This window comes from Pipistrellus kuhlii, unplaced genomic scaffold, assembly GCF_014108245.1.
Source record: "Pipistrellus kuhlii isolate mPipKuh1 unplaced genomic scaffold, mPipKuh1.p scaffold_m20_p_6, whole genome shotgun sequence".
NCBI lineage: Eukaryota > Metazoa > Chordata > Mammalia > Chiroptera > Vespertilionidae > Pipistrellus > Pipistrellus kuhlii.
Window position 1 is genome coordinate 51,096,806 of NW_023425562.1, and position 262,568 is coordinate 51,359,373.

At 50.9% G+C, this 262,568-nt stretch overlaps 2 protein-coding genes, 1 long non-coding RNA gene and 2 pseudogenes across 12 annotated transcripts; 1 reads left to right on the plus strand and 4 right to left on the minus strand.

Annotated features, from left to right (window-relative positions):
* Positions 1–16,829: 16,829 nt before the first annotated feature.
* On the minus strand, positions 16,830–35,311 carry MYL9 (myosin light chain 9). 2 transcript variants are annotated; one of them, XR_006740260.1, is made up of 5 exons: positions 35,180–35,311; positions 31,950–32,159; positions 29,383–29,544; positions 28,158–28,610; positions 16,830–16,851 (listed from the first exon to the last, which is right to left on the minus strand). XR_006740260.1 is itself a non-coding variant. In XM_036418425.2 (4 exons), exons 2-4 carry the CDS (start codon positions 32,131–32,133, stop codon positions 28,438–28,440), a joined length of 519 nt encoding a protein of 172 aa, XP_036274318.1. In that variant the 5' UTR covers positions 32,134–32,159; positions 35,180–35,311; the 3' UTR covers positions 27,955–28,437. The 2 variants fall into 2 exon arrangements, 1 of the variants encoding a protein (XP_036274318.1); XM_036418425.2 differs by lacking the exon at positions 16,830–16,851 and having other exon boundaries at positions 27,955–28,610.
* Positions 25,364–25,479, minus strand: LOC118708585 (annotated as a pseudogene).
* A 10,183-nt stretch (positions 35,312–45,494) lies between the features above and the next one.
* DLGAP4 (DLG associated protein 4) lies at positions 45,495–222,692 on the minus strand. 9 transcript variants are annotated; one of them, XM_036418397.2, is made up of 13 exons: positions 222,617–222,692; positions 165,461–165,671; positions 114,986–116,053; positions 112,106–112,347; positions 109,432–109,546; positions 106,483–106,533; positions 103,521–103,761; positions 61,136–61,497; positions 58,793–58,872; positions 57,512–57,930; positions 49,075–49,166; positions 48,045–48,200; positions 45,495–47,275 (listed from the first exon to the last, which is right to left on the minus strand). In XM_036418397.2, the coding sequence occupies exons 3-13, from the start codon at positions 115,979–115,981 to the stop codon at positions 47,057–47,059; spliced, it is 2,973 nt and encodes a 990-aa protein (XP_036274290.1). In that variant the 5' UTR covers positions 115,982–116,053; positions 165,461–165,671; positions 222,617–222,692; the 3' UTR covers positions 45,495–47,056. The 9 variants fall into 9 exon arrangements, with proteins under 9 accessions (XP_036274290.1, XP_036274289.1, XP_036274296.1 ...); XM_036418396.2 differs by lacking the exon at positions 58,793–58,872 and adding an exon at positions 58,463–58,551 and having other exon boundaries at positions 222,617–222,689; XM_036418398.2 differs by lacking the exon at positions 58,793–58,872 and adding an exon at positions 58,463–58,551 and having other exon boundaries at positions 47,139–47,275; positions 47,974–48,200.
* LOC118707701 lies at positions 49,648–50,730 on the plus strand (annotated as a pseudogene).
* LOC123651545 lies at positions 70,945–75,244 on the minus strand. Its single transcript, XR_006740329.1, has 2 exons — positions 74,082–75,244; positions 70,945–73,830 (listed from the first exon to the last, which is right to left on the minus strand). It is a non-coding gene; the product is annotated as an uncharacterized LOC123651545 (long non-coding RNA).
* Positions 222,693–262,568: the final 39,876 nt, after the last annotated feature.

Here is a 262,568-nt window from a genome sequence, read left to right on the forward strand (position 1 = left end):
CAATTAATATTTCCTACATAAATATCTTTGCAATCCTGACAGTCTCCTGAAATAGATTCTCTACAATGAAATTACTGGCAAAGAGTGAATAATTAAAGGCATATTATTGAAGTGCTCTCCATGATATCATTTGTAGAGTTCATCAAGTGGTACAAGTTTGAGTTAATCTTTGCTTATTTGGTGGTTGAAGAGTTTCTGTTGGTTCTTTAAAAAAATTTTTTTTTTAAATATCTTATTTTTAAAATTAATTAATTAATTTATTTATTTTAAATATATTTTTTATTGATTTTTTTACAGAGAAGAAGAGAGAGGGATAGAGAGTTAGAAACATCAATGAGAGAGAATCATCGATCAGCTGCCTCTTGCACACCCCCTACTGGGGATGTGCCCGCAACCAAGGTACATGCCCTTGACCGGTATCGAACCAAACCAGTTTCGGCTCTTTTAAAAAAATTTTTAAATTGATGTTTAGAGAGGGAGGGAAGGAGAGAGAAACATTGACGTCATGTTCTACTTATTTATGCATTCATTGGTTCTTGTATGTGTCCTGACTGGAGAGCGAACCTATAATCTTGGCATATTGGGACCAATCTCTAACCAATTGAGCACCTGGCCAGGGCCTTTTTTTATTTTTATTTTGAATTTTTAAAATTATCACTGAGATTGAATATGTATATGTTTTTTAATCCTCAGCTAAGGAGTGAGGCTATCTTTTCCTTAGATTTTTTTTAGAGAGAGTGGAAGGGAGGGGACAGAGGTAGAGAGAGAAGGAAAAGAGGGAGGGAGGGAGGAAGAAATGGAGAAGAGAGAATAAAACTTTGATGCAACCCAGGTATGTGCCCTTGACTGGGAATTGAACGCAAGACATTCTGGTTCACGGGTTGGTGGTCTGACCACTGAGCGTGCCTTTCAGCGTGAGATTGAATATTTTAAAATGGAATAATTATTGGATATTTGTCACCTGAATTATCTTCATATCTTTTGAAGTCCTCATGAGTTTTTTAAAAAAATATTTTTTATTGGTTTCAGAGAGGAAGGGAGAGGGAGAGATAGAAACATCAATGATGAGAATCATTGATCGGCTGCCTCCTGCACGCCCCACACTGGGGATCGAGCCCACAACCTGGGCATGTGCCCTGGCCAGGAATCAAACCCGTGACCACTTGGTTCCTAGGTCAGGGCTCTGCCACTGATCCACACCCAACTAGGCATGATTTTTTTTCTGATGTCCAGCCAGGGAAAACTTCCCCTATCCCTTTATTTCTTCTGACTGGTAGAATAATTCAAATGACATATAGCAGAGTAACAGGAGAAAATCAGATTCTAATATATTTTCATAGGGAATTGACAGAAGCTTGAAAGTTTTAGAGAGAGGGAGGCTAAATGAGGTATATATTTGGACCGAGGAGGGAGAGGCAGGCAATTCATAGGCAGATGAGAAAGCAAACACTTGGCAAACAAATTCCTACAAAGTCACCCAGAAACAATGACACAGAGGGGGTCCATAGTACAGATGTTCGCGTGGTTCCTCCCTGTCTGCCACACTTCATTCATATGTGCTGTGAGGTGAATTTGCTAAGGTTCCCTGCCATCTTTAGGCAGGAGAGGGGGAACATGCCGAACTCTGCCTGGGTTTGTTGGGTTTAATTGTTTTCTGCCTGAAATAGTCTGAATGGCCAGGAAGGGTTGCTCCAACCACCCTTCCCTTCCCCCATTGACTTGCAAGCCCTTTGTAGTAGTGAGCTGCTTCATTAACCCTTGTTTGTCCTATGTGTTTCAGGCAGGTTTTCCCCACCAAGATTACTATCATAGTATTGTTTGCCTTACATCTTTCTAAGCTGCTTTTGTTTTAATGTTTAAACTTTTCTCTTGGTTAAATGGCAGTCTTTGTGGTTTTTTTTAAAATATATTTTATTGATTTTGTATAGAGAGGAAGGGAGAGAGATAGAGAGTTAGAAACATCGATGAGAGAGAGTCATTGATCAGCTGCCTCTTGCACACCCCCTACTGGGGATATGCCCGCAACCAAGGTACATGCCCTTGACTGGAATCGAACCCGGGACCCTTCAGTCCCCAAGCGGACACTCTATCCATTGAGCCAAACCGGTCTCGGCTAAATGGCAGTCTTTGTGATGTTTATTGCTTTTAGCCTCAGAAAGAAGACCAGTGATCAAAGCCTATTCACCTACACACTCTTTTTCCCTCCTATGTTTTTTTATTTTGAGTGAGGATTATTGAGAGAGAGAGAGAGAGAGAAAGAGAGAGAGAAACATCAATGTGAGAGAAACATAAATTGGTTGCCCTTCGAATGTGCCCCAAATTGAACCTGCAATCTTTTTGGTGTACGGGTCTACACCAAATGCTCCACCCAGGCCATTCTTTTTCTTAATGAAGGCCTCCCAAATTATATGTTTCAGGTTCCACAAAACCTGGTTCTGCCTTCAGCCCTTAAGATAAGTATCTCTGCAAAGATTAAACTTTATTCTTTCAGAAGATCTGTTTATAATTTGTCCCCCTGGCCTCTTAGACAATGAAACTTCTTGCCCTTTACCCTGATTTTGAGACTTTTAAAGTGAATTTTTTAAAAATTGATTTTGTTGTAGTGTAACCACGAATCTCACAATTATGGAGTTATTTATTCAAAAGCCGGCGGTTATGAGGGGGCAATAACACTCCAAATCTCGCAACCCCAAAATGCTGGCTACATCAGGCTTATATAGGCAGAATATCACAAAGGTGTCCATAACATCTTTGGGTTTGGAATGTGGAACCTGGTTTGCACAAAGCAGTCACAGAAGTGAAATTGAGCAAGTCAGTTATCTACAAGGATTAATTATAGTTTTGGGTCTTGGGACCACTGAGTCGACCAAAACACATTATCTGGAGCCACTGAGGCTATTTAGGGTAATTGCGCTGACCTGGTCTCCAGGTACAGAAGAATGTGCTTCGATAACCAGTGAGATCACAATCAATGGGATATTCAAACCACCAACAATGGAGTATTCAATCGATTGGGATAGCATACATAAGTTCAGAAAATCAAAATAACTTTTTTATTTTTTTAGCAAGCAAATACGTACAGAAGTCAAAACAGCAGGGTTAAAGTTAAAGTTAAACTCTAGTTTCTACCCAAGATGATTGCCACCATACTTCAATTTCAGAGAGAAAGGGAGAGGGAGAGAGAGAAAGAGCATCAATGATGAGAGAGAATCATTGATCAACTACCTCCTGTGCACATGACACACGTGCGCACGCACGCTGGGGTGGAGCCTGCAACCCAGGCATGTGCCCTGAATAGGAATCAAGCTGTGACCTCCTGGTTCATAGGTCAACATTCAGTCACTGAGCCATGCCAGCCTGGCTGATTTTTGACACTTTTAAAGGAGTCATTAAATAAATGATACTTTAGGCACTGTTTTTTACCTTGCCTTTTTCACTTATGAATATATCTTAAATATCTTTTTATCTTCATACATGAAGAGCTTCCTCATTCTTTTCAGCAATTATCTCTTATTATATCTTGCTGCTGTCCTGTGGATTGTCATTTGGGTTGATTTCAGTGTTGCTCTCACAAACAGAGTTGTAATCACCTCATCTATATATATAAAAGGCTAATATGCAGTGTCCTCTTGGGACTTTGACTGGGAGTTTGATTGCTCACTATGAAGTGAGCTGACCACCAGGGGTGGCATGTAACGAAGGAAGGCCCCGGTTGGCGGGTGACACCTGGGGAAGGAAAGCCCCGGCCAGCAGCCAGAAGGCCTCAGTCAGCCTTGATCACCGGCCAGGCCTAGGGACCCTATCTATGCATGAATTTCGTGCACCAGGCCTCTGGTACATATATAATTTTACATGAGTACAATTGTAGGATAACCTCTTAGCTGGCACTCCTGTAAATGTATGAAAAAAGTTTAGAATATTTTTTTCAGAAAAAAAAATTTTTTAAAATTGTAGACTAATATATAGCCAAGCCTATTTGGCTCAGTGGTGAACATTGACCTATGAACCAGGAGATCATGGTTCCATTTCTCTTTCTCTCTACTTCTGGCTTCCTCTCTTAAATCAATAACAATATATATATATATATATATATATATATATATATATATGTATGTATATATATATATATTTTAATTTTTTAAAATTATTTATTTATTTATTTATTTTTTTAAGTAAAGGCACATCAATGATGAGAGAGAATCTCATAGGCTTTTGTAGACATTGTTCTGCTGTCCCTCAGCTTCCAGTATTGCAGTTGGAAAGTCTCAAGTCATTCTGAATACTGATAACTTTGTATATGAGCTAATTTTTCTTCTCTAGGACTTTCTAGAATCTCCTATTATATTTCATGAACTGGAATTTCTTTTTTATTTTATTGATTTCAGAGAGGAAGGGAGAGAGAGAGAGAGACAGAGACATCAATGATGAGAGAGAATCACTCCCTACTGGGGATCAAGCCCAAAACTGGGGCATGTGCCCTTGACTAGAATCAAACCTGGGACCCTTCAGTCCGCAGGCCAACACTCTATCCACTGAGACAAACCAGTTGGGCTGGAATTTCTTGATAGTATGCCCTGATAGGAGTCTGTTTTTCCCATTGTGCTGCGAGTTCTGGGAGCCAAGTTGGGGGTGAAAGCCTAGGGTGGGGTGGAGGCTCACCGTTTAGTATTATGAGCTCTATGCCTCTCTGGCAATGTTCCCAGAGCTGAACTGTGCAAGAGAAGAGGGTTGAGGGTCTGGACATCCGCAACAGTTAGTACATGAACTTAGGTAAAATGCCTCTATTATTGCTGTCTTCTCTGTCTTCTGTGTCTAGTGTCCACCCGTCTAGGGACCTCCTTCTGCCCTCTCCTAAGAGTAAATTTCTGATCTGCCAGGCTCTGGGTTGCAATCATGGGGATGCAGGAGTATGGTGAGGGAGGGGGGAGGTCTAGGATTCTACTGTTTTTATTTTGTAAGCTTTTTATTTTTTATTTTTATTTATTTAACTTTTTTTAAATTCTCACATGTGGATGTGTTTTTTTATAAATACATTTTATTGATTTTTCACAGAGAGGAAGGGAGAGGGATAGAGAGCTAGAAACAATGAGAGAGATACATCGACCAGCTGCCTCCTGCACATCCCCCACTGGGGATGTGCCTGCAACCAATGTACATGCCCTTGACCGGAATCGAACTTGGGACCTTTCAGTCTGCAGATGGAATGCTCTATCCACTGACCCAAACTAGTTTCGGCTTTTGTAAGCTTTTTAAATCCTCTTCTTCTAGTCTTCCTTCTTATAGCAGTTTGCCCTTCACCTCACCTTCAGCCCTCCTCTAAAATTTCTGAGCCTTTTAAAGATTCAGGTATAAATCAGCCGAGACCAGTTTGGCTCAGTGGATAGAGCGTCAGCTTGGGGACTGAAGGGTCCCGGGTTCGATTCCGGTCAAGGGCATGTACCTTGGTTGCAGGCATATCCCCAGTAGGGGGGTATCCCCAGTAGGGGGTGTGCAAGAGGCAGCTGATCGATGACTCTCTCATTGATGTTTCTAACTCTCTATCTCTCTCCCTTCCTCTCTGTACAAAATCAATAAAATATATATATATATATATATTTTAGAAAGATTCAGGTATAAATCAGGTTAAATTTTCCCTTGTTGCCTGATAGTTAGTACTTGTCCATTTATTTTCTACACCTCTTCCCTTCTCCTCTTTCTTGTGGGTATATGCATTTTAAAAGTAGCATTTCAAAAGGGAACCAAATTACATGCCTGTGATAAATCCCTATCCCCTGTTCCCCCCCCAACATGGCTTCCCAGTGGTCTCAACACCTGTGTTGACTTGTCTGCCTTTCTCCCGCTAGTTTGCGATGCCAGCTTTATCCTACACCAAATACAAATCCCATTTTTCTGTGTGTCCTACTGCTAAGCTTCCACTTCTGTTTTAGTGGCTATTTATTGAATACATTCCCTGTGCCAGGCTCTGACCTGGGCATTGGAGGTAAAAGCACCATATAAAGCCAGGGCCCCGCCTCACGGAGAGCACATTCTAGTGAAAGGAGATAGGCAATAAACGGGTAATGTCATGTAGTAGTAAGTACTGGGAAGAGAAAGAAGGCAGAGTCTGGCATGGACGGTGAGAGTCTGAGCTACTGGAGGGAAGTTGGCCAGAGGAGCACTATTTCGGGAGGAGACACTGAGTAGACTCTCCAATGAATTGGAAACTCCAGCCATGCGTAGATCTTTAGAGGTGGGGGGTGCTCAGGCAGAGGATACAAAGAGCCATGACCCTGAGATGAAAACAAGTTGGGCGAGTTTGAGAAATAACAAGAGCAGTGTGGCTGGATCCTGCAGGCAAAGGGGAGAGTGATACATGGGGTTGGTGGGCCATGGCAAAGAGCACGCATTCTGTTCCTCAGACAATGGGACAGCATTGCAGAGTTGGGAATAGGGGATGGAGACACAGCGTCACCAGGTTCTAAAAGCATGGCAGTGGCGGTCTTGTAGAGAACAGACAGTTGGAGGAGGCACTTAGAAGGCCCTAAGGCAGGGAGAGAGAATGGTGAGTTGGACTAACTTGGGATACGGTAGGCGAGGGGAAGAAGCAGTTGGTTCTACTTTAAAGGCAGAGCCAACAAAACAGATGGCTGAGGGCCTGGGTGAGGAAAAGTAACTGGAGGAGTGGCAATGATTAATTGATCTCGACTAGATACTTGACATAATTTTGTTTATTTTTCATAACCATTTGAGAAAAATACCTTTTGAAGAGTAGATGAAATGGAGGCAGGTAACCTGGCCATTGGAGGAGATGAGGTTTTATTTCTGTAGATTTGTTGCTGGCGGAAATGATGCTCTTTCACAGGCCCGTGAGAAAAGCATTTCAGGGGAGATTGTGGTGTGGCAAGGCTTATTCTGGAAGGCTGCCCCCGAGTTCTCAGTGTCCAGTCTCCGTTTAATCTTGTCTTCATCAGGACCAAAATAAAGACCAGGGTCAGGAGTTTCTGTTTCCTGTTAAAGCTTAGTCCTTCGGAGCTGCACAATCTGCTGTGGGCCCCGGTTGGCTGCTAGACCAGCATGGTTGTGTGTTCCAGGGCCAGGAAGAAAGCATGAATGATTGGCTAGTGCCAGTGCGTTACTGGGTGGGCGAGAGAACTCTACTTTGTGTCCTTGGGGATTATATCTTCTTGGATTTGGAAAGGACCAAGAGCTTCCTCAAAATAACCAATCAACTTCCCAAGCTTTTCCTGGCTTCTGATGGATTCACCCCCAGACCTATATCCATTGTTTCCCCAGCCTAGACAAACAGTCCTCTGTGGTCCAGCACTCTCCCTGCATGTTTTACTTCTGTTGCACACGGGCTTCCCTCCGCCTGCCCCTCCCAGTCTGGTGCTGAGGCTGTGGAAGGAGGGATGCTTACCCACCGGAGAGAGTGCTGTGAGCCCTGGAGGGTATGGGAAGCTGTAGCTTCATGGTGAAGCCAACAGGCTCATGCTCCCCAGTTTCATTACGTTTAATAGAGTCTGATTCCCTTTGCTTCCTCCTTACGTTAACATCTAGCTGCCTACGTTACCAAGGTCAGTGGTAATGTCCCCTCTCCCAGTTCTGATTCTGGTAGTTCTGAGTCTTCTCCCTTTTTGTCTTGGTCCGGCTAGCTAAGGACTTGTCAATTCCTAACAAAAAAGTCTTTTAAAAAACTTAACCTTGGTTTTGTTAATGTCCTGTTTTTCTATTCTCTTTCATTAATTTCTGCTCTGACCTTTATTATATCTTTCCTCCTTGATTCAAGTCTAGTTTGCTCTGTTCTTTTTCTTTTCCAGTGTCTTAAAGTGGAAGTTTGGATTATTGATTTGAAAACCTTCTTTTTTATAAACTAGCCCTCACCAGTTTGGCTCAGTGCATAGAGTGTTGGCCCACAGACTGAAGTGTCTTGGGTTCGATTCCGGTCAAGGGCATGTAACTTGGTTGCATGCTCGATCCCCAGTAGGGGGTGTGCAGGAGGCAGATGATAGTTATTTCTCTCTCATCAATGTTTCTAACTCTCTATCTCCCACCCTTCCTCCTGTAAAAATCAATAAAATATATTTTTGAAAAAGTAAGCATTTAGCTCTGACCATCATTCTCAGTGGTTAGAGTGTGGGCTTGCACACCAGTGGGTCTTGGATTCCTGGTCCAGGGCATGTGCCTGGGCTGCAAGTCTGATCCACACCCCAGGTTGGTTGCCTATGGGAGGCTACCAATTGATGTATCTCTGTCACATCAATGTTTCTCTCTCTTCCCCATTCCCCTCGAAAACTCAATGGAAAAAATATCCTCACTCCTTAGTTGAGGATTGAAAAAGAAAAAGTAGCCCTAGCTGATTTGGCTCAGTGGAGAGAGCATCAGTCTGCAGACTGAAGGGTCCTGGGTCCAATTCCAGTCAAGGGCACATGCCCACGTGCAAGCTTGATCCCCAGTGGGGCATGTGCAGGAAGTAGTCGATCAGCGATCCTCTCTCATTGTTGATGTTTCTATCTTTCTCTTCTCTTCCTTCCTCTCTGAAATCAATAAAATTGGTCCAGGCACATGCTCTAGTTATGGGGTTGGTCCCTGATGGGAGGTGTGCATGAGGCAACTGAACAATGTTGATGTTTCTTTTTTTTTAAGTATATTTTTATTTATAAAAGTGTATTGGGGGGATTAGTTAATAAAGAGGGGTTTAATATGAGAACATAAGACTATCTCCGTGGTGCAGATGAGGCCTAGAGGCCAGAGAAGGGGTGCCAGGCCACGCTGGGAGCAGGGGAATAAGTCTGGAGATTTGAGTAGGATTCTGGTTGGAGAACTGACAAGGTTGAGGAGAGACTGGGAAACTGGGAGGAGACATTGGGGAAGAGCAGGGACCAGGCTAGGTAGGGAGGAAATCAGCTCACATTTGAGCACTGAACATGAGCATTTATGAGTGGGCCTCAGGGGCCCTGGTTGAGTGCAGAAACTGATTCTGTAGCTCAGGGATTCTGCTGGGATGAGGAGCCAAGAAAAGGCCAAGCCCCTGTCCTCATGAGTTGTGGCTCAGTGGGGAGAGGGAACAGCCTTCTTGAGGGGACAGTTAGAGGAGGAACCCTGAGAGAGGAAGTAGCTATTCCTTCATGACTCCTCCTGTATACACGCTCCTTACCTGCTGTCTCTTCTCCCAGACTGAGAGTGGGGCATTGTGACCAAGTGACAAGGGTCTGACCCACCTGCTGTGAATTCTGATTCTGAAGTTCCCTAGCAGTGTGATCCTGGATAGCCTGCTTAACCTTTTTGATCCACAATTTATTTTTTCTTCTTTTTTATACACCATTAAGAGAAATGGCTCATATGGTATTTCTTTTCTTTTTTTCCAGATGATTTTTTTTCTTCTTTTTAAAAAATTTCTTTATTGAGCTGAAACCGGTTTGGCTCAGTGGATAGAGCGTCGGTCTGTGGACTGAAGGGTCCCAGGTTCGATTCCTGTCAAGGGCATGTACATTGGTTGCGGGCACATCCCCAAAGGGGGTTGTGCAGGAGGCAGCTGGTCAATGTATCTCTCTCATCGATGTTTCTAATTCTCTATCCCTCTCCCTTCCTCTCTGTGAAAAATCAATAAAATATATTTTTAAAATTTTTTCTTTATTAATTAAGATATTATATATGTGTCCTAATCCTCCCATTACCCCCCAAACTCCCTCCCCACTCATGCCCTCACCCCTCTGTTGTCTGTGTCCATTGGTTAAGCTTATATGCATGCATACAAGTCCTTTGGTTGATCTCTGCCCCTTCCCCCACCCTCTTTTACCTTCCTCTGAGGTTTGACAATCTGATCAATGCTTCTCTGTCTCTGGATCTGTTTTTATTAATCAGTTTATGTTGTTCATTATATTCCATAAATGAGTGAGATCATGTGATACCTTTCTCTGACTGGCTCATTTTACTTAGCATAATGCTCTCCAGTTCCATCCACACTGTTGCAAATGGTAAGAACTCCTTTTTTACCACAACATAGTATTCCATTGTGTAGTCACATGTGTCAAACACAAGGCCCGCGGGCCAAATCTGTCCCGCCAGGCCTTGCAATGTGGCCCGCACTGCGCTGTCATCACTGCACTCCGCTGTGTTTCCATCACAATGACAGTTTATGACTGTTCAGTAAACCATTCGGCCCGTGATTTAGGCTGGATTTTAGATTTTGGCCCCTTCTCTGATTGAGTTCGACACCCCTAGTGTAGATGAATCAGTTTTTTAATCCACTCATCTGCTGATGGGCACTTAAGCTATTTCCAAATCTTAGTTATGGTGAATTGTGCTGCTATGAACATAGGCGTGCATATATCCTTTCTGATTGGTGTTTCTAGCTTCTTGGGATATATTCTTAGAAGTGAGATCACTGGGTCAAATGGGAGTTCCATTTTTAGTGGGTTTTTTTGTTTGTTTGTTTGTCTGTTTTTTAATGTATTTTATTGATTTTTTACAGAGAGGAAGATAGAGAGCTAGAAACGTCGATGAGAGAGAAACATTGACCAGCTGCCTCCTGCACACCCGCTGCCGGGGATGTGCCCGCAACCAATGTACATGCCCTTGACCGGAATCGAACCCAGGACCTTTCAGTCCGCAGATCAGCGCTCTACCACTGAGCCAAACCAGTTTTGGCCATTTTTAGTTTTTTGAGGAAACTCATACTGTTCTCCACAGTGGCTGCACCAGTCTGCATTCCCACCAGCAGTGCAGGAGGGTTCCTTTTTCTCCACATCCTCTCCAACACTTGTTTGTTGATGATAGTTATTCTGACAGGTGTGAGATTGTACCTGTTGCATTGTTGTTTTTGATTTGCATCTCTCAGATAATTAGTGACTTAGAGCTTGTTTTCACGCGTCTCTTGGCCTTCCTTCTGTTTTCTTTCAAAAAAGTTTCTATTTAGGTCCATTTCCCATTTTATGAATTGATTATCTTCCTTTTGTTAAATTGCATGAGTTCCCTGTTGGAGATTAAACCTTTATCAGAGATAACATTCTTGTTGTTTTGTTGATAGTTTGCTTTGCTGTGCAAAAGCTTTTTATTTTGATGTAATCCCATTTGTTTAGTTCCTCTTTAGTTTCCATTGCCCTAGGGGCACTATCAGTGAAGCAATTCCTTTGGCAATTGAGATTTTGCTGCTTGTGGATTCTTCTAGTATTTTTATGGTTTCCTGTCTGATGTTTAAGTCCTTTATCCATTTTGAGTTTATTTTTGTATATGGTGTAAGCAGTTGTTCTAGTTTCATTTTTTTGCATGTATCTGTCCAGTTTTCCCACCACCATTTATTAAAGAGACTCTATTGTATGTTCATGCCTCCTTTGTCGAATATTGATTGGGCATAGTGGTTTGGATCAATTTCTGTGTTCTCTATTCTATTCTATTCTATTCTATTCTATTCTATTCTATTCTATTGATCTATATGTCTGTTCTTGTGCCAGTCAGTACCAGGCTGTTTTAAGAACAGTGGCTTTGTAAGATAGCTTGATATCTGGTATTGAGATCCCACCTACTTTGTTCTTCTTTCTCAATATTGCTGCAGCTATTCAAGGTCTGTTTTTATTCCAAATGAATTTTTGGAAAGTTTGTTCTAGGTCTGTGAAATATGCCGTTGGTATTTTAATGGGGATTTCATTGAATATATACATTGCTTTAGGTAGTATGGACATTTTAATGATGTTGATTCTACCAATCCATGAACACGTTATGTTCTTCCATCTGTTTATGTTTTCCTCTATCTCTTTATTCAGTGTCCTGTAATTTTTCGCATATAGGTCTTTTACCTTCTTAAGTTTATTCCTAGGCATCTTAATTTTTTTGGTGCAATGGGAAATGAGATTGTTTTTTAGTCTCTCTTTCTGTAAGTTCACTATTGGAGTATAGAAATGCCATAGATTTATTGGCATTGATTTTGTATCCTGCTACATTGCCAAATTAATTTATTAAGTGTAATTATTTTTTTGATGGAATCTTTAGGGGTTTCTATGTTCACTATCATGTCATCTGCAAATAAGGACAGTCTTACTTCTTTTCCAATTTGGATGCCTTTTATTTCTTCTTGTCTGGAAAGCTATGGCTAGCACTTCCAGTACTCTGTCGAACAGGAGTGGTGAGAATGGGCATCCCTGTCTTGTTCCTTTTCTTAGGGAAAATGGTTTTAGTTTTTGTCCATTGAGTGTGATGTTGGCTGTGGGTTTGTCGTATATGGCTTTTATCATGTTGAGGTATGATCCTTCTATTCCCACCTTGCTGAGAGTTTTTATCAAGAAAGGGTGTTGGATTGTTGTCAAATGCTTTTTCTGCACCAGTTGATATGACTGTGATTTTTATCCCTCAATTTGTTTATGTGATGTATCACGTTTATTGATTTGCAGATATTACACCATCCTTGCATCTCTGGGATAAATCCTGCTTGGTCATAGTGTACGATCTTTCTAATGTACTGCTGGATCCGATTTGCTAGAATTTAAAAAAATATATATATTTTATTGATTTTTTTTACAGAGAGGAAGGGAGAGAGATAGAGAGGTAGAAACATCGATGAGAGAGAAACATCGACCAGCCGCCTCCTGCACACCCCCCACCGGGGATATGCCCGCAACCAATGCACATGCCCCTGACCGGAATCGAACCTGGGACCCTTCAGTCCACAGACTGACACTCTACCGCTGAGCCAATCCGGTTTCGGCCGATTTGCTAGAATTTTGTTGAGGCATTTATGTTCATGAGGGATATTTGCCTGTAATTCTCTTTCATTGTGTTGTCTTTTCTGGTTTTGGTATTAGGGTGATGCTGGCTTCATCGAAGGAGCTTGGAAGTGTTCCTTCCTCTTGAATTTTTTGGAATAATCTGAGGAGGATAGGTTTTAGTTCTTCCTTGAATGTTGGTATAACTCCCATGTGAAGCTATCTGGCCCTGATCTTTTGTTTGCTGGAAGCTTTTTGATAACTGCTTCAATTTCTTCCATAGTTATCAGCCTATTGAGATTTTTAGATTCTTCCTGATTGAGTTTTGGAAGGTTGTATTTTTCTAGGAATATGTACATTTCCTCCAGGTTGTCTAGTTTGTTGGAATAGATGTTCATAGTATTTTTAAAAAATATATATTTTATTGATTTTTTTAGAGAGAGTAAGAGAGAGGGATAGAGAGTTAGAAACATCGATGAGAGAGAATCATCGATCAGCTGCCTCTTGCACACCCCCTACTGGGGGGATATGCCCACAACCAAGGAACATGCCCTTGACCGGAATCAAACCCGGGACCTTTCAGTCCGCAGGCCGACACTCTATCCACTGAGCTAAACCGGTTTCGGCAGATGTTCATAGTATTTTTTAACAATCCTTTGTATTTCTGTGGCGTCTGTTGTTATTTCACCTCTTTCATTTTTGATTTTGTTTATTTGGGTCCTCTCTCTTTGCTTCTTGGTGAGCCTGGCTTGAGGTTCATCAATCTTGTTTATCCTTTTAAAGAACCAGCTCTTGGTTTCATTAATCTTTTTTTTTTTTTTTTTTTAATATATTTTATTGATTTTCTACAGAGAGGAAGGGAGAGAGATAGAGAGCTAGAAACGTTGATGAGAGAGAAACATCGACCAGCTGCCCCCTGCACACCCCCCACCGGGGATATGCCCGCAACCAATGCACATACCCTTGACGGGAATCGAACCCAGGACCCCCTAGTCCACAGACCGACGCTCTACCGCTGAGCCAAACCGGTTTCGGCTCATTAATCTTTTGTATTGTTTTTTTTGGTTTCTATGTCATTTATTTCTTCTCTGATCTTGATTATCTCCCTTTTGCTCACTCTGGGCTTTTCTTGTTGCTCTCTTTCTAATTCTTTGAGTTGTAGAGTTAGGTGATTTACTACAATTTTTTCTTTTTTAAAGAAATATATTTTATTGATTTTTTTACAGAGAGGAAGAGAGAGGGATAGAAACATCGATGAGAGAGAATCATCAATCAGCTGCCTCTTGCACACCCCCTACTGGAGATGTGCTCGCAACCAAGGTACATGCCCTTGACCGGAATCGAACCTGAGACCTTTCAGTCCACAGGCTGACGCTCTATCCAATGAGCCAAACCGGTTTCGACACCTCTTTTTTTTTTTTTTTTTTTTTTTAAAGGTAGGCCTGGCCGAACCAGTTTGGCTCAGTGGTAGAGCATCGGTCTGTGGACTGAAAGGTCCCAGGTTCGATTCCGGTCAAGGGCATGTACGTTGGCTGCGGGCACATCCCCGGTGGGGGATGTGCAGGAGGCTGCTGGTCGATGTTTCTCTCTCATTGACGTTTCTGGCTCTCTATCTCTCTCTCTTCCTCTCTGTAAAAATCAATAAAATATATATTTTTTTAAAGGTAGGCCTGTAGAGTTATAAACTTCCCTCTTAGGACTGCTTTCATTGTGTCCCATAGGTTTTGGATTGTTGTGTTTTTATTGTCCTTAGTTTATAGGATGTTTTTAATTTCTTCTTTGATCTCATTGGTTACCCAATCATTTAATAATAGCATGCATAATAATAGCATGCTATTCAGTTTCCAAGTGTTTGAGTGCGGGGGCCTGATTTGGTGGGGGCCAGACATGGCGGGGATCTCCCTTTTCTGAGTCCCGCATGGAAAGAGAAATTGACAAACCGGTTCCAAGTGGAAGCAGCCAGGGATTGAGAAATATTAGAAATAAAGAGAGAAGATACAGAGATAGATTTTAAGCTGGGTGGGCTGCCATCCTGTCTGCTGGAGAGGCAGGAAGACTATGATGACTGCCCCTCCCAGCACATTAATTTTCTACCCCCAATACCAGGAAGTAACACCAACTTAGTTGCATTCTTAAGTAGGCCCTAGCATGTCTGGATTTACATATCTAGTCCCGCCCCTGCCGACACCTGGGCTGATATGAAGGCCAAGCTGACAACATGTCACCCATCTTGGGGAAACATGTTCCCAGGGCTCTGCCTATGCCTTGAGTTCAGCTGATGATAATTAAGGGAAATTGTCTATGTGCCTTCTCAGGCGGCCCTCTACAATTGAGTTTTACTATCATTTGCTCTCACTGGAGAAGAACGTATATTCCATGGTTTTGGGGTTAAATGTTCTGAAGATGTCAACTCCATCTGATCTAATGAGTCTTTTAGGATTGCTGTTTCTTTGCTGATTTTTTTCTCTAGAGGATTTATCCAGTGATGTCAGTGGGGTATTAAAGTCCCCTAATATGATTGTATTATTGCTGATCTCTCCCTTGATAACTTCCAGGAGTTGTGTTTTTTTTTTTTGTTTGTTTGTTTTTTTAAATGTATTTGGATGCTCCTGCATTGGGTGCATATGTTTATCAGGATTATATCCTCTTGTGGTAGTGATCCCTTTAGTATTATGAAGTGGCCTTCCTTATCTCTTGTTATGGCCTTCACTTTGAGGTCTATTTTGTCAGATATAAGTATTGCTACCCCAGCTTTTTTTTCCATTTCCATTTGCCTGAAAAACCTTTTTCCTTCCCTTCACCAACAGTCTGTGTGAGTCCTTGTTCTGAGGTGGGTCTCTTTTAGACAGCATATATATGGATCATGTTTTTTTTTTTAATCCATTCAGCCACTTGATGTCTTTTGATTGGAGCATATAGTCCATTTACATTTAAAGTTAATATTGAAAGGTACTTGTTTGTAGCCATTTCTATTTTTTATGCCTGTGTTCCTTCTTACCTTTTTTATTTCTTTTTTTTTACAGCATTCCCTTTAGCATTTCTTGCATTGCTGGCTTGGTAGTGATACACTCCCTTAGCTTTTTTTTTGTCTGCGAAGCTCCCTTCAATTTTGATTTATAGTCTTGCTGGATAGAGTATTCTTGGATTCAGTCTCTTGTTTTGCAACACTTGGTATACCTCCTTCCATTCCCTTCTATCTTGATGTGTTTCTGTTGAGAAATCATTTGATAATCTGATGGAGGGCTCCTTTGTAGGTAACTCTCTGTCTCTCTCTTGCAGCCTTTAAGGTTCTCTCTTTGTCGTTAACATTTGCCATTGTAATTATGACGAGACTCAATTTCTTTTTTTTTTTTTTTTAAATCAATCTTTATTGTTCATATTATTACACAGGTTCCTCGTTTCTTCCCCCCTCCACCAGGTTCCCACCCCACCCTCTGCCCCCTCATCCTCATCCATTGGTGCACAGTTTATGTTCAGTCTCTTCCTCCCTCCCTTTCCCCGATAGTAAATCCCTTTTCAGATAGCAAATCTGTTACTTAGCATTTTCTCATATCAATAATACCTCCACATGCCCAATGATACACTTCACACAAAAGACATTTCCTAATAGGACAACCAGCCTCATCCAGGCCCCACCCAAGGCACTCACAGATCAACACCCCAGGACTATACTAACTCAACACATCCAGATCTAAGCCTTCATCACTTGATTCAGCAGACCCTCAAGTTCCCGCAAAAGTTTCCAGCCATGTCTGAGAGGCAGTCATGGGGCAGGGGCAGGTGAGGAGCGAGCTGTTTTGGGCCAGGCTGCTCCGGGCCTGGCCTCTGTTGCTCTGGTTTGTTCCACAACCAGCTGCTCCGTGTCTGGTCACTGCCGCTCCTGACCCAGTTGCTCTGGACTTGACTGTTGCTGCTACAGGCCTGGCCACACCCGACTCGGCTGCTCTGGGCCCAATTGCTCCGGGCCCGGCCGCTCCGGGCCTGGATGCTCGCAGCCTGACAGCCGCTTCTCCGGGCCTGGCCGCACCAGACCCGGCTGATTTGGGCCTGGCCGCTCCCAGCCTGGCAGCTGCTGCTTCGGGCCTGGCCTCACCCAGCCTGGCAGCCGCTGCTCCGGGCCTGGCCGCACCGGACCCGGCTGCTCCGGGCCTGGCCGCTCCCAGCCTGGCAGCCGCTGCTCCGGGCCTGGCCGCTCCCAGCCTGGCAGCCACTGCTCTGGGCCTGGCCACACCAGACCCGGCTGTTCCGGGCCTGGCCACTCCCAGCCTGGCAGTTGCTGCTCCGGGTCTGGTCACTGCCACTCCCCACCTAATTGCTCTGGACTTGGCTGTTGCTGCTACAGACCTGGCCACACCCGACCCGGCTGCTCTGGGCCCGGCCACTCCGGGCCTGGCTGCTCCCAGCCTGTCAGCCGCTGCTCCTGGCCTGGCCGCACCAGACCCGGCTGCTCCGGGCCTGGCCGCTCCCAGCCTGTCAGCCGCTGCTCCTGGCCTGGCCGCACCAGACCCGGCTGCTCCGGGCCTGGCCGCTCCCAGCCTGGCAGTCGCTGCTCCGGGTCTGGTCACTGCCACTCCCCACCTAGTTGCTCTGGACTTGGCTGTTACTGCTACAGGCCTGGCCACACCCGACCTGGCTGCTCTGGGCCCGGTTGCCCCAGGCCCGGCTGCTCCGAGCCTGGCCGCACCTGGGCTGGATGCTTTGGGCTTGGCTTCTGCTGTTCTGGGCCTGGCTGCTCCCAACCCGGCTGCTCTGGGCCCGGCCACTCCGGGTCTGGGTGTTCCTGGACTGGCCACCCTGGGCTTGGCCGCCTCTGCCTCAAGCCTGGCTGCCCCTGCCCCAGGTCTGGCTGCTCCAGTGCTGGCCGTTGATGCTCTGGTTCTGGCCGCTGCTGCTCCGGGTCCGGCTGCCACTGCCTTGTGCCTGGCCACTCTAGGCCTGGCCGCCGCTGTTCCAACATTCTGTCCCTTTTTCTTTCTTTCTTACTTTCTTTTTTTTTTTTAAAACGCATTTATGTTGCAATGTTGGCTGGTGAGTTGAGTTCTGACTTAGTCTTTGATTTTTCAAGATATACTTTGCATTCTTTCTTAAGTAATTTTACTATCATTTGCTCTCACTTGATTTCTTCACATTGAGAACTTCTATGGTTTCTTCCTTCCCGTCCTGGAATCTCAGCAGGTTGGCCTGTGGCACCCCTTTGTTCTCCGCGGGCTCCTGCGCTGCTTCAGCCTGTCGCCGGGGTTGGCGCCGCCCAGGAAGCATCCCCGGTCCTTGGCTCTGTTGCCTGCGCTCAGCGGTCGAGGGCTCAGGGGCACCCCCCCCCTGGAGGCCCCGTCGCCCGGCTCCTTGCTGGCACCCGGCTGGCAAGTGTCCAGCGGGGGCTCCTGCTCCTCGTCACGATCCTCCAGTCTGGAGCTTTCTTTCTCTCTCCCGCTAGGGGAGTCCAGGATAATCCAGCATCAGAGTCTACATTCAGTCCTCTGCGCACAAAGCGCGCGACTCCGGGGGCCCCCGCCTTTCGTTTTTCCCCTGGGATTCAGCCTCCCAGCCCCGTCTCCCCCTGCCGGAGCCTGGGTCCCCAGAATCTGGCCCATAATGGGGCTCAGCGCTGCCAGTTCGGGGGTTCAGCCCAGGCTGGGGGTTTCATTTCCTTCCTGCTAGGGAACGCCAGGCAGCATCCAGCCCTCTCCTCCGGCTGCGACCTCTCGGTGCGCGCGAACGTGCGAGCGCGCAGCATGTCTCCGTACCTTAGGCTCTTTTTTCAGCTCCTCTGACTTTCCCTCTGGCTTTCTCCCACCTTCCTATTGTAGAGTTTTCAGTCAGTCGACCACCTGTAGGTCTGGGCAATGTCCACTCTACATTTTAGTTGTATTCCATTGAAATTGTTGTGAGCTGCTGCGGTTAGGTGTCTACCCGAGCAGCCATCTTGGATCCTCCACGAGACTCAATTTCTTTACTTGTAAAATGAGTATCATGTTCTTTTTGCCCACATGTGACTTTTGCTTCCTTTCTCCCTTCCTAAAAAATGCAGTTAGTTATTTCCCTGTTACCTTGTAATGTGCCCATATTCTGGATGGAAGAGGATGGTGCAAAGTGTGGCTCTTAGGCACTCCAGACTGATGATTCCCTTCATTTAAGCGCTTAAGTTCTCCATGGGTCTGAGTCCACTGGTCCCTTGAGCATTTTGGTAAAAGGTGAAAGTTTTATGTGATCTGAAGAGGAATCAGAGTATCTTTGAGCATCTTGGAGCAGGAGGCATCTTGTAGGTCCTCCAAGGAGCTGGTGTCCAGGAAAGTAGGCTGGGTTGGGAATTGAATTCTTCTTCCCAAAGTCTCTGGGTTAGTGGTAGGCAAACTGCGGCTCGCGAGCCATGGTTTGCTGTTCTGTTGACTGGACCACTGACCTAGATTCCAATAGTTACAGGCTGTTGTTCCTTGTGATTAAGTCCCTAGTCTGGGTGACCTTGGGAGACCCCTAGTGGGCAAGTGTGATAACACACACCATCCTGGCAAAGGATGGGTTTTCACTGGTCCTTTTGCTGCAGGTACCACATAAACATTCCTTCAGTACATTTTTGCATTGTGACATGCTTTTTATTAATTGGATGCAGTCTTGGCATTTTTATTTTATCTCATGTGTGCATGAAATGGGATTCATTTACTGGCAAGTCCAGTGTGTCTTGTTACTTACAATGTGTTACTATTCACTGATATCATTTTTCCTTAGCTTTTGGGATTTTTGTCCTTTCCAGAGCTTGTGAATTTCTATTGGAATCCTCTAAACTGTATTTACATAACAAAAGTGTTGCTCTCTTATAAAACCACTTTAAGTTTACATTCGATACGTGTATTTTAGATTTCATTTTATGTAATAACTTTTTTAAAAGTAGCCCTTTCTGTGTACCAGGCACTGTTCTATATATTTTATAACTATCAACTTCTTTAATCCTTATAACAGCTCTGTGTGGTGGATGTTATTATCCCCGTCTATAAATGAGAAACTGGGCCTCAAAGACAATAAGTAGTGTGCTCAAATTTACATTGTTTTAAATACCTAACCATTGAATGTTCAGTTCATTGAATCAGAGTGCCACTTGGTATTCCACAGCAAGCATCCACACATGATCACATTTCACTATTTATTCTCCTGGCGACAGTCTCTTAGGTTCCTCCAACGCCCTCTGCCATCGAGGCCGCTGCCGTGAACATGCTGTCCTGTCCTCCAGGCCCTGCTTCCAGCAGACGGGCTGAGTCAGGAGGGATTCTCTCAGTCACAGGTGCCGCCCTGTGCTGTCCCGCCTGGCGTCTGTCTCCCATCATGCAGTGTGTGAGGATTCCCTTCCTCGGCATCTCTGATGTCCTATACGTTTGCCATATCCATTTCATAGAAATGGAATCATAGAGTATAGCCTTTCGAATCCGCTTCTGTTAGCATAATGTCTTTGCTGTTCACTCATGTTGTATACCTGTAGGCAGTTGATTACTTTTTATCGATGGAGGATGAATGTACCGCAGTTGGCTTACCTTGGCTTATCCATTTGCTGTCTGAAGAATATTTGCCTTGTTTCCACTTTTTTTTATGACCTTGACAGTTTTGAGCATACTGGTTAGGTATTTTGTGGAAAGCCTGAGGTATCTCTAACTTTTTAAAAAATATATATATTTTATTGATTTTTTACAGAGAGGAAAGAGAGGGATAGAGAGTTAGAAACATCAATGAGAGAGAGACATCGATCATCTGCCTCCTGCACACCTCCTACTGGGGATGTGCCCGCAACCAAGGTACATGCCCTTGACAGGAATCGAACCCGGGACCTTTCAGCCCGCAGGCCAACATTCTATCCACTGAGCCAAACCAGTTTCGGCATGTCTAAGTTTTTGAGCATTATGCTTTGAGCTTTGGAGGAAACCCCGCTGTGATGCTCAGTGGACTCACCTGCCAGAGCCAAGCAGAGTGCTGTCTGTGGAGGGGCCTCATGGCTGTTGGAGGCACACCTTTTTCTGGCCCCTGGAGTGAATTTTAAGCTTCAATAAAATTTTACCTTCACTGACTGTTTCTCGCCCAGTGCCCTCTCCCTCCCTCCCATTTTCTGACTCTGCTGGTGTTATCCTTGCTATTTCCCAATGCTGGCAGCCATGACTGACAATTGGTTTTATGGTCTATTTGTTGATGCCTATCAGGGACAGTGGGGTGTCAATTCTCTTATCAGTTGGGAGGTGAGAATCAGATGTTAGTGTTTTTTTTGATAGTTTGTCTATTTGTGAGCTCAAATAAATTAAGAAAATATTGGGAGAAATAGAATTTAGGAAGCATTGGAAGTTTCTTGGTTTATTTTGGCACAGGCTGAGGTTGTAGAGCTGAAGCTGAAAGTTTTCATTGTGTTTTTCTGAGTCTGAAATATTCCTACCTCCATAGTATGCTAATTAGTCAGTGAAATTGTAACATCTCTTAAATTTAAAGAAGTTTTTTTGGTTTATTGGAGTTAATGGGGCTTACATAAATACAAGGAAATATAAAAATTTCCAGAAAATAAAGACATGGAAGTTCTTTTAAAAAGTTTTATTGAATTTATTGAGGTGTGACATTGGTTAATAAAATTCTATAGGTTTTTGGTATATAGTTCTGCGAGTACCCTATGGTTGGGCTGCCAGTTGCAAGTGTCCCACCCATGTCCCGCGTGGTTCAGGGTTCGGGCTCTGGAGGAGGCCATACACAAATGAAAGAGACTAGAAAATACTAATTTGGAAATATTGGGGGACAGAGGGAAGCCCAACTCAAGGGGAAGGACTTCACCCGGCTCTGGCCTAGCTATCCCTTGTATTAAGACTATGGGATACAACAATAGCCTTTAGGCAGGCAATTCCAGTAATAGCCAATCAGCAAAAATTTACATAAAACTAAAAGGTGGAGGATACCAATGTCTCAACTAAACAATGAGTGGTTAGCTCTGACCTTTCGGAGCTTCAAGGTTGACCAGCCTTCCCGGTTCCTTGTCCACACCTCTCTGCTAGTGAGGACAATGGGCGGCTCCCAACACAATTCTGTAATACATGTCTGTATATTGTATAGTGTGCTCACCACTCTAAGCCAAGCCTCCTATCATCGCCATTTATCCCTTTTTACCATCTTCTGTCTCCCCACATCCCTTTTCCCTCTGGTAATACCATATTGCTGCTGTCTCTGTGTGATTTTTTTTTTTTCTTAATCCCTTCACCTTTTTACTTCCTCCTTCCCTCCCTCCTCTGACAGCTACCAGTCTGTTTTCTATGAGTCTGTTTCTATTTGCAAGTTTATTCTGTTCATTAGATTCCACATATGAGTGAAATCATATGGTACTTGTCTCTCTCTGACTGGCTTATTTCACTTACCATAATGCTCTTCTGGTCCATCGATTGCTGTCGCAAAAGGTAAGATTTCCTTCATTTTTTAAGGCTGAGTAGTATTCCATTGTGTGTACCACAACTTTTTTTTTTTTAGCAAGATATTTTCTTTAAAAAAAAAATCTTTATTGTTCATATTATTACAAATGTTCCTCACTTTTTCCCCTCCACCAGGTTCCCACCCCACCCTCTGCCCTTTCCCCACCCCGCATTGTCCTCATCCATAGGTGCACAGTTTGTGTTCAGTCTCTTCCCGCAACCCCACTCCCCTCTTCCCCAAGAATTGTCAGTCCACTCCCCTTCCATACCTCTAATTCTGTTATATTCAACAGTTAATATTGTTCATCAGCTTTTAAATCCCTTGGTTTTTAGATTCACTTGTTGATAGTTACATATTTGCTGTTCATAATTTTTATCTTTATCTTCTTCCTCTTCCTAAAGAACCCCCTTCAGCAATTCATATAATTCTGGTTTGGCAGTGATGAACTCCTTTAGCTTTTTTTTTTTTTTTTTATTAGTGAAGCTCTTTATCTGGCCTTCGATTCTGAGTGATAGCTTTGCTGGGTAGAGTCTTTTTGGCTGTAGGTTCTTGCTATTCATAACCTTGAATATTTCTTGCCATTCTCGTCTGGCCTACATGGTTTCTGTTGAGAAATCAGCTAACTATCGTATGGGTGCTCCTTTATAGGTAACTACCTGCTTTTCTCTTGCTGCTTTTAATATTCTCTCTTTGTCTTTTGCTCTTGGAATTTTAATTATGATGTGTCTTGGTGTGGTCCTCTTTGGGTTCCTTTTGTTTGGGGTTCTGTGTGCTTCCTGGACTTGTAAGTCTATTTCTTTCACTAGGTGGGGGAAGTTTTCTGTCACTATTTCTTTCAGTATGTTTTCGGTATCTTGCTCTCTCTCATCTTCTGGGACCACCATAATTCTGATGTTGTTTTGCTTGAAGTTGTCCCAGAGGTTTCTTACACTATCTTCAACTTTCTGGATTCTCTTGACTTCTTGCTTCTGCGGAGGAGTGTCCTCTGGGTCTTTGTGTTCCAAATCTTTGACTTGATTCTTGCGATCTTCCATTCTGTTTTTAGGACTCTGTATAATATTTTTTATTTCAGACAATGTATTCTTCATTTCTAGTTGATCCCTTTTCATATCCTCATAGGTCTCATTTATTTTATCAGCCTTTTCTAGGAAATTCTTGAAAAACCTTATAAGTGTAGTTTTGAACTGTATATCCAGTCGCTTTTTGTCCTCCATTTCGTTTGTGATCTGTTTCCTTGTCTCGGCATTTTTGCAGCTTCCCTGAGTTGGGAGGGTGGCTTTGTGTGTTAGGTGTCCTATATGGTTCAGTGGGTCAGCCTCACAGTTATCTGAGGTGGACACTCTTGATGCACCCCTTTGTGGACTGTGTGTACAGCCTTTTGTAGTTAAGTCTTAATTGTTGTTGGTATCACTGGGAGGAACTGACCTCCAGGCCAATTGGCTGTGAGGATCAGCTGTGTCTATACACAAAAGCCTCTGTGCTCAGCTTGGATGGAGTGGAGTTTCAGGGTGGAGCCTACGGCCTTGGCTTTTTGTCAGCCCCGCCCTATGAGGTTCCTGAGTCTCCTTTGGTACTTGCTTCAAGCATATCTGAGAGAAAGGTGCCCTCAAGTTTCCCCTGCTACTAGACAGTCTAATCTCTCCCCTAATGAGCCTGAAACTGGGGTTCAGTGCAGTTGGAAGCAGGGTTCAGTGCAGTCCGGAGCTTTTGTCTCCTTCCCGCTAAGGCAATCCAGTGTCACAGTCAATAATTAGTCCTCTGCACGCAATGTGCACAACTCCAGGGCTCTGCCTTTCGCTGCTCCCTGAGTTTCTGCCTTACAGCCCAGATTCCCTCCATATGAGCCTAGGTCCCCAGGGTCTGGTCTAGAACTGGGGCTCAGCATAGTCCAGAGCTTTTGTCCCCTTCTGGCTAGGGAACGCCAGCCAGGTACTCAGCCTACCCCTCCCCAAGTGTGCACCAAGGCTCCGTACCTTAGGCTTTTACAGCTCCTCTGACTTTCCTTTTGGTTTTCTCTTTCCTTCTAGTTGTAGAATTTCTAGTCAGTCAACTTTCCTGTAGTTCTGGATAATGTCCACTTTTTATTTTATTTGTATTTTTTGAAATTGTTGTGTGAGGCTGCAGTTAGGTGTTTACCTATGCCGCCATCTTGGTTTCTCCTCGCAAGAACCAAGATATTTTCTAAAGTGTCTTTTTACTACCTCTACTTCTTTTTTCTTTTTTTATATCCTTACCCAAGGATATTTTCTCCATTGCTTTTCAGAGAGAGTGGGAAGGGGAGATGGGGAGAGAGAGAAACATTGATAGGGTAGGGACTGAACCTGCAACCCAGGTAGGTGCCCTGACTGGAAATAGAACCTGTGACCCTTCAGTGCCTGGGCAGACACTCTTACCACTTAGCACACTGGCCAGAAGTACTTACTACCTTTGCTTTTATCAGGCTTTTGAGAACATGTAGAAAGATACATATTTCAAAGAAGTACTTAGCATTTTCAACTATTATACAATAGTGAGGAATAAAATGCACACATAAAACCATGGTTATAATATGAAAATGTCTTCTAAATATGACCAGTCTGGCACAGAACCTTTTCTTCCTCCTCCAGGTCTTCTCTCCGGGTCTTCCAAGCCACGGGGCAAACGTGGATGTGTGTCGCTCCCGATGCCGCACGCCGTTTCTAGAGGCAGTCTGACAATTCCATCTCAAAGTCATTTCCAGAAGACATTTCTTTTGATGTATTTTTTAAAATGGGCGTTTGCAAGACGTGTGATTTTCTAACTCTACTTTATCATACGTTGGCAACCTCTTTACATCTAGAAGGCCTAGATGTAGCAAATTCTCTTTTGAAAGGTTCAGGGGAAAGTTGAGAGCAGCTTTTTCATATTATATACACAGGCGCCTATAAAGCGCCAGTAAATCTTCGCAAAGGGTGGTGGGCACTTCCTAGTAGCCAGATGTGGCACGTACTTCTGCCATTTCTCTTCCGAAATCAGGGTTTACATAACGAAGACCCACCGCCCGGAGGCCCGCTAACCGCTCCGCCCGCCATGGGTGGGGCTCCGCTCACCTTCGGTCCCTAAGGCCTTTGTCCATCGTGGTCAGGACGAGGTGAGGTCTCCCCCACATGGGACGGGGGAGACACCCCAGGCGCCCACCCAGGTGTCCAGGCCTGAGGGTGGGCGAGCGGTGTCCACGCAGACCCGCCTCTCAGCCTCCGAGGCCCCAACGGCCTCCCTCTGTGCATGGGGGGCTCCTCTCATCCTGGGGCTGGTTTCATCCTGGGGCTTGGTGGCAATGCCTTACCTGTATGCGTGCTGTTAGGCCCGAGAGCCTCTTCCACTCCCCTTGTCAAGGGGAGTGCTAACCTTCTCTCCTTTCATACAACACTGTACTTCATTCTTTTAGCTGCTGAATAATATTCGTGTGTGGCGCTACCATATTTACTTATTCATTTATCAGTTGCTGGACATTTGGTTGTTTCTTTTTTTGGGGGGAAGGGGGGAGGACTATTTTGAATAATGCTTCTATCAACATTTGTGTGTACCAGTTTTTGTGTGGGTGTATGCTTTTCTTGGTTATATACCTAGGAATGGAGCTGCTGAGTCGTGGGTAAGTATCTGTTTAACCTTTTGAGGAACTGTCAGACTATTTTCCAAAACACCTGCACCATTTTACATTTCTTCCAGCCATGTGGATTTCCCACTCCTCCCCAACACGTTACTTCCTGTTGTTGTTATTGTCATCCATTTCCCAGTGCCTAAAGATGGTGAGCATCTTTGTGTTTGTTTGCTTATTCGTCGTTTGCATATCTTCGTTGGAGAAATGTCTTTGCTCTTTTTAAATTGGATTATTTCTCTTTACTGAGTTTGTGCATTATTTATATACAAGTGTCTATGAGATACATGATTTGCAAATATTTTACTTTCAATTTCTTCATGTGGATCCCTCTATTCAGATTTTCTGTTGTGTCTTGTACTTGCACCCATATTTTCAAAAGGCTTGTGTTGTGTTCTCTTTTTACCCTTTGTTACTTTACTAAAACTTTATACCTAGTTACCAGTTATCTATATAAGTAATCTCTGTTCAAACAACCAGTGTAGTTTCTGTCTCTTGGTTGAATCCTGTGCCTGCTTTTTTTACCTGACATGTTGGTGAGATGTATCCGTGCCGATGCACCGCGCTGTGGTTCATTGTCATTCCTTTGTCTATTCTGTTGGGCAGATTGGGTTGTTTCTAGACTAGGGCTAGTATAGTGGTGCTGTCGTGAGCATTTTGCCCCTGCCTTTTGGTGAGCAGGTGTCCACATTTCTGTTGCATATGTATATACTTAGGAGAGGAATTGCTGACTCCTAGATGTCTGTTTAGCTTTAGCCAAAGTTTTCCAAAGTGGTTGCACCTGTTTATACCCCTTCTGTAGTGTGAGAACACTAGGTGCTCCCCATTCTCACCCTCACCAGTGCTTGGAATTGGGAATGTTAAATAATGCTTCTATCAACATTTGTGTCAGCGCCATTTAGCGAGTCCCTCCTTCCCCACTGATCTGTCACCTTTGTCATATAGCAAGTCCCACAAATGTGTGTGCCTATTTCTGGACTCTCCGTTCCATCGATACATTTGTCTGTCCCTCCACCAATGTGGTTATGGAACCACATGTCTCTGCCTTCTTCCAGGAAAGACTTTGGTTTCCACCGTGGCTCTGCAGAATGACCGGTGACCCTGGTGTCAGGCCTTTGTGGCCAGTGATCTGGGACTCCCTCAGGATCGGCTGCAGTGAGTGGGCAGTCAGGCTCAGCACTGGGTTGAGCTGAGGGTCACTCAGGGCACCTAGTCTAGGGCCAGGGTCAAGGGTGTGGCTGGGACTGAACCTGGGGCAGTACTTGGGGCCCAGTTGGGACTTGATTGGAGCTGGCTCTGTGTGGAATTGAGGTCAGGGACTCTTGGGGCTCAATTTGGAGGCAAGAGGGGTTTCATGGGGTTCTGACTAGGGCCTGGTGCTGAGGTAGAGCAGAGGCTGTAGGAGGTTAGGGCCTCCTGGGCCAGGGAGGAGTCCCCTTGGTGCTGATCTCCGGCCTTTACTGTGTGCTGTGGCTGAATGGCTCTGGGTGACCCTCAGGGAAGGCAGCAGGACTAAGCCTGCTCTCTGACCTTTGCTGGGGTCAGGTGGGATATGCTCAGTCTTGGCCTGAGCCTCCTGGAGGGTCCCAAAGGTGGGGCCGAGCCCTCCCTGTGCCCCACTTATACTAGGTGACCTTAGGCAGTCCCTGCCCTTCTTAGTTCTTGGTTCATTCTGGCAATATTTCTATCCCTCCTAAGCCCCAGGCACTGCTGTCAGAGTCCCCATCCTTTAAATCAAGAGGGATCCCAGCTCTGCCAGACTCACCGCATGTGCAAAAAAGCTGTGCCAGCTGGATTGCTAGTCACGTGACTGAAAGGACCCTCTAGCCATGGTGGGTGCAGCACAGAGCACCCCTGCGGCTGCCTGGAGCTGACCTCCGCAGTCTGAGAAACCAGCTCATTCCCACTCCATCCCTGAGCCACTGTGCCCCTCTGTTTCCAGGAACACAGGTGACCCTGAAGATGCAGGCTCTAGTCCTAAAGGCCATGTGACTTTGACCCCTGCCCCCACAGGGGCCCAGAACCTCCACTGGGATTCCTGTAGTTCTCCCCACTCTGCCCTCTCCTCCCAGGAGGCAGTTTCCCTCAGCACCTCTGTCCACTCCCTGATGCTGGTCTCACGCTGGACCTTGGGAGTGGGGGGTGGAGGGGAGGAATGGGCAGCCATTGGGGATGGGAGGAGAGGGTGGGAGGGTGTTTGGAGTCTCTTGGGCCCTTAATTCCACAGACCAGACACACGGGCCAAAGCAGTGTTCAGCCTTCTATTAGACTCCGCCTCTCGGAGGAGCCACTCCCCGTGGGTGGGGTGTTCTGGGGCAGGCGGGGGGCTCTGGCACCCGTCCTCCGAGGACCCTGTGGTGAGGTTCGTGAGTTGGTGGCAGTGTCTGGGAAAGGGCTTCATGCCCGGCATGGGGTGCCCTTGAAGTGGTGCAGGCCCTTCCTGTGGGGACAGCCCGGGCTCTCATTCGGGGCCTTCCCCTGGCACCTTCGGGCCCAGCTCCCTGGATGATCCTTCCTTGGAGGGTCCCAGTGGGCACCCCGGCCGCACAGTGGCTGTGTGACCCCTGCCTGGCACTGCCTCTCTGGGCCTGTTTCCTCCACTGGGAGCCGGGCCCCAACCCCTCAGAGGGAGGCTTCCCTGAGCGGGTCCCCTGGGCATGAGCAGGTGCAGACTGTGTGTGTGTGGAGTGGGTGACGGGGACGGGGGCCTGCACACGGGGGCCGGGAGGCCTAGTCGTCCTTGTCCTTGGCCCCGTGTTTGAGGATGCGGGTGAACTCCACGTAGTTGAAGTTGCCTTTCTTGTCGATGGGGGCCTCGCGGTACATCTCGTCCACTTCCTCGTCGGTGAAGCGGTCGCCCATGGTGGTGAGCAGCTCCCGAAGGTGGTCCTCGTGGATAAAGCCTGGGGGTGGGGCCAAGGTGCGTGAGAGACAGGGACTCAGGCTGGGACACCCCCCACACACACACCCTCAGCACCCCACCGGGTGGGTCCTTGTAGACTTGTCACCGATGGGGACGGAGGGGGTTGCAGGAAAGGACCAGCCCTGGCCTCCGGTCAGTTTGAGCTCGCCGGGGCCCCAGGAGGTGGAGTTCTGCAGTGGGGTTGTCTGGGAGGCGTTTCTGGGGGGAACTTGGGGCTCAGTGTGGGGGACTGGGAGTGTCCTGCTTGTAGAGCGTGAGCCCCAGGGTTCTGCTGCTCGGATTCGAATGCTGATCCCCGGTCTTCCTAGCTGTGAGACTTGGGGCAAGGTACCTACCCTCTCTGCTGTGCCTGTTTGAGCTGGAGAATGGGGGTGAGGGCAGTCAGGAAAATGTTCCGAGCACACTCAGGCCTGTGGTCCCCGAGAAACTGCTGAAACTACCACCGCCAGCCTCACTCTGGCTTGTCCCTGGGCAAAGCTAGCTGTGGGACAGGAAGTCCCTCTGAAGACTGGAGGGTGTGGGCTGGTGTCTGTAGCTTGCTGGCCAGCAGGGCCTGATTGTGTGGTTTCTGGAAAGATCTACAGCAGAGACAGAGCGTGCTGGGCCAGCAGGTGAGCTAGGAAGTGGGCAGCCTGGGTGGACGTGGGCCGTTTGGGTTTAGCATTTGGAGAGGGACGCCGTGTCTCTTAGGGTTCTGGTGCCAAACAGGCAGAGGGGCAGCGGCCCAGCCCTGACGGCCCCCGAGGCCCCACCTGAGGCCTCCTCGTCGAAGCAGGCGAAGGCGTTGCGGATCACGTCCTCGGGGTCCGTGCCGTTCAGCTTCTCCCCGAACATGGTCAGGAACATGGTGAAGTTGATGGGTCCCGGGGCCTCGCTCATCATGCCCTCCAAGTACTCGTCCGTGGGGTTCTTCCCTGTGGCGGGCGAGGCGGTCACGCCCGTGGTCATCGCCCGCCCCCTCCCACCTCCCTCCATGGCCCCGGGTGAGGCCTGCAGGCGGGGGGTGGGACGTTTATAAGCTGGTGGGCATCTTGCTGGGCAGCCGGCTGCTCGCCTGCTCTCTCTGGGGCTCTCACGGGGCCTTGGTGAGCCGCCTCCCCTGGGCTGGATGCCGGGGAGCGGGGAGGCCCTCGAACGTGTGAGAGCACCGTCTGCTGACTGCTCGCTCCCTGCGTCCGGGCTCCACCCGCCTTATTGCATCGGCCTCCGCCGCACCACCTTGTACGGTCAGTGTCCTACTCCCACTTCCCGTGTGTGGAGCCTGAGGCACAGAGGGAGGCGACTTTGGTCACACGGCAGGGAAAGGGTGGAGCTGGCATTCCGACCCAGCCAGCCAGACCCCAGAGACTAGGCCCTGCTTCAAAGGTGGTTAAAACAGTGAGGTTTGGTGTCACAGAGGCTCCGTGCCTCAGTTTCCCCTGCCTCTTAGGAGAATTAAGAAGATGAGGAAGATGAGGCAGTGGTTGTAAATGCACATAGTAATTAGCATAGTCCTAGGGACTCTAATCAACTGCTGAGTTCAAATCCCAGCTCTGCCTCTGAGAAGCTGCGTGACCGTGGGCAAATGACTTAAACCTCTCTGAGCTTCTGTTTCCTCATTTGTTCAAGTGGGAAGGTCGGCCACATCTACTCAGTAGAATTGCTTTGAAATTGACACTCTGATACCTGCAGAAGCTGCAGCTTCTTATTTTATTTGCTGCTCTTGTTTTCTAACCTGAGGGCAATGTTCTTAACCACAAGGCTGGACCGGTCAGGGGACCCGCTGGCAGGAGCTGGGAACAGGAGCGGGTTTTTCTGTCAGCAAGTCTCTGGGGCTCCGGGCCCTTCTGTAAGTGGGAAGGAGCTTCGTGTCCCTGTTTCCTCTGACCTCACTCACCCTGCTGTGTCCCCAGGGATGGCCGAGGCCTAGGAGGAGCTGTGACAGCGGGACCCACAGCCCCTCCCCTCAGCAGCCTCAGTCCTCCTCCCTGCAGGCGACCTCCTTGGGGAGGCAACCTCTAGTAAGTCTGGCCGGAAGCTGGGAGAGGGATGGCGCCCAGGGTGGGCGGCAGTGTCTGATGTCACCCTTCCCACTCAGGGTTGCCCGGTCCTTCCCACCAGACAACACGGTGGGTGCATGGGGGCCACAGGCGCCAATGGGGCCGCCCAGCTGTGAGGAGCAGTGAGGGGAGTGCCAGGCCACGGGCCCCAGAGCTTCGGGGCTTGAACACCACAGGCTGCCTTCTCCGCTGCCCAGGCTCCCTCTTCCCAGCCCGTGTCCGGCCCAGATGCTCCCATCTGGAAACGGGGGGGCCTGGAGCTGGGGCTGAGGGTGGTTGTTTGGAGGCCTGGCCTCTGGGCTCAGTCTCCCCATCTGAGCAATGGTGACACTAGGTTCCAGACCCCTTTCAGTTCTAAGAGTCTGATTCTGGGGAAGCCACGGGAGTCAGAGAGGCCCTGAGAGCCTGGCACAGGTGACCTCTGAAGGAGCAGAGCTGCTCTGGCCTCCCCTCTGAGCCTCAGTTCCCATCTGTACAGGAAATCTATGCAGTTCAGATTTTCTTTTAGTCGCCGAACCCTTTCTTTAAATCAGGTGGGGAAGGTCAGCCGAGGGCCTTACAAGGCTCACAAAATCACTCAGTCTGGTCCTGCCGAGGCAACCACAGGTGGGACTTGAAAGCCAATAAATCTAGGAGCTTTTTCATAGCAACATAAATTTATATTAAATTATACACTCACTGGCCAGATTATTATGATCTCTGAATGCATAATAATCTGGCCAATCAGTGTATATCCTATATAATAAAAGGCTAATATGCAAATTGTCCCCTCGACCAGGAGTTCGACCAACTGCCCATGTCCCGCCCTCCCACTTCCCCCCACCAGGCTGGCCAGACCCCACCCATGCACGAATTCATGCACCGGGTCTTACACACACACACACACACACACACACACACACTGAATGGCCAGGTTATTATGCGTTCAGAGATCATAATAATCTGGCCACTCAGTGTATTTAGTGAATGTGTTATAAATATCCAAACGGCTGTTGGCAGAAAAAAGATTCTCTGCCCTTGCTTTAAACAAAATGGTATAAGGCAGCCCAATCCACACATCTGCCTGAGGCAGTCCTGCCCTGGAGTGAGCCTGTCTGCCGAACTGCCGTGCCTCAGTTTCCCTATCTGTTAAACGGGAAAAGTAATGGCACTTGCTCTCAGGGTGGGTACCACATGTCACTACACAGGAAGTGCCCCTAAGTGATGAGCGGCCCACAGCCCACTCCAGGTGCAGAACCTCCCGGGGCCCACTCAGACCCCACCCAGCCGTCCCTGCTCACCCAGGGAGGCCAGCATGTCGTGCAGGTCCTCCTTGTCAATGAAGCCGTCGCGGTTCTGGTCGATCATGTTGAAGGCCTCCTTAAACTCCTGGATCTGGGACTGGTCAAACATCGCAAAGACATTGGACGTGGCCCTCTGTGGCCGCTTCTTGGTGGTCTTGGCCTTGGCTCTCTTGCTGGACATCTTGGCGTCGGGTGGGAGGGGCTGCCCTGCAGGAAGTGCATGTGGGGGGAGAGCCCGTGACTCAGCCAGAGCGACTGTCTGTGCCTGTGCCTGGCATTCAAGGCCTCCCACAGGCCTGGGGCTCCTGCCACCAGCTCACCCCGAGGCAGACCTGCAAGGCCCTCTAACTTCCCCTGTCCCTCTGAGCGAGTTTCCTCATTGGGACTGGGGACGAGGGGAGGGCCCAGGAGTGACGGACTGACTCAGTGCCCAGGAAGGCCCTGGGACGGTGCCAGGCGCAGAGCGCATTATTTTTGCAGACTGGGTAAAACGCTTAGGATTGGGTTTAGTGCCAGCCATTTCCATGCTTATCTCTTTTAACCCCTGACAGCATTTACAAACTGTTCATCTCTCACATGACACGGTGGGGCTCCCTGCCACCCCCCAGCAGGAAGGAGCTGGGTCTGTGGCCCTGCATTCCTGACATTCCTCCTCCCCCTCCTCCCCCTCCTCCTCCCCATCCCTCTGTGCTCCCAGCTCTGGAGCTTCTGGAAGGCCAGGGCTCTGGGCAGTTTCCCTCCAACAGCTGCCCACACTGACCAGCCCCTAGACGGGTGGTCCTACTCCTTATTCTCATTCCTCAATGCTTATAGGGGCGTGAGGCTCCCCCAGGCTGAGAAGCCAGCTTCTTGTCCCCCTTCTTTAGACCTGGTCTTTTAGCCTCTCGCCAGTCCCTGCCTTCCATACAGACAGACCTGCACCTGTCACTTCACCTTCAAGCCCTCAAAGGTTCCTGCACCGCCCTCAGCCTGGCCCCTCAGCCTGGCCTTCAAGGCCCTTCTCTCTGGCTGACCCCGGACCCTCACTGCCCTCCTGCCCCTGTGGCCCTGCCACCTGGACCTTAAGCTGTACCCTAGGTGCCCCCAGACTTTCCTTCCTGGACTCTTCCCCTGGGATGTGCTCCTCCAGCCCAGCTCCTGAGACACCCCGTGGGGAGCAGTGTCCCACCTTTGCTTTGACAGCCAGCATGTAAGGTCTCCCCCACCCTCAGTCAGGCTGTCGTAGATCCCAGTGTCCACCGAGGCCCATATGGGGCTAAAAGATGCTTGTTTGTCAGGTGACGGTCTACACTCCCTACTGTACAGATGGGGAAGCTAAAGCCCAACAAAGGGCTTTTCCCCTGAACCCTTGTCATGGTTGTGGGGCTGCCCTAAAGGCCAGGTGCTGGTATGGCTCTGGGCCACGCTCCAGGCTGCTGCCTCCTCTTTCCTCTGTGCTGAACCCCTGGGTCCAGAAAGCCTTTTCTGTTTTTTTTTTTTTTTTTTTTTTTAAATAAAAAATTGTGTGGCTGTGAGTGCTCCTCGAGCTGTCTCCAGGCCTCTGTCCTATGATCATGTTCAAGTTATTCTTGGGTTTTGGCCTTGGAGATCTTACTTCCTGAGACGGGAGCCTGGCCACCCCCAGCCCTTACCCAGGGCCACACATGCCTATAGTCAGAGACACTGGCTGCTGGGTCCCACTCGGCGACACGCCTGGCCCCCACACGCTCCGCCTGGCCCCACACACCTCGGGGCAGGCCGGCAGGAGCCCTTCGCCATCGGCGGGGAGTGCCGCTCCCTCCTGGGGTTTAGTGCTTTCAGGGCCCAGTCCCTCCCTGAGCCGGTGTTCTCGGGGCACTTGGACTGAGGCACCCACTGGAGGCACCAAGGAGAAGCCCGCTGCACCCCGCAGGGGCTGTGATGGTCACCCTCACTCCCATCTGCAGAGCTCTAGAGGGACGTGGCCAGGAGGAGGGAGCATGGCCAGAGGCAGCTCTGACACTGGACGGGCCCCTCTGCCTTCATGCCTGAGAGCACAGAGCTTTACAGCTTGTCCGTTCCAGCAATCTCAGGAAAGAGGGGGCGGGGGTGCCCTAATGTGCAGTTAAAAGAATTGAGGCTTAAGAAGGGAAGTGGAGCTCTGGGCAGTTTGGCTCAATGGATAGAGTGTCAGCCTGCGGACTGAAGGGTCCCGGGTTCGATTCTGGTCAGGGGCGTGTGGCTTGGTTGTAGGCATTCCCAGTGGGAGGCGTGTAGGAGGCAGGTGACCGACGTTTCTCTCTAATCGACGTTTCTAACTCTCTATCCTTCTCTCTTCCTCTCTGTAAGAAGTCAATTATATATATATATGGAAGTGAATGGCCATGAGAGGGGTGGAGTTCAATTGGGAGCCAGGACCCCGGGGCTGGGCTTGGGTCAATGGTAGCAAACGGCCCTCCGAGCACGGAGGAAACATAGATCCTAAGAGGCGCATGTGCAGCTGAGGGCTCTGCGTGACCAGAGGCAGTTTCTAGGCTTGGCTGAGGGTCGGGTCAGAGAGAGGCTGGGCCCTCAGCCCGGGGTCATCACCTGCCCCGACTTGGGGTCCTGGACACCAGGATCTGAGAGTTGGTACTTGGCTGTAACTAGGTGCCACCTCCCCCCATGGACAGGCCTGTGCGCCCCATGACCTCATCGTCCCTGAGGCCTGCAGTGCTGTGACCTGTTATCGGAGGCTGTTCCCTGACTGAGCAGCCCGAGGAGCGGGAGGCGGGGGAAGAGCAGGGCCAGAGTCTCTCGTCAGCCCCGAGCCCCCCAGGCTGAGCCCCCAGGGCCTTGGAGACCTTCCCCAGGCAACAGGCACAAATGGGCAGCCTGGCACACAGCTTCGGTGCGAGCGGGGTGTGGTTACCCCATCCCTTCCTCTCCCTGCCCCCAGGACAAATACGTTCTGGGGGGACCTCATGGAGCCTGACGGGGCTGCTTTCTGTCCGAGACACACATGACCTGGGGCTGTCCACCAGGGAGGAACACCTGCAGCCACAGCCCCTGCCCGCTTCCCACACAGCCTTCCTTTGCCGAAGGACCGCTGGCTCCCAGAGCCCAGACAGGCCCCCTGCTGCCCGGTCCCCCCAGAATCCCTGTGGGACCCGAGCCACGTCGCAGCCCCAAACCAACAGCGGCTGTCCCGCCCAGAGACTCCCCAACATCCCACCCGTGGGGCGGCCCCACGTTCATACCGCCCCCTCGAGACCCCGGGAGGCGCCCACCTGGTGCGGAGAAGGCTCTTGGGTGGGTGCGCGGAGCCGGGTTCGGTCGGTGCGGAGTCGGTGCGGAGCCGTCGGGGAGGCAGGAGGCGCAGGGCGGGCGGCTGCGGCCTTACAAGGCAGAAGAATGCTGCCCTGTGGGGCGGGGCCTGGGCAGCCAATCCGGCCTTATTTGGCCTCCACCCTGGGCTGGAAGGCGGGGGCGCTCCTGGCGATCCTCACACCCCCTTCCTGCCACCGGGGCCTCCCGGCTTCTGGGAGATGGGGAGGTGATGGGTGAGGGCCCCCCTTCTCCCCGCAGCCGGAGGCGGTGGGGGGTTTGGCTGGGCCGTCCCTCTCCAGCGAGGCCGGCAGGACGTCCAAGACCTCCGGTCCTCAGAGCCTCCCCCAGCTTTCCCCCGAGCCCCACTGCCCGCGCCGTCCCTGGGGAGGCCTTCCTTCCGCCAGGCCCGCCAGGCCGACGGCTGTTCTCCAGGCCCCGGGGGAGGTCAGAGGAGCCGCTGTCCGCACGCCGAGGCCCCCAGTCAGTCAGGCCCCTGCGGGTGGCCAGGGGCGCAGGGGGGCGGGGGGGTTAGGTGACAGCCACCGCCTGTACCATGGAGGGTGGTGGTGAGGATTCAGTGGCAGAGTGGCTGAGTCTTCTGACCTGTCCAGCCCTGACCAGTGTGCTCAGTGGTTAGAGCGCCAGCCAGCCCACCGAAGGGCGGCAGGTTCAGTTCCTGGTCAAGGGCACATACCTCCCTTGTGGGTTCGCTCTGCATTCTCCAAAGGGTTCATGCGTGCGGGAGGCAACCAGTCCAACTGTCTCTCAAACACTGATGTTTCTCTCCTGCATGCCCCACACTGGGGATCCAGCCCCAAATCCGGGCATGTGCCCTGACTGACTGGTAATCAAACCAGATGACCTCCTGGTGCCTGGATTGATGCTCAACCGCTGAGCCACACTGGCTAGGCTCATTGAGTGAGTCCTGACCATGGATCAAACCCCCAGCCTTGGCCCGTCAGGATGGTGATGTAATCAACTGAGCTACCTGCCCAGGGCTGTTGATTTTGTTTGTTCGATTCCATATATATGAAATTATCTGGCATTTGTCTTTCTCTGACTTATTTCACTTAATATAATACTCTCTAGGCCCATCCATGTTGTTGCAAATTGTAAGATTTCATTCTTTCTTATGGTTGAGTCATATTCCATTGCATATACCACTTCTTTATCCGTTCATCTGTGGATGGCCCCTCAGGCTGCTTCCTTATCCCGCTATTGTACAGAACACTGCAGTGAACATAGGGATGTATGTATTTAGTGTTTCGGGTTTCTTTGGATAAATGCCCAGAAGAGGAGCTGCTGGGTCCTTCCTTGTCTCTGTGACGGCCTTTGCTTTACAGTCTTCTCGTCTGGTGTAAGCGCTGCTTCTCCAGCTTCTTTGTTTTTCCGTTTCCGTTTTCATGAGCGATCTTTCTCTATCCCTTCGCTTCCAGTCTGTGTGTGTCTCTCCATCTGAAGTGAGTCCCTTGTAAACAGCACATGTCAGGGTCTTGTTTGTTATCCATTCAGTCACTCTGTGCCTTTTGATTGGAACATTTAGTCCATTTGCATTTAAAGTAATTGTTGATACCTATATATTTATGGCTGTTTTGTTCACATTTTTATTTTGAGAGCATGCTTATTAAAGCTGGGAACAGTGAAGCAAGGAAGGGCTCCCATGGGAGAAACAACAGGAGAGAGAGAGCCCAGATGGGGCTGCTTTGGCTCACTGAGAAGAGAGAGGAAGTGGGGCTGGAGGCAGATTCAGGCGGGTCAGCCTGGGGTGAGCTGCGGGGAGCTGGTTGCAAATCTTACCGGATCCCAGAGTTTAGGAGATGCATGACCGAGAGGGAAGAGGGGGAAGGGAAAGGTGTGGGCTTGCTCCTGGGAGGGGGGATCATGCCTCTTTTGCTTCTTTTTAAAGGAGACCCTTTAACATTTCTGGCAACACTGCTTTGGTGGAGATGAACTCCTTTAGCTTCTTATTGTCTGGGAAGGTCTTTATCTGTCCTGAATGAGAGATTTTGTGGATAGAGTAATCATGGTTCTAGGTCCTTGCTTTGCATCATTTTGAATATTTTCTTTTCTTTTTCCTTTTCTTTCTTAAATAAAGGGACATAGCAAATCCTGAGGTGGGGAGAGGGAGTGACTTTTTAAAAATATATATGTGTGTTTTTAAATTGATTTTTTTGGAGAGCAGAAGGGAGAGGGAGAGAGAGAGAAAAAAAAACATTGATGAGAGAGAACTATCGATTGGCTGCCTCCTGCAGCCCTCTACTGGGGCTCAAGCCTGCATTCTGAGGATGTGCCCTGACCAGGGAATTGAACTGGTGACCTCTTAGTGCATGGGATGACGCTCAACCAACTGAGTCACACCAGCCAGGGCACTTTAATATTATTAGCCAGTATCACTGGCTTGCAAAGTTTCTGCTGACAGTCTATGGGAGCTCCCTTGTAGATAACTGCTTTTCTCTTGCTGCTTTTAAGAGTCTCTCTTTGCCTTTAACCCTTGGCATTTTAATTATGATGTGTCTTGGTGTGGGCATCTTTGGGTTCCTCTTGTTTGGAGCCTCTGCACTTCCTAGACTTATATGTCTATTTTGTTTCCCAGATTATGGAAGTTTTCTGCATTTTTTCAAATAGGTTTTCAATTTCTCGCTCTCTCTCTCCTCTCCTTCCAGCACTCTCTGATGTGAATGTTGGCAGGTTTGAAGTTGTACCAGAGGTTTCTTATACTATTCTCATTTTCCTATAATCTTTTTTCTTTTTCTTTTTTTCTGTTGGGTGTTTTTATTTTTTTCTTTCTTTTTTTTTTTCTGCTTCCTTCCATATCACTGATTTGATTCTCTGCTTTATCTACTCTATTCTTGATTCCCTGTAATATATTCTTCATTTCAGTTAGGGTATCCTTCATGTCTGATTGGTTCTTTTTTTTTTTTTAAATATATTTTATTGATTTTTTACAGAGAGGAAGGGAGAGAGATAGAGAGCTAGAAACGTTGATGAGAGAGAAACATCGACCAGCTGCCTCTTGCACACCCCCTACCGGGGATGTGCCCACAACCAACGTACATGCCCCTGACCGGAATCGAACCTGGGACCTTTCAGTCCGCAGACAGATGCTCTACCACTGAGCCAAACCGGTTTCAGCTGACTGGTTCTTTTTTATGGTTCCCATGTCTTTTTTTTATGCTGTTGAAGTTCATATTGATTTCCTTGAGCATCTTTATAACCAGTTTTGAATTTTGTATCTGGTAATTTTAATTAAAAACATTGTTTTTGGCCCTAGCCAGTTTGGCTCAATGGGTAGAATGTAAGCCTGTGGACTGAAGGGTCCCAGGTTTGTTTGATTCAGGTCAAGGGTACATGCCTGGGTTGCGGGCTCGATCCTCAGCAGGGGTGTGCAGGAGGTAGCCAATGATTCTCTCTCATCATTGGTGTTTCTATCTCTCTTTCCCTCTCTGAAATTAATAAAGATATATTTTTAAAAATCCTCTACCCATTAAAAAAATTATTTTTTGTTAATCCTCACCTGAGGATATTTTTCCCATTTATTTTTTTGAGAGTGCAAGGGAGGGAGGGAGGGAGAAGGGAAGGGAAGGGGAGGGGAGGGGAGGGAAGGGAGAGAGAGAGAGAGAGAGAGAGAGAGAGAGAGAGAGAGAGAGAGAGAGAGAGAGAGAGAGAGAGGACTCATTGATTGGTTGCCTCCTGCATATGCCCTGACTGGCGCCAGGGATTGAACCTGCAACCCAGGTACGTGCCCTGGACTGGGAATTGAACCTGCGACTGTGTGCAGGCCGGCGCTGTAATCACTGAGCACACCAGCCAGGGCTGTATCTGGTAATTTGCTTGACTCTATTTAATTTAGTTTTTTTTCTTAGAGATTTCTCCTATTGTTTCATTTGGGACATGTTTCTTTGTCTCCTCATTTTGTTTGCTTTCCTGTGTGTGTTTTTATGTGCAGTCAAACCTTGTATCTCAAACCTCTCCCATCTCGAACAATTCAGTTGTCAACCAAGCTGTTCACAGAAAAAATGTCTTGGTTGTCAAACCAAAACTTCAGTTGGTTTTCAACTTGCCAACCCTTTCATGCTGATAGCTCAGCATGACAAATAGTGTCTCAGGCAACAAACAAAGGGGAGAATGTTGCTTTTGTTGCTGGGGAAATCAATGATTAGCACAATCTTAAAACATAAAGAGGCATCAAGAGGCTAATGTTGCAAAGGGTGTGGAAGTACTCACAAAACAATAATTACAGGCTATTGAATAGGTAGAAAAACTGTTTTGATTGGATAAATGAAAAGCAGTTAGCTGGTGATAGCATTTCTGAGGCAGTGATATATAAAAAATTGTTTAAAGCTAGTAGGGGGTGTTTAATAATTTAACATAAGTGCTTATTTATAAACCGTACATTATACATATACTGTGTATAAGAAAGGTTAAAGATGGAATCTTTTGGGGGTGTGGAATGGTTTAATTCAATTTAAATTATTTATAATGGGGAAAAAATGATTTGATTTTCAAACAGCCTTCCAGAATGAAGTAAGTTAGAGAAGTGGGGTTCCCTGTGTTAGGCAGAGCTGCTACATCTCCCAGACTTGATAGAGTGGCCTTAATAGTAGGTGTCCTTTAGGGCCCAGTGGCTCAGCCTCCCCAATCACCTGAGGTGGACACTCTTGGTGCACCCCTTTGTGGGCTGTGTGCACAGTCTGGTAGTTGAGCCTTGATTGCTGTTGGTATCACTGGGAGGAATTGACCTCCAGGCCAGTTGGCTGTGGGGATCCGCTGCGACTACAGTGGGAGAGCTGCTGTGCAGGAGACACCCTTACGGAGCAGGACTTGCTTCAGTGGGGCTTTGGTGCTCATGAGTCTGCCCCTTGAGTGTGACACTTATGGATCTGAGGAGCTGTAATCTGGTATGGTCCCACTCTGACCACTGGGTACACTGGCTCTTGAATCTCCAAGGAGGTGCAAAGTCAGCCACTGCCTGGGGCCACCCAACAGGAGCTATAGAGAGATCTGCAGATTCTTCCTCTTTGTATCGGGTTTGGAAGTGTCCAGAAGAGGCCCAGCTGTGAAACAAGGCAGGCTGGTGTTGGTGCCAGCCTTAGGCCTTTTATTGATAGCTTTGGGGCTCCCTGGCCCAGCTGCAGCTTGTTTGACAGGGTTTAGTCTAAGAAAGTACAGGCCAATAATATGCAAAAGCTGCTGCGCACAGCTTGGGTGGGATTGTAAATTGGATGGGCGGGATCTCGGAATCTCCAAGCTGGAGCAAACAGAAATGTCTGCCAGTCTGCCCTGCCCCCAGGAGGTCCCAGCACAGGAACAATGACTGCTGTGAGCCCTCCATCTGGAAGAAAGCTGCCCCGAGTTCCTGGCCTGATGCCAGACAGTCCAGTTTCTCCCCATATCTGTCTGGGTCTCCCCGAGCCTCACCCGGCACCGGAGCTCAGAGCGAGGGGGAGCTTGTAAATTCAGTTCACAGTGCGGCCTTTTAAGAGGAGAAGCTGGATCTCTAGCTTCAGCCAATCAGCACTTGTTTTTACAGTCCGTAGTACTTACTGCCCATAGGGACTTCTTTCCCAGCTCTGGGACCCTGGGCTGGGGCTCCTTGCTCCTTCAGGCGGCCTCCAAAGAGGTGACCTCCCTCCTGATTAAAAAAGCAGCACACCCCAGGGCAGGACCAGCCCATTCCATGCCTCCGTACCTCCTACCAGTCTCAATGTGCTTCCTTCTTTACTTATCTAGTTCCACTTGGACAGCTTTCCCCGTGGTTATGGATGCTAGTTCTGTATTTTAGTTGTAATTTTGATGTGGTTGTAGGAGGCTGCCATCTTGGTACCTCTCTGAGGTATGTGCTCTTGACCAGAATTGAACCCAGTACCCTTCAGTCTGTGGGCTGATCCTCTAGCCACTGAGCCAAGCCAGCTAGGGCTGCTTTATAGTTTTTGCCGCCTAATTGGGAAGGTGAGCTATCCCTCCCAGTTTATTTTATTTTATTAAATAGCATTTTATTTGCAGAGTCTCTCTGGAGGGAGAACCAGGATCTTCTTTGTGGCCAAGGTAACCCTAGCCCACAGGCCTGGGGCCTTAGTCCTGGGCACTGGCTTTCGGAGTTGCTTTGTAATTCCCGATTTTATCCTTGGATAATGGCACCCGGGCCTCACAGATGCATTCCCACAGGTAATACTTTCAAGGTCCAAAGTGGGCTGGATGAGAAAGCTGCTTTTTCTCCTGCTTTTCTTGCTTGAGGGTTTCCTCATTCTTCCCCAGGATTTTTTTTTTTTTTTTTTTTTTTTATAAGCTCCATGATCTCTTTATTGCTCTTGTTCTCTACATCCACAAGGACCTGCTCACCAGTCTGCTCAAGTCTGAATAGACTTGAAGGACGGGTGATGGTGTCATGTTCTTAAACATCATGATCTGCACCCAAGGGTTTTTGTATTGGATCTGAGGTATGTTGAAAAACTCAAGTCCAGCTTCCCGTGCATGTTGTAATTTGCTATCATGACCTTCACCAAGTCCTTGAACACCACGTCCCCCTGGCCTCCCCTGATTTTCAACGGCCACATGTGGGTGTGGGAGTCGCCCAGTTCTACCCCTTCTACCAGTCTCACTGTAGCTGCTTCTTTATATCCTTCGTTGTAGGACTTCTGTTCAGCTAGATTTCAGGTGGTTCTGAATGATGGTTGTGCTGTAATCTAGCTTAACTTTTTTAATGTGGTGGTGGGAGGTTGTGAGTACCACGTTTACTATGTAGCCATCTTGACTGGACCCTACAAATACCTTTTGAGACCTTGCTTTTGACTTTTTTGGGTGTACACCCACAAGTGAAATTGCTTGATCATTTGTTAATTCCATTTTTAATTCTTTTGGGGAACCGCCATAGTGTTTTCCACAGAAGCTGTACCATTTAAATTCCCACCAACAGTGCACAAGGCTTCCAACTTCTCTACATCTTTGCCAACATTTAGTTTTTCTTCTTAATTTTAAAAAATAATATCCTAATGGGTGTGAAGTGGTGTCTCATTGTGGTTTTGATTTTCATTTCCCTAATAACTGATGTTAAGCATCTCAGTGTTTTTTGTCCATTGTTGTTAATCCTCACCTGAGGATATTTTTCCCATTGGTTTTCAGAGAGAAGGGAGAGAGAGAGAGAGAGAGAGAGAGAGAGAGAGAGAGAGAGGGGGAGGGAGGGGGAGGGAGGGAGGGAGAGAGAGGGGAACATGGGTAGATTGCCTTCTGCACACACAGGTGCTGGGACCGAGGGTGAGGAATGAACCTGCAACCCAGGTAGGTGCCTTTTACCAGGAATCAAGTCCCGACCCTTCGGTGCACAGGCCAACAGCCTAACCACTGAGCATACTGGCCGGGGCCCAGTGTGGTTTTGATTAGAATTTCTCTAGTGACTAGTTATGTTGAACATCTTTTTATTGTTGTTGAACATCTTTTCATGTGCTTATTGGACATTTATTCATCTTTGGAGAAATGATACTTCAGATGTTTTGCCCATTTTGAATTTTTTTTTGTTTTTGTTGGGTTGCAAATGTGCTTTATATATACTATTGCACCATTACCAGACATATGTGACTGGCAAACATTGTTTCTCATTCTGTGGGTTGTTTCATTTTCTTGGTAGTTTTAGAAGTGGAAGTTTTTAACTTTGATATTTATTTTTTTCTTTGGTTTCTTATACTTTTGGTATATCGATACTATCCAAGTAACCACTGCCTCATCTAATGAAGATTTACATCTATGTTTTATTCTAAGAATTTTAGCTCTTAAATTTAGGCCTCTAATCCATGGGTTCTCCACGAAGCATGGGAAGTCATGACCATGGGGAGCAGGGGTCTAGAAAGTGAACCTGGGCCTTCCCGCTGTCGGACCCCAGCCCTGTGGGTGGTTCCCAGGGACCCAGGGACCCAGGGGCAGCTTGTCTCCTACTCCCTCAGCTCCTCCTCCCAGCGCCCGCAGCTCCTCCTCCCAGCGCCCGCAGCTCCTCCTCCCAGCGCCCTCAGCTCCTCCTCCCAGCGCCCGCAGCTCCTCCTCCCAGCGCCCGCAGCTCCTCCTCCCAGCGCCCTCAGCTCCTCCTCCCAGCGCCCGCAGCTCCTCCTCCCAGCGCCCTCAGCTCCTCCTCCCAGCGCCCGCAGCTCCTCCTCCCAGCGCCCTCAGCTCCTCCTCCCAGCGCCCGCAGCTCCTCCTCCCGGCGCCCTCAGCTGCTCCTCCCAGCGCCCGCAGCTCCTCCTCCCAGCGCCCGCAGCTCCTCCTCCCAGCGCCCGCAGCTCCTCCTCCCAGCCCTGCAGCTCTGGGGAGGGGGCTTCCTGTCTCTCCGTCCTGGCCCTTTTCCCCTCATGGACTGAGCTTGGAAACAAGCCAAGGATTCATTCCCAGCTTCTCCGAGAAGCTGCTGTCAGCCTTTCCCTGAAGTGACAGCTGCCTACCTGGTAGAACAGAGAATAGGCGATGGCACCTCATCTAAGTCGTATTCTCCTCCAAACTGTGCAGTCTGCATCTGGTCATAAGGAAACCTAAATCCAAATTATGCAACATGCGGCAAGCTGCTTGGACACTTAAAAAACGTGTCATGAAAAACAAAACAAAAAGTGGAGAAACTGTTTTCATTCCGTGAGACTGAGGAGACATGATAACAGAAAGGAACGAATGGTCCTTCATTGGATCCTGGATGGACACGAAGGAAAAGCCCTGGGCCTGATTGGCTGTGCTTCGCTGGTATTCGTGTGGGACCCTTTGTGTCCTCCTGAGAGGGGAGGAGCTCGGGAACCGCTGTGACATTAGAGGGCGGTAGAGGAACTGTGGTCACGCAGGATGTCCTTGTTCTCAGGAGTTGCGTGGTGTTGGCATTGGGGTGAAGGAGCGTGGTGTACGTGGTTTACCTGCAAATGGCTGCAAGAAAACTGTATGTACCTGAGAGGGAGAATGCAGATGTGGCGGAATGTTGACAGTTGGTGATTTTGGGTCAGGGACATGGTGTGGCTCATTATACTGTTCTTTCAGATCAGGGCAGGGGGTTCTTCCACTGCTGTGCCAGGGGCAGAGAGGGGGCCCCGATTCCGCAAATCCAACGCTTCTCCCTCCCCACTGGGCTGATGTAGGGAGTGCAGCGTCCTCCCTACCAGCCCTGCTGCAGCAGAAACACTCATGCCCAGAAGGATAACAGTTCACCCTGGTCCACTGGCCCGTCATGGCGAGAGCTGTGCGGCTAGCTGGATGGTTGCTCTTAAATCCAGCCTGGCTGTCTCCTGCATTCACTCACACCCGAGTGTCTGGCTGTGCCCAGAAACCCCTTCACTTACCCTGTAAGTTACCCCAGCCGCATCTCAGGGACGGTGTAGGCCCATGAAGGCTCCAGTTCTAGTTCATCGGAGCTAACCGTGGTCACTGCTCAGCGCCCGAACGGTCCAAAGAGGAGAGCACGCATTCTGAGCACAGGGGCGCTAACCCACAGGATTGGGGTGAGCTGAGGCCCCACTGGGGAGGCGTGGCAGCCTGAGTAAAGCTCCTGGGAAGGTCGTTCTGTGCATCCTCTGGGCCTGAGTCACTGGGAGACCAGGTGTCTGCAACCTGGCCGGGCCCCAGGCCTTTCTAAAAGGCATGTTCTCACCACAGGGCATCGAACCCCGTCCTTCTGCCTAGAATCCCCATCCGCAAGTTAGTGACCACCACGTCCTTCCAGCTGACCAGAGTGCTCTTGGCACGGCCAGATTTGGTGGTGCTGTCGCGGGTCCCCACAGGACATTCATTGTGCTGTGTCTTTTCTGCCAGCTGCTGTAGATTGGCCTCAAGGTTCCGGGCCTGTCTCCCCACAAAGTGCGAGCTCTGAATGAGCTGTGGCACGGGGCTGGCAGAGGGACTCCTCGGGAAGCACGTTCAGTGCACATGACTCAGGGTGGTGGCAGTGGAGGGGGTGGAGGAATCGAGTTCCCGTCCCAGGACACACGCAGAGCTGGGTCTGTGGAGATGGGGCTGCACGCTGTTAGGGAGGCAGCCCATCGTGGTTCCCACACAGCAGCTGTTGCGCATTTACTTCTCAGAGGAAGCGGTGAGGTAGATGCTGTACACGTTTTCCAGGGAGGAAATCGAGAACTTGGTTTTCTTGCCCAGGATCATGGAGCTGGTGAAGGACAGCTGGAATCACGGCCTGTGCCCAAGCCTGCTGTCTTCATGGAGCTGCCGATTGGGAGGGGGTCTGGCTCCGTCTTCTGGGGGGTCTACTCCCCCCCGCCCCTTCTCCCAGCCTGGCCCACCCACCGCAATAACACCATGAGCCCTTGGTACACATTACCTCATTTATTCTCACAACATGCCTGTGAGGTAGGGAGGGGCAGGGACTGTCCCCATTTTACAGAGGAGGAAGTTGAGGCACACAGAGGTCAAGTGACTTGCCCAAGGTCACAGACAGTGGCCAAGCTGGGATGGGGTCCCAGAACAGGCCCTCAGTTCACCCGGGGCCCCTGCAGCAAGTGCTGGACACGAGGCTGTCTCAGTGCTGTAGCCTACCCCGGGTAGAAAGCAGCCTCGTGCACCGAGCTTGCTGCAGGCTGGCCTCGCCCTCCCCTCCGCCTGCCCTCCCCACCCCGCCCCACAGACCCGGGCCATTGCAGCTCAGGGCTCGTGACACCCTGGGAGCGGGGCTAGGGGGCAGGGGAGAAAGAAGGGTGGATGGGGTAAAAAAATAGAACAGAACAGAAAACTTAGAGGCTGGGCAGGTGGGAGACGAAAAACAAACAAAAAAAAGGCTGCTTACACACAAAGTATATATTTTTACACACACTTGTACACACACCTAGATATAGTACATGTAAAAATATATGCTATTCACACACCTGCCTCCTGCCAGGTGCCCCAAGAGCCAGAGGTGGCACTGGTGGGCATGGGTGAGCAGATGGGCGTTTGTTAAATATACACTCTAAGGTCTATGTGCATATGTACACATACTACAGACACAGCCGCCTGCCCCCCGGTGCTGTACACAGGCTTGGCCAGGGACAGACAATGGGGTCCCTCTCTCCGTGTCCTCTGTGAGTCACTGAGCCGTACATTCTGCTGGAGAAGAAGGGCTGGAGAGAAGAAAAAGGCAGGAGTCTGGAATGTGATTCTGTAGTTTTATCTTTTCCCTCCCAAAGACTTAAACCTCATCTTCTCAGGGAGAAGCATCGCCTGCTTGAGGGCTGGCAGGTCACAGGGTGGAGGTTGCTTCTGCTGAGAGGAACCTACATCTGTGTGTGTGCACATGTGTGACTGTGTGTGAGCACTTGGTGGGGAGGGAACGCGTGTCCATCTCTGTCCTCTGGGCTCTCCCCCGCAAAGAGGGCCGAGACCCAGAAAGCCACCAGCCGGGATGGTGACCCCTGTGTGAGCTCTGAAGGGAAAGAGAAACGTAAGAATGAAAACTCCGAGGTCAGCGCAAGGGTAGCTGGGAAAAGGAAGGAAGGACATGGCAGGTGCCCAAGGCTGCCCTTGGACTGTCGTCTTGTAAACAAGCTCGTTTAAGTTCTCGTTAGCTAGAACAAGTAAAAAGACTGCAGTCTGCAGGCTGGGCCGGGGAGGTTGCTGAAGTCCATCTATCTAGTCCACCACGGCCAGCGAGAGGAAAAAAGTCTTACAGGTTTGTGTATTTGTTGACTTTTGTGTGTGTGAAGTCTTCATAACCTAAAGCTGGGAGGGACCCAAAAAAGCCAAATTGTGAGCCCTTGTATGCATCAATTTGAAAGTTGGCTCAGGGTCTCTAGATAGAATAACCATACTAACGGCTGAGAATTTTCTGTTCCATTCGTATTTAGTTTGTGTGTGTTTTCTTAAAACGACTGAAAATTGTTTGCTTCCTGCTTCCTGTCTCAGAGCCGGGTCTGGGCCTCAGGGACGTAGATCTCGATGCTGTCCGCACTCTCTGTGGCCGAGTTCTGCCTCACGGAAGCCGCCCGCTTGGCCGCCAGGAGTCTCTTGCGCGCCTCCTGACGCTGCCTGTCCCCGCTGTCGGAGGCCTTGTCGCGGCTCACTGCCGGCTTGGATTTGGCTGGCTTCTTTGGGACCGGAGGGGGTGGTTTCTTCTCTTCCTTTAGTGAGACAGTGAGGAGGGAAGAAAAATAAAATAAAGGTGCCACCTTTAGGGTGGCACTACCACTCCCTATATGTGGCAGCTGTAGTCTCCACCCAGCCTCCCCACATCGGGCACAAGCAACACACATTTGGAATCAGGAAGCCACAGGAAGCAATGACAGTGGGAGTAGCACAGGCATGGGAGCAAAAAGCAAGCTTAGAATCCTAGAATGTTCCAGCAGGAAGGGACGGACAGGTGACCTTTTCCCGCCCCTGCTCTGAACCACTGGGGTCCTGAGACTCGGGCAGGAATGATCTGAGTCACAGCCAGAGATGGGATTAAATTCAAGGCATCCAACTCTCAGGCCACATGATAACCTAGGGGATCAGAACTTACCAGGCCCAGACCAGTAACCGTAGGGGTCACTGGGTGCTGCTGGTTTACAGAAGAAACCTGGGCCTCAGGGAAGAGGCTGGCTCTGGCGTACCCCCGTGTAGCCCCACGAGTTTCAATGGCCTAGTCTAGTGTTCAAGGCTGTGGGCACGTCTCCAAGGAGCCCCGTTTTCTGAACATGCAGGACAGGGTGGCATACTTCAGAGGGCACAGAGAGCGCGCTGCATGCTGGACAAGTGCTGAGCATGGACCCCGCGCATGGATGGACGTGAGCCCCAGCTCAAAGACGACACACGGAGAAGGGAGCCAAGCAGCACTGACCGATGTGGGCAGCGTTATTGCCGACCAGGAATTTGTCCCTGGACTTCCCCTCCGCACTGCTTCATGCTCACCTTCCTCTTCTCGGGCGTCTCCACCAGCTGCCAGCTGTTGGCCTTGAGATGGTAGAGTTCATCAAACTTCATGCTGATGTCCTCGATGGACAGCTGTAGCAGGTCCCAGAACCCTGCCAGGTCCTGGGCTGTTGGACGTGGGTTGGCGTCAGGGTTCTGTGGGGAAGAGCAGTATCAGTGGGACAAGCAAGGCTGAGGCTTGTCCTGCTCCCCGGCCATGGTTGGGGTCTCTTGGGGCCTAGTCTTGCTCTCCTGTCCCCAGGGTCCGTATCTGCATGAGTAAATTAAGCTAGTTCCTGGTCACCGCCAGCCCTGATGGTGATCTTTAGTAGAAAGAGAGTCCTGTCATGAGAGTAGGCTCTGCACATACATGGGAGGCGGAGGCCTTTGCCACCACTGTAGGGCCGCAGTGAGGAAGGCCCTCAGGCCCCTGATGCATGCCAGGCCAACAATAGTTCTCATTTTACAGGGAGAAAACAGCAGTTCCCAGCACAGTCTCACAGTCAGATGGGGAGAAGCCAGGATCCCTCCCATCATTTTGTTCTCTGATATCATGTTCCTCCTCATAACTGTCCAAGCCAAACCCCTAAAGTCCTGGAGACAAACACTCTGCCATTGCCCCCCCCCCCCCCGCCCCCAGGAGTACAGCCCCCTTGGCGAGTTGGAGAGAGATTTTCACACTCCCAGCAGGAATGGGTGAGGGAGAGGAAAACACATTAAGCCTACTGGTGATATTTTAAAATTTCTTACCTTGACTGTTTTCTTAGATATAGAATATGTCTAATATAAATAAATCAGTGATAATTGATCTTTAACTTCCATTGGCTATTTTTATATCAGTTTTCTGTTTCAAAAGGTTTAGCGATCTGAAAGGACCACTCCTGGCCCCTTTCTTGCGCTAGGTATTGTCATCACCGTTCTATGGCCACAAGGCGGTCACAGAGGCGTAGAGGGGTTAATACAGCTGTGGGAGCTGGCAGGCTGCCCAAGACTAGAAGCCCTGCTGTGGAGAACGAAGAATCACACTCACCAAGTTTTGCTCACAGAGGCCCCGGAACTGCTGGAATTTCTGGGACATCAGTAGCTGGGCACTGCCCACAGCACTGAGGACTTTTCCTAAGACTGAGAAAGAGAAGGTAGAATAGACTGACTGAGCCAAGCACAGGTTTCCTGGGTGGAAGGCAGATCAGGGTCATGGCTTCCATCTCCCTTCCCCACCTTGGGATACCAGTCATTAGTCAGTGACTAGAGGCTCGATGCATGAAATTCGTGCAAGGGGCTTGGCCCTCGACTTCATCTGGAAAGTCATCGGGTCTAATTAGTATATTATGCTTTTATTATTATAGATGTCAGTTGGTATTTATTTTATATGTTAATCCATTCTGTGAAAAATGCAAACAATACATATAAACGAACTCCATTTTATGGCAATAAATTTGAAACAGTTTAAGTGGAAAAATTTTCCAGAAAAATGTAAATCATTCTCATAGACTCAAGAAGAAATAGAAAATCTGATTAGGTCAATAACTATTTTTAAAAAGCGAAGCAGACTGCAGTACATTGAGCTACATAGAGACAGTGCCGGGGCAAGTGTGAGCTGGCGGGCACTGGGTGACTGTGTGCCCGCTGAGGGAAAGGAATTAAACATGGGCAAAGGAGACCCTAAGGAAGCGAGAGGCAAAATGTCATCGTCTGCTTTCTTTGTGCAAACTTGCCGGGAGGAACACAAGAAGCAGCACCCAGATGCTTCAGTCAACTTCTCAGAGTTTCCTAAGCAGTGCTCAGAGAGGTGGAAGACCAGGACTGCTAAGGAGAAAGGAATTTGAAGACATGGCAAAGGCGGACAAGGCTCGTTATGAGAAATGAAAACTTATATTCCCCCTAAAGGGGAAACAAAAAAGAAATTCAAGGATCCCAATGCACCCAAGAGGCCTCCTTCGGCCTTTTTCTTGTTTTATCCTGAGTATCACCCAAAAATCAATGGCCTATCCATTGGTGATGTTGCAAAGAAGCTGGGAGAGAGATGCAATCACACTGCTGCAGATGACAAGCAGCCTTATGAAAAGAAGTCTGCTAAGCTGAAGGAGAAATATGAAAAGGATATTGCTGCCTACCGAACTAAAGGAAAGCCTGATGCTGCCAAAAAGGGAGTTGTCAAGGCTGAAAAAAGCAAGAAAAAGAAGGAAGAGGAAGAAAATGAGGAGGAGGAAGATGAAAATGAAGATGATGATGAATAAGTTGATTCTAGCGGTTTTTTTCTCTCTTGTCTATAAAGCATTTAACCCCACTGTACACAACTCACTCCTTTTAAAGAAAAAAAACTGAAATGTAAGGCTGTGTAAGATTTGTTTTTAAACTGTATAGTGTCTTTTTTGTATAGTTAACACACTGTAGAATGTGTCTTTAGATAGCCTTGTCCTGGTGGTATTTTCAATAGCCACTAACCTTGCCTGGTACAGTATGGGGCTTGTAAATTGGCATGGAAATTTAAAGCAGGTTCTTGTTGGTGCACAGCACAAATTAGTTATATATGGGGATGGTAGTTTTTTCATCTTCAGTTGTCTCTGATGCAGCTTATACAAAATAATTGTTGTCCTGTTAACTGAATACCACTCTAATTGCAAAAAAAAAGTTGTAGCTGTTTTATTGACATTCTGAATGCTTCTAAGTAAATACAATTTTTTTTTATTAGTTAAAAAAAAAAAGTGAAACAGAAAACACAGTAAAGTGGAACTTAATCTTGCCAGGAAAGGAAACCAGGCCTATGTAGTTTCACAGATGAGGTTTTACAAAACCTTCAAGGAACAGTAATCCCTGTCTTATATTCACACTCTTCCAAGAGTAAGTAAAGACAGAAAATGACACAACTAGTTTCAGGAGCCCTGACAGCAGATAGGACATGCCAAGAACAGATCACTTTCATTATGAACATAAATGCACAAGTCTTAAATAAGATATAAGCAGACTCCCAAACAAAGAGCTAGCCAGGATTACAGGTTGATCTTTTAGTGTGACTTTAATTTTAAAGTGGTGGCATAAAGAAATACTCCCTCCCATTCCTCTCAGAAATCCCTGAAAAGCAAAACAGAGTAAACAAGCAGTGGAAATGCAAATCATATCTGCTAGGACCTGAAGCACAGTATGAACTGCTGCCACACTGACCACGCACTGGTAGCCACGCAGACAGGTCTTGGGGCTGAAGGCCTTGGATACAGGTGACAGTTTGGAGTTCTCCAAAAGCACACCTTGAGAGGAGAGGCCAATGATCTTTAAAATGAAAGGGGATGCGGACTGCAGCAGGGGCTTTCCTGAACCTGGTTCAGCACCCAGGGAGGAGAGGTCTTTGCATGGTAAGCCCTCCTATAATGAGCTAATGATAAGAGCTCATTAAGAAATTAGTAACGGAAAAGGAACCAACACAGGAGCTAAACAGAGGTATTATAGGAACAGCAACTGGCAAATAAACATTCACCAGAAAATTGTTGCCAGGGAGTAGATGAAAAGTATGACGTTTAGTTGTAAGTATGTGACAACAGTAGTTCAAAGCAGAGATTGAGGTGTTCCCAACAGATGCAAGACAATAGAGATAACACATGAGCTCTGGAACTAGTACAAGAGAAAATCAGGTCATCACAGAAACAAGGGCTACGCTACAAGCAGCAGAGCAACCCTTGCTGAAAACCAGGTAGGCCAAGGTACACAAGACTTAACCTGTTTGATTAAATGACAAGCTAAGCTGCTGAAAATAAAATGATGCCCCTCCCTCCCGTAGACGGCAGGATGTGCCCGGCTTGGTCCAAAATAGAGTCTTGACTTCCTAACCATAAGACTGCACTTGGGCACCTTATTTTTTAAGAAATAAAAGTTACATGTATTAAAGAGAAACTATAAAAAAGAAAGTGATTGAGAGGCATGGAAGAGAAAGAATATGAGCATTCTAAAAGAAGAGAATAGAGAGAATGGAAGAAAAATATTCAGAGAGATCATGATTTAAAATTTTCCAGAAATGGCTCCAAAACAAATCCACACTTATTTACAGTAAAACCAAAGACAAAGAGGAAATCTTAAAAAGCAGTCAAAGGGAAAGGAAAGATTAATCTCTCCAGTTTTAACCCTGCCCCACTCCAGTCCCTCTGCAACCTTCCCTCAGTGCCCCTGCACTCTTTGGAGGACCATTCCCGATTTCTCCCCACACCTCCTAAGCCTCCACCACTTTCTGACTCTGCACTGATGCCCTCTGCAGCAGCACACAGTTGACCTTCTTAAAACTCTCATTCAGTTGGGTTCTTTTTTATTTTTATTAAAAGACAGATTATCTCACAGTTTTTATGGGTCACAACTTGGGGTGGATTTTATCTTTCTGGTAATGATTTGAAATCAATCTTAAGTTCACCACCAGCTCCACCTTCTCTCTACTCTGCCGTTTCCCAGCCTGTTTCCCTGGAGGCTTGCGTCACAGTACGGGAGGCACTGGCTGGAGTGGTTTTCTATTTCCAGTTAATGTGAAATCTGGACATTCTCTGTTTTCACGCTGAAGACCTGGATTTGATGGAGTTTGATTTGATTTGTTGTTGTTGTTGCCAACACTGTTTGTTTGGGGGGATGGGGGGGAGGCAGGGATATGTTGGGAGATTCAGACCATTATCTTGGCACCTAGAAGTCCTCCCTAATAGTTACTCTAAACCTAATTTGCCTAAAGACACATGGGAGTCCATTGACTCAAATTATCTCATCTTATTCTTTAAGTTCCTGTGTCAGTTAAGAATTAAATTGAGCTATGGGTTAAGGAGACCAGAAAATAGTGGTTTAAACAAATTAGGGTGTTTTTCTTGTGTAACAAGAGGTAGGTGGTAGTGGGCATCCATTCAACAGCATAGTGAGGTCAGTGTTGATATCTCTGTGACTTAAAAAAATTTTTATTTTATTTTATTGCTTAAAGTATTACAAAGAGTAGTACATATGTCTCCTTCCTCTCCCCCCCACCCCCCATTTGACCTTCCCCTGGCCTCCCCTACCCCTAACCTGAGTTCCCACATAGAAATGGCCTACTTGTTACTGGCACAAAGATCCATAGAACATCATTGAGAAGTTTCACAAGATAAATAAAGTGAAGATCCTAATAGTTTTCAAGATAATAAAATACAAAGGACTGGCACCAAACTTTTCATTACAAATAATGAAAGCTAACACATTACATATAGCCTTTATGATTCGAGGGAAAACTATTTTCTACCTTATGTATATATATAAATTTATATATATATATATATATAATTTTTATTTATTACTTTCAACTCTACACCCAGCAAACTGTATGAGGTCTGAATTAAAGACATGGCAGTTTCCAAAAATTTACTTCCAGTTGAAGGTGTGCTCTAGTAAGATGAGGGACTGATAGATGCCAAGAAAGCAAAAGAACATGTGGTCCAAAAAGCATAGTGTCCATCATGGGAAAGTGGCCAAGGGCAGTCCGAAGACCAGAAGGGAAGTAACTGGACAGCAGCTAGGCAGCAGTCCCAGAAAGCAGCCTGGCCAGACCAGAGCAGAGGATAGAAGAGGGCAGTAGGGAAAACAGGAAATCATGTGTGCCTATCTGGAGGGTTGGCAGATCTGGTGGAGCATGTGAAAAAATTACAAATAAGTTTAGAAAATAAAGATAAGAAAGATGGAGCAACTATTCATTCTAGAAATAATAAAAGAAATAAATAGCCCTAGCTGGTTGGCTCAGTGGATAGAGCGCCGGTCTGCAAACTGAAGGGTCCTAGGTTTGATTCCAGCCAAGGGTACATGCCTGGGTTGTGGGCTTGATCCCCATTGTGGGGTGTGCAAGAGGCAGCCGATCAATACTCTCTCTCATCATTGACGTTTCTATCTCTTCCTCTCCCTTCCTCTCTGAAATCAATAAATATATTTTTAAAAAGAAAAAAAGAGAAAATAAACCATAATCTATTATTTGGCTCTGCAGTGAACAATATTTACATGGTCATAGTAAACAGAAATATTGGTTGTTATTTAACCCAAATATAATATATGGAGGGTAGGACAGGAGGTGGAGGTGACAGAGCTAAATACTCATCTATTTTAGCAGGAAATCAATATATAATGATAGTGAATTTTAAAGTTGAAATAAAAGGTAATCACATTAAAAAAAGAAATGTGCTCCAATACAGAAGGTATCCTAGCATAGACACAGCTGATACTCACAGCCAGGTTGGCCTGGAGGTCAATTCCTCCCAGTGATACCAACAACAATCAAGACTTAACTACAACAAGGCTGTACACACAGTCCACAAAGGGGAGCACCAAGAGTGTCCACCTCAGGTAACTGAGGAGGCTGATCCACCGGGCCATACAGCGAAAATGAGGAGACAAGGAAACTGATCACAAATGAAAGAAATGGAGAACAAACTACTGGATATAGAGTTCAAAACCACAGTTATAAGATTTTTCAAGAATTTTCTAGAAAAGGCTGATAAATTTAACGAGACCCTCAAGGATATGAAAAGGGACCAATTAGAAATTAAACATACACTGACTGAAATAAAAAATATTATACAAAAACATAACAGCAGACTAGAGGAACGCAAGAATCAAGTCAAAGATTTGGAATACAAAGAGGCAAAGAACATGCCTCTGGAGAAGCAGAAAGAGAAAAGAATCCAGAAAGTTAAGGATAGTGTAAGAAGTCTCTGGGATAACTTCAAGCATACCAACATCAGAATTATGGTGGTGCCAGAAGAAGAGAGAGAGCAAGATACTGAAAACCTAATTGAAGAAATAATGACTGAAAACTTCCCCCACTTGGTGAAAGAAATAGACTTACAAGTACAGGAAGCACAAAGAACCCCAAACAAATGGAATCCAAAGAGGAACACACCAAGACACATCATAATTAAAATGCCAAGGGCAAAAGACAAAGAGAATCTTACAAGCAGCAAGAGAAAAACAGTTAGTTACCTATAAGGGAGCACCCATACGATTGTCAGCTGATTTCTCAACTGAAGCTATGCAGGCCAGAAGGGAGTGGAAAGAAATATTCAAAGTGATGAATAGCAAGAACCACAACCAAAATTACGGTAGTCTACCCCAGTGTTTTTCAACCTTTTTTGGGCAAAGGCACACTTGTTTCATGAAAAAAATCACGAGGCACACCACCATTAGAAAATGTTAAAAAATTTAACTCTGTGCCTATATTGACTATATATTAAGTAATTCTCTTGAATAGGAATCAAATAAACACAAAGAAAGTATTTTATAATTACTTTATTATGAAATATTAAGTAAACAAAATAGTGAAAAATTATAAAATTCTTGTCTTGTCTGCACCTACGGCACACCAGGCAACATCTTGCGGCACACTAGTGTGCCGCGGAACAGCGGTTGAAAAACGCTAAAATAAAGCTATCATTCAGAATTGAAGGGCAGATAAAGAGCTTAACAGATAAGAAAAAGCTAAAGGAGTTCATCACCACCAAACAACTATTATATGAAATGCTGAAAGGTATTCTTTAAGAAGAGGAAGTAGAAGAAAAAAGCAAAGATAAAAATTATGATCAACAAATACATATCAAGTGAATCTAAAAATCAAGTGGATTAAAAATCTGAGGAACAGAATAACCTGGTGAATCAGGAGCAAAGAAAGGGAGTGGGTTGATAATTATCAGGAGGAAAAAGGTATGGGGGGTGCAGGAAGAGACTGGACTAAAATTGTACACCTATGGATGAGGACAATGGGGGGGGGGGACCGGGTGGAAGGGAGCTATGGGGGGGGGGGGGGAGAAACAATTATAATAATCTGAGCAATAAAGATTTATTAAATTAACAAAAAATATAAATTAAAAAAATATAAATACAGAATATGCAGCTGATGAGGCTGAGAGTAGATAAGCTAAGGTAGGGCAGTGGGTTGGATGGCTTGTTAGCCTTTTAGTGTTCTCACTGATCCTTGCTTCCATTCCAATTTTTAAAATACTATTGTAAAAAGTAATAGGTATATATCTCACAACAGTTCCCTGCACACACACAGTGGGGAACTGGCCCAGCTGATGTGGCTCAACCAAGAGGTCACTGGTTCAATTCACACCTGACTTGCAGGCTGGACCCCCAGTTGGGGAGCGTGCTGGTGGCAGCCGATCGATGTTTCTCATCTATGTTTTTATCTCTATCTCTCTTCCTACTTCTCTCTCTAAAAATCAATACAAACATTAAAGAATGCTAATGCTTTAGTTAAAAAAGAAAAAAAAAAAGGGAACTGTCCTAGAGGATAGTGAAAACCGTGACTCTGAAGCACTCCTCTGAGTCATCAGAGGATGCTTCTTTAGGCCCCATCCTATCAGGGGTCAGTGAGATGCTCGCTCCGACCCTCTGGATACCCTGCAGACCTGGTCTTGGACTTTCTGCGAAAGGGGCTAGTGGAAGACTGGAGCCTTGGCTGAACCAGGCCAATACAGGAATGGTTCCTGGCTCTGTGACCTGGAGCTTCCCACAGGAGCCTGCCTCCAAACCACCATCCTATATATCCATCACCTGTGAATGTAGGTTCCCTACATATTTCTAGTTCTCCTGAACTAATTTCTCAGGGCAATATTTTGAAATAGGCATGGTATAGTTAGAAACGTATGTGGAAAAGTAGATGACTTCCATTTTTTTTTTTTTTAAACAAAGTTTTCTCTTTAAGACACGGTTGGGAATAACTATTTCAAACAATGCTGATACTTTTAATTTTATATATTTTATTGATTTTTTACAGAGAGGAAGGGAGAGAGATAGACAGCTAGAAACTTTGATGAGAGAGAAACATCGATCAGTTGCCTCTTGCACACCCCCTCCTGGGAATGTGCCTGCAACCAACGTACATGCCCCTAACTGGAATCGAACCTGGGACCTTTCAGTCCACAGACCGAAGCTCTACCTCTGAGCCAAACCAGTTTCGGCGGAAAAGTAGATGACTTCTATCTCACTGATTCATAGCTCCTCGAACCCTATTGAGGCCCACAGATCCTTTGTGGTTGGCAACAGTAGGTGCTCAATACAGAGCTGCGGAAGGCTTAATTATGGTACAGTAGCACTCTGTTTGGTCCTTTACGTTCAATCCTCACAATGTGCTTATGTAGCTAGAGAGTAGGATTAGCTCTGCATAACACAAGGAAACCAAGGCTCAGAGTAACCTGAACAAGGTCACTTCACTAGTAAGGAAAGAGCTAGGATTCAAACCCAGACGTGGCTGCCTTCACAGTCTACTCAAATGGCAGCTATGGCCATATGTCTTTTTTGGAAAAAGATATGGCTACGGAGATGGATAGATGGGCAAAAAAAAAAAAAAAGAAAGTAAGAGATGAGCTCACAACTGATGCAAGAAGAGAACCTGAAGACCCATCCCAATAGGAGGCTTGAGGCTGGCAGAAGCTGGAGAACTAGCTGTCCATCCCTTCTCCCCTCACCCCAGATCAATGTCCTGTAGCACCTACCTTCTTCAGAGAGGTTGTTCTCTTTGGTCTCCTTGTCCATCTGACAGCACCAGCCTTCCAGCCGCTCCGTTTCTGCCTGCAGCAGCTTCAGGAACCAGTAGCCATCTCGGCGGCAGGCCCCTGACTGTGTTGGCTCTGCCGGGGAGCTGGAGGAGGTCTCAAGCCAGGGGTCAGGTGGGGGAAGTGACGATGCCTCTAGGGCAGGGTCGCTGTTGTCTCCATAGGAGAGGTTGCGCTTGATCTGGGCAATCTTGGGGGCCTGCCGAGGGCCGGCATCGATGTTGATGGAGTTGGAGTTGGAGTGTGAGGTACAGTCTGGGAGGCTCCTCTCAGATGACTTACAGCTTGAGTCATTGGCATCCTGGGTATCTGAATCGGTGTCCCGTCGGGAGGACATGCTGTGAGAGGGGGCGCTGCTTCTGTGGGTGGGGGGTGGAGTGGGGTGGGGACAGGAAGAGATGAGAGTCACCAAGAGGGCCAGAGATCAGAGGCCACCCCAACCCGGACACAAGGGAGACAGAGAAACGGATGCATCATCTGCTCACCATGCGCCTGAAGCGGGTCCCACAGCCCCCATCTCATTCTCTGCTCAGCCCTGGCCCCTCCCATACCCACACCCACACGCATACACACACACGGACAAGGTCATAAGGTTGTCTGTTTGCTGCAGTGGGGCCAGGAAGACCACCAACATTAGGGTAGCTCACATCTCAGCCCAGCCGTGGCCCCCTGCGGGCTGACTCATCTCACAGAGCAACTGCTCATTTGCCCACCCACCTGCCTGCCCAGCCTCCCATTCCTGGGCCACAGCCCACACCCCAAACCCAGCTTGGTTATTAGAAATTCAGCAAGGAGAAATGGTTTAGGGAGAGCAGGAGGAGAAGGCACAGGGGAGGCGAGAGCAGAGGAAGAGGAGAGGGGAGAAGCAACCACCACCTCCGTACGACTTACCGCCAGTCGTCCTCTACCTGAACCCCGATGGACTGGAATTTGGTAGCGAGACTGGGCTCCTCTTTTGGCACTGGCTGAATGCAGTCAACCTTATTGAAGGACAAGGACAGCAACGGCACGGAGACAAAGACAAAAATAAAAAACAAACACCACACTTGATGCTGAAATTCACATTAGTGGGACGACGCAAACGGACGTTCGGACAGACGAACACGAGGCATGCGGACACTGCACGTGGGCCCAAGGCTGGACCAGATTAAGCCGGGCACTGCTCATTCGCGCGGAGGCGGGCAGGAGGGGGGTGGGGTGGAGATGACTGGCTTTCCCTACTCTGAGGAGGGTGCCATCACATCGATCGCTTTGGGTCCGTTGTCCTCCGAGAAGTGGGAACCGTTCCTTCTAGTCCTCTCCTTTACACGCATGAGAGAGAGAGAGAAAAAAAAAAAGGACGACGAAAGAGAAAACGCACACACACGCACGCACACACACACACACACACACACACACAAAGCCACAGCCGTTATCTGGTGTAGTTGAAGATGGGGCTGTCTAGAGGAACAGTGTTCAGTTCCCCATTCCTGCAGCTGAAGGACGGGCTGGAGGTACCTGTATTAGGGGCAAACCTTGGACAGCAGTTCTGGGTTTGAAAATGGCCACCAGTGGGAAAGATGGCAAGGTCCCTGGACTCTATGAGATGCCGTCCCTGGGCCTCACTCATACGTGGCTGAGGTTACCTTCAGCACTGGTCTGCCTGGGAAGCAGTAAGAAGGGCCAGGGCCAAGTGCAAAGCTAGCAGTCTGTCTATATTCCTGTAAAGTAGAAGGAAACACAGCAACGATGATGCTTTAGGCCTGCCTTTCTTTTCTGGGACAAAGGTGTGTGGCCATGGAGTAGCCAGGCCAGCCCTTGCAGGACTGTCATGAGGGAGAACCCACACTTGACCCAGGGCTTGAGGCACAAAAGGGCTATCCCGGGAAATGGGGGGCCTCCAGTCTCTTGGCTTTATGGAAGAAGCAGGGGCCAGGGAGGCTTTCTGGGGCAGGGGCCTGAGTGCCAGGCTCCCTCTCACCATGGCATGTGGCCACACTTCTACTTAAGCAAAAGCAAGCTCAGGAAATGCAGCATCACTGGACAAGAGCATGGAATGGGGGTAGAGGTGAATCTGGGAAGGGGAAGCCCAGGATGGGCCCAAGAACTATATAGTCCTTATCCCTGTGTGTACTGGATAAAGGAATCAAGGATGAGCCTAACTCCTCAGACCTTCCAGAAAGGTGAGAGCATCTGGTTTGGCCGGGAGAGGGCAGGGCTACTCAAAGACTAATGATCAGAGAAGAGGCTACTTTCCGTGTTCCCGGGAATCCCTGCTGGAGCACTGTAGAGGGCAGAGGCTGGATCCCTCATGAAGGAGCCAGAAAACAGGCGTGTCTCCTGGCCAACTCTTTCCTTATGTATGTGGAGAAACTGAAGTCCAGAACTGCCTCTTGGGGGGAAATTTCAGTCAAGTGCAAGAAATTGCTCAGTGAGCCTTGTTTGGTCCATTCAGTCCCCCTTTGTGTACCACGTTCCTTCGGCATTCTAGTGCTTTGTCTTTTACTTGGCCATGTCCCTGCTCAGGGGCGGCTGGGAAAATCGAGATCCCACCCAACCCTAAGCCACAATGTACACCACCTTCATCTTCTTGACTGCCTCCTGGGGACGGGGGGTGGGGGCGGTTTGCACCTCAGGGTCTTGGCCCACTGTATCTGCCTTCCTTTTCTGCTGAGTGTGCTCCACTTTAGTCTGGAGGTCTAGCCAGAGCAAGGAGAATCCTCTCAATCTGGATTTAAAGCAACTCTTGAAAACTGCAAAGCAGGGTTCAACTTTTCCCAGCTCTGCTAATAGAAACCGATTACTGGTACTAGGTGCATGCAGGGGGTGCAGTGAAGAAGTGGAGGGGAAGCTAGTGCACCCTGCCCTGCTGTGTGTCATCATGGCCCAGGGTGCACAGTGAGTTGGGCTTCTAGTGAGCAGACCAGTGAGCAGACCTGGCTCTGGCCACTTGGTCCTAGAAAGCTATATCCCTGAATCCTTTCCCATTGATGGAGGCATCTAGAACGGCATCACACTTCTCAATCTGACGTGGGCCTGGTGCCTTGAGCCACCTACCTGTCCCCAAGTTCCAAGAGGGCTCTGGGCAAAGTTCCCCTTGAGTAACCCCTGTGACTCAAGGGCCCTGGGTCCTGGGCCCCTGGCCCATCCGTGTCTACACTCCATGCTGCTCCCGCTACCAAGTGGGACTGTGGCCTCCGCACCCGAGTTGACCTTGGATTAGAGAACTGTTAGGCCAGTCCCGCCTCCCACACATTGGCTGGCAGGGGAAAAGGAGTGGACAGACAGTGGACAAACAGTAGACAGGAGATGACTGGCTGCGTGTAACTACATTCACTGGGATGACCCATTGGAGGAGCAAGGACAGGTACCCATGGTTGCAGACTTTGCAGCATGTGTGGGCAAACTCAAGGAAGGTATGGCTAAGGGTGGAATTTGATTTGGCCACTTGTGACTAGATTCCCCCCAAATACACAGATAAGCCACTTTCACCCAGGAGAGGTAGTGGGCCTTCACCAGATGTAATTACACGCAGACAGGTGCACAGAGCGAGCTGAGGACACAGAGTGCAAAAGGGGCCCCTACTTGTATTCCTATAGATGACAGTTTCCTTTTGGGGATGGCCTCAGGATGGGATTCGGAGCTGGTCAGTATCCCTTGTTCACTCTTCAGAGTTGCATATTTTGGGGGTGGTTCCGGGGCCTCAGAGGCTGAGGTGATTCCACCCCGTGTCACACTGGGTGGCCGAGTACTGCTGTCCAGGCTGTCCGACGAGTTGCTCAGGCCCGACTGGCTCGTCACCTCACTCTTGTGGTCCTGGCTGTCCAGGTAGGTGTCCTGGGCAGACTCAGTACTGCTCTGGACCGTGACTGAGATGAACGGCTTTGATGTGGTTCGTGGAGGGACCGGTGGTGGGGTCTTCTTATACGCTACGAGGCATGATGAACCTGCAGGTGGATGAGAGGAGGGAAGGGAAAAGGTGAGGCCCCCAACTCTCTCAAGACCCTTTCAAGTCTGAAGCCCTACCTGACCTGGCCCTAGCCCTGGCCTCAGCAGTTCCCTCAGCAAGGATTTCTGGAGCAGGAGAATGAGGATTAGACACAGCAATGACCAAGACAGACAGGCTCTGGCCACCCTCATGCTAGGCGCCAAGGCCAAGTCTAGTGGGGGAAGCCAACCTGGACCAAAGATACCCTCCACCTTACAGTCACACACAACAGTATTATCTAGCTATGGAATGGGCTAGGACAGTGGTGAGCAAACTGTGGCTCCACGAGCAGCAGTTTGCGGCTCTGTTGACTATGAGTTTACTGACCACTGCCTTAGGGGAAAACACAAAAAAACATTTTAATAATGTACTAATGTCTTTAACCTGAAGTCAAACTTCTGGGTAAGGGTAATGCCTTATGCAGTGGTCAGCAAACGCATTAGTCAACAAGCGGCAAACTGCGGCTCGTGAGCCACATGTGGTTTGTGAGCCACCGTTTGCTGACCTCTGGGCTAGGAGGTGAAATTCATGGAGCCAGAGGCTGTGACAACAGAGTGAAGGTCAAGACAGCTAAGGAATGGTTAACTTTGCTTTCCTCAGGCTCACTGAGACCTGCTCCCTGCCACTGCTCCTTTCCTTCTACTCTACCTTCCCTCTATCCCTGTTCTACTTGGATGCCCCATCTATGCCTGAGCAAAGACCAACACACCCCTCAGGGCCCAGCTAACCCTTTCCTATCTTGCCATTCCCATCCCACCTCCTACTCTTATGTGAAAACCTATACACCAGTCAAGATTCAGGGAACCAGGACCTGCCATGAGTGGGAGTTGAGGTAATCTTTGAATCCCATTCCCAGTGTGTCCTAGGTCTGGCTCACGGCAGGGGCACAAAACACCAGAGGCCTACAGATAGATGGCTTCTTAATGCTGAACTTTTTGAAAGGTGCTTTTCTTTTTATATGTGTGTGTGTGGTGGTGGTTTTTGAGAAAGGGAGAGAGAGGAGTTTGAAGCACCTATGAGAAACATCAATCAGCTGCCTCCTGCACGCCCCCTACTGGAGATCGAACCTGTAACCTGAGCATGTGCCCTAATCAGGAATAGCACGGGTGATCTCTTGGTTCAGGGGTTGACACTCAGCCACTGAGCCAGACTGGCTGGGCTGGAAGGTATTTTTCAAACAGCAGGAGCTACTTGCTGTGAGGGGCTGAGTCTGATACAGTGGTTTTTCTCAGCATCTTAACTCAAACTGCCTTTTTCCCATGAGGACTGGAACAAGCCTCTCCATGGGTCCAGGCCAGGCGGGGAACAGGAGCCAGATGAGTGAGGTTAAGCCTAACTTCAAGGAGCTACCAATTATGGAGAGGGCAAAGGCCCAATGGAAACCCACAAAACGAGGCCTGGGTGCCACAGGGGCTATGGACAAGACACAAAATCTCTCCATCTGTCACTGTGGATGATCACTAAACTACTCTAACGATGGCTAAAATAAACAGTGACAACAGCAAATGCTTGCAACGATGCAGAGAAACTGAATCACACATATTGCTAATGGAAATGTAAAATGATATAATCACTCTGGAAAATGGTTTGGCAGTTTCTTTTAAAACTAAACATGCAATTACTGTGCAACTCAGCAACTTACTCTGGGGCATTTATTCCATAGAAATGATAGAGTGTTCATAAAAACCTAAATGTTCATGGCAGCTTTATTTGTAATCACCAAAAACTGGAAACAACTTAGATGTCCTCCAGTGGGTAAATAACAGTAAGAAACTGGTACATCCAGACTATGGAATACTATTCAGCATTAAAAATAAATGAACTAAAAATAAATGATATAAGCAACAAGTGAATAAAGCCGAATGAAAAAAGGAATCTCAGAAAGCTACATACTGTATACTTTTATTTTAAAAAAGTTATTGAAATCGCCTGGCTTAGTGGCTGAGTATCAACCTATGAACCAGGAGGTCATGGTTCGACTCCCAGTCAGGGAACATGCCTGTGTTGCAGGCTCGATCCCCAGTGTGGAGCGTGCAGAAGGCAGCCAATCAATGCTTCTTTCTCATCATTGATGTTTCTCTCTTTCCATCTCCCTTCCTCTCTGAAAGCTATAAAAGCATATCTAAAAATTCTTGATATCACCTAATTATATAGATAGGGAATGAATTGGTGGTGGTGGGGACACTAGGGGGAAAGGGACAAGAGTTGGGGATGTAAGTGTGGTTATAAGGTGACAAGAGGAATCCTTGTGTGTGTTAATTGATGGAACCGTTGTATCTTGACTGTGGATACATGAACTTGCACATTTGGTGAAATTACAAAAGACTAAAGATATGCATAGTGATTACACAGGCTGTATCATAGGGGTTAAGGCTCAGACAGGTCCAGGGCTGACATAGCTCCTACTGGTTTCTACTACAGAGGTAGGAGCCAAAATTTTGCCACTCCCCAGCCACTGGTAGGGAGGATGGGATGGTTTTCTGATCAGCTGAGGAGCAGTTTCCCCTAAGAGCTGGACACTGAGAGCAGAGTGCTGAAGCCAGGACTAATTGTGGATTTTAGGAATTGATTTGTGTTTAGGGATCTGTGGAAGAGGCAACCCTCCACCCCAGGAGACAATGGGTTGCCCACAGTCTGGGGTCTGGACTGAATGAGGACTAACATTTTAATCTCACTCTCAGGGTTATCTAGGCCCAGAGTCCTTCTGATGTATTCTCAGAGGCCCTGAGCCCTGGCTGAGGTAGCCACTCAGACAGAAGAGAGGCCAGGCCAGATGGCCAGATGCGATAAGAGGAAAAGTGAACTTATCTTGGATTCTCTGTCTCTTGGGGCACAGGTCCCAGCCAGATAGGCAGTGTGACTAACAGGATTTCGGGGCCTCATGGGCTCCCTGGGTGGTAGACACCCCTTGGCTCTGAGCACTGACCTCCCCAGGGAAGGGGGATGGGACCTGACTGCAATAGGACATCTCTCAATCACAGGTGTGAAATGTTAGTTACACAGGCCATCGCCTCCCCAGCCCCTTCCAACAACACACTCCAGCCACTGTGTTTCTCATACCCATTACACTTCCTCCCAACTTTATACATGTTCTTTCTGTCTGGAAAGCTGCTTTCACCTCCTCACGTTTCAAATGTCACATCCTCAGAGAGGCCTCCTCTGATTGCCCTCTACTTTCATATCACTCAGGATCTCCATCAGTGCACCTATCACATTTGTCTTAGCTCATTTAGGGATTTGCTTGATGGTTATAGGCCTGGAACGGTTGGGGGAACTCTTGTCTGTCTTGGCACAGCAAGTCTTATCTCAGGCCAAGGGTAATACTTCAATACAGAATGCTCTCAATATATATTTGTTGGATAATAAAATTAATCTCATCATTGATACAAACCCCGTATCTGGTTCCTAAAAGTCACAGTTATTTAATCATAGTGAAAGCTCCCAACACTTTAGTATCCAAGGTTATAACTCCCCTCCCCAATTTGGACCATTTTGGTTTGGTCCTACTCACCTATCTGCGAGTTTGATCTCCTGTCCTCCCACTCCCCAGCATGCTACTTGCAGAATCAGAGAGCCAAATGCACTTTCCCAAACACACCTCACTCTTCATGCACCCAAGCCTTTGCACATGCACTTGTTTCTGCCAGAATTCCTTTTCATGTCCTCCCTGATTCTCATACTTTAACCAGTTCTTCACCCTCAGTTCTTCCTGGCTCAGGCAGAGTCTGCACTTTTCCTCTCTTTGGGATTAGCTGGAGCACTCAGGGCTGTGGCCATGATTCCAACGGAGAGTGTGTCCTGTGTGTGTCAGTGGACCAGTGTCCAGCCCAGAAAGTGCACAATCAACATTTGCCAGTTAAGCTTTGGAGGGAAGCAAGTGCCCTGCTGGACTTGGCCAGACTGTGACTGTGGCCCTTCCTGCCCCAGAGAGACATTGGATATGCCACAATTAACCCCATGGCACATAGGTCCAACTCTGTCCATTCACTCTGAAAGACTCAGATTTGCCTTGGAAGCCTAGAGGTGAGCATCCCTCTAGTGTGACCATCTCCTCCAGCTGGTCCTTGTGCATATTTTCTTTTTCTTTTTAATTATTTTTTAAATAAACCTTTATTGTTCAGATTATTACAAATGTGTTCATCTTCCCTCCCCTTAATTGCTTCCCTCCACCAGGTTCCCACCCCACACTCTGTCCTTTCCCCATCCCCCATTGTCCTCATCCAGAGGTGCAGTTTTTGTTCAGTCTTTTCCCGCACTCCCACTCCCCTTTTCCCCGAGAATCGTCAGTTCACTCCCCTTCCATACCTCTGATTCTATTATATCCACCAGTTAATATTGTTCATCAGATTTTTTAATTTCCTTGGTTATTAGATTCACTTGTTGATAGTTACGTACTTGTTGTTCATACTTGTGCATATTTTCAAAGATCCTGAGTGAAACATTGCTGAGCCACAGCAGCATGTGTACGCTGAACCACCACTTCCCGGAGCCACATGCTTCCCTGCCCCCATCGTGGCCATGCCAATCCCTCATGCCGAGGTTCAGATAGAAGCCAGTGTATGACGCCTCCTCCATGCAGCCTGTCCTGGCCATAGACATCCAGCCCACACTCCCTGCCCCACATTGTACAAGTCCTTGCTTCTAATGAGTCCTTTTGTCTCATTTCTGCCTCCACCCCAATATTTTATCAGCAAACCCTATCTATTATGTCAGAATAAATTTGTTTTGCATTTTGTTTTTTAATATTAAGGTGTATAAGGTGGCTAAACAGAGCTTCAGATGTTCAGAAGAGTGGCTATGACTCCATCTCCTGAGAGATCTGGAGGACACAGCAAACCCAGGAAGCTAGTCCCTTGCACGTGCGTTGGAGGCCAAGGTGGACTTACTAGTGTAGTCCTGAGCCCAGCATAGCTCTTGAGCTTGCTGTTTCCCCGAGGGCCAAGCTGGGCAGGGGACTGAATAAGAGGTCTAGAATAGGAACGGATGCAGGGGACCGCAGACTGTGGGAGCCATGGCAGGAGGCCTTCTAGAAGAGGCAATGAGGCTCCCTCAAGGTCCCACATGAAGGGACAGAGCTAGACTCAGGGCCAGAACGCCCTAAACTCTTTTCGCTCCCTCTGCCAACCTTAGGAATAGGCTTTTCAGAGGAAGGCGGAGGACCTATAAGATCCCATGCCCTCTCATTACATAACCTGTCAAACCACACAGTTAAATCCAGCAACTCATTTGTATGTGGTACAAACAGAACTGAAGACTCCCACCCATCTTCAAATACCTCCCTCCTCCCCTTTGCTTCTTCCCCCAAAGCAGGGGAAGCTGGGAGAATTCAGTTAGCTAGTTCAGGATCAGGGACAGACTGCCTTCTCAGAGCCCCTTTCCTGTTGGCAGCCCATGGCAGCCCACTTTCTCACTTTGTCATTCTGGAAGTAACATCTCTCACTCCGCCTTAACAGTTAGCTTAAAGTTATAAGCAAGTGTTCTTTTTCTTGTCTCTTTAGTGCTGTGTTTTTCACATTTTTGTGCCTTCTTTGGGGAGGAGGGGGGGTGATTTCTGTTTAAAATCCCCCAAGTGTAATGCTGAAGTGCTGTCTAGTGTTCCTAAGTAGAAGAAGGCTGTGATGTGCCTTATGGAGAAAATATATGTTCAATATATGTTCAAAGATAAGCTTTGTTCAGGCATGAGTTATAGTGCTGTTGGCTGAGCTTAATGTTAATAAATCAACAACACGTTAAACAAATGCCTTTAAACAGAAACACACACAAAACAAGGTTACGTGGGGTGAAAATCAATCAAGGCTTTCAGGTCCCTACACTTCTCCTAGGAGTTCAATATTTGCTATCTCTGTTTCTGAGACTTTATGAACATAACCTCCATGAATAATGAGAATTGGCTGAACTTTGGCCAACTGAATCCTCCAAATGGGTATATGTGAGAAGTAGGTCTGTCATTACCCCACTTTAAGGTGCGGTTCAGAGAAGTGGAGCAATTTGCCCTGGCTCGTCTCCCAGCCTTGGCAGTATTGGGGCTGGGGACTGAACTCAGGTTGCCTGAAGGCTGACCACTAACTTATACCCCACCCATTGCATTAACTCAAGTGAGGGTCACACGAAGGCGGCAGCCTTGGGTATGTTAACTGTTTCACTCAGCAAATGGGGTAAGATATCCAATATGCTGTGAGTGAGTTGGAACCAAGGAGATAACAGATGATGCTGCTGCTGCTGATGCTTTGTAATCATGGGGTGGGTCCCTGTAACTCATGTTACCATGGTTTCTGGATCAAGGAAAGAATTATCACTCCTTGGGACAGCCTTTTTGGAAGACATTAAAGTTGACTAGGTCTGGAAGGAGAGACACTGAGTGACAAGAAAAGGCAGTGCTTTCAGGCAAGGGGATCCTCTCAGAGCAAAGGAGCAGGGCAGCATAGTCCAAGACACAGGAAGACAGATTTGAGCAGGGCACAGCTTGGCAAAGCTGGTGAAGGGAAGAGAGGGTCAGAGGCAAGGAGGCCTGAGAGGGTTGCCTCCTCTCAGATGAGGCCTGTGGCCTCCTGGAGCTATCTGGGCAATGAAAACAGAGGCCTTTTCCTTCTGCACCCAGAATCCCTCATAAAGTCCCCCTAAACTAGCCTGCAGTCAAGAGGATTTTACAGCATGCAGTCCTGACAGTAGCTGAGAGGTTGTATCACTTTCTATTTCAATAGCTCAGTGCACTAGGCAGCTCTGGGTGAAGTACTAAGGCCATGGCAAGCCGAGCATGTCCAACACGAATCTGAATCCTCTCCTCCCCCACAATGGCCTTGCTTTCCAAGAGGGACACCATGCACTCAGTTACATACTCCAGAACCCTGGAAATTTGCACTCCCTCTTCCTCCTCCTCCCAGACAAGAGCACATCATCCCTACCAGACTGGTCTAGGCTTCTGCTTTCTACCCCCTGGCCTCATTGGTTTGCTTGTGGCCCTACCCACCCATAATCACTCTCCAAACAGCAGTCGGAGGAATATTTTAAAATACAAATTAAAAACTCCTCCCCTTTCTAAATCTTTTCAGAGGCTCTCTACTTCACAATGAAGAGACTCCATATTGCCTACCTCGGCCTACAATAGGAAATGACTCCTGCCCTCCTTCTCCAGCATCAGTCCCTGCACTTTCCCTTCGCTCACTCCATTCCAGCCTCACCAGCCTCTTGCTATTCCTCAAATACTCCAAACACACATCTACTCAGGACCTTTGTACCTGTTATTCTCTGTTAGTAGTAATTACTCCCCCCGCCTCCCCTCCAACCATTATTGCATGCTTATTTTCTCTCAGCCACCTTTAAGTACAGTTGCTCAACTCTTCCTCCAATCAGACTATATGTGTGTCTCAGAGACAATGTTGCTTATTCTCATTCTGATTTCAAGTCTCAGCTCAGATGTCACGTACTCAAATGAGGGGCTCGCTGACCACCATATCTAAAACTGTTATGTTTTCTCTGAAAACTGTTTGTTTTACTCAAATACTGATCAACTGATTGGTTCACTTGTCTTTTGCCTCTCTTGCCTACCAGATAGGGATCCTGAGTATCTCAATACAAGTCCCCATCCTTGGAGACCTTAACTATCACATAAAATTAGGATCCGTTCTTAGCACCAGACCCAATATATTGCTGAGCTCAATCTGGTGGAAGTTAGAGCTTTGAGCAATGCTGCTTAAAGTTGGGTAGTGAAACTGTGAGAATGAGAACTCAACAAATGTAGAGAAGCACGAGACTTGGTTGAAAAGTTCACAAGGAGGAAATTCCAACCAAGGGGAGTTGGCTGAAGGTGACTGCCCCTACTTACTCCTTGGCCTTTTCAAATAAGTCTGTATCTGTACAGACGGACCTTTGAGTGTTTACTGGTATCTTTATGCTTAATCTTTAGACATCCTTGCTTAAAGGACAGTGCAGATGCGTGTCCCAAGATTATTTATCCTACAGGTTATATCTAAAAGATAAATTTTATCCCAAACTGCTGTTACAACAAAAGCCTGAAGAGGCAGGTGAACGGGGCTTTCTGGTTCCTCTAGGCAGGCAGTCCTTTAGCTATTTCACAGCAAACCTGTGTCAGAGTAATCATTCATCCGTCACTCAGGGTCTGCTGGTCAGTCCTGGTGAACAAATCCTAACCACTGAGCATCAGAAGTTGTTTGAAAAATAACCATTTCTGAAAGGTGGCAGAAAGAGAAAGTAAGCAGTGCTTCCAGCAACATTTTCTAGGTAAGGCATATCATATGAACAGATTTAAAAGCATCATTACTGAGTGAGTCCTGGCCAGGTGCTACTTTATCCAGACACAGGCCTAGGAGGGTAGATATTTATCACTGAAGTTTTATAGATGAGTGGCAGTGTACAAAAGCTCTGCTTTGTGAGGCCACATTGCAAGGTTCTAAACTCAACACTGGCCATGGTGGGCTGTGTATCTGACTACCTGACACATAGCCCGATCCTTTCTGAGCCTTAGTTCCTGCAGCTGCAAGCTAACTGGAATGGCCTTGGATGGAGGTCACAGTTTAAATGTCTACAGGAGACCAGGCATCTAACCCCTTCTGGCCCAAAGGTGCCATGTAGAGATGTGGGTTCAGCCTTTTTACAACTACCAAATATGTGCAAAAAGCCAGAATTTTGGACTTACAAAAATAAACCTCTGAATTTTAAAATGGAGTTAGTTAATTCAAAGTTTTAAAAAATATTGTGCAGTTTCATGCTTGTCACCTTCCATGGCCTGTGGCACACACATGTGACTGCTAGAGCAGCTGCCTTCAAACCTTCTTGCTCCTTCTGAGGATCTAGCCCCTCTCCCCCGCTCCCAGAAAGCCTATCTATAAGAGCCTCTTCCTTGGAAAGGCAGGAGACCCTTGGGAACCTTGAAATTGAGGCAGTCAGGAGGCGCTTCTGGTGGTGTCCAAGTCCAGTTGGGTGAAAGCAGAGAAAGCCCCTTCTGGTTGGCAGGAGAGCCCACTCTGGAGCACAGATGACCATCCCCCGGGGCCCTGGAGCAGCTGCCCAAGAGGGTCTTGCTAGGTTGCCAGGGCCACATTCTCTGATCCTCTAGAGCACATGTGTCAAACACACGGCCCACGGGCCAAATCCGTCCCGCCAGGCCTTGCAATGTGGCCCGCACCGCGCTGTCATCACTGCACTCCGCTGCGTTTCCATCACAATGACAGTTTATGACTGTTCAGTAAACCATTCGGCCCGCGATTTAGGCTGGATTTTAGATTTTGGCCCCTTCTCTGATTGAGTTCGACACCCCTACTCTAGAGACAGCTGCTCTTCAGAAGCATGGTTCACACCCCAGTTGGGGTTAAGGGGGTGAGGGTTTTTGTCCTGACATGGTCAAGCCAGAGGGGCTATAGGAAGGCTCCCCAGATGAACCCTATGGTTCAGGTCAGGTGGTTCTCAAGAGGAAGGGGAGCTGCTCATCAAAGACTTCACAAGCTTCAGAGCACTATTCCTGACTGAGGACTGGCCATGAACTGACCTTGAATTAAGTGCTTTAATTAATGAACTAACCTTGCATTAAGTGCTTTAATTATGTTAGCTCATCAACTCTTCACTAGGCTTATCACTTCCATTTCAAAGAGGAGAAAAGTGGAGCTCAAAGAGAAGAGACTAGCCTGAGATCACAAAAAAGGATTTGAGCTCAATCTTTCTGACTCAGAGCCAGCCGCTGTTAGCTACTACTTCATCACACTGCCCAGGGTTAGTGTTAGGTGCTACCTAGCACAGGATCTTGGCCAGGCCAGTTCTCTAGTCAGGGCTACTATGAACCCCTATCCTTGGGTTTGATGATTTTTCTCTGAATGAGTTAGATGATGTAAGCCTCTGTCTCTGCTGGCCATTGGGGCAGAGGCCTGGTACTGCCTGGACCAGAACCTGAGCACATGGAAGAGAAAGGTGCTCGGTCCTGCCTGTGACCTTGGCTGCCCACTGCCCCTTCCTCAGGCCCTTCTTCAGATGTGTGGTCCCAGACATCTTCTTACCAGAAACACCAAAACCCCTGACATGGGATTCCCAGTCACCTAGGACATCCCCAGCTTGGCGAAGTCTCACTACAACCTCTAAGTAAAGTTCAGAGAGGTGAGGCACTTTTCCCAGGTCACACAGTTGGCCTTGGATGGATGTCACAGTTTCAATCTACAGGAGACCAGGCATCTGAGATCAAAGTAAGTATGTGGAGCTTCCAAATTCCAGGGCTGGAGGAATGGTCCTAGGAGATTGTAATTTCAGTGATTTTCAAGCCAGGTTCTGGAAGCCCTCCAGGGCGTGGGTAAGGATTTTTAACTCCAGGTCCCTGGGAGCAGCACCATTTTCCCTTTTTAAATCCATACAGAATTAATTACTACATGATATTTTGAGATCTACTAGACTAATTTGACCTCCTCATAGTATAAACAAGAAAACCAAGGATCTGAAAGGATCAGGTGGCAGAGCAGGGACCCTTGCCTGGGGTTCTGAGTGTGGGTATGTTCCCTGTCTGTGCCCTGCGGCCCCCCCACACCCCCTCCCAACGAGGAAGGAAGTTGCTGTCAGGTTCCCAGCCTGACTTCAGAGGTCAGGAAGGCCCTTGAGAGCCCTCTAGTCCCCAAATAGCATTCTGTTTCTCAAAAATCACTATTGCTGCAACCTGCCAGGCATTTTGTGTTGGAATCTGCCACAACCATTGTTTTATTTATCCTTAGAGACCCATCTGCTGAGGGGCCCCTGTCCTACCCCCCAGGACACCTTATTATCACCAACCCTGGGGGTCCAAGCTTAAGAGATGGCAGTTTCTAAACTATGGTTATCGAATCATGATTTTTCTCATACATTACAGCTATAACTACTAGTAGTGGGTGCTGATGAATTGGAGAAGACGGCTAGAGTTGCTATAGGCTGCTATGGCTCCAGTCTAATGCAAAACTTGACATATACAGCCCCTGTGTGAACTAATGAGTTAGTGGGAAGGGGGCTGGGGAGTGAGAATGCAAGATCTGGCTTTAAAAATACTATTTGGCTTTTAAAATATTGGTTCTAACATGTGGACCTTGTTGCTGCCTTTCAAAAGCCCTATGGTTCCAGGAGCCTAGCTTGGGAAGTACTAAGAGAAGAGCCTCATAAAACCACCCTCACTTCTGAAGGGCTGTGTCAAACCTTGGCGATGGATCACAAGAGCCTGGCTTTTTACAAGCTGTCACAGGCCCCTATGTCCAGTGTGCAAAGCCAGACACTGCCAGATCCCGCACACCCTGATTGCTGGCTCCTTTCATCATTCTGAATGACCAAGCGTATCCCAGAATAGAAAGATGGTGTTAACAGGCTCATTCACTGGGTCTAGAGTGACAGGTGGCATATCGGGTGACAGAATCAGGAGCCAAGAACCCTGGGCAGAGATGGGATGAAATGAACAGTACAGAATTGAATAGGGAAAACCGTGAGTTCAGTTTAGGTCAGCACAGGCAACGTTGAGTGCCTGGATGCCAGGGCTGGGGACAGATACATAGGAAGGGACAGGGTCTCATCCTCAGAGCTTATACTAAGATCCTGGGTTTGGAACCCCAAGTAAGACAATTACAATAGAAGGCAGCATGTGTGGGAAAATGCCATTGCAACTCTTGAGGACCAAAGACACATGGTCTGAGACCATGCTACAGGAAAAGGTGCAGGCCAGGGAGGGGGCAGCCTCCACCAAACTCTGGATATGTGGCTACTGTTGGTGACTCTGGAAAAGGGACATTGCCAAATTGGAGCCTGATGAGAAGAGGGCAGTCCACATGGGGAGAAGTTTCAAATCCATCCCATTATGACAAGTGCTTATTTACAGAGGAGAAGCCATACATTGGGCACTGGGCAGGCACTAAGGACACAGGGTGAGTAATCCTTGTCCTCAAGAAACTCACAATCAAGTATAGAAGCTACAATGAAATGCCTCCTCTACTAACTGGGTGTAGGTAGCCACATGGAGTAGCATTGCATGAGGAAGCCTGGGACTGACTGAACTAGAGAACTGTGTCTGATTAGTGATGTCTGTTACGGATTTGCTACAAATGGGGTGTGACACACATGCACTGTGAGTCACACCTAGTCTTACACGAGGGTGGATTAGAGAGACTGGACTAGTGTTCTGGAAGGGAGCGGCACTTCAGAAAGGCATGGCTATTGTCCTCAAATACCCAGAAGACAATCACATATACACATAGTATAGACTGTCACACTACAATCAGAGGGAGGACGGGAAGGTGGAGGTTAAGTGGAAGCAGATTTTGCTTTATTATGAGGAGGCACTTTCTTTCTTTTCTTTCTTTTTTTAAAAAAAAAATATATATATTTTATTGATTTTTTACAGAGAGGAAGGGAGAGGGATAGAGAGCTAGAAACATCGATGAGAGAGAAACATCGATCAGCCGCCTCCTGCACACCCCCTATTGGGGATGTGCCCGCAACCAAGGTACATGTCCCTGACCAGAATCGAACCCAGGACCCCTCAGTCCGACGCCCTATCCACTGAGCCAAACCGGTTTCGGCTGAGGAGACACTTTCTACGAAGCAGAGCTGCCTGGGAATGAGGCTAGACACAAGCATGATGGAGATGCCAGAGATGGACTCAAACAAAACTCCCATGGGTGTGATCTTTAAGACTTCTTCCAGGCCTGAAATGTTTGTTCTTTCTCTGCCCTCCTACTTCACACCCAGTTCTGGATGTAACATCAGACGTCATTTTTGTGTATGTGACATTCATAATTCAAGCTTTTTTTTTTCTTTCTCTTTTTTTTCCTCCAAAGAATTATCAACAGGCAGAAAAGACAGAGAAAATTGTTCACGCAGCCTAGCTACATCGGAAATGATATGAGGAGTAACACCAGACCCTCAGACAGCACAGTAAGGGCTTAATCACCTTTCCTTGGGAAGTCTGGCAGCCCAGAGCCCCCCACCTGAGATTATAAATCAATCCTCAGAATATGTGCTCAGCTGATGCTTGCTTCCCCCCAATACCTGCTGTTGACTTACAGGCATGGCCACTAAGTTAGGAGTCCTCGAGCATAAGCATTAGATCCTGTACTCACTCATTGTATGCCTTAGGTAGGTTCCCTGGGCCTCAGTTTCATCTATAAAATGTGAATACTAGCTTGTCCTGTGCATTGTCCTAGAACTGCTGGGAATCACTTGAATAAGCAGGTGGAAAAGGCCTTGGCAGGTGAGGAAATGTGATTACAATCACTCGAGAGGCCCACACATCTTAGCAAAGGGCCCACAGAGCAACTGCCCAATCCCAGAGACTGTGGGTTCCTGGCTGGGGAAGAAGTAAGGGATCATATCCCTCTAAGGGACTGGCCGGAGGACCCATAGCCGTCCACCCCCTCCATGCCATTCTTGCATCACAATTCTAATATTTTAGGGTGTTGACTATTGGCATGCCTGTCTTGCTAGGCATCCCTCTAACTTCTCTCCACTACCCTCTTCATGCCAACACACCAGGATCTCAGCTTCCGAGCTTTTGCACTGGCTGCTTTCTGCCTTTACTACCTCCCTAATTCTGCCTCCTCCTTCGATCTCAGGTCCAGCATTACTCTTTCAAAAAAAGCCTTTCGCCCTGACGGGTTTGTCTCAGTGGATAGAGCGTCGGCCTGCAGACTGAAGGGTCCCAGGTTCAATTCCAGTCAAGGGCATATACCTTGGTTGCAGGTACATACCCTGTAGGGTGTGTGCAGGAGACAGCTAATCGATGTTTCTAACTCTCTATTCCTCTCCCTTCTTCTCTGTAAAAAAATCAATAAAATATATTTTTAAAAAAAGCGCCTTTCCTGCCCAGCTAGCAAGGCTCAGTGGTTGAGCATCAACATATGAACCAGGAGGTCAGAGTTCAATTCCAGTCAGGGCACATGCAGGAGGCAGCCAAACAATGATTATCTCTCATCATTGATGTTTCTATCTCTCCCTCTTCCTTCCTCTCTGGAATCAATAAAAATATATTTAAAAATTTTAAAGGCTTTCCGGACTGGCCCCTACCTTGGTTCCCCTCATTGGGTCAGCACCCCATGTTTAGATGTACCACAGGCTCTTGCCATCACACTGTTCTATAGGCCTCTCCCTTCTTATTTATTATTATATTTTGATCCTCACCCAAGGATATTTTTCCAATTGGTTTTTAGAAAGAATGGAAAGGAGAGGGAGAGACAGAAAAGAACATCAATGTGAAAGAAACTCAGTGATTGGTTACACCCTGCATGCCTCCAACCAGGGCCAGGAGCCTGCAACTGAAATACATGCCTTGACTGGAATTGAACCTGGGACCCTTCAGTCCATAGGCCAGCACTCTATCCACTGAGCAAAACCGGCTAAGGCAGGCTTCTCTTCCTTTTTAGATCTGAGCCCATGAAGGAAGGATCCACATGGTTTCCATACTGGCCTAGAAGAGGTGCCCAGACAAATGCCTGCTGACATGAGATAGGACCCTATCTTTGACTTTGTCCCTACAATCCTGCAGGGCTTTTCACCTGGAATACCCTAAGAATGCAGCAAGTAGAGAAGTCTGTAAGAAGCAACTTGGCAAGCAGAAGACAGGTGCTGAGACAAGTCATGAGTACAGGCTTCTCTCTTACACCCCCTAACTCTCTTTACACCAAAATGTTGCAGGTTTGATTCCCGGTCAAGGAACATACTAGGTTGAGGGTTTGATCCCCGATCAGGGTGCATACAGAAGACAACCAATCTATGTTTCCCTCTCACATCTATGTTTCTTTTTCCCTCCCTCAAAAAATTTTTAAAAAATCAATGAACATATTAGTAGCTAATAGTCATAGATATTGATGTTAGTGTTTGCTCGGGAATTGGTGGCTACTACAGTAGCCCAATCACTGTCCAAGATCCTTATACCTGAGTCTTGTGTTTGACCCCCACAAGATGTTTTCACCATCTCCTCTTGTGCTATTGAGAGAACAGTCTCAGAGACTGAGGAATTTGCTCAGCATCACAGAGCAAGTCATGTTCTATTTGCTAAGTGAGAGCAACCCCTACAGGTTTCAATATCCAGAATTCAACTTTCACAGCATCTAGTCTCACAAGAAAAAAAAATACAAGCTTACTGACAAGCAATACCAACACACACCTTCCTACAAAGTTTAGAAGCCACTGTGAAAGAGAAGTCTGGTCTCTCCTTTCTGCTGGAGGAATCTGGCTACAATGCACTTTCACTAAGATCTCCAGCATCTAAAGGGCACCTGATGAAAGTGGGCATTACCTTGACAACTTCTACCTCTCTGAGGGCAGTTCTGCCGATGTTTTTGCAAGCATACTAATCACCTCCCCAGGCTTTGGGCTATTCTGACAATCTCTTCCCCTCTCACAAAGAGACTTGTGACATCACCCCTCAAACAGTCCCTTCCCCTCCCAGGCAGCCACCCATCTGTAAAAATTGGGGTTGGCCCTAGCCAGTTTTACTCAGTGGATAGAGATAGGCATATGGACTGAAGGGTCCCAGTCAAGGGCACATGTCTAGGTTGTGGGCTTGATCCCCAGTGGGGGGGCATGTTGGAGGCAGACGATCAATGATTCTCTCTCATCATTGATATTTCTTTTCTTTTTAAAAAAATCTATTTTATTTATTTTTTACATAGAGGAAGGGAGAAGGATAGAGAGCTAGAAACATCGATGAGAGAAACATTGATCAGCTGCCTCCTGCACCCCTCCCACCCCCACAGGGGATGCGCCCGCAACCAAGGTACATGCCATTGACCAGAATCGAACCTGGAACCCTTCAGTCTGCAGGCCGATGCTCTATCCACTGAGCCAAACCGGTTTTGGCCATCATTGATATTTCTCTCTCTCCCTGGGGATTGTACTAGTACAAGGCTGGGGATGGCACAGGTCCCACAGGATGTACTACTTCTGGTTGACTGGTTGTGCCTATGTTAAGAATGGTCCTGATGCCGTGTTCAGACTCAGGGAGGGAGTTGTGATTGGTGCTATCTGCTGTGGGCCTAATATTGGAAGTAACTGCCAAGTGCAAGGTATCTTTTATCCCTGGGCAAGATGATCACCAAAGAAATGTTTTAGGACTCTATACCTGTAATACAGAATCACTATCCTTGAGATCCCCCACCAAAACCTTTACCCCTAGTCCTCTCTTGCAGGCCCACTGACATCAGAGCTTCTTGAGCAATATTTTAAATCTAGTAACATGGGAAAGCGACCATCTGTTTCATAGTATACTGTCCTTAGAAATACCGACCAACAAGGAACCCTATAGCTGCAATTTGTAGACTGAGAGGCTGGGTTTCAACCGATTTTACCACAAGTGCTAAATGACCTTGGGCAAGGCACTTCCAAGTCTCTAATGCTTCTGTGAAATGGGGACTAGGAGCCCCATTTTCCTTGCATTTAACTGCATTTGAACACTGTGCTAGGATTCTCAAGACTGTAAAGGAAGTTCGTTATCTGTCTTACTGATTTTGGGATGTACACATGACAGGAAATATTGTCCCATTTCTCAGAGGAGGAAGCTGAGGCTCAGAGAGATGGAGGGACTTGGCCCCACAGCAAGTAAGTGCTAAGAATTATGCCTAGGTCCTATGATTAAGTCCAGAGTCCTCCCCATTCCATTACTCCACTTCCACAGGGGGCTGTGGTCAAGCCATGCAAAGCCACCCTTGGGCTTTGAGACCTAGAAAGCCTTCCCAGGACATGTCTTTTAACAACCCTGGGAATCTGTCACAAAGCTTAGATTTGCAGTGTACATTAACTTGGAGAACTGATCATCACCGAAAGAGTTAATTATTCAGATATATCCACCTACTCACCACCCTTTTTTTTTTAAATATATTTTTATTGATTTTGTACAGAGAGGAAGGGAGAGAGATAGAGAGTTAGAAACACCAATGAGAGAGAGTCATCGATCAGCTGCCTCTTGCACACCCCCTACTGGGGATATGCCCGCAACCAAGGTACATGCCCTTGACCGGAATCGAACCCGGGACCTTTCAGTCCCCAAGCCGACGCTCTATCCATTGAGCCAAACCGGTTTCGGCTCACCACCCCCTTTTTAAAAAATATATTTTTATTGATTCAGAGAGGAAGAGAGAGGGAGAGAGATAGAAACATCAATGATGAGAGAGAATCATTGAAACATCAATGATGAGAGAGAATCACTGATCAGCTGTCTCCTACACACTCCCTACTGGGAACTGAGCCTGGAATGTGCCCTAATCAAAAATTGAACCATGACCTCCTGGCTTATAGGTCGACATCCAACCACTGAGCCACACCGGCCAGGCTACTCCTCCTTCTAATATACTTCCTTAAAATAGGCTAGTGAATGAGATACCTAGAGTACTCAAATTCATATAGACAGAAAGTAGAACAGTGGTTGCCCCACGGGCAGGGAAGAGAAAAACAGAGTTGTTCAATGAGTATAGAGTTTCAGTTTTGTAAGATAAAAAGAATTCTGGAGATGGATGGTGGTGAGTTGTAAAGTAATGTCAGTGTAATCAATGCCACTGAACTGTATACTGAAAAAGAGTTAAAATGGTAATAATTTGTTATGTGCATTTTACCACAATTAAAAAAAAAATGGGCTGAGGACTCTACTGAAGAGTTCCTACAAAATGATCCCCAGTTACCATACAGCTTTGATTTTTCACCCAAACCCAAAATTCATAAAATAAAATATCTAAAACTACTTTAAGTATTAATTTAAAAAAATTTATTTGAGCCCAGCCAGCCTGGCTCAGTAGTTGAGCATTGACCTATGAACCAGAAGGTCAGTTTGATTCCAGTCAGGGCACATGCCCAGATTTCAGGCTCATCCCCAGTAGGGGGCATGAAGGAGGCAGCCAATCAGTGCTTCTCTCTCATCACTGATGTTTCTCTCTCTCTCCCCCCCTTCCTCCTTCATCTCTGGGGAAAACAAAAACACAAACAAACAAACATATATTAAATTGATTTGAGTTAAATATATTTGTGAGCAGGGGCTAATTTATAACCTGCCTACAATCTCTTTCCTAAGATTCAGGTAACAGAAGTAAAAAAAAAAAAAAAAAAAAAAAAAGAACGAATTCAAACAGAAAATAAAAAGGACTGGAGGTCTACAAGGGCAGTGATAAATGTGTCAGTATCACAGGACATTGGAAAGAAGCTAGATGATAGTTGTGTGGAGATAAAAATATTAAAACTTAAGAAAATAATTAATTGTAATATATTGTATATTATAGAAAACAAAAAAAGTCATTTTAATCCCTCTGCCCCAGTGCAATTACTATTTTATCATTCTATACCCAAACCTTTAAACTGTAATCATTTTTTATATATATATATATTTTATTGATTTTGTACAGAGAGGAAGGGAGATAGAGAGCTAGAAACATCGATGAGAGAGAGTCATCGATCAGCTGCCTCTTGCACACCCCCTACTGGGGATATGCCTGCAGCCAAGGTACATGCCCATGTCCGGAATCGAACCTGGGTCCCTTCAGTCACCAAGCCGACGCTCTATCCATTGAGCCAAACCGGTCTCGGCTAAACTGTATTCATTTTGGAATGGCAAAGTTGCTAAAAAGAAATAGGAAAGTCTCCTTTGGCTTCCTTCCTTCCTTTTATTTATTTATTTGTTAATCCTCAACTAAGGATATTTTTTTTCCAGTGACTTTATGAGAGAGTAGAAGGTTAGGGGGAGAGACAGAGAGAAAGAAACATGAATGTGGGAAAGACACATTGACTGGTTGCCTCCTGCACACATCCCAACTGGAGCTGGGCATTGAGCCTGCAACTAAGGTATGTGTCCTTGACTGGAATTGAACCCAAATCCTCTTCCTCAGGACTGCTCCCACACACTGCTTCACCTGCTCCGTTGAGGGCTGATGCTCTTACCACTGAGCAACCGGTGAGGGCTCCTTTGGCTTTCTTAGACAGAGGCAGTATTGTGGAATTGAAAAAAACAATGAACTAGGATTGCAACTCTTGATTAAGCTGACTTTGGACAAGTCACATCGCCTCTCTGCTACATTATCTCTAAGAACAGAATAGCGATAAAACTGCAACCTGCCTCTCTCAGCAACAGAAGCAACAGGGCGAGGTAGAATGTGAAAGGAAGTTAACAATAAATTGGGAGTGCTGACTTATGATCACTATGAAAACCAGTAAGAAGTGTTTGGGAGTTCTGGTGTTAATTTAATTTTATTTATTTATTTATTTTAATATATTTTATTGATTTTTTTACAGAGAGGAAGGGAGAGAGATAGAGAGCCAGAAACGTCGATGAGAGAGAAACATCGACCAGCTGCCTCTTGTATACCCCCCACCGGGAATGTGCCCGCAACCAAGGTACATGCCCTTGACCGGAATTGAACCCAGGACCCTTCAGTCCGCAGACTGACGTTCTACCACTGAGCCAAACCGATTTCGGCTGGTGTTAATTTTAAAACAAAATCACTTGTAGCACTTTCATGATCACATCTCTTAATTCCTTTGGCTCCTATAGGGTGAGCAAAGCTGTTTGCCTCAATTCTAACTAGGTCTTGCCTGACCTTGCAGACTGCTCCAGATGTACCAGTACCTCTCCTAATTCCTTCAATATACCACTTTCCACATCAGGGTCCTGAATCCTGTTCCCAGCATGCCCTGACTGCCTCTTTCCTGCTCTCCGCTACACCTTCCCTGAGATGCCTTCCCTATCCTTTCTGAATAGTCCCTCTCAGCACCTATTTGTTTCCTACAGGGATCTTATCTCAATTTGATAGTATTCTGTTACCTGCTTGCATAGGGATTCCAAGCTGGATGGAAGCTTCAGGAAGAAAGTCTATCTTGTTCCCTACTCTCTCCCTGTCTCAGCACTTGGCACTCTGAGCACATGAATGGCTGATTGTTGGAAGTGGAGGTGAGGTAGTGAGGAGGGAGGAGCTGACTGGGATGAACCAAATCCTCTTCCTCAGGACTGCTCCCACACACTGCTTCACCTGCCCCTTTGAGGAACATGCTGGGGCAGCAGTAGCAGTGGCCCTGCCTTTATAGGTGCTGTCAGACAAGCCCCACTCCTCCTACTCTACCCCGGCCTGCACGGCCACCACACCCCTGAGCAGCATCATGATGCGTGGGAAGCTGGGGAAGACAAGAAGTTCCAGAAGAGGCTGGACTATCAAACCTATGCCCAACATACTCAACAATGGGCTCCTCAAGGCCCCAGCAGGAAACTGGCCTAGTGATGACCCTGAAGAGAAAAACCCCAGCTCTGAGTGCCTGGCTGACTCTAACGGCCTGGGCAGGCCTCTATAGTTTGATCTCAGCTCTCCTGGCCTCTGGACAGCCAACTCCTGCCCCCCTCCCTGCCCCCCCACCCCATCCTGAGCATCCTCCTTTCCCTTACCCAGAGTGCCTCTCTCTCAAAATCTCCGTCCACCTGGAGCCTACCCAGATTTTGAGGTTCTGAAGGTTGCCTCCTCTCTAAAGCCTACCTAGATTCATTCCATATTTGAAATCAGAGTCCCGCACTCAGCCATCAAATGACCAACTCCCCTCCAGACACCACACCCAGCCCACCTACATCTTTACAGGTTCGGAACATGGACAGTCTCCAATTATTGCAATTATTCTTTCTCCTGTGGATATCAATAATAGCAGTTGGTACTGTGCTCAGTGCTTTACACACATTCTCTCTCTTGTCTGCATGCTGAGACAAATGTCAGGTAATACTATCATCTCTATCAACTGAGACCCAGAGAGGTTAAGCAACTTGCCCAAGGTCTCACAGCTCTAGGTCTGAACCCCCGCAGTATGACTCTAGAGCTCTTCCCTTAACTACGGCACGGCCTTTGGGATACGGGCTTATCCTCGCTGTGCTGTCTCAACTGTAGATCCTTGGGTTTTATAAATAAATTAGAGGACCAGCGCGCACGAAATCGTACCAGGTTAGGGGCCCTAGCCCTAGCCTGGCCTCTGTCGCATGGCCTCTGCTGCCCTGCAACGCTACGTGAAGCTCCGCCCTGGGACGCTCTGCGATGCTCATGGCCCCTTGACTGCTCCATGAGGCTTGCTGCTGCCACATAAAGCTTGCTGCTGATGCTCCGAGAAACTCCCCCTGCCCCGCCAAACTCCCCCGCCCCGCAACTGCTTCGAGAAATTCACTGCTGCCTGGGTGATTGCTCCGCTAAGCTCACAGCCACCCTGAGAAGCAGCCCACCACTGCCGCTCAATAGTTCCCAGTCCCACCCTGCCCCCAGCCCTCCCTCATGGTGAGTGGCTCGGGGGCTGGGGGAGAGGGGGGGACCGGGAGGTGCTCCATGCCCTTCATGGTGACTGGTCGCCCATTCGGTCGTGATGCCACCTAGCTTTTTATATATACTAGATGCCAGCTTTGAATCATTAATACAGTCATTCAACAACAACTTCCAGATTACCCACTGTGTGCTCAAGCATGTGCCCTCAGGGAGTGGACTTGAACCAATTTGGCTCTGTGTTTGGGGACCTTGTGATTGTGGAGAAGAGAAAAGTAGTTCATAAAAATCATACTTGTTGAAGCAACAACATTGATACCATATCTACTTTGGCAAGTCTGAGAATTGCCTTAGAAAAAGCACAGAGAAACAGGAACTTAAGACCTCAGCTTGTTAGATAACAAGTCAACTACTAGTAAACCAGGTTTATGATACTCTCACTCGCTTCCAGGGACCAAATCAATTCTACTGAACAGCAGAGCTAGAAAGAACTCCCTTCAGCCAAGAGACAAGGGGGGATCTGAGGTCAGAGCTGGAAAGGGTCTTGCCTGAGGGCACCTATCAACACAGCAGGAAGCCATGGCTCCCGCTTTCCCTGTTTTCCAAGACGGGGGCCAGAAAGGGCAAAAGACTTTCACGCTATCTGGATCCTTAAGAGAAAACCACAAAGGGTTGAGGTAAGTGCCCACAGAGACGGAAAGTTTTAAAGTCTTCATGGTAGAGCAGGGCACCAGTTCTTACCTTCATGGAGAGTGGAACTGTCCTGTGAAAGCTGGATTCAGAAGGCCAGGATTTCTTTCCCAGACCAACACAGGCCCAGCTACAGCTCAGCCCTGCCCCAGAAGGACGGGAGTTTAAAAGGCAGTAGCTTCCCACCTGAGGCCACACCCCTGCTGTGAAGCTGACTTCACCAGGAACCCGTCGGACTGGCTGTCTCCCAGACAGCACTGGGCCAGGTCAGAATGCCACTGCCTGGCTGCAGCCCGGGGCCTCTCCCTTGAAGCTCCACCTCGCTCCCACCCCATCCAGGACTCCAGAATGAGGGGAGGAGTCAAAGGTGGGGAAGAGGCTTGCCCCCTCTATGGAGACTAGCTTGGCCTGGGAATCCTGGTGCCCGCCCCGGGCTGGGCTGGGCTGGGTCTGAAGCAGCTGCTTCCTGCTTTGCCTTTTTCTTTCACTTTGGTTGTTAACCCCAAAGTGAAACTAAAGATTGGGACAACATGGAAAGGATGCTGAGAGTTAAGGCCCTGAACACCTGGCTTTTAATTCCAAGAAGAGAAATTTGGGAGGAGGCCCTCAACACCAGGTCTGTTTCCCCATTGATAGGCTGGCGATTTTAAATGTCATTGTAAATTTGACAAATTATAGAACTTCCCCTTTCTCATTCCTGCCACCACTAAGGACTGAAAAGGAACTGTCAAAATGACCCATGGGGGATCCCAAAGGGCCTTCTTGGTGGCTTGGAGGAGGCAAAACTCTGGCTGCAGTGTGGAGACCCTCCCTGACTACCTCTCTCACTTGTCATCTGAACATCTTTTATCCTAACAAACCACAAGTCCCAGCAACATGAGGAAGAGGAAATTCAGGAAGCCTGTAGGTATCAGCCTGACCCTATCTTGGCACAGCAAGAGGAGACACCAACAGCTGCCCAAAAATTTCAGCCTGAGGGCTGACCAAGCCACCTGCTAAGACTGACAGCAGCCCACCCAGGACCAGTCCTAACTTCAGACTCTGCTAACCCTATGTGCCTGGCACAGTGTTTAGTTAAGATCACTGTAATCTGTTTTATGGTGTTTTACTAATGGCTGGTTTACCAAGTCTTCCTAGCCTGGTGACCTGAGAATGACAGGGAAACTGTGGCCAAGCCAGCCTTGGGATTCAGGAACTCAGTAAATATTTGCTGTATGAAAGAGCTCATAGCCCAGCTGTTGCCAAGCAGGTGCAGCACAAACCAGAGAACTTCAGGAAGGAGAATGCAGCATGGGAGGGGGGACACCTCTCCCGGGAGACCAAGTCACAAACAGGTCCCAAGGTACCCGGAACAGAGTCCCCTTCCCCCAATCCTGGATCACCCTGCCGCCCTTTCAGCCCATTTCTTCCTTTCATTCCTCACTTCTTCCCATCTGCATCTTACTTGGGACACCTCAATGGCTGAGGATTGCTGAATGACACTAGCCAACCCCCTTCCCCTCTCTGGGCTGGATAAGAATAGTGATTCTTAACCAAGAAAATGAATTTGAATCCAGGGGTCGAGGCAAGGTACTTTTAAATATATGTTTTCAGAATGCAAAAGAAGGCAATCAGAAAATATCTAACAAAATTTGAGGTGCACAGACTCCTCCAAACAATTTCACTTGCAGGAATGGCTCCCACAAGTATGCACGCACACACATAGACATGGGGGAAAGGGTGCTTGCTGGAGCACTGCTCATAGCAACAAGGACAACCTAAATGAACCTAAGTAGAGGACTGAATAACTAGTGGTCTATCCACAGATGGACTGTCACACAGTCATGGACCATGGACCTGTGTGTCCACAGAGAATTACCATAGGTCGACGCTCAACCACTGAGCCACACTGGTCAGACTAAAAATATAATTTTTATACACAAAAATAACTCCAGCAAAATGAACCCAGAGAAGCCTTCCTCTAGGTCTCAAGCATCAGACTCCCTAGGGCCAGAACCCAGGCCCCTGGATTTTGACATCTCCTCAAAGACTACTGGCTCAGCCTTGTATTAGAATTGGTGGTCAGTCTCTCTGAGTGTGTCCTTGCCCCCCTCCCAGACTAACACTGTAGGGTTCCGGGCATGGAAGAAATGGAGGAAATGTCAGGGAAAACTTAGGAAAAACTTGACTTTAAGGCATGGGAAGGATTTGGAAAGGGCTTTAAATGTGGAACAGGTACAGCTGAGAGGAGAAGGTTTCTACTTGAAGGACTGGGGAAAGATAGGCTAATAAGATGGATGAAAGGTAAGGAATATCCCTCAGTGTGTGATACTGATAAGTCCCTTCCACTCCTACTTTTTAAATATTTTTTTTTTTTTATTGGTTTCAGAGAGGAAATCATTGATCCGTGCCTCCTGCACGCCCCTTACTGGGGATTGAGCCTGCAACCCAGGCATGTGCCCTGACCAGGAATCAAACTGGTGACCTCTTGGTTCCTAGGTGGAGGCTCGACTGCTGAGCTACACCCCGGCTGGGCCTCTCCTACTCTTGATTCCTACTCTTGGGAAGTGAAGGGGCTGGGCTAGAGTCCTCTGTACTACCTGATATCCTAGAATCTGCCTCTATTAACTCATTTAATATTAAAGTAAGCAGGGAGGGTCCCCAGCTCAGCACATGGCCACAGGGCTCCACACCTGTGAACACTGTAATCAAATATTTGGAGGCTGTGGAAAATTCAGGCCAGGATCTTAGGTATAGCAGACCTTGGGCAACTTCCCTTGGGGGAGAAAGAGCAGATGGCCTTTTGTTGAAATGCCCTTCTTCACCTTGATGTTAATAATTAAGTCATTATTGAAGACTTCTTTTGTCACTTTTGAAGTTCAGTTTGCAGAGACCTGCTTACAACAGTCTAGATCTAAGCCACAGACCCAAAGTTCAGAGGTCTGCAGTGGGAGGAAGCCAGGGTGGCGAGCTCAGGAGCACTGGGGTGGATCCCGGCTAGGCCTCTGTGATACTATGGACTCTGGGAAGTCAGAAATTAAATCTCTAAGACAGCTCTGCTTGCCCCTGTATCTCCCGGGCCAGCTCATCACCTAGTACACTGCAGGCACGTAACAAATATTAGCTGAATAAAGGAGTAGTTCAGCCAATGAATCCCGGAGTGACCTTGGTCAAGTCACCCTGGAAAATGAGGATGATAGAATAGTAATGATCTTCTAGGGTTGTATAAGGATCTACTGGAATAAGGTAGATAAAGGTGTTCTGCAAATAAGCTAAACAAATATTAAGTATCCACAATCAATGTTCTGAAAACAAAAAAATGAATATACAGGAAAATGATCAAGTTTATGAGAAAGCATTTGGCAAATAGTAAAATTTACCAAATGAAAGGGATAGCACATGTTGCTCTAGTCCACTGTTATAATGTCTGAATGATATTTCTCAGACTGGGTCTATTCCATAGGAACACAAAAATCCCTAATCAAAACCTTTGTCCAGATTTTGGGATGAAAAACAGGGGTACAGTTACAATCGTACCCTGAACACTGCTGGGCTTAGAGAGTATTAGCCAAAGAAGACTGGCATATGGATCTGGGGGTTTACTGGAGGCAAGGACGAGTGTGGTGAGGCGAGCATGGAGGCTATGACTATGTGATGCTCTGCCTCATTGCCTGAGTATGAGGCCCAGCTTAGGGGGCACACAGAGAATGACTGGCCATCTTTAATGTTCTAGCTGCACAATGGACCAGTCATTGCTACCTCCTGTGGTAGCCACTCAGTATGTGCCAGTCCCCTTCCCCTTCTCTCTGCCCAATGGATATCACTGGCTGCAGCCTAGGAAATGGGAACTGGGTTCCATCATCTCGTTCTCTTGTCCTGAGGGGCACCTTGGACAAATCCTTTCCTATTATACCTTTGTTGGTGACAGATTCCTCTGGCTGGGCCAGGAAACACCCTCGCTGGTTGGGGCTAGTTAAGAATCCCAATGAGTCCAGTCATAGACTTGCCCACTGTTGGACCAACCACATATGAGGCCCAACTATAGAGGATGCCTGGTGAGTAATATTGCTGATATAAAGGCCCTTCACTTCCCTGACTCTCCTACCTTGAAGAAATTCTAAGTTGGCACCCAGCCCCAAGCTTCTGGATCTTTAGAAAGGATAGTTTATGGACTTAGGGGACATATTTGCATACCCCCAAATCAAGAGGCAAGAAGGCTTAGATTCCTAGGACCCTAAGGATAGTAGTTTCCTTTCCAAGAAGCAAAGGTGAACTGTGGGAAGAGTCAGGGTTTGCAGGCAGTCAGCCTTGGGTCTGAGCCTCATTCTCCTTATCTGTAAAACAGGTTCACCTGCCTCAGGCTTATTTCATGAGAACATCTGGAGGCCCTGGCATAGAGCAGGTGTACAAGCAATGTGCTTAGACTGTTATTTCCTGGCCCAAAGCAGCAACACCCAGTATATTTCCATTTAGCCCATTAGGCCCCCAGCTGAGCTTTCCTCAGGGCGGAGCACATCCTCTGCTATCCTAACTGGCTCTTCCCACTCCCAAGGGTTCCACCACAGCCTCATCCTCTTCTGTCATCTGGAGGCCTGCAAAGCTTCACTCTAATTCCAGCCTGATTCATCTTGAAGAAAATCATCCCATTGTACCACCCCTGCTCTAAAACCTTCTATGGCTCTCCAAAGCTTCTGCTTCTCAGCTGAAGCTCAACATTGCCTACAACCTCCTGGTCTCACCCAGATGTTTTATCCAGAGCCATGATGCATCAGCAGAACTAATCTACTCACTGTTTACCTTCCAGTATCTGTACCTCTAACTTTGTACAAGCCATTCTCCAGAATGTCAGCCCTACCGTCTGTCTCTTAGAGTCTAGCCCTGTTCGTTTCCTCTGGCTCACACTCACTTCTTCCTTCTCAGACAATGCTTTTCTTTACCAGACACTTAATTATATAGACTGTCACACAGTCTCTTGTAATTGTAGTCTTGTCTCTCTTGTCAGATTATAAGTTAGTTCCCAAGAGCAGAGGGCATCTGTTCTTTACCATCCCCAAAAAGACTGACTGGCCCAGGGCTAGGAGAGGAGGCCCCTGATTAGAAAAGGTTTCCAAACCCAGTTCAGTTCCAGACTGAGTCAAGTTTACCTCTGACCACTTATCTTTCTCTTAAAAAAAAATAAATGCTTTTTATTGATTTTAGAGAGCTACGAAGGGAGAGGGAAAGAGAGAAACATCAATTGGCTGCCTCTTGCATACCTTCTCCTGCATACCAGGAATGGAACTGACAACCTTTAAGTGCATGGGATGCAGGAAAGGCCAAGCCAACAACTGCTCCATGTGGCTTGTGCTTCCAGATCTCTGGGAGTAAAGAAAAACATATGGAGCCACCATAGCAGGAGCTCAGGGAAGAAAGTCTGTCTCGTGTGGTGTCTACAACCAGTAGGTCTCACTCATTCAGTGGCCCTCTGGGTGTGTCTGGTTACTTGCTGCTCAGAATGAGAAAACCAGGGAAGGTGGTGACTCAGTCCCCCATCCAGCCTCCAGTTAGTCCCATTTAAATCTGAGATGAGCTCAGAGGCTGGGGAAATGTCAAGCAAACCCTTCTTGCAGAACAGATGCCAGACCAGAGAAGGTGGCCTGAGAGGGTAGGCTATCAGGTAGAAGCAATCAATTTGGAGCAAAGCTGTGGGCCAAGTCCAGTCTGAGCTAGCCTGCCCCAACAAAGCCACGCCAGGTACCCTGAGAAGCTACCAGTTCTTCTCGGGCCCTTTATTCATTTGTGAAATAGAGAACTCCTTTCACTTCCGACTTCCTCCTAGGACTGATGTGAGGAACAATGGTCAGAAAAGAGCCTGGCAGATTACACAATGCCTCACATAGCAAGTGAGAGATTAGAGGATTACTCCTATCATTTATTACAGCCAGAAGGTGCTTTCCTTTTACAGGAACCCCAACCAAAGGGAGTGTGGGGAGAGGCTGGGCTTCTTTCTTGATCTCACTCACAAAAAAGTGATCCAGATATTATTGGGAGGTGAAAGTCGACATTTATTAAATGCCTACTATGTACTGGGTGTTTTTTATATAGTACTCTCACTTAATCCCCACTATAATCCTACTTTGTAAATATGGTTGAGTCCAGATGAGGATACTGAAACTCAAAGAAAGTAACTTGACCAAGATTACACAGGCAGTAAGTGATGGAGACTGATTAAAACCAGGTGTTTGTGGCTCTAAAACCCACACTATTTCCTACCCTCTGGGAAATTGTGTACAGGTATATCTCATTTTATTGCACTTCACAGATGTGTTTTTACAAATTGAAGGCAAGATCCTCCAACAGCAAAAAGATAACCCGCTTTATTGTGGTGGTCTGCAATATCTCTGAGATATGCTTGTTTAAAAGGCAGAACATGCCTGGTATAGAGGCCCAGCTCCAGAACTGCCTTCTCCTGGATTCCTTTCTCTTCCTTTGCTTCTCTCTTAACAAAACCCCACAGCACATCATCAGCACACATCTGACAGCGTTCAATCTATCCTCCCTCTTATTCTGTGATCAAGCCACTTTTAACAGGTAAGATGAGATGTAGATAGAAATAGGTGACCTTTGAATTACCTTAGGATCCTCAAATGTCAGAGCTGAAAGCACCTAAGAGAACAGGCCCAACTCCCTCATTTTTTCAGAAGGAAAAATACATAGAGGACTCCTGTTTGAAGTCACACTATCAGAGGCAGGAATAGAACCTTGGCATTCTGCCTCACAGAATTTTTTTAGGGATTCCATGACTTCAGAACCAGTTTTAGGACAAGGATTATGATTCCCATTTTATAGATAAGGAAGCTGAAGCCCAAGGGAAAGATGCCTCCCTGAGAATGGGTGAGATGTGGGACTAGAACCCTGATCCCTCACTTCTAGACGGGAACCAAGCCCCTTCTCCCCACTGCAAGTAGTCTGTGTAGTGTGCCAAGCATAGGCCTATAGTAAAATGTCAATGGGTGTAAGAAATCATCATTATATGCCAGTGGGCAGGTGACACCAGCCTGACAGTGACTGCCTCAGAGACAATGCCATGGAACAGTACCCAGGAGTCAGGCTTGACCATCTGTGGATCCCTGGTCTTTTGGGGCCTCTTCTATGAGATAAAGGGGCTACAGTTGCTGATCTCATCTCCTCCAAAGTCCTGGGACATCCTAGGCTCCCTGACAGCAGACGCCGGCTGAATATGGACCCTTTCTCATCTGGGGACTTTGTTCCATCACTCCATTTTCCTAGCAGGAAAAGCAGCTAGGGCTTACAACCACAAGTGACAATTCCCAAATGCCACTGGCCAAACAAGGAAAAAATCCCTTAAATAACAATGGGACAGAACATGGAAAATCCAACTGTCTCCCAGCACAAACATCCAGCTGGGCATACCTGCCTATCTTTACAAACTGACAAAGAATAACCAGGATCCGGGCATAAATAAGGAATGGCGTACTTCCTGCCCTATCACAGGGGCAGGTGTATTCCTGAATAATCAGGTAGTAATGGAGTGGAGGGTAAAGAACTCTGGATGGGGATTCCTGGGCCCTGATCCCTGTTCCAGCAACATCATAAAATAGCTATGCAGTCCAGACAGGCTGCTTTCCCTCTGTGGAGCTCAGTTTAAAGAGGACGAGAGTTCACAAAGCACGTCTACAGATGTTTCACTTGATCATCAAGACAACGTTGTGAGGCTGGCACTGTTATTCTCTTCAAACAGATGGGGAAACTGAGGCTTAGAGAGGTTGAGGGTCTCACTCAAGGTCACACAGCTTGAAGCTGGCAGAACCAAGGCTCCAGAGGTGTTAGACCACCAAACCCAATTCTATAGGATGGTCGGATGAGGAACAACTCCTCTCTTCCCTCACCCTCACTGAGAGGCTCAGACAGGCGCAGCACAGACCCTTGCTCACCTGCCCAGTGTGGTGGCCTGCAAAGTACTGGCACCAAATCCCACGGCCCAGCTGCCTAGGAGGCCGCACCCCCCTGCACAATTTCATTACTCAAGCTGGCAAGAACGCAGCCCCCACCCCCAGCCGGGTCTAAATAAACGCCCAAGTGATATCACATCCTGCCGGCTCCAAAATAGCCCGGGCCTGCCCACAAGCGATCACAAAGTGCCAGGCCATGCAGGGCCAAGCAGGCAGGGAGGGACACCCAGCTCATGACACCCTCCACACACACAAGCAACTAAAGCAGAAGCCTCAGAGCAGGAAGACCACCCTCTCCCAGCTCCATCAGCTGGCCTGGCCCCTTCTCGCCCCCTTCTGGGGAGGCCCCCAGAGTCCAGCCCTAGTGCCAGCCCTCGCCCCAGCGCCAACCCCAAGGAGCCTCAGCCACGGCCAGCCTGCAGGCAGACTCCGCCCGACCCAGACACCCCACCACTCACATTGCTTCAAGAGCTCCAGACACAAAGCCATGAGGGCCGGATGGGGGGTCAGAGACCCAGAGACCGGCAGAGACAGAAAAGGGGAGAGGGAGAGACAGGAGCAGGGAGGAGAGGAGACGGGGCAGAGGAACAGGGGGCAAAGGAGCAGGTTCAAAAGGGGGCCTTCAAAACAAGAGACACTAAATGGTGAGAGCAAGGAGACAGATGTGGGGACAGAGGCAGGGAGAGCCAAGCAGGGGATCCCCACCCAGATAAATGTGTGTGTGGGGGAGAGCAGAGGCCTGAAAGAGAACAAGGAGAATCAGTGACAGGGGACAAACCACGGGAAGGCAGGGAGGGGAGCTAAAGCCGGGGAGTTTTTTTTGTTTTTTGTTTTTTTTGGGGGGGAGGGTTTCCAAGGAGTGACCCCAAGGGATCTCGGAGATCCCAGTGTATAGGGGGGACACCAGAAAAAGGAAAAGTCCTGAGGGAGTGAGGGCTAAGAGGAGGCAAGACCCCAGGGGTCTGGGGTGCAGATGGAGGAAGGCCCCCAAAGGATGTGCGGGGAGCCCTGGGGTGTGGAGGTGGCTCTAAAGGAGACGCACCCGAAGATGTGGGGCGCTCTGGGGGGAAGGGGGATCCTGAAGAATGGAGGAGCTCAGGAAAGGAGGCTCTGAGGGCCGAGAGGGACGCGTCGAGGGGACCGAGTGTGGGGAGCGAAGGAGGGGCTGAGGCAGCGCAGGGCAGAGACAAAGAGACAGCGGCCGGGGAGAGACAAAGCGGGCGGAGCGGAGAGACGGCCCGAGGTCCGGCCGAACACAAGGACGGAAGCGCGAGCGGGCGGGTGCACTGACGGACGGACTGACGGACAGACAGACGGGGAGGAGGGCGGGGGCAGGACCGGGCGGGGGCGGCGCCCGTCTCCTCGCGGGGCCGCGGCTGCTCCGGGCGGCTCCGGGCGGGCCCCGGGCGTCCGGGCTGAGGAGGCGGCGGCGACGACGTGGACCGGACAGACGGACGGAGTGACGGACCGGCTGGCGACAGCGGCGGCCAGCGGCGGGCACTCACCCTCCTCCCTCACGCGGCCCGGCCCGAGGCTCCGGTTTTGTACGCCCGAGGGGCGGGGCCTCCGGGTTAAAGCCCAGCGCCGGCCCCGCCTCTCCCCGCCCTCCGCGTCAGCCGCGCGCGCGTCGCGGGCCGGACGGGGGCGCGCGCGGCCGGCTGGGCACGGGGCCCCTCGCGCGCACGCGCGGCTCGGCCGGTGCGCAAGCGCGCGGGGCGCTCGAACCCGCCAGCCCAGACCCACCGAGCGAGGGAGCGCGCCCACGTCGGCACGCGCAGGCCTGGGCGTGGGAGGGGGCTCCGCCCCTCACGCTGCCGGCCTAACCGGTTCCAGCTGGAACGGGGCGCATGCTCTGTGCGTGCGGCTGGCGAGGAGCGTTCGCACCTGACCGCAGCGACACCTCGGCACCCCCGGGGGAAACCGAGGCTCAGAGCAAGGGCCCTAGGTGGTCTTTTCACCCCTGTAGGGTCAAATGAGACCTCCAGTACAACGGACTCTACGTCCTGAGTGTTTATGGTTGTCCCCGCTGCTCCACCCTCATTGTGCTGTCCCCACCCCGCACCCTCCCGGTTGGGTTTAAGTCCCGGCTCAGCCTCTGGAGGGTTGTGTGACCTTGAACGTCCGTTCAACCTCCCTGAGCCTTCGTTTCCTGTTTGACGTCATAAAACCTGTATCCCACGGTGCCCTGCAGGGCAAGTGCAGCAGGTACTGCCTAAGCCCTTCATCCCTCTTCTAGCCTCAGGGCCTCAGTGCCTTCTCCCCCGCCAGCGCCCCTCCCACAGTCCTATCCAGAGAGGTTTCTCTGCGGGTCTCATCCCCCAGGCCGCACTTACACCAGGTCCACAGACCCAGCTCCTGCTTCCCACCCTGCCTTGCTGGGTGACCTAGGCAAGTTCCTTCCCTTCTCTGTGCATTTCTGTTCCAAAAATAAACCAGAGAAAAGAAGGGCACCCCGGCAGGCTTTGCGTTGTCCCACAGAGTCAGACCCCACAAAAGCTCAGAAGCAGGGTCTGGGGTCCTCCTCGCTTCCCTCTTCTCACACGCCTCTGGGTGCTGTGCTCCAGAACCTCTACAACTTTGGAGACACAGAAGATGAAGCAGAACAGAAAAGGATCAGGAAGAAAAGGGGTGACAAGAAGAGAGAGGTGGGGACTTCAATGGCGTCAGGGGCAGAGCCTGCCCCCCTCCCGGTTCTCCTGTGAGAGACCAGAGGAAGAGCGCTTCGGGCTTCCTCCAGGAGCTCAGAGAGCAGGGCAGTGTGCGCTGGCTGTGACCCCCACTCGTGCCCTAGCAGGGCCACAGGCCCCTTGTGCTGCTGCATTAACTCTTCCCTGAAGAACGAGCAGCAGTGGTGGAATTCCACAGCAGAAATAACAAAACAGAAGCTGGATTAAAAAGAGCACACAGGCCTGGACTGTGTGGCTTGGTGGTTGGGCATCTACCCATGAATCAGGACATGCCTAAGTAGCAGGTTCAATCCCCAGTAGGGGGTGTGCAGGAGGCAGCACATGATGATTCTCATCATTTTTTTCTCCCTTCCTTTCTGAAATGAAGAAGAAGAAGAAAAAAGAAATGCTTCTGGGGGTGGGGAAAAAGGAGAAAGAAAGATGTGGTTATACAATAATTTAACTTAGAAACGGTTCAGTTGGAGGTACACAAGTAATGGCCTCAGGTTCGATTCAGGTCAAGGGCATGTACCTTGGTTGCAGGCATATATCCCTGGTGGGGGGTGTGCAGGAGGCAGCTGATCAATGTTTCTCATCGATGTTTCTAACTCTCTATCCCTCTCTTCCTCTCTGTCAAAAATAATATATATATAATAATATATATACATATATAATTATGTGAATTACAAGGTTTTGTAGGAGCAGACCAAAGAAAAAAAGGCAACAAAGGAAGAAGAAAGGAGAATAGCTTAGGACAGTGGTCGGCAAACCACGGCTCTCGAGCTACATGCAGCTCTTTGGCCCTTTGAGTGTGGCTCTTCCACAAAATACCACGTGCAGGTACTCACGTACAGTGCAATTGAAACTTCGTGGCCCGTGCGCAGAAGTCGGTTTTTGGCCTGGGTGAGTCTATTTTGAAGAAGTGGCGTTAGAACACTCAAGAGCCAAAGAACCGCATGTGGCTCGCAAGCTGTGGTTTGCCAACCACTGGCCTAGGACACAGATATTTTCAAGAAAAAGAAGAGGAAAGGGCAGAAAGACAGGAAGTCCAAATAGAAGAAACCTGCTCCAAGTATTTTGTCAGGTGGACGGAATGAACAGGTTGGAAAATTCACAAACGAGACATTGATTCTGACTCAAGTTGATATATATAAAAAATTTTTTTTCCAATAAAATGAAGTGCTGTATGAAATAAAGAGAGGAATGGAAAAGTGCCACTGTACTGAAATTGGGCCTCTATAAGACTTCCAGACTATTCTTATTTATTTCATATTTCATAGACTGCTTATTTTAGGAAAAATAAAAAATAAAAAGATAACCCAGCTCAGCCAGTGTGCTCAGTGGTTGAAGCAGGAGGTCACAATTTGATTCCTGGCCAGTGCGGAATATAAGAGGCAGTTGATCAATGATGTTTCTCATAGATGTTTCTATCTCTCTATCCCTCTTCCTTCCCCTTTCTCTAAAAATCAATGAAAACATTTTTTAAAAAGATAAAATTTCTGGTTGCTGAAGGATCTGTTTTTTTGTTTGTTTGTTTTTAACTTTATTTTTTTACAGAGAGGAAAGGAGAGGAATCGAAAGTTAGAAACATCCATCAGCTGCCTCCTGCACACTCCCCACTATGTATGTGCCTACAACCAAAGTATAGGCCCTTGACCGGAATCGAACCTGGGACCCTTGAATGTGCAGGCTAAAGCTCTATCCACTGAGCCAAACTGGTCAGGGCTGAAGGATCTGTTTTGATGGTGATAACCATGTTGGGATAACCACAGTGTGAATATAAATTAAACCTATTGAAAAGAATGTCTCATATTCTCTAGCATGGTCCACTCAAGTTTCACTTTCAACTGGTGTTTTATATATTTGCTCATAATAGGATTTTTCATAAATTTACTGATTTGTAAGTGCTAATAATTTGCTTTAACATGCCATTTTATTTTCTAAAATAATTTAATATTACTATAACATGAAAGAACTAAGAATGTGATAATCCAGTTATTTTGTGGGAAAATCAGTTTCAATTTTCAGTCTCAAGTGTAAAAAATCTAATTCATAGGAAATTATGTAAATAAAATATAATTTTTATGGTGAAAAATATAAAAAGGAGAAAAGAACCATACTGGAGATGATACAGTGTTTCAGACACCACTGTCCTGGTTTTTGCTGAAAGGCATATTAATAACAAAAGCAACTGGGGGTTATTGGGCCAGGCACAGTCCTAAGACTTTGAAAATAACAATATACTTGTCTTATGCTGCACTTAGTGTTTATCTGGTCCATCCTGCCCATGCTGCCAGATAATTCTCCCTGAAACACTGTGGACATTCTGTACCTCCTTTACCAGGACCTGAGTGGCTCCCCCACAGGACAATAACTCAATTCAGTGGAAAACACCTGGTTGACCTACTAACTGGGTGACCTTGACTTCACATTCACCTTTTCTAGGCTGCAGTTTCTTTGTAAAATATCAGCATATGTGTGTGTGTGTGTGTGTGTGTGTGTGTGTGAGAGAGAGAGAGAGAGAGAGAGAGAGAGAGAGAGAGAGAGAGAGAGAGAGAGGTTAACTGGGTTAACCTCTGGAATGTCAGATATGCGCAACTATCCTGGCAACGGCAGACATCACTAATCAATGGCAGCACACTTCTCTGCTTAACTAAATCTCAGTTCTGAGTTCCAGGGATCAGATATGACATGAGTTGAAGTCTATTTTGCATCTCTGAACAAGTTGGTCTTTGAGGTTCCTCTCAGCATTGATGCTCAGGCAGATGGAGTGTCCAGTCTGACAGGAGCCTGTGGTGTAATAAACAGAGATTGTGGAGGGCTAGACCTAGGATTGGACTAGAAGACAAGGCTGACGAATTTGACTGTTCTTGGAATGTAGTCAGCCATCCTTCCTGTGTCTATGGAGGAGGAGTGAATCAGAGAAGAAACTGGGAGAGTTCAACACGTCAGGGGGGGAGGGGGGTGGAAGGGGGGTGGGGGGAGGGGAAGAGACAAAGAAGGGAGGATAGAACATTCTGTGACTTGGATAGTAGGTATTCAAGGATTCCCAAACACAAGCTCCACAATATAGATGGAGAATTTGAGGCTCAGGGAGGGGCTGGGGCCCGCCCAGAGTGACACAGCAGAGCTAAAACTAGAATTTACAGCCCCTTAGCAAGGGTGTTTCCCAGGGCAGGAACACACAGCTCAGTCTACAGCCTCAAGCACTGCCAGAGAGTGACCCCTAGTGTGCATGCATGTGTGTGTGTAAGTGTATGTATCTGTATGTGTGTGTGTACACATGTGTAGGGGCAGAAAGTGCAGTTGGCAGGAGCTGGGGGTGCTACCCAGAAGCCTACTGTGACCACACTTAGGGTGATGTCACAGCTTCCCTTGTGATTCAGTAAGATGGGAGAGACACAAAGGGAGGCTGGTGGGAGAGGAGGGCCAGAAACTGTGATGAGGGAAGAAAGGGACAGAGGGTGCAGGGAGAAACAGAGCTGGGAGAGACAGACCGGAAAGCTGAGATGGTAGGAAGAGGGGTGGGAGGGGAAGCTAGAAGAAAGGGATGGAGAAAGGGGGAGAGGAGGAGAGAATGAGCACTCATGGAAGATGGACAGAAGAGAAGGGAAGGAGTAGAGGGAAGTTTTCTTTGTTCTTTTTTTCTCAGAGGCAGAGAGAGAGAGAGGAGGCAGACTGAGGGGTGATGAACCTGTGGCCTCTCCCAGGCAGATTCTTTGGCTGTACAGGCAGCTAAGCTGCTGCTTTCCCCACCATCCCAGCTGGAGCCGACCCAGCCTGCCAGTCACCTGCCAGAGCTATTTTTGGAATGTGGAATCTGGGTCAGGAAGGGAGAGGGGGAGAAGGGGAGGCAGTGGCACTGGCAGCTGGGAAGCTGGCTGGTTCTGAGGAGGTGGGTGACCACTCCCCAAGGATCCACCCCTCCCAGGCTCCACGGTGTCAATACACCGCCTGCCCACATACATCCACCTGCCTGCCTGTGTATGTGCCCACCTGAAAGTGACAAAGAGCTTTCCTACCCCTCAGCATGGTGGTGGGCCCAGACTGCTCACTCCTTGGAGACAGATGCCAAGAGAAGGGGGCAGCCTTTTTTTTTTTTTTTTTTTTTTTTTAATATTTTATTGATTTTTTTTACAGAGAGGAAGGGAGAGAGATAGAGAGCTAGAAACATCGATGAGAGAGAAACATCCATTAGCTTCCTCCTGCACACCCCCTATTGGGGATGTGCCTGCATCCAAAGTACATGCCCTTGACCGGAATCGAACTCGGGACCTTTCAGTCCGCAGGCCGATGCTCTATCCACTGAGCCAAACCGGTTTCGGCAGGGGGCAGCCTTCTGACCAATGTGGCCCCTGAGGGGAGACAGTGGCTGCATAGGAGGTGCCTGTGTGCCTGTGTGTTTCCATATGGAGAGAGGTGATTATGGGCAGGACTGTGCAAGTTTTGCACTGATTAAGGATGCCACATATAATGGGTGTGCCAGTCACAATAAAGACATAATTAAAGTACATACTGATTATGACACATTTCTAGCAGATGGCATCAATGGGTCTTATTCTGAAAAAAAAAGTACATCGTGACAAGTTTTTAAGAAATGGCAGTTAAGTTTCTGGTGGTAGTAGTGGTGGGGGCACTCTTTCCTAACCCAGCACACAAAGGTACCCTATGGACCAGCTGCAGCTCCGGGCACAGAAAACATGGTGGCTTTGGTTTTCCTGGTGAGGGAGATGAGTTTTGAGAGCATGAGGGGATTGCAGGGTGGAGGAGAGAGGAGCCACTGTGGAGACCTGGAGGGAGGGCTGACCAGGGAAGTGGGTGGTGAAATTATTTGGTGGCTCAAATCTGCTAGAGGCATGATGTCCTCTGGATGAGAAGGTGGCATGAGCCTTGGAGACACACATGTATGTGTATGCAGATGTATGTAGAGATATGTAGATACTATGTGTACATATGAGAATATCAGTGTGCATGTGTTTTTATTTGCACTTTTATATCATATAGAGGTCTAAGGGTACAAAACTCTATATATGCTGTAAGTAGGTGCACATGTGCACACATGTCTGGGTAGATGTAAGATGTTGCTACATGATACTTTTTTTTTTTGAGTGTTTTGGTTTGGGCTAAAGCCCCAAATGAGAATAATCAAAGCTCCACATCACTATATTTAAAGCCAGATGCTGAGTCATCCATGAGGGCTGTGCTGAGGGGGCGGGCTATGACTGATTGAAATTTTGACCTCAATTCCCAATCCTTTCCAGAATTCATACCTTTTGCTATATAACTGCAGCTTCTCCCACAAAAGATGGGATATATTTCCCTGGACCTTGGCCTTGGCCTCATATGAGTTACTTTAACCAACCAAATATGAGTAGATGTGAAAGAGAGTTGAAATATACTTGCAGAGTGGGGTTTTCCCTTTTATACTTCTGCCACCACCATGATAAGAGCATGCCCTGGCTAGGGTAGTGATTCTAGGGGCACCCTTTGGTGCCGGGAGGAGGACGTAGGACATGCAGAACAGAACCAGACATCTTGAACACTCATGAATGAGAACAAATGTGTATTACTGTGTGCCGCTAAAAAAGGCATGCTTATTTGTTACAAAGCATTATTGTGATAATAGCTGATGGATACAGAAATTGGTACCAGGAGCAGGGAATGTTAGCAACAAAAGCATGCAGCATTGGCACTGAGACCAAGTGGTAAGTAGTAGGTAAAATGTTACGGCAGGCTTGAAAAAAGGTAACCCATATCATGTGGGGGTGAAATGCTTGGTAAAACTGTCTATCTATAGTAACCTGAAGAAAGTACATGGATTTGGGCAAGATAGTTTTCAGGCAAAATGTTGAAAGCAAAAGCTGGCCCCTTTGGGTGCATTTGATAAAGCTGTATAAGAAAGAATATTCATAAAAGGACCAAGGAGTGTTTGCAGGGGATATAGAGGGCCCAGAACTTGCTGAGTGGGAAAAGAAATGTGTTAACCTCAGCCTCTCCTGCTAGTAAGTCATTCTCAAATTAAGACACAAATGAAACCAAGGGCAAAGGACAAAGAACACACCAAGGTGATGGCCAGTTAAGATACAGCATGTGGCCCAGATAAAATCCCGGGTGTGGTTGTAACATCTTTTATTAATACTCCAGAATAATAAGATGCCCTAGTAGATGCTCTCAGCTGCTCAAAAGGGCTTCCAGAAAGCTGAAAGGAGTTGGCCTGATGTACCGAAGTAGTCATAATTGAATCTAGAGAGACTGGCATGGCTCAAAAGTAATTGTAGGTGTGGAATTGGCACAAGGAGTTAAGTGGAATCAAATACATAGGAAACCCATAACATGTTTGAGGAAGGTGCGCAGCCAAAACTACCATTAGCTTGGGCAGAACGGACTGAGACCATTCTAGGTGTAAAAAGACATCTGGGTCCCTAACTCTCTTTAGGGACTTCAGGCTAAGAAAGTTGTTCAACTGCCCAAAGAGCACATTCTTCAATGTTCTCTTCAGAAGTGGTCCAGCCCTAACCAGTTTGGCTCAGTGGATAGCTCGGCAGCCTGCGGACTGAAGGGTCCCAGGTTTGATTCTGGTCAAGGGCATGTATCTTGGTTGCGGGCACATCCCCAGTAGGGAATGTGCAGGAGGCAACTGATTGATGTTTCTCTCATTGATGTTTCTAACTCTATCCCTTTCCCTTCCTCTCTGCAAAAAATCAATTATATATATATATATATATATATATATATATATATATATATATATATATATATATTAAACAAGTGGTCCAAAAGGCAAATAGAACAGAAAGGGCTTTTAGAGAGCAGAAGCAGCTGAGGACAGTGCGTTAGGGAGTCAGCCCCCGGTGGTACAGCTTGGGCCTCATCAAGGTAATTTCCTATCCTAGAGCATTCGTCCAACATTTGCCCAGAAGACCTTCAGAACTGCCATGGATCAGTAAGTCTCTGAATTCCTTTTCTCTTTTTTTGTGAACAGGAGTGTGAATTGCAGTTATCTTGTCTCTATTTCACCAATGTGTGCTGGATGTGTGCAGAGTTACAGGTAGGAGGTGGACAACTATATCTTTAGATTTTAGGTCACTCAACCAAGTGGAGTCACATCCAGAACCTGACATAAGTCATGAGATCTTGATGTTATTATTGGATGAAACTTGGGGGTGGGTGGGAGGTGGTCTTGAGGATAAACATATTTTCTAATGGCCAAGAGAGTGGGCTGTAGGAGATTGAATTATTGACCCTGATTCCTCATTCCTCCCCATATCTAAACCCTTTGCCATGTAAATACAGTTTCTGACACAAAAGTGGGAGAGTACTTCTCCATCCCTTGTCTTTGAACTCAGTCATATGACTTACTTTAGCCAATATCATTTTAGCAAATATTATGCAAACAGGGGCCTTGGAATGTGCATGTATAGCTAGGTTTACTCTCTGGTGCTCCTGCCATCACCATGAGAATATGCCCAGGGCAGGCCATTGATCCCAGGAGGACCCTTTGGCCCCAGAAGCAGAGTTGTCCCAGTTAATTCACAAACTTGGGAGCAAGAAATAAATGTTAACTGTTGTATCATACCGATTTTGTGGTTGTTTGTTATATAGTACTACTCTAGCAATAGCTAACTAGTATAAGAACCCAAACAGATCTGAGACATGTAGCCCAACATCCATCCGCAGATCATTCATGAGTGATTGGGGTGAGGGGAGATTAGTGAATGAGGGTTTCTTTGAGGAAAATTGCTAAGGTGCTAGATGTCCGTGTCCCCCCCCCCCCCCCCAACAAGGCCCATTTTGTACTTAGAGAATTTCTCACGGGCCTGATGATATGGGAAATCTGACCATGTACCCGAGGCTCCTAAGGGGACTGTAGAGGACTGGAAGAGCCTGGCAGGGATCACCTGGATTTTGGAGGCCATAGAACTTCAACACCTGCCTATAGACCTCTAAAATGGAATTCCTGTGTGTGGCAGCAGTTCTAGAAGGAAGGCTATAGCAAACCAACCCATACTTTCAGAGTGCTGCAGGCAAAGGCCTCATTTCACATGGGTTATGTGGGAACCAAGAAAGAAAGCAGGGCTGGAGCTGTCCTCAGAGAATTCTGCCCAAGTGGCTGCCTGGCAGAGCCAGGCCCCTAGCAAAAAGAGGCTGAGTGGGAAGGGGGGCACCTCTGGATGGAGAAGCTAAGGGGGAATAAGAAACAGTGGGCTGGAGGGAGATTGCTCATGTCAGACAAGAAGGCACCATGTGGCACTGCAGGATAGGAGAAACCCCAAAAGCTCCACATAAGAGAAAGAGCCAGCATACGGCACCTGCACTAGCTAGTACCTTGCCCTCCCACCTGGAGGGACCAGAACAAGGAACAGAGAAGACACTGACTACCATGAGATGCGGAGGTAGACAAGTCTGAAATGAGACCAGATTGAGCTCTTGATACCTGAAAACGAGACTGTTCCTTAAGGTTTAAAAGTGGCTGGAAAGCTCAAAGATCTGCCCACATATCACCCAGGCAACAGGTAAACAAAGTGGATTCTTGCTCTGCCGCCTGCATAGACCAGTTCCTCCTGCCAACAAGCTGGTTTCCTGTGTATAGACTATCCACAGGATTCAGGTTCATTTACAAACATCAAACACCAATTAAGTACTTGAAACAGCTGTCTCTCTTTTGACAACAATCCAACACCAGTTGCCTTCCATTGTTAGGAAGTTCAGAGTCAAGTCTGATAACAGCTACCACTTGTCAGCTCCTATGGTGTGCAAGGCCTCGATAAACACTTTTTACACCCAGTCTTAATTTCATCTCCCCAAGAGCCCCCTAGGGCCTGGCTTATGCCCCAGTTTATTTATAGATGGGGAAACGGGCCCTAGGAGAGAACCAGCTAGCCAGAGTAAGCTCAAAGCTCTCTCTACGGAACCAGATACTGTGCTATCATTTTCCTTGGGTCTTGACTTCGTTGATTTTCATGGCTTGCTCTGTGACACGGGTTCTCTTTTTACCCTGACCCTTACATGGCTTATCTCCAGAGGATTTAGAACAAGTATCAGGAAGGGTAGCTTGTCCCTGATTGTGAGCATGAGAGAAACCTGCACGCTCACTCCTTTTGAGAAGGCTCAATGCAGATCCCATCCTCTCCCAGAAAGCTCAGCCTTCTCTGGAGATTCCCGTCCTCCCCACAGGTTTGCATAACTGAACTGGAGCTTCAGTGAGCCCATCTCACCAGTAGGTGGCTCCTCTGAGCCAGGGTCTTGACAGTCACGGGCTGTACTTCCCAGCCCCCTCACCCGGGCCACCAGTGCTGGCATCTGCTTCTGTGACCCCCATTTGAGCATCAATTCGCCAGCTGATGAGTAGTTCAGCCCCCAGGCGTCCTGCTTTTGCTCCTGATCATCCCTCCAATCCCGGCCAGCCCTCCGCGAATTCCTCCCCAGCATTTCCCACTGGCTGCCCCTCCCCTAAACAAAGCAAAACAAAACCCTTCCCCTCCACTCGGTACTCACTCGGAAGCGTGCGACTGTTGCTGAGGCTACTGGTGCTGGGTGGTGGGGAGAGGGACTGCAAGGAGACACTGTCCTCCTCCTGCGAGCAGCCCGCCTGGATGGCGCGCAGGTAGCTGTGGCTGCGGGAGCGGAAGTAGCTCGGCAGCGGCAGGTCCAGCGCCTCCGCTGTCGTCGACTCTGCTTCGCTGCAGGCCGACTCGCAGGCCGCCTCGTACTGGTCGCTCAGGTCCGCCTCCCGTACCTGACCGGGCAGAGACAGGCGTGAGGGGCCAGCTGTGCTCCTCCAGGGACGGCTGCTACTGTGCAGTGGGCTGTGGATCTGTGGGGCCTCAACCCAGCCCTCCCCCTCCTCCCCCTCCCATCTCAGAATGGGAAGAGCAGAGGAGCCCTTGGAAATGCACAGCCCTTCTCACTCCATCTCTGCAATGGAGGAGGAACTGCTAAGGAGAGTTTCCAGGATATTAACGAGATTATACCTGTGTGTCCACACCGATGGACTGATAGATTGATTTTGTGGCCACATATAAACTTAGTGGGGGGAAGAAGGCTATAGTAAATTATTTTTAAAATAATATTTTTATTGCCGAAACCGGTTTGGCTCAGTGGTAGAACATCGGTCTGTGGACTGAAAGGTCCCAGGTTCAATTCTGGTCAAGGGCATGTACATTGGTTGCGGGCACATCCCCAGTAGGGGGTGTGCTCTTTATCCCTCTCTCCTCCTCTCTGTAAAAAATCAATAAAATATATTTAAAAAATAATATTTTTATTGATTTTCAGAGAGGAAGGGAAAGGGAGAGATAGAAACATCAATGACAGAGAATCATTGACCCACTACCTCCTGCATGCCCCGCGCAACCCGGGCATGTGTCCTTGACCGGAATTGAACCCAGGACCCTTCAGTCTGCAGTCTGATGCTCTATCCACTGAGCCAAACCAGCTAGGCCTATAATAAATTATTAATGTCTGCCCGGGATGTTGGAGTGAGGGGTGCCAATAGGTGTGCTAGATATTTACTATCTTACAATTTATAGATATTTACCCTCTTTAAAATAGGGGTTAATTACAGACCAAATTATATAGGATTGTTGTCAAGATTAATGAGATAATAAATAACCATGTGCAGTGAGAGGAAGACACTTACTAGGGGAACCCAGTGAGGAAGTGGCAGAATCAAACACTCCAAATGTATATTTAAGGAAGATTAATCTAGCCCTGGCTTACAGAGTGGATACTGGGGAGGGGTCTGGAATGGAGGTAGAGGCCAAAGATGAAACCGCTGCGACCGATAGTCTGGTGAGAGAACCTAAGACTGGGCCAGGGTGGTGGCAGTGAGGATGGATTAGTGATGCCTGCCATGGGCAGTGTGGAGAATTCCAGAATGGTTGCTCTTTGCCACCTCACATCTAATTTGAGCTCATCTAGATGGCTTCTCAGTGTTCCTCCAAAGATGACCGATGGAAGATCCTACAAATCTGCAGCTGGAGGTGTGAGCACAGAGGGTCCTCCCCATACATACTCTTTCCATGTGTTCTAGAAGGGTCTGCCTGACTCATGTTTGGGGTCATGTTGGTGACTGGGGATCACAGAATATAAGCTGAGGAGTCAGCCGGCCAAAAAGGGACACTGGATGGAGGTCCTGGGGGAGGCAGGGGCTACAGGGGAGGGAAGCCCATGACTGAGCAGCATGTGAAGGGAAGGACGGAGCTGGGTGGGCCCGGGCCAGCTCTGCTCTGGACCGGGCTGTGTGATCTCAGACCATCCCTATCCTCTGGGTCAGGGCTTCTCCATCTAAATGAAATGAAATGCCTGTGTACTTGTCTGACTGCATGGAGTAAAATGACATCGCCCAATGGGAAGCATATGTTTGATAAGGTCTAAAGCTGTTACAGTAGTAACCATGTGTGGCTATTTAGGTTTAAATTAATTAAAATTAAATAAAAAAAGTCATTTCCTTATTCACATTTCACTTGCTCATGCTACCTTACTGGACAGCATGGATTACAGAACAATTCTACCATTGCAGAAAGTTTTATTGGATAGTGCTGGTAATGAAAAGGCAGCATGGCATAGTCAAAATGCAGGGGCTGTTAGAGAGAGAGGTGTTTATCTTCCAACACTGCCACCTGACATGTACTGCCAGGGCAGTGAGGCCTTGCTCTGGGATTTCACAGTAACGGCTCAGCTCTGGAACTGGATGCCAGGGTTTCAGCCCCTGGTTCATAATGTCCTCACAATGTGAATGCGGGCAACTCATTTAACCGTTCTGTGCTTCAGTCTCCCCATCTATAAAATGGAGGCTAATACTGCTTTCAGCCTTTTGGCTAAGATCAAGGGTATAACATGGGGACCAGTTATAGACCAAATTTCATAGGATTGTTATCAAGATTAAGTGATATAATTCATGTTGTGAATTTAGAATAGTGTCTGGGAGAGTAAACACCCGCTAACCCATACCTCGTATCATAGGAAGCTCTGTTGGGTGAGTGCAAGGATTTGTAAGTGTTGGTTACATCCCAACATCTTTAAAGGCCCAAAAAGGAGAAAAGTTAGGGGATCTCGGGGCTGAGGTCAATACCACCAGCCCCCAGCCTGTCTGAATGAAGCAGTCTGCCCAGGCTTCTCCTCAGCGTTGAGGGAGGTGAGGAGGGCGGGAGCCAGAAGGCTCTCAGGGAATGCTTTCCCTCATCCAGGGTTATTTCTTAGCCTGTCTCAGAACCTCACCCATTCTTTCCCATTTTGGGGAGGAAGAAACAGGCACAGGGAAGTGAAGCGATAGGGCCAAGGAGTGGAAGGTTAAGGCACCAACATGAGCCTAGGCTCCACCTTCATTGGAGGTGGCTTTCCTGGAGCTGGCTCTGCTTTTTCCTGTCCAGGCTGGGAGCTAGGACCACCCAGGTGCCAGGCCTAAGACCCAGCTCTGGATTCTGGGATTGGGGTACGAAAAAATGGTAAACATACTGACCTGCTGCTCATGGCCAAACAACTGGGGGATCAGGGAGCCCTGTCCAAAAATCTGCAGAAAGAGAAGAAGAGAGTTATGGGGAGACCACGGCTGGGGCTGGGGTTGGTTGTTTAGACTCGGCTGCGAAGAACTTGTGGCTGGCTGGCCTGACCTCCTCCTCAGACTGGCTGAAGCCCAGGTGCTAGGAGGTCTTTCTTGGCTTCCCCCTTGGATGGGAGGCTCACTCCAGGGGATTTGTACTGTGCTGTTTACACATCTTTCTCTTGGTCTGGCCCCTGGCACCATGGATGCCCTGTCTGCTGCCTCTTACCTGGCAGGCAGCCCCCAGGATCTACAGTTTAGAGACAGAGCCCAGAGCCTTCTCTTCCCTGGTCAGGGCCTGCACAGTCAATGCCTGGTGAGACAAGCTCTCTGGGACAGGAATCAAGGCTGCAGAGACACAGCTAGAGCTGGTAAATCTCTGAAATGGCTCAGGTCGCTCAAGCTTCTGGGGTGGAGCTTTGGGGGTTCAGAGGATCCTGGGCTAGGACAGAGCTGGGGCTAGACAGGGTGTAATAGGAGAGACCTGCTAGGGTCCCAAGCCTGCCTAATATCTTGTGCCTTTTTGTGTAGCCAAAGGACAAAAGTATTCCAAGTGCCAGGGCCAGGCAGGGGATGAAGATGGATGTGAGAGAGAGACAGGCAGACCCAGAGAGAAACATGGAAATGAGGCACACTAGAGTCAGAGAAAAATGTGAATGAGGTGAGAGAAAAACAGGGAGACAAGAAGACTGAGAGCTGAGAGAACAGAATTTGATAGGATGGGAGAGACAGGGAGGGAAGCTGTCCATCCAGCACATACCTGCATGCCCTGCGCCCTGTACTGGGGACACTGTGGGGAACAAGACAGCAAGGTCCTCACCTGTAGGAAGCTCTCAGTCTTCAGAGTGAGACAGATATTATTAAGTAAATCAGTAAACAATGTAATTCTAGATAAGTGATAAGTGCTGCCAAGGAAACGAAGCACTTTACACGAGAGGGCAGGCCCCGGGAGGAGGTGACATTTGAGCCAAGACTGAAATGCAGGGAGAGTCAGCCGTGCAAAGATTTGCGAGGAGAGTGCTCCTGGGAAAGAGAGAAGCAAGTGCAGTGACCCGAGCAGGGATAAGACGTGTCAGGAGCAGAGAGGAGGCCGGTGTGGACGGAGCAGGGTGAGTGACAGGGCAAATTGAGATCATGTCCCAGAGGGAGGCCGGGCCTCACAGGACCCAGTAAAGACTCTGGCTCTCACCTGGGTGTGGTGGGAGCCATGGGAGGGTTTGAGCAGGGGAATGGTGTGATCTGACTTTAGACTTTCACTGTATATTTCTTTCTTTATTTTTATTGATTTCACAGAGGGAGAGAAAGATAAAACTATCAATAAAAGAGAATCATTGATTGGCTGCCTCCTGCATGCCCCATACTGGGGATTGAGCCCACAACCTGGGCATGTGCCCTGACTGGGAATTGAACTTTGATATCCTGGTTCATAGGTCAATGCTCAACCACTGAGTCATGGTGGCCAGGCCACTGTATATGTATTTTAAAAAATTATTGATTTGAGAGAGAGAGAGAGAAAAAGAGAGAGAGAGAGAGAGAGAGAGAGAGAAATATCAATTTGTTGTTCTACTTCTTGATACAGTCATAGGTTAACTGTTGAATGTGCCCTTACTGGGGATTGAACCCCAAACCATGGCATATAGGGATGGCATTTTAACTGAGTTACCTGGCTAGGGCCTGACTTAAGTCTTTTAAAAGCTCTCTCTGGCTACTGAGACCACACTGCAGGTGGCAGGTATGGAGGCCAGGACAACTGTTCAAGTGAGACTCGGTGGGGCCAGAATGAGGGTGGCAGAGGGTCCCATGTCTGGGATGCTGTATCTCTCCGCACACCTGAGGTCAGTCTCCTGGGAGTCTGGGAATGACAGTGCTGAGGTTGGGAGCCTGGGAAAGATTTGGCCAGGCTAGGAATAGTGGCATGTTGAGGAGTTGGGGGTTCCAAAGCCTTCTGATTCTAAGCAGTCCATTAGCCTGGGCCATGGCACTGCACACAGAGAGAAGGCTCTGCCTGCATCTGGCTGCCCTCGCTGCCTTGCTGTGCCACTATTGGCCGGGCTGTGCTCTCTCTGGGCCTTGTCTCCAAGTCCACCCCATGGGGGAAGCCTTCAGGCCGTGGCTAGTCCCACCTTTGCAAACTCTAAAGTACTGAACAGCTGGCAGGGGCTGGGGTCCAGAGGTGGGTCTGACAGCTCTGGATTCCTACCCAGCTTTGCCTCCTCCTAGCTGTGTGACCTCACCTCTCTGAGCCTCAGTATCCTCATCTTTGAAATGAGGAGATGAATAATAATGCCCCCTCTGGGGGTGGCTGAGAGGGTTCGAGGAGCTGAGAATTAAAAGTGCAGCACCGTATGCTTATTGCTGTTAGTGGTGCAGAGTGGAGAAGCAACTTGTGTGAAGTCACACAGCAAGATAGCGATAAGCACCATAAAGGTAGCTACCCTTTGCTGAGCACTTTATGTTCATTATTTCACTGATTCCTTTGAAATAGAAATTACCACCCTCTTGTGGTAAATCAGGGAACAGGCTCTGGGAGGAAGCGACTTGTTCTGAGTTCCTACAGTCAGTGACAAGACTGGGACCCAAACCTAGCTCTCCAGTTCTCTGACCTCAGGGCTCCTGGGTCTACAGCCATCGTGTGGGCCCTCCCTCAGGACCCACAGCTTAGGCCAGGCAATGTCAGGCCCCGTGACTGCTCGCCAGCCACAGGACAGTGAGTGGGACAGACACACATAGGTGGCTTCGAGAACAGACTAAACAGAAGCACAATGCAGACTACCACTCAACAGGGGCTGGGTCTTGATGTGTGTCCCCGTAGGTGAGAGGTGGGCTCTGTCTGCCAAGCACACTGTCCCGGCTGCCCACCGCCCTCACCTGGCTGATGCAGCTGGAGTCATTGAGGCTGTCGCTGATGGGGTTGTAGTCTTCCTCCCAGCTCGGACATTTGGAGGGCAGCAGCATGTCCACGGAATCCAAGCGGTCCAGACTCCTGGTGGGGGTGGGGAGCAGACAGGGCTCAGCTCTCCCACTGTTCAACCTGGGAAACTGAAGCTCAGAGGGGGAAAGACTAGCCAAGGTCATTGAGTGGCAGAGAGAAAAATGGAGGTCCCTGCCAGCCCAAGTAATGGCGGTGGTGGTGGTGGTATGGTTGCGCAGTGAGCAAGGGGAGCACTCCTAGCATTTGGAGGCCTTGTGAGGCTGGAAGGTGCGGGAGGTACACACTTGTCATGTCCGCTGCAGCCGTGAGGTGGCAGCATAAGCTTGCTTTTGACCGTTTCAAACCTGAGGTGGCTCACACCAGCTCAACTCTACAGTCCCCTATCTTGCGGGTTTGGGGCAATTCCAGGGGCTGGACAGAGGAAGTGGGTCAAGACCCACTGCATTGACCTCAGACTAGGGCTGCCCAAAGGGAATCAGTTTTAGCAGGGTGTTCAGGTGGCCTCCACCAGGTCACTGAAGTCTCACCAATTCTCTCCATGGCCCCTGTTCTTCAATCTTTCTCACATCTACCTGCCCCTGCCCCCTCCAACCCTCTCACTGCTCTGGGGATAAGGTCCAAGCAGCCAACAGCTCAGGCTCTTCATAAAGATGGGCTTGGATTAGAGTCCAGCTTCCTTACTGGGTGCCCCTGGACAGTCATCACCCTTGTTTAAGGGTCAGTTTCCTCACCTATTAAGTGGGAATGACACTGCCTGCTTGCGGGGGCTGTGACAGGAGGATTCAGTGATGCAGGTTAAAGCGCATTGGGGCAGTAGACCCCAGAGCACAGCAAGTGCTAACTGATGGTCCTCAGTACTATTACTGCTTCCATTATTGATTTCCTCTTATTCAAGGCCTCTGCCCTAGTCCTAACCACCTCTCCAACATCAGTGGCCATTGGTCACTCACAGAAGTGTGGGGTCTCAGGCCTAAAAGGGGTCATTGAGATCATCTAGCTCAGCCCACTCAGTTAAAGGTGGGGAAAATGAGGCTCAGAGAGGGACTGACCTGGGACTGGCCAGTAGTGTCCTGAATCCCCCCCAGCAGACCATTCCCTGCCTTCTGTCCCTGGCTTCTCCCCTCACTGCCTCTGTCCCGCTGTCCCCAGTCCTCCCAAGCTACCTCCTCCATGAAGCCTCGGTTCACGCCCCCCGTAGTCGGGGAACTAGGACTAAGCTTGTTTTCTTTAACTCTTCCAACTCTCTCTTTTGTTTGTTTCTGACTTGCTTTTGTTTTTCTTCCTCCATGGACTTGGAATCCCCGTAGGGCCTATACCGAGTTTCACCTGTTTTGTACTCATTCGACAGACGTTCCGTAACTTGCCTCTCATTCTTTTCTGTCCGAATCCCCATGGCGACTTCTGCATGTGAAAGCCGCACCTCTTAATTGCGTTCTGTGTGCATGTTTCATTTGCTCACATTTTCACTAACTCTTCCAAGCTTTAAACTTTAAGACTTAAAGCAACAGGATAAGGCTTGAATAGTGGAATGCAGATGGGTAATGGGACAGATGAAGGCTGTCTATCTCTGACTTCTGAGTTCTCCCTCCTTCCGGATCCTGGAGCTCACTCCAGGGGTCAATTACAGAGGGATGGGCAGAGGGGCCTCTGACCTCTCCTGGGCAGTGCTAACATAAGGGGTGAAGTAAAGCGTTCCCATGGTAGGTCCTCTGTGAGAGTGGAATTCACCTGGGGATGGGACTCCTAAGGGCAGGGTTTACCTGGGCCAGTCACTCTGGAGAGGCTTCCTGGTTTATCAAAGGATGAGGCTCACCTGCGGCCAGAACATAACTGGGGGTGGAGGTGGTGGGAGGTGTTATGAGATGGTTCACCAAATGAGGGGGGGGAGGGCTTTCCAAAGTCAACTCATCAAAATGCAAGGGCCAACCTACGGATGGGCATCTCAGGAAGGAAGCTAATGTGAAGGCGGGCACACCTAGGGCAGTGGTTGGCAAAACTGCGGCTCGCGAGCCACATGCGGCTCTTCGGCCCCTTGAATGTGGCTCTTCCACAAAATACCACGTGCGGGCGTGCACATACAGCGCGATTGAAACTTCATGGCCCATGCGCAGAAGTCGGTTTTCGGCTCTCCAAAGAAATTTCAATCGTCGTACTGTTGATATTTGGCTCTGTTGACTAATGAGTTTGCCCACCACTGGCCTAGGGGGCTTGCATCCTTGTGAGCTCGGGCTCACCTGGATCTGAGGCAGGATTCACCTGTGGGGTTGGGCTCTCTGGGGGCAGCCGAGAGGGAGGAAGGAGAGGTTCCCAGAGATGGGGCATAACTGAGGGGCTCACCTAGGTGGTCAGGCTTGCCTGCGCGCGGGGCTGGTAGGAAGCGTGAGGAGGCTTCCCCAGGGGGAGAGTTGCCGTGCAGGCTGAGCTCACCTGAAGGGGCGGAGCTCCAGTGAAAGCCGGGTTAACCTGTGGGTGGGGCTTCCCGGGCCGGGGGCTCGGTGAGAGCAGAGATCTCCGGACCAGAGGCTTCCTAGGGGCGGGGCCTCGGGGCCCGGGGGCGGGGCCTAGGGGCTTGGGGCGGGGCCGGCCTGGGGTGGGGCTCTAGGGGGTCACCTGCGCGGGTTACTCTGCTCTCCCAGCGACTGCTGCGTGGCCCGCAGGTAGCTCTGGCGCCGCGCCGCCGTCTTGGGCGAGGGCTTGGGGCTGCCGCCGGAGTCGTCGCTGTCCTCGTCGCCCATGGCCTTGATGTAGCTGCCGCTGCGCATGCGCCGGCAGGGGATGTGGCCCTCCGCCGCGGTGTCCGCGTCGTGCGGGGACAGCAGGGCGGTGCTCCACTCGCCGCCCCCGCCGGGCACCTGGGGACGGGAGGAGAGGCCTCAGCACACGCTCAGCCCCGGCCCCCACCGCGGGGAGGTCAGCCTTCGGTGCTGGGCACTGCCACTGGAGCAGCCCCGGGCTGGGAAGGAAAGCTGGGTTCCCAGGCGGCTCTGCCACAGCTTCTCGATGGGCGTCCATAAGCAAGTCCCTGCCCATCTACGGCCTCAGATTTCTCCATGGATCCAGGCCGGGTGCCCCAGCAAAACCGCCCAGGATGTATGCTCACAAAGGCCTCTGCCTCCCAGCCTACCTTTCCCAGGAGCCAGTGTTCCCATCACCTCCACTGCTGTCTCAGAGGGTGGCTTTTGATCCCACTGCACCGATGAGAACAGCAGGCCTGAGAGAGGTCCCCAGACCCCACACCAAGAGCCTGGCCGCAGGATGGGAGAGAAGGATGGTATATCAGGATGGGGGCTGCATCCTCCAAGCCAATCACAATCCCTCATCCCACAGGTCGGTAAACTGAGGTACACAGAGCTGGCTTCCAGGCTGGAGCTGCCGCTTGTTCCATAAGCTGGAAAAGGGGCTCCGTTTTACCTGCTGAACCTCGGGGATCCCACCTGTGGAAGGGCGTTGTGATAAGAGCAAGTGAGATCACAGTTGTGAGGCAGCCTTAGTCCACAGTGGTTACAGTGGCAGAAACCAACAGAGGGGACCCTGCTGTCCTGCTAAGGCCAGGCTCTGCTCCAGGGCTGCACCCGCAGCCTGCACCCCTCGTTCATCTAATACACACATGTACACACAGTGGATGTTCACCTCGTGGTGAATGAGGATGCATATCTCAGCACTTACATGCACCTCTGTGCCAGCACAGAGTAACGAGGCCTTGTCCTGGGACATACCAGAAGCAAGCATACTTTCCCATACACACCCAGTAGCCCCCACATCATGTGTACACCCCTCAACATGTATACAATGTGAACCCGGAGCACACTCACACACCTCACATACATGCTTGCCACCATTGCACCATGGCCACATCTCAACGTGTGCCCCGATCACCATATCTTTTCCTCGACACAAGGTCTATACTTCACCATGGATGTCCAGGTAAGCATATTTCTCAGTGTACACAACATATCCATTCTTCACTAGGTACACAAATGCACCCTCCCCAAACCTGCATGGCTGCGCACACACCATAAACGCCACATTGCCAGTGGCCAATTCCCAGCTGAGGGAGGGACGGTCCCTGTCTGGGACTCCCACCCTATGGGCCCCCAAGGCTCTTTCCCCAGCTGACTACCCAGATAGTCACAAAAGCCTGTACATTTTATCCCCAAACCATTTGCTAGTCCAGCCTCCCTACCTCTATCTGCCCCTGGGAACATGGCCTTGTGTATTTCTGCTCAAAATGTGTTGCAACCATAGCCCCCGCCCACCTCCCTCCCTTTATGCAGGCAGGCAGCACAGCCTCGGGTGTTCTGGAAGCATTTTCACATGATCAGACCAACCATACCATTCAGAGAGGGAGCCAGGTCACCCATACTCTTACTTATATTTCTAAACTAGGAAGTGGATTGAGAGCCATAAAAGCCTTAAATATATAAAGTACTACCTAGATTTCATTTTCTCCCCTATTAAAAAAAATAGTCTTTCTCCCCCTTAGTCTCACTATCTTTGGAATTTTATATGGAATGACAAGAACTCAGGGCTTTGTCAGACTTTGATGTTCATTGGTTCAAAATGCATCTAATGTATTCCCAAAGCCTGGCCAGGCCTGCACTGGCATTCTGCTCCTCCCCCCCTCCCCCAAACCCCCAGGTATGCCAGCTCATTACCTACAGAAGCAGCCCATCTTGACATGCACTTAAAACCTGCTTCTTCTAACTTCCACCCACACCTTGGGCTCTGCCATCTCCTTGCCCTTGAGAAACCTGGAGGATGTGTGGCAGCGGAGATGTCTGAGCTTTTTGCCACTTTCCCTGAGTGTGGTGCTGGTGCACAAGCGTCTCAACGAACATTCGCGTTTGAGAGAATAAAGCTAGTCCCCCAAACTGTGTTAGGGCCTCTGCACCCCTGTAGCCCTCCATGCTTCTCCGCAGAACATCCTGCTCACATTGACATGACTGTTCATGTCTCTCTCTCTCTAAGCATCCTGACAATCGGGGCTACGTCTTATTTATTTCTAGCTCTGTTCATTTCAGTGTCTATCTGTTCATCTTCCCCTCTCCCTTTCACATTTCCCGAGAACTTCCTCTATGCCAAACCCTGCCCCGGGCCTTGGGGACATACAGCTGCACACATCTGGTCCCTGTCCTCCAGGAGCCCCCAGTCCGGTGGGAGGAGCAAGCAGGAGGCCGGGAATTAGAACACCGTGCAGTGGCTCCTATGAGGTGGGTCGACGGCACAGCTTCCAGGTTTGTCTTCCACAGGGCAGGGACGTTTCTAGTCTCTACTCAGGGCTGACCTCAGAAGGGACCTCATCATCGTCTGCTGAGAGCATGGCCCGTGGAAGGAATCCCCTTACGAGCAGGGACCACGGGCCACCCGTTTCCCAGGGGAGTACAGAGGCCTGACGGAAACAACTTTCCAGGTGACGCTGTGACCCAGTCAGGCCTCCCCACTGTGCCTGCCTCGCATCCCTCCCCCACGCTGACCCTTGAAGGGACTCACCTGCAGGTAGTGGTAGGCTAGACCCTGGTGGCAGGATTTGGACTTGAGCAGGCTCTTGTCCAAGGTGGCTGAGGTCTTCTGGCACACCTCGTGGGCGTGGCTGAGGGTCAGCGTGGACCAGGAGCCCCGCTTGACATAGTTGGTGTCGGTGCCCACGCCAAGGCTGGGGCAGGAGGCCGGGGGCGCGGACGGGGGCGGCGGGGCGGTCAGCTCCGTGGTATTGTTCTTGGCGGCTTTGAGCATGTGCCCGCTGATGGTGTTGTAGGCGTGCATGAAGTAACGGGGCTGGCTGCGTTCCGCCTGGCGGCCCAGCGTCATCAGCCCGGAGGCTGGCCCGCTGCCGCGGAAGGCGCCGCCCTCACCGTCCAAGTTGTCGTCGGAGCTCCACCAGCCCGAGATGTTGGAGCGGCTTCGCCGTTTGGGCTCCCCGGCCTTGGCCCGCTCCTTGCTCTTGGCCCTCCGGCCCTTGTCCTCCAGGCCACCTTTCTTGCCGCCGTTGGCACCCATCTTGCCTGCCGTGCCCTCCATCGAGGGTGCCTTGGTGAAGAAGAGCCTCTGGACCGAGTGGACCAGGTGGCGGATGCGACCGGGACTCTCGCCCCGGGCCTTGGCCTCGCCGCGGGGGAACTGGAGGGTGCTGAAGCCATCTCGGTGGATGGGCAGCTGCTTCTCAAACTGGTCCAGGAGGTTGGCGGGCAGCCGGTTGATCTTGGTGGCCTGGGCGTGGCTGGGGAAGGGGCTCTCTTCCGGCACCTCGAAGTGGGAGTTATAGTGGATGCGGGGGAAGGTACTGCTCGGTGGTGGCAGCTGGTTGTTGAGAGGGAAGAGACTGTCCCCTGGCAAAGCATTCTGCCCGGGGAAGCGGGCCTCTCGGGCAAAGGCCTCCGTGGGCGACAGCAGGTAGGGGTTGCGGTCGGGCCCTGCGAACAGGGGCTCGTGCTGCGGGTCCAGGCTGTCGGAGAGGTGGCGGGGGCGGTTGTCACCCAGGCCTTTCATGATCTCGGCCCTCGGGGCAGGGCCGTCACCCTAGCGGGGTGCCCGGGGCGCCTCTCCCGGGCAGCAGCTGTCCTGGGGAGAGAAGACAGAAAGGGGTCAGCAGGATTTGGAAGGGATAGGGTGTTGGGAAGGTTGCTCTAGGTCACACATGTGTCAAACACAAGGCCCGCGGGCCAAATCCGTCCCGCCAGGCCTTGCAATGTGGCCCGCACCGCGCTGTCATCACTGCACTCCGCTGCGTTTCCATCACAATGACAGTTTATGACTGTTCAGTAAACCATTCGGCCCGCGATTTAGGCTGGATTTTAGATTTTGGCCCCTTCTCTGATTGAGTTCGACACCCCTACTCTAGGAGGACCACGTAAGTGTGAGCCTGGGCCCCTGGCCACCTCCGCCAGCCTCAGACTGAAAGTCTGCCAAATAGGGGCCAGGAGGAGGAAGGGATGGAAGGTGTGGGGAAGTGCTTGCAGGACCTGTTCCTTGGGAGACAAACCCTGCTCTGGTCCTGGTGGTCTTGACTGGTGAGCCCCTTGCCTGGCTTGTGGGGGAAGGAGTTACACAGGTACCTGCGTTCCTATATCTGCCTTGGAGGATTGTAGGAGGAGAGGGAGACCTCCAGAGACCAACTAGATACCTTAATAACCACAAGTGACATCCCAACTGCTTTCTACCCCTGACTGGGCTCTTGTTGTTAAGGAGTCTCTTCCTCTGGCTTCTGCAGGCCTGTATCTCTATCCTTCTAGTCCACCTTAAATGCCGCCACATCCACGGGCTTTGGGCTACCCCACAGTGTCCCCACATCAGTAAAACCCTTCAGTTACTCACTGGGGACTCAAGCCAGACACCTGGGCATCTCCCCTCTCCTGACCTTCTATGTCCTTCCCCTAGTAACAGCGCTCACTATACCTGGAGAATAATTCTACCTCAGTTGCAGTTCCTGTGGTTTAGGTGGAGCCAGGCCTATCAGAACCCCAGGGGTAGAGACATGACTAGGCCTGACCAATCAGAGCCCTGTGTGTCCCTGTGTACTGACTGGCTCAGAGATGGAAACGGGATCCTCACTAGCCAATAGGAATTGGCCCTGGGATTACTAGATGAACTTTTGGAAAAGAGGTGCCCTCCTTTCTGTAGGGTTGCTATGGTTGGTAGAGTGTCAGCCTGGAGTCCTCCGTCAAGATCTTGCTCGATGTTTCCAATGTGAGAGTCAAGAGATGTTCTGCTTGAGTTTGAATTGGATTTCTGTATCTTTCAACAAGAATCCAACTGGTTCTTGCCTCATGCCCAGTTGGTCACTACAGCAGTGGCTGTGGGTGGCCCACCCATGTCTCCTGTGGTCTCATCACTGTGGTGCCCAACAGGCTGATTTCCAACTGTCAGCATCTGCATGCCTGAGGGGATTGGGGGCTTCCTCTGGCAAATAGAGCCTGCTCTGCTCACAGGTGGCCATGCCTGCAGAGAATGACAACCCCCCACCTGACTATAGCTCTCAACCAGTGACTATGGGGGAGCTGGTGTACAAATACCCAAGCTCCCCCACTCCTCAGGTGGGACAACGGCCTCCTGGAGCTGCCCAGTGGGGCTGAGCTCCAGCTGCCCACAGTGGTCACTTGCTTGATAATGGCCCCCCCCCTTTTTTTTTAATCCTCACCTGAGGATCTTTAAAAATTGATTTTTAGAGAGAGAGGAAGGGAGAGAGAGGGGGAAACATCAATGTGAGAGAAAAATCAATTGGTTGCCTGCTGTGTGCACTCTGACCGGAGATCAAACCTGAAACCTAGATATGTGTCCTGACCAGTAGTCAAACCTGCAACTTTTTGGTGTATGGGATGATGCTCCAACCAACTGGGAACTGGGTCTGCAACTCAGGCATGTGCCCTGAGCCACCTGGCCAAGGCCGGTAATGCTCCTTTCATTGGCTGCCTCTCCTTCCCTGCCTTACATTCTTCTCCCATACCGAGCTGTCTACTCTAAAGGAAGTATTTGCACTTGAATCCTGGTCTTGGGCATGCGTCTGGAGAACCCCAACTAGGACCATCCGTGAGTGACAGTGATTCTGCCTTGGTTATGCTTCCTGATGGCATCCCCTCCCTGTGTGCTCTGCTTCTGTCACTCCCACACTGGGTTCCAGATCCTTTCTTTTCTCCAATACCTGTTCATCTTTTGAGTTAGAAACTTAATTCACTTATTGTCTGACTTTCTTATACCTAACAAATGTGTCATTGGAAAAGCCAGTACCCATTTGGCTGCATCTCACAGAGTTCATTTCCCCCCAGATTTTTCCTCCCTTAAAAAAGAATTAAGGTGAATTCACATAGCATATTAAAGTGTGCACTCAGTGACATTTAGTACATCCACGGTGCTGTGTGTCTAGTTCTAAAACATGATCTGATCCCCAAAAGAAAACGCTATGCCAAGGAAACAATTACTCCCTGAATCCTCCTCCTTCCAGCTCCTGGCAACCACCAGTCTGCTTTCTGTTTCTATGGATTCACCTATTTCCCATGGGTCTTATTTTTATTGTGATAAAATACAGAACACAAAAGTCGCCATTTTAACCAAGTGCACAGTTCAGCAGCATCAATTACATTCACAACTATTACCAATGTCCAAACTTTGTTTGTCAGCCAAGGAGAAACTTTATAGCCATTAAGCAACAACTCCTTACTCTCTGCCCTCCCCGAGTCCCCGGTGATTTCTAATCTACCTGCTATCTCAATTAATTTGCCCAGTCTAGATATCACATAAGTGGAATCATGTAACACTTGTCCTTTTGTTTAAAAAACTATTTTTCTTTTTAAAAATTAATTTATTTATTTAGAGAGAGGGGAATTTGTTGTTCCACTTATGTATGTATTCACTGGTTTCTTCTTGTATGTGCCCTGATTGGGGATCGAATCCGCAATCTTGGCATATCGGATGACGCTCTAATCAACTGAGTTACCGGGCCAGGAACACTTGTATCTGGCTTATTTCACTAAGCACACTGTGTTCAAGATTCATCCATGTTGTAGCATATCTATATCAGAAACCCATTCCTTTTTATGGTTCAATAATATTCCATAATATGTACACTGAGTGGCCAGGTTATTATGATCTCTGAATGCGTAATAATCTGGCCACTCTGTGTGTGTGTGTGTGTGTGTGTGTGTGTGTGTGTGTGTGTGTGTATTAAAGGCCTGGTGCATAAATTCGTGCATAGGTGGGGTCCAACCAGCCTGGCCAGGTGGAAGGAACATGGGTGGTTGGTCAGCCTACCTGCTGGTCGAACTCCTGGTCTAGGGGACAATTTGCAAATTAGCCTTTTATTATATAGGATATACACCGAGTGATCAGATTATTATGCGTTCAGAGATCATTATAATCTGGCCACTCAGTGTATATGCCACATTTTGTTTGTCCATTCATCTACTGATGGGCATTTGGCTTGTTTCCACCTTTTGGTTTATGAATAATGCTATAATGAACAATGCATACAAGTATCTGTGTGAGAACCTGCTTTTGATTCCTTTGGGTATATACCTTGGGGTAGAATTGCTGGGTCATAAGATAATTCTGTGTTTAATTTTTTGAGGAACTACCAAACTGTTTTCCACAGTGGCTGTGCCATTTTATATCCCACCAGCAATGTGTGGGGTTCCAATTTCTCCACATACTCACTAATACTTATTGTTGTTTGGAATATGTTCTTATTGATTTTAGAAAGAGAGGAAAGAGAGGGAGAGAGAGATACACACATCAATGATGAGAGAGAATCATTAATCAACAGCCTCCTGCATATCCCCTACAGGGGATCAAGCCTGCAACCTGGGCACGTGCTCTGACTGGGAATCAAACCGTGTCCTCTTAGTTCATGGTCAACACTCAACCGCTGAGCAACACCGGCTGGACCCAACACTGTCCTTTTCTTTTAAAAATATATCCGTTCTAGTAGGTATGAACTGGTTTTGATTTGCATTTACCTGATAACTAATGATATTCAGCATCTTTTCATGGGCTTTTTGGCCATTTGTATACCTCCTTTGGAAAAATGTATATTAAGTCCGTTGTCATTAAAAAATTATATTATTTTTTATTTTTTTAATCCTCATCCTAGGATATTTTTCCATTGATTGTTAGAGAGAGTGGAAGAGAGAGGGAAAACAAAAAGAAATATTGATGTGAGAGAAACATATCAATTGGTTGCCTCCTGCATGCACCGATCAGGGCCCAGGCAACCGAGGTCCTGCCCTCAACCGGACTCGAACCTGGAACCCTTCTGTCTGCAGGCTGATGCTCCACTGAGCTATACCAGCTGGGCCCTTTATTCATTTTTAATTGGGTGGTTTGCCATTTTTGGTGATGTAGGGTTTCTTTATACATTCTATTTAGTAAGTCCTTATCAGATACATGATTTGCAAGTATTTTCTCCCATTCTGTCCCTGTAGGCTTTTAATAGGTCATGTTTTTCAACTTTTCTAGAGCAGATACTCACTCTCTCCTTCCTCATTAGCACTGATGGCCTCATTAGCACTGATGCAGCTACCCAGCATCCCCTGGCCTGCCAGCTCTACAAAGAACACGAGTCCATGTTTCCATAACCTCCTTGTGGGGAAGAGCTGGTTCTTCTCATCTGAGGGACAAGGAATAAGAAAGGACCTGGAGATGGGCAGGCAGTGGATGCTGCCCACGTTTCCCCTCAGACTGAGGCACTCATGTCTCCAGTTGCCAAGAGCTCTGGCTGCTGATATTGAATAGCTGGGTACCAGCAGGACTTGCTCTCAGTCAAAGGCAGATGCCTCGCCAAGATCCTGCTCCTTCTCCAGGGGTAGCCTGAGTCCAGTATGAGGTTGATGTGTGGACATCAAGGCATGGCTGTCTTGGCCAATTCAGAATAATCCTAAGGGGCTGTATCAGCTCCAGAGCTCCGCATGGGATTAGCTGAGGCCATTGTTGTGCCTGCATTTCCCTTCAACTCCTCCCTCTGCCCAGTCCTGCAACCCTCACCGTGTTTCCTGGCCCGAAAATAGGGCATAACTGAGTTCTACTTCTTTCCCTCCTTGCCCTGACAGCGGTCGGCAAACACATTAGTCATCAGAGCCCAATATCAACAGTACAACGATTGAAATTTCTTTTGAGAGCCACATTTTTTAAATTTAAACTTCTTCTAACGCCACTTCTTCAAAATAGATTCTCCCAGATTGTGGCAATTTGTGGAAGAGCCACACTTAAGGGGCCAAAGAGATTCATGTGGCTGGCGTGCCGCAGTTTGCCGACCACGGCCCTGGGACATTTGGTGACGTAATTACTCCTTCTGGACCTCAGTTCCCTCTTCTATAACACGAGGTGATGACTTTTCCTTTGCGAGGTTAAGACAAGGACTAGTTGTGGTGTCCTGTAGAAGCCACTGGCATTTAGGTGCCTGGTAACTATCAGTCACTCTCTCCTCATCACCTCGCAGTGCTTCTTGGGGACAGGCCAAAGCTTCCAAGGCAGGGACCCTGCACGGCATGGTGGAAAGTGCACAGAATTGGATCTGGATTCAAATCCCAACTCTGCTCTTTACTTGCTGTGGCCTCAGACGGGTCCCTCTCAGACGGGTCCCTCTCTCTGGCCTCACAGGCCATCTCTAAGCAGTGAGGGGTTTGAGTGAAGGCCGTTGGGACTTCCCATCACACTGATTCCCTCTGAGCTTTCTTGGTCAGGGTTCCTGAAACGCTGGATGTCACCCCTCAGCCACCCAACACCCAGGGGTGTGGGGAACCTTACCTTGGGGAGGTCTTAAAATAGGCAGGCCTCGGCCTTGCAGGGAACGCAGCTGGCTGCCTCGGCTCCCTTTGTCTCTGAGCTATACTTAGGCCCATCCGGGTGCCCATAATTACCTCTCATTAATATAAGCCTCATTGCCCTTGTGGAAATGTGGAGAAACCAGCGAAGCTGCTGCCTCCCTGGGAGCCCTGGCTGCTCCACGGTGCCCCTGTGTCTGCAGCCGCCGCTCGCATCTGCACAGTGGGGCCTCCTTGCCCTATCCCAGCTCATCCCAGAGCCATAGCTGGCCTGTGAGCATGGGAGAGCCAATCAGGGACAAGGCCAGGGACAGAACCCAGCATGGCTCTTCCTGAACCAAAACCGCCTGATTGTGTTCTTTCCCTAATTTAGAACCTTCTGTGGATTTTCTCCCCTCCTCAGTCCGAGGGTCTTGGTATGACTGTCAAGACCCACAAACTGAATGCAACCTCCCTTTCAAACATTATCAATCTCATTTATTTTCTCCACAGCCCCTCCCTTTATGAGCCCAGATGTCTTGTGATTTCCTACTCATATCTTTCATAATTGGTGCGACTAGAAAGGCTGGCTTTGTGTATGGTTGCATTAACAGAGATAGAGAGTCTAAATGAAGGGAGAGGACAGTCCTGTTTAATGCTCAGTGCTGTTGTTAAGAGAAAAGACAGATCACTAGAGTGGGCGTGGGAGGGTGAGCTGAGTGATGAAAGGCTGGAAATGATGTGAGTGGAATGGCCAAACATTCTAGTATGTTCACAGCAGTCCCCGGAGGACACAGCCACTGCATAGGCCTCTGAGGGATGAAGTGTGGAAAGGGAAGGATGGGCTCGCTGGGGCCTCCAGGGCCTTGGTGCTGCCTGGGGGAGGGGAGAGGGAGGGGAAGGGGTAGAGGTAGAGAGGGGCAGGTGTGACTTCATCTCTGGGTACCATCCCATTCTCCTCCCATATCTCTTGCCACACCTGCTCCATTGCTTGTTGGCTTCTCCTCCTCCGACCTCTAAACACTAGATGAACTGTGTGCTTGGCTTCTCTCTACGCTCTTTCCGGCTGATCTCATCCAAACTCATGGCTTAAACACCTGACAACTCCTAAATTTACATCTCTCTCTCTCTCTCTCTCTCTAATACCCGGCGCATATCTCTAACTGCCTCCTTGACATCTTGCCCTGGTGTCTGGCAGGTCCAAAATCAAACACCTGTTCTCCTGCCCACTCTGACCTATTCCTCTTACAGCTTCCCAGCTCAGATCATGATGACGTCATCCTCCTACTTGCTCAGGTCAGAAACCTTGGAATCATCCCTGACTCCTCCTTCTCTCACCCCCACATCCTATTCAACAACAAATCCTCCACAAACAACCCTACCCTCAACGTTTCCCAGAACCTCACTTCTCACCACACCCACAGCCCTGCTGGGGCCAGGCCCCAGCGTCTCTCACGCAGATGACAGGACTCCCATGGCTCTCAGGCTAAAAGCCAGTCTTCTTATTCCTCTGACTTCTTGCTTTCGTTTCCTGCCCCTGCTCCCTCGGGCTTCCACTCTATTCCTTGAACAGGGATTGTTAACTCCCATCTTGGGGTTTTGCTCTTACTGATCCATCTGTCTGAAACGCTCTGTCCGCCCTCTGCCCCCACCACACACACTCACCTTCACTCCATACAGGGCTTGGTGCACAGGCCACCCCTGCAGAGACCGGCCAAAGCAGCCCCTCACCTGCCAGCCCTCTCTGCTGTGTCACCTGGGTTTACGTGTAGAAGAGCAGGGACAGGGCCTGTCTTTGTCACTGCTCTGTCACTAGCACCCAGCAAGGACTCAGTACAGGCTCATAAGGCTCTTGCTAAATGAAAGAGTGGCAGAAGCCGAAATCGGTTTGGCTCAATGGATAGAGCATCGGTCTGTGGACTGAAAGGCCCTGGGTTCGATTCCGGTCAAGGGCATGTACCTTGGTTGCGGGCATATCCCCAGTAGGGGGTGTGCAAGAGGCAGCTGATCGATGTCTCTCTCTCATCGATGTTTCTAACTCTCTGTCCCTCTCTCTTCCTCTCTGTAAAGCACATGTGTCAAACACAAGGCCCGCGGGCCAAATCCGTCCCGCCAGGCCTTGCAATGTGGCCCGCACCACGCTGTCATCACTGCACTCCGCTGCGTTTCCATCACAATGACAGTTTATGACTGTTCAGTAAACCATTCGGCCTGCGATTTAGGCTGGATTTTAGATTTTGGCCCCTTCTCTGATTGAGTTCGACACCCCTACTGTAAAGAATCAATAAAATATATTAAAAAAAAAGGAAAAAAAAAGAAAGAGTGGCAGAAGGTCTTGAGGGTGCCTGGCAATGATGCAGAAAGTGAGGCAGTTACCGGGTGGTACGTTTTCAGTTTAAGCTAATCCTAGTGATTCTTCATTGGGCACTTACTGTGTACTAGGTGCTTCTCATACGTGAGCTCATTTAATCCTCCCTGCAGCTCTTCCTAGTGGGGGACGGTGAGTGCACCTGGTAGCCAGCCACCAGCCTGCCTTCTGGGGAGCCCCACCTCCTGGCTCCTGGACTTGGTGATCTTGTGACTAGCCCTGCCTCCAACACAAGCAGGCGGACTGTGTAACTGATAGGACACGGTGACCGATGTGACTTCTGAGGTAGGTGAGAGCAGACACACAGTTTCCGCCATCCTCTCTTCACTCACCGGCCCTGGGGACAGTCAGCTGCCATGTTGTAAGGACACCCAAGCAGCCCAAAGGAGAGGACCACATGGGGGAAGCGGAAGCCACCTGCTGGCAGCCAGCACTACCCTGTCAGCCACCTTGGAAGCAGATCCTCCAGCCCAAACAGGACCTCCGATGGCTGCAGCCCTGGCTGACAACCTGGGCCACCACCACCCACGGAGGCTGCTCCTGGGGTCCTGACTCTCAGAACCTGTGCAAGAGATAACACATGTGTATTGTTTTAAGGTGCTGCCAACTTTTGGTATCGTGTTTATGCAGAGGTAGGTAATGAATACGCCCATGTCAGAAGACAAAAAGAAGTTCAGATGGCTGACGTCACCTGCTCCAGGCCCCACAGCGGGCAGTGGGGTGGAGTCTGGTGCAGATCCATCTGACTCCTAAGCCCATAGTCCACAGCCTTGCCCTCCAGGCGGAGGTCCCAGGATCCTTTTCACTTATGACAGCTCCATTATCCTGATGGATCAAGGTCCAAACTGTTTCCAACCCAAGTCTGTGTCCATAGCAACTGTTTGAGAAGCATGACATTCAATTAGCTGGTTGTTCTGTCAACAAGATGCCTTGGATTGGGCTGCTTGGGACATGTGACCGGCACTGTCCCCACCTCAGGCCCCCTCCTCCACGTGATGCCCACCCTGATCGTGAGCTCTAAACACAGGGCCCAGGATGTGGGTGCGGCAGTTCCTTTGGGGTGAAGGGTGCAGATTTGGGGCTGAGGGACTCGGTGGGGTCAGGCTTGCTTACAGGACTCTCTGAGAAAATGCTGAATTTAAACCTGCCTGGCCTTTCCTGAGGCATCGGAGGTCACCTCCCTCCTCCCTGCACTCATCTTTGTGTTACAGACACAAAACGACTGAAGAAAACACGGACCTAGAACCTCAGAACACAGGGACTACAGAGGAATCCCTTAAGATTCCCGAAGAGAATCTCTTCACCTGATCCCTTAAACCCCCTCAAGGTCTTCCCTTGACCTCAGGCAAAATGCCAGCCTCCTGGCTTGTTACTTCTCTAGCAACCCGCTCTTTCCTCCACAGGGCTTTACACTGAGGGTCCCTCTACCTGCACGCTCTTCCTCTACCTCTTCACATATCCGGCTGCTTCTGTCGATTCCAGTCTCTCCTCAAACATCGCCTCCTCAGGGGCCTTTCCTGGCCCCTATGTCTACGATGGTCCCTCCATCCCACTCTGCTCTCTCTCCACTTCCTTTAAAAAAACAAAAAAATTTTTTTTTATTGATTTCAGTGAAGGGGGGGGAGAAAGAGGGGGGGAGGGAGGGAGGGAGAGAAAGAGGGAGAGAGAGAGAGAGAGAGAGAGAGAGAGAGAGAGAGAGAGAGAGAGAGAGAGAGAGAGAGACATCAATGTGAGAGAGCTCTACTGAGGATAGCATCCCAGGCACATGCCCTGCCCTGATCAGGAATTGAATCATGACCTCCTGGTTCATAGGTTGACATTCAACCACTGAGCCACACCAGCTGGACTGACCCTCTTTTTTATAATTTCCTTTAAAATACCTATCAGGATTTCTCATTACCTGCTTGGTTCCTTGTGCTCTTGATCAATACCTGTCTCTATGCTCTGTGGGCTCTAGGAGTTGGGGGGACCATGCCTGTTTCACTTCCCACTGTATCTCCAGTCTAAACACAGAGTGATCACATAGCAGGTGCTCAATAAGCAGTCGTTAAGTGAGTGAGGTAGACGGAGCCTCGGAGGGAGAGGAGCTGGGAGGGCTGGAGATGCCTGACAGGAGAAAAGGGAGTTGGTTGTTGGGTTGTTCCAGACCCCTTTCTTGTTTTCTCTCCAAGCCTGGGTCCCAGATGGGCTGAACTGGAGTTTCTGATCCCCAGAACCTTCCTGAAAACACTGTCCCACGCCTCTGTCCTTGCTTGATATCCCTGAAGTTCAGAAGAGATACTTGCTCCTCCAAGAAGTCATCCATGACCTTGCAAATGGGGGTGAGACCTCCTCTGGGTTCCCTGTGATGGTGGCTGCCAGCCTCAGGAGTCACAGACAGCCCCGAGAGTCCCTCTGCACCAGGAGAGGGATCCTGCACAGCGATGGCACTTGTGTGTGTCCATGCGTGAGGAGGGTGACAGACGGCCTGGTGTGCCCAGGTTCTACCTGTTGTCCTGGAGTCCCTGGTGGCTACTGCCTGTTCCATGCGGAAGTGTCACGGTTGAGATGATGAATTGATGCTCAGCCCATGCTAGAAGGCACACGGGGACACAGGGCAGAGGAAGAGGGGCCTGTGGCTGAGGTGGAGTTAATAAGGTCTGATCCGAGCTTCTTCTTCCTAGCCAAGCCAGGCCTCCCTCAGTCCTCACTGGGAAAAGCCCGAGTTGGGAGGATGAGAGGGCTATGATGTGACTTCCTCACACCTCTGCACCTTCAGGCCTCCCCTCCGGGCCTGGCTCTGCCCGGCTCCAGCCACTCCTGCCTGCAGCGGCCCCGGGGAGGGGGGATACAGCCCTGACCCTGCAGGTAGTGCAGCATGGAGCTGAGAATGTGGGCTCTGGAACCCCAGCCTCCTCAAGTTTGAATCCCGGTGCTGTGTGACCTTGAGCCAGTTAACGGACCTCCCTGAGCCCAAAGCACAGAAGGCTTGGCCCAGCTCCTGGCACACAGCGAGTGTTCTACTAGTGTGTGCTGTTGCTGTTCTCACTGGCAGGACCCACCCACGGGCAGACAGCCCCTGTTCAGGTGAGGGGATGGGGTTTGGCCTGGGTCACATAGCGTGTTGAGGACGGTTGAGATGTGAACCCGGGCCCCGGACTTCCAGGCCAGCGGTCTCTGGAGATCTTCAGTCGGCGAGGGCTGAGTGTGCTCTGGGCTGTGGGCACTTTCCGAGTGGTCCTCCCCCTCTTCATGACCCAAAACCTGTCTTGACCAGCTCTAGACATATAATTAAATGTAAACAGAATTATATAAACATTACAATTCAGTTTCTCAGTTGCACCAGCTGGATTTCCGGGGCTCAGTGGCCGCCAGCTGCCCAGCGCAGCCCAGTCCGTGTCCACCGCAGACAGCTCTGCGGGACAGGGCCGGCCTGGAGCCGGATCACTGCACGCAGCTGCTGCTCATGACGCTCGCTGGGACTGGAGGGGGAGAGGGAGGGGTCTCTGCCCTCTGCAGGCCCCACAGGAACCTCTCGGAAGCCTATGAACCGTGGAATGGTGTTCAGCATGGAACCTGCCAGACCTTGTCCGACCCTCTCCTGCTGCGCTTTGCTGACTGGGCTCAGGCGGGGCCTGGGACTCGCCCAAGATCACACAGCAGGTGGAGGCGGCAAGGGGCTCAGGTCTCCTGACTCTGCACTCGCTGCACCCCAGCACCCGCTGCTCAGACTGGACAGTCAGCGTCAGCACGCCTGGAGGAGGTGTTAGTCTACAGAAAGGATTTTTTTGTGTGTGTGTGTGCTGATAAACAAAAGCCAAAAACACTGCCCTGGAGTGATACGGGGGACAGCTGGCCACAGCTGCAGAGTGGGTTCCCATCAATCCCAGGTTAGCTCCCCGGTCACCATGGGATGACTATAGGGCTGGGAAAGGGGCAGGGGCAGGGTTCATCGCCTGGTCCCCTTTCTGCAGGGCCTGGAGGGACCTCGGTAACCACCCCCAGCTGCCATTTCAAAGCAATTTCACTGTTGTGCTCATGAGGGCTGGGACCCCAAGTCCTCGCTGACTTAGAGTGTGGCCCCAGGCACAGCACCTCCCGCATCTCAGTTTTCTCTTTTGGAAAGTGGAGATGATTATCCCAGCCAGTGGGGCCTCTGTGAGGGGCCAAGGGGACAGAGAGTTTGCCAGCCCTGAGGTGTTAGGGGGGAAGAGAACAGGTGTTAGAATTCAGCTCCCCCGCCTGCCAGTGGCATGACTTCATGCAGGCCAGCTGGCCTCTCCGAGCCTCAGCTTCCTTACCTAGAAAGTACAGGTAAGATACTGCACTTGCCACATCATGGCATATTATTCAGCCGTAAGAAAATAGAGCGCTGATACAGCACGGATGAATCTTGAAGACATTACACGAGGTAAAATGAAGCCAGACACGAAAGCTCAGGTATTGTACAGTTCCATTCATATGAAATGCCCAGGACGGTTAAATTCATAGAGACAGACAGTAGATCAGTGGTTGCCAGGAGCTGGCACGAGGGGGGAGTGAGCACTGACTTTTTAACGGGCACAAGATTTCTGTTAGGGGCGATTAAAGGGTTCTGGAAGCGGATGGTGGTGATGGCTGCACAACATTGTTAATGGACTTCATACCACACTTCAGGGTTAAGATGGCACATTTTGTGTGTGTCCTACCACAATTCAAAAATGAAAGTTTTTCACGTGTAGGGTGTTTGTGAACTTGAGCAAGAGCGTGCCTGCAGAGCGCCCAGTGGATTTTCCAGTAGGTGCTTGGAAAAGAGGAGCTGTGCTTATGACAGGAACCCCACAAGTCTTTCCAGAACTTTCCGAAGCTTATGTATCTAGTGCTCCCTACTTTATAGGAATTATCCCACCAAGTCTTCAGATCAGCCCGCTGACGTGCTTCCTATCATCAGGCCTGTTTTGCAGAGGGACAATCGAGGCACATGCCTCCAGCCACCTCCCTGAGCTGCCTCTCAGCTTTCGGTCACGATGTCCCGTCTGCCACCACCTCCGGAGCGCCCCACGCTGGGGCTGTGCTCAGCGGATGGACGCAGCCTCTGGCTGCCTGCTCACCGTGACCTTCCCGGGAGAGGAATATTACAGGAAGGTCATCCAGGGGATACACGGCCCGGTTCTCCGGCCTCGGAGCTCTGACTCGGGGCAGGCGGGACCCGGAGGTCGCTGCCTCGGCCTGTTCCATTCTGGCCTCCGCAGAGGGACCATCCTGGGAGAGCGTGTTGGCAAACAACAGAACAAAATGGCCAGGATGCAGCAATTGCCAGCACATTTAATTCAATTCCTCCAGCATTAACGGGGCCTGCTCCGTGACTCAGAGGGCTCCAGCCCTTCGAGAGCAGGCGGCCAAGTGCAGGCGGCAGGAATACACACGGCAATCAGAGGACACACAGAAATGAACTCCAGGAAGTGTCGAAGCCGGGGTGCGCAGCCCGACGAGAGGAGGGATTCATACTCACTGGGGAAGGCTCCCTGGAGGAGGGGTCCTTCCAGCCAGCTCATGAGGACACGTAAGGTTTCAGCAGATAAAGGCGTGTGGAAGAGCCGTTAATAAAGGGACAGGCGTAGACGAATCATGGTCCAAGGTGAGAGATGGAGGCAGTGCTGGAGACAGCAAATTGTCCCAGTGGCGAGGGGACAGCTCAGAGGGAGAGGCAGATGTCTGGGTCAGACCGGGGAGGGCCTCAGGAACCCCCTAGGGGCTCTAGATTTAAACTGCAAGCCATCCGCCTTCCAAGTAGAGCAGGGCCCCAAAGGCCGCTGGCACCGGCAGTCCCACTTCCAGAGCCTTGTCCTTCACCCAGGGCTCTTCCTAAAACATTGTTTGTATGAGCCAAAGCCTGACAACAACCCGGATATCCAGGGGGAGGCTCGCTAAGCACTTCATGACCCAGCACACTATGGGATGCTATGCAGCTGTAAACAGAATAAGGCCGCTATAAGTCCTGATAGGAAAAACCTTTCAAAATAACCTAAGTGAAAAGAGCAAGGGGCAGGACAGGGTTCAGGGCTCTGCCTTCATCTGGGTTCCCTCTGAAGCAGGCCCTGGCCAAGGACTGAGGTCTACTGGGGGGTGATCCAGGAAGCACAGTAAGAAAACAAGGAAAGCAACGAAGGACACAGTCCTGAGCTCAGTCCAGCAAGGAGCTCTGCACCGAACTGGCTGAGGGCTGCCCGGGGGCAGTGACTCCCCGTTCTGCCGCCTCCCGGGAGGCTGGCACAAAGGCCTCTGCTAGAGGTGTGGGCATTTCCAGAGGAAGGAGTGGGCATGAAGCAGAGAGTGAGATGAAGCGGTCGGGACAGGACACCAAGCATCTGTTACAGAACGGGACCAATGGTCTAAGAGAAGGCAAGAGAATATTACTCATATCTGCGCGTCTGTCCAAGGGTCCCCCCAAAACTACAAACGGGATGGATGGAAGAAAGGGTAGGAGGAGGACTTTGACGACGCCTCCTTAGCATTTAGAAGAAAAAAGCCTTGCATTTTGGAATAATTTTAGGTTGTTCCAGGTGGCAAAGATAGTACAGAGTTCCAGCATAACCTTCACCCAGTTTTCTCTAACGTGAACGTTTTACATAACAATGGGGCATTTGTCAAAACGGAGGAATTAACATTCCTCCGTTACTATTAACTAAGCTCCACACTGTGTTTGGGGAGCACCAACTCATTAATGCCCCTTTTTTGCCTCAGGGTCCCCTCCAGGACGCCACGTCGCATCTAGTCTTTAGGTCCATGCTAACATATGATCTATGCCAAAGATTTATTAAAAATAATAAACTGCAGCCAAAACCAGTTTGGCTCAGTGGATAGAGCATCGTCTGCAGACTGAAAGGTAACAGGTTCGATCCCGGTCGGGGGCATGTACACTGGTTGCGGGCACATCCCCGGTGGGGGGTGTGCGGGAGGCGGCTGGTAGACGTATCTCTCTCATCGATGTTTCTGGCTCTCTATCCCTCTCCCTTCCTCTCTGTAAAAAGTCAATAAAATACATTTAAAAATAATAATAAACTGCAGGCTCCTGGGAGTCATCGGAGGTTTCTGAGCAGGCAAGCCCTGGACTGGGGGCTCCTGCCAACTTTGGGGTGCCTTCACTCCATCGTCTCCTCTCCCCCACATTTACCAGGTGACTGCTGTTTTAGGGTGGCAGCATCCACCACCCCAATCTAATCCCTTCCCGTGCCCTCTGCACGACTGGACCCTCCTCAGCTCTGGTTCAACCAGCCCCCGGCCCCCTGCAGGCTGCCTGGCCCACCACCTTCATTAATAAAAGAGCACGTGCATCCAGCACATGCAACAACTAACATCTGCACAGCCTCGCTCTGTGTCGGACTCGCTTCCACAGCCCCTTGGGGTAGCTGACTGCTGTCGGCACCGCCGTTTCACAGATCAGGGGTGTAACCTGCCCAAGGTCACGGAGATGTGGGCAGTAGAATTGGGGTGGAACCCAGGTTGCCTAAGTCCAGAGTTTCTGCTTTGAACCATTCCACGTGTCTCCAGACTCCAACCACGCCCTCCCTTACGAAGGACCCCTCCCCGGCAGCCCTGTTCCTCTCGGCACTCGCGGCCCTTTGCCGCCCTGCCCTGCCCTGCCCACGTCTGCCGCAGCGTCTCCGCCCACAGCAACCCCTTCCCGGGTCAGGCTCCCTCGGGGCTGTTGTGTGTGTTGTTTCTCTGCCTCGAGTGCCCTTCTCCACCGGATCTGGAGCAAGCCCGGCTCACACACCACAGGCTCCGCGGCGCTCCCTGACCCGCTCGCCAGCGCCCCCCTCTGGCCTGCAGCCCGGACGGCTCCCTTCCTCCCGGAGGTCCTGCACCTCACAGAGGCTGTGGATCACTGTGCACACTGCGCTGGAAGGAGTGTCAGGGTCCCCCTGGACGGGGTCCCCACAGGCTGGGATGGCAGCTTACTCATTTTTATCTCTCATTCATTCATTCATTCATTCACTCACTCACTCATTCACTCATTCAACAAATACTGGTAAGCATCTCCTATTAGCGAGGCCGATGCTCACAGGCTGCTTTGTGATACACACCGAAGCCACCTACGGAACGTCCCTGGTCTTCCGGAGGTAGCCCATGCCCTCCCCCACCCCCCACCACCCCGCACGTGAACACAGAACTCACAGCAGCGAACAGACAGCTCACTGTGCGTCAGCCTCTGTTCCCAGCACAGATACTAGCTCATCTTAACAGCCATCACTCCCGTTTCCCTCTCTCCACTCCGCCCCCTCACACCGTGTCTCTTTAGAGGAACTTTCAGAAAACGCTCTCCAGAAGGGGAGATGGATGAAACAGGATCCGATCTGTGTGGGTTGTGCAGTCAGCCTGTCCCTGGACACCCCTTTGCCCCTTCAGAGCTGGCCTGGTGCCTGGAGAGGGCACCCTCAAGGCTGGGGGAATATTCTGCAACCTCCCTCAGTGCCCCTTAGTGGCTCCGGAGGGACCACGCCTCCACTGTCCCCTCGGGCCTGCCCTCCTGACACCCATCCGTGGGGCTCTGCAGCTGACCTGACACACTGACCCTGCCTCACCCTACCCCAGGCCTGCAGGAACTCCTGCGAACCACCCAGCTCAACCTCCACACCCAGATGAAGAAACGGAGTTTTGGAGGGGACACCTGAGGCTGGAGTATGCGGTGAAAGATTCATATCCAGTCTGTGCTAGCCGGCCGCCATGACGGCCCCCAGCGAGTCTGTCTCGTTCCGATACCCGCACACAGTCAGTCCCCGCCCACGCGGACGAGGGTTGACCTGTCAGTAGGATGTTATGGAAACGCCGTGTGTGACTTCAGAACCAGGTTAGAAAAGACACTGTCGCTTCCATCTTGCTCTCTTGGCCCTCTAGCTCTGCGGGAGCCAGCCCCCATGCCGTACACACACTCAGGAATTACAGCGGCCTTATCCTGTTTACAGCTGCATAGCATCCCATAGTGTGCTGGTCATAATGTGCCTAGCAAGCCTCCTCCTGGATATCCGGGTTGTTGTCAGGCTTTTGCTAACACAAACAATGTTTTAGGAAGAGCCCTGAGTGAAAGACAAGGCCCTGGAAGTGGGACTGCCGGTGCCAGCGGCCTTTGGGGCCCTGCTGTACTTGGAAGGCGGATGGCCTGCAGTTTAAATCTAGAGCCCCTAGGCCTAGGGGGTTGCCGAGGCCCTCCCCGGTCTGACCCAGGCATCAGCCTCACCCTCTCCCTCAGAGCTGTCCCCTCACCGCTATGGAGTGGTCTTCTCTACCGGTTCTGGAGCAAGGAAGCGGGGCAGGGAAGTGAGGACTCCTACCAACAGCCCTGCAAAGGAGCTGGAAGCAAATCTTCTAGTCCCCGTCAAGCCTTCAGATGACTGTAGCCCTGGCTGACATATATATATATATATCTATATATATATCTCTCTCTATATATATACACACACACACACACATATATATATATATATAAATATAAATAATGTGTTTTTATTGATTTCAGAGAAGGAAGGGAGAGGGAGAGAGAGAGAGAAACATCAACGAGAGAGAAACATTGATCAGCTTCCTCCTGCAACCCTCCCCTCCCCACCAGCCACTGGGGATCAAGTCAGCAACCAGGCATGAAATCAGCAACCTCCTAGTGCATAGGATGATGTTCAACCAACGCCACACTGGCAGAAATCTTGATTAGCAACCTCATGTGACATTCCTGAGCCAGAACCATCCAGCTAAGCTGACCCACAGAAACCACGTGATATTACATTTTTATTGTTGTTTTAAGGCGACTGCATCTTTATTATTTATTTATTTATTTATTTATTTATTATTTTTAAAATATATTTTAATATATTTTATTGATTTTTCACAGAGAGGAAGGGAGATAGATACAGAGTTAGAAACATCGATGAGAATCATGGATCAGCTGCCTCTTGCACGCCCCCTACTGGGGATGTGCCCGCAACTCAGGTACATGCCCTTGACCGGAATCGAACCTGGGACCTTTCAGTCCGCAGGCCGACGCTCTATCCACTGAGCCAAACCGGTTTCGGCAGGCTGCTGCATCTTTAGGCTCCCTTGTTATGCAGCAACGTTACACATTTCCTCTTGAAACATGTTGACATTTGCTCGCACACTTCCAGGGATGGGCAGCTCACTACCTCATGAAGCTCTCTTACCTGCTCCTGGGCAGCTCAGACTTTCTGTCTTCCTGGGGTTTCCTCCCTGGCCCCAGCTTTGCCCTCTGGGATTATAGGAGACACAAGCACCCTCTGCTCTGAGCTGGCCACGCAGAGACTGCACCCCCTCTGGCCTCCTCCTCTGCCAGGTGCACAGCCGGGCACAGCCACCCCGCTCTGCCTTCCTTTTTCAGAGGATGGGACGCCAGCTTCCTGCTCACTCTGTGCTCTCCCTTCAAGCCACTGTCCAGATAGCTACAGACCAGAGTGGCCGAGAGGAAGTAGTCACCGTTACAGAATACAGCAGACCCAGGTTTGAACCTCCATTCCTCCATCTGAGTGACCCTGAATACGGTGCTTCACCTCTCTGAGCCGCTGCAAGATGTGGATAGTAACACAGCGTCGCTGGGGGGAGTGAATGAGTTAACCCGACGGAGATGACAGCATATAACAGAAACCGCTTCATTCACCGGGCACATACGACCCATCAGACACGCCTGCCACCTCATAGTCCCGCAGGGGAGAAAACGGAGCCCAGACAGGTGACGTGACTTGCCGGGCTGGTTAGTGGTGGAGCTGGGATTGGAACTCTAGTAACTCTGCCCAGGTCCAGGGGTGTCCTAGATAAGGGCCAGGTCCTTTCTGCCCACGTGCTCTCAGCAGCAGAGCTCCTGCAGGGAACCTGGGCCCAAACGCGCGACTCGGTGCCCCTCCCACCGGGGTGATGCCTGTCTGCCCAGCCCTGCTCGCTGGCAGTTGGGAACGGGTTCACGGTTCATCTGTTGGACAGAGATGCAGCCTGAACCCGGCCTCTTACTCGGGGGCCCTGCCACAGTCCCCGCTTTCTCCCACACCTCCCTCCGCCTCCCGCACCGGCTCCCACCACACTGCTTTTCCTGATCCCGAAACTCACCACGCCCCTTCCCACCCCACAGCCTTTGCACCTGCTGAGCCCTCTGCCCGGAATACTTCCCCCACTTCAGATCTCGGCACCTGCTCTGGGAGGCCTTCCCTGACTCTTCGAGTTATCAGTAGGTGCTCCCTGCTTTTTCCAATGCGGCAACTGGACGGCGTTCTTTGAAAAATCTCATCTCTGTCAGGAGCAGTCTTTGTTTATATGTTTATTTCTGTCCCTTCCTCTGCAAGGCTGGGGATTGGCCTGCCTTGTTCGCAGCTGTGTCCCCTGCACCAACCACGGTGCTGGCCACAGCAGCTACTAAGTGACTATTTGTCAGATGAATGAACATGAGCTTCCGCACCACGGGGGGTGGGGTGAAGGTGGGGGTGGGGGAGCGAAGGATGGAGGTTGTAGGAAACCCATTTGCAAGTGAGGCCACGTGACTGTCAGGAAGGAAGGGACACCTGCCCGAGGTCACACGGGGCCTAACGCAGCGAGACGGCTGGATGCTGCTTTATATTCCGCCTGGGATTGCTTGGCCCGGAATAAAATATTTATCTGTGGCTGGAGGTTTGCAAAGGACATTTGAGATGGATTGTGTTTTCATGTGCCTATGGAATCTAATTGGATTCATTATAAGATATTTGGTTTTTCGGAACAGACTCATCATTTTCCCAGGGAGCAGGGTTGGGAGGGAGCTGGTGTGGCCTGCGGCTGCCCGACTGGCTGGACCCAGCGTGGGCCTCTGGCTGCTCGGGGCGCTGGCCGGAGCCCTGGATCCTCTCCTGTGGGCTGGCCTGACTTCTCAGGTTCCCAGCCACAGAGGGCCAGCTCTTCCGGCAAAGGGAGGAATTCCTCAAGAAAGAACGAAAGGCACAGTGGCACCCCAACACACACAGAGGCACCCCAAGACACGGTGGGGCAGGCAGGGCAGGGGATACTGGGCCCATTTGATTGATGAGGAAACCCAGGCTCTTTAAATAGAAGTGACTTGCCCTGGTCACAAAGCTGGGAAGCAGTCAGCAACACAACCTGATTCTCTTGAGTATAAAACCCTCATCTTTTCAGCCCCATTCTGTCTCAGGAAATCCACGCACACTCCTAGTTCACGGGTCAATCTCAATCTCTGAGCAACACCAGCCGGGCCTGGGGACCGACATTTTCTCACAAGCTACACACACACACACACACACACACACACACACACACACACGTATCCCCACAGCCAGTGCCAGCGGGGCCTCCAAATCATCTCTCCACTCTGCACTCTTTCTCTCGCCAGGGCCTCAGCCAACCGCTCCTCTCACCCCCACCGCCTGCCCCAGGCACGGCGTTGGTCTCCTGCCTCCATGTCCCTCCCACTCCCAAGGGAGACACATTGTCCTAAAGTACAAACTTCAAGTTCTGCCTCCCACTTGCCATATGAACAAAGACAAGCCTCTTCCCGACCCGGCCCTCGGTTTTCCCGTCTCAGAGGGAGGAGCGGGCCCACAGCAGTGGTTCTCAAGCTCCTCCAAAGCCATCAGACCCCAAATCTCATTAAAAAAAAAAAACATTTTAATGATTTTTTTACAGAGAGGAAAGGAGAGGGCTAGAGAGTTAGAAACATTGATGAGAGAGAAAACATCAATCAGCTGCCTCCTGCACACTCCCTACTGGGGATGTGCCCGAAACCAAGGTACATGCCCTTGACCGGAATCGAACCTGGGACCCTTAGTCCACAGGTCAATGCTCTATCCACTGAGCCAAACCAGTGAGGGCCCAAATCTCATTTTTATAGCAAATACTTGGCAATGCCCCTCTTTATTATTCTGAGATAAAATTCACCTACCCACACACATAATTAAAAAAAAAATACAATGCCCTAATTGAAACATAAAATAGAAGTGAGAGAAATGTGATTTATGATATAGTGTGAGTGCCGGGACCCAACTCCACTAGAAGGCGGCATAAAGGGATCAGATGCTGGCACCTACATGCAGGATCAGTGACAGTGAATGCAGACAGAGAAAGATGTGCTGCTGAGTCAGCTACTCAAATATCACAAGTACCACCAGCTGGAGAGCGTGTGATTTTTCTAAAATGGAGACCAAGTCTTGGTAAAGTTCCGAGCAGGCAAAGCATATATCTTCCTTGGTATACACGGAAGCTACCTTCCTGGGTATCTTAAGACCGCAAAGAAGTAATTCCTGCATGTATAAAGTGAGGGAATAGGTTCAGGGAATTTGAAATATTGTAGATTTTTTTTGCCTGCTAGAATGGCTGGCCGGATACTGGAAAGTCACGTGGGATGCAGGTGGGATAATTCTCTGCCCGGTGAGTACTAGTAGTGCCTATCTATTCTGTGCTATCAAAACTGGTCCGTGTGTGTGGGTGGGTGGGGGGGGGGGGGGGGGGGGAGTAGGAGGGAGGGTAAGGCTGTCCTCTGAGAGCCTCTGGACTAGAGCCTGAATGGCAGATATAGAACTTGCCATCACTGATGGTTCCTGCACCGGGGCAGACATGGCTAATCAAAAGCCCACCTCACTGAATGGATAAAGCCTGGAATCCTCAAATCAGCACACCATGAAATGCACTGGAATTGGCTCATGAACTACAACTTGGCTCAGCATGAAACTGATTCAACTCTCACCAATAGTTATTGAAGTTGACAGAGCTGAATGAAGGATCTGAGAAGTTCTAGGCAGCTCCAGGCACAGGATTCACTGCCCTTCCCCTGCTCAAGGGCCACCCATGGCTCGTCACCCCTGACAGTGGGCAGCTCTGCTCTCCAGCCTCATGCTCTCAGCTCTCCCTGAGTTGGCCCGACAATGACACACATGTGCAAAGCACTTCAGAGCTTGCAAAACATGGCGAGGCAGGCAGGGCACATTTGAATGATGAGGAAACCCAGGCTCTTTGAACAGAAGTGACTTGCCCCTGGTCACAAAGCTGGGAAGCAGTCAGCAACGCAACCTGGTTCTCTTGAGTATAAAACCCTCATCTTTTCAGCCCCATTCTGTCTCAAGTAATCCATGCCCACTCCCAGTTCATGGGTCAATCTCAATCTCTGAGCAACACCAGCCGGGCCTGGGGACCGACATTTTCTCACAAGCTCTGGGGCAATCCCATGTGCACTGACCTTGAGCCCCAAGGCGAGGGAGGGCAGGGCAGCCTCAGGAAAAGTATGAGGTCAGGTGTGTCTGTCAGGGGAGCCCCTCCCCCCCATGATGTTTTCATAATTTACTCCAACCGCTTTAGAGAAATCAAGTCCCAGATCTAATCCTCAGGTTACTTGCCTACAATATGGCTATTCCCCAGCAACTCCTCCCTGGAGCACAGTTCAGCTTCCTGTTACAGCCAGGTCGCTGCTGGTGAGCTGTCACAGCTCACAAAGGCCATTCTCCCTCCTCCCAGTCATTTGAATACAACAGCCCTGGGACAGTGGGTAGGTTTTTTTTAGGATCTCTGTTTTATAGTCAAGAAACTGAGGCTGATTAAGGTTGCCTTCGGTTGTAAGGTCTTCAGTGGGCCCCTGGAATTACCCCAGAAGGTGGGGGAGATCAAACTTCCTCATTTCTATCGCTCAGAGAACTGTGTATGTGTGTGTGTGTGTGTGTGTGTGTGTGTGTGAGTGAGGGGGTGAGGAAGTGAGGGGATGAGGGGGTGAGGACTTGGAGGCACCTGGCCCTGTGCTATCTGACTGTTCTCTTAGATTAGGGGTGTCGAACTCAATCAGAGAAGGGGCCAAAATCTAAAATCCAGCCTAAATTGCGGGCCGAATGGTTTACTGAACAGTCATAAACTGTCATTGTGATGGAAACGCAGCGGAGTGCAGTGATGACAGCGCGGTGCGGGCCACATTGCAAGGCCTGGCGGGACGGATTTGGCCCGCGGGCCTTGTGTTTGACATATGTGTCTTAGATGCAGGAGTATTGGGCCTGGAAGAGGTCTCAAGCTGGCTGAGTGGCCTCACTCACTGCACCCCTGGGGTGCTGAGGGGCATCTGCTGGCCTGAGATCACCCCACAAGGAGGTCTACCTGGGACTAAAACTCAGAGCTCCAGCCCCGGGGCCTGGCCTCTCTCCTTGGCACGGAGCTGCCCCCTTCTCCAGAGGCCGCCGTGCCCACTGCCACGATGCTATTTAATTAAGTGGGCTTCCAAGGTTGCTGCATTTGCAGATGGTGACCTAGGAGCTGGCAGCAAGCACTGGGCTTGGAGGCTGAGACTGGACAAGCCTGGGCTCCAACTGCATCAGCCCGGCCAGCCTCAGGGACCCCGGGACCTCGTAAAGCTCCCTACCCCCATGTGGAAAGTGTGAACCATAACGTTTGTGCCTACCGCATGGAGCCGACGGTGAGGACCATTGTGATCAGGTGTACGGAAGTGCCAGCTCAGACACGACTAGCACTCACCAAGCTCCTACAATGCTCCGGGGTTAGGAATGGTGGCCATGCTGCCACTGAGCCCGGCTCTAGGCTAAGGGCTCGAGGCTCATTTGTTCATATAACAGATATTTATTAAGCACCGACCCTGTGACAGGAAATCCAGGCTCAGGATACAGTGCACGGACTGGGTTCCTGCCCTCAAAGAGCTGACATTCTTCAGGGAGAGACAGACACAGAAATGTCAGGTATCAATACCTTCTTGGAAGCAAAGGAGAGCAGGTGAAGGAGAGTGGGTGTGATGCGAGGTCAGGAAAGGCTTTCTAGGAAAGCAATATTTGGGAAGAAGTGAGGGCTGAGCGTTGGAGATACTTGGGGAAAGAATATTCCAGGTAGAGGGATGGCAGGTGCAAAAGTGAAGGTGCAACTGTGGTGTGTGTGTGTCAGAGTTTCAGAGTATGTGGGAGTGGGTCAGTGTGTGTGTTAGCGTGTGTTAGAGTTTCAGAGTATGTGGGAGTGGGTCAGTGTGTGTGTGAGCACGTAAGCATACATGTGTGTGGTGTGTGTGTGTCAGAGTGTGAGTATATGGGAGTGGGTCAGTGTGTTTTGGGTGAGGGTCTTAGTGCCAGGGGCCAGTGTGGCAGGAGCAGAGGGAGCCAGGGGGAGTTGTAGGAGGAGATACAGACCCTGCTGGACCCAGTCTTACTGTGGCCCTCCGAACGGGCCGGCAGTGTCCTCAGGCCACACAGCCAGGGCGGGGGAACCAGTCCCAGCACCCAGTCTTTCTAGTGGCCTCAGCAAGTGTTGCCGGGACCTGGAGCTGATCGTGAATGAGAGGCATGCTTGGGGAGAGGCCCCTGGAACCCGAGTTTTCAGAAGGTGAACCCCACAGTGTGGGAGGTGAGGCAGGTTGAATCTGGGTCACGGAGAAACCGGGTGGCAGAGGCAAGCCGCCTGGGGCTGGGGCGGGAGGGGGTGGCCTCTCCATGGAGACGGTGTTGGAAGCGCCACTGGAATTACTCACGGGGGCCCGTGTGCACATGCGCGTGCACCCAGGGCCACAAGCGCACACACGCACCACGGAGCCCACGCAATGCTGGCTCATCTCAGAAGCCACGTAATAATAGATGTCACAGCCGGGGGGGCGGGGGGATAGGGACCGTGGAGTCTGTCTCGGGAGGAGGGAGAGGGACAGGAGTCCAGAAGGACCAGCAGGGCTCCTCTGCACCCCCTACCCTCGGGACAAGAGGCACAGAGCAACACCCGTCACCCAGCCAACCAGTGTTTCCTGTGCCCTGTTCTGGGGTAGGCCCGGTGGAAACCATAAAAAACATGGTCCCTGCCCTCAGGGGCAGCCCGTCAGCCTCTCAGGGGAGAGAGATCCTAAACACATAAGTGAAAACGACAGCAGTGACCAGAGCTTGAGAGATGGGGTAGGCAGGTCAAGGAGAGCATTTCGGGAGAGAAAGTCAGGCGAGGCTTTCTGAAGAGAGGAAGGCTTGACCTGCGGTGTGAGGGGTAAGCAGGAAATGACAGGATGAGATGAGATATGTGGGGTGGAGAGGGGGCGGGGAGAGACAGGGAGAGAAGGGTTGAGGAGTCAGGGAGATATAGATATTGGTCTAGGCAGGGAACAAGGGCAGAGCTCAGAGGCCAGGAAAGGACTCACAGGTTCAGGGTAACAGAGAGAAGGCCAGGGTGGCATGGGGGCTGGGAGGATGCCACCAAAGTCCGCCTTCCCTGTGGGCTCAGGGCGAGACTGCTGGCTGGTGAGGATGAGTCCTCGAGCCCCCTCCACAGGGCTGGCTGAGAGCCCGCTCGGGTTGGAGTGCACTCCCACGGTGCGACTGTGCGAAGGTCACGTCCCCCTCTGAGCCTCAGTTCCCCATCTGAACAACACAGACTTCTGTCCGGGCCGAATTCCTGGACAAGTGTAATGCGCCACAAAGGATGCGGCCACACAGCAGCTACGGGATGAACGGAACCGCCTCCCTTTCCTTCTCTTTTACGTGCAAACTTCTGCCTCGTGTCTCGGTTTGCTCCAGCACCAGCGCCAGCTCCAGCGCCAGCTCCAGCGCCAGCGCCAGCTCTAGCGCCAGCTCCAGCGCCAGCGCCAGCTCCAGCACCAGCTCCAGCGCCAGCGCCAGCACCAGCTCCAGCGCCAGCTCCAGCGCCAGCTCCAGAGCCAGCTCCAGTGCCAGCTCCAGCGCCAGCTCCAGCGCCAGCGCCAGCTCCAGCTCCAGCTCCAGCGCCAGCTCCAGAGCCAGCGCCAGCGCCAGCGCCAGCTCCAGCGCCAGCGCCAGCTCCAGCGCCAGCACCGGGCCAAAGCTGGGACAAGCTCTAGCCTGGTCACTGCTCCGGCCACCAGCCCTCCCAGACTTGCACCACCAGTCAGGCCGGGCTGGCTCCCTCTGCGTGGCCTCCAGACCCGGGGAAGGAGGAACAAGCCCAGAAACCCAGGCCAGCGGGCTCTCTCCAGCTCACCACCAACCCTTTTCTCTCCCACCATCACCCTCTGGGGATCAGGTATCAATTAAGTTCAGCAAAGAGGAGCTCAGGGTTTTCTAACTCAGGCCTCTGACGCCGCCAGGCGCAGGGGACACTGGCAGCAGAGCCCTCCTGGGGCTCTTGGCCAGGCCAGACTTCCCCGCTCAGCCCCCTCTCCCTAATGAAGGAGGATTTTAAACACTCTTTCTGCCTCAGTGACTCCCAGCTCTCCAGTCACCCTGCCCCCTACCTCACCCCTGAGTCCTTAACCAAAACCAACCCCTCAGGAGGCCACACCCCCTTCCTGACCATCCCCGCCCCCATCCACAGCCCTCAGCCCGCCTGGTGTCCTTTCCCTCCTGGGGCCTGGGGAAGGGAGCAGCACTCCCGTTCCCTCCACCAGGAATGCTCGGCCGGATCCTCATGTGGCCGTTCCCTCCTCTCCTTTAGGACTCAGCCCAAATGTCATCTCCTCAGAGACAGGCATCAGACTTTCTCCCACTCCCCACTCCCCACTCCCATGCCACCCATGTTTCCTTCAGAGCATTTGTTCATCTATTTTACGTGTTTGTGTCTCCCAGTGGTCTGAGAACCCCGTGAAAGCTGGGGGTGGATCCTTTCACTGCAACACGGTGGGGCCTAATACAGTGCCCAAAGCTTAGCGGGCACCTAATAAATGCATATCAAGTGAATGAGTGCATCAATAAATGAGTGAGCGATGAAGGAAAACCCAGTGATGCCGAAGATCCATTGCCACCTGGCTGCCATGCCTGTGTGTCAGCCAGGCATCAGAGGCTCCACACACTGGAACTGAATTCTGGATCTCATCTGGCACCCTTGCTCCTTCTGTGTCCCCATCCTAGCGGCAGCCTCACCCGCCAGGAAAGTCATGCCCGTGCAGCCCCTTCAATCCATGCCCCCTCTCCCCTCAGTGCCTCCACGGTGACCACAGGCTGCCGCCCAAACGTCACTGCCCAGTAACAAGGGTTCTTTGTGACATGACACAAGCGGGTTCTCCAGCCTCAACTGCCCCCCTACACCCAGGCTTCTGCCACCATGACAGCCGGTGGGCGTCCAGCCTTCAGACCTGTATTCACCCGGGGAGCCGCTCCCTCAGTCCGCCTGGCTTTGCACCACCTGCTCAGAGACACGGCCCTGCCCAGTGTGGACTGCCTCCCGCCTCTCGGGGCAGGTGTCCCTTCCAGTCTGGGCATCCTGCCCTCAGCCTGCACCCCCAGCCCAACCGTTGATCAGGTTCTGACCACATGCCAGACCCTGTTCTAGGGGCCTCACCTACACCCTCTGCCTATTACAGTAAAGGACACAGGACACAGGCTAAGTGACCTGCCCAAGGTCACACAGCAAATAACAAAACGTTAGGATCTGACCCTAAAACTACGACTCTAAAACTAAACTTCGATAGCATCGATCACCTAGGGCCGTGGTCGGCAAACTCATTAGTCAACAGAGCCAAATATCAACAGTAGTAACGACTGACGTTTCTTTGGAGAGCCAAACTTTTTTAAAAAAATATATTTTATTGATTTTTTTATAGAGAGGAAGGGAGAGAGATAGAGAGCTAGAAACGTCAATGAGAGAGAAACATCGACCAGCTGCCTCTTGCACACCCCCTACCGGGGACATGCCCGCAACTAATGTACATGCCCCTGACCGGAATCGAACCTGGGACCCCTCAGTCCGCAGACTGACGCTCTACCACTGAGCCAAACCGGTTTCGGCTGGAGAGCCAAACTTTTTAAACTTAAACTTCTTCTAACGCCGCTTCTTCAGAAGAAACTCGCCCAGGCTGCGGTATTTTGTGGAAGAGCCACACTCAAGGGGCCAAAGAGCCGCATGTGGCTTGCGAGCCGCAGTTTGCCGATGACAGACCTAGGGCTTTCTTCCCCTGGGTCTTCAGAGCACAATCTAAGAAAAATCCCAAACGGGCAAGGAGCTGCCCGAGAAGGTGAACCTGACGGAGGCAGAGGCCAGAGGAGTGCCGGCAGAATGCGAGGAGGGGGAGGGATGGCCCGGAAGACTCTCAGGTCTCTGACCCCCTGGTGAAGGTGGAGTTGGTACAGGGGACTGCTCCGGGGCATGACCCCAAACCGCTCGCTTCCTGTCACCCGGCAGGCCCCGGGGGCCACCATGTGAAGTCAGGATGTCCCCAGAAGCCTTTGCAATTTCTCAAACGGGCAGCCTTAAGCTGCCCCCTTCCCATGGTGATCAGTGTTTTAACTGAGATTCTAGAAAGCCCAATTGGTGTACCTGCAGGCGTGGTGACAGGCTGCGGGGAGTGAGAGCAATACCACGTGCTCGCCTGGTGTTGGCTGGGGTGGGAACAGTGTGGTAGCTCCTCTCTGCCCAGCCCTAAGCTGAGCGCTCTGGACCTCAGTGAACCCCACTTCCCAGCCCATGGTTCTAGGGGCCACTGCTCCATTCTGCAAGGTAAAGAGCTCGGCACGTGGAGATGGGCAGTGAGTCACCGCAGGCACCCAGCCGGGGAAGCCGAGTTGCCGGCTTCCAGCGGGCGCCCAGTTCCCTTCCGCTCAGCCCGGCTTGGCGTCTGCTGGGAATAACGTTCCAAGTCCGGCAGGGAAACAGAGGGGGCAGCTCTGAAACGCAAGAGCTGTGACTTCAATTGGCGACAGGTGGGCTGTGATGAGGGCTCCCTGAGGCGGATGTGGTTTGAAGCCTTTGGGGCTTTAGAGAATGAACAGAGCTGCTCAGGCCCTGGTCCCTGGGGCTGGCTTTATCACGAAGGACACAGATTTTTATAAATATCTCAGCCCTCACCACGGAGCACGTGTTACGGGGAATTAGCTAGGAGGCAAATGAGGAGGAGGGGGAGGGAGATGTTCAGCTGTGCTGGCAGCCCATTTGGAGGTGCAGAGTTCAGGGTCAGAGCAGGCAGGACTAGATGGTTTGTCTGTTACCCACAGCTTCGCTACTGGTCTCCAGGCATCTGAGACCAAAGCCAAGGTGTGTGTGTGTGTGGTGGTGGTAGGGGCGAGGGCAGGTGTTTGAGACAGAACCCTCAGGGCACAAGGAGCCAGGAACCACTAGCGTTTAATTTGAAGGGTCAGCTGAGTTTCTAGCAGTTTCTGGGAAGGGGCTGACCCCAACTATTCATATCCCTTACTGCCAGCCATCTGGGGCGAGATCAGAGCTCAGTCTGGGGTCAGGAGTCAGAATCAGTCTGAGGCCAGGGTCAGGAATTGGAGTGGGATCAAAACTGGAGCTCAGTATGCACCCAGGGACTCCCCAGTGGGCACTGCACCTCTTGCATCTGAGTCTTACTTAGGCACAAGCCAGCTCTTGCAGCGACACAGAGGCCAGGATCCAGGACCCTGCTCCGTCCTGGGGGAGGAGCTATGACGCAGAGAAGTTGAGTTAAGACTAGAGGGAAGCGCAGAGGAGGCATGACCCGCCCCCTCCCCCACCTCTCCCAGGGCTGCTATTCTGGGCCTCCGTAAGGCAAACGTGGGAGTTAAACTGAAGGACACCACGTGGCAGGTGGTGGGGGGTTAATGACCCTGCAGGAGGCGAGTCAGAGCCCAGAGCAGGAGCCATGGTGAGTGGGGGTGTTGGGTTCAGGGAACTACAAGTCTTGGGAGGCAGAGGGTTGGTTTTGAGGCCTGTTGCACCCCTACCTCTCTACGTGCCTTCTCTGGGCCTCAGTTTTCCCACCACGGGGAGGGCAGTTTAACTCCAATCTCTAAGTTCCCTTCATCTGTGAGAGGCCACGGACAGATGCTCCTTCCCTAGGAAGCACATGGTAGGGATCTCATGACATCCGCTTTTCTTTCCAGTAGTCAAGCCTTAGCTGGCCTTCGAGGCCTGAGGCAAATACCACTTCCTCCAGGAAGCCTCCTCCCCACTGACATGCACTGCCGCTTGGTCCAGGAGGCACATTTCTGCCATGCAGAAGGGTGGGCGTGGCCCTCGCCGCCTCCCCCACCAGACTGGAAGGCCAAGAGCTCAGGCTCCTCCCTTCTTGGTATCCTGGCCTCTGGGGTCTCATAGTCACAGCCCCCTGACCCTTGGATCCTTTGGAGACTAGCGTTGTAGCAGCCCCCACCATTCCTGCTCTTAGCACACACATGGCACTGAAGACATGGCCACTCCGCACACAACTGAACAATTAATTGCACTCTTTCCTTTCCAAGGGCCCTGTGAGCCATGCTACCTCTTGTACCAACCCCAGCCACACTTTTTTTTTTTCTACTAAGAAGCTCTGAGGCAAATTTATAGTCTACCTTTAGCAAAGTGCAACTTGAATGATCTCATTTCTATCTTTATTTTCTCTCCTCCTAATTTCTTGTTTCTTTTTCTTACGTACAACAGGGAATATAAGGGGGGGGGGGAGGGAAAGAAGCTAGGAAGGAAAGAAACAAGGGAATGAATGGGGAAATCTTCACAGCTTAGACTCACAGTTGTATATGGTAATTACTAGAGTTCACAAGGAGCGAGTGCTTAGCCCATGACACTCTCAGCTAAGCACACGACTTGGCATTCATTATCTCCTGTAATCTCCACCACTCCTCTACGGGAGAGGAGGGCCTGTATAGTGGATGGGAGCGCAGAGCTTACAGAAAGGAAATAACCTGCTCTGGACACATGGTGAGACAGAGCTGGAGATGGGACTTGAACCGCTCTGACTGCCAAACCTGACTCACTACTGTGCTCCCTCACACCCCCTCCCCCATCCCAAGGAGACCTTTGCAAGGTTGCTCACAGTGCAATGAGTGAGAGAGGAAGGCAAGAAATTACCAATGTCCAGCCCTAGCCAGGTTGGCTCTGTGGATAGAGCTGTGGTCAGTAAACTGAGGCTCTCGAGCCACATGCGGCTCTTTGGCCTCTTGAGTGTGGCTCTTCCACAAAATACCATGGCCTAGACGAGTCTATTTTGAAGAAGTGGTATTAGAAGAAGTTTAAGTTTAAAAAATTTGGCTCTCAAAAGAATTTTAAATCATTGTACTGTTGATATTTGGCTCTGTTGACTAATGAGTTTGCCGATCACTGGGATAGAGCATTAGCCCGCAGACCAAAGGGTCCCGGGTTCGATTCTGGTCAAGGGTACGTACCTCGGATGCAGGCTCAATCCCTGTGTGGGAGGCAACCAATCGAGGTGTCTCTCTCACATCGATGTTTTTCTCTCTGTCTCTCCCCTCCCTTCCACTCTGTCTAAAAATAAATGGGGAAAAAATATCCTCAGGTGAGGATTAACAAAAAGACAAACTGGGGACATAATTTCCATCCACCCACACTGTGGAATATTAAGCAGCCATAATATTGAAAAAGAATGAGGTCTGTCTCTGTGTACTGACCTGGGGAAAAAAAAAAAAAAAAAAACCTCCATGGGAAATGTGAAAAGTAGCAGGCTGCAGATCAACTAGAGTAGGGTTCTATTTATGAGAAAAGCACACAAAATACAACATCATCCTTACGATTGCAGAGAAAAAGATCTGGGAAGATCTGATGACTCACACATTTCCATCTGTAGCCTGATTCCCTTCCCCGAAATCCGGACTCATGTACCCAACTGTCCTTTCAACATCTCCACTGGAACACTGAATAGGCATCTAGAATTGGACATGGCCAAACCCGTGCTCCTGACCCTTCCAACCTGCTCTTCCCACAGCCTCCCCATCTCACTTGATGATATCTGCACCCTCCTAATGGATCAATAAATTCAGCCTCAACTCCTCTTTGTCATCCCACCATCAGCCCAGCAGCAAATGCTGCCATCCGAGTTTCTCAGACAGAGAAGGCAATGGTGGTCTTGGCCCTGGCCAGAGCCCACCTGGTGCTTCTCCCAGTTCCCCTGATGGGTTGGCATGGGATAGTGAGTACCACAGGAGTCACAGAGAAGTAACACAGAGACAAGGTCCACAGCTATCGCTTCTTTAGCAGTCCCACCATACCTAGGACTTGTTTATTTGAGTTATTTACATCTTTCCTTGACCCTGTGAGGTGGAGGCTCTATTGTCTCCATTTAATGGATGAGGCTCAGAAAGGTTAAGTGACTTTCCCAGAGTCACACAGCTAATAAGTAGGAGAACAGGAATTCTACCTAGTGTGTCCCACTCAAACTCAAACATACCACGCTGCCTGCCACTGAAGCCAAGTCCTTGAGGAACTCTGGAGGGAAGAGAAGTTAATGCGTTTGTGAGTCTGCAGAGAACAGTTGAGGCGGAAAGGAAATGTCTGCTCTCTGCGGTCAATGGAGGGTTGGCCAACGAGGAGGGACTTGTGTTCTGTGGGTCCCTGGGGAGGAAGTACATCACGGGGAGGGGGAGGGAGACCAATGTCAGCTCAGGGTAAGACAGTGATTTCTAACAACCAGGCCCTCCCTTTCCCCAGAGGAATGGGCTGCCTTGGTGGAAGGCAGTCCCAGCTCCAGAGGTGCCATCATGCGATGGATTCCATTCCTGTCAGCAAAGCAGAATGAAGAGAGATCATGCAAATGGAGAATCAAGAAGCAGGGGAAGGGCTTGCTTCGTCAGATATGAAGCCACATTGGACAGCTGTGGTGGTAGTTCTCAACCGCGGGCAGGCCTGCCCTCCTAGGGCGCCTTTGGAAATGACGGGGGCATTTCCCGATGTAACAGTGACTTGTGGGCACTGTTCTGCTGGCATTGAGTGCAAGGCCTGGATCAGGTTTATGAGAGAATCTATAATGAGCTGGACAGTCCAGGCCAGGACAGAATTGTCCTACCCCGAATGCCAATATGAATCTGTTGAAAAACAACAAGGTACAGTAATTAGTGTAGAATTGGAATAGAAAGCAAGATCAATGAGACTGAACAGTTTCCAGAAATTAATCCACAAATACATGGGCACTTAAACATAAAGCGGAGATGGCATTTCAAATTGGCGAGAAAAGGATAAAACATTCCATTAAAGCTGCTGGGGCAATAGGCTATCCACATAACAATAAAATTAGATCCCTACGTCACTCCACATGCAAAGATAAAATTTCAGATGGATTAAAGATCTCAATGTGAAACATAAAAGAAAAACGAAACTGTAAAATTATTAGAAGGAAATATAGTGTATTTTTATGATCTTGGGTGGGGAAGGCCTTTTTTAACAAGTTGCAAAGAAGTAAAAGCAAATAAAGGGAAAATGATGCTTTACTATACCTAAAATTTAAAACTTCTGCATGAAAAAGACACAATTAAAAGATAAGCAACAACACTGGGAGAAAATATTTCTAACAAACATAACAAGGACTAGTATCCAATATACAAACATCTTTAACAAATTAATAAGAAAAATGTAAATGACCCATAAAAAATTGGGCAAAGTATATGAATTAGGCATCCTGCAGAACAGGGAATTCAGATGACCATTAAATATGTAATGAAGCTCAGCTTCTCTAATAGTTGGGTGATGCTAATGAAAACGAGATGTTTTCGCCCAGCAGATTGGCGAAATTAAAGAGGGATAAATCAGCTGATGGTGAGGTGCTGAGGAAATGGGAACTCGGATACATCAATAACAGGAGTGCAAAGTAGCATAACTGCCTTGGGAGGCAAGTTGGCCGTGCTTATTAAAACAGAAAACCTGGTTCTAGAGAAACCCTAAGGCACGCTCATAAGGAAGCTCATGGCAACAGTGCTTATGGCAAAGAAATGGCAATGCCGAGTGTCCACCAACAGGAGAATGGACAAAACGCGGTACGAACATACAAATGGAATACTGCTCAGCAGAAGAAATGAGTGAATGATGGCTACACTTGTGCTTGGATAGATGTAAAAATACATGATCAGTGAAAAAAGCAAAGTGAAAAGGAAATTGAGTTTTTTTTTTAAAAAACCCTGACTTTAGCTTTAAAAAAAATATATAAATATATATACACATATATATTTATTAATTTCATAGAGGAAGAGAGAGATAGAAACATCAATGATGAGAGAATAATCTATCCGCTGCCTCCTGCATGCCCCACACTGGGGATCGAGCATCCAACCTTAGCATGTGCCCTGACTGGAAATTGAACCATGACCTCCTGGTTCATAGGTTGATGCTCAGCCGCTGAGCCATGCCAGCCAGGCAGAAATTAATTTTCATGATAAAATTTATGGAAGAAAACTGTTCAAATGATAACCCTAAGCTTGAGTTTGTGCAAGTTCCCTCTAGAAAGCCTTTCAGCATTTCCTTCCCTTCCCTCCTTCCTTCCCTTCCCCCCTCCACCCCTCCCAGCTGTCTCCCTCATTTCCTTCCTTCTTCCCCTTCCCTCCTTCCCTCCCTCCCTCCCTCCCTCTCTCTTTTCCTCCCTCCCTCTCTTCCTGCCTCTGTCCCTTAGACATGCTTGTTCTGTGTTGATGGGTGCTGGAGATGAGACCAAGGCCTCAAGTTGTATCCTTGCCATGAAAAGCATTCCACTATGATTCCAGCCCCAGAATGACCCTTGACCCTGGCCCAGACTAAGCCCTCACCTCAGACCCTATATCACACTGTCTCTCAGGGTTTGTGACATGGAGATGACCTTGTGTCCTGCTGGTGGCATGGGCTGCTGAAAACCTCACAGGAGGGTGTGCACGAGGCAGGCTTGTCTTGTAAGGTGCCTGTCAAAGGGGTGGGTGCTATGGCTGATGGCAGCCTCAGGCGAGGAGGTCGCTGGTGGTGCTAAGTTGCCTTCCTTTCCCCCTGTTCTTCTCCATCACCTGCCATTTCCCCCTCTTTCCTTCTTCACTTTGTTTTATTGCCAGGTCTTAAAGCCAGGGTAAGGTGTGGGAAGGGTGCAGCCAAATCTCTCGACCCCACAGCTAAGACCGCTGGGGCTGGGCTAGGGAGTCAGGTCTCGGAGGCCATAGGTGATCGTAGGAGCAGGCAGCCTCTTCCTCCCCAAAGCCAAAGAGCTTCCCAGAGGGAGTAGTCATGGTCTCATCCAGGGCTTCAGATGGTCACAACAGGACCCTGGAGAGAGGGTGGTCCAGGACAGCCTAATTGGGCGTGACAGCAGCCCTGAGGGCTGCGCCCTGAGGGCTGCATTAAGCTTGGAGCCGTGAGGGTAGCTGGTGGGGGAACAGCCAGAGCTGGCCTGGCTGCTGATCCCCACAGGGACGCTTGACTCTGCAGCTCACGACTGTGTGCCTGGAGGAGTGTCTGTTAGCAGGACTGCCAGGTGCTGCCCCAGCCCAATGGCCAACCCCACTAGGAATGGAACTGGTGCTCAGGGTGGCGTTTCTAGGCCCTTCTCCATGCAAACCTTCTGATACTGGCTCTGCCACCTTGCGGGGGGTGGGGGTGAGGGTGGGGGTGGGGTCTTCCCTACCTTCTCTGGGTCTTATTTCTACAAATAACAACTAACCTGGCAGCTCTTTCCCACCCACTGTCTCATCTGATCCTCAGAGCTCCCCCGTGGAGCTGGAGATGAGAAACAGGCCCAGAGAGGGTAAGTGGCTTCTCTGAGGCCAGGCAGCTACCAGGTGGCAGATCCGGGCTCTGAATTCCAGGCCTCTTTAACACCTAGTTCCCGTTTGTGACACAACACTAATTCTCACCTCCCCGGAGCCCAGGCCAGGGAGAGCGGTGTTGCCACAGACCCGGGAGAAGAGACGCTAAAGGCAGTCAAATCCAGTCTGTCCTGCTCCCGAATCGATGCCCCCAGCAGGTCACACCCCTCCTCTGGGCCACACCAGGGGACACCCAGGATGCTTTCCAGCCTGATGTTCCCGTCTGTGGATTCTAGTCTTTAAGGCTTTTCTCAACTCCCTCACTTTCTAGGTAAGTAACACTGGGGAGTCTCTCCATGACATGGGACCAGTTACTCTTCCCGCTGGGCTCATGGGGGTAGACGGACTAGATATGTCAAGAGCCCAGCCCAGGGCCTGGATCACAGCAGGCGCTCAGGAAAGAAGCATTCCCTTCTTTCCCGTACCACTGCTGAGCCGCACACCCCCCCTCCGATCTGCCTCAAATCTCACACCTTCCAGGAAACCTTGTGAGACTCTAAGAGCATATCGTTAACAATCGACACCCCACCCCTGCTTCAGTTTACAAAGCCTGGGCCTCACCCGTTCATTTGTGTAATGGTACCAACACCCTTCCTGTGAAGACTGAGGAAACCGAGGCTAGAGAGAAACAGTGTGGCCAGGCTACTTAAGTTCTTTAAGCGTCATTTTGCTCACATCTAAAACAGGGATACATATGAGTACCTTGCCTGTAGGTAGATGCTAAGAAATAAAATGCGTAATGCATAAATCGTTCTTAAAATGGTGCCTGGTAAAAACAATAGCAAGAGCCAGAATCCTATCTTGGATACTGCCTGGATTTGCTCAATGCCAGGGCATAGCCTCTGACCTCCCAGCTGGTCCTCCAAAACCCCGAGTCCTGTAAAGGATTCGTGAGAACTCTGAAGACAGAACCATGGATAGCATCCCAGGAGGCTGGGATGAGGCCAATCTCTCTCTTCAGCACCACGGACAACACTCCTGCCCTCAGCCTTGTGGGCTACCTCACCTGTCAGCACCCAAACAGCCAACACCAAGGTCAGTGTCAAACCCCCTCCTTCCAGGCTGAGGGTGGGGTGGCACCGAAAGCCTCTATTTCCCAGCTAGTTGCCTGCTCTGCGATTTGTAAGGCCCAGAGCGGGCTACTTCTATTTCTATTCCCATGTGCAGTTTCTTGTTTCTCCCCCGGTGACTGAGGTGCCTCCGGGAGGCTTTCTGGGGGTACTATATTGAGAATCCTCCCCCCCAAGGCCAGATAAACCTCCCAAGCCTTCTCTTTTTTTCATTCCTGGACTCATTCCAGACACAAGTAGCGAATGCTACTGGGCAGAGTTTCATGGCCAAGAGTGGCAGCAAGGGCCAGGCCCACTGCCACCTCATCTCAAGGGCTGGGCTCACTGCCCTAATCTCAAGACACTGGCTGAAGAGGAAAAGCATTTCTGAGCCTTCAGCCTGTCCCACACCATCCCTCATCCTTGCGGCCATCTTTTCTTGCCCCGCACCCACGGACGAGAGCGAGATTCCTGCCCTGACCGCCTCCTTCTCTGACCCCGCGGCCGCCTTTGTGGTCTCGGGGCAAACTCCTCGAGCTGCTTCTTCAAGGGCTTTTGTTCAGGGGCCCCAGCAAAGCCAGCAACGCAGTACTTCCAAGACAACAGAAGGGCAAGATGGGCACACGAGAGCACCAGCGTCTTCCTCTGAGAGATGGGAACAAGGCCACCTCCTCAGAGTGGTGACAAAACGAGATGCTGTGCCCAGCACCAAGCCTGACAGATAAGAGGGGACCAGCAAATGCCTGTTCCGTCCTCCCAGCAATGAAAATACAACAATGACAGTGATGACCACTACTCATGTTGAATGCCTGTTATGTGCCAGGTGCTAGGTTAAGGTCTTCAGAGGTAGCAAAGGCAGGAATGAATCTTTGAGTTTCTCCCACTAAGTATAAGGGCCAAAGGGGCAGGAGCTGTGTCTGTGATGTCTCCAGGACTGTGTGCAGCTCCAAGAAAATCAGATGTGCTTGCTGAATGAATGAGGGAGGGAGTGACTGCAGATAGAACCGTGTAATAAAGGCAGCCACTAATGAAGGAGAGGTTGGTCTATTCCAGGTGCTAAATGCTTCATGCGCATTAATTATCTCTAGAATCCTCCCAACGGCCCTTGTGAGGCGGAAAAGGGGACCCTGCTAGCCATTCTGTCCTTTGGCCTAATTAACAGAAGTGCCCAGTCTGAAATACTCATTTCACTCACTTTCCTTGCAGCTAAGGTGGCCCTGTGACCACACCCGGCAAGTGAGATGTAGGCAGAAGTCCACTGAGTGGGGCTTCTAGGAAATCTATTGTTTTCCTGTGTAAGAAGAGCAGATGCAGAGAGCATGCCGTCTTTACTTTCTTTGTTCTGCCTGGAATTCAGACACACTATCTGGAGAAGAAGCAGCCATTTTGTAGCCACGAGAATGAAAGATATGTTCTAAGGATGGCAGGGATTTGGGCCCTTGATCACCAGCTCTGGCCCAGGCCTGCCTGCCTCTGGGATCCTTGTTACAGGAGAAGAATAACCTCATGGGTGTTGATATCACTGTTATTTTTTCTTCTGTTGCATGCAGACAAATGTGATTCCAACTGATTCAGTATTATAGCAAGTGAGGCTCAGAGAGGTCAAGTGATTTTTCCCAAGGACACACAGCAGGTGGACAATCTGAATTGGCCTCTGGGTTTAATGCAGATAAGTGCCTCAGCTTGAGCTCACTCTGTCATGTGTGTGCTGTCAGTCCTGCCTGCAGTTCCAGGCAGTGAGGAGGCCCTTCCCCACAGCCAGCCCTCGGCTCTCCTCTAAGACTCTTCCTGAGTCCTGGGGTCTGGCTCTAAGTCCCCCCCCATGCCTCCTCTCTTACCTGACTCCACCTCCATCTACACACAGGCCCAGATCCTCCCTGGAAAACTGCCTGTTCCAAGCCTCAGGATTCTGTTTAGATCGTGACCCTCTCTGCTCTACTTGAACCACAATCCCCACTGACTGCCTGCAAGCGTGCACAGCAGGCTCTCAATCTCTGCAGACAGACCTGGTTCCCAGCTCTTCCTCACCAGGGTCCTGCACCCATCACCAGAATGACCTTCCTCAAGAGCCGTCGGACTGGCCCGGGCATTCTAGGCTCCCAGCATCATGCCCCCGCCACCTTCCCAGGGGATTTAAGGGAATGTGCTCTTGCTGTTCCATCTGCTCCCCTCCTTTTACCCCAATCCACATTTGCAGGATCAGCTCCAACTTCCGGTCACACAGAGGTCCCCTCTGACCACCCAGTACCCACTACCACCATCCCATGCCACTCTCTCTCTCTCAGTCCCGGATCTCTCTGAGTACAACCAAGAATCTTGTTACTGTGTGTGTGTGGGACTGGCCAACTCTGGCAGCCTCGGTATGCCCGTGGTCTTGCATTTCTGCCTCTGGTTACTGCTACCTGAGCTAACTCTGAGCTAATCACTGTTTGCATGTCTGCCATTTACACCCTTCCCAGCCACCAGAACCAGAGCTTCTTGAGGGCAGGAAACAAGCCCATCTTTCTCATCAATTCCCCCAGTGCCTGGCACCAATCCCCAGAGCCTGCCGCTCAGGTTCAATCAGGAGGTGCTGAATGAAGCTCAAACTCACTTCCCGCTCCTCCCCGCCACCCACTTTCTACTCCAGCCAAACAGCACCACTCAGGCTTCCCTGAACCCCCCCCCCCCCCATTGCAGTCGGTGCCCAGAGCCTCCCCAACGCTGCCTCCAGCCAAGCCTTCCTCTCCCTCGCGTCCATCAAAACCAAGCTGTTCTGTGTCTCATGTCTTCAGGGTATGGCTTCATATCTCAGCACCAACAGAACTCAAGCAGATGGGCATTCCAGACTCCCGAGGGGGTGAATGGAACTTTGGGACAGAGAGTGTGTTGTGAGTGTGCACGCGCATGTGTGTGTGTGTGTGTGTGTGTGTGTGTGTGTGTGTGCGTGTGTGTGACTGGCCAACTATACTCTACCCTGGACATGGCAGACTCTTTATGTCCTTATTCTTGCATTTCTGCCTCTGGTTACTCCTACTTGAGCTAATTCTGAGATGTTTCAGTATTCCCTAAGTAGCTATAGCTGTAAGAAAGGAGAAAAGAAAAACACTAATATTTACGGAGCCCCTATTATGTGTCAGGCATTGTTCTTGGCCAAATAATAATAATGACAATGACAAAGGTGACAGCGATAGTGGCTAGGATTTGTTTAGCACTTAGCATGAGCCAGACACCATCCTAAGGGCTTTTAATCAGACAGATTTTATGATCTCCCCCATTTTACAGATAAAGAAAAGGAGGCTCAGAGAGGTGGAGCCACCTGCCCAAGGTCACAGAGATGTAAGCAGCCTTGGGCTCAGGTCTCTAATCCAAAACCTGCTCCTCTGCCAAGTGGCTCAGGGCAGTGCCCAGGTTCTCGGTCTGAGGGGGAGGGAGGAGGAGACACGGCTTCCGCTTGCAAACTCCTCCCTCTGAAGGCAGAGCTGGAGGCCACGACTTCCTGACCAGAAGCTCTCCTGGGCGGGGGCTTGGCTCGAAGACTTACCCTAGTCTGCAAGTCTGGGGGAAGCACTCCAGCCCCCGGAGGGAGTCGAGGGGTGGACGGAAGTCACGGGAGCCTGGGCTCCGCTTCCCCGGGAAGGCTGAAGATTTTCCCCAAAGCCGTGGCCAAATTTATCTGCCAATCCCCCTAAGAGCTGATGCCAGCGTCTGTCTGGAAATGTCAGCCCGTGTGGTTGGAGGAACGCAGGGAGAGTTTTCCTCTAAATAGCAGGAAGCATATGGGAGGCGGATGGCGCCCGCCACCCCAACCTGCCAGCTCTCACTCAAGCAAGAGCTAAAAGGGGCCCAGAGGGTCTGGAATTCCTACCACATCCAGGGAGGTTGGGGGGGGGGGTGTGGTTTGGAGACAGTCAGTGGCCATGAGAAGGGCAGAGAGGGGTCCTGAAGGGCGGGCAGGCAGGCAGGCAGCAGCACCTGACTGAGATGAGCACCGAGGCCCTCAGATGAAGAGTTTAGCATAACGTCAGTGGTGGTCATAACCGCCGCTACTCACAAAGCACGTGTCAGGAGCTAAATTTGGGTTAAGCACTTTATTTGAATGATTTCACTTAAACTTTGCAACCAACTCTAAGATAGCGGCTGCTATTGTATTTCCCCCATATTACAGATGAGAAAACGGGGGCTCAGAGGAGGAAAAACAGGAAGTCTGACTCTCTGGGCTAGAAAGGACCTTCCAGATCCCCAGCTGAATAACCAATGCTCTACAGACTCTTCAGTGCAGCTGAATGCTTAAATACTCCAAGTGATGGGGAGTTCACCACCATCCATTTGCAATGAGCAATTTGTATCCAAAAGGTTTTCCTAGTCTAAGCCAGAATCTCTTTCCCCAGAGCTTCCCCCCCAGGTCTGAGTGCCAGGCCCGCACCAGCCTTCCTTCACAGAGACAGAAAGGCAGGGGAGGGAGCCAGGCCCCTCAGGGTCTCTGGTTTCCCCTCTGCGGGTGGCACACCCCAGTTCCCTTGGCCACTTCTGCACCGATGACCATGGTGTGCCAGGTCTGTGTGCCAGGCACCGTGCAAAGCCTGCCCAATACACAACCCCCTCTGACTCTCCTCACAAACCTGGGAAGATACGGTCATCACCCCATTTTACAGACGAGCAGCAGGCCCATGAGGGGTAGACACTTGCCCCCGACATTCGATGGGGACGCGGGAACCTGGAGGTCTCCCTGGGCTGCTGCTCTATGTCTCCTGACAGCTGAGGAGGCCCTGCTGACCCTACCTGCAGACCCTCTGACTCTGCCCTAGCCTTTGCCAGGATTCATCTGGACACTGGGCCACAGGGCACCCAAACCCACACCAATCCCCTCCCAGAACCAAACTTAACGCTCCCTCTCCCCTTCTGCAGCACCCACTCAGTCCCCGAGTCCTGTTAAATCTCCCTGCTAAGCACCCCTCTGCACCATCCCCGGGCCCTGCCCCGTCCCCCCAGCTGCCACCGGTCCAATGAAGGACCTTTCTACCGCTCAGGTCTGCCCTGCCTTTGGTCCCCTCTACCTCAAGGATCTGATGCAAACTCCCCGGCCCAATAGTTGAGGTCTTCCAAGCTTTGTCCTGGGCTGAACTCTCCGACCGCCGAGCCCTGTGGCCTAAGAGTTTAGCAGGAGGCAGGTGAGATCTTTCTGGAGCCCAGGTCCTCTACCCGGTTCGCCCTTCCCGGTTGCTTCTTCTGGAGAACTCTTACTCATCCTTTCAGACTCTGCTCGTAGGGACGGAACCAACTGGTCTGGCCCGGAGATCTGTGGGCGACCGGCACCTCCCTCTGACTGGCCACAGATCACCTGCTCCCCTGCTGGAGACGCCTCTCCCTTTGGCTGAGCTGTGAACTCCCCTGGCAGGGGCTGCTCTCATGCACCTCCACGGCACGGCGCCTGGCACATGGTAGGCGCCAATAGATGTCTGTGGAGTGTGAGAAGTGATTAGATGGGGACCCTGGGGCATGGTGAAGTATTAGAGATGACCCATAAAACAAGGCTCGTGCATGTCCCAGCTTTGATGGATCAGAAACAAACAAAAAAAAGCTGCTGTCGAAATAAAGTCATAAGACATTTGATTCATGAGGACTTTGCTGGCTGCCTCCAAATTGACAAGGGTGTCAGGGGGATGATCTGGGATGGCTGGAGCGTCCGGAAAAAAGGCTGCCTACGGCCGAAACCGGTTTGGCTCAGTGGTAGAGCGTCGGTCTGCGGACTGAAAGGTCCCGGGTTCGATTCCGGTCCAAGGGCATGTACCTTGGTTGCGGGCACATCCCCAGTAGGGGGTGTGCAAGAGGCAGCTGGTTGATGTTTCTCTCTCATCGAGGTTTCTAGCTCTGTATCTCTCTCCCTTCCTCTCTGTAAAAAATAAATAAAATATATTTTAAAAAAATTTCTTATAAAAAAAGCTGCCTACGTCTGAGGAGGTGAAGTAACCAAGGCTCCCCTGAAGGGTGGGAGGAGGTGAGCAGGAGGGCCCGGGAGTGGGCCGGGTAGGAGAGGCTGGTCCCTGTTCCAGGCCTGCCTCTCATTTGCTCTGAGTGGCTGTATAGGCGGCTGGGCAGCGCTGAGCCACAGTTTCTAGTTTGTGAATGTAAAGGGCATTTGGAGAACTGATTGACGCAGATGTGTGTCCAAAGGCCTGAACACTCCCTCTGCTGTCAGGCTGATGTGACTCTGCCCTCCCCTCTCCATTCAAGCTCCCGGCAGGGTGTGCAGTCACCCAGGGCTTCTTGGTCTTGGAACACGGCGGCCTCAGAAGGCAGGCTCCTGCCAGATCCCCCGAAAGGTCCTTCTGGGGAGAGACCTCCGTGGCAGGGGAGTGGGAAGTGTTCCAGATGGGCCTCAGGCAGAGGCAGGATTGTAGACTTGGTCGGATGAAGGAGCTTTCTAATCAGAGGTGGAAGGAATAGAAAGGGAGCTCCCGACCTCTGAGGGTGTGCAAGCAATGGCTGGACGCCTTGGGATTAGAAGCTCTGACCCACGGTAGGAAATAATTTACACGGGTGGACACCGAAGGGCCCTGTGAGGGACCGCTGGGTCTTTTCTCTCCTTACACACACAGGGGCCTTGACCTGACCTCTCCGAGGTTATGCTCTCAGTACCAGCCAGACTGAGCTTGCCGACCTGTCTCTTCTCCCACAAAGACTCCCCGCTGCCTTCAGGATCAAGTCCAAGCTCTTGTCCTGACATTCAAGGCGCTTGTGGTCTGGACCTGCTGCCGCTCATCCACTGGATGTTCCCCCACCACACGCTCTTGATGTATTTCTCCTGTTCTATGGTCTTTCCACACTCTTCTTGGCTACTCAGCTTAGGTGTCACCTCCTCCAGGAAGACTTCTTTGCTCCCATTCTGGCTTTTGTGCATATACCTATATTGCAGATAAATCATCGATGGCCCCCTCCTGCTCCCCTCAAAACCGCGAGACCCTTGAGGGCCAGACCGGCCGAGGCCGGCCCAGCATGGGCTCTGGACGGCCAAGGTCTCCTGAGCTGGATGGGCACTTCAGAGATTCTGGTCCTGAGAGCCCCACGCTGCCTCAGTGAGCTTCTGCCTATAAGATCTGTGCTTATGACTCTTTTCTATAGGTGCATTGTTTTTTTTCTGATTATGAAAGTCACGCATCTTGGGAAATCCAGATCAGTAGAGGCGGCGAATTTGTTGTGTTTAGCCGCTGTTTGGCCTATTTAGGCTACAGCACACGTTTTTGTTGGGGGGCGCTGCCCTCTCCCACTCCCACTGGTGAGTCCTGGTGTGTGGACTCCATCCCCAGCTGGGAGGCGGGGCATCGGCCCAGGCTTCCACCAGAGCAACCGACTGAGGGGTGGGCACCCCCCAAAACTGGCCAGTCAATGCCGAGATTCAGTTTTGAGACTTGTATTTGGGCTATTACTGGGGAAGAAGTCTTGCATATTCCCCTGGAGAGGCATCTTATCTCTGTACAAAAGAGCCCTATACGAACATGGGGTGGCTCCGTGGTTGGAAAGGCATCTCACACACCAAAAGGTGGTAGGTTCAATTCCGTGAGGGCACATACCTAGGTTGCAGGTTTGATTCTTGGTTGGGACACGTATGAGAGGCAACCAATCAATGTTTCTCTGACATCAACATCTTTCTCTCTCCCTCTGTCTCTCTGTCTCTCTCTCTGTCTCTCTCTCTCTCTCTCTCTCTCTCTCTCTCTCTCTCTCTCTTCCTCACTCTCTAAAATCAATAAGAACATATCCTCGGATGATATTAAAAAACAACAACAACAACAACAACAAAAAGAACACAGGAACAACCCAGAGGAAGCAGAGATGAGAAATGGTGAGAGAAATCGGGTCCCAGTAAAGGGTCTGAGCCCCTGGATCCAGCTGAGCCTGAAGCCATGACCTCTGAACTTCACAGTCACAAGCCGTACATTTCATTTTTTGTTTAAATCCATTTGGGCTAGGTTTGCTGTCACTTGTATTTGGAAAGTACCTGAATGATACAAGGAAAAATAAAAACAGAGCTTGTCCATATCTCACCATCCAGAGGCAATCTCTGTGAACAACGTGATGGTTTCCCTTCTGGGTGTTTCTCTTGGCAGGACATGCATATGTTTGTATATTTTTTCCCCCTTAAAAACCCAAGATCATACAATATTCACCGTTTTATATCCTCCTACTTTTCCCTCAACAATGCACCCCAGACATGTTTCTATTCTGCGAATGCCATTGCCTGGTCAGCCCATAATTTATTTAACCATCTCTTGCTGGCAGATAATTGGGCAGTTTCTAATTTATCACTGTCATCAAGAAAGTGCAGTGAACTTACTTGTAAAATGCATAGGTTTGCTCTTGTTGGATTATATATGACTAAGATTCCATATTCCAAGAGTTTGACTTCACCACTGTAAGTTTCTCTATCTGCGTTTTAAGATTCTGTGTCCATAGGTAGTATCTTTCTTCCTGGGCAGGTTTAGTGGTTATCAAAATCAAGCAAATATAAACAAAACAGAAACAAGCAAACATAGGACCAGGGTGTCCCCAGAACAGCACCTCTGGCGAGAGTGCTCATTCCCAGGCCTTAGGAAGCAGCAGTTCAGGCCCACACACAGTTGCAGAGGAGGTAGCTGGGGCTCGGGGCTCAGGGGTTGGGGGTGTGTGTGCTGGCCTGGGGTCCAGCTGGCTGTGTATGCCCAGCTACGTGGTCCCCCTCCCTGAGCCTCATCCCCTGACTGGGTCTGACTCTCAGAGAGGGGCCTGTGGGACCAGCCAGCACTGAGAGCCTGGGCAGGCCATGATGAGCACAGAGTAGGTGGCCCCGGTGGCGGGCACGGTGGTGACAGCAGCCCTCGCCAGGGACCCAGCGCTGAGACTGTCCCAGCCCTCTCCGTGTTTTAACTCGCCGAAGTCCCACATCCACCCCGGCACTTGCACTCTTGTCTCTGGTTCACGGAAGGAAAAACTCAGCATCAGAGCGAGCGAGAGACTTGCCCAAGGTCGCACAGCCAAGCAGAGGGAGAGCTGAGGTACGGCCCAGGTCTGCCGACTCCCCAAGCCCACATCCTGTCTCACGTTGTTGGAGAACGGCTCCGGGCAGGACGGGGTTGTCCTAAAACCCCCCCGTTTGCCTTCCCAAGACCGAACACTGAGGAAAATCTCCAAACCCAGAAAGGACTACGAAGACAATGCCGACCTCCCAGGTCCTCACGCCCCACATAGCTCTTACAAAAAATGGTGTCTGTTTTATAACCTCCTCCTTTTCAACCCTGTAACACACTGTGAAGTCCTTTCTGCAACAGGAAGTTTAGATCCGTGGCCCCATTTCTAACAGCTGCAGTGGGTGCCCCTGGATGGCTGCAGTAAACGAATGTGACTAGTCCCCTGGTGACAGACAATTGGGTTCCCGATGGTCCTACTCTCAGCAGCGCTGCCAGGAGCACTCTCCAGCTCAGCTAACCCCCCGTCACCCTTCAGGTCCCACTCAAACGCCACCTCCTTAGAGAAGCCGTCTTGAACCGTTCCATGCCAATGCAGGCCCCCCTACCCTGCTCATCTGTATAACATCACCAAACCAACGTCCCTCGCTGCCATGTTGAAGTCTCTGCTTATTCAGCTTATCTGTGTGGGTGACTGCATACTATCTGTCTCTGCCCATGGCTGTGTGCTCTGTGAGGGGCATCGACTAGCAGGGACTAGCACTCCGTAAGTGTCATGGGAGTGCAGGAATGCCACAGGGTGGGGTGGGGGTGGGGGGCTGGTGCTCCGTCTGCAGAGCAGGTGCCCTGTTTCAGGGCTGAGAGGCACCCTCCACCATGCCACCCTCCAGGCCACGTCCCCAGCACCAGTCCAGGACCCAGAGATCTGCCTTAGGACTGCTTGAAGCTTCCAGGCCAGGTGCCTGCCCTGCTGGGACCCCAGCACCGAGCAGAGCCTGCCACACACACACACACACACGCGAGACACAGGGGGTCTGGAGCCTGGGAGAGCTGGCCGAGAAGCCCCCACTCACTGGCCGTGTGGCCTTGGTCTCGTCATTTCCTCGTTCGAAGCCTTAGTTCCCTCATCTGAAAAATGGGGCCAACACACTGACCTCACAGGGGTGTTCTGAAGACGAAGGAAGAGAATGGACATGCTTAGCACATAGTAGGCCCTTAGGAAACGGCAGTTCAGGCCACATACAGTTAGTTCAGAGGTTGGGTCTGACCCCATCTCGCCTGGATGACTGCTTTTTATAGCGAATGATTCCTGGTTCTGCCCTGGCCTTCTCCCCTGCCCTGGCCCCAGGGATGACCCATTTCTATCCTTCAAACGACTACAGGCTCTACTCTGATCCCTCGCCACTCTCCCAAATGCCTATTGTGCTGCCTAGACCTGCCTGGCCTCCTAAGCCTTACAAATGCAAGAGGCAGCGACACGGGTCTGAGGAACAAATGGAGGAACCTGCCCTCTGTGGGAGCCCCCTGGCCCTCGACCCTCAAACACGGTCAGAGGCGTCGGCCTGAGCCAGCCGGTCCGGGTGGCCCTGCGCCTGGATGCTCTCTGGCGGCGTGAGAAGTAACCGTACCTTTCCAAGCCTCCCCCCCTCCTCTGTAACACCGGGATCGAAATAGAATCCGTGAGGATTCCATGAGATAAGCTGAGACGCTTAGCAAGAGCCTGGCATTTAGTAAGTGTTCAAAAAATATTAATGATTATTGTTATGGCCGCTTTTTAGCCTTTCTGCTGCGGCATATAAAACGCAGAGAAAAGTACAAAAAACAGGAATGCCTACCGAGTGAATTGTCACGAAACCAGCTCCTGGGTCAGTAAATAGAACAGAACCCACTCCTGAGCCCCCTCCCAATCCTCACCGCTGGGGGGGGAGCCTTCTCATGCCCAGGGCCATTTGGATATTTGTAGCATCATTCCCTTAATATAAATGTACGTTGCTATGAGGAAAGCTCCTAGATTTATTGAATTTCAAGTCCCGCCTGCAGCTGGCTTGGCAAGGCCAGACCGAAGGATTCCTTAGGCCTTATACAGCCCACAGGCCAGGCGCTCCCTACCCCTGCCTTAGAGCCCATTTTCTCCACAAAAATAATCAATGTTTTATTATTGTAGTGCTATTATTATTACTATTATCGATAACAATCAGCAAATTAAAAAACGCAGTGGGGCTCCTTTGCACGGACTGAGCCAGGCTCCCGGACTCCCAGCTCCCTCTGTCCTGAGCACGGAGACTCCCCATCCAATCTCCCGACTTGGGCTCTGGCTGTTCTTTAAATAACTGGCTTGTTAGCAAAATAGCAGCAGTAACACCTCCCTCGCTGCCGCCCAGGCCTCCATCTTTCCTCACAACGCCGACGGCTGCTGTCCCAGCGCGTGCCAAGGAATCCCGCCCTCCGTCACAGGGCCACCGTGCCAGGGCTGCCAGCTCTGCTGCGCTCCCCGAGGCACACCCTGCCCTCTGGCCGTGCCTGGCCCGGGGGGCAGAGGTGGACACTCAGTTTGGCTGAGATGACGCAGAGAAGGAAGCACCTAGTGAAATGCCAGGCACATAGTAACTGCTCAAGAAACGCTGGGCGTTATGCAGGTGGCTCCTGTTACACACCCAGTTCCTGGGGAGACCACGCAGGGGCTGGGGCACAGCCAGGAGAATTTGCAAACGATTACATCCCACAGACACTCACAGCTCTCCGATTGGGATGTCACCGCTTCCTTTCCCACAACAGCTTCTCAGCCAAATGCGACGTCCGGCCCTACAACAAGCCCGGGGACAGGTCAGGGGAGCAGGGTCCGGGGCAGCTCATTAATAGGGCTCTTTTCATGGTTATTAATACTAAGGCTGGCACCACACAAGTGCGCCCCTTGTCCTTGAAGAAGCACTTCTACTTACATTATCCACACGACCTTCACATGCTTTTTTATTATCCTATAACATTTGCATGTGATACATATTTACGAGTCTTCTTCCTTCCCATAACCATCCCATCAGGGAGGCTGGTGGGATGGATGAGGGACTAGAGACCAGAGGGCTGGCCACCCTGCTGACGGCCTGAGCTCACTGCATGCTCTCTGGGGTCAGCAGGGACCAGCAGCTAAATGGCCCCTGGGCTCCGGGCTCCTGAGGCTGTCCCCTGGAGGGAAGTGACATCTAGGAAGTTCCTTCCTTCCATGACTATTGGCTGTGTACCCACTGTATGCTGGGCGCCTGGCTGTCCAGTAGGGGATGAAGCAGTTTATTGCTCACCTGTGGGGAGCAGAGGCCACATGAACTGGCGCCTCATAAACCAACTGTCCCATGGAGTGCTGGCTGGTGGCTGGTGACCCTCCTTTGAACCATGGCATCTCGTCTGTGACCTAGACTCGTTGTGCCTGCGTGGCCCGGGAGGTGGTGGTAGGTTGAGGTGCAGGAACATGGTGAGTGTTAGGTGCTGTGCGGGCACTGAGAGGGGGTATGTTCTCGGGATCATCGCAGTGAGAAAGATGTCAGGTTTGGGGTGTGGCCAGGGGTGGGCGGCACAACTTCAGTCCAGGTGGGAGCTGGAGGAATGTGGGCAGAACAGACTGGAGGGGCAGCAACAACAGGGATCCCCAAGATTCAGGAACTCTGATGGCCCCGCCTCAGCCCCAGCAAGACTCACCCCTCCCCTTCCCTTCCTGAGCCCGGGTCAACAACTGCCCAGCCCCTTGGGTGTGGCAAGGGCCGGCCTTGTGAGGTAGAGAGAGCTGGGCTGGCTGTGCATCCTCAGGCAAGTGGCTTCCCCTCTCTGAGGCTGTTTTCTCTGTGAAAAGGAAGCCTAATGGGTTGTTGGGAGGACTGGACAGATAAGCAGTTGAATCATAAACGGGGCTCAGACTGAGATCCCCTCCCCAGCATGTGGGTGTCACCGGGCAGGAAAGCTGGGCATTTCCCAACGGTGCCAAGCACAGGTGGGCGGGCAGGCGAGCAGCCCTGATTCCGTGTGCCCAGGCCGGCGGACGCAGTTACTTACCAACCAGAGGGCTACGTGCAGAGGAAAAACAGGAACCAGTGGGGAACCAGCAGGCGTCACCTCAGGAGCGGGCACTGGAGCGAGGGCTGGCACACACATCCCTCCGGGCACTCAACCAGAGGCAGCGACCAGTGTGGGACGGGGCCCTCCAGTGCTGGGCGTGACCAGGTTCTTGCCACCAGGCAGCTGGCAGAAGGGGAGGCTCTGGTGCCTGCGGAGATGGGGGAGAAAGTCAGTCAGGAGGTGCCTGGCATCATTCCTCCACCCCGAGGCCCTCTGATGGGTCCTGGGACACTGGGATGGACACACCAGGCGGCAATCATAAAACCCGTGTCTGTACAACACTACATTTTCCCAAGTACTCTGGTTTCCCGGCTCATGTGGGCCCCACATTCTTTTTCAGAGGCATATTTGCATGTCATGCATATTTATGACGCCTTTTTTACCACCCACAGAATCCCCACAGCAGTTCCCACAGCAGCCGGGAAGCTTGGCTTCAGAGGCTCTGATCCTCTTTGTCTTGCTTCTCCCTCGTTTTCCCTGAATAGGGGCAGCCAGGAAAGCCAACCAGTCCTGAGTTCAAATCCCAGCTCAGCCCTTCACTTGGCTGAACGACACTGGGTAGGCAGCTGTCCTATTCTGAGCCCCCGTTTCCTCACTTGTCAAATGGTATTAAGAGTGCCTCCCCTGCCCTGGCTGGGTGGCTTTGTTGGTTGAAGCATCGTCCCATACACCAAAGGTTGCGGGTTCGATTCTCAGTCAGAGCACCTAACCAGGTTATGGGTTTGATCTCTGGTCGGTGCGTGTATGGGAGGCAACCAATCGATGTTTCTCTCTCCCTTCTTCTCTCTAAAATCAAGAAACAGCCGAAACTGGTTTGGCTCAGTGGATAGAGCGCCAGTCTGTGGACTGAAAGGTCCCAGGTTTGATTCTGGTCAAGGGGATGTACATTGGTTGCGGGCACATCCCCGGTAGGGGGTGTGCAGGAGGCAGCTGGTCGATGATTCTCTCTCATCGATGTTTCTAGCTATCTAACCCTCTCCCTACCTCTCTGTGAAAAATCAATAAAATATATTTTAAAAATTATTTAAAAAATAAAATAAAATAAAGAAACAAATCTTTGGGTAAGGACTTAAAAAAAAAAAAAGGAGTGCCTTCTCTGAGGGCTCCTGTGAGGATTAAAAAGATAATGCAAGAAGAATACCTGGCACAGCATAGCGGCCCCGCCCCTGTCCCTGCACTCAGAGCAGGAGGCCCTCCATTGCATCATTCCCACCATCACTTCCCACATAACACATCTTGTGCAAGAGGCGAAGGGAAGCCAGGTGTCCCTCTCCGCCCACTTCTCCTGAGCAGGTGCCACCGCTCCTGCTTGGATCGTTAAGTCAGCAGGGACCCATCCTCCCGGGAGAAGAGAAGGGCTCCTCCGTTCCATAACCTCCTCCCAGGAGCCTCTGGGCTGCCTTGGAGGCCTCAGTGGCATCTCCCCTCCCTCCACCCTTGCATTCTACAGGTGGAGAAACTGAGACACAATGGAAACCAGTTCTGTGGGGGCACGGAATCCAAGAGGTTGGGCTGGGATCTGAACGCAGGCTTCCACCTCTCAGTGGTGGGAGGGGAGGAGCAGGGGTCAGTACACAGGAGGGACATGGAGAAAGGGGCCCTCCATGGTGGGGGCGGGCCATCTTTCCCGCCTGGTCATGCCCGGACCACGGGAAGCCCTCGCATCTCTAATGGCCTGTATCTGCACCTGCTCTTTGCCAAGCCCTTCACAAGCTTGACAGCGTTTCCTTTCCCCACAGCCCTACAAGGTTACCGCTGTTTCTCAAAGGCAGAGCCAGGCTCAGAGTTTTCGCAGTTCCCATGGGCACACCCCCCGAGGAAGAGGCAGAGCATCTAATTCCAAGACCCGGCACTTCACTCCTGCCTCCCCCAGCGGGAGGTCACCAACCAGGACAGACAGGCACAGCCGTCTGGATGAAAAGTGGTTAAGTAGCAAGAAAAAGAAAATACCCAACTCCCCAAATTCTGAATTTGTGGACGCAAGTTCTTAAAGGTGCATCAAGATCTCAAGATGCACCTTGGGGCATGAAGTTGCCAAGGCATGAAAAGCCAGGGCCTAGAAAGAGGCTTCCCAACCAAGTTGTCACTTTTGGCAAAAATCAGCCAGAGCCCAAAGCTGAAGGAAAAGGGGAGAGCAGGGGGAGGCACCTGTGCAGCAGCAGGGCAGTGGCCATGATGGGGGTCCCGAGACCTGTCTTGGAGTCGCCCTACTTCCTTGCCGAATTCCCCATACAAGACAGTCGCTTGCCTCCCTGTCAGCATGGATGGCGTTTAGATTCTGGGACTTCCAACATGGATGACCGTCGAGAATATTATGTGAAGCAAAAGAAGACCGCACAGTGTATGGTTTCACTTCTAGGAAACGTCCTGAACAGGCAACTCTGAGGGACAGGAAGTAGATGAGTGGTTGCCAGGGGGACCTGGGAGGGAAAGACAGCGAAGATAACGAAAATGTCCCAAAATGGACCAGGGTGATGGGGACACAACTCTGTGAGCACACTAAAAACCACTGAGCTGTACATGTTAAATGCATAAATTATATGGTATGTGAATTCTATTCAATATCTTAAAAAAAAAAGCTGTTACAACAATCCAACACGAACAAAAAGAGAAGATTCTTTGACTTTCAAACGGGTGGCTGCTCTCTGGGAGTCTGCAGTCCTCCAGGATTCTCCTGCTATGGCCTAGGAACCAGGGAGTGTTTCCCATCGAGCCTCCATGTGCCCCTGACCCTGTCCAGAGGCCTTCGCACTCCACATTTACCCCCTCCCTGACCTCCCAACTAGGTCCGGTTCTGGCTCCTACGGTCCCTCAGTTTCTCCTTCTGGCCAGACGGTGATCCCTGCCATCACAGGAGCTCCCAGTGCTGGTATGAGGAAAGCATTCCCAGGATCACGGGTTGACCAGGCCTCCTCCATCAGACTGGGAGCTCCATGACGGCAGGGACCACCATCCCTCATCATCATTGTCAACACGTAGCACAGAATCTGGCATAGAGGAGGAGCTCAGACATGGTTGCTGGTCGAATGAATGAATGAGTCGGAATTCCAAACCCTGTGATGCACACATTCTGGCCAAGTGATAGCTGGGCAAGTCAAGTAACCTGAGCATCTCAGTGTCTACCTCAGGGAGTAGTCAGGGGATTAAAAGGGCTAATGGCCACGGGATGTACTTCATGAAGTGGCTCCGCCCATAGCCACCCCATCTTAGTTGATGGAACCCCCTCCTTCCAGTCACTCAGGCCCAAATCCTGGAGTCATCCTTTTTTAAAATTTATTTTATTTTATTGATTTTTCACAGAGGGGAAGAGAGGGATGGAGAGCTAGAAACATCGATGAGAGAGAATCATCAATCAGCTGCCTCTTGCACACCCCCTACCAGGGATGTGTCCGCAACCAACGTACATGCCCTTGACCGGAATCAAACCCAGGACCCTTCAGTCCACAGGCAGATGCTCTATCCACTGAGCCAAACCGATTTCGGCATGGAGTCATCCTTGATGCCTCTCTTTTCCTCATTTTCTGCATCCAAGCCATTAGCAACTCCTATCCAATCCACCCTCACATTATATCAAGACATCAATGCCCCACCTGACGGCTTCCACCACTGTGGATGGAGCCATCGTCATCTCTTACCTGGATTAACCATGTCCTCTCTTATCTCCTGCTTCTGCTTTTGCTCCTGACACAGAAGCCAGAGGAAGCAGGTTAAATGCAAGTCAGATCCTGACCCTCCGCCATAAACACTCCATGGCCTCCCTTCACCGCCACTAACGGTTGGCAGCCTTACATAGGCCACAGGCGCTACCTCCGGATGCCACCCCCGGTTCTCCCCTTCGCCCCAGCTACTCTGGCCTTGGTGCTGATTCTTAAACAGACCAGCCCTGCTGCTTCCTCAGGGCCTTGGCACTGGCTCTTCCTCCGTCTGGAGTGTTGGTCGCCCGGATGTCCGTGAGCCCAATGCCATCACTTCCTTTAGATCTTTGCTGAGTCCTGACTTTGTCAATAAGAGGCAGTGCAGCATAATGGTTAAAACTCCTCACTGAAGAGCCTGGGCGTGAGGTAAAATTCAGGCTCTGCCAGTCCCATTGCTGAGTGACCAAGTTTCTCAGTTTCTCTGTGACTCGGTTGCTCATTTCTAAAGTGGGAGCAGTTACAGCTCTCTCCTCATGGGGATGGGTGAGGCGGCAATGAGTTCAGTGAGCACAACCGCCATGTCTGCTGATACCGTTATTCCCCGCCCCCGCCCGCCCCCCACTCCACCTAACAGTCCCAAGGCCTGATCCTCCCGGCTCTATTGTTCTCCTTGGCACCTGCCACTATGTACCAGGACATGCGAATGAGTAATTTATCCTGATCACTGCCTGTCCCTCCCACTAAGAGGCAGAGCATCTAATTCCAAGACCCGGCACTTAACCAGGTAGAGAGTTTGGTCTCTTTGGTTTATGGCCAGATCCCCGGAGCCGAGCACAGCACCTGGCGTGTGCAGGTGCTCAGCAAACACTTTGCTCAACGTGTATTTTCAGCGCCGGGTAAACAGTCCCTGTCATGCGCTGTGGGCTTCCCCTCCTTCCTGCCACTGACATTTTCCCCTCCCGCTCAGCGGCAGCTCCCGGTCTGCGGTCAGATTGCTGTGGGCAGCTCTGCCTGCCACCACGTGGACACCTCCCACGCTCTGTGTCCGGGCCCAGGGCGTGACCTTCCCCGGAGACCTCGCCCTCCTGCACCTGGAAGCAGCTCACCCTCCTCAGTAACCAAGAAGCCAGGAGGCTCCCATGTCCCTTCCGCCTTCTCGCTCAGCCCCTCCCCTGTAAACCAAAGACCGTGTCCTTTATGTCTTGCCCTCCTAAATACCTCTCAAACCCTCTCCTTTTTGTCGCCAGAGTCACCCCTGTCTCAGCGGCCCCATCTCTCATGCAGACCACGGCCTGGGCCTCCTCCCCAGCACCCTGCTGCCTCCCTTGCTCTATTTCCTGCGCAGCAGCCAGGAGGATTTTTTTTTTTTTTTCAAAACGCACATGGAACAAATAAAAGTCTCGCTCTGCAAGCCTGAGAAGCCAAAATCCTTCTTGCTCAGAAAACAAAGCAGCCGGGGCTTTTCCAAAAGAATTCGACACAGAGTTCCTCAAATAATAAATGGCCGCCCAGGCCCAGGTAAAAGGTATTGGTTATACCCAAATTTAACTTACATACAAAACGGGCTTGCCTTTTCAGCTCGATAAATATATGTGGCGTTGAACTGAGATGAAAAGACAGCTTTTAAAGATGGCATTTATGGGGGGTTTCCTCACTCACAGGGGTATTTCCTCACCCCCACGTCTCCTCTCAGCAAACCAGGCGAGCGGCACATGGCTCTGGTTGCGGATGAGGCAGCTGAGGCCCAGAGAGGGGAGGTGACTTGTCCAAAGGAACACAGCTCCCAAGTCCCCGCGTCCTCCCAGGCCCCGGGGCACCGGCGGAGACGGGGCAAAGACGTGGAGCCTCCTGATCTGCAGCTGCTGCTGGGGGCTCCCAGGGCTCAGAGCCCGTGGACAGACCCCGCTCATTTCCTGCTCCCCGCCTCTGCCTGCAGGGCATCGGGCCCAGGAGAACCACTGCCCAGGCCAACCTCCACCCAGTCGCCCTTTATGGCCCGCCCCCGGCGCCGCGTCTCCTGCCTGCGTCCCTCGGCTCCGGCTGTCCGGACACCCCGCCTGCGATGATTTATGGCTGTTCCTGACCCGGCAGTGCCCTCCGCACGTGTGTCGTGTTCCTCCTGGATCTTCTGCCTCAGGGACCGTGGCTCCTCTGCCCCCTCCGATGGCCAGTCCTCCGGCCCTCTGCCCCGAGTCCACAGGGACCTCTCCGATCTCTCGGTGCAGCCCGGCCTCACCCCTGAACCCAACTGAGACGCAGCTCCCCGGCCGCCTCCCGGCACTCCCACTGCAGGCCCCTGACACCCTCATGTCCAAAACGGAGCTCGTCACCTTCTCCCCCAATCTGCCCCTCACTGATGTCTCTCAAGTCACAGTTTCTCTCCCTGCCCCCAGCTCTGGGCTCAGTTCATGCCCCATCCTGCCTCAGGACGCCTGAGCACAAGCTACCCATCTACCCACATGCCATCCACATCACACACCAGCCACCCACCCACTTTGCCAAACCCCCACGGATCACTGACTTGCCCAGACTCACCATTCATCCACTCTCCCACCCCTCCATCCACTCACTCACTCACTCACCCATCAACCTACCATTCACCATTTACTGAGGTCTCCAATGCACCAAGCTGCAGACTGGACATGATGACACACAAATGACTCAGACCCAGTTCTTGGCCTCAAGCTCCCCCTGGGTCTTGAAGGGTGAACAGGGACCTGTGGAGGGTGGAGGGGAAGCGGGGAGGTCCCCTAGCTGGAGGGATAACAAGGACACGGAAATAGGAAGGAGAGCCTGGGGGTCTGGGGAACTTGACCAGACAATGGGGGGGCGACAGAGTGAAGGGTGAAGAGCTAAGCTCGGCCGGCTCTGTGGGGGCTCCAGGTAGATAAGGAGCGGACTTGACCTGAAGCATGGGCCCTGGGAGACCTCAGCTCCACCACCTTGTAGCCGTGTGACCCTGAACAAATGACTCAGTGTTCCCTGACTATAAAATGGGAACATTAATTCACCTATTACAAAGGACTAAATGAGCTAATGCATATACATATTATATCTCTTAATATATATCTCTTAATATATCACAGTGACCGCTGTATAGAAAATGCTTAGGAAATATAGTTGCTATGAGTCCTCATATTATTATTAGTTAATATGCTCTGCTCAGCCAGTAGACAGCAGAGAGTGGTACGTAAAGTGCATGCTACGCTAGACGGCAAGGCCCGGGCTCAGCTTCGGGGAGACCTGGGGTGAGCGTCTCTGCCCTGTCCGCGGTCTCCCAGGCTCTGACAGCCCCAGCCCCGCAGCTGCAGCCTGGTTCTCACCCACTGACTGCCCCAGCCAGCCATGCCCACTGGCCACTCCCCCAGCCCAGCCCCCAGGGCCCGGGTGAACTCAGCATGCCCTGCCCGTAGTTTTGAGGAGTACGGGCAGCTGAGCTCCACATTTCAAGACCTTTCTGACGGGTGCAGCCTGCTCCCGCTCTCACAGCCCTGGGGCACTCCCTGTGAACCACAGCGGCTCCCCGCACACAGAGCCACGGAGCTCTGGACATAGCTCTGTCCTCTCCACCTCACAGCTCTGCCATCACCCCTCACGGCTCTGCTCTGGTGTGCCATCACCCATCTGCGGATGACAACACTGAGCCCCAGGAGGAATGTGGACGTTCCTTTGCTTCAGACGGCGCAACAAGAACATGGCTGAGCAGGGATTCACACCCTGTCTGTTCGGACTCCAGAGTCCCAGCTCTCTCCCCCAAATCCTGGAAGCCCCCCAACTCTCAGGGCCCAAGATAACACAGGGATGTAAATTTTCAAGGTCCCGGGAATGCGGTCCAGGAAGAACTCTGTGCGATGTTGGAAATGTTCTCGTTTGCCCTGCCCAACAGTAGTCGGGAGGCACGTGTGGCTGCCGAGCCCTCGAAATGTGCCTCGTGCAACTAAAGGACTGAATTTTGAATAAAATTAAATCTAAATAGCTGCACATAGCTTGTGGCGACCCTACTGGATAGCACAGGACCAGACAGCTTTAACATTCGCAACCCTGAGACCGCATTTCCAAATGCTCACACTTTTTGAGCCACAACTCACAAGACATTTAGCCATTTCATGAGAAAGATTTTACCATGTGCCGTCTGGTCCTTGTGTTGATAAACCACGGCTACCCAGCACCCACAAGCTAATTGCTTTTTTACAATTCAAGGTCATCCAGGAACTAGCTGCCAACCCCCCTCCCCCACCCCCCGCTCTGCACCAGGCACCGAGCCAGCGGTGGAAGACTGACACACTTGTTCCTGCCCCCGAGGAGCTCGGCCTGGTGGCGGGGCATGTCCCACATTAGGGTCAGTGACAGAGGGGCGGGTGCCAGGACGAGGTTCACACACTGTGTGAGGAGCGGGGTGAGGACAGGGTGGCCGGCTTGGCAGGGGAGTCCAGGATGGCTGCCCAGAGGAGGGGACTCTGACAGGGTGTCACTGTATTTCACCATTGGTGAGGCCCTTTCCCAACCACTGTCTCGCTGGCCCCTCGCTGTAGCCCTGCGGTGGGGTTCGGGCCCGGCCCATCTCTGCCTCTCTGGGCACTGGATTCCCACGAGCACACACTTCCGGAATGGGCACTGAGTTTGGGCCACAGCCCTAAGGCCTGGGAGGGGGAGGCCAAGCCCCCTGAGTGGGTGAGGGCGGAGCAGGATGGTCTCCCAGGCCAGTGCTCCCCTGGGCCCCCCACCCCTGCTTTCTTGGGAAGGTTCACCAGGACCAAGCCAGCAGGTGTCCAAACGTGTTTCAGTGGAGGACTTGGAAATCAGATGTTCCCCAAACCCTCCGAAGGGCCAGTCTCACACATCCCCGAGCTTCTGCAGTTCTGACAGGACCCGCAGCCCCTCCCCGGCATCGGCCCTCCTCCGGGCTGGCCCACTGACTTCCGGAGGCCACGGGGATCTTCATTTAGCATCTCCCTGTAATCCCTTCGTCTCTATTCCGCACCCTCAGGCCCGCCGCCGCGGCCCGCTCTCACCTGCCCTACTTTCCCTGCCTCTGAGTCCCGCTCGGAGCTCACGCTCGCTTCATTTTGCCCGTCTTGGGAGGCGTTTCTCTGCACCTTCTGAAGGCGATCCTGCCCGGGGGCTGGGGAAGTTCCAGCCCTTCCTTCTCCCCTTGTTAACAGAGAGCCCAGACGGTCCCTCCTCCAAAGCCTGATGCAGAAGGCAGGGAGTTCCTACTCCGAGATCCACAAACCAACAGTCCTTGGGCCCCTTACTCTGTGCACACCCCACGCCAGGCAACGAGCTGAATCAGTCAGTGGGGGTGGCAGTCCGCGGTGATGGGAGCTGCCCTGGAAGGAAGCCCGGGGCAGCCTGGGAATCAGAGAAATACCGGGAAGGAGGCGAGGCTCTGGCCGGGCTCTGGAGGGTGCGTGGGAGTTCACTCGGTGGACAGGGTGGGGAGGGGCCCTGGAGGCAGAGAAAGAGGGACAGAGCGTGGCAGGTTTGGGGAACTGCGAGGAATCGGGGAGCCGGTCTGTGTGCTCGGGGGGAGAGGAGGAGGAAGTGGAGAGGAGTCAGGGCTGGAGACGCAGGGGGGGGCTCCGTCACAAGGGCTCTGCAGTGACAGTCCAGGGAGGGCGGCCTTAGCCTTGGGAGCAGTGGGGGGTTCATGGCCTCAGCCAAGCCCAGGTGGGAGAAAGGTCACCAGCAGCTTTGTGGGCAGCCTAGAGGTGGCGGGGTGATCAAGGTGAGGGCTGACAGTGACTCCTAGGGCAGGGGCACTGGAGCAGGGGACAGGGACAGATTCAGGGCTTGGGGCTGTTAGGAGTGGAGGAAGAGGTAATGGAAGTCAAGGGTGAGTCCCAGGTTTCTGCTCTGAGTGACTGGGGAGATACAGTGAACACAGCCGTGTCGTCGTGCCCCCCCCCCCCCCCATCCTTGGGAGACATGTTCCAAACCCCTCAGCGCATGCCTAGCACAGTGGACAGTACCGAGCCCTATATGTTCAGTGCTTTTCCCTTTACATTCATACCTTTCATTTGTAAGTTAGGCACAATAAGAGATTGATTAACAATAGCTCACAAAATAAAAGAATAACAATAATATACTATAATAAAAGTTATTGGCCTCTTTAAAAATATCTTATTGTATTAGACTCACCTTTTCACCTAAAAGAAGCACTTTAAAGCTTCTCTTGGGCATATCCGAATTGCCGGCAGCACACGTGTGCTTTGGGGTCATTATTAAGTAAAATAGCAGTCACTTAGCACAGTCCATCTGATAACCAAGACAGCTACTAAGTGGCTTACAGACACACACAGGCTAACAGGCTGGCAGAGGTAGTGTATACAGCGTGGAAATGCTGGGCAAAGGGACACTTCCTGTCCCGGGCAGGACAGAGCAGACAGCAAAGATGTCACCATCTACTCAGAACAGTGTGCCATTTAAAACTTATGAACTAATATACATATATATATATATATATATATATATATATATATATATAATTGATTTCAGAGAAGAAGGGAGAGGGAGAGAGAGACAGAAACACCAATGAAGAGAGAGAATCACTGAATCACTGATTGGCCACCTCCTGAATGCCCCGCACTGGAGATGAGCCTGCCACCCAGACATGTGCCCTGACCGGGAATCGAACTGTGACCTCCTGGATCATAGGCTGATGCTCAACCACTGAGCCATGCCAGCCAGGCTAAAACTTATGAATTTTTATTTCTGGAATGTGTCATTTAATATTTTTGGACCATGGTTGGCTGTGGGCAACTGAGACGACAGAAAGCCACACCGCAGATAAGGTGGTGGGGGAAGGGGGACTAATATCCTAAGCTTTCGGCTCTAAGAAGAGTCAGCAAACATTTTCTCAAAGAACCAACGGTAAATATTTTAAGTTTGTGGGCCATTCAGTGCTCCAGGGCTGCACAGACAAACATCAGTGTACAGCATGGCTATGTTCCAACAAATGTTTTATCAGAACAAAAACAAGGAAAGCCATCTCAAGCTGGTTCTAACAATAAGATGAACTGATTAACTCGTATCATGGTGGACTTCAGGCGCAGTTCAATCAAGGTTCCAGCTCTGTTCCACTCATGCTTTCTCATCCCAGTCCTCCTCCATGTCGGCTCCCTCCCACGTCTGGCTTCCTGCCCGCAGGCAAAAGAGCTGCACCAGTTCTCAACAAATAGCACCAGGGGGCACGGAGAAGGACTTCTCTTCCAGCCAAGGGTCACTCTGATTGGACTTGCTTATGTCACATGCCTATCTAGGAACCAATCATCATGCCCGGGGAATGGGACACACTGATTGGCTTAACCAGGGTCACATGCTCAGTCCCTGTGTTGGGAGGAAGAGTCAGTTTTCCTGAGGCCACGTGGCTCCTCCAGTGGAAATCAGGGTCTGATTAGATGGTAGAAACGAGAGAAGAATGCAAGAAAAACAAAAGCGTATGTCCCCATAAAAACATGTAAATGGATGTTCATAGCAGCATTGTTCATCCATAGCCAAAAATCGAACAGATAAACAAAATGTTAACTCTCCATAAAACTCAGCACCAGAAAAGAATGAGGTACTGATATATGCAACAACAGATGAGCAACAACAACAAAACAGTTGCTGAGTGGAAGAAGCTCGACACCAAGGGCACATGTTGTACGGTCCTATTGACATGAACTTTCTAGAAAAGGCAAAACTACAGAGACAGAAGGCAGATCATTGGCTGCCTGGTATCTGGGGACTGGCAACAAATGCACATAAGAAAATTTTTGGATTGTGGTGATGGTTGCACCATACTTATTAAAACTCAACAAAATGAACACTTAAAATGAGTGCGCTTTATGGTATGTACATGACCCCCCAATAAAGGCTGTTGTTTAGAAAGGTTGGAAGGGGCCATGGGATGCTGGGGTGTAGCCATGAGGGCTCAGGAACAGAGTGGCAGGGGCAGGTGTGAGTGGAAATGCGGTGATTGCTCTGCTGAGTAAGTGCTTCTGGTGGGTAAGAAATGCCAAACGGAGAGGGTGTGGTCTGAGAAGAAAAGGCAGCCAGGACAATGCCCTGAGAGACAGAGACACGTAAGGGACGGGCGGACGGAGGAGGAGAAGCCAGCCAAGGTGTTGAGATGGAGCAGCCAGAGAGGTGAGAGGCTCTCCGAGATCCAGCAAGCTGTGGAGGGGAGTCCGGGGACGGTACCACTGCCCGCGGCCTGGGGGAGGCGAGGACTGAGATGAACCAAGGAGGCCTGGTGGCCTTGGGGAACAGTGACTGCAGAGGGGTGGGTGAGGTGCAGGCTGCGGTGGGTGAGGAGTCATCGGAGGCAGGGAGCGCAATCCACACCCTGAGACGCTCAGGCTGGGAAGGAAGGGAGGGAGCAGGTAGGTGGGGGCGGCGTGGAAACCAAAGGCAGAAGCCGTGGGTGAAGGAGGACGCGGGGGCGGCGGGCACGGTCTGCAGTCTTGATTGGTGCAGCCGGGAAGAGGAAGAGACACTGCAGTGTGGGGGCAGATGCAGCCACTCCGAGCTCTATCACAAGCTCATGGAACCTCCCGGAACCAGGCAGCCTGCCTGACGCCAGTGCCGCTACTCACGCTGGGGAGAGACAGCTCACGCAAGCTGGAGCGGGCTCCCAACCCGCCCGGGGCCGCTGCCCACCAACCAGGACCATGATGGCTGCATATCAAGGGCCCAGCACCCGGGGCCAGGCTGGGCATGGAGGAGGTGACAGAAAAGGTTTTATTCTTCTTAATGTCTTCATATTATGTTTAAAACGGAGCCCTACATCTTGATTTCCAGGTCACCAGACACATTTCTAATCACCCAAACTCAGTCCCCTTTCTGCCAACTCAGGTAACCTCTGCCATTTTCATGGTCTTTAACACCATCTCCTCTCTCTGTCTTTTCTCCTCCCTCAACGCTCCCCCCTTCCACAGTCAACCCATCAGGAAATCCTGCTGTTCTGCTTTTGAAACCTCCCCAGGATCCAGCTAGTCCTCACCACCTGCACTGCACCACCTGGCCCAGCCACATCATCTCCCTCCTGGCGGGGCCGTGGTCCCCCGGGCCTCCCTGCCTCCACTCTTGATCTCTTTCGTCTGGTTTCCACATAGCAGCCATGGGGTGCTGTTAAGACCCAAGTCTCTGCACAAAGCCCTTGGTGACCCTCCTCTCACTCAGAGTGAGGGCCTTACCCAGCCTGGCCTCTCCTCCCTCCACTCTCCCCTCCCCATCAAGCCCTCTGTTCCCTCCACACTGATTCCCAGCTGTTCTTTAGTCATAACCCGCTACCACCTCAGGCCCTCTGCACTTGCTGTTCCCTGAATATCCACGTGGCTCCTACCTTTATCTCCTTGAGGTCTCTGAACGTCACCTCCTATGGAGACTGTCTTGGGCTTGGACCCAGAATCCCTGTATCAACACCTGACACTGAAGTCCATCATACCTATCGCCTGGTTCAGATAAGCCCACCCCTAAAGGAAGCCAGGGCATCCACAGTCTCCAGCCCAGTGACTGGGACACAGCAGGTGCTCAAGAAATGTTTGCTGAGTACATGGGAGCGTGAGACCTGGCCCCTGCCCTGTTGTCTCGTAGGGGGTCTGCCACTTACAGAGGCGTGACCATGCAATGCCCGGCCCCGCCACCAGGTAACCCCAGCGACAGCAGCAGGCGCCGCCCGCTTCTCCGCGCCAGGCAATCGTTCTCTCTGACTCCGTGCGCTCTTCTGTTATTCCCATTGTACAGACAGGGAACTGCAGGCTTCGAGAGGTGAAATGGCGTGCCGGAGGTCAGCCAGCCAGCACACGTTAGAGTTGGGATTAACGCTTAGATCCGTTGGGCCCAGAGACCACCTTTCCCCAGCCCCCTCAGCCTAGCTGCCCTGGCCTGGCATCTGATCCCTCCGGCCTTCAGGGTTCCTGGGTCGGGGGCTCATGGTGCTGTCAGGTGACAAGCAGGGGGGAGGGGGATGTCTCAGAGGTCTCACAAGCCAAGAAGGAGGGATCGGGCAGTGAGTGACCGTGCTCTCCTCTGGCCTCTGCGAAGGCAGGACAGAGCCCCTCGGCACACACCTCCCCTGCCATCTGCCGGGAAGCGCTCAGTGATCACCTACTACGCACAGAGGCGATCACTAAGTGCTTTACTGATGATGCTCGTGGAGACAAAGGGATGTCACCTGCAGGGACAGCGGACGAGCCGTCACGTCATCTGATTCTCCCCCACAGAAATGACAAGTGAGCAATATCAGGCCCATTTCACAGACCAGGAAAGCGAGGCACGCGTTTTTAATAAGCATCTGCAGAGCCAGGCTTCTGAGGAAGCTGCATGCTGAGTCTCGGGAAGGTCTGCATGGAGCAGCTGCTAAGCCTACGGAGGAAATGCCCCCGGGCCAGGGGGGTGAGATTGAAGACAGTCATCCCACAGCCCCGCCCGGGAGGGACCGCCTCACGGGGACCCAGGTGGTTGCTCCCATCTCCCACGGCTCTCAGCAGGCACGCATCTACTACTTCCTTTTGCCCTGACATCCATAGGGAGCTGTTCCTTCCGCACATCAGAAACTGATGCAAGAGTGGGATGGGGCCAGACAGGCCCAAGGTCAAGCTGAGTGAGGGGGGGATCAACTGGTCTTGGCACATGTCAGCCACTTGCCTCCCTGTGCAAATCATGTTTTGGTCCCCAGGCACCTCCTCCAGAGACTTGTGTGTCTAGGGAAACCAAGCAGCCACCTAGGACCCACACGCTGCATGTGGGAAACAGTGAGATGCCCTCGCTTGGGAGCCTGTGGGTGGAGGGGCTGGTGCGAGCACCACGGTGGTGTCGGCGGGGCTGTTCCTCCAGAGGCAGGAGAGGGAGGCTGGGCGGGGAGGGTGTCGTGTGGGGAAGGCAGCTCATCTCCTGGGGATACCACTTTCCCAGAACGGCCATGGGGATTTAGCTCCCCAAGAGATAGTGATTATTTATGGATGCAACGACCATATACTTCATTATCCAGACCAGGATGCTTATACAATACATCGGAAGGGAAGGTGTTAACAGTTACCCCAGAAGTTTCCTGGGGAAATCATGACACGTGCGCACAGCATTTACTGGACACCTACTATGTGCCAGTATAAACGACGGACACTTGATATCCATCATCACCTTTTATCCTCACAACGATCCGTGAGAAGACGCTGGCCTCCTCCCTGTGCCATCATGCCTGAGCCCCACCACTCGTGTCCCTGCCTTGGGCTAAGGGGCTGAAAGCTCCTGTTATAGGACGCAGTCTCTCACCCCGAGGTCCCATCTCCACCAAGTCATCCCGTTCTTGGCCACTGTGACTTCAGCACGGATTGGTTTCCCGAGAACAGATTTCAAGGTCAGGGGATGAATGGTTTTAGGAGGAGAGCGGTAGGTGGGAAAGAACTGGGGAGGGGGGAAGTGGGTCCTAAGACCTTCAAGTGATGAAAGGGAAACAGAGAAAGGAATTGGGGGCAGGGGGGGGCGCTTGTGTAAGACGTAGCATAGGAGGCCCTTGGCGAGCCAGATAGACCCCACCTGCTTCTCCCAGTATGTCATCTACTAGCTCATCCCACACCACACACAGGCACAACCTGTCTTTCCTGCCTCCACCACTTTGTGCGTGCTGCTCCCCCGTCCACGATGCCATCTGTTAATCTCAGCTGGGTAACATCTCCCTGGTGGCTCCTCTGGGGCCTGTCCTTCCCTCTCCCAGGCCCAGCACTTTATTCGGGCTTCCAGTGCCTGAGGAGCAAGGCCTGCTGAGGGTGAACAGGGCTGCTCCCTCTGCGCACCAACCCCATCACTGAACTCCCCAAGCAGCCCCGCCAGTGGTGACTTGGTGCCTATAACGATGCAGACCCTGGGCTCTGCCCACAGAGGCTCGGGTCCCAGGGGTCTTGCTGGGGCCAGGAGTCTGTATCATTGAGCCCCTCCAAGGGATTCCAATGAGAGCTGAAGTCCAAGGCTGGAGAGTAAACGTCCACTGGAATGAAAAACCCGCAATAGACTCAGGAGGCAGCTTCCCTTGATGTCCTGGAGGGAAGCCCTTACTGGCAGGTGGATCCTGCTCATTCATTCACTATTCACCAAGCACCCATTCGCCGGTAACAAAGACAAACAGCTGACACTGGCTGGCACTCGCCACACTCAGGATTAGTGATTGCACCATCTGAGCAAATCTTCAGCATGTGCACTCATTCTCTCCATTTAACAGATGAAGAAACTGAGCCTGAGAGCGGAGAGGTGACCTGCCGGAGGTCTCACAGCCGGGAAGGGACAGAAATGGGATTTGAATCCAGGCTAACTGGCCTCAGAGTCCACATGCTAACCACAGTGTCCTGGGATATGCATCGGTACTGGGATATGACCATGAACAAGCAGTCCTAATGCTGTTCACCTCCCAGCAGGGAAGGGACCAAGCACACAAAAACACATACTTTCTAATTATGGCACATGAGAGGAAGGAAAAGCAGTGATTCCTCCAGAAGACAACAAAGGGGTACCTATTGCAGGCCTCCCTGAGAATGGTTCCTTCAAGTCGGTTTTCTCATCCGCCCTCTGTCATCTATCTAATGGGGCAATAGAGCCAGCTGATCCCTGGGAACCTTCCAGTTCACACATCCCAGGAATCCAGTCTTCTTTTCCCTGAGCCTCATTTTCCTCATCTGTACAGTGGGAGAGCAGAGCCATTGGTGACCTCAGGTCCCTTCAAACTTGGCCCTGGGCTTCCCAAGGGCAAGTCGGCCTGGGTTCCTTGTGCTGGGTCTTCAGGATTGCATCCTCCACCTGTTTCCATGGGGATGCTGGGGCCTAAGGTGAGGGTGTGGTGATGCTGGGACCTGGAAGTGGTGCCCTGGCTTCTGTTCCTTCCAGAAGGAAGGGCCTCTGTGTCCAGGGGACTCACTGAGTCAGGGGAATAGGTGGGCCCTGTGAGGGCTCATCCAGAGATCATCCTGCTGTCTCCACATAGTGAAAACGAGGTAGAGGGTCCCACCCCCTGAAAACAACCTGCCATTCAGGGCCCAGGCACAGCTGTGGCTCAGGTCTATCCCCCCCTAGGCCCTCAGGAGGGCCATGGCGCTGTCCGGGGTGCTGAAACCAAGCCAGGCTCCCGAGACTGGGTCCCCTGGGGCCTAGGCAAACACTTCCAGGGGCAAATTCTTCCAGGGGTTGTAAGCCAGGAAAGAAGATAAGTACTTGGGGACAGGCAGGGAGCCTTGACCAGTCGGACTCCACCCTTCCCAGTAGTGTGATCTTGGCCCTGCCCTTGCCTCTGTGCCTCAGTTCCCTAGATGTAAAATGGGGTCAATAACCATACTGACCCGGGGATCTGCAGTGAAGAGTGAATGCAGTATGTGGTGTGGGGAGAGGCCCAACGAATGGCAGGCATATTTTTAGAGTGTGTACTTGTTATTATGTCAGGAGGCTAATTTTGTTTGGGTGCCTGGTGTATGCCTGGTCTCCTAAGAGATTTACCTGCCTCCTACTCACAGAAGTCCTGTAACGTGCTAAAATGGATATAAAAATACAGAGAAATATTCTGAGGCTCCGAGCAGTAAAGTTAGTAGCCCAAGATCGCACCCTAATTTGAACTGGGGAGCAGAATTCCAGGGTACCTTTGAAGTCACGGAATCTATCCACCCCAAACCCCCACTGACCAGATGAGGCAACTAAGGACCAGAGACGGTCCTGACTTACCGCCATCACCCAGGAAAGCCAGGCTTCCCTCGGCAAGGTGAGTGGGACTCCCCACACCTGAGGCAGGTGAGCAGCTTCCCCCCGGTGACCTCTCTGCCCTGCTGGAGGGTCCACTGTCACAGGCGGAGACAGGAAGTGGGCCGCAGACAATGTGTGTCAGCTGCAGCCACAGGCCAGCAGCCACTCGGTGCCTGCCAGTGCCCTTGCCAGCAGGCATTGGAGTGCCATGGAGGGGGCGGGGCTGGGACAGCATTGTGGGGGGCCCCTCCAGCTCTGGCCTGGTTTCCCAGCAAAGAGAAGGCCCAGACATGTACCCGAGCTGCTCCCTCCCGTCCCAAATTCCCTGCTGTGTGGAGCATGCGCACGTGCACAGGCACACGCAGTCATAATTCAAATCCACCCAACAGGGGACTCCTGCAGCCTCAAAAACCCATGTTCCCCTGTGAGGAGGGACAGCTTTGATCTCCGGTGGGAGATAAGGGACAAGCAAGGCATTACAGAGTGGTGGGACCCAGAAGCCTGCCTGGCTTCCCAGCCCAGCTCTGCTCCCTCCAAGCTGGGTGACCTTGAGCAAGTCATCAAGTTGGTCTGACATGGGGATGCCTCTATGAAACGGGGTCCCAGGCCCTGGTGTGGGGTACCCAGGGGATCGTGGATCGGAACAGGTTTTGAGATATTAGAATTGGTCACTGCCCACAGTGGGTGACAGGCTTAATGGAGACCCCCAGGGACAAATCCCAGCTCCGGGGTTGGGTCCTCCTTGGCCACCTTTGCCCTGAACGCTCCCTGTTTCCCTGTGTGCTCCTCCACTTCCCTCTCACACGCAGGCGAAGGGGTCCAGTAAGGCAGAGCTGCCGGTCCCCCTCTAGAGCTTTGCCAATAAGCCCAGGAAAGGTTCACCATCATCACCCTCACTTGCCCCAGTCACCACCCTGCCCTCCTTGTTCTCCCCTGATTATGCAGGCCTCCGTTTCCCCTCTGAGCTCATGCCCCTGCTGGTCCTCCACCCAGTTCCCTCTCCCTCAGCATCCCCATGGCTGGCTCCCTCTGAGACCTCAAGGCTTAGCACGGAAGTCCCCTCCTCCGAGAGGCCCTGGCCTTTCTGAAGCCGAACGTGCCTCCTGGCTCTGCACACAGGCTCTGGCTTTGGTTTCAGCCGCCGGCCAACAACAGGGACACAGTGTGTGCGCCAGGCAGCTTCGGGGTGCCGCGGGCTTCGAGTGGCCGAATGGCGAGTCCTGACGGCGAGGAACCCCTCTGCAGAGCGGCCCCAGGCACGTCCCCTGCCCTCTCCGGGCCTCAGGAGCTCCGCCAGGACCCTGGGCCAGAGGAGTCTCTCTGAGACCGTCCAGTTGGCCACGGCTGCCTCCATCCAGGCCTCACCCTGCACTGACCCATTTGTCTGAGGTCTCCGAGCTCAGACAGTTGCTTCCTGAGGGCCCCGATCCTATAAATCACAGCTGACTCCACCGAGTGGGGCGGCTGCTGGTGCCCAGGCCTTTTGTGGCCATTAATCAATACGGGCGGCTCTGAGGCTGTCACAGACGGCTTTGGTGGGAGCTGAAGAAGCTGCCAGGACGAGGCACCCCTGCCCGGAACAGACTCCCCTTGCCCTGACAGGTGCCCACTCAGCTACCTCCACCCACCTATTCTTCCTGTTTCCCTTCTTATTCACTCAACAAATTACCCCCTCAGTTTCCCATTCTCCACCTCCCCCCCGCCCCCAGCTTCCCAGGCCCTCCCAGTGTACAAAGAGATTTGAGCCCCCCTGCACCCCACTTTATCGAAGAGGAGTCTGGGGCACAGAGAGGCAGAGTGATTCACCCAATGCCACACAGCAAGTGTGTGAAGGCTCCCGCTCTAAAGCTTCCGGTCTTTGCCCCTTTGCCAGGGAGACCCCATCCCAGGGAGAAGGGGTGGGGGCTGGTCCACCACCCAGCTCTATCCAACCCCGGGAAGACCCCCCTGGCTGCAGCACCTGTGTTCTCAGCCCCCTCTGCCAGCCTCCGGGGTCCGCACCAGCTGTCGTGGGGCTCCTGGGAAATTAAAGCTCTCGTCCCCGAAGCCCCGGCCGACAGGCTGTCTCTGTTCCCACTCTTCAATCTGCTCCAGGAAATGAGGCGAAAACCCGGGGAGGTGCCCCAGGGACAGCTGAGCCTGTGCCGCCGCTCGGCAGGAAGGTGGGAGGCTGCCAGGGTGCCCGCTGGGTGCCGAGGACGATGCCCCGGTGGCTTCTGGTAATGCTGGGAGGCAGAAGCTGCAGCGACAGGCTGGCCGTTCCCTCAATGTCTAGGTGAGCCTGGAAGAAGCCTGTCCTTCCACAGGTTCACCCTACCAATACTTACCAAGCGCCTACTGTGTGTGCCTACTGTGTGCATCAGTGGAGAGGGAGTGACGGGGCTGAGAAATGGGAATGACAGGCACTGCCTCTCCGAGGATGGAAGGCCTACGCGGGTGGATGCTCTGGGCCTGGCTCATCGTGCCTGCTCAGGACAGCACGTATTTTTATGGCTGCTGTTGTGCTGTGCCAGGTGCTGCGTTAGAACACCGAACAAGACCAATGAGGACTCTGAACTCACAGTTACCCCCTAGCAAGGGTGAGAGACAACACTGGTAAAACAATGACAAACCGTAAGTGTCCCCAGGGCCTGGGACAGAGAAAACCAGAGGCCCAGACAGGGTTGCAGGAGGACCCTGCGAGCTGAGAGCCTTGATGGGTAAGAGCCGGGAAGTCTCCGGGCAGAGGGGTAGCTGAGCAGAAGCCCCGAGGAAGGGAGCGGCTTGGTACAGTGTGCACGCATCTGGGAAGAGAGCTGCGTGGACAGGGCACTGAGCAAGGGGTGTGAGCTGCCTCTGGGCCCCAGTCCCCTTCTCTGTGTGAGGAGGGGGAGAGAATCCTCCAGGCCCTCCTCAGAGCTTCGGCCTGCGCCCTGCTAGCTCCCGGAGGAGCCTGGTGGAGCAGTGGGAGGCGCTGAGGAGGCCTGGCCCAGCCCGCTCCCCGGTGACCTTGTTCCCCTTCCCTTTCCCCCCTGGGGCTGCCTGAGCGCTGAGTGGAGCCTGACTCAGGAACTGTGACAGCTGATTATGCCGCCCCCTCCGCGCTGCCTGCTGGCTGGATGGCAGCACCTGCACTGCAGCTCACCTGGCTCCCGTTACCGGTGCAGCCTCCTGACAGCCCCCAGGCCAGCTGGAGGGACCACCTGGGGTCTCAGGCCCTGCCTGGAAGCAGCTTCCCACCCTTCTTCTCACACTTGTCAGTCCTAACCCCCATCCCTCCCCCTACACTCAGCCAGGAGCCTGGACAGGGCTGGGGTACAACCGACATCTCTGATCTGTGACTGTCACTTCTGCGGCCACAGGGACTAAAGCACGCCGAGGCCAGTGGAGGCCCCGACCTACGCTGGGGGCCCGGGCATGGGGCTGCCGATGGTATGGACCCTCTGGTGGCTTCCCCTCTGCATCCTCCCACCTCCCACATTGTGCGCCTGGGCGGGGGCGACGCTGACGTCCTGTTCTCGCTGCTCTGGTCCTGTGAAGCCGGCCCCATGCAGGCAAATCACGAGATGGGGCCTAATCCTCAGTGTGTAGGACTCATTCCTATTTCTGTAATGTCCACACTTTCCTGAGAGGGCGGAGTGCAGGGACTGGTAGATGGCCAGGAGAAGGGAGGAGCTGATGTTGGGGATGTGGAGACCCCCGGTCCACTCCTATCTGGGGCTCCATTCCCAGAAGAGGGTATTGGAAATGGAGCTTTCAGCTTTCAAGCCTTCCCAGAGCCCCTCCCCTGACCCCCAAGAAGGAATGCAGGCCACAGAGGAAAGACACCTCCCCAGATTGATTAGTATATTCATGAGGGTTGCTATGATCATGAATATGCTAATCAGACCTCTGCCTTCCCTGCTCCAGCTTCCAGTTCTGCTGTTGCAAAGGCTACTGCCTTCCTCCCGAGCCTCATCCCTCATCCCTCCGGCTCTCACTCCCAGCCTCTGCCCAGGCCTTCGCACTTGCCCTGCTCTCTCCTGCCTCAGAACCTTCATCTTACTGTTCTCAGTACCCAGAATGCCCTTCCCTCCCTCTTCACCTGGGTAATGGTCACGAAATTCTTCAGCGCTTAGCTCAGGCACCACTTCCCCAGGAAGGACCTTACACACACACACACACACACTCTCAACCAGGTCGGGACCCTCCACTTTATTGCACGGTTAAATTTATGTATTTTTGTGGTAATTTGAAAACTGTTCCCCCCACTGGACTGGCTCCCTGAGGGCAGAGAAGTCCAAACCGCCTTGCACACAGGCGGCGCTCAGTAAACGTCCACTAAGTGAGTGACTGGCGGTTGGCACTGTTATTCCAGCAGTCTCCAAACGGGCCTGCCTGCCTCCACCTGGCACTTGCGGCCGAGTCTCCGCCAGCACAAGCTCTTTCCCGCTGTGTCCGGCACATCACACACAGGTTAGGGGCTTCTCCCTCACGCCTCCCACATCTCAGTCTCCCCGACGGCCCCGGGCCCCGGGGCTCGGGGCATGAGCCGCTGGCCCACAGGGGCAGGCCATGGAGCCAGGGCAGGAACTCAGACCTGCCAGCCTCTGCGTCCACCCCTCTGGGCCTCAGCTTGTGCTTCCTGGAACCGGCCAACCCCCATTCCCTCTTGGCCTGGGGATGAGGACGAAGGGGGACTGGGTGGGCTCGGAGCCCCAGGGCACCCAACAGGGTCCCCAGCTCTTCCTCACTCCCAGGGGACAGGCAAAACCCCGTCTGAGCCTTCTTCCTCTCTGCGAGGCCAAAGGACACAGAGGGCAGGTGAGTGGGCCCTGCCCGTGGGCTCTCACAGCACCGGGGACCGAGGGGCCGGTCTGGGCTTTGAAACATCTGGAACGTAGATGCTCCCCCTGCAGAGGGAGGTCTTACATTACAGCTCCTTCCACGGCTGAGGACCCCAGAGCCGGGAAAGCCGGAGGAGCCTGGGTCCCCACCTTCTGCGTGGCCCAACCACACCCTCCAGCCCCGGTTCAGACACAGGAGGGGCTGCTGACTCAGCTTCCCACGGCGTCTCCGTTCAGTGCTGAGTGGCCTAAGCCTCCCTTTTACCTGGACCCCCTATCCCGCTCCCCAATCCCACTTCTTTTTTCTTTTTCTTTTTTTTAACATATTTTATTGGTTTTGTACAGACAGGAAGGGAGAGAGATAGAGAGTTAGAAACATCGATGAGAGAGTCATCGATCAGCTGCCTCCTGCACACCCCCTACCGGGGATGTGCCCGCAACCAAGGTACATGCCCTTGACCGGAATCGAACCCGGGACCTTTCAGTCCCCAAGCCGACGCTCTATCCATTGAGCCAAACCAGTCTCAGCCCAATCCCACTTCTTCCTCAACTGCTATTGGATACCTGCTCAGCTTTCAAGCCCCAAATCTGGACTGCCTTCCCAGAGCCCCTCCCCTGACCCCCAACAATCTCAGCCCCCTCCCATCCCACCTACGGCATGACACAGGACACAATAATGTCATCGGACTGGGTGAGTGGCCCCAGATACCCTGGGTTCTAGCTTTGCCCTCAGGGCTGGAACGAGTCTGCCCGCCCACAGGTATGTAAACAGTGCTGGGGCTGAATCTGGCGCTGTCCCTCGGGCAAGTTAACTTAACCTTCCCGAGCCTGTTTCTAATTTTCAAACGGGTTCATGCCCCTTTCCCGATGGCGGGATGCTGCTGTGGGTCTCATCCACCGTCTCCCCCCATCCTCCCAGCTCCCAGGCTGTCGCTTCCCTTTCCCCACCATGTCCAAAGCTTCCTTCCCCTGGACCAGCCTTTGGGGGGAGCGGGGATGTGGGCGCAGGAGAGAGAAGGCGGAGACGGGGTGCTGGCGGGGCCCGGGTGGGGTCTGCTGGGCTGACCAGCCCTGGGAGGGAGAAGGGTGTGTGCTCATCAGGCAGGAGCAAAGCTGGTCTGGGAAGCTCGGGTGGGACTGGGGGCCACAGTCCTGAGGGCACATTCAGGGGGTAAAAGAAACCAGAGGAGGGAGAGAGGCTGACAGCCGGGTTTCCCTCTGGGCAGAGAAGGGCCCTCTGATGACCCTGCCCCTGGGAATGCTGGGCCCCAATACACTCGCCCTTCAGCCCCACCCACACGCCACGGCTCAGCCACAACACCTATTGGTGGAGTATCCCAGCCGCCTCTCCAGGGGCTGGAGGTGAGAAGTGAGCAAAACAAACGGGCCGCTGACCTTGAGGTGCAGTGGGAGAGATGGAAATTAAACAAACGTATCACCTGTCAGGGTGTGACCCCCGTGGTCGGGCAGAACAAAGCAGGGTAAGAGGTGGGACAAGGGGCTCTCTGAGGAGGTGACATTTGAGCTCAGGCCTGAGTGATGAGGGAGGAAGCTCTGGAAAACTGGGGGCAGAACATTCCGGGCAGGAAGATCAGCAAGTGCCAAGGCCCCGGGGCAGAAAGTGATGCTGGTGGAACTGCCAGCATCGGTCAGGCGAGTGTGCACAGTATGGGGCATCGGTAACTGTCCACGGGGTGGCCTTGGGGTGAGGAGCCTCTGTCTCCCTGTCCGTCCGATGGGCACAAAGAGGTCATCGCTGGTGTGAGGATGAAAATGGAGGGCGTCCGAGGAGGAAGGGCTCAGGGAGACACACGGTAAGTGTGAGCTGGACTGGCCGGGGGGTGGGGGTGGGGGTGGGGGTGACGGCTGGCCACAGGATGGGGGCGGCTCTCGGGCACAGACGTCTGATGAAAGGGCTGCAGTCCTTCCCTCCAGAACGTTCCCTCTTGGCCTGGACTGCTGGGTCCTGCAGGCCCCTGAGCTTGCAAGCCCCGGGAGGGAAGCAGCAGTTAAAGGCAGGAGATGAAGTTCCCTGAGAGGGAACGCGCAGGCCGCTCTGAGAGCCGAGGCCCGGGGTGGAGGGGGCACCGACACCTGGGCCTGGAGGATGTCCAGGCGGGGAAGCGGGAGGGAGGCAGCACAGATGGAGAAACAGCGTGTGCAGAGGTAAAGAGCGGGTCAAGCCTCCTGTGTGTTCCGGGACGAGAGGAGGAGAAGAGAGGGAAGGAGGCAAGGACATCAGCGACGGGACCAGCGGACGTTGCCAGAGCACCAGTCTTGTAGCCACAACAGCGTAACGTCCTCACCAGAGTGCTCGGTGCGGGTCAGGTGTTTGGATCTTCTCCGTGTTCCTCTTAACAACCCTGAGAGGCAGGCACTCAGCATCTCCATTTTACAGATCGGCAAACTGAGGCTGTGGGCCCTGAATGCCCAAGGTCCTGCATCCAGTTCAGTGGCAAAGACGAGATTCAGACTCTCCACCGCCTCCTGCGGGAAGGGTATCGGGAGCCACGGAATGTTCTGAACAGGAAGCTGGTTGCCGCGTGGCCTGCTCTGGAAAAACCTTACGGCTGCCTCCCAGAGGAGGGCTGAGGCCTGGTCTTGGCGGCAGGGCCCCTGCCCGAGTGCTGACGGAGGAAGGGGCCCCCGACCCCAGCGAGGAAGCGCCCCGCTCGGGCCCGGGGTGCGGTGAGCGGCTCCACAAGGCCTCCTCCCGCCCCTCCCGGGGGCTCAGGCACCGCCTCTCACCTGCAGCTTTAATTAAAAGGCCTTTTCGAACCATTAGCGGCAATCATAATAAAACCTCAAATAGGAACAATAAAACAGTAAGGCTGTCGGAAAATTAAAATGGGCACCTGGTGTTCTGCCAACCCGAGGGGGCCATTTGGGGCACAGGCAGGAGGCGTGATTTTCACCTCCACTAACCACGTCAGTCCCAGACGCCGGCCGGGAGGGGCAGGCTTCGGGGAGCGGGCCGCCCCTTGCCGGGACCCGGCCGTCCTCGGGCCACGGTGGGGATCCTCAGAGGAGGAGGGCGCTGGCTGCACGAAGTCTGTCTCACAGCCGGCGCCCCCGGCCTCCGGGGTTCAGCCACACGTGGCTCCTGCCCCCTGCCCCCAGCCCAGCACACAGGCCGGTGGGCCCCGCCACTGAAATCCAACTGGCCAGCTCCTGTCCTGACGTGGGCCACTTCCATCTCCTCTGAAAATCACACCGGCCTCCTACATGGGGACTCCATCTGGGCCCCTGCAAACGGCACTCAAACTAAACCCGCACTCAAACTAAACCCTGTCTCCACTGCCACCCCCTTTAGAGTAAGGTGACCAGACGTCCCGCTTTTTTTTTTTTTTTTATAATATATTTTATTGGTTTTTTACAGAGAGGAAAGGAGAGGGATAGAGAGTTAGAAACATCAATGAGAGAGAATCATCAATCAGCTGCCTCTTGCACACCTCCTACTGGGGATGTGCCCGCAACCAAGGTATATGCCCTTGACCGGAATCGAACCCGGGACCTTTCAGTCCGCAGGCTGACGCTCTATCCACTGAGCCAAACCGGTTTCGGCAAGATCGTTCCGCTTTTTAACAATTTGTCCCGCGTCTCGCGGCGTTTTTAAAAAAGTCCCGATTTTATCGAGACTCTCCCGCCCAAAGCAGGGCGTCTGGTCACCTTACCTTAGAGGCCACCAATGGCTTCCCGCCTCCTCTACCATGGTCCCCTCCCCCAGGTCCTTGAGTCACACCTCTCTCGTGTTCCCTTAGTGAGCCCAGCCTTTCGCTACCCCAGGGCCTTTGCACAGTCTGCCTGGAGGACACGGTAGCTCACATCTCCCTGATTGGCCCCTTCTCATCCCATGGAGCTCAGCCTCAAGAACACTTCCCCCAAAGAGTCTTGAATGCTCATCCACCCCCAAACTTGTCCATAACTATTTCCATCTGGCAGCATTTTTGTCCATTTCTTGTCCGTTCAACCCTCTGCCCTTCCTATGAGAGTTCTGTGAGGGCAGGGTTTGGGTCTAGCTTGTTCACGGCTGTGCCCAGGGCCAAGCACTGGGCCGGGCACACTAAGTGTTCCGTCAGTGCTTGCTGACCCCCCCAGCAAACAGGCCCTCCCGCTGTCCACGAAGACGCTGCTCCCGGGATCCAGTCATCCCTGTGGGGAGTGGGGGAGGCGGCGCTCCAGCCGCCCTGAGTTTCCTGCTCTTCAGACAGGCTCCCCGAGACTCCCAGGTCTCTGCCTTCCCTCCATGGCAGGGACCAGGGAAATGACCTCCAAGATGGCGGATCTGGGTTTTGCCCATTTGGCAAGTGCCTTCTGGGTGCCAACCTTGAGCAGGAAACACAGTATCCAAAGCCTGGAACCTACCCTTGGGGGCAGAGGGGTCCCAGGCGAGAACCAGACAGAAAGACTGGCGTTACAGTGACACGGATGTGCAGGGCGGAGCTGGGGAGCCACTGGGGAGAGGACCACGTGGTCTTTCACTCATTCGGAGCCTCACGCCACTGCTCACCTTGGGCAAGAGCCTCAGTTTCCTCATGAGCATGTGGGCTAATCCTGCCTCGTGGGACCCGAGCAATGAAACCCGTACCCTGGGCAAAAAACGGAGCACAGCACCTAAAGCATAGTTTGTGCACTGTGTGTGTATGTGCATGTGCGTGTGTGCCTGTGTGTGTGTGTGCGTGAGAGTGTGTGCATGTGTATGTGTGCATGCGTGTGCGTGTGTGTGTGCCTATGTCTGTGTGTGTGCATGTGTCTGTGTCTGTGTGCATGCGTGTGAAGGGGCTTTTGGTGAGGGAAGACGGACAAGGGCCTCTCAGAGGCGGGGGCAGGTGTGACTGCCTGGAGGAATCAGGGAAGCTGCTGAGAGGAGGTGACATGGAACGAAGTCTTGAATGGTTACCAGAAGTCCAGGAGACACGGGGAAAGCACACGCACAGAGCGGAGGGAGGAGCTCGGGAGCAGGAACAGCCTTCCCTGTGGCAGCAGCACTTAGGGAAGCCTGGCAGCGAAGGAGGGGGTGGCCCTCACCCCAGGATCCCAGAGGCCGTTAATAAAAACCCCTTTAATAGCTGCTTATGACGAAATTTTCAAATACACCCGAGTGCAAGGAGAAGAGCTGCATTTACCGTTTCCGTGGTGCATTCTAAGCAGGTGAGGAGGCAGCCCTGATGCCCTGTGTGAACTCGGGCCGTTTTCGACTCCAACGCGAAAGCCGGGGGCCTGGGAGGATGCTGACGGGCCAGCAGCTCTGAAGGCCCCCCGCCCTCCCTTCTCCAACCAACCGGGCAGACTCCAAACCAACCATATGCAGCTGTCAGAAGGGGAAGGAGCAGCTTTCTGTACTAACTAGTAAAAAAAAGAAAGAAAAAAAAAGTCCTCTTCCAGCCAGACTATATTTCCCACATTTGAGAGGGTGAGACTTTGCTCTTGGAAGGAAGGAGTCTCCCGTCTGGAGCCTCCTCTCTGAAGCTCCATGAACATACATGGCGGTAGGCAGGGAGGGCTGTAAGATGCTAACCAGCTGCCTTGCCTCGGGAAACTGAGGTCACCGGCTTCGAGGAGGCAGTGACAGGCAGGGGCTGGGGTGGGAGAGGCGGTGCTGGAGGCCTGGAGACCTGGGTGGCCCAGCTCTGCTTTTGGCGACTCCTTCCCCTCTGCGCCTCCACTGTCTAACCCGTGACGTGGGGACACACTCTCCTGAGGCCACCAGGGCCAAGTGTCACACTCAGCATGGCCTCTGGCGCACAGTAGGCACTCCATACGTGCTAGCCTTTATCTCACAGAACCCCAGAGCTGGGAGGGACCTGGGCAGCAGTGAAAAGGGGAGAATAAGGGGTTCAGCAATCCACTGTACTGAGTTCAAATCTTCGCTCTGTCTGCTTCTGGCTCTGTACCCCCGGGCAAGAAACATCCCCTCTTTGCGCCTCAGTTTCTTCATCAGTAAAATGGAAAGAATTCTGTTCACCTGTCATGGTTGCTATGAGGCTGAAATGAGCAAAGATTATACAACCCTCTCCTCAACACTAAAGCACAAAGCCAGTTTTAGTCCTCGAGGTTCATGAACACGCCAGCCCTGGCCCCTCCCTGTAGCTGAGACCAGAGGTGGGTGGAGGGAGGTGGTGGGAGATGCATGATCATGGCGGAGGGAAGGCTGCAGGCTGTCAGCAGAGGGCCCTTCAAACGAGCCCATTTCTTGGTAAAGAAGGTGAGGCTCAAAAGCTTGGAAGCACTCATGAGGAGGATGTGAACCCCAACCCTGCCCAGCCCCGGATTCATGCCTCAGCCCCAAGCCAGCTGCCCTCCTCAGCACCTCAGGCCAGTCTCCACCTCCATCAGAATGGCTGGCTGGCCTCATCGTGGTACCCCCTCTCCAGATGAAACGTCCCATGAAATGCTAATCTGGTTACGTCGCCTCCTCGCTCCAAGTTCTCCGATGACGCTGGCTTGACTCAGGAAGAAGCCCAAGTCCTTCCTACAGCCCCATGCCCCTCTTAGTCCTATGACCTCATCTCCTAACCCTTTCCCCATCTTTTCCAGCCACACCTAACCACCGCTGGCACAGTCTGCTTTGGCGCACAGTAGGTGCTCAATAAACACTCGTGAATGACTGCGAGTGAACAGAAGCCGAGAAACTCTGATGTCAGAAAAACCACCACCTTGCCTGGCCTCTCTCCCCGGGGACAGAGCAAGTGGTCAGCAGGGGCTGGACAGGCAGGGTGCCAGCAGCCGGAGTGACCCCGGCCCGGCTCCTCATGCTGCCCAGACCGCAGGCCTAATTGCTACAATGCTGGAGCAAAGGGAGCTAATGAGGCGGATTAATGTCCCCGCGCTGTTCCTGTTCCCTCCACAGCTGCCGGGGCCGGGCCTTTGGGTGGCTGGGCACCTGACCCTGCCTCAGCCTAGCCACACGGCCTCTCCCACGCTTCTCCTTGTGGTCTGGCACCCACAAAGGGAAGAGGACAGACATTAGGTGCCTTTCGGTGGGTGGGCACTGGACAAGGGGACCCATTTATTGCTCACAAGGTGGAAATTACTGACCCCATTGGTTAGAGGGGGTGTCTGAGGTCCAGAGAGGAGGGGTGGCCTGCTCAAAGGCCCCCAGCCGGGTTGAGCTAACTACCTCACATGGCCAGTCCCCTTTGCTCACTGCCTGCGTAGGAGGTAATAATGGAATACTATAATAATAACAATGTGACATGAGCTAACATCTACTGTCAACTGGGCACTAAAAACTAAAACGTCTCTGAAGCCTCCACAGCCCTGCGAGGCAGATCCTATTTGTGCCCATTTTATGGATGAGGGAACTGAGGCACCGCGAGGTGAAGGTGCTTGGCTGAGGTCACACGGTGAACAAGCAGGTCTGGCCTGGAGTCCATACGCTCCACCACCGCCCTCCGCGGCCTTTATTCGGATTCCAACCCAGGCTATGGCCTGGGGCCGGGGGACTGGTCACGTGGCCCTCCCCCGCCCCGCGGCCCCTCCTCCGGCCTGGCCCCGGGCTCCTCGCCGCCTTCAGAGGTGGGCTGTGGGAGAATGACACGATCGTGTGTTACCGGTCACCTTTGTTTTTCTTATTACAAAGGCAATCTACATTCCCTGTGTAAGGCTGGGAGAAAGCCGAAAGGCTTTTGGAAAATAAAATGATTCCTCTCCCGGAGACGAACACGGCTGGTGTTCCGGTGCACATCCTCCTCGTCTATTTTCTATATGTAATCATCACCAACACGTGCCCTGTGCTTAGCTCTGTGCTGAGTGTCTTCCTCACATCATCACGTTTAACCCGCGTACACTCCCGTTTCACCCTCACCACCGCCGGGGGACGATGTGTGGGTGAGATCCCTGTGTCTCGGACACGGAGACGCAGAGGGACAGAGTGCCTTTCCCCAGGCCACACAGCTGGCCACTGGGACAGCCCGGTCCAAACCCACATCTCTTGGCTCTAATAATCGAGACCGTTTTCTTACGATAATTTCCTGAGGCTGGAATTGCCCGGCCAAAGATACGTGAAATCCTCAGTCTGGAGAGAATCCTGTACCAGCCTGGCCTACAAAAGCGGGTCCTGGTTGGCACCCTTGCCAACAGAGTCCAGGAAGGCCTAGTTCCCCAGATTGTCCAGGATGAAATTTATTTTTTTTTAAAAACAACAGCAACAACAGAAACCCTGCCAGTTTGATATACAAACAGAATGTACCATCACTGTTTCTGATTTATTTAAATTTTCTGTGTATTTTTAGCTTCTTCTGAGAGTGGATCTGGGGCCCAACTGGCCGGGGCCTGCTGCCCTGTCTCAGCACAGGAGGAATCAGGAGTAGCCCAGTCATGGAATTATACCCAGCCAATGGACACCTTGGCTACTGTCACTGTGTACTTTGACCTTAGAAGCAAGTCCCACTGGAAAATATAATGTCCTGAAAGATAGATAGTCCTTGGCCCACTTGACAGAGAAACTGAGCCAGGACTGGCAATCACCAAGCTGTGGACCCTGACACTTCCTCTTTGTACCTGAATCTCAGTCTGCTGTGTGAAAAATGATAGACTAAAAACCTTCAGATTCAAGAAATTCAATGACTCCGAAGACAAGAAATATGAAGAAAACTACACCAAGGTAAAGCAAATTGTTCAAAAGCAGTGTTAAGGGAAAAACCTTAAAAGCTGTCAGGTAAAAAAAAAAAATTAAAAAATTAAAAAAGAAATCACATACTAAAGAACAAAAATAAGAATGACAGCAGATTTTTTTGTCAAATATAATGCAAGTGAGAAGACATCTTTAAACTACTAAAGAAAAAAAAATCCGTCAACTTAGAATTCAATAGCCAGCAAAAATAATTTTTAAAAGTGAAGTTTAAAGACTTTTTTCAGACATAGAAAAGTTGGAAGAATTCATCACCAACAGATAAACCCACACTACAAAAAAAAGTTAAGATTCTTCACGTTTAAGGAAAATAATATCAGGAAGAAATGTAGATCTACAAAAGGAATAAAGAGCGCCAGAAATAGTAACTACATGGGTAAATATACAAGATTATTTTCCTTATAATTTAAATCTCTTTAAAAGATAACTGGCTGTTTTGATAAAAATAGTAACAATGTAATTTTGTGTTTGTAACATGTAGAAGTAAAATGCATGATAATAGCATGAGAATATACTATTCTTATACTATATGAAATTATATAATTGAAAGCAGATTGTGATAAGTTAAAGATGTATAATATAAACTATACAGCAATCACTAAAGTAATAGAGTTATAGCTAATAACCAACAAAGGAGAAATAAAATTAATAAAAAACATTTAATCTTTAAAAAAGGCAGAAAAAGAGGAAAAGGGAGATCAAAGAATAGATAGGACAAAGAGAAAACAAATAACAGTATAAAATATTTAAATTTAACCATATTAACAATCACATTAAATGTAAGTAGTCTAAATACCCCAACTGAAAAACAGAGATTTTCAGATTGGATAAAACAAAACAAAACAAAACAAAACAAAACAAAACAAAGCAAAACAAAAAAACAGACTCACTATGTACTGTCTAAGAAATGCACTTCAAATATAAAAATAGAAATGGGTTAAAAGTGAAAGGAAGGACAAATATAAACCATTTTAACACTAATCAAAAGAAAACTGGAAGGTGATATTAACATCAGAAAAAGTATGTTTCAAGGGGTAAAGTAAGTTATTTCATAATGATATAAAGGTCAATCCATCATGAGGGATAGTAACCCCAAATACTTATGCATTTAATAACAAAGTTTCAAAATATATGAAGCAAAAGATGATAGAAATGCAAGGAGAATGGAAAAATCCTCAGTTATAATCAGAGATTTCTACATCCTTTTCTTAAGAACTGACAGAATAAGCAAACAGAAAATAAATAAGGATATGGAACATTTGAGTAATACTATCAATCTACTTGACCTAACTAGCATTTACAGAGTACTCTGCCCAACAACAGGAGAATACATATTCTTTTCATGGAACATTCGCCAAAATAGACCATATTCTGGGCCACTGAACAAATCTTAATACATTAAAAAAAAAAAAAAAAATTAAGCCAGGTCCAGTAGCTCAGTGATAGTGTTGACCTATGAACCAGGAGGTCATGGTTCGATTCCCAGTCAGGGCACATGCCAGGGTTGTGGGCTCGATCCCCAGTGTGGGGTGTGCAGGAGGTAGCCAATCAAAGATTCTCTCTCATCATTGATGGTTTCCTCTCTCTCTCTCTCTCTCTCTCTCTCTCTCTCTCTCTCTCTCTCTCTCTCCCTCCCTCCCTCCCTCCCTCCCTCCCTCCCTCCCTCCCTCATTCCCTCCCTCCCTCTCCCTTCCTCTTTGAAATGAAAAAAAAATATTAAAAAATTCAAGTCATATAAAGTATGTTCAATGATCACATAGAATTAAAGTAAAAATCACTTACAGAAAAATTCCCCACAAATACCCAAATATTTGGACATGAAATTCACACTTCTAAATAACCCTCAGGCCAAAAGGAAATAAAAAGGGAAGTCAGAAAATATTTTGAACTAAATGAAAATAAAAACACAACAACATAAAATTTGTGGGGTCCTGCTAAAGCAGTATTTAGGGGAAACTTCATAACATGAACTGTCTGTATTAGTGAAGATGACAGGTTTCAAATCAATGACCTCAGCTTTTACCTTATAAAACTAGAAAAGTAAATTAAACCAAACTAAGTAGGTGAAAGGAAATAATAAAGATCAGAATAGAAATCAATAAAAGAAAAGACAAAAAAGCAATAGGGAAAACTCATTGATGATCAAAAGCTGGTTCTTTGAAATAATCAATAGAATTGATAAATCTGTAGCCAGACTGATCAAAGAAATAAAAGAGATTGTATTTAAATTTTACACATAAAATATAAAAAGAGAGAAGACACAAATGACCAGTATCAAGCATAAAAGAGGTGACATCACTACAGATAATAAACGGATAGTAAGGTTCACTACAAAGACCCAGTTAGTCAAGTCAGTGTGGTATTGTCTTAAGGATAGATTAATGAGACAGAATTGTGAGTCCAGGAAAAAAATAACCATGACATTTATGGTCAGTTGATTTTCAACAGGGATGCCAAGACCTTCCATGGGGAAAAGAGCCATCTTTTTAACAAATGGTGATAGCACAACTTCATAACCACACACACAAGAATGAAGTTTGATCTCAACTTCACACCTTGAACAAAAAGTTTATTCAAAAGTAGGTCAAAGCTCTAAATGTCAGAGCTTCGACTATAAAGCTCTGATGAGAAAACAGAGGTGTAAAACTTCATGGCCTTGAGTTAGGCAATGGTTTCTGAGATATGACACCAAAAGCACATGCACAGAAGAAAAAAAAGTCACTGAAATTTTGAAAGACTATAAAGGACACTATTTTTATGCTAAAGGGACACTATCAAGAACATGAAAAGGACCCTGGCGGGGTAGTGGGTGGCTCAGTTGGTCAGAGCATCATCCCATATGCTAAGAGGTTGAGGGTTCAATGGCCAGTAGGGAGACAACAATATTGATGTCTCTCTCTCTCTCTAAAAATAAATAAATAAATAAATAAATAAATAAACAAACAAACAAATAAGTAAAATCAATAAACATATCCTAGCGGTGAGGATTAAAAAAACCCAAAACCATGAAAAGACAATCGAGAAAATGGGATAAAATATTTGCAAATCATGTACCTGATAATAAACTGGTATCCAAAATATATAAAGTACTCTTATAACTCAATAATAAAAAGACCAGTAGCCCAATTTAAAAATTTGCAAAGGATTTTAATGGACATTCCTTGGAAGAAGAATTACAAATGGTCAATAAACATATGAGAAGATGCTCCATATCATTAAGCCATCAGGGTAAGGCAAATCAAAATTACGAAATACTACTTCACATCCACTAGCATGAATGTAACTAAAAAGGCAGACAATAAGAAATGTTGGTGAGGATATGGGGAAAATGCTGTAGAAATGTAAAATAGCCACTTTGGAAAACAGCCTGGTAGGTTTTCAAAAGATTAAACACAGACCATATGAACAAGCAATTCCATTCCTAGATATACACTCAGAAAAAATGAAAGTATATCCACACAAAACTTGTACACAGTGTTCAAAACAGCTTTATTCATAATAGCCAACAAGAGGACATACCAAATGTTTTTGTTTGTTCGTTTTTTTAAAAAATATTTTTTTCCTGGATTTCAGAGAGGAAGGGAGAGGGGGAGAGAGAGAGAAATAGAGAATCATTGACTTGCTGCCCCCTGCACACCCCCGACTGGGGATTAAGCCCACAACCCAGGCTTGTGCCCTGCCCAAAAATAGAACCAGGACTTCCTGGGTTCATAGGTTGACACTCAACCACTGAGCAACACCAGCTGGGTCAACCCAAATGTTTTAAAATTGATGGGTGGATTGAAAACATGTGGATAAATATGATGGAGTGCCATTCAGCAATGAAAAGGAATGAAGTACTGTTACACACTACAATTTCTATGAACTTTGAAAACATTAAGCTAAGAGGAAAAAGCCAGTCACCAAAGGCCATATATTGTATGATTCTGTGTATATGAAATATCCAGAATAATCAAATCTAAAGACATAGGAAATAGATTAGTGGTTGCTTAGGGCTGAGGATAGGGGAGTGAGTAAGAGACAGGGAAGTGGCTGCTAATAAGGATGGATTTTTGCAGGGGAGTGAAAAATATGGTCTGAGATTGATATGGTGATGGCTGTACAATGGTATTAAAAACCACCAATTTGTACACTTCAAATAGGTAAAATGTATGATATGTAAATTATGTTAATAAAGCTGTTATTTTTTTAAAAAGAGATAACACGTATATTATGAACAGCTTTATGCCAATAAATTTGACAATTTAGACAAAAGGGATAAATTCCTTCCAGATACAAATTACCACAGCTCATCAAAAAGCTATAGATAACCTAAATAGTCCTCTATTTATTCAAGAAATTGAATTTGTAGATAAAACTTTCCCACAGAGAAAACTCACCGCTCAAATGGCTTCACTGGTAATTCTATCAAACATTTGGAAGAAGTAATACTAATTCTACACACACTCTTATAAAAAATTGAAGAAATACCTCCCACCTCATTTTATAGGGTTCTGATACCAAAACCAGACAAATTTAATAAATGAAAATTGCTGACCACGATCCCTCACGAACATAAATGCCAACATACTAAAAGAAATGTTAGCATATCTAATTCGACAATGGTTTATTAAAAGGCCAAATGGGGCTCATCCTAGTAGTGCAGGGTTAGTTAACATTTGAGAATCAATCAATCTAATTAATTATACTAACAGACCAACGATAAAAACCATGTGATCATCCCAAGACACAGAAAAAGCACTTGACAAAAATCCAACATTCATTCTTAATTTTAAAAAAATGCTAACTAGGAATAATAGGTAATTTCCTCAGGTTGGTAAAGGCTTCTACAAAACCCCGCAGCTAACATCACACTCTATGGTAAAAGACGGAACGCTTTCCCTCTGAGATCAGGATCAAGACACGATGCCCACTGACCAGTTCTATTCACCGTTGCACTGGAGGTTCCCGCCAAGGCAATTAGGCAAGAAAATGAAACAAAAGGCATCCAGGCTAGAAATAAATAAAACTATCTTTAGTCTGGCCAACATGCTCAGTGGTTGGGCATCTACCTATGAACCAGGAGGTCATAGGTTTGGTTCCTGGTCGGGGCACATATCTGGTTGCAGACTCAATCCCCAATAGGAAGTGTGCAGGAGGCAGACGATCAGTGATTCTCTTTCATCATTGATGTTTCTCTCTCTCTCTCTCTCTCTCTCTCTCTCTCTCTCTCTCTCTCTCTCTCTTCCTCTCTGAACTCAATAAAAACATATATATATTTTTTTAAAAAAACTATCTTTATTTGTAAATGACATGTTCACCTATATAGAAAAATCCGTTAGAATCCACACACAGGATGTTATTATACCTAATAAGTTTACCAATGTACAAGATACATGATCAATATATAAAAATCAATTTTTTAAATTTTTCAAATTTTTATTGATTGATTTTAGAGAGAGAGGAATGGGGAGGGAGAGAGAGAGATAAAAAAACCATTGATTTGTTGTTCCACTTATTTATGCATTCATTGGTTGATTCTTGTATGTGCCCTGATCAGGAATTGAACCTACAACCTTGTTGTATCGGGATAATACTCTAACCGACTGAGCTACCCTGCCAGAGCAATTTTATTTCTATATACTAGATAAAATAATCAAAAACTTAAAACTTAAAAATACATTTTCTAATAGCATAAAAGATATGAAATATTTAGGAGTAAATATGACAAAAGATGTGAAAGACCCAAATATGGGAAACTAAATTACTACTGCTGGATATGTTTTAAAAAACACTAAGCCCTAGCCGGTCTGGCTCAGTGGATAGACTGTCAGCTTGTGCACCCCAAGGTCCTGGGCTCGGTTCCGGTCAAGGGCACGTACCTCGGTTGCAGGCTCCTTCCTGGCCAGGGCCCTAGTCAGAGCACGTGCAGGAGGCAACCAATCAATGTGTTTCTCTCACATCGATGTTTTGCTCTGTCTTTCCCTTTCTCTTCCCCTCTTTCTGGAACCAATGGGAAAATATCCTCAGGTGAGGATTAGAACAACAACAAAAAGCTCACCTAAATAAAGTGAGATGCCTTCCTCATGGGTTAGAAGACTCAATATTGTTAAGCTGTTCTTTCCCCCCAAATTGACCTAGAGATTGAAATCAATCTCAATCAAAATCTCAACAGGCAGTTTTGTACAAATTGATAAGTGAATTCCAAAATTCATGTGGAAATGCAAAGGACTTACAATAGTCAAAACAGCTTTGAAAAAGAAGAACAAAGTTGGAGCAAAACAGTGTGATTTGATACTGGCATAAAGATAGACAAACTGATTGATGGAACAGAAGAGCAACTCCAGAAATAGACCTACACACATATGAACAATTGATTTCTGATGAAGGAACACAGACAATGCAGTAAAGCCTGTTTGTTTTTTCCCAACAAACGGTGCTGGAATAAATGAATAATTATAAGCAAAAAGTGAAATCTAATCCATGCCTTACACTATTTATAAAAATGAACTCAAAATGGATCATAGTTCTAATAGGAAACCTAAAATTTCTCTTCAAGAAGAAAACATAGACTAAGCCTTTAGGATTTTGGGTTGGGTAAAGATGTCTTTGATATGATAACACCACATACAATCCATAAAAGAACAAATTTATAAATTGCACTTCACCAAAATTAAAAAATGATTGGGCTCTGAAGGACACTCCTAAAGAAATGAAAAGACAAGCCACAGACGGCGGGGGTGGGGAATCTTTGCAAAACACAGATCCTTCATAGGACTTGTATCCAGAATACAGAGCCCTCCAAACTGAATTATAAGAAAACAATCCAATTTAAAAACAGGCAAAATATTCGAAGAGACACTTCACCAAAGAAGACACATAAGTGGCAAATAAGCACCTGAAAAGATGCTCAACACAATTGGTCATTAAGGAAATGTGTTAAGGCACATTAACACCATAATGAGATCTCATCTATTAGAACGCTTACACTTAGAAAGATCGACTATGCCAAGTGTTGGAGAGAATGTGGAGGAACGGGAGTGTTCCTTCACCGCTGGCGGGAATTTAACAGGTACACCCACTCTGGAAAATACCTTGGCAGTTTCATAAAAAGTTAAGCATATACCTACTATATTGTCCAGTCCTTCTCCCAGGACAGTGGTCGGCAAACTGCGGCTCACGAGCCTCAGTTTGCCGCTCTGTTGACCAATGAGTTTGCCGACCACTGTCCTAGGAATTTCCCCATGAGAAATGGAAGAATATGTTCATTAAAAGACTTGTACACACACATTCATAGAAGCTTTATTTGTAATAGCCCCAACTATCAGTAGAAACAAACCCCAAAAATCCATCAACAAGCAAATGAACAAATAAACTGTGGCAAATCCGTACAGCGGTATACTACTCAGCAAAAAAAAAAAAAAAGCATGAACTACTGACACACGTTACCACATGGATGAACCTCCAAATAATTATGCTGAGTGAAAGCAGCCAAACAAAACGAGTAGGTAAGAGCCCTAGCTGGTTTGGCTCAGTGGACAGAGCGTCAGGCTGCGGACTGAAGGGTCCCAGGTTCGATTCCCACCAAGGGCACATGCCCAGGTTGTGGGCTCCATCTCCAGTGGGGGCGTGCAGGAAGCAGCCAATCAATGATTCTCTCTCATCATTGATGTTTCTATCTGTCTCTTCCTCTCAGAAATCAATAAAGAGATACTAAGAGAGAAAAAAAAAAAAAGAGTATGTAAGATTCCATATATAGAATTCTATTATAGGAACACAAGGAATGCTGGCCTGGGGAGGGGAGGGGTAAGAGTAGGGGGGAGGGGGAGAAAGAGGAGCAAGAGGGTGGATTCCCAAGGGACATGGAAAAAACCTTTGGCTGTGATGGATATGCTCATTATCCTGATTACGGCAATGGTTTCACAGGTGCATTTGTCAAAGCCTATCAATTTGAACACTTTAAATATTTGTGATTTATTGTATGGCAATTATACATCAGTAAAAGCCTTTTTTTTTTTTTTTTTAATAAAAAGGGGGGTGGGGGATAAGTTACACTAGAAAAAAAAAGATTAAACTCAAATACCTCGACTGGTTTTCCGTTGCTGTTATTGTTAATCCTTGCCTGAGGCCATGTTTCCATTGCTTTTCAGAGAGAGTGGAGGGGGGGCGGGAGGGTGCATCCCACACAGGCCCCGATCACGGGCGGGGAGTGAACCTGCAACCCGGGTCTCTGCCCTGGACCAGGAATCGAACCCACGGGCTAACGCTCCAACCAGTGAGCTACACCAGGCAGGGCGAATAGCTTGACTGCTTTTTCAACTCAGAGGTTTGAAAATTCTTTTGAGTCTTGAAATGTTAAGTCTCATCTGTTCAAAGATCCATAATCATTTATTTCCAGAATGTAAATACCCCTCATTCTGCCATTTGAAGATAACAGTACTGAGGGTCTAAGATGCAATTGGTATCAAGTAAGATGCTGTTAAGGCTAGGTCATGTCTCCTAAAATGCAATGCTCATATTCTAAGACGCCACAATAACATCACTTTATCAAGCTCCATTTTCCCCCGCCAAACACAATGACTCCAGTCCCATCATCAGAATTTAAGTCTCCTTCCACTTCAGAGAGCCACTAACCATGACGTTCAGGAAGCGTTGAGTAATTTGGGGCTGAGCTCCCACAAGAATGAGCAGGGGCGGAGGGGACGAAGGAAGACACAGCAGTGTTCACTGTGTCCTCCCGCACGAAGGAAGCCGGCCCGGAGAACAAGCCATGGGCTGTCTCCAGCACGGCCATGGACGCCTCTGGTGGCGGCTGTTTTCATCTTTTTCCTTCTTAATATTTTTACATTTTACTTTCACTGTTTATTTTTAAATAAATAAGCTTTATTTTTAATTTTTAAAATATACTTTTATTGCTTTCAGAGAGGAAGGGAAAGGGAGAGAGAGAGAGAAACATCAATGATGAGAGAGAATCATGGATCGGCTGGCTCCTGCATGCTCTCTACTGAGGATTGGGCCCGCAACCAGGGCGTGTGCCCTTGGCAAGAACCGAACCCAGGACCCCTGAGTCCACAGGCCAACACCCTATCCACTGAGCCGAACTGGCTAGGGCAATGGGCTTCCTTTTCTTAGAGCAGTTTGAAATTCACAGAAAAACTGCGCAGAAAGTAAAGCGTTCCCATGCACCCCTTCCACACCCCCCTTACAGTTTCCCCCTGTTAGTAACATCTTGCATTAGTGTGGTCTGTTTTGCTACAATTGATGAACCAATATTGGCACGTTATCATCATCTGAAGTCCCCGGTTTACTCTTAGGGTTCCCGCTTTGTATTGTAAAATTCCATGAGTTTTGACAAATGTAGAATGTCATGTGTTTCAGTATCATCCAGAAGTCTCGCTGCCCTAAAACCCTCTGTGCTCCAACGATCCATCTCTCCCTCCTTCCCTTCCCTGGCAACCTCACTGATCCTTGCCCTGTCTCTCGTCGTTTCGCGTCTTCCAGAGTGTCATCTGGTTGGCATCAGACAGTATGTAATCTGTTCAGACAGGCTTCTTTCACTCAGTAATTGTGTTTAAGGCTCCTCCATGTCTTTTTGTGGCTTGATAGCTCATTTCTTTTTATTGCTGAATAATAAATATTCCATTAAATGGATGTATCTCTATTTTTTCATTCATCCATTGAAGGACATCTAGGTTGCTTCTATTATTTTATTTTTTTATTAAAATATATTTTATTGATTTTGTACAGAGAGGAAGGGAGAGAGATAGAGAGTTAGAAACATCGATGAGAGAGAGTCAAGGATCAGCTGCCTCTTGCACTACCCCCTACTGGGGATGTGTCTGCAACCAAGGTACATGCCCTTGACTGGAATCAAACCCGGGACCCTTCAGTCCCCAAGCCGACGTTCTATCCATTGAGCCAAACCGGTTTTGGCATATTATTTAATTTTTTTAATTTTTATTACATTGCTTCATCTTTGGTGTTTTTTTGTTTGTTTGTTTGTTTTGTTTTGTTTTGTTTTTAACTTTTTTAAGTCATGTAAAAGTTGGCAACAGCCTGAACCTCCATCATTTGGAAGCTGGTGCGAGGTGGTCTGACTGCACAGCCAGGCCCCACAGCTGTTAGGAATGACTGCATGGTGGAGCCCCCCTCAGGATCCGCGCTAGTGAGACTGTGGAGCGCCTGGAACTCTCTGGGGAGGGGCTGTCTGGAGGTGGGTGAAGTAGGAAACACTCACTCAGGGCAAGACTAGGCAGCGACATGATAGGATAAATTGCCAACCCACCCACCGCAGGACATGGATGAACTTCACAGACAAAGTGAGGAGCAAGCGAGGCCAGATACAAGGGAGACATCCTGTATGGTCCCATTCTTGGAAGGTCCAAAACAGGCAAGACTAAGCTATCGTTTTAGAAGTCAGAATAGGGGTTACCTCTAGGGGTAAAGGGTATGGAGTCAACTGGGAAAAGACATGACAGAGCCTCTGGGGGAGCTGGAAATAGCTTATATCTTGATTTGAGTAGTGGTTATAGGTGTTTTATACACACACACACACACACACACTCTAGGGGCCCAATGCACAAAATTCGTGTGTGGGGGTAGGAGGGGGTCCCTCAACCCAGCCTGCACCCTCTCCAATCTGGGACCCCTCAAGTGATGTCTGACTGCCCATTTAATCAGATATTCCTCTCACAATTCAGGACTGCTGGCTCCTAACTGCTCACCTGCCTGCCTTCCTGATTGCCCTTAACCGCTTCTGCCTGCCAGCCTGATCACCCCCTAACCACTCCCCTGACAGCCTGACTGATATCTAACTGCTCCCCTGCCAGCCTGTTTGCCCCCAAATTCCCTCCTCTGCCAGTCTGGTCACTCCTAACTGCCCTCCCCTGCTTGCCTGATCACCCACAACTGCCCTCCCCTGCTGGCCATCTTGTAATGGCCAACTTGTGTCCACGTGGGGGAAGGATCTTTGACCACATGGGGGCAGCCATATTGTGTGTTGCAGTGATGGTCAATCTGCATATTACTCTTTTATTAGATAGTATATATATATATATATATATATATATATATATATATGAATCAAGCTATACTATACAATTGAGATTAATGCATTCTACAACACATTACAAACAACATTTTAAGTATAATAATACTCTGTAGCCACTGACTCAGAAAGATGGCCAACATCAAGGGGGAAAGTAGCTACAGATGAACAGGACTAACATGACCTGATTTATGCAATATCATTAGCACATACGCCCTTCATCTACAGATGACCTCAAAATTATATGAGCTACCATTAACGAGCACTTCCTGTAGGCCATTTTTTCATCCTCAGAAGGTAGGTACCATTCCTGGCCCCACTTGACAGATGAGAAAACTGAGGCACAGATGGGTTAGGTAACTGGCTTGGAGTTGGCTGGCTAAGTGGCTGAGTTGGATTTGAACCCAGGCCTTGTGTTTTTGACGCAGAGCCCATGCTTTCACATAAACCCCCAAACCCATGAGCCACACACGGTATGGTCCCCACCATCCCCTCATGCTTTGCTTTGTTCTCCTTCCTCACCCCCATACTCCAGCCTCCCCTTCTTCGTTTCTCTTCCCTGCAAACACCACCGCCCTCACCCCACAGGGCCTGCACACCTGCCGCTCTCTCCACCAGGATGACTGTCCCCAGCTCCTCGTTGCTAGGGCGACTGCTCCTCCCTCAGCACAGTGTCACCTCCTCTAGGAAGGCTGCCCGGCCCCCTGTCTGGGCTGGGACCTCTCACTGGTGCTCACAGATCCCATGACTCTCCCGTCGGCCTCAGGGCAGGTTTCCCTGCTTTTGGAGTTCCTTACGAGCAGGGGAGTGTCTGTTTCACGCAGGGCCATGCCCCCTCTGCCCACCCCAGGCCTGGCATGGAGTGAGCCCTGAGCAAACAGTCGATGAACGAACGAGTGAATCCATCGGCCGGGGCAGACCGACTTAGCTTCTGGAAGACGGACACCACAGCGTGAAGGGTGGCCACAGGACAGGTGGACACGGGGGTTTACACTCCGCTCTGCGCCTGGGGGCTTCTCTGGCCGGGCAGCCCTGGCAGCAGGTCTCCTTTCCCAGCAGCCTCTCAGCATCTCGCTGCCTGGGGGACCGGCCTGTCCCTCCCCTGCCCCGCACTCGCTCCCAGCTCTGCCGCAGCCCCAGTGGGCGGTGTATTAATAAACGGAGGGGGAAGGTCACCCAGCTCGCAGGCACCGAGCCGTCCTTGACTCGGTGCGGAAGAGAGGCACTGAGGCGGGGGAGGAGGAGCCGCTTCCCCAGGCGGGAGCACGTGTGAGCTATTTCTGCTTCCCACCCGGCTGGCCGGGCTGGGCGCCCGCATCTGCGTGGAGCCGGCGGCCTGGGGGCGGCAGGTAGAGCCTGCCTGGCAGCCCTGCGGGCTCACCGCCTCAGCCTTGGCCGCTGCCCTCGGTTCTCCGGCGCTCAGGGGCGGGGGGGGGGGGGGGGGGGGGGGAGTAAGACCCCCAGCCGGACACTCGGGGCTCAGGGAGGTCCGGTCCCTGCCCGCCTTCCTGCTCCACTTTCCCAGGTGCAGCCGTGTCCCTGCGAACGTGTGGCCTGAGCGCATGCTGCTGTCCCCTTGGCCAGGAGTGCTCCCTCCCACTGAACCTGGAGGTCTCAGCCCGGACCACTCCACCCTCCGAGGACCCTCCCTGACCGCGCCCCCGGCTCAGTGGCCTCCTCCCGGGCTCCCTGCGGTCATCACCGATGTCTCAGGTCATCACAGACGCTGTCCTGTGGCTGGGACCCCTCTCCCAGAGCAGGATGTGCCACCTGGAAGGCCCTCCTTCGTCATCTCCATGAGCCCAGAGTTCAGCGGGGCCTGACCGCAGACAGGAGCACGTGTGACCACTGACTGCAGGGGGAACGTGTGCTGGGTGCTGAGCGGGCGGGGGAGGACCAAGCAGCTCAGAGGAAGTGGGAGCAGCGAGGGGTGACTGAGCGTGGCTGTGACGTGGGGGCCAAAGGTCAGAGAGGTGTGGGCGTAGGGGACAGGGAGCGGGAGAGGAAAACCTGGAACCCTTCTGAGCAGCGTGCCCTTCCTTCCCCCCTCCCTCCACCAGCAGCCCGACTCCAGGGACAGGGGACGTGCTCTCAGGCCCTGCCCCCCGCGGCCAGAAGCACGGTGGATGTGGAATTTGTACAGAACAAAGTATTTTGTCTAAATATATCTGCTCCCCAAGCAGGACACACAGGGAGGGAGTGGGAGGTCGGCAGGCCTGCAGCCTGGGGAGCGGCTGCAGACAGGCCCACAGCCACGGGCCTGGCAGAGGGAGTCCGCCTGCAGGGGCCCAGGCTCAGGGGTGGGCCTGGGTGGGCTTCCCCAAGGGGGATCCCCACTGCTGATCTCCCACCGAAAGCTGCTGCCTGAATGTGGGCCATGCACAAACCAGGCCACAGAGGAGGGAGGGACACAGGGGGGGCCTGGGGGAGGGGACACAGGGTGGATCTGGGGGAGGGACACAGGGGGGGTCTGGGGGAGGGACACAGGGGGGGCCTGGGGGAGGGGACACAGGGTGGATCTGGGGGAGGGGCACAGGGTGGGTCTGGGGGAGGGGACACAGGATGGATCTGGGGGAGGGACACAGGGGGGGTCTGGGGGAGGGACACAGGGTGGGTCTGGGGGAGGGGCACAGGGTGGGTCTGGGGGAGGGACACAGGGGGGGTCTGGGGGAGGGACACAGGGTGAGGCTGGGGGAGGGGCACAGGGGGGACCTGGGGGAGAAACACAGGGTGGGGCTGGGGGAAGGAACATAGAGGCAGGCCCAGGAAAGGGGACCCTGGTCCCAAGTAGTCCAGAGTCCAGACTCTTCCGGGCATTTTGTGGCAGCCCAGGCACAGAGAGGGGCACCTCCGAGAGGGTCACGGGGAGCCTGGGCAGCGATGGGTGAAGGACCGAGGTGCCCCGTTCCAGCTCCCTGAGGCTCCCAGGCTCCTCTCTGCTACTGGAGGTTCCCCCGAGGGCCCTTCAGAGCGGGCAGCAGGAAGAGCACCAGGTTCCGAGTCCAGAGGCCTGTGCCTCAGTCCCAGCTCCACATGGAGCCTCTGGCCGCCTCAGCTGGGCCCCGGGGCCCGCCGTGAACTGGAGGGAAGTGTGTCCCCGTGTGCCGGTCTCACCTGGAGGCCACTTTCTGTGAGCTGCTCTGGGTCCGAGTTGGGGAGTGTGTGTGTGTGTGTGTGTGTGTGTGTGTGTGGTCTCCTGACAGAGCATAACAACAGTAGCTGCTTTTGCTTGAGTACCTCCTATATGCTGGGCACCTCCTATGTGCTAAGCACCTACCATGTGCTGGACACCTACTCTGTGCTGGGCCCTGTCCTCGGTACCTTAACACACAGAACCTCACCGAGCCCTCACACCAAGCCTCCAGGGCAGTGACACTGTTATCCCATGGGAACAGATGGGTAAACTGAGGCTCAAAGAGGTTTCTGAGATCTGCTCCAGGCCACGCAGCTGGTGAGGGGAGCCAGGACTCCGTCAGGCCAGCCCTCACCATCGGCTCACTTCCTCCTGGGGAGTCAGCCCATGGCTCCTAAAAGCCTCCCCAGGTCCTCGGGACGGAGGCAGTGGCCACCTGCCACTCAGTTCTGCTTTTCCAATGAAAAAAAAAGACCAGCGCCGAAACCCGTTTGGCTCAGTCGGCCTGCAGACTGAAGGGTCCCGGGTTCGATTCCAGTCAAGGGCATGTGCCTTAGTTGCAGGAACATCCCCAGTAGGTGTGCAGGAGGCAGCTGATCGATGTTTCTCTCTCATCGATGTTTCTGACTCTCTATCCTTCTCCCTTCCTCTCTGTAAAAAAATCAATAAAATATATTTTAAAAAAACCAAAAAAAAAACTTGTGCATTAAAATGTCTGGACATAAATACTCACTGCTATTAACGCCTCATTTTACTCAGGCACTAACACCCCGCACAGCTGGCGCCTTCCCCCCTCACCTCACCGCTCTGACCCCGGGCAGGACGGCGCAGTGGGTGAGCGTGTGGGTCCTGGCGGCGCCCAGGCCGGTCTCAGAGCGCCCTGCGGGGAGCCGTGCTCCCTCTCCGTGCCTCACCGGGGCCAGAGTCATGGGGGTCCTGGAGAGACGGCTGAAGCCCAGGTCCGGCCCAGACCTCCCGGAAACCGCCAGCATCACTCCATTAACTACCGACGATGAGCCTGAACCAGATTCCCTCACCGCGGCTTCCGGAGGCAGACCGTGTGTGTGAGAACGAGACAGAAATGCCCCTTTCTGTGTTAAGCCACTCCATGATGGGGAACCTCAATAGATAACTAACACAAGGTGAGCCTTGAGAAGGGGAGCCAGAGGGGGCGACCAGGGCTTCGGAGGGTGAGCTTCCCCGTGACCCAGGCTGGGGCTGCTTCCCCTGGCGCCCCCCAGTCTGTCCAGGGTCCTCCCTCCCAGCCTCAGCCTTCCCTGCGTGGCTGTCCCTTCTGTTCTCAGACAGGAGAGCAGGCCTGCACTGACGCGTCTAACCGCGGAGCTGACCTGGGCCAGCACAGCGCTGCAGGCTTTCACGTGTTAGTTTGCACTGAATTCTCACGGCAGCCCTTCAAGAGGCGAATATTATTATTCCCAGCGCCTAGACCTGTGGTCGGCAAACTGCGGCTCGCGAGCCACATGTGGCTCTTTGGCCCCTTGAGTGTGGCTCTTCCACAAAATACCACGTGCGGGCGTGCAGGTACAGTGCAATTGAAACTTTGTGGCCCATGCACAGAAGTCGGTTTTCGGCTCTCAAAAGAAATTTCAATCGTTGTATGTGCTATGCACCTCCTATGTGCTGGGCACCTCCTATGTGCTCGGCACCTCCTCTGATATTTGGCTCTATTGACTAATGAGTTTGCCGACCACTGGCCTAGGACAATGCCTGGCACGTAACTGATATTTGTATCAGTCAATGTGGACTAGGCTGCAGTAACAAACAGGTCCCAAAATTTCAGGGGCCTTGGTAATTTACAGTTTTTGTTTCATTTGGCAATTTATTTCACCTCTCTGAGCATCAGAGAAATCTGAGTCATTACATTTCTGTTAATTAACATACCGTTAAATTTTTCCATGCATGCTTTGTATCATATGTCTTTATAACATCTTATCTAGGATTCAGGAGATCTGCATCTTAATATTTACTCTGCAACATTTATGTGTTTGCATAACTTGTCTTATTTGAAAAATGTAGAAGGGGTCCTTGTACCCTCCCAGATTATCTGCAGGAACAAATGTTATAGATGGCGTATAAACGCTGTTCACACATGCCCATAAGCTACTATTACAGTTATTAACACTCCCTCCCCCAAATTCAATCAAGTGTAATTTTGTTTTTCTTTAAAAATTATTGCACCAGTTCAGCCTGAGGACCCTGCTCTGGATGGTGAACTTTCTGCTTCCTTTCTCTTATCAATGGCCACACTTCACCACTATTTGGATAAAACACAATAAAATCAACCTTATTTCCAAGAAAAAAAAAATTTTTTTTCTCAGGGGCCTAAAGAAGGAGAAATATATTCCTTTCAAACAGTTGGGCTTTTCAGATTGGCAAAAAAAAAAAAAAAAGCAAAAAGCCCTGGTGGGCCCGCAAGCTAAAATAGGATAACCAACCAGCCAACTTCTCATTTGCTCAGCCCCTGAGCACCTCACAGCACCCCAGATGGGCCTGGGAGGGAAGGAAGGAATGAGGGGCCACAACGGGACGTCAATCTGGCTCTTGCCTGAGGCACCTGCCACGTGACCCGGCCCCTCTGGGGGGGCACCTGCTGTCCTCCAGCCACCGGGCTCGGGAGACACTCATGATCTGTGCACCCCCTGTGTGCCGGGCCTCAGCCCGGCCCTGCCGGGGGGGCCTCTGCCTGGTGGGGGGGCAGACACTACGTGGACCTCACAGTCCACAGGCCTCTGGAGTCTGGGCGAGGTGACTCCGGGATGAGAGGGCAGGGCTCCTGGGCGAGGGGAGGGGGGAGGAAGGGAGAGGCTGGGCTCATAGCAGATAGGAATCACTGAGCGAAGACTGTGAGGAAGGCCTCTCCAGTCACAGGGAACAGTAAGCGCAGAGGCTGGGGCCGGAGACACGGGAGTCCCAAGTCGTTCAGCTGAGCTGCAGGAGAGGGCATGACGGGGGCCGGGGGGCAGCAAGAACACACCCAGGCAGGTGGCAAAGGCATCAACGGCTCCAGGCTCTGGGCCATGACGGGTGTGAGGGGTCAGGCGTGGTTGCTGGACCGATGGCTTTGCCCGCATGGGAAGGGCATACAGGCCGTGAAAACTGAAGCCAAAACTGAGAGGGGAGGTGGGGTGGGAAAGGGACCCGATTTCTGCTCTGCAGCCAAACCCCAGACTCACCCCAAGGGCTCGAGGCACAGAGCTGCCTCCCCATCAGCCTCCAGGAGTGGCCTTGTCACTTATCAAACCCACCCTGGCCACTGGTTCCTGGCGCTTCAGGGCTGCTGGCCGTGAGTGCCCTGCCCACCACCGCCCACTCCGGGCTGCCCACTGCCTGGGCCCGGCCTGTCCAGCGGCAGCAGAGTTTGGCGATACACTGACCAGCAGAGGCAGACAGCTGACCCCCAGCCAGGAGAGCACTGAGTCTGCCTGCTCTGGACCCTGCCGGGGCTCCAGTTTCAGGGGAAGCCCCGGTGCGGGGAGGGGCGGAGAGCTGTGAGGAGGAGGCCCATTCCCACACTGACTTGCTGCAGGAGCTCAGGCAAGCTGCTCAAACGCCCTGAGCGGGACCCAGTGATGGCCAGGGACTCTGTAGCCACAGCCCGGACGGCCCCCAGAAACCCCTCGGTGATCAGATCCACATTCAGCCAATACCCCGCCCCCTGGGCAGGCTGCTGCACCCTCTGGGCCTCCGTGTCCTCAGGCATCAGCAGTCCACCTGCAGCCCGCAGGCCTGGTCCTCCTCCGGCCCAGCCTCGCCTCCTCTCTCCAGCTCAGACCCTCACACCCCCAGGCCGCTCCCAGCAAGGGCCTCGGCCAGGCTGTCCCACCAGCTCACGCCTCACTCTCACTCTCAGCCCCAGGCCCCTCCCGGGGCAGCCTTCCCAGGCCCGGCTGGTCAGGTCTGCACTGCCCAGGGGTAGCAGCAGCTGTCTCTGAGGAGGGTTTACAGTCATCCCTGGTGTTTATGCCATGGCTGCCAGCCTCCCACGAGGCTTTGGGCTTCCCAGGGCCCCTTAGCTGATACGCCCAGCACCAGCTCCACACCCACAGCAGCCACCTAACGGGTTTGCTGAATGAAAACTTAGAAAAAGAGGGAAAGGGAAGGTAATGATAATACCTACCTCCCAGTGCTGAGAGGATCTGACAATCTACAAAGGCCTGGCCTCGGGGGGGGGGGGGGGGGGGGGAGCAATATCACGTACACATGCACACACATGCACACACGTGCCCTCCCACTCCCTACATATACACGTACCCATATACATACCATATACACACATACCCCACCACACACATATAAACACACACACCCACACACACCACACCCACACACCACACACATACATATAAACATACACATGCCACACATATATCACACATTCCTACACACATACAAACACACAAACCCACACACATACTATATATACATACTACACACACACACTACACACCAACTATATGCCACATATACACATAAACATACATACCACACACATGCCACAAATACCACATGCATACACACCTCCCCCACATATACATACATAACATACCATATACACACAACACACAACCATCCACACATGCACAAACACCCCCCCCACACCCCCACACACACGAGCAGGAGTAGGAAAGGGCCTAGGGCGTCACTACCTCCCTGTCCACGCTGCCCGCTCCCAGAGTCCCTGGTGAACCAGATACGCAGGGTCAGATGCACACACAGGCAGAGGCCTGGCCGCACGGCCAGCCAAGACCCACAGGGACCCAGAGCCAACCAGCCTCTGCCGGCCCACGCCGGCCCTGGAAGGCCCCACAGTCCCAGTCCTCCAGGAATCTCACCCCAAAGGCGGCAGGTTCCCCAGAGGAGATCTGACACCTTCTCGCCTGCCTGCACACATGGCTTTGAGGATGGGAGCTGGAGGCCGGCGAGAGGCTCAGAAAATTCCCAGCAGAACCAGTGAGGGCCCGGAGATGGGGGCAGCCACAACCCCCACTCCACACCCACTGCACAGATGGGGAAACTGAGATCCAGGGAGGCTCACAGGCCTCTGGGGCCTGCTTTCCCAACTGGGTGTCGGAGTCACGCAGACCTGAGTTCAAACTCTCCCTCCAGCACCCACCGGTGTACAGCCTCAGTTTCCCCAGGTATAAGATGGGGATGATCCCAGCACCTGGCTCCCTCCACCGCAGGTGCACAGCCAGACAGCACATGTGGCAGAGGGCCCTGAAGCCAACCCTATTGCCCGGGCTGGACTACCACCCGGCCCCTCCAAATGGCAAGCATAGTCACAGGTGACGCCCTCAGAGCCGCCTCTGCAGAGCTGCCGGGCCGGCTCGGCACCCCGAAGCCCATCACTCACGGCACACGCTGCCCGGAAAAGGCGGGCCACCGCGCCAGGGTCCCACAGCGAGGCCGGCCTCCAGCCCTGAGTCTCCCCCCACCCAAGTGGATCTGGCAGAGTCAGCCGAGGAGGTGCCAGGGCTTGGCAGCAGCCAGGGGAGGCAGGCAAGCAGGCAGGCAGGCAGGCAGCTGGGGGTGGTGGGAAGAACCTTTCTTCCCCTGCCTTCAGCAAACCCCAATCCCCGTCTCCAAGCTGCGCTCCGGGGCCTGGGCTGCTGCGTCACGCCACGCATGCAGCCTGCAGTGGGCGGGAGGAAGGCTCCCTCTCTCTGGCTGGGGCTGGGGGGGCAGGGAGAGGTGGGGGAACAGGCCCAGGGTCAGGGGTGAGGACCACGAGGGCTCCCGGCACCAGCCAGAGAGAAGCCCGGCTCCCTTCTCCGCTGGAGTCACAGAGAGCTGAGCTGGGGGAGCCTGGAGACCCAGCCCCAGCGCCCCAACCGATAGATGGAGACCAGGATGCCAGAGAGACGCTGGGACTCAGTCGGGACACAGCAGCAAACCAGCTCGCCACTCTTACTCCGGTGCCCACCTCCTGGAACCCCCCGGTCAGGGCAGGCTCATCTGGCACCACAGAAAGAAAATACCCGGACCCAGAGGTCAAGGTCTCGCTCCCCAGCCCTGCTACCTGGTGGCACGGAGCACCCTTCACCCCCGCACCATCGCAGGCGCCTTGCTGGGTGTGGTTCTGAGCCCCTGTTGTATGCAGTGTTAGGTACACAGCAGGTGCTCAATAAATGGTCGTGTGTTTTATTTGTACGCCAGGATGCCTGCCCCATTTCTACTATCAAAGGCAGAACCTGTGTTTTTGAAGTGTTTTTTTAAAGGTGACCCTTCACACACCAAAGGTCGCTTCAGCCATTTCCGGAGCAACTCCGAGAGGGGCTCCTGTCCAGGCTTCTCACGAGGGAGGGAAGACAGCCACCACGTTCCCTGTGGCTGGGCCCTGGGGCGGCCGGTGTGTGTGTGTGTGTGTGTGTGTGTGTGTGTGTGTGGTCTGCACCTTCATGGGATGGTCCCAGAGACCGAGCATTTGCTTCTCCCTCAGGACTGCGGGCGTGGCCACTGCTCAGCACCCATGTCCCCTCCCCTAACCCCCCCCCCCCCAGGAAGCCTGAGCGATGGGCCACCTACCGGAACTGTGTGTGAGGCGAGGAGCTGGGAGAGGCCACAGCTCTCCTTCGTCTAAAATGCACACCTGGGCCAGGGAGGTGGCCACCGACACGCAGGGACACTCCTGAGCACTCGGACCAGGCTGACCCCAGCGTGGGTCCAGGCTCTCCAAGCCGGGACCTGGGTCTGCACTTGATTCTCAGCCCCACCATCACTTCTGTCGAACAAACGGGAATTTGTCCAGAATCTCCAGGACACAGGGCTGAGACCAGGCCCTAAGCACAACCGGCTTGGATTTGTATTCTGGCGCTGCCACCTCACCACCTGTGGGCCTCGGACAGCTCACTCTGCTCTCCGTGCCCCAGTTACCTCCCCTGCAAAACGGGGATCACACCAGCAGGGCGTGGTGGGCCTGCAGGGGAGGCTGGCTGTAAGGTGCTGAGAGCGGATGCTTGCGAAATAAAGGGCCCAGCGACGTGCAGACTCCTGGCAGATGGTCAGGTCAGTGACGCTTTGCTGAATGGATGGATGTTAGCCAAGGACACTGTTGTTATTATTATCATCATCATCATCAACACCAGCAAGGATCCCCGAGCCTGGTTTTGCGACCAGCCCTAGTGAAGGGTGTAGCAAAAATTCTCCAAACAAAATTTGCCTCCATTCATTTTGGGTTTTTGAAAAGGCCACGTCAGACAACACGGCAGGGAGGAGGCAGCATTGCGAAACCCGGCACAGAGGGATCCGGGAACCCACTCATCGGCTCAGGAATGCTGTACGATCCGTGAGCAAGAGGGCCCTCCCCGGGGGCGCCCCCAGGGACCCGGCGGCGGGCGGGGGGGGGCCTCCTGCGCTGCAGCGTGAACCCCCCTCCTCTGAGTGACCTTGGGCAGCCACCCACTGCTCCGAGCCTCCGTTTCCTCATCTGTCAAATGGAGGCAGTGTCCCTTTCATTCCTGTGCCCCGGGGTAGCTAGAAGACGTGGGCATTAACTCTGAGTGCTGCACACACCCTGCAGGCCTCAGTCCCGGCCCAGGCCATCGCACAGGGGGGCTAGGCGCAGGGAGAGTTTGCATAGTGGGCACTCCCTCCCAACCCCGCCAGCCTCTGCACCCCCTCCTCTGACAGAACTTGCTGTTGGAACTCTGCCCCGCTGGCCCATGCCTCCGAAGCCAGCACACGCTGCCCTTCCAAGCCCCCAAAGCCACCAGGGAAACCGAGCCCGCCCTGGGACAGCCCCTCACACGCCCCAAGGGGAGCAGGGCCTTGAGGACTCCCTCCCTGGGCTGTCAGCACCCATGTCGGCTCCTCCCTCCCTCCCCGAGCAGGGCACATAGTGGGCTCCGCTGAGATCACTGGGTCCAAACCTTCAGGTTATCAACTGAATCCGAGAGGGGTCATGCTTCATCTGGGGGGGGAAGGGGGGTTAGGGGGGACATCTGGCCCTCAGGCATATAAGGCCCGAGAGCCATATAAGGCCTGCAGAATCGTTTGGCCTGATCCCACCAAGGCCAGGTTACATGTTTGACCAAACAAAGCAGGCCGATTTTTAGGTGGATAATTGTGTATGGCCCGTGAAGGATGTTATAAATATCCAATGGCCCTTGGCAGGAGAAAAGGTTCCCCACCCCTGGTCTAGGGGGACAGAACTGCTCCTGGCATAGACTGGATGCCCACCATGATGGCACACTGTCCCTCCTCCATGACCAGCCTCCCTGTAGCCTGCTCTGGAGGGCCTTCTCCTATATGGACCTGTGACCCATCGTCTCCAAGCCTGCCTGGCCCTGGGCTGCCTCCCTGCCTTGACCAATGCTGCCCTCTGCCTTCCCTGCCATTCTCCATCTACCCAAAACCCTCTAATCCTCCACAATACGCTCCAGATCCCGGGTCCGTCCTCCTGGAAGCTCCTCCTCAGGTCCACACCAGTGGCCCCTTCCCAGCACTGGGACCAGCCTCCATCCCTGGGAGGCAATGTGACTATTGTTTACGGACAGGGCCTCCTGGGTGTGACCCTGTCCCCAGGCCTGGCACACAGCCGGGCCCTGAGAGCCCTGGTGGCCTAAAGAAGAAATCAAAGACTAGGAAATGGAGGGTGACCAGCTGGTGACCTAGTAAGCGAAAGAACAGATGAACACGTGAGCAGGTGATGATGTAAGCAGATAAACTGCTGCAGGAATAAATGCCCGACTAGATGGTCACTGATTACCGCCCCCCCCCCCCCCCCCCGCAAATCACAGGGTCCCGCCCACAGGTGGCCCCCCAGACTCATCTAAAGCACCTGGGGTCCCACAAACACGCTGGGATTTTAGAAGCCACGAGCTTAACTTCCACAGAAGTCAGCCAAATGCCTCTGGATTTGCAGACCCAGGTGAAGGCCAGGCACCCATGGGGATGGTCACCTTGGCAAATGGGTTTGACCAAGACTTCTGCTCTGCCCCCAAGCCCTCCACTCAGTCTAGCCCAGACCATGTCCGTCCGTTTATTTAGCCAAGATGAATGGACTGAGGGCGGAGGAAGAGCCAAGTCCTCAGCACCAGGGGGATGACCTGAAGAGGTGACCCGCCTCTCCCCACACTAACCACACCAAGAAGCACCCAATAACGGGTGGTGACTGGTGAAGGCAGAGGCCCCAGGGACTGTGAGGGTGGTGACAGGGACACAACCTGGCCGGAGTGTCAGGGAAGGCTTTCTCCTGGAAGTGATGGCTGAGCTGAGACCCGGATGATGGGTAGTAGGTAAGTAGGTAAATGCAGGGCTGGTTCAGGCAGAGGAACCAGCTCGTGCAAAGTCCCTGAGGCTGCAGGGAGCATGGCCTGCTCCAGGAACTGAAAGCAGGCCAGAGGAACCGGAGCCAAAGAGGGAGGAGAGGGGGTACAGGATACGGCTGCACAGGTGGTTGGCTGGGGAGGAGGCTGAGCTTCACCCTAGGAGCTGTAGGCATTTATTGAATATCTTCTGTGTACTTAAAAAAAAAAAAAATCTGCACTCAAGGTTTTATTGATTCAGCCCTAGCCTGTTTGGCTCAGTGGATAGAGATCGGCCTGCAGACTGAAGGGTCCCAGGTTGAGATTCCAGTCAAGGGCACATGCCCAAATTGTGGGCTCGATGGATCCCGGTAGTGGGCGTGCAGGAGGCACCCAATCAATGATTCCCACTCATCATTGATGTTTCTCTATCTCTCTCTCCCCTCTCCCTTCCTCTCTGAAATTAATAAAAAAATATATTTAAAAAGGTTTTATTAATTCACATTTCAGAATGTGTAAGTGGAAGTGTTTAAATGTACTTAGCCAGATAATGCTATTTTTAATGCTTTTTTGAATGAATGAATGAATGACTCTATCCATCACAGATGAATGGAAGGATAGAGACCACCTGCTTCCTGTCACATAAAGTACCCAGCTCCTCAGAGCCTTCCCGTCATGTAGAAATGCCGACATTTATAGAGCAAATGGCCCGCAAACCACACAAGAACCTAACCAGATACCAGTGGGTGCCCGGTACGTCCAATATGTCACGGAGTCTTTATACAGGTCTAAAGTACAGCTTATCCTTCCTGTCCTCTTCAAAAACACCAGTTCCACTGCCAGGCACAGCCAGGCACAGCCCTCAAACTGGCAGCTCCTTCTCCAGGCTGCCCTGGATCCCACAGAATTCAGCCACCAGGCCGGCTCTACCCCACACTTTCTCCCCAGTCTGGGCCCTGTGCCCTGTCCCCGATGACCAGCACAGACTGCCTCCCACACAAAACAGGGGGGCTCCCTGAGAGTGGGGACCACGTCCAGCTATCCCAGGTCCCCAGCACCCAGCACAGGCCCAGCCTGGCCTCTGATGGATGAATGAATGAGGGGAGGGCGCTGTGGACACCACACACAGGCACACTGGCAGAGGCTGAGCTGCTGCCTCTTGCTCCGGGAGGACCCAGGAGCCCTGGTGCACCCTGCCACAGCGCAGGCACACGTGCACGCACACCTGCCCCGTGTGCACGGCGGTGTCGCCAGGAGCTGCTGGGAACGCACTCGGCATCTGCTGCTCACTGGACCACGGCCAGCGCTGGGGCCTGGTGGTGGCTCCCGACACTCCAGCCGCCCATCGGCCACTCAGCTCTGCGGCCCCACCCAGCCCCGCTGCCCACAGCAGGCTGGCTCAGGCCCCTCGGGCCACCCTGGGACCAGGCAGCCCACGCTCCCCTCCGTGGGACAGAAGCCGGGCTCCTCCAACAGCCACTTTCTGAGATGGTTTCATGCAACCTCCAGCTCGGCAGAAGCACAGCCCCTCCCACAGGTGAAGGCACAGAGGCAGCGAGTGCCTGGGCCCGGGGACCTGGGCGGGGAGGGGAGGTGCGGCGGCGGCGGCGGCGGCGGCGGCGGCGGCGGCGGCGGCGGACGGGAAGGAAGGCCAGGACAGCCTCCGCTGGGCTGGGGACTGCAGCCCCCGCCCCCTCGGTCATTTTCACTGACTAGCAGGCAGGGGGTGCGGGAACCCTCCCCCATCAGGGCTGCCTTCCAAGCTCGAGGCTTCCCATCCTCGGGCACCTCGTTCACCCTCGCACCCCAACACCTGGCCTTCACCAACCCATAGCCCCTTCGGGCATTTCATCTCCCCCCATAACAAACATCCACAGCCTCTGGCAGCCCCTTTGCAGCGCAGGCGGCGCGGAGGAAGGAAGGCTGGGAGCCGGAGAGGAATGAAGAAGGGAGAGGAATGTGAGGATGGAGGAGGATCGGAGGAGGGAGGCTGGTCCAAAGAGGCCAGGGGACATCACATGTCCAGAGAGCACATGTCCCCTCTCAGCGGGCACATCTGGACCCAGCTGTCCTCTCTGGCCACCTGGGCCACCTGCCATCCGCTCCGCACACGAGCCCCTTTCCCCGCGGGGGGCGGGGGAGCCGCACGTGGGGGCCTCCCGGAGCCATGTGAGCACCCCACCACCCCCCAGGCCAGGTGCTGGGGCAGTGCGGCCCCTCCTGAGCCCGCGAACGGGGAGGGGGCGCCGTGCAGCGCCGGAGGGGTGCGGGCTGCCCTCGCCCCTCCCCAGATGCCGGTCCCGGGTCCCGGTCCCGGGGAAAAGCTGGGGCAGGAGGGGGTACGCCTGCCGGGCGGGCGCCGGGACTACCGAGGCGGGATGGAGGCGGCGGCGGGCTGAATGGAGGAACGGCCCCGCGCTGGCAGGGCCCCCTCGCCTGCGCTCCAGGCTTGGGGGGCCATGCAGAGGGGTCTGCCTCCTCCCGTGGCCGCCCTGCAGATGGAGGGTGGGCCGGCCTGCAGAGGGGCTCCCAGCCTGGGCAGTCCCTTGCCACGGGGGAGTCGGGGGGAATAAGACCTGGAAGGAGGAGGGGGGGGGCGGGGTCTGGCCCTGGAGCGGGGGTTCCGGGCCCCAGCGCCCCCGCCCCCTCATTTGAGGGTCGGGGGAGACCTGGATTGGGGAGATCCTTCCCAGGGAAGGGGGCTTCCCAGCCGCAGGGCTGCCCCTCGGATTCGGGGCTCGGCAGACAACACTGCTGGGGGGGGGTGGGGGGACGCTTTTCTGCGCCAGTGTCACCCCCCGGCTTCGGGAGGTCCATCCTGGAGAAGAACCGGGTTGTGGGGTACCAGCCTCAGACAGGGTGTCAGGGCCCCCGCGCTCGCCCCCGCGCCCTCACCTGCGCCGGCGCCTCGGCCGCCTGGGCCCGCGGTCCCCGCGCTGCCGCCTCCGGTCCGCCGGGTCCGCCCGCCTAGGCCCCGGGCCCGGCCCGCGGGCGCCCCATGCCTCTGCTCCGGCCGGCGCGGCGCCCCAGATGCGGCTGCGGGAGGAGGAGCCGCGCACCCTGGCTCCCCGAGAGCCGCGGGGAGGGGGGCGGGGAGGAGCGCGGGGGAGGGGGCTGCGCGGCTGCGCCCAAAACCAGGCGTGGATTCCGCCGCTGGCCTGGGGCTGGGGGGGGCGGCGCTGCATCCGGCGCTCCCCTCCCCTCCCCCCCCTCCGCGGCCCTTGGGGAGGGGAGGGTCTCAGTAGCCAGGGAAGCGTAGTGGCTAACCGGAAGGGCACCTAGAAATCCTGGGTCCACTGCCCAGAGAGGGTAGGCTACTGGCGCACGGTCACACAGCAGGGCTGCGGGAGTGCAGAAGCCTGGAACCCCAGGCTACAGAGCTGGTCAGCAGGAACCTTTGTTGGCAGTGGCTGGCCCACGAAGGAGGGAAACTGAGGCCCGGGTCACCTGCACAAGCCAGGTGGGAGGGCCCTGGGATGTGAACTTGGGGCTCCTGACTCTTCCCCCAACCCTCCTTTCTGGTGACCTGTTTCCTGCAGAACCTTCTCCCAGGTGCCTTCTAGTCTAGGCACCACAGAGGTTAAAATAACCCCTCGAGTCAGATGGAACTGGGCTGAGTACCCATTCTACCTCTCCTGGGGCTCTGAGATCATGGACTGGAGACTGACTCTCCTGAGCCCGTTTTTTCCGTCTGTAAAAACGCGGACAACACTAGTATAATATCCCAAACGCGGGGTTGAGGAACTAAAGAGATCATGGATGCAAGCTCCTTGCTGGTACCTGGCATTCCGTAGGTGTCAAATGGATGTGCTCCCACACTCCCTGGCCCCCACAGACAGCCCTCTCCCAAGAACGCCAGTTGAATGCAAACTGAGTCATAACAGTGTGAAAGGATGGCATTGAAGTGTCCTCAGCGCCCCCTTTCCAACCAGCCTCATCTACCACTTGCCCATCCTGCTCACATTCCTCATCTTAGGAACGTCTGTTCCAGTGCTTCTCTGCCTTTCCCTGTGCCTGTCATGCCCTCCCATCTCTACCAGACAAACTCCTATTCATCCACCAAGGCCCAGGGCAACTGGCTGCCTACTCTAGCTGCTCACACTCCATAGTGGTCCATCCATGCTTCCCTTCATCATTTCCAATGTCTGCTCTAGGTTTGTCTCTGTCTCTGTGGGCCCTGACACCTATGGTGAGAGGATGTCACTCAGAGGAGATTAAGGCCATAAGGACCAGCAATGTCCAAGAGAGTTGCCGAAGGAGGTGGGGCTTCAGCAGGGCCTGAAAGGAGAGGTAGGTTTGGAGTTCTGGGAGGAAGATAGGGGAGAAAGGAGAATATATGGCAAGCAAAGAGGTAGCTGTCATTTGGGCAAGGCGTCAGTAGGTAGAAGAATGAACTGCCTGAAGCAGGTTAGCAGACCTTATTATCTGAGCTGGGAGCCACCGAGAGCCAAGGGCTGGAGAATGACCTGGTAATAGATCAGGTCAAAATGAGCAGGCTTTGTCTCAAGAATACCTCACACAAGGAGATGCGTACAAGGATGATAACAACATCATTTGTAATAGTGAAACACTGAGCACAGCCTAACTGTCCATCATCCGGAGACTGGAAAGCTCTCCACGCCATAATCCTCAAAATAGCTGAATGCAAGCCACACGCATGCACATAGGAAGAATAAATCTCAAAAACACACTGTTCATTCAGTTTGTGAAAATTCTAAGTTGTCATCCGAGTACTCTTTGTATGAATTTTACTAGTATACTTCAATACAGTTTTTAAAAATAAAGATATATATTATTGGATTAAAAACCAAGTTGCAGACAAAAAACACAGTTTGATACCAGCTATATACATGTATAAAGTTTGAAAACATCTATATTATAAAAAAAAAAAAAAGGTTAATATGCTAAGTGTCTGTCCCTGTAATGACATCAAGTAGCATCGCCCAGCTTCCTCTCCCTAGCCACTAGCCTCCTCAGAGTTTCTTCAGCCCAGGAACACAACGTGCTTTATACCCAGGTGGAAATATTTTACAGTTTAACCAAATGTCTGTGAAGTGTTTTCACATGCCTCATCTCATTTGATCCTCACAGAAGTCTTGGAGTAGATAGATAAGAGACTTGGTGGAATTCTATTTTATTTTCATTAGCTGGAAAACGGAGATGGGGAAGCTTAGAAACCTGACCCGACTGAAAAGAAGTAAGAAATGGTGGACCTTGAAAATGACTTCAGGCTTTCTCACTGTGCAGAATATTGTCAAACACTGTTGCAGTTAAATATTTTACCCTTTGTTCTCCCTGTGTGATCTACAATAATAATCTGCTTCATGTTGATATTTACTGCTGTGTTGCTCACAGTTACCTGAAAGAGAAGTTGGGGTGCTTCACAGGGCTGGAAAAAGTTTAGCTAAATCAGAAAGCAAGTCTAATTAAGCAAGTTTATCCTATATCTATAAAAGGTTAAGTTGACTCACACATGCATGATACATATAAAACTCTCACTGGTGCCAGTCGCATGCATGTGTTTGGATCTATCATTGTCTATCATGAATTTGGTTGACACTTCTATTATTGAGGAAGGGCAAATAGCGATATTAAAATATTTCTTCTAATTAATTTCCTTTCAATGTGCATGAATTTGTGCATCAGGCCACTAGTGTAACATAATACTATATATTGTTTAAGGACACATATGTAATATAAGTGTAAAAATGCGCATGGAAGTGATAAATTGCAAATTCAAGAGAGAAGTGACTCTGAGGGAGAAAGGGAAGGGAATGTAAAAAGGGCTTCAAATATAGTTAAATGGGTTTATTTCTTAAGCTGAGTGGTGGGTACATGGATGTTTGTTCTTTTGATCTCTAGACTTTTTTTGTGAACATGATTATATAATTTTTTAAACAATGTCGGGTGGTGCCTGGAAAGGCAATGGGGAGTCATTGCTGGTTCTTGAAGGGGGTTGTAACTTGGTCAGTGGACAGAAGAAAACCAGGGGAAGCTGGTGTGACTGTCCAGATGCGAGGTTTGATGGCCTGAGCAGGGACAGGGTTATGTGAGGGAAGGAAAAGATGGGAGAGATTTGGAGGAATAAACAACCCGAATACTCAGGCAAGGATCACACACTGAAATGGCTACAGCGCCTGGGCAGGTCGTTTAAGCAGGGCGTGAGCATGGAGTCATGGGGACTGTGACACACAGTCTGGCAGGGACAGCCTCTACTCAGGGCCAGCTGATGGTTGCCATGTAGGAAATGAGACCCAGCAGGAACACATCTTTTCTCCTTTTCAAGAGAAATCAGCAATTCAGATTTTTTTCTTTAAATGCAAAATCTCCCACATTTTAAATTATGGCAACTAAATCGAAAAAACAAAACCCCCAAAACAAAAAATCCCACAACTTTGTAGGGGCCAAGCCTACAGATTTGCAATCTCTTCAGCAAGGAAGAGGCTCCAGGAGATAAATTGATGATATGGGGATACCAAATTTTCCTGCCTATAAGGCTGAAGGGGCTCACAACCTAAGCAGCAATCAGGGAGAGCTTCCTGGAAGAACTGACAGCAAAGAGGAAGGGTATTTCAAGCTAAGAGAACAGTAAGTGCAAAGGCAGGAGTTGAGTTGAGTGAACTTAAGAAAAAGTCAAAAGCACTAGCAGGGCCTTTTGCAGAAGGAAAACACATGGCCCATAAACACAGAAGGGGTGCCTGACCTCATTAGTCATCAAGGAAATGCAAATCAGTGATGTGAGGCCACTTCACACCCATTCCACCCGCAACCTCCTCCCCTCCTCTCCCTCCGAGAAACTCTGGCAATACCAAGTGTCCCAAAGATGCAGGTCCCTGCAGCTCTACGATAGGACTGAGGGAGGTGCACCAGTGTACTCTGTGACCCAGCAAACCTGCTGGGGAGAAACCTCTACACGCATATGCTGGGCCAATGAGCGGAGAAAGGCCCCGGGGATCTTACTAAAAGGCAGACTCAGATTTGGTGGGCCTAGGGCAGTGCCAAGATTCTGCATTCCTAACAAGTTTCCAGATGAAGCCAAGGCAATTGGTCTCCGAGCCACACTTTGCAGAGCATTAAGAGAAAGGCACAAGAATATCCATAGCAGCATTGTTTCCACTCAGTTACCCTACGCCTTTTGATTGGAGCATTTAATCCATTTACATTTAGGGTTATTATTTATTATTATTTATTATTTTTTAATTTTTAATTTTATTATTATTTTTTTTACATTTACGGTTATTATTGAGAGGAACTTATTTATAGACATTTTAATTCTGTATGGCTAGGTTTTTCTTTCTTCTTCTCAGCAATCCCTTATAGCAGCAATTCTTTTAGCATTTCTTGTAATGCTGGCTTGGGGGTGATGAACTCCTTTAGCTTTTTTTTTTTTTTTTTTTTTTTTTTTTGTCTGGGAAGCTCTTTATTTGACTGTCTATTTTGAATGATAGCCTTGCTGAATATAATAATCTTGATCTCAGATCCTTGCTTTCCATTACTTTAAGTACTTCATGCCATTTCCTTTTGGCCTTTGTAGAGTTTCTGATGAGAAATCGGGTGTCAGCCTTATGAGAACTCCTTTGTAAGTAACAGTTCTCTTTTCTCTTCCTGCCTTTAAGATTCTTTGACTTTAATTTTTGGGATTTTAATTATTATGTGTCTGGGTGTGGGTCTGTTTGGGTTCTTCTTGTTTGGGGTTCTCTGTGCCTCCTGAGCTTGTGTGACTTTTTCCTTTACCAGGTTAGGAAAGTTTTCTGCCATTATTTCTTTTTTTTCTTTTTTTAATATATTTTATTGATTTTTTACAGAGAGGAAGAGAGAGGGATAGAGAATTAGAAACATCAATGGGAGAATCATTGATCAGCTGCCTTTTGCACACCCCCTACTGGGGATGTGCCTGCAACCAAGGTACATGCCCTTGACCAGAATTGAACCTGGGACTTTTCAATCCACAGACCGACGCTCTATCCACTGAGCCAAACAGGTTTTGGCTGCCATTATTTCTTCTGACACTTTCTCTATTCCTTTCTCCCTCTTCTGGCGCACCTGCTATTTTAATATTATATTTCACATTGTCCCACAGCTCTCTTAAGCTGTCTTCTGTTTTTTTAATTGCTCTTTTTGTTGTTGTTTGTTTGTTTTGTTCTCTGAGTGATATTTTCAACTTTGTCTTCTGATTCATTGATTCAATCCTTAGCTTCCCCTAATCTGTTGTGTATTCCTGTCAATGTATTCTTTATTTGTGTTATGTCATTCTTTATCTCATACTGTTCTTTTTTCAGAATTACTATATCTTTTTTCATACTGTTGAGCATTTTTATCATCGTTACTCTGAACTCTGTTTCAGATAAATTTCTTATCTCTGCTTCATTTACCTCTTCTTCTGAAGAATTCTCTAGTTCTTTCATTTGGGGGTTTCTTTGCCTCCTCATTTTGGTTAACTGGGTTTGTGACTATGTTTTAGGTCACATGTGTCAAACACAAGGCCCTCGGGCCAAATTCGTCCCGCCAGGCCTTGCAATGTGGCCCGCACCACGCTGTCATCACTGCACTCCGCTGCGTTTCCATCACAATGACAGTTTATGACTGTTCAGTAAACCATTCGGCCCGAGATTTAGGCTGGATTTTAGATTTTGGCCCCTTCTCTGATTGAGTTCGACACCCCTATTTTAGGTAGATCCTCTACATCTCTCAATCTCTAGTGCATGAGTGTTAAAGGCTGTTTCTGACAAATTGAATCAGGCAAAGACTCAAAGCCTCCAGAAACCACCTCTCTACAGACTAATAGGATTCTGACTTGAATTGCCCCCAGGCAATCATCTTCAGGTGTAGCAAGAATTTTTCTTCCCCTCCCCCACATAGGGTGGGGCAGTTTCTTCTGTCTGGAGGCTAATTGTTACTTTTAATCTCTTAAGTGGCCTCACTAGCAAAGTGTTTTCCAATAGGGTATATTGACTGTCTTCCCCTCAGGCAAGGCAAATGTCTATGTGGGAAAGATGTCCTCCACTGCATGAGGGAATGACTCATCCCAGGAAACTTGGGGTGTCTGCCTTCCAAGCTCTATCCCCCTAGTCCCCAGTCCTGGGTTCTGCTCTCACAGCTGCAGTCTACTTTACCCTTCCTCTGCCAGAGCATAAGGTGGGTGGCTCCATGGGAAATTTTTGTGCATTGGCCCTTCAGGAAGGTGCCAGAACTTTCAGTTGCCACTCCCTGACAGACTGCACCCCACTGCTTTTCACAGCTAGATGTTGTAGAGGGCCACCTGGGAGGCACATAGGCATTTTTCCTTAATTATCATCAGCTAAACTCAAGGCGTAGGCAGAGCCAAGCCCTGGGAACCTGTTTTCCCAAGATGGCGAACATGTTGTCCACTTGGCCTTCATATCAGCTCAGGTGTCAGCAGGGGCGGGACCAGGCATGCTAGGGCCTACTTAAGAATGCAAATAAGTTGGTGATAACTTCCTGGTATTGGGGGTATAAAATAAATGCACTGGGAGGGGTCATCGTTGTCATCCTCCTCCTCCTCGTCTTCATCATCTTCTTTCTGTCTCTCCAGCAGACAGGATGGTGACCCACCCCGCTCCCAGCTTAAAATCTATTTCTGTGTCTTCTCTCTTTATTTCTAATATTTCTCAATCCCTGGCCCCCTCCAGTTAGAACCGGTTCATTCAACTCTCTTTCTGTGCAGGACACGGAAAAGGGAGATCCCAGCAGCATCAGGCCCCTGCAAGATGTTGTGTGGGTACCCTTATCAGATTCGGTGCTCTCTGCTGGGGAGCCCAGCTCGGGGATCGGATTCCAGAGTTCTCAGTGGCATTTCTCCCTCCATAGCTGAGATCTCTCTCCAGGACTTCAGTTTCTGACTGTGGGCGCCCTGACAGCCCTTTTGCACCTTCACCCCTCCTACCAGTCTCTATGCTGTCTCCACCTTTAGTACTTGGGCATTAGGGTTCTCTCTTGTGAGTTTTTCGTTGATTATTCAGGGAGCCTTTCCGTATTTCAGTTGTAATTCCAACTTGTTCCTGGGAGCATGTCCATGAAGCATCCTCCTACTCTGCCACCATTTTCAATCTCTCCATAGCAACATTGTTTGCAGTAGTAGAAAATCTGAACACAATCCAGTTATCTATTGATAGGAGAATGAGCAAATAAATTATGGGATAGCCACACAGCCTTCAAAATGAATGAATCGCAACTACATACAATGGCACAAATGATTCTGACTAACATAGCATTGAATTAAAAAAAAAAAAAAGACAAACCTATATACAGTATACCTTTTAAAATAAGACTAATAAAAACAAATAAGAAATCGCTTAGGCATTCGTACATGTAATGAAACTAAAAGCAAAGAAACTAGAGAAGGAGAAATTCAAAATACAGAATATTAGTGATTTAGCAGAGAGCTGGGGGATGGGATGGGCTGAAGCATGGAGGTGATGCCAGATTTGGGTTCTGTTCTAGTTCCTGGGGCAGGCAGTGGTTTACAGGTGCACATATTATGCTATATATTTCACTATATTGTGTTATACCATACACACAGGGCCATTCATAGACAAAAGGCTGAGATCATGTCATGAACCAAGGATACTTTATATTCAATTGTGTGCACATGAGGTCCATATTTTAAGAGAGAGACAGAGAGACTCAAAGAGAGATGCTGAGAGAGTTGAGTGCAAGCAGGTCCACTGGGAAAAGGTGTTCAAATACAAGCACAGCATAAAGCAGTCAAGGCTCTAAGGGGAGCAGAAGCGGTGGGACTATGGGATGATTGCTGGCCCAGCCCACGGGCCCAGAAGGAAGAGGCTGTGTTGTCTTGGATGTCAGATTCTCTACCAACTCCTGCCATCAGCCCGCCGGTTCTGACCACCATGCCAAGGCCAGAGCCGTGGTTTCAGGAGGGACCCTGGAAGAGGACAGAGTGACTCAAACCAAGTGGAGAGAGGCCCCTAGGCAGCAGGTAACAACCAGCCCCACACAGTGACGAACCCTGATAGTGACCAGATCCAGGGAGTGAACACATCCAGTTAATGATGAGACTTGGCTTGTGACCAGGCCTGACAATGTCCAGACCCATCAGGATGGGGCCAGGGATGCCTGGCCTCAGGTCAACCAGGCATCTGGTCAGCTTGGGCCAGTCCCTTGGGGAAATAGAGAGGGAGGGGTCTCCCTGGCCCCCTGCAGCCAGGAGGGTTGGTTTCCCCCTGCTGACCCCACCCCACCCCTCTCATTGAACTTTCTCCTAAACAGCCAGTAGGTCTGACCCCTCCTCCTCCTCTGCCCTTGCCCTGGCTCAGCCACCATGGCAGGGCTCCTGCTCCAGTCTCCCCCTCACCAGTGCATCCTCCACACCAGCCCCAGAGAGATCCTCCTAAACACAGATCTGTGTCCTTCCCCTGCTCCCCTGCTCAGTACCCTGCATCGGCCCCCTACCACCCGGGGAGAACGCTGGGACTGCCTGCCCTGGTGTATGACGCCCTTCATCGTTTGGCCTTTGCACCCTCCCCTAATGCAGGCTGGTCAGACCCTGTTCCTCGGGCACAGGCTCTGCAGTCTCTCCCGAAGACAATGTGTTTCCTGTCTCAGCCTGGGGGCCCTTCTTCATGGCAAGCCCCTTCCCCATGGAACACTCACCTCTCAAAATTTAACTCAAAAGTCACCTATTCTGGGGAAATCTTCCCTATTCTCTCTGCCCCACTTCCCATTCCAGTTAGTCACCCCAAAATACTTCATCTCTCCCTCCTCCCCAGCCATCATCATGATATTAACAAGCATTTGTTTTCTTCAGCTTTACTGAGTGAGGTGTCATAGAGTACAAATTGGTTATATTTAAGGCACACCACATGACGCTTTGATATGTGTACATTGTGGAACAATCACCTCAGTCCAGTTCATTACCTCACATACTTCCCATTTTGAACGTGGCGAGAACACACAGGCTCTACCCACTTAGTAAGTTCCATGTGCACAGGATAGTATTGCAAACTAGAAACTCCCAGAACGTGTATGAAGACATAGTCAGACACTGTCTCTAACACTTCATGGCAAATACTCTTGGTGCTCACCTTGGGTCCCAGCTACAGCCACTGGAAGGTTGGACAGCTCCAAGACCCTGGTCTCCTGCAAGCACCCACCAAGTCTCTCCATTTTGGGGTATTTTCCGCATTTTCTGAAGTCGGGAGAATTTTCTCTGCCCCATCACAGGACAATCTGGAGTGCAGGGGAGTTCTCGCCCTCAGGTACAACCTTCAGGACTCAGGGGTAAAGGCCAGCTCCCTTGCTTGGGGAGATCGCTCTGAGGCACCTCCTCACTGCGTCTCAGCAGGTTCCCAGCAGGATGGAGTCACAGGGCCGCTCACTAAGGCAACTTTTATTGACTTTCTCTCCTCCCCCGTCATGCCCTCCATGCTCTCCCCATCCTGCTTCCTAGGATTTCCTCCCAAATAAAATACCTGCACTCAAGTTCCTGGCTCAGGGCCTACTTTTGGGGGGAACCAACCAAAGACATGCCTGTTTGCGTCCATCTCTCCTATAAGACTAAAAGAGCTTTGTGAAGCCAGGGGCCACATTGAATTGATCTCAAATTGTGGCCCCCAACAGTCTGGGACTTTGATGCTGCTTGCATCTGTGTGACCTCAGCCAAGTCACTTCCTACACACTTAGCTATGCTCAGTTAAAATAAGTAGGAGTTTCCCGCTGAAACCGGTTCGGCTCAGTGGTAGAGCATCGGTCTGTGGAGTGAACAGTCCCAGGTTCGATTCCGGTCAAGGGCATGTACGTTGGTTGTGGGCACATCCCCAGTAGGGGGTGTGCAAGAGGCAGCTGGTCGATGTTTCTCTCTCATCGACTAGCTCTCTCTCTCTCCCTTCCTCTCTGTAAAAAAGCAATAAAATATATTTTTTAAGATTAAAATAAGTAGGAGTTTCCCAAACTATTAATTAAATATATCCTAGAGGAGGAACATAGGACTTGCCCCCTTCCTCCTTCTTTATACTTTCCACTCTTTCTGAGCACTCATATGTTCTTCTGCTTTGTTTTGCTTTGCTTTCACAGTGTGACAGGAGTATGGGATATGTAATGAGCAGCCCTGGGTTCAAATCTTAGCTCTGTCACATATTGGCTGTGACTGGGTAAGTCATCCAACCTCAGTGGGCCTCAGTTTCCACATCTGAAAAATGGACACAAGCATGAACACCTACTTTTGCAGGGTGGTAGTGGTGTCTACCGTGGAAGCTCTTTATAAACCACAAAGTGAATTGCAAGCCTGAGTTATTGTCTTCCCTGGGACAAAGGGCTATCGGGCCTGGCATGGAGGAGGTGCCTGGGAAATGTTTAGAGAAGAGGTGAGTAAAGCTAGTCGTGGAGGCCCCAGGGGGTTCCTTATGTCCTTCCTTCGCTCAGTGTTCACTGACACGCACGTGGGCCACGCCCTGTGCTGGACATCGGGGACTCGAAGTAGCAGAAGGAACACCTCCGGCTGCAGGAGGCTGGCCATCTTCAGGGGAGACCCGAGAAAACCCACCAATCCCACAGGGGCCCTGACCCAGGGCCAGGGAAATATGGGGAGGCCTCCAGGAAGAGGTGATGTCTGAGTTGTGCAGGATTTAGCCTGATGACCGAAGGGATGATAGACAGGATAGTTCATCATGAGGGCGCAGCATACACAAAGGCCAGATGGGGTCTATGAAGCCACGATGGACAGCTCATTGGGGCTAAAGTTTCAAAAGTTCAAAGGTCGGCAAGGACTGGATCATCACGACCTTTGAGGAGTTGGGATTTTCAGTGGAAGGTGATGGCATTTACGGAAAATGAGGACAAGACTAGGAAAGAATCTTTTTCTTTGTGAACCAGGGCAGCTCACTCGGCCTCTCAGAGCCTCAGTTTTCTCATCTGTACAATGGAGACAAAAATGTCACAGGAGGATGCTCTGAGGAGGACTAGAAATGAGGTGTGTTCACTGCCTGCCACGGGAAGGTGCTCAGTGGATGTGAGTGAATGAATGAGTGAGCGAATGAATAATGAATTTCTGCCAGACTCAGGAGCACTCTGGTACCTTCACTCACGGTATTCTAAGCCTGGAACTCAGCTCCTCCCTGTCCTACCTTTTCCCTGTCCGACCCTTTGCAGGAGGGCCTCCTACTTGCCTACAGGCCAACACGCCGGAGGGCTGGGACTTTTCTGGGGTCGTCAAGTGAGTCAATCGCACAGGAGGGCCCAGGGCTCTGTCCCTGCTCGGGTGATGTCAGAAACGCTTTTCCTCTGCTCCTCCATCTAGGTTTGCGTCCAGGCCCTGCCCGGGTGCTTCCTGGGATGGGGAGGCCCTTGGCTTCCACTGTCTCCTTGACGGGCCACCTGCCTCTGCCTCCAGATGCCTGAGCCACCATCTGCTTCCACCCAAGCCCTCAGCTCTTTTCTTAAAATAATTCCTCCCGTTTCCTTGGAGACATCTCTCACATTGAAGAAAGGAAGAGAGGGGGGGGGAGGGAGGGGAGAGGACAGGTTGGATCCCATTTCCTGAGCACCTACTGTGTGTCAGGCCTGACTCTGGCCACGCCCCTTCGAGCTGGGGATCACTCAGAAGAGAAACGAAGGCTTGGACACCTCAGTGCCCCGGATCACATGCCCCAGGCCTCGCAGCAGGTAAAGAGTGAGCCTGGGTGCTAGGCCTCAAAACTGAAAGCCTGAGTGACACGATGGGCAGGTGCACTTAGGGCCGCCCCTGCCCCACATCTACCATTCCTCCCAAACCCCTCTCCCCTGCCTGACTCAACGCAGAAAACACTTATGGCACCTACTGTGTATCCGGGGCGGGAGGAGAGCCTCAGATATGAATAAGACGAAGGCTTCTCCCTTGGGGGGAAGTGGGAAGGGCAGGACAAATAAAAAAAAGCACCATGGGTTCAACCGATAGCACCAATCACTTCAGAGGGGCCATTCCAGCTGATCCTCCCCAAACCCCAGTCCCATTTTTCAAAGAGGAAGCTGAGGCCCAAAGAAGTGAATTCACGTATCCAAGGATATATGAGGAGCAAGCGGTAGAACCGGAATGAAGTCCCAGGTTGTGCTAAAAAATAGAAGGCAACTCACTGGAAATGCCCCAGAGACCTGCACCGAGTGCTGCCGTGGGGCATGGGAGCGGGCGCGGCTGGGAGCCAGAGGACCCCTGAGTGGAGGGAGAAATAAGCGAAGTGGAGGGTGGTCCCAGCCCCTTTCTGGCCTCAGTCCTCTCCAGCCAGCTCCGAGGCTGACATCACCAGGGTATCTGACACCACCAGCCTGAGGAGGAGGACAACCAAATCTCGCCTGCCTCAGTCTCTGAACCCCCTGCAGAGCACCTTGGAGAAACACCTCACCCGGCAAGCATCAGGCCGGCCGGAAGCCCTGGCATCTCCTGGTTGGCCCGCCCCCAGCAGTCCATCCAGTTGAACTCACTTGTTTGAATCCTAGGTTTAGAGGCAACTCTCATATCTGATGGCTAAGCCCAGGAGAGAAGAGGCAATTTCCAAAGATTTCTGGCAAAAGTGGGATCCCTGTCACATCAAAATGCTGTGCGCTGTGTGTGCAGAGATTACACTCTGCCTTGCATTCTCCCACCCTGCAGGATGGGTCTCACTACAGTGGCTGTGGCAACCCCACCGCAGGCAGAGAGAGGAGGCAGCTCTAGGCAGAGGGACTGGCAGGAGCAGAAGGGAGGAGGGACAGGGGATCCAGAGAGAATCAAACAGCCAAGAGCAGATGCGTAGGGAGAGCAGCAAAGCTGAGGCCGGAGAAGGGGCTCAAGGGGAAAGACCTAGAGAGCCAGCTGAGCACCTTGGCCTTCCTCGGGGAAGACGGGGGATGCCATGATGGGGCTCAGAGCACCGGGAAGGTGTGTTCAATGAAGATTCCCCTGGTGGTCACTGTGGATGATGGCTGTCAAGAGAGATTAGAGGCAGGAGGCCACCACAACTGTCCAGAGGAGAGATGGTGGGCCTGGACTGGGAGAGGCCCATCTGTGAAGAGAGAGAGGAAGGAGACAGTTAAGAGACAAGCCAAAGAGGCAGAATCAGGAGTTGTTGCTAATGGTTCTGATGTGGGTGAGGCGAGGGGAGGAGGCAAAATGAGGCTCGGGTTTCTCATGTTTGTGGCTGGTAGGGCTGCCCTTAAGAAGGGAGGTCTGGGCGAAGGGAAAGCGGGGAAGGAGGAGGAGAGCCCACCGGGACCTGTGTCCTGTGTGGTGTTTGTGGGGTGCACAGTGAGTGCGGCTCCTCCTGGAGCTCCATGGCTTACATTTTACCAAGAGTGGTCAATCCACCTCTTTGGTTGGATTGCAGCCAAGAAGGTTCCGATCCTGGAACCTCCCAACAATTCTGTGAGGTCAACGCTGTTTTTCTCAAAGAGAAAACTCCAGGCTTGCAGGGTGGTGATGACCGATGCAAGGGCTGGTGTGCTGCCTTCGAAACCACGGCTTGGGTACCAAGGAGCATCCTAGTAGTCCAGAGGCTTCAAGAAGATGCCCAGGAAAAGGGACCATCAGGGGAGAGGCTGGGGCTGGGGACAGGGTGACTGAAGGCACAGAGTGGATGAGGGCTTTCAAAGAGAGGTCATCCAGGGAAATAAGGAAATCACCTGGGTAGAATCGCAAGAAACAGCAACCTAAGTCAATTTGCAAACATCAATTGTATTTACATATATAAACGACAAACAGAAACAAGATTTAAATAAATAACACAATTTACAACGGCACCAAAATCCATCAAACACTGAGGAGTAATAACTCTAATGAAAGGTGTGCAAGACTTCTACAGCGAAAATCACAGATCCCACAGGGCGAGGGAAGGACCTGAACAAATGGAGCGAGGTGCTGTGTTCGTGGACTGGGAGGCTCACTGTGCGAAAGATGCCCACTCTCCCCACATCAATCTCTAGGTCCCTGTCCCAACCCAGATCGTCTCAAGGTCTTGATAAACTCATTCTAAAGTTTATGTGAAATTCGAATGGCTTTCAATTGTAGAGACTATAAATTGGGGTGGTGACTACAGATGATGTATTATAAAATTGTGTGCCTGGAACCTATATTCTTATATTAACAATGTCACCCCAACAAATGCAATTTTTTTTAACCTGCTGTTTTTATTTTAAAAACTTTATCTTTATTGTTGAAGGCATTACAAATGTCCCCCTCTCCCCTTCACTGACCCCCTGCCCCCAGCTCCCACCCCTTCCCCAATATTGTCTGAGTCCATGGGTTATGCATATATGCATATACATTCTTTGGTTATTCTCTTCCCATCCCCACCTCTTCCCTCTGAAATAAGCAATAAATTCAGTTTTAAAGAAAGAAAGAAACTCCACAATCACAGCCATCTTCTTATCCAAATAATTCTTTGTATGAGACAGACAGTTTAATTTTTTTGGAGAGGAAGTGCATAGGCTAAAATCCCCAGGGCCATTTGGGCCAGCTACCAGAAGAAAGGACAAGGGTCTCCATCCAGAACGGCCCTGCCTGGATGAAGACAGCTGTGAGCTTCTCTCCCACAGAGTGTAACTCCTGGAGGATTAGCCATTTGTGGTGGGACTGAGATCTCTCCAGCGGCTGGCCAAACGTACAATGGGTTATTCCTTTTGAATTTAATAAAAAGAAATGGATTTGGCCTAGATAGGCATGAATAGCCCTCCTCTGAACACAAACAGCCAAGCCCCGGACTAATCACCTCCCTGAGGCATCACTGACCAGCGCCTGTGTGTCCACGACCCACGGCTCTCCTGCCTCACAGATCTGCACGGGAATCCCAGATCTGCTGCTTCCTGGCTACGTGACTTTGCCTAACCTCTCCGAGCTTCCATTTCCTCGCGTATAAAACAGACCCTTCCAATTTCCTACCAAGACAACCACAACCCAAATCAAAAACCATACATACACACGGACAACAATATGGTGATTACCAGAGGGGAAGGGAATGGGGGAGGTAAAAGAGGGTAAACGGGGCATAAATGGTGACGGGAGACTTGACTTTGGGTGGTAAGCACACACTACAGTATACAGATGATGTATGACAGAACTGTACACCTGAAACCGACACAATTTCATTAACCAACTTGACTGAATCCTAGGTTTAGAGGCAACTCTCATATCTGATGGCTGAGCCCCAATAAACTCAATAAAAATTTAAAAATTATAAAGAGTACATTGATGAAGAATAAAGCTGTCGGCCTAACATTCCTAGGTTTCAGGGTGTACTGAAAACGATAGTTGGGGGAAATGCCTGCAACAAAGGACCGTTATCTAGAATGTAAGAAAGAAAAACTCCACAAAACTCAACAGTAAAAAAATAATCCAACTAGAAAATGAACAAAAGGCATGAATAGACATTTTGCCAAAGAAGACACGCAGATGGCAAATAAGCACTGAGAAGATGGTCAACATCATTAGCCAGTAGGGAAATGCAAAGCAAAACCACAATAAGACATGAATGCATGCCTCTCAGAGCAGCTCAGGTAAAAAGCAGTGACAGCAGCAGATGCTGGCAGGGATGCAGAGTCCCATCACTCATACATTGCTGGTGGGAATGTCAAATAATGAAGCCCCTATGGAAAAACAGTTTGACAGTCTTTCTATAAAACTAAACATGGCCTTCTAGAACTAATATACAATTAGAGCAAGGTTGCAGGATACAAGGTTAAAATACAAAAGTCAACTCCTATATACCAGCAACGAACACATGAAATTTAAAATTAAAAAACATAGTATCTTTGCCCTGGCTGATTGCTCAGTGGTTAGAGCACAAGTCCTCACACTGAAGGGTTGCAGGTTTGATCCCCCGCCCTGGATAGAATGCTTGTGGGAGGCAACCAACCGATGTGTCTCTCTCACATCAATGTTTCTCTTTCTCTCTCTCTCTCTCTCTCTCTCTTTTTCTTTCTTTCTTTTTCTCTCTCTTCCTTTCTCTCTCTCTCTTTCTCTCTCTCTCTCTCTCTCTCTCTCTCTCTCTCTCTCTCTCTATCTCTCTCTCTCTCTCTCTCTCTCTCTCCCTGCTTCCCTCTTTTCCACTCTCTAAAAAAATCAATGAATTAACAAACAACAAAAACACATAGTATCATTTACATTGGCACCTCCCAAAATGAAATACAGAGCTATAAGACTAACAAAACATGTACAAGAACTATAGCAACTCTGATGAAAAGAAATCAAAGAACTAAATCAATGGAATGATATTCCACATTCATGGATAAAAACACTCAATATTGTTAAGATGACAGTTCTTTCCAACTCGATCTATAGATTCAAAGCAATCTCAATCAAAACCTCAGCAAGTTACTTTGTGGATATTAACACACTGATTCTAAAGTTTACATGGAGAAGGAAGAGACCCAGAATAGCTAACACAATATTGAAGGAGAAAAACAAAGTCAGAGGACTGATAATACCCAACTTCAAGACTTAAGTACAATAAAGTGACAGCAAACGAGAGTGGGGTACTGGAGAAAGAATAGATCCATGGAACAGAACTGAGAGCCTAGAAGTAGACCTGCATTAATATAGTCAACTTATCTTTTTTGTTGTTGCTGTTGTTAATCCTCACCCAAGAATATTTTTTTCATTGACTTTTAGAGGAAGTGGAAGAAGGGGGAGAGACACACAGAGAGAAACATCAATGTGAGAAAGACATTGATTAGTTGCCTCCTGCACAAGTCCCACCTGGGTACGTGCCCTTGACAGGAATCAAACCACAACCCTTCAGTCTAAGGGCTAACACTCTGACCACTAAGCAAAACCAGCTAGGGCTATAGTCAACTGACCTTTGACAAAAGAGCAAAGGCAATGCAATGGAGCAAAGATAGTCTTTTCAACAAATGGTGCTGGAACAATTGAACATTTATATACACAAAAAAAAACAACAACACGAATTTAGACACAGAACTTACACTACTCACAAAAATTAACTTAAAACTGATCGTTGACTTAAAATGCAAAATTATAAAACTTCTAGAAGATAACATAAGAGAAAACATAGATGACATTGGGTATGATGATAACTTTTTAAATACAACTCAGAGGCATGATATGTGAAAGAAATAATTGATAAACTGAATTTCATTAAAATTAAAAACTTTTGCTCTGTAAAAGACAATGTCAAGAGAAAGAGAAGACAAATCATAGACTGGGAGGAAATATTTGCAAAAGACATATCTGACAAAGGACTGCTATAGGAAATATGCAGAGAACTCTTAAAACTCAACAATAACAAAACAAACAACCCAATTTAAAAAAATGGGCCCGGCCAGTGTTGCTCAGTGGTTGGGTGTTGACCTATGAACTAGGAGCTCTTGGTTCAATTTCTGGTTGGGGTACTTGCCCGGGTGTGGGCTTGATTCCCAGTAGAAGGAAAAATATCCTGGGATGAGGATTAACAACAACAGAGAGTCCGTCAGAAAAAGACAGACAGCCCAATTTGAACAACACACAGCGAGTAGTCTGAGGAGGAGGGCCTGCAGGGCGGCCACTGGGCATGCTCACCGCACATGCGCAGGCCCTGCCCCACCGGGCGGCCAGCGGCCTCCTCTGAGCGGCACAGGACGCTCCCTTCACCGCCGCACACCCTTCGGGGAGGAGACACGTCTACCCTGCGGCTCTAGAGGGAGGAGAAGACAAGAAACTGTGCCCGAGATTTCTCTCAGTGGTGAATTTCAAACATTTGTCAAGGTCTGGGCAGGCTGGGGCAGGTATTTCTCTGCAGCATAGGGTTTTCTGAGGGAAGGGATTGGCCTTGGGCCTCCTCACCACTGACAAGTAGCTCTGCTGACCAGCCACTGCGGGCATTCACATTCGAAGGGCAAAGATGGGAAAACAGCCCTGACCAGTTTGGCTCAGTGGATAGAGCGTTGGTCTGCGGACTGAAAGGTCCCAGGTTCGATTCTGGTCAAGGGCATGTACCTTGGTTGCAGGCACATCTCCAGTAGGAGGTGTGCAGGAGGCAGCTGATCAATGTTTCTCTTATCGATGTTTCTAACTCTATCCCTTTCTCTCCCTCTCTGTAAAAAATCAATAAAATGTATTAAAAAAAAAAAAAGAAAAAAAAGAAAAAAAAGAAAAAAAGATGGGAAAACAGCCCTGCAACCAGTGTGGGCGAGGTCAGGTCCTCTTGCTGCCACTACAATTGTCTGCCCGACACCCACCATCTCTGACTCGAGATACTTGATGCGACTTGGGGTCCCAGGTGTGAGGAAGTCCCCCGAAGGCAGCTCCGAGATGGTCTCCAGGAATTCCATGCTTTGTAACCTCGGTTTTCATGACCAGGCGAGGAGACAGAGGCACAGAGGGACCTAGGTGCCTTGCCCCCAATGGAAGGGGAAATAAGCGATGGGGCCAAGATTCGGATCCAGGCAGCCTGGAAGAGCTGCGTAGTGAACTTTGGGATCACTCGGTCCCGAAGTTGTGTGTGAAAGACTCTATTCCGCAGCAATGCTAAAACAGAAATAAAGCAAGGCGGACAATTAGTGGAATACTCCTTGAACACTTAGCTGTAGACTTCCGGGACGAGAAGGGACCGTGGAGGTCGGTGAGCTCAAAATCGTGGTTTGCTGCTCTGCACAAAAGTTCAGGAGGATTTCCTGAAATGCCCCGACAGTGCCAGCAGGCCTTTCCTCCGTGGGCGAGGAGCGGAACCAGACCCGCAGCCTTTGACGTGCGCCGTGGAAGCCCGGAGAGCTCTGGAAACGGGAAGCTCCCCTCTGCCTGGTAATTGGCACTGGACTCATTGCAGGCAAACACCTGACCTGCACTGCCTGAGCCTGCTTGATACAGTCAGTGCGAGGATTTGCATATTTTGCTGCAGAGCTATCAGCTGGTTTCATTTGAGGTGCTGCTTCCAGACTCTGGTGTCACAGAGATGATCCTCACCGGCTCAGGGGAGCCACTGGTTAAACACGCGGAATTCTGTGACCCACTCAGCTGGTAGCTTGAAATGGCCAGGCGTGGCGTGTTTGCAAGAAATAGGAATATGCTATGAACCAGGTGTTTGTTTGTTTGTTTGTTTTTAATATATTTTATTGATTTTGTACAGAGAGGAAGAGAGAGAGATAGAGAGTTAGAAACATCGATGAGAGTCATCGATCAGCTGCCTCTTGCACACCCCCTACTGGGGATATGCCCGTAACCAAGGTACATGCCCTTGACCGGAATCAAACCCGGGACCCTTCAGTCCCAAGCCGCCGCTCTATTCATTGAGCCAAACCGGTTTCGGCGAATCAGGTTGTTTTTTAAAAAATTTCCAAGAGCCCACTGACCAGCACACCCTGGCCCTGCACTTCACAGGCGGGGCTCCACGTGTGGAGGAGGTGCCACTTTGCTTTTCCGGTGAATTCCAATTAATACTAAATTCAAAACAGGGGGAAGCAGATTTGAACACACATCACATCGAGTATCAAAAGAACCAGTAGCCCTAACTGGTTTGGCTCAGTAGATGGAGCGTCAGCCTGCGGACTGGAAGGTCCCAGGTTCGATTCCGGTCAAGGGCATGTATCAATACCTTGGTTGTGAGCACATCCCCAGTGGGGGGTGTGCAGGAGGCAACTGATCAATGTTTCTCTCATCCATGTTTCTAATAATAACTCTCTATCTTTCTCCCTTCCTCTCTGCAAAAAAATAAATTTTATATATATATATATATATATATATATATATGCATATATATATATATATATATATATATATATATATATATTTAAAAAGGACCAATAAGTATAAAAGGTGTTCCATGTCATTCATCATGGGGAAAATGCAAATGAAAGCCAGAGTAGAATATACTACACCCTCACCACCATGGCAGAACATAAAGGCCACACTGCCCAGAGCTGGTGAGGACGGAGAACACTCGGAACTCACACATGGCTCCTCGGAGTAGAAATTGGCACCACTGTTTCAGAAAACTGTTTGGCAGCATCTATGAAAGCCAAACGGCCATCTAGCGAATCGCCCAATAATTTCTCTCCTGACTATTTACCCAATATAAAATAAGTACTTATCTTCACCAAAAGTAATAGAAAACAATGTTTATAGCTGTTTCATTCATAATAGCACCAAACTGAAAACAATCCAAATGTCCATAACGGGGAACTGGGTAAGTGAATTGTGGCATATTTACCCAACGAAATATTCCACGAGTTACCACTACATACAACGATGTGGATGAATCTCGCGAATGTTACATCAGGATAAAGAGTCCCGCCCTAATCCGTGTGTAGAAAGTTTCACTGCTAATCCGTCATGATAGCTGTTAAATAGTGGTCCCTCTCATGTCTTGTGGGCTTTAATTTTTTAAGAGAGGTGCTCAATTTTTAAAAGTACAAAAAAATACAAAAATTAAGTCTGTGGTGCTCCCAGATGCTCAACAGAAACAAAATCAAATTCTCCTGGAAGAAAACCCCTCAGCCCAGTCCTCTGAATTCCCACAGACAATTTTTAAGAATTCAAAGCCTTTAAGAAATATGTCACCCTTAGCGAGACAGAAGAAACAGCAAACAAGAGAGTCGATCCCCAAGGACTTTAGATGTGTGCATTATAGGATTGGAAATAAAAAATAAACACCCTAATGTGTCTAGAGAAATAATAGAAAAAGTAAAATAAAAATAAAAAACAGGAATAAGGAGCAAGAGGCTCTCCAAAGAGAACAGGCAGATTTGAAAGAACCAGGTCACACATCCAGAAATAAAAAATATACTGACTGGAAGTTTAACACTCTTCGGAAGGTTAAGCAGCAGCTTACCCTCAGAGGTAAAGGAAAATGTGAGCTGGGGTCGGAAGAAATGATCCAGGACACAGCAGAGAGAGGAGGAGAGGGAGAGGGAGGGAGAAAAAGAGAAAGATGAGACACGGAGGACAGGCTGGGAAGGTATCACAATGTCCACTTGGGGTTCCAAGGAGAGAGCAGAGAGGAGGGGGAGAGGCAGCACTCCAAGAATGTCCCTGCCTGATGACAGACGTGAGTCAGCCTGTGGATGGAGGCTGGAAAGGAAATGAGCTGAGCCCTGGCCGGTGGCTCAGCTGGTTGGAGCAAATCCCGCACACATAGGGTTGTGGGTTCAATCCCTGGTCAGGATGACTGCAGGAGGCAACCAATTGATGTTTCTCTCTCCCTCTCTCTCTCTCTCTCTCTCTCTCTCTCTCTCTCTCTCTCTCTCTCTCTCTCTCTCTCATCAATGCATGTCCTTGGGTTTAGCTTTTTTAAAAAAAAGTAGAGAGAAAAGAGCTGAGAAGACTTGAAAGGAGCACTTAGGATATAACTGAGGATGGGAGAGAGACTGGCTACAGCCATCCTCTGCTCAGAAATAAGGAAAGGTAATTGATGTTTTCCGAGCACCTACTGTGTGCCAGGCACCCAGTAGGGCGCTCTCCATAGTTCATCTCATTTCTCCTCACAACAAGCCCATGAGGTGAAAGCTATTCTTATCCCCACTACAAGACCACACGGCTGCTAAGTGGCAGAGCTGGGATTCAACCTAGATCTGTCGGATTCCCAGCCTCCAATACTATTTTTTCCACTTGAATCAGACCGAGGTCTGTGGTTTTTGTCTTAAATACCCACTGAGTGAACCAGTTTTAAAAAAGAACAAAACCTGGAAGCAAACCAGGCCAGTCTCAGATGGAGCAGAACACACTTTGCCTGGGGTCGCTCTCCCGCTCCGAGGCCCTGCCTCATCCACAGGGGCCCCAGCCTGGGCCTGACCCCCGTTTGTGGGGAATCCAGGACACCTGGCAGCGGCCTCGCTCCCCCCTGAAGCGCCAGGCAAGGAGAGCGTGTGCAGGCCCACTGCCCAGGTTCAGTCCGTGTGGACCGACACAGGATTCCGTGCAGCCCAAGGCTCAGACCCTCCCACATGAGCAAGATGTTTCTAACTCTACAGGCCTGGCAGGTGGAGGAGGCTGCTCCGGTCACTGCTCCTGCAAAACCATCGCATGTGGGGGCCCCGGGGAGACCCTCGGTGCACTGGGCCAGCGCCCACGTGATGGAAGGAGGACACTGCAGCCTTTCCGGGTCCCCTGGCTCAACTCTGAGACCCTGATTCAGCACCAGTGTTCCCGTTGGGGAGGGGTAAGAGTTATCTGTTACAAATAGTAAGTGTTAAAGCCTTTCCATGCGCCACTAGCGTCCATTTACCAGAACCACCTGCTGACAGCGCCTCCCCACGTAGAGTCCCCACCCCCCACGCTTTGGTCCTCGCAGTCCCCGGGATGAACATGCTCCCGAGGGCGTCCACGGGCTCTGACACCTCTTAGCAATGGTTGTAGGGGAGGACACACACTGCCGGAGGGTGTGGTAGGCTTTGCTCTCCCAAACGCAGAACCTGGCTGAGGACCCGGGTGTAGGACGTCAGCCGGGAGGGACGAGGGGATGAGCTGGGAAAGGCAGGGAGGCCAAGCATGGTGCTACTCCTGGAGCTACCACCGGGGGTGACTGTCCGTGAGGGGTGAGGGCGTCTTTCTTCACCCCAACCGCACATCCTGGGGCTGAGGGCGGCTCCTGGAGCAGGGGAGGGTGACTGTGTGCCCCCACAGGTCAGAGAAGCCAGCAGCAGCAGCGGGAACGTGGGCAGGGCACACCGCCTCTGCCATTGAGCAGCACTCAGACAGACATCGGTGCCACAGGAGATGGCCGTTAGCACATCAGGGATGCCTGGCTCGAGGCACAGGTGAGAGAGAAAGAGGTTCTGGGAGCCCCAGGTCACCGTTCCTTTACCTTCCACTCGGGAACGCAGGAAGTGGGCAATACCGTTACATAAAGAGCTTTGGATTCACTCAGTTAGATTCTATCTAAAGTGAGTCATTTGAAGAATCGAGGACTTGAACAGCTATTGGTGCCATAGACCTCAGATCCCCTTGGAGGTCGGAAACCAGGAGGTCACGGTTCAGTTCCTGGTCAGGGCACAAGCCTGGGCTGCAGGCTCGATCCTCGTGTGGGGCGAAGAGGAGGCAGCTGAGTACTGATTCTCATCGTCGATGTTTCCATCTCTCTCTCCCTCTCCCTTCCTCTCTGAAGTCAATAAAAAGATATATTTTTTTAAATTGTTAATCCATATACTTAACCAGGTTCTTACCTCTTTGTTCTCTGCACCTCAGTTCTTCCATCTGTAAAACAGGAGCAAATCACAGAACCCATTGTCATGATTAACTAGGATAGTGGTGGGAACACTCTGCAGAGGACTGAGTGTGAGCTGCTGGTTTTATTATTTCTGGCGGAAGCTCTGGCCTCTGTGTCTGTCTCTCCCGCCAATGGCTGCCCATGCGTGGCCGGCCACAGCCACCTGGCAGGGCTCCTGGTTTGCAGAGGAATCGCTGGTGAGCCTCACCGGCTCTCTAATGACAACACGGCTCCACGGCATCTGTTCTGATTTAATTGTAGATGCGTCAAGAGACCCGGAGCAGATCTCTCCCATTCTTCCATCCAGCTGGAATGTGACCCGGGAGCACACCTGCATGTGACAGACAGAGGGGAGCACTCCTGGGCCCCTCCCTCGGAGGGTGGCCGAGGTAAGCCGGGACCCCTCTGCCCTGGCTCACGTGCTCCCAGCCTCCAGCTGGCCAGCACCTCCCAAGCAGAGTTCCCTTGGCCAGGCCTCTGCCTTCGCTCTCCAACACGCCCTTCCTACTCATCCCAGGTCCATACGGCCACGTCTCCCGGGTTCAACCCGAAAGCCGCCTCCTGGGGGAGCCTTGCCTGATGCCCCTACTGGGATGACCCTCCTAACCCCCCGAACTTCCACAGAAGTTGACCTGGCCTCGTCCGGAGACCCTGGCACGTCCTCACTAAGGGGCTCTCCTTCCCGACATGTGTGCGTCCCGTGCCCATCCTGGGACTGGTTTCAGGAAACTGACGGGTGAATACGTGAATGGAGTGAATCTACACAGACATGCCCACAGCCCGGAAGAACCCGGAGCCCAGAACCCAGCTTCCTGCCAGAGCGTCGGCCTCCGATGGACATGCCGGCCCCTCGTATCAGCCGAGTCAGCCCGGCGACCCTTCCCCGGACACCAGGCGGCTTCCTTGTGCTTCTCCTGCCTTCCTGAAGAGGACTCTCTGTGCCCATGCAGGGGGAGCCGGGTCAGCAGGCAGGCACGGAGCGGAGAGAAATACCCCCTGCCCAGATCCTCACACCCCGCCAGAACAGATCTGAAACCATCTCGCTGCCTTATTTCTCGGGAACCCCATGAACCAGGCCAGACGAACCACTGCTCAGCAGCAGCCATAATGATGACGGTGAAATGGGCTGAACCTCCCCCGTGAGCCTGACTATCTCATTCAAGCCTTTGAGTCACCAGAGCCGCACGGTGCTGCTCCCTTTTGCAGACGAGCAAACTGAGAGGTGAAAAGACTTCGTTCGCAACGGCAGAGGAGGATTTAAACCCCATTTGGTTCCAGAGCCGCCGCCCAGCCACACACACACACACACACACACACACACACACACACACCCTAGGCCACCTGCCTGGCTCCAGCTAGCGCCCGTGACCCCTGACCCTAGGTCGCCCTCGCCTCAGGTGGGACGCGTGGACCCAGGTGGCTGCCCAGGGGGCCTGGCACCTGGCATCCTCCCGGGTGGCATGAATGAACGGCTCATGAATATGCAGGCCGGCCCCACACACCGAGCACTCTGCTAAATCGGATCGCAGCGCTGGATAAATTAAGCGGCAGGATACGTGCTGTTCAGGGAGGGGCCTGGGAAGGGGGAGAAGCGGTGGGAGAAGCTGCTCCAGGCGCTGCCAGCCGCTCCCAAACAGCCGAAGTGAAGTTCCCTTCCGTGGGGGAGGATCCTCCCCCATCTCCACCCTCCCCCGGTTCCTATGGAAACGAGGAGCCGGTTTAGGAGGGAAAAATGCCTGGTGATGAGCAACACGGGGAGGGACTAAGAATAGCAGCTGGGGCTGGAGGGACAGGTGTCCGCAGGGAGTCTTTCCTGGCGTGAGGGGAAGGGGCGGGCTCGGTCCAGCCCAGCACCCCCTCAGGCCCCGGCAGCGTCGGAGAGGGGGCGCGGAGACAGAGCCGGGGTGGCCAGGCCCCGGGTCAGGCGCTGGTTGTGTCCTTGGGTAATAACGGAACAGGAGCAGCAGCTCAGTACCCAGGGAGCGTGTGCTCAGCCCCACGTGGAGGAAGGCGCTCTGACAGCCGTCACAGGGGAAGCGGAACTCAGCGGTGTGGAGTGCGGTCCTCCCCCTGCCCCCCGCCCCGCCCCACACACACACACACAGGTGGGACCGGGCCGGGCACCCTGGCACCAGGTCTCTCACGGCCCTGCCTGCCTGCAGCGGCTCCACACCACCCTGACAGTGCCTTCTCCGGGGCAGATCTTCATCACCAATCAGCAAAGTTTGACCGAGCAGCTGCCATGCTGCAAGCACCTCTCCTAGGCCCTGGCGGCGCCGCCAGGAGCAGGCACAGTCGCTGCCTTCAGGGAGCGCCTGGCATTGGAGGGAGCTGGTGGCGGACAGGATTCCTCTCTGGCCCAGGCCGGCGGGCGGGGGCGTCAGGGCCCAGGCCAGGGGAAGAAGGGCTGTGGGAAGCCAGGGCCGAGGTGAAAGCTCCTGTCAGAGAGCTCGGGCTGCAGAGCCTGCTCAGGGTTGGGCTGTGACAAACTGAGCTTCATCCAGCTCTGCCCCCTGCTGGCTACCAGATCCTGGGGTCAGAGAGTGACTTCACCGCTGGGCGCCTCCCTCCCTCCATCTGTGCGTGGGGAGGGCAGCAGCCTGCTTCCTGGGAAGAGGGAGGTCCTACATTTAAACACTCGGGATGGTGCCAGGCGTGTCAGCGATGGGCGTTTTTATTAGGCCACTCAGGGGAGAACCCCGCTCTCCCCACGCACCTGCCCCAGGCTAAAGGGGCCAAGGGAGGGGCTCTGTTCTCTCTCCAAGCCCCTCTGATCTCAGGATTCCAGAACTGTCCCCCACCACCACCACCCCCCGCCTATGAAACGGGGGGAGGATGGCCGACAGGCTCCTGGGTCGCTGCCCACCTTCCTCCCATAATCAGGGGTGTGTGTGGAGGTTTGTTTTTTTAATCCTCACCTGAGGATATGCTTATTGCTTTTTAGATAGAAGGAGAGGGAGGGAGGGAGAGAGGAAAACACATCGGTGTGAGAGAGAGAACTCGACGGGCCACCTGCCACGCGTGCCTGGACTGGGGACGGGGCGGGAAGCCTGGGTATGTGTGCCCTGATGGGGATTCAAAGGTGCAACGTGTGGGGCCAGGGGACGACCCACCCCCGCCGGGGCATGGCGGTGTTTCTGGGGGAAGCACACCACGGCCCACCCGCGGCTCCCAGCACAGAGAGGGAGAAGGAAAGAGGAGAGAAGCTACTGAGAGGCGAGCCCCACCTGAACCAAGTGACAACGAGGGGCCTTGAATTCTGACCCAAGAACTGTCTCCCCAGGCCCCCGCCAGGGCTGCCTCTCTTCGTGTTCCAGCCGAACAGCTCTGATGAACTTCTTTCCGTTGTTCCATTGCCGTGGACGTTCGATATTGTATTAGTGTCAGGCGTACAAAGGATGGTTCGACATTCACATAACGCATGAACTGATGCCGTCCTGAGTCCGGCCCCCGCCTGGCACCGTACAGTCACCACAGCATCATGGACGACACATCATGGACATTACAGAGCAGCCCTGGGGATGAGACCGGGCTGCAGGTCCCATCCTCAGGGCTGCTCTGTAACGTCTGCTTGTGTTTCTCAATCACCTTTTCCACACCCCACCTCTCCCTCCCACCTGGCGACTATCCGTGTGTTCTCTGAATCTATGAATCTGGTTCTGCTGTTTTTCAGATTCCCCATAGAAGCCTGACATTCTAACTCACCACATGGCACGGCTTGGCTACGGGAGGGAACGAGTCAACAGGCGCTCGGGGAGCAGAGAGAGTGAGAAGAAACGACAGTGCCTGGGCCTGAGGGGGTCCTCCCGTCAGCTTCCGTCCGGCCCGCTGATGCACTGGCCACGCCTTGCAGAGTCCTTGGCCTCTGCCAGTCAGGGCGCCCGCGTGCACCAGGAATGTGCGGGCACCCAGCTGCCAGGGGCTGCCTCATCGCAAGGGGTGCTCTGGGGCTGCCTGAGGAGGGTCTCCCGGCCGGAAGGTCTGACCGCTGGGAAGGCCTTCGTAGACCAGTGGTTCTCAGCCTTTCTAGTGCCGCGACCTTTAATACAGTTCCTCGTATTGTGGTGACCCCCGACCATAAAATTATTTTTGTTGCTACTTCATAACTGTAATTTTGCTACTGTTATGAATCGTAATATAAATATCTGTGTTTTCCAATGGTCTTAGGTGACCCTGCTAGGGGTTCTCAATCAGTTATGAAGTAGCAACGAAAATTTTATGGTTGGGGGTCACCACAACATGAGGTGTTAAAGGGTCAAGGCAGCCTGGAGAGCAGGAGACGCAGTGCACACTGCCTGCCTGGTCCTCCAGAAGGCGGGTCCATCCAGCGGCACCAGCAGAGCCTGGCTGAGCCTCTGTGCCAGCATGGTATTCACACTTAGATCAGAGATGATGCCGAATCAACAAGAGAAAGCCCCTTGGCCCAGGAATCCCTCTACCGTCAGCCCGAGGATGGATGTGGGTAAGAAGCAAAGGTCTTCTCCAAACATGTTCATTACAGAACTGCTTGTACTTGAGCAAAATCAGCAATCTTCTCACCTACAATAGGAGTGGCTGTGCCCAGGGTCATACAACAAAGGAAATACTCTGTGGCTGACAAAAGTAATGCTGTGGATTAAATTCACTGACAAACAAAGGGTCAAAATGTTACAAAACAGCATGGATGATTGGAATCCCATTATATGTGTGTATATTCACACATACATTATAAATATATATATATATATACACACACACACACACACACACACACACACAGGTGTTTTATAGTGAAATTCTTTTTGTTGTTGTTATGACTGGATATAGGTGCACACGATTATTGTTCAGATTATTACAATTGTTCCTCTTTTTCCCCCTCATAGCTCCCCTCCAGCCCGTTTCCATCCCACCCTCTGCCCTTACCTCCCCCCCACTGTCCTCATTTTTTGTCCATTCTCTTCCCCCACACCCTTTTCCTCCTGAAAATTGTCAGTCCACTCTCTTTCTATGCCCCTGATTCTATTATATTCACCAGATTATTCTGTTCATCAGATTTTTAATTCTCTTGATTTTTAGATTCACTTGTTGATAGATATGTATTTATTGTTCATAATTTTTATCTTGACCTTTTTCTTCTTCTTCCTATTCTTAAAGAATACCTTTCAGCATTTCATATAATACTGGTTTGTCGGTGATGAACTCTTTTAGCTTTTTTCTTATCTGTGAACCTCTTTATCTGACCTTCAATTCTGAATGATAGCTTTGCTGGATAGAGTAATCTTTGTTGTTTATCACTTTGACTATTTCTTGCCACTCCCATCGGGCCTGCATAGTTTCTGTTGAGAAATCAGCTGACAATCGCATGAGTGCTCCCTTGTAGGTAATTAATTGTTTTTCTCTTGCTGCTTTTAATATTCTCTCTTTGTCTTTTGCCCTTGGCATTTTATAATAATTATGATGTGTCTTGGTGTGGTCCTCTTTGGATTCCTTTTGTTTGGGGTTCTGTGAGCTTCGTGGACTTGTAAGTCTATTTCTTTCACAAGGTGGGGGAAGTTTTCTGTCATTATTTCTTCAAATAGGTTTTTAGTATCTTGCTCGCTCTCTTCTTCTGGCACCCTCATAATTCTGATGTTGGTATGCTTGAAGTTGTCCCAGAGGCCCCTTACACTACCTTCATATTTTTGGATTCTTTTTGCTTTTTGCTTTTCCAGTTGGGTGTTGTTGTTTTTTGTTTTGTTTTTTATTTCAAATCTTTGACTTAATTCTTGCATTCCTCTAGTCTGCTGTTAAGTCTCTGTATAATATTTTTTATCTTAGTCAGTGTATGTTTAATTTCTAGTTGGTCCTTTTTCATTTCCTCAAGGGTCTCGCTAAATTTATCGGCCTTTTCTAGGAAATTCTTGAAAAACCTTATAACCATGGTTTTGAACTCTATATCCAGTCATTTGTTTTCCTCCATTTCTTTCATTTGTGATCCGTTTCTTTGTCTCTGCATTTTTGCTGCTTCCCTGTATTGATAGCATGTCTTTGTGTGCTAGGTGTCCTGTATGGCCCAGTGGCTCAGCCTCCCCAGTTACCTGAGGTAGACACTCTTGGTGCACCCCTTTGTGGGTTGTGTGTACAGCCTTACTGTAGTTAAGCCTTGATTGCTGTTGGTATCCCTGGGAGGAATTGACCTTCAGGCCAATTGGCTGTGAGGATAAGCTGTGTCTACTCCAGGAGAACTTCTGTGCTGGAGATAGCCTTATAAGACTTGTAAAATTGCAGAAATCTCTATGCTCAGCTTGGATGGGACAGAGTCTCAGGGCTAGCAGACAGCCTTGGCTTCCCTTCAGCCCTGCCCTATGAGGCCCCTGGGTCTCAGTGTCCCTTGGTAATGGCTTAGTCCTCTCTGTGCACACTCGCGTGTGCACCTCCAGACCCCTGCCTTTTGAGGCTCCCCTGAGTTTCCATGCACTCCTCTCTTTCCCAGACAGTCCAGACTCCTCCCGTATGAGTCTGGGTCCCCGGGGTCTCGTCGGAAACTAGAGTTCAGTGCAGTTGGGAGCTTCTGTCTCCCTCCTGCTAGAGAAAGCCAGCCAGGAACTCAGGCGCCCGTCCTCTCCGCACGTGTGTCTCTGTACCTCAGCCTTTTGCAGCTCCTCTGAGTCTCCATGTCCCCCTCTCTTTCCTTCTAGTTATAGAATTTCCGCTCAGCCAGCTTGCCTGTGGTTCTGGATGATGTCTGTTCTGTCTTTTAGCTGTAGTTTTTTTGTTTTATTTTGTTTTGGTTTTTTTAAAATATATTTTATTGATTTTTTACAGAGAGGAAGGGAGAGAGATAGAGAGCCAGAAACGTCGATGAGAGAGAAACATCAACCAGCTGCCTCTTGCACACCCCCCACCAGGGATGTGCCCACAACCAATGTACATGCCCTTGACCGGAATCGAACCTGGGACCCCCCAGTCCGCAGACTGACGCTCTACCACTGAGACAAACCAGCTTTGGCTAGCTGTAGTTTTGAATTGTTGTGCGAGGCAGCAGTTTAGGTGTTCACCTATACTGCCATCTTGGTTTCTCTTATAGTGAAATTCTTAACCATATCATGGTAATAAGAATTAGGAAAACTTATGAAGTTTTTTCCTTATCTGTATTTTCTAGTTTTCTTTATTACATGCTCATTGTAGAAAGAGAGAATAGAGCTATAATTTTGCATTTATCTTTTTTTAAGTGTAAAAACATTTTGTCCAGTAATTCCAATTCCAGGAAGTTGTCCCAAGGAAATAACTAGGATGCACATGAAGAGTTAGAAGAATAAACAATGCCCTGTTTCTCACAGGGGAAAAAGACTCGAGATACAATGTTCACAATAGAGATTGGTTGAATAAAGTATGGTGGAGAAATATGGATGCTACACAGTCACTAAAAATCATGTCGTAGAAGTGCAGTTGTCTAGGACAGATGTTTGTGAATATATGATTGGAAGAAAAAGACAGGTTTTAGAACATTACGTACTGAGACAGTCACTCTTTCTATAACATGTGCTTGGTCCAAAAATCTGGAAGGATATATGTATGTTTAGGTGCTAATGGTGGTGGTTTCATTTAGATGGCTTGATTACAAGTAATCTTAATTTTCTTCCTTACACATATTTCCTGATAATTTTACAACAAATATGTGTTATTATGTAATTTTCAAAAAAAAATTTTTTTTTTTTTTTTAAGTAGGAAAAATAATCTATTCTGAGGAGTCAGAAAGTGAGGAGGCAGTGAGCTTGGCCCCATACTCGCCTCCAGGGCAGGGAGGGGGAGAAGCACTGGGGAGAGGGCTGGGTTGGGGCTCTGAGCTGGAGGAGACTCCCAGCGCCTGCAGGAGCTGAGGAAGCACCCGCCCCGCCCCCCAGGCCTGCTCTCCGCCATTCACCCTCTGGAATTAGCTGCAGAGACGGTTTTAGGAAGCCCGTGGGCGGTTGGAAACAGCTTGTGAGCAGAGCTGGAAGCGGGCTGAGAGCTGCAGAGAGTGAGTGCCCAGAGGAAGACAAGGCAGAAAATAAAGGGAAAGCAGTACCCTTTTCCAAAATTAATTTTTGGTTTGATTTTAAAAAACAACAACAACAACAAAAAAAAAAACACGGTTCTCTAAAAAATGAAAAAAGCTTGCTTTGGCCCAAATGCTTCCCCCTCTGGCTTTCCTCGTCCTCTCCACACCCCCAGAGAGGGGCCAAGTCTAAGCCTGTGAGGCCAGGACCAGGGTTCAAGACTCACTAATACCACTCATTTGCTGTGCAGCCTTAAACCACTCCCTCACCCTCTCTGGGCTTTAGTTTCCTCTTCTGTAAAACGGGTCTGGAACAAACTCAACCTTCCCTTCCCATTCTAAGGCTCTGTGCGCCTGGGATTCCACCTCAGGAGCACGGCGGCTAGCTGGATCAGATGCGTTCAGGGCCTCTTACAGCTCTGAGAGTCTGAGGTCTGCGCTTTGAGATCCTTGAGAAACTAAAGCATGCGGCAACGGCCTTTGGACTCTGCAGCCCCGGTTCTAACACAATGGATCGAAGTGCGAGGATCCCAGTCCGGATTCCAGCCAAGGGCTGCTCACTTTCCAAGATCAACGACCCCCTCTCTCCAGTCTGAGCCAGCCACCGCCTGGGCACAGAGTCTCACAGTGCTGGGTCCCTGAGAGCAAGACACACGGCTCAGACCCCAGGCAGCCCCCTGAATCAGACAGGGAAGTGACAGCTGGGGAGCATGGCGCCCCGGGGTGACCAGGCGGCTCTGGCCGCTCCTCGGAACTCCGTGGTGCCTGCACACAGGTGCTGGCTCCAGGTCCCAGCACACAGGAGGGGCCGAAATCGCCTTCGGCTCAGTCCCTGCCCGGCGGTGAGGCGCACACAGCCCCTCCTTCGGGGACAGGGCTGGGCTTCACAGGAGCCTGGGGCACAGCCAGAACCACTCGGTTACAGAGGAGGACGCCGAGCCCCAGAGAAGCTCAAGGCCTTGTCCAAGGGTCACGGTGGGGTGGAGACTCCCAACACGCTTGCAGAGCTGTGGCTTCTGGGGACACAGGCGCGGCGTTGGGGCCGCACGCAGCTCTGGGCGCGGGCAGGAGATGAGGCTGCAGGACACCGATGAGGCCTGGTCCCACGGGCCCCTGTCCGGGCTGGGCACTGTTAGGGCCGCCGAGGGAGGAACACACGAGGCCAAAGGCGGTAGAGAATTATGAATTAATAGGTCGTCAGGAAAAGCAGATGGGTGGAGCCCCAAAACGGTGCCAGCACCAGGGAGGGGGAGTCGGAGATTTTAAAGGATCTAGGCGGGCTTTCTCTGGGCGGAGAATTCTCTGGGCGGGTCCTGAGGGGAAAGATAATGGTCTCAGCAAGTGGAATGTGGCCTAAGCAAAAGGGAATGTCGGTTTGGAGCGGTCTGAAGGTCAGTTCCCCAGGGGTCATGATCTCTCATCCTGTCTCTCCAGCGCAGTGGTTCTCAACCTTTCTGATGCCGCGACCTTCTAATACCGTTCCTCATGTTGTGGTGACCCCCAACCATAAAATTACTTTCGTTGCTACTTCATCACTGTAATTTTGCTACTATTGAATGGATCGTAATGTCAATATCTGCGTTTCCGATGGACTTAGGCGACCCCTGTGAAAGGGCTGTTTGACCCCAAAGGGGTCGTGACCCACAGGTTGAGAACCGCTGCTCCAGGTGAGGGACAGGAGGGGCAACCTGTGCTGGGACACACCCAGCCTGGACCGGAGCACAGCCACGACATCTCCCCGGCACCAGGCCTCCCCTCCCTCCCCGGCGCCAGGCCTCCCAGTTCTGTGCGTCCGTGAGCCTGAAGCCTCCTCCCATGCCCCTCAGGGTGCCCACCTGCCCCAGGGGAGGCTGAAGGAGGCTGAGACTCTGCGGGAGGAGCACCGGGCACTGTGCGCTGTGGCCCGGCACAGCCGCCGAGGCCCGATGCCACGGCTGCACAGCCCTGGTGCCGGCCCAGCGCCCCCACTCTGCCCTCTAATGGGTCCGACACGTGACCAAGCCTGTGTTCATGTGGACACAACCAGAGTACCGAGCGAGCGAGCGAGGGCACGGAGGACGCACTATGAGTCATGTGCATGAGGGGCCTTTCCTCTTCACCCCAACACCCCGCAGCCCGCGCCCCGGCCTGAGGACGGAGAGGAGGAGGCATCACTGACCTGCTGGGCGCCCCCCACTGCTCTTCTCTCCTGTCTGAGAGGGGCTATGACTCCCATTTAGCAAAGACGTCAGTGACTTCCTGGACATCCGCAGGGCGAGGCTGGGCCCGGGCAGGCAGGCTCCAGAGCCCAGGTGTGTCCTCTTCCCAGCAAACGGCCCTCCGCGGGGCTGGGTCCCGTGGTGAACAGGGCACCACACCTGCGGCTCCGAAAGCCCTGCGGCCGGGCCCGGCAGCTCCTTCCCCCAGCTACCTGGGATTCTGACCGCTCACAACGCCTCAGTGGTCTCCCGTAACCTGGATTCCCCAGCTGCTCCCTGGGGGGCTCTCACATAAGCCCCTACCCTGACCCCGCCTCCGGCGCCTCCCCTTTGAGACACCCCCAAGAAGGAAGGACAGGAGCCGGCTCGGGGTCTGCCAGCGTCCACCTCTGACCCAGCGGGCCCCTCCTGCAGGCGGTGAGCCGGGCCCCGGGGGACAGAACTCCCCGCTCGGCAGCGCGGGGACCTAGTAAAGCAGGAACGTTGCAACCCCCTGGCCTGTCAGTGTGCTTTCGGTTGGCTTGCAGGGCTGGTTTTAAAAATTCTGAGTTCGCTGCCAACCCTTAAAAATAGAGAAGTTTTACATAAAAACCCAGATTTCCAGCTTCTCTTGAAACTATGTGAGCGCTGACAGGTCTGCTGCGAACTGGCCGCTCCGGGCAGGCGTTGGGAGTGCGGACCTGCCCTCTGTCCGCTGAGCTCATGGCTGCCTGGCCCCGTCGGCATCCGAGTTTGCCTCCCCGGGAGCCGGGCCGCCCAGGGTCACGGAAGCACTTGGCTCAGCCGCAGTGTGACACTGGGACGCTCCACGCTCCTCCGGGCCTGCTTCCTCCCTGGAAAAGAGGGGGTTCCCCTAGCATCCCTTCACAGGGGTGCTGCAAGCAACGAAGAGTGAATGTACGGGGAGATACTGGTACGGTGTAACCCGCTGCCCGACACGTGGCAGCCACGGCCGTGACCACCACACCCTCTCCTGACAGAGGCCAAGAAGTCGGGGGCAGCGGCAACAGCAGCGCTCCATCGGTGCCCTCCCACCCCCTCGGGCCCGTCCTGGAGCTCTCCCTGCTGCATACTCCCTCGGGCGGCAGCAGTCTCGTCTGAGTGATACACGTTAGACAAGATCAATAGCCGCTCAGCGCTCCGACGCATCGCCGAGGCCTGCAGCCCCGTGCAGGCTGCTGGCCTGTGAGTCAAGCCTGTTTTCCTTGGGGCATTCAACAACTCACCTGGTGACCTTGGGTGAGTTCTTTTTGTCTCCTGAGATCTCGGTGCCACCAACTGTGCGTCTGTGGCCTCTGAGGCGCCTTTGAACGCTGGCACCTGACTGTGGAGATGGGCAGGCAGTGAAGGCCAGAGCCTTGCTCTGCGGGAATGAGCTCATCAGGAGAACTCTGGCTACAAGGACGGGAGCCTGTGGCCAGGGGTTTAAAGGAAAAGGCACGGCATGCATCGTTCTGTGACTTATTTCACTCAGCATCATGTCCTCGTGGTTCAGCCATGTTGTCACATGTTGCAGGATTTCCTTCTTTTTTAAAGCTGAGTAATATTCCATCGTATGGATAGACGACGTTTTCTTTACCTGCTCATCTGTCCATAGACGTTTTGTTTGTTTCCCCATCTTGTCTACTGTGAATAAGTATGAGGTATCTAAACTAGTCATGTTCATATAATCACAGAATGGAATGGTAGTTTCCAGTGGTGGGGAGGAAGGAAGCAAGGAGTCACTCATCAATGGACACAAAGTTCCAGCTAAGCGAGATGAGTAAGTTCGGAGAGGTCTGATGTATAACGTTGTGCCACAGTCAACACTACTGTGTTGTACACTGCACGCCTGTTGAGAGAGTAGATCTCATGTTAAATGTTCTTCACACAATAAAGTAAAATCTAAACATATTATATTGGCTCCTGTAGGAGGAAGCCTGGGGATTATGGACTGCAGGTAGGGCTGGATCCAGGGGCTCCAGTAATGATGGCTCTCCCTAGCTCTCAGTTCAGCTTCCCCCTGTGTTGGTTTCATCCTCTTCTCGGTGTAAAGCACCTTTTTATGGTGATAATGGGCCCTATTAGGTCCAACTGAGAGTCCTCTAGCACCTTAACTCCAAAAGCAGGAGGCATCCTTCCGCCTCTTTTAGAAGCAGCATCCCAGGGCGGATGCCAGGTAGCCTTGTTGTGTGTCCACTCCTGTGGGTGGAAGGCCTGGGTGAGGTGCTGTGACTGGCACTCCTACCGGAAGTGATAAGGAGTAGAAAGAGTGTTCCTTAAAGCAAGGAGGCCTGACAGCCGCAGAGGGATGGCCGGCCATGAGGCGTGCCGTCTACAGCAACAGTAACTGGTGCCAGAGCCCCTTGGAGAGGGGTCTTCTTCCAACCAAGGAGGTGTTTATGCACGTACCAGCAGCCCGCCGTGCTCCATGAGCAAATGATTCCAGCAACAGGGAGAGTCTGCACACCACGCCTGTGGCACGGAGGGCCAGCGATGTGTGTGGCTCTGGCCGTAAAGCCCAGGGGATCAGGAGGCTTGTGAGAAGCCTTGGGTGGCTGAGGGAAGAAAAGGATGGAGGCATGGGATGGTGCTTAGGACTTAAAATCTGGACAGGTCGAGAACAGATGTGAAAGGTCGGAGTGGGGATGGGTTAAGTGGGGCTGAGGAAAACACGGTTTTGACAGTGGCAAAATATGAAATAAAAAAAAACCATAATGCACTGTGAAAAACCAGCACAGAACAGAAGTTAATATAGACTTCATCTTGATACAGGAATGGTCTTTTAAGCATTAAAGCAATGAGAATAAATCAAATCAAGAACAAGCGCAGCATATTTGACACAAAAAGGAAAGCATACATTTCAAAACAGCATAAAATTAAATGGAAAATTGGAGGAACTATTTCTAATATTAAGATGTATTATGATAAGATAAATGCATATTTATTTTATTTTGTAAAATATATTTTTATTGATTTCAGAGAGGAGGAGAGAGAGAGAGAGATAGAGATGGAGAGAGAGAGAGAGAGATGAATGATGAGAAAGAATCACTGATCGGCTGCCTCCTGCATGCCCCACATTGGGGCTCAAGCCCGAAACCTGGGCCTGTGCCCTGACCAGGAATTGAACCGTGACCTCCTGGTTCATTGAGCCATGCTGGCCGGGCAATGCATATTATTTTTAAAAACACAAAGATACAACAGACAAATAGGCAGAGGACATAAATGAACAACTTCCAAAAGGTAAATGGACAATGAGTGGTAGAGTCTTCTTCACTTAAAATGTACCAGGGAGACCCCCAAACCCCCATCCTGTTTGGTACCTTCGGTTGCTAGCCTTAGGACAGTACAGTGTAGTGATCCCCAGCGAGTATCACTAAGGATGTACATTAAATCGGTCCCTCAGAGGCCCCACCGCTGGCAGCATCCCTCACAAAGCAAAATGCCTTTGCAAACTCAACAGCAGCTCTGGTGGGACAGGGGGGAGAGGACTCCACTCGGAGAGGCGTGCCCCACACTGGGCAGCCGCTCAGTGGCCCCCGTGGTGCCCAGGAGAGCAGAAGGAGCCTGGATCTGGACCAGATGCCAGCTCACCCGAGCCTGGTTGGTCCAGGGTGCCCACAGGCAGATACAAACACGAAGGATCTAGGAAGAAACATGAGCAAGCTACCTCGAACCAGGAGGCTAGCGGGGCTGCCCAGCATCCTTCCAAGTGGCTGACATTGCCAGCTGGCAGCTGGCAGCCTCGGATCCAACTGGTAATTATCACGGATTATGTAACTGTCCTTGTTAAGGCGTGCGGCGCGGTGCAGGGCCGTGCTGGCCTCGGACAGGTGGGCTGGAGTTCTGGCTCTCAGACCGCCAGCCTGTGCTCACCTCTCTGAGCCTCGAGTTCCTCCCCCTCCCTGAAGACCGGGCGCTCCTCCTGAGCGAGGGAGGAGGGACCAGTGCCCAGCAGTGAGAAGGAGCGCTCCGCCGGCTCACAGCACTCACCGCGGAGCCCAGGGAAGTTCCTGGGGAAGGTGGGCGCGGGGATGACTCGTGACCAGCACCAACTAGCAACAACAGAGGCCTCACAGACCCCCAACTCTCTAAGCCACCCCAACACCTGAACACCAAGTGCCACTTTCCTCACCGCCATTGGCAGCAAGACCACCCACATGGGTGCTGGTGGTGCCACCACAGCCATCACAGCCGTCTGCCTCACCCACCACTTCTCCACAGAGCCCTCCGAGTCCTCACACCCCACATCTTGTGACTGCCCTTCCAATCCTTCAGCTTCGCCCGGCCTACCCAAATGCACACCTGGGAACCGCTGAGAGGGGACTCCTGAGGCGGAGGGACCCCAAGGAGCTGGCATTCTGTTCAGGTTCTGAGACTCAGAGACGTGAGCTATCAGGCTAGAAGGGCTCCTGAAAGACACCCAGTCCACGCGCCATCTGAGTGGTGAACAGGGCCCCAGCATGCACCCCTGACACCGCTCTGATCCCCTCAGCCCGATGACTGCACTGGTCTCCTGACAGGTCCCCTTGCTCCCGCCTGCCCCATGCAGCCTACGTCCGACCCAGCAGCTTGTGATCTGGTCCCATTTCACTGAGTAAAGTGCAATGTTCTTATAACAGCCCCTGAGCCGTGGGTAAGCTGGTCCCTCTGTAAACTTCTCTCCTCTCAGCTCACTCACCGCCGTGTTCCTCCCACACACCAGGCTCAGGTAGGCCTTCGCAGCCACGGTTCACGCTGCCTGGAACATTGTTCCCCCAGATGCCCACACAGCTCACTCGCTCACATCCTTCGCATCTTTGCTCAAGAGCCTCCTCATTTAAAGAGCAACGTCTCTCCTCACCCTGCCAGGACTCTCAAATTCCCTTATCCTGCTCCATTCCCCCCACCCCAGTATATCTTATAACTGACACGCTCTATAATCTACTTATTATGCTACTATCTGCTCCCCCCAGCACCCCCAGCCCCCCACCCCACCTCACAGGCCCGACTAGAATGTAAGCTCACAGGGGCAGGCATGCGGTGAGCATGGGTTGGATGAAGAGGGAAGGGAGAACTACCTCCCTGTAAATTACCTCAGGCCCCCACTCTGCACTGAAGGATGGGAGGCCTCTTCCTTCTCCTCCTGCTCTCAGCCTCTCTGCTCTTTGGTGAAGGTCCTGCATTTTTCTCCCACTGCTTCTCACGTGACAGCTCCCTCTCCTCAAGATGTAACTCCATCTGCCAGCATCTCCCTGGAAGCGTAGAGCCCAGACTTGAGGCAGGTACAAATGTATGGAGGGCAGCAGAAGCAAAGTAGAGCAACATGGGGAGGGAAGAAGCAGGACAAAAGACCAAGGGAAGAGAGACTTTCGGAGTTTCTTTCGTGCAGGCCATCTGACATTGGGGAGCCCACTCCATTGAGAAGCCCAGTCTTCTCCTACTTCCCTTCCATCAAGCATTCTGACAGCTGACAACCCTCAGGAACCCTCACTAGAGGTGAGCAAGGCTCCAGGACACAGGACAAAGGCTTGGCAGGTGGGGGAGAGGCTGGACACTCCCCTCCCCACTACAGCAGCGAACAGTTGGCAGGATTGGATTCCGGGGCCTCATCCCACCCTCTCAGCAGGGAGGCCAGTCCATGGCAGGAGCCCAGAGCTGGGGAGAGAATGAGTCCTTAGACACTCTGGACGCAGAAGGATCTAGAAGGGTTTTAATGAAAACTAAGCCTGCTTGAGCCAGATGTGGTGGACTCTGAGGTGAGGAAGGGCCGTGGTGAGAAGAGGGTTCTGGGCAATCACCGAACCACAGTGCCCCTCAGGATCAGCCAGTGGTTCAGGGGAGCTTCCCGGCTCGGCTCTGCCTTAAACCTGGCAGATGTGATCAGGGATGGCCTTGTCCATAGCACAGGCTCTGCATGTCCAGCCCCTCTCTCAGCGGGGGGCAGCATTTTCAGTCAAGCCAAAGTCTGATGAGTTGGAGAGACCAACATGTCATGATGCCCTGGGAAGGTTAAGTAATGTTTGCCAGGGGGAGACGCTGGGGAAATAATCACCGATGGTAAGAGGCAATCAGCAGCGGGGTCTCCTCCACTGCCCGAGTGGTGAGAAATCAGAGTGGGGCTCGGAGCAGCCAGGTTTGTCACGGGGACCGTGGACGGGGTTGGAAAGTCGCTGCCTCCGCTGATTCTGTTAATAGGATAAAGCGACCTTGCAAATAAGAGCCAGCCCCCAGGAGGCCTGCATTCGAGGGGACTTAGAAACCAGGCCAGGTCCTGCCAATAGCTGTGCTCAGATGTGTTAGAACTGCAAGGCAGCCCGAGATCAGCAGTGCCGCTGGTTCTCACTTTGGAAGGTTTCTGCCTCCCAAACGCACTGCAAGTATTAAGTAATAATTCATTTGTTTTCACATTTTTTATTCATCAAAGACACCCAGAGAACTGCCAGCTGGGACAATCAGGAGACACAGGGTCACGCCAGTCCCAATCAAGAGACCTATTGTGTTTTTGACAGCTCAGCCCTATTATGCCATGTAAATGTGGTTTTCCTTTTGAAAACATTTAAAATAACACAAGAGTTCAC

Bases quoted from the DNA above. Each gene is read 5' to 3' on its own strand.
- DLGAP4 (XM_036418396.2), bottom strand. From the start codon at position 115,981: ATGAAAGGCCTGGGTGACAACCGCCCCCGCCACCTCTCCGACAGCCTG. The intron at 106,534-109,431 runs GTGAGGGCGGTG...CTCTTTCTGCAG, and splicing joins ACTCCAGCTGCATCAGCCAG to ATTTTTGGACAGGGCTCCCT. The intron at 49,167-57,511 runs GTAGGTGCTACA...TCTCTTTCTCAG, and splicing joins GAACAACCTCTCTGAAGAAG to TCTTAGGAAAAGTCCTCAGT.
- MYL9 (XM_036418425.2), bottom strand. From the start codon at position 32,133: ATGTCCAGCAAGAGAGCCAAGGCCAAGACCACCAAGAAGCGGCCACAG. The intron at 29,545-31,949 runs GTGAGCAGGGAC...CGCCCGCCACAG, and splicing joins CGACATGCTGGCCTCCCTGG to GGAAGAACCCCACGGACGAG. The intron at 28,611-29,382 runs GTGGGGCCTCGG...CCCCACCCCCAG, and splicing joins CTTCGACGAGGAGGCCTCAG to GCTTTATCCACGAGGACCAC.